This window comes from Phalacrocorax carbo, chromosome 5 (genome assembly GCF_963921805.1).
Source record: "Phalacrocorax carbo chromosome 5, bPhaCar2.1, whole genome shotgun sequence".
Classification (NCBI taxonomy): domain Eukaryota; kingdom Metazoa; phylum Chordata; class Aves; order Suliformes; family Phalacrocoracidae; genus Phalacrocorax; species Phalacrocorax carbo.
Genome location: NC_087517.1, coordinates 17,252,503 through 17,540,860, shown reverse-complemented (window position 1 = coordinate 17,540,860; position 288,358 = coordinate 17,252,503). Strand labels below are relative to the sequence as shown.

General features: G+C 46.1%; 2 protein-coding genes across 2 annotated transcripts; one reads left to right on the top strand and one right to left on the bottom strand.

Moving 5' to 3' along the window:
• Positions 1–183,819: 183,819 nt before the first annotated feature.
• IGFBP5 (insulin like growth factor binding protein 5) lies at positions 183,820–209,195 on the top strand. Its single transcript, XM_064451310.1, has 4 exons — positions 183,820–185,129; positions 203,729–203,955; positions 204,132–204,251; positions 204,641–209,195. The coding sequence occupies exons 1-4, from the start codon at positions 184,799–184,801 to the stop codon at positions 204,770–204,772; spliced, it is 810 nt and encodes a 269-aa protein (XP_064307380.1). The 5' UTR covers positions 183,820–184,798; the 3' UTR covers positions 204,773–209,195.
• Positions 209,196–213,095: 3,900 nt separating this feature from the next.
• Positions 213,096–277,205, bottom strand: IGFBP2 (insulin like growth factor binding protein 2). Its single transcript, XM_064451309.1, has 4 exons — positions 276,651–277,205; positions 218,318–218,541; positions 216,697–216,837; positions 213,096–214,562 (listed from the first exon to the last, which is right to left on the bottom strand). Exons 1-4 carry the CDS (start codon positions 277,051–277,053, stop codon positions 214,395–214,397), a joined length of 936 nt encoding a protein of 311 aa, XP_064307379.1. The 5' UTR covers positions 277,054–277,205; the 3' UTR covers positions 213,096–214,394.
• Positions 277,206–288,358: the final 11,153 nt, after the last annotated feature.

Sequence of the window (288,358 nt, the reverse complement as noted above, 5' to 3'; positions counted from 1 at the left end):
ATAGAAGGAAATCAAATTTGTTAGGCAAGACTTTCCTTTCGTGAACCCATGCTGGCTAGTACCAATGACTGCATTGTCTTTCAGGTGTTTTTCAATAACTCCTAGAATAATCTTCTCCCTAATTTTACCAGGCACAGAAGTGAGACTGAAGGGCCTGTAGTTACCAGGGTCATCCCTGTTGCCCTTCTTGAAGATTGGGATATTTGCCAGCTTCCAGTCGACTGCGACATCTCCAGATTCCCAAGAGCACTGAAAAACTTGAAGATTCTGTTTTGTTGCAGTGCAATCCAAAGCAATTCCACAACATCCAGAAATTTGCTTTGAAAGTCACTAACTTTGGCCCATCAAAAATAAAAATAAACAAGTAAACCCATCATGAAAATGAAAGCCTGATTTTAGAGGCATTCAAGCAAGAGGAAAGAGGGTGAGTGGCCAGTGATGTGGAGGAACAGAGAAGCTTCTCTGGCCATTGCCAGGATTAATGAAAGACCAGTCCTAGGAGCTTGCTCCAGCAGTTTTAGAAACAATAATAACAATCCTCCCCCTCCCAACATGCTAAATCTGATCCTCACTAATGTGAATTAATAGCAGGTTTCAGTGCAGCCACTGGGATAATGTGATGCTCTGGAGTGCTGTAATCCTAAACAGAGCATTAGGAGAGCAGCTTGCACCACAGCTGTGGCTCCTTGCAGGTGTTTCTTCCCCAGGCAGCCCCTTCAGCAGCAAGTCTCTGACTCTGCATGAGAGGCATAGGGGGGTCTCTGTCATGGTCAGACAATAGTCTTCCCTGGAAGAAACAGGCTGGTCCAGTGCTGGTGGTACCAGGAGGGGTGGGGAGGTGGAAGTCTGAAGTGATACTGGTCTCTGTTTACTAGAAGAGAGAAGCAGGTGAATGAATGAAACTGATACCTCTGTGTGACCCCCCTTCCCCTGTGGACCTGTCACATTGTGCCTGCATACACATGTGTTCCTTGTTCCTGTGAGTGGTGTTCCCTTTGCCCCTGTTCCTGCTTCACTGCTTTCCCTTATCCTCCCCCTTAAACAAGTCCTGGCTCACACGTTTCATCAACAATCCCCACTATTCATTTTTCAGGGGCACCAAAGGGAAACAGAAGTTTCCTAAGTAAAGTTCTGCCTCCTTTGGGACTGCCTTACTTTCCCCCTACCCGTTCTTCACCACCCACACCCCCCAAGGCCTTGCATCGTGCCTGCCTGCAGTCACGACTTGATATTGGGTTACAGCAGGCCTTCAGCTGACCTGGTGGGTTCATCCTGTAAAAATACTGCTTGTACCATTAGTTTCTCTGGTTACTCCTGGCTCATAACAGGTGGGGTTTCCAGCTTGAAGGGGGAGAGCAGGAAGGAAGAGATGCTCTTTATCTGCATGCCCTTCTCCTCCTTGGAGATGAAAAAGGCCCATTTGTTCACTCCCCCAGCTTTGTCCCTGAAGTCATGAGTTTTTCAGAAAAGAGTTTTGTGTAAGTCCATTTTTTTAAGTTCATTACCAGTAGAGTCAATGGAAGGACACCAACAGCACTTGCCTAACAATATTTCCAGCACAGCCTCTTTCTGTTTAGGTGCAGGTCCCTGTCAAATTCCTAGCTGAATTCTACGGTCCTCTCACCACTGCAGAAACAGGTTGGAAATTTCATTAGTCTCGCAATAAATTCAGTGCTTCCTGATTGTCACATGGGCCAAGAACTACCCTTTTTGACTGTTGACTTTTGGGCTTTCAGTCTTCGTTGCACTCAGGGAGTAAAGAAAGAGGATGGAAACAACTACAAACTAATAAAATATTTTGAGTTCCAGAAATAGATATTGGAGGGAGGGACTTGTATTTAACTCAAAATAGTAGGTCAGATTTGAACATTTTGCAATGTGGGTGTGTTTTAGATGTAGATCTTAACTCAATGGCTTGTTACACTTCTCTGTGACTTCTGATGTAACCCAGGGAGTATTGTTTGAAAGTGCAAAAGAGTTTCTTCTGGCTCCTGATAGCAACTTTACATTCCTCCTGGAATCAGGCAGTGGTGGGCTGCTTTGTGGCCCAGGTTGCCTACGTAAATAAGGAAATGCATGAAAGGTTTCTACACAAAACAGGAGAGATTTAATGGCACAGAGCTCATAGAAGTTCTTTAAGACACAAGAATGGAGAAGCTCCAGGGATGGAAAATGGCCACAATTTTTCTGAAGAGCAGTCAGTAGCACAAGAATTAATTTTAGAGTTACATTGGAGGTCAGCTGAACAAAAAACTAGATTTGAAACTTGAAAATGTATTTCCAAGCCCTCTTCCTATCTACCAAAAGAATAGGCTTTGAAAGAGAGCATGCATGCAAGAAAAGTTAATGTTTCTGGGGCAGGGTTCACCTTCATCGGTCTACAAATCTCTAATCAATACCCAGAGATGAAATGAGAATCTGTATAGTGGATTATGCCAACTGAAAATAGCCTGACTCTTCTTTGTTGCTTTCCACATACTTCTCATTTCCTAATGCATTATTCCCAGCTGAGACTTATCCAGTGTAGAAACACAGGGTTTATCAGGGGTGACCAGGTACTTGGTTGTTGATTTCCTCACCCCCTAATAGCCTGTGCTATATATGATCTATGAGATCCAACAGACAGACCTTGGATAGAGACACTGAGAGCTGGGTTTTTCTCTTTGGCTTCCAGAAAGCCAACTGCATCCTGGGCTGCATCAAAAGAAGCATGACCAGCAGGTCGAGGGAGGTGATTCTCCCCCTCTGCTCTGCTCTCGTGAAACCCCACCTGGAGTATTGCATTCAGCTCTGGGGCCCCCAACATGAGAAGGACATGGACCTGTTGGAACAAGTCCAGAGGAGGGCCACAAAGATGACCAGAGGGCTGGAGCCGCTCTCCTGTGAAGACAGGCTGAGAGAGCTGGGGTTGTTCAGCCTGGAGAAGTGAAGGCTCCAGGGGGACCTTACAGCAGCCTTCCAGTACCCGAAGGGGGCCTACAAGAGAGCTGGGGAGGGACTTTTTAAAAGGGCATGTAGTGATAGGACAGGGGGCAATAGTTTTAAACTGAAAGAAGGTAGATTTAGATTAGATATAAGGAAGAAATTCTTCACTATGAAGTTGGTGAAGCACTGGAACAGGTTGCCCATATGAGTTGTGGACACCCCATCCCTGGAAGTGTTCAAGGCTAGGTTGGATGGAGCTTTGAGCAGCCTGGTCTGGTGGAAAGTGTCTCTGCCTGTGGCAGGGTGGTTGGAACTAGATAGTCTTTAACGTCTCTTCCAGCCCAAACCATTCTATGATTCTAAGATTGTATGATTCCTTGCAAAGCTATAGTGAGGAATTTTTTAAGGATGCTGCCACCAAGCTGGATGTGTCCTGCACAGCAGGGGAAGATGATGATAAGCATTGACTTTGTCACCTAGTTACCAGACAGCAATCCTCAAAGCCAAGTGACATAGGAAGAGGGAGGGATCAGTGCACCAGCCAGATTGAAGGAGGACTTCAGAGCCATTTTTTCAAAAGGGGACATTTTCCGTGTCCACATTAAACAAGCGAAGTACCGATACTTTCACTAACTAACAATGATCTCTGTGTTCCCTTCTGCATTGTGCTTTATCTCACAATGAAAACCAGCAAACAAATTTAGCTTCCCAGTTCTCATTTTTCTGCTCAATCAGTTCTACCTGGGAACCGTGGGCAATAGGAATTAATGTATTTTTCAAGAAACGCAGAGTTGCTGATGAAGACTGAAATGTAATTCTAGGTCATCTCTACATATGGATAGTTGCAGACTCTTTTGGATGAAAAAATTCCTTTCTTGTCTTATACTTATCCCTGTTTTGATCAGTGTCCTTTACGTTACACTGTCCCTCAACAAAAAAAAATTTCTGCATATTAGAAAAAGACAATGGTTTGTCTGTCTTTTACTTCCATAGTGCCTAAATGAAGCACAAAAGACTTTATATAATATATTATACTGTATGATATTTGTTTCTACTTTACAGAGTCAGGAACACTATGTCTCTTTATCCTTTTATGTCTCTCTTGCCTGTATTTCTTGGAAAAGGGAATTGGAGTTGTTGCTGAGAATTTAATAGGTTTTGTGTTTAAAATGGACACATTTTCACAAAATTTCATCAGTCCAAAGAGACCTAAGCAGCTGAAAATAAATGTATTTTCCCTTCTCAAGTAGGCATCACTCTTTCGATACCTTCATTGTTGTAATCTTGCCAGTTTTCCATTTTTGAGTGGAAAGTAGACCAAAAAGAACATGAATTTATAAATTACAAAGAAGTCCATAAATAAACCTTTTTATAAAAAGAAACAACTGAGTCCATTTCTCTGAGTACTATAGAGATCCCAAAATGACCAAACCAAGTGATGTTTTCCCTTTGCAAGTCATTTTTAAAGCACAAATTACCTTGTTAAAATTGGAAGTATCATCATCATGACTACTTCGAAATCATAAAGCAGGTGACATGATGTACTGTGTTTGTTCTTGCTGTACTACAGTGCCTGCTCAGCATAAGCTTCCTAAAAGCCTCAGGAGTTGCTCTGGGGATGAATTTAGCCGGCAGGGGTCTTCCATTTATTTTGATTTATTGTGATCATTCAAAGCATATTCTCATTTGGATGGTCAGGGATTTACACACATAGCTTCCATTAACACTAAAAGGTGATACCATTAAGACAAATGTACAGTTAATCTCCGGCACTGTTGAGATAAAAATATACCTCAGAGAGCAGTCTGGCTGGGCTAGAAATGTTCATTATCTGAGTTTCGTTTCACAGCATGGAGCGGCTTTAAAAGACAGCTTTATAATTTTACCTTCTCTACCCTATATTTCTTAAGGGGAAGGAGAGGAGAGAAAAGGGAGAGCTATATATGGGAGAGCTGAAGCAAAATGAGATTTCTTTCTTCAAGCCCCAGCATGCAGACAGTGTTTCACATGAATAGCAGGGAGGATCAGATGATTTCTGATCTCTTCCCTGGATCACCATCATTGCAGGATTGCTTCTGAACACCAGGTCTCTTGCTGCTCTTATGTTAGTGTCACAGTAGCCCTCGGAGAGGGAGCTTCTTAATCACTCCCCAAATTCATGCCAACCAACGGACTTATGTGAAACAAGAGATGATCCATACCCAGAAGATCTTACAATAGCAAAAGGGTAGGGTCAGACTGGAATTCAAATCTTAAGAAGCAGGAAACATCTTTTTATTGCTCTTCATCTACTTACAGTCCAGCAGGTTTAACATCACTGCTGTTACATACTGCAGTATGTTTATTCCCAAGTAAATGTCCAAACAAAAAAAAGAGTAGGGAGGTGTAGTTTCCCCAGAAAAGCTCTGGTGAATCATCCAGGAGGTTCAGATGAAGATCACATTAAGACAAGTAAGAGAGGAGCAAAGACTCTTACTCCAGGGATATGAAGCCTGATAGCTTGTTCCTTATTTGCTAAGGTTTGGGCACAAGAATTGAGTGCCAGCCCCATCCAAAAGAGCATCTGACAGTGACAAACTCTATGCCAGCCTTTGTCCCATCCTGACAAGCCTCTTTTGAGGATATAAACTGACTGGTTTGTGGAAATAAAACACACATTTCTGTCAGATGTCTCTTTCCCCAGATGAAATGGCTCGTTGAGCCTTTGGCACAGTAAAACCAGAATTTGAAAAGCACATTTGTAATCTAGCCATATTCACCCAGGGCCCCCACGATGTTCAAAACTCCCAGCACCTTGGGCTGTGGCCACTGTGTACTTACTTCACCACTAGCAAGCAAAAGTACGCCCAGCCTCATCCATCAACCCACGGTCAGGGATGTATACAGAACCCAAAGGTCTGTCTTGATGGTCTTTTCTCCAAGTCTTAAAATGAGCCCCTGCATGATGCAGTCCCTTTCCGTGCTCTCCTAACTGAAGAGACGTTACTTCTGATCTGTGGGCCACCCTGCTGCAAAGCACCCATAGCATGGTAAGGTACTCAAAGGAATCAGTCATGTGGTCATGTCCTGTTAGACCATCACAAGCAATAAGAAACTAAAGTAATGCAATGCATTGGACATAGCACAAAATAGTGACTTATTCCCTGAGCTTAAGCAAAGTACTTCATCTTTTTATACCTTTCTCTTTCTCCCCTTGCACTTTCTCTGCATCTCTTTTATAGCCAATATAATTCATTGAAGCTAAACCACAGGAGAATAACTTGTATGTCTACGTTAGAGGCTGGCACTATTTTTTTTCTCAGCTGCTTTAGTGAAGCCATTTACATCACCAGAACAGGCCCAGAGAAACTTTGATTTGGGCAGGGACTGTGCCTTTGAGTTTATTCTGTCTGTGACTTTATTATTACATTGGACACCATGACACATTTTAAGTGGTTCCCTGTCTTCAGCTGTAACTGAATATTGTGTTTAGATAGCCCATTAGGCTTCCTTGCTATGGTAATATGGATTCTGTATTTCAAACACCACTAAACAGTTTTCCATTCCTGTGGGTGAATCCAAGTTTGTAAATTTTGTTTTGCTGCACAATGTCATTCAACAACCTGACCCAGCAAAACTCCTACAGATCTCACAAGACCCCTGGCAAAATGCAGAAGAGAAAATATTCTGTGGAAACAGCAAATGCAAGCAGTGAAGAGGAGGAGGCGGGGAATGAATGCGGTTCTTATTTAATTGCTTTTAAAGCTTTTTGTTGTCTTTTTCTCATTTCCCCCCCTGCCCAAGACCAGAATATCATGCATGTAACAGAATCTGTTCCGATTAGAAGGTTTTGTTACAGCTGTAATAAGCTTTCACACAGGGAAAGGCCCCTGAGACCTATATTTCATCTCAACTTTCCCCACCACATTAAACAGAGGGTTTGATTCTGGAAAACAGAGATCAAGATTCTCTTCTCCCGCACTCAACACTGGGAAGTAATGAGAATTGACAATTCCAAGGCTTGATGTGAAATTAGCATGGTCTGGACTGAAACTGCTTGTGTGATAACAGGTTTTGGGAATGTTTCCACTTTCATCTGTTTATTTATTATTCTTATTAATTATTCTTAGGCTTGTGATTTGGGGGAGAGAGGGTAGGAGGAGGAAAAAGGGAAGAAAAAAGGGAGTCAGTAGCTTGGCAGCCCACAGCCTAAATCTAAACACCACACACACTCGCTATACCCTGGAAAATCCTGGATCTTATACAACAATTTCTGTAACAGCATCACTTGGATAAACCAGCAACTTACTTGGAAGGAATCTTTGCTTTCCTAGAATTCATGTAACTAAGATATAAAATGACCTTGAGGGATGGCAGCTTTCCTTGTAAAATACATTAACTCTTTCAGAGCAAGTCTCATTGAAGTTCCTCCTTTAACCATTCTGTGGTGAATCAGGGAGGACCGCAGGGTCTGGCCAAAGCCTGCTAATGGGTCTTGTTGCACTAACATTACCAGGTTTCACATCCAGCCTCAGTTCTGAAGATTTAGAAGGGAGACTTTAAAAATGTCCAGTCAGCATCATCGGTGAGTGCTGACAAACTTAATGCAAACAAATGACTTGACCCATCTTTAATCCTTCCCATTCAAATGACCTCAGAGCTGATGACTTTGACCCACTTCATTGTCCTTTGAAATGAATGGGCAGCCAGGTTAGCACAAGGTCTTTCCCAAAGCGGTAGTCCTTTGGATTGCTCTCTTGAACTATTTCTGTTCCCATGGTCCTGCAACAGTGATTTTTAAGAGGAAGATGAGGAATGAGACAGTCAGGCAGCAACCAGTCAAATCTGCTGTGCAGCTCCTACAGAAACCACCAGTCCTGTGAAGAGCAGAGCTGACTGACTGTGGACTCTGGGGCATAATGTTATTTGGCTGGATTTTATGGTGCTTAAAAATAGTGTTTTCCCTGCTGTAACTTTTCCCTTCAGAGGGTTTCTTTTCCCTCTACCCTAGTTGCCTATTTTCACAATAATAGTAGGAACACATTACTTCTTTTCATCCTCTGTCAATTTTTATCAGTAGACTGATTCAAGGTTATTAGTGGGTGACTGACAGACAGAGTGATTAGTAATTCCTGTTTGCTTGAAAAAGAGTAATGAAGAAAATTCAAAGTCATCACGGAAGAAGCTCACAGGGATCATTTAGAGGGGACAGATAAAAGGGGCCACTTGGGAGGGACGAGCAGCAGGAGTTGAGGGCTGGATAGTTTTTACTGGTTACTCTACACCCAGATGTTGTGTCTGTAAGGAAGACTGTTTCATACTTCAGCATATTTCTACTAAGATTCTGACAGCTTCCACTTTTGTCTCATTTTTAGATGATGCTCTAAGATCAGGTGCTGCAAACCTTTTAGAATTAAAGAACTCCAAGGAGAACCCTTTCCCAGAGCAGAGATACCCCATCTGTACTCAGACAACACTGACATCCACCTTCCCTTAAATTTGTCACTCCTTTTGCTTAGAAGTGAGGACTTTCCTCCCTTCCTTATACACAGTCCTGGATTTCGCCCAGAGCTGGCTGCATTTCACTGCCAACTGAGCTGATCCAGAGGGATGAATACTGCCTTCTGCTTCATCAAGAAAAAGGAGCTTAAGCCATCAAAAGCTGGCTACAGAAGAACTCTGTCTTTTCTGTGTATTCTTCAGCTGTCGACGCTCTGCAAAAGACCATTTAACCAAGCTCCAGCAAGACCTTTGAAATCACAGGAGGGAAGGGTCTACCTGCTCAGACCGTGTCCCCTGCTGAGCCTCTAGCTGTTGGTAAACAGTTCCCCAAGCTGCTACAGCTTCATGCATTTCTCTGCAAAGAGAAAGAAGTGTTAAAATCAGAGCTGTTGATGGAAAAGCAGCAAAGAGCTACATGTGCTCTTTGGGAGGGGGGTGCTGCTCATGGGAAGGGGAGGGGCAAATGTGGCTCTCCCGTAACTTCTTCTGTGTTAGGGGTTTGCATGGCTGGGAAATGGAAAGAGAGACAGATTGTATATCCCTTTCCACACTCCCCCAGTCCTAGCAGAAAGATGAAAGAGAGAGGTCTACAAAGCAACAAAGTAATGATTTAGCCAGGCCAGAAGCTTGTGCAGCAACTCTGCAAGGGCTCATACAAACACACACACCTTTGGCTGCTGGAACCTGTTTCACTGCCAGAGGGGACACAAGCCAGAAGACCAGGTCACCCAAAAAAAACCCCAAAAGAAAAAAAGAACCCAAAAACAACAACAAAAAGAAAGAAATAGCACACAGCCCTCCTCCAAAATAACAAAAGAATCAGCCCCATGACAGCCCCACTGAAGTTAATAGGGCCCCCACCAAGGATGAATTTGCCCTGGTGTAATTAATTCCCATTTTGAAGAGTTGCCAGCAGGGATCTCAGATTAAAATATCTCTCTCCTCCAATAGGAAGAACCTCCAGGAGCTCAGCATCTCCCCTCCCTTCCCCACAGCGTGAAGCACCAGTCCAAGTCCCAGTGTGAGACTTGAACCTACAGTGACCTCCTGAGCCCTGCAGTGAAGGATGTATTAGCCAATGAGTCATGTTGACTCTGGCTTGAATCTAAATGGGCCTCTTCTCTCATACCAGAGAAACCACGTTCACACAGCCACGGACGTTGCTTGTATCGGATAACTCTTAATGCAAGAGTTGGGTGGTGCTTGTTGCTGTCAACCTTGCCTGGAGGAAAGGGGTGAGCAATGAGGTGGGGATGTCAAAATCCAGTTACTCCAGAAGTTACATCCTCTCTGTAATTTAGGATGCAGGAGAAACTGTCATCCAATTTCAACAGTAGAGACTAAACCAGCCCTCTGGTTAATGAAAATGATGACTTCTGTTTCTCTATGGGTGGCTTTTTCTTTGTAGGGAGAGAACAAGTGATTGTTGTTTGTGTTACATCTTTTTGAGAGGTCATTTTTTACTTCCTTATGTGCCTATCCAGTACAGAGCCAACTCACCTTCCAGTTTGTGATGTGCCACCATGAAGGTACCTTTGGACCTTCCAAATTTCCTCCTGCTGTGGGCTAGCTAGCAGAGTTGGTGGCCATTCTTGGCTCACTTTCTCAATGCTCGGTAAAGAGACACCAGCCACTTGGGATCTCCATATCCCCTCTGCAGTTATTGGATGAGTGAAGCTGGAGCAAAGTGTGAGCAGACAAGCAGGCAACTCTTCATGGAAATCCTAGGGAGTGAGAGGAGTTTATGACCAAATCAGCTGGTGACACTCCCGGACCATGGCTGGGTGGCAGCAGCTTTCAGATGAGAAGCAAGACCAAGTGAGCCTCTCAGCCATAGATGATATGAGGGGGTCTTGTGACTCAGTGAGCAAAAGGAGGGATGGTTAACTCCTGGCAGGATGCCAACTTGATATTATATAGAAGAGATTTTACCCACTACCGAAGCAGCCTACTTTCAGCTGTATGGGGCATCTGGTCAGCAGGACACTTAATCACATTTCACTTGAGGTACTCAGGTGGTTGAGAGTTTAATGCAAGATAACACTCCATGTCTGGGTAGGGCACACTGTATCCAATTGTAAGTACAGGCTGATGAACTCCAGTTACTCATGCTGATATTTGCCAGGACACTGACCATTTCAAACAGAGGTTATCATCTTCTGCCTGATTCTCTCTATCTGCCTGATAACCAGCAGGATATTTGCGCTAGAATATTTTACTTTTGCCTGCCTGCTTGTCTTTCTTTTGCAGCTGAACAAAGAGAGCATTGTTTTCAGGCTATCAAAACTGATTTAACTTTGATGGGCTTAAATTACCAGCTATATATCAAGAGAAATATATATCAGCCAGACCAACACCTCCCTTCTCAGCTCCTGCATCCACCCACCCCCTATCCCCCAGAAATATGTCAGCTCTACTCATAAGCCCTCATGCAATTCTGAGCTGTCTGTTACCTATTGACATCCCTAATGGTCTGCAGGGAAATGCAAATTGGCATTGTTAGGAAACCTGAGAAAGCAACAGAGAGATCTACTGGTCAGGAAAACACTAGTTTTTCCTTTCCTTAATTCATATTGTGGCTCATTAGGCTGTCATGTAATGCAAATAACATTCATAGCATTAGCCTGTACTTAAAATAAATGCTTCCTGTGGTTCTTACATATCTCCATTTCATCATATAGCACCTGAAAGAAAAAAAAAAGGGAAGGAAAAAATTTGTTCATTGACTCCTGTACTCTACTGATGCACACGTTTGTCCTGCAGACATGAGTGCGTGGGCTGCACAGCTGTAATTCTGGTTTCTGTGTACTGTGTCTTTAAGTATGAGTAGGCAGCCTGCCTGTAGGGCTGGGAGGGTGTAAATCTGGAAAGGCATTTAAGACAAAGGAGAAAGAGGTACCTTTTGCAGTGTCATTCCTGTAGGAAAGCACAAGACAGAACAAATTCAATGGGAAACAAGTCCTCCAACCTGAAACCCAGGTTCAGTGTTTATCCAGAGCAAGCAAAATCAGATTAACTTCCCCAGACAGCGCTGTTGTCTGAGGAAACCTCTTCTCCAAGAGCTGGCTCTGCTGAACAGCCAGTTGGATGACCCTGCCTAAGACCAGCTGTGTCTGCAGCCAGCAGCCCCATGGTGGAGCAGTATGACTAACACCATGCAGAGATGCTTCTGGGAATGACCACTGACAGCCCAGCTAGTGGGTCTCCAACACACCTTGCAGCCATATTCTCCATGCTGACCTGAAGGAAGCACCAGTCTGGCCAGGGTTGCACTGCTGCTCCCTTGCCACACACCCCCTCCGCCTTGTGTTTTGCAATTTCTTCATCCCATCGGTGCCGGGGAGTCTCCTGCACATGTTCTAAGACAACAGTCTAAGGAGCTTAGGTCTACACCACAGGGCGAAGAGCGGTTTGAGAGCGGTGCTTAATTCTTTAAGCACCCTATAGCTTATAGCTTCATCACACTGTTGGCTGCAGCTCAATCTTAAAATGCCTGTGCTTGGGTTTAGGATGGGCTAAACTTGGAATAACTCTTGATGAGATGGACTGTAGCCTAAGGCATCATCTACAATTCCCATTTGTGCAGACTCATGCGGCCAAGAGCTTGGGTCCAATTTAAGGCAACAAACAAGTACCTTCCTTGGCAGTCAGCCATAACTGTGGGCTTTGGTCCATGCAAACACACTACAGTGGTTCCATAGACACTGCTGTGTAGCAGTTGCACTCAGCTCCTCTTACTTTTCATGACTTCCAAGATCTCCAAGTCCATGCTATTTTCTTTTTCTTTCCAAATGGAGAAGAAGGACTTGTCAAACCAACACCAGAACTAGGAGAGCAACCCAGCCTTTCTGACTCCGATGCCGTAGGCTTTGTCTGCTAGACAGAACTGCTGGTCATGTTTGAATAATGACATTATCTCTGCTAGACTAGTCAAAGCCCAAAAGTGAGTCATTTTGTTCCATCATCCCCTCCATGAGTTTCAATGGATTGCTGCATGTGTCTCCAGGTGACTGGAGCGGTTGCCTATAACTTGGGATATTTTTTGTTTCATTTTTTCGTGGTTTGGAGGTTTTTTTGTGATCACGGTTAAATAAAAAACAAACCATCTATCAGATCCTTTGGGGCAGGAAGTGGACTACAAACATCTTGCTGTCAGTTCCCTCATTTTTTGTTGCATGTACACATAGTCGTTTTAAAGAATCATTAGCAATAAAGGTAGAGCATATAGGTCAGGTGCAAACTAGTTAGAACCTGGTGGCTCAGAGGCTGGTGCCACCAGTGGAATCTGGGATTTTTTGATCATGGGGAGGTTTACCTCTCACCAGGCCTGCTGGCAATATATGGAGTTCAGCTATCTCAAAGGGGGAAAAGGATTCTCACTCATGAGTTGGCAGGGCTTATGGCTTTAAACTAGGTTTGAAGCGGGAAGGGGATATAGCCAGGCCCATTAGAGTGAAGCCTAGGGGTGGCATACCAGGGTTGAGGGTGACATCAACATCCCAGCTCAAGTGCATCTACGCCAATGCATGCAGCATGGGCAATAAACAGGAGGAGCTGGAAGCCATTGTGCAGCAGGATAGCTATGACTTAGTCACCATCACAGAAACATTGCAGGATGACTCACGACTGGAGTGTTGCAATGGATGGCTATAAGCTCTTCAGAAGGGATAGGCAAGGAAAGAGAGGTGGTGGGGTGGCTCTGTATGTTAGGGAGTGCTTCGGTTGCACAGAGCTCAGCAACTGTGACAATAAGGTCGAGCACTTATGGGTAAGGATGAGGGGGAAGGCCAACAAGGCAGATATCCTGATGGGGGTCTGTTGCAGAGCACCCAACCAGGATGAAGAGGTAGATGAAGCATTCTACAAGTGGCTGGCAGAATTCTCATGATCGCTAGCCCTTGCTCTCATGGGGGACTTCAATTTACCAGATGTCTGCTGGAAATACAACATAGCAGAGAGGAAAGTCTAGGAGGTTCCTGGAGTGTGTGGAAGATAACTGACACAGCTGGTAAGTGAACCTACCAGGGGAAGTGCCTCCCTTGACCTGATGTTTACAAGCAGAGGGCTCGTGGGATATGTTGTGGTTGGAAGCTGTCTTGGGCTTAGCGACCATGATATAATAGAGTTCTTGATTCTTGGCAAAGTAATGGGGGGGGGGGGCGGGGAGTCAGCAAAACCACTACCACGGACTTCCAGAGGGCAGACTTTTGCCCGTTCAGGACTCTGGCTGACAGAGTCCCTTAGGAGACAGTTCTGAAAGGCAAAGGGGTCCATGAAGGCTAGGCATTCTTCAAGAAGAATGTCTTAAAGACACAGAAGCAGGCTGTCCCCATGTGCTGTAAGACCAACCAGTGGGTAAGATGACTCACCTGGCTGAACAGGGAGCTTTTGCTGGGACTCAGGAAAAAAAGGAGTGTTTACCACTTTTGAAGAAGGGGCAGGCAATTCAAGAAAAGTATAGGCATCTCATTAGCTCATGCAAGGAGAAAATCAGAAAGGCAAAAGCCCAGCTTTTGCTCAATCTGGCCAATGTGTTAAGAGATAACAAAAATGTTTTTACAAATAACAACAAAAAGAGAGCCAAGGAGAATCTCCATCCTTTATTGGATGGGGGGGGAATATTACCACCATGGATGAGGAAAAGGCTAAGGTATTTAATGCCTTCTTTGCCTCAGTCTTTGATAGTCAGACCAGTTATCCCCAAGGTATTCAACCCCCTGAGCTGGAGGGCAGGAACAGCAAGGAGAACAAACCCCCCATAATCCAGGACAAAGCAGTTAATGACCTGCTACCCCACCTGGACACTCACAGATCTATGGGGCTGGATGGGATCCACCTGAGAGTACCGAGGGAGCTGGCAGAGGAGCTTGCCAAGCCACTACATCATTTATCAGCAGTTCTGGTTAGCAGGGGAGGTCCCAGATGACTGGAGGCTTGCCAGTGTGATTCCTATATACAAGAACGGCTGGACAGAGTTTCTGGGGAAATACAGGCCAGTCAGCCTGACCTCGGTATCAGGGAAGTTCACTCCTAGAGAAGCTGGCAGCTCATGGCTTAGACAGGTGTACCCTTTGTTGGGTAAGAAACTGGCTGGATGGCCCAGCCCAGAGAGTTGTGGCGAATGGAGCTAAATCCAGTTGGCGGTTGGTCACAAGCAGTGTTCCCCAGAGCTCAGTATTGGGGGCTAGTCTTGTTTAATATCTTTATCAATGATCTGGATGAGGGGATTGAGTGCGCCCTCTGTAAGTTTACATATTACATCAAATCAGGTGGTAGTGTCGATCTGCTGGAGGGCAGGAAGGCCCTACAGAGGGACCTGGACAGGCTGGATCAATGGGCCAAGGTCAATTGTATGAGGTTTAACAAGGCCAAGTGCCAGGTCCTGCACTTTGGTCACAACAACCCCATGCAACGATAGAGGCTTGGGGAGGAGTGGCTGGAGAGCTGCCTGGAGGACAAGGAACTGGGGGTCTTTGGCTGACAGCCGCCTGAACATGAGCCAGCAGTGTGCTCTGGCAGCCAAGAAGGCCAATGGCATCCTGGCTTGTATCAGGAATAGTGTGGCCAGCAGGAGCAGGGAGGTGATTGTGCCCCTGTACTCGGCACTGGTGAGGCTGCACTTCAAATACTGTGTTCAGTTTTTGCCCCCCCCACTACAAGGAGGACATTGAGTTGCCAGAGCTTGTCCAGAGGAGGACAACAAAGCTGGTGAAGGGTCTGGAGCATGAGTCTTATGAGGAGTGGCTAAGGGAGCTGGGGTTGTTTATTCTGGAGAAGAGGAGTCTGAGGGGAGACCTTATCACTCTACAACTACCTGGAAGGAGGCTGTAGTGAGGTGGGTCTCAGTCTCTTCTCCCAAGTAACTAGTGATAAGGTGAGTAGAGATGGCCTCAAGTTGTGTCAGGGGAGGTTTAGATTGGATATGTAGAAAATTTTCTTTACTGAAAGAGTGGTCAGGCATTGGAACAGGCTGCCCAGAGAGGTGGTGGAGTCACCATCCCTGGAGGTGTTCAAAAGCTGTGTAGATGTGGCACTTTGGGATATGATTTAGGAGACATGGTGGTGTTGGGTTGATGGTTGGACTTCATGATCTTAGAGGTCTTTTCCAGCATTAATGGTTCTATGAAATGGATTGCTATGGTGCTGTGCTCTACATAAACCAGGAATGACATCAAGAGACTGCCTAGTTATGTTCATTATATGATTTTTGGGCATATATTTGGAATCAATGTTCATACAGAGGTCAGTGAGGGAGAAGACACTTGCTGGACTCAGTTACTCAAAAAATGGTTTATTAATATAATTTAGGCTTATCCACAGGAGAAGACACAGCCATGCTAGATTAGTTGACTCAGTCAGAGAAGTAGCCACAGTGCTCCTTTCATCTCACACAGAGGGAATAAGAATTGTTTGTCAAAAGGGGACTGAAGTCATGAGTCACCATTCAGCAAACACTTCCAGTTACTTTACCACTTCACAGTTTTAAATAACCTGCATGGAGGCAGAGAAATGCTGAAGGATTTTATCTTGGAGCTCAAGGCTTCAGGAACAGTGGTGGATACAAGGTTTTAGTGTCCCTTACCTACCAATAAGATGTTTCCCATGCATATAGCAGCATTTTATAGCCTGTCCTCTTCAGATGAACCTGTCATGCCGTTGGGGCAGAAAGAGATAGTGTGTCCCTGCTGGGTTCCTCAGCAAGCTCCTGAGCTGCCCATAAGCAGGTGAATGGTGAATTCATGTCAGCATCTCTTCCTTCAGGACAACTGTCTCAGCCATTGCAGGGGACACAAATACAGGTGTGATTTAGGCTATGTTTGTCAATGGCCAACTTGCAATGTCAATGAGAAACTGTTAAGTTTGTCAACTTTGCAGAAGCTGCACCATGTTGGCTCCAAAATTTTTTGAGGATAAAAGGCTTAGACATCTTCCCTCTACCTTGCAGCTACTAGATCAAACACAGGGACAGAAATGAGTCTCTTCATTAATATTTTCATGGGTTTATGAATCTGATTTCTATTTGTTTGTGTTCATAAACAGATAACCACAACTGGACTGGTCTCTTGGCAGTGCTTAAGACCACATATCCACCTCATGACTTATGGATGGGTGAGGGTTTTTACACTTGTCTTCCATGGCTGGTAGTCATCTATAGGTTCTCCAACATATTTTTTTAGAGAAGTATACTCTAGGTGTCTACTTTTCTTTCCCTGCTGAGAGGACTCAAAGGCCAGCTCATTTCAGAAGTGATAAGAATTCCATCATTCATGAGCTTGTGCTCATGAATTCCTTCTCTTCAGCCGGGTTTCCTAAGTGCCTTGTTTATTTACTGTAAGCCACACTGGAACCCCTTCTGGTTCAACACTAGGCCTGGATCTTGCAGTCGCTCTTACATCCCTTGGAAAGAAATTTTGCAAAGGATTGTTATTTTATACACTGCAACGAAAGCAGATCAACACCTCTGTAGGTGCACGAAGTCTAGTTTTCCTTGTGCTGAGAGGAAAAGAAATCATAAGGAAAATCCTGCATTGAATGGCACCTGGTCTGGAAGGGAATGTTGCTTTTAGAAGCAGTCCCAAAGAATTGCACCAATGGTTTTCAAATGCTTGAAAATACATTTGCCAGATTACAGTGAGTAGGAAGAGAGAAATGATACATTAGTTTCTCCTGTTTTCACAGACAAGGACCTTGTGGATGAAACAATTTGCCCCCAGGATAGATCCTGGAAAGAAGGAAAGCACATAGACATTCTTTTTGCTATTCCCCTGTAAATTCATGGAGACAATCCAAGAATACAGCACTATCAGATTTGTCATGACTCTGAAATGGCAGCTGCTTCTCACATGTCATGAGCTTGGTCCCTCATGTGGGGACCTCCAGTTGACATTTCATGGTGAAGAGAGAAGGTAATGGCGTCTGGAGTGCTTTACTTCAGAAACTGCCAGACTCAATCCAGTTTATACCTACAGGTGCTGAAAGTGGTTAGCATCTGAGGGCTGCTCAGCAAATCACTGGTCTCCAGTCCCCATCCTTTGAGGTAAGTGTCCAAAGAACCACCTTTGTTGCTGGCACCAATTTGGATCTTTTGTACCAGTGTTAGGCCTGGTCTGCATGACCTGTTGTGCCAGTAAAAGCTGCCTTCTGTCAGCACAGCCTGTGTCCACACCCAATGCTGAGGCCTGGAAGAGAGTAAAACTTTGTCTTTCTCATAAGTACCACCCAAAAAAACCTTTCCTGGCACCATGTGCAGATGGAGGGTGCTGTATTTCCCCTGCCAGTCCAAACAGTGCTGGAGCAAGCCTCCCAGAATCCTGTTGGATCCCAAACATTTTCAAGGTCTGATAACATCTTTAAATATCACTGCTTGGAGCAAATGGAAGCCTAGCCACAAAGCTTTCATCCCCACAGAGCCTGATCCCAGGTCCTGCTATGCATCAACCTGTTCGTGTGCTTCCTCAGCAAAGGAAGCATTTAGCACAATGCAGAGGGGAACCTGCATCCCTGGTGAAATGTTTGTATCATGGACAGAGTCCTACAGACCTGGAATGCCCCATTGTGAGTATAGAAATAAATGCCTTCAAAGGGACTGGGGCTGATCAGGTGACGGAGAGAACTCCAGGCCAGGGCTGTGTAGGTGGAAAGCAGGGACTGCTAACGACCATACTCTGTCAGCCAGTTGAAGAAAGGCAAGCCTTCTCTCTTTAGCACTCTTGTTAATCTATTGCCAGAGGCACTCACTGACACTGAAATTCAGGAACTATTTGCAAGCCTTCAGAAACACCTTGTGCAAAATTAATCCCCTGTTGAGTTCACAGAAGGCAATTGTTCTAGCTGCTCATGGAACCTCAAAGTCGTGCCTGTGCTGGAAGCTGAGGAAAAAATATAGTCACGGGATGGTCCTTCATCACTTCATTCCTCCCCCCAGTGAAAAAGTTACAGGTGGACAGGGGAAAAAACATTTTGACAAAGCTTCTGGTGTGGGGTTTCCAGATCAGTGGGAAATGCTATAAAGGGGAGAATGGAAACCCACTTCCCAAGATAATGAAAACATGACTGGGCAATGTACAAGATTGGTTGTTTAGGAACAAGCTTTCATTGGGGCAATATGGCTTGACATAAGCTTTGGGAGTGATATGTCTTAACATGAGTTTTGGGATTCATCAGACATTTCTCCCTTTTAAGGGATGATGTCTAAATAAGCAGGGCTGAAACTCTTTTACCACCAGATGTCCAAGGCCAGCTCTAACACAAAAGGCCAATTTAGCAAATTAGAACAGAGCTCTGAGTCAGGTGTCCCAGAGGCGCCAGAATGTGGGTATTGATCCATCTTGAGAGCACCAGCCTTTCCTCTTAAACATTTTCCACATCCTGATGCAATCCTAAAAGCCCAGGTAAGGAAAGGAATATCTTTTAAAAATGTAATGATACTTCCCTCTGCTCATCACATTGGAAGAAGTTTCCTTTTCTTGAACAGTCACCACATCAGAGGATGGGAACTTGTGTATGCACAGTTAGGCTAGCAAATCCTCCTGGCAATCTTTCATATTTCCAATGGTGTTTGCAGATAGTAGCATAAATTTGTCCAATTTTTTTCCACTTTCCTCTAACTTTGAATGATTGTTAATTTTTTTCTTTATTACTGTTACCCCATTTTATACCTGTATGTTGTACATAGGGAGGCAAAATATGAAAGAAAAAAGTGGGTGAAATGTTCAGATTTCTGGATAAGAGCCAATTTGTCTCATGTGTGTCATGTTTTCTCTTCTGCCTGCATCTGTCAAGAGCTTCCTCCAAGGCCTCACTACGGTACCAAGCTTGCTTAAACACATGTATGAGGCAATTCCTTCAGTATGTGTGTATGTGCATGTATATAACTGAATGTTTAGAAGAGAAGCCATAAAGTGAGTGCCATTTCAAAAGCCCCTGTTTGTCTTGGCATCTTTCTCCTTTCCATTTTTGTTAATTATTTGACAAACTCTCATTTCTGCCTGATGTCCTTCCAAATAAGAGAAGCCTTCAGCCAACTGTACACCATTATTCAAACCTTCAGTTATTGCTCTGCAAAAGCCTCTTCAAAGCCCAGCCTGCTGCCCTTGTTTCTGTTTATCAAACAGCTGTGTTGAGGTTGGCTGCATTTGGTCAAGTTCAAGGAGAAGAGCTGCCAAAATTATGAGAGAGGGAGCAGGGGAGAGTGAAAATGCCTCTCACCTCACAGGGAGTGAGAAAAGGGAAAATGGCAGCCTCTGGTCCAGGATGCTATAAATAATCAGTTTGGCACTGCTGCACAAAAAACAGCTTGGCTAGCCCTCTCTTCTCTTCTCCTTCCCCACTGGGTTAATTATGTATTTAACCCTCTGCAGCATCTACTGAGTGAGGAGGCTATGTCAGCCAGAAGACCTCTCTCTAGGTAACCCTTTGCACACCACATAGGACTCCACCATAACCAAAAAGGACAATGGACCTAGTCTGGGTCAAGGCTCCTTGGCTTTCAAATGTTTATTAATGCAACAAGCTCTCAAACAGTATTGCAACAAGTGCAAAATTAAGTAGAGATTGAAAAGTCCTGTTTTTCAGTCCTGTGATAGCAATAAGCCTACTGAGATAACTGAGAGGAGTGGAGGAAAAAATGTCCATTTTCTCTGGAAGGAAATGTGTATTGGCCAAGACAATGGGCAGGACTAATTGCAAGAGGTATGAAGGTATTCCTTCAAGTTAGTTGCTGCAGGAGTTGTGCCAAACCCTCAAGAGTCTCCAGAAGCATCAGCATTAGGAAGGGGCAGTAGCTCAGAGATATCCAAGTAGGGGGAATGGGATTAACACCTAGAAGAATGCTGGGAAATGACCCAGGAAAATGTTTCAAGCTCTCTGGAGGTTTTGGCAAAATAAAGACTGCCTGTTGTAAGATGCTCCAATGTTTTCTCCAGTCTGCAGAGTGTTTCTTAGTTTTGACAAAATGCATTCACCTCCTCCACAGTGTAAAGAATTTTAAATCAAAAGGGATTAGTGTCAAATCCAACAGTCCCTCTGAGCACAGATCAATGCATTGTGTTTATTTGCCATTGGCACCAAGCTGGGCCAGGCAGAGTGATTAATACCCACCTGAGGCTGAGGGATAAGCCCCTATTACAAAGTCTCTACAATCTGTACTCCAGTCTCTGCCTCAGCTGTGTGTTGGGGAACAGAGCCACAGAATGTGTGAAAATATAGAGACATGGCTGGTTTGCAGAGAGCTTCCTAGGCAGAACAAACTTTCTAAGAGTCCAGGAGAGAGAAAACATTCTTTGCAGATCTTTCTAAAAGGCAAGTTTTTCAAGGGACCCCTCTGACAAAACCAATTCTTTCCTTTGTTTTTTTCAAGGAGCCTTTTTCACAGTTCTCTTCTTCCCTCAGAACAGTTTTCTTCCATTTCTTCAAATAACCTGGACACCATTTGGATCCTCACTGCAGGGTCCAAGACAAGGCTCCCAGCAGTGTCTCCATTTACTGATTTCTCTCCCTCCTTGTCAGCACTTTGGAGGGGTCTTCCCTGGGTCCCTTTGTTCCAGGTCTGCCTGACTTCAGCAGCCTTTTAACAAAGTCCTTGGATCATCAGTCACACACTCTCTTTGTTACTTGATTTGGCTAGCTCTTTTGTTTTCCATCCCCTGTGGTATGCCTGTCAGTCTCCCAGATAGCACTCTTCCCCACTCCATTTGTCTTTATTCGGAGCCTCTCATGATACCTCTTTCCTAATCTCTCCAAAACTCCTTTTGCTGTATTATTCTGTTTTGTGCAAGATCTAAGCCACCATTCAAAATAATCATTTGCTCTTCATACATTTGCATTGTTCCTAGAAAAGGCTCTGTGCAAGTGATCGTATTTATTCTATATGTGAATCCTTACCAGCAGAGAAAATAGTCCAAAATTTTAGGCACTTCCTTGGGTTCAAGGTGGAAGAGATATGTTTCAGGAAATCTTTCAATTAATACCTATGTTTTTTACAAAAACATCTCAACTTCAAACGCTCCTTGAATGTAGATCAGAAATCCCAGCAGAGGTGCTTTCCTTCTCTGCCATCCTCCACAAGAACTTATCATTCATAAAAATGTAAGAATGGCCGAGTTAGAGACTCATGAACCTCTCTGAAGCTGGTCATAAGCTGAAGTTTACCAAAGGAGTAAAGGAAAGAAAGGCCACATGGAGTGTTTGTGTCTCTGGATGTGTCCTTTCAGCCACTGGCAGCATAGGGACTGATGAAATAGTGATCTTGATGAACCTGCTTCAGTGGACTAAGTAGTGGAAAACAACTAACCACGAAAAATGCTCTCAGAATAAATACTGCTTTCCTAAAATAACAATGTCCAAAGAACCTTTTCTTTTCTGCATGTTTTGGTAGTAGTTCTTGAAGGTAAATTTATCTAAAAAAGTACCTGGTTGAAAAGGGGTCATCTATCTTTACTTGGAAGACTCAAAGCTGACGTATTCTTCTGGTGCAGGAATGAAGTATTCATGCTATCTCAGGTGCCTGAGAGCAAGAGTCTAAATTATCACACCAACTTTCCTATAGCCCCTGCAATAATCCTCCCAGTATCTGGTCAGTTTTCCTCAGAAATAGCTCATTTACCATAGATGCAGACATGATGAGAGCTGATCATTTGGGGACATAACCTTATCATTCCAGCATGATATCTAAAGGACACTCTTTCTTTACTAAGCCATATTATCTTTAGAAATTTTTCATATCCCTAGTTTGGCCTGGCTGAAGAGATGATGACCACTAAACTCGGTAATTCGGCATTGAAATTTTCCCCAGAGCAGAAAATCAGAAGGCGGCCACGCAAGGGGCAGCTTTTGTTCAGTGCCTTGCCAGAGCATTCAGTCTTTTCCTTTTGGGATATTCACTCAGTTTCTGGTTTCACTGGGAGTTTTCAGTAGCAAGCAGACTGCTTTATTTCAGATGTTTGTGGAATTGAACAGCAGAGAGAAAAATACCAGGGCTCAGACCTTTTGCTTGAGAAACGTGAAACTTGCTTTTGATATATTTCCCCTCAAAACATGGTATTTATTTAACAGGCTCCCTGACTGACTCTGGAAACCTGCTATTTTGACTCGAGAATTTTTCTCAGTGAATTATATTAGATAAATATAACCAGTGTGTGATTATGCTGGGTCGATTAACTCCTGATGTTAAAACAGAACCATTCCTTTGGCTCTGTTCTCACCAGCAATTTGTCACTGGTTTATGTTAAAAAAAAACCCTGCCCATGACTGAGTTATGGCAACTTTAAGAAGCCATTAAATCTTGCCTCTGCAGTTAATTGTTCTTGATGTTGCATATCGCACCTATTTACAATCACGTCTTTTCCCTCTGCAGACAAGGTGCTTTCTCCAAGACCCGGAATGAGCACAGCACTGCGTTTTCCTCAGTGCTCTTCCTGCAGTGATAGAACATGTATTACAAATCTCAAATTCAATCCACTTTACTTTGCTGGAAGAGAGTCTGAGCTAAATCCTGCAATGTGCTGACTATCCTCAGCTCCTGCTTTCAGCAGGAGATCCCAGAGGCAGAGCACATGTGTGGATCATACCTTTTCCTGTATTTTTCATGAGTTCTAAACTGTGATATCTAAACACTGTTTCAGAGATCTTATATCACATTCCTCTCTTGTTTGCCCTTCTGTGAGATTAAAATAGCATTTTTGTCTCTCTTTCCCCTTTTGTTTCCCCAGCATGTCTAGTAAGACCACTTTTCCTGCACAGTGAATGGTTTCTTACTCTGAATACATCCTAGTGCCACAGTGGGACTTCATACAGAGTCTTGGTTATACCAAGTTGCCTGCAAGCACTGATAAGTACCACTACTGCCAAAAGCCTAGTAAAAGTGACAAATAAGACCACACTCAAACTGATACATTTCATATTTGGAAAAGAAAAATTAAATTTTGTGCTTTTAAATCTTCTTTTTTTTTTTTTTTGGAAAAAACTATAGAGCTAAGATATTTGCAACAGGAAAATGTACTCAGGGCCAGGAACGGTGGGAAATCCCTTTGATTCAGTATTGCAGCAACCAGAAATTCCAAAGAACAGCAAAAAAGATTTAATAATCACCCTGGCTCTGTTTATTTCTAATCATTAATTGGCTCTGATCGTTATACTTTTGGCTTCTTAATAAAAGTTCACCTAAGCAAGAATGAATTTTGTTTAAGGAAGGTTCCTGGAAAATGAGGAGGACATGGGTTAGCTGTTGGAAGTTTGCCAGGCATGAAGCAACCAACTTGCAGTGATTGTAGGCATTTTAGTCTACAAAGAAACTGCCTCAAAATGTTTGTATTGGGGCATACAGGAGTGACAGCAGTAACACAAAATTGTGCCCAAAGCCAAAAGAATTAAATGGACTTGGGTAAACAGGCCTTGGAGAAACCAGCTGCTCACCCAAATTCCAAAACCTTGTCACAGGCCACGGAGTCCCAGCAGTAGACAGTAACCACCTTCTGGGGAAAAGTTAAGGGTCTTTGCAGACAGTGTAACTTTTTGACACTGGCTGACAGAGACAGAGAAAGTAGATTACGGCACAAGGGAGTGAGAAAGGAATAATACTTTGTTTCAGTCCTTCGACCTCAGAGATTTCCATGTAGTTAAACCAGGAACACGGTTCCCAGGGATTTTGGGAAATGAATGGTTGTCAAAACAAATACCACCCCCATGGCACCCTCCCTCCCTCATTGTAAACAGTCTTTAATCGCTTCATAATAGGCTGCACTGATGGGAAATGGTGATTAATACTGTTTACCACTAAGAAACTCCTGTTGCTTTTTTACCAAGGAGTCATTACAGCCAGGTTGTACTATGGATATAAGGCTACCTTCCTTTGAAATCACAACTCAGGGAGCATACTGCCCTCACTTATTGCTCTATGATGGGATTAAGATGAATGAAATGAGGAAGAGGAGGTCTGTTCTCTGTGACCTTTCCCTGCATAGCTCCACAAAGCTCCTTAGAGATTAGTAAGCATTTACGGCCTCATTTGCAGAAATAGAGGCACAGGGCAGATACAGCAGTTTCATTTGTTCAGTGCTCACTGTGAAAAGTCCATCTCTTCTGGTGTTTGTTGAAAACATTGACACAAAACATTTCTTAATTTGACATTGTAAGATGGGTAGCTGGGACTAAAAGCCAATCCTTTGGTAAAATTTTCAGTTAAACAATGTAACGGATTAAAAGAAGTGTTTTCTTTTAATTTTTTTCTGGTGGGATTAAATCCAGGTTAACTGGGCAATTTAATGGCTGTGACTAGAGCCTTGTGAAACATAATCTTGGTGCCCTGAACAGATAGAAGGCAAATTTGCTCAAAGATACCTTATGGTGCCCATGATCCTCCAGGTATGCAAACTCCTGTTTCTATGTATCTCATCAGTGGTACTTATGAAGTGCTCTCAAGCTGGGCTGTTTGCTCTGGCTCATTTTTCCAAATCAGTAGGATTCAGGCTAAGCTCATGGAGAGAACTGAACAAATATGTTGTTGGAAACATCACACCAGTCTGAGGCAGGAATCAGGAGCCCAAGTCTTGGTTTTTGCCTAAGCAAATGTGAAGCCAATAGAAATTATCTACCTGCTGGGATGCAAGCTGTAGTTGTCTGCTCAGTGAAACTCTTGTGAATGTATCTTGCAACCATGCTGAAATGTCTTTAAAGCTTTCAGTGACCATTAAGGCTCACAGGGTCTGACTTCCTGCATAACACAAACCACAAAATTTCATTGGGAAATCCCCTCTTCAGGCCTATAACTTCTAGCTGAGAATGAATAAATCTTACAATGGCAGCATTTCACCCTTGCGTCAATGCATCTTAGTGAAAATGGCTCACACAATATCACATGCCACTTCCTTCTTCTCTCCCTCTCTCTTTTATTTTCTCTTTTATTCTTACTTTGTGTATCTCTCTGTGTGTTGTGAGTGTGGACCAAAAATTGATATTTTCCCCATACCTTCTGTAGCACTTTTCTTAAATGATGGAATTGACCTGAGCCACAATGGGGAACCAGTGATGTGCAACTTGATGAAATATACACAAGATCAAAGCTGAGATGATTCCGAGCCAGAGAATGGGAGTGTGGATCTGAGCTTTCCCAGAGTCTGGAGGATCTGGTTCAGCCCATTGTGAAAGCCCTGGGTAGATTCCAGATGTACATTTTCCTAAAATGTGGAGGTTATTTAGATCATTATCTCTCATTTGAGCTTATTACAACGAATCAGCTTCTCTGTTCACTACCTTTATAACTGGTTTGATGATTTTATTGTGTTTTGTTTTGTTTTTTAAGGAACTTTTATGTCAGTATGGTATTTGCTTGAATGTGAACAGGAACATCATGTTCAAAGATTGATGATGTATAACACAAGGTGAAAAGGGGTTCATAACCTTACAAGGGATCTTACTCCTTTTTTGCAATTCCAAACAACACAGCAGTGTCTCCCCAGCAGATAACATTTCTTCCAGCAGCTGCTGTGAGAGAGTGAATTCCTAAGGGGCAGTAAGTGCAGTACTGGCCAAATGCACTTCTGTGAATAATAACCTCTACCTATTTGTTAATGTATTATGTAATTAACATTGAGAATAACAATATGGATATTAAACTCTTCTTAACACTCTCCAGTGTAAGTTCTTCTTTTCATGGATTTATAGCTTTGTCAAATTTTAATCATTTGGACTGAAACTTTCCATGTTTATGCTCTGCCTCAGGCTGGTTTTTCTTCTGTTGGGTTTTTTGGTTTTGTTTTGGGGTTGGTTTTTTTTAGGGGTGGGTTTGTTTTGGTTTTGGGTTTGGTGGGTTTTTTTGGTAATTAGTGTTTTAGCAGTCTGGCCATTTCTGAAAAAGACATGGAGGAAAATAAATTACTCTTCTAAACCAGACATTTTTTCCCTAACCATTTTTCTTGAAACAGTCTGAAAGCTTAATTCTTTCAAGGGAGAAACTTGAGAAGGAATGAACTGGAGAAGAAGAAGGTGCTGTTATGTTGGGGTTAAACCTCTGGACAATGTGCATGTGGTCCTTAGAGCTTCTAAGAGCTGAATGTGGTCCAGCCACCAAAGTCTCTGCGGTTGTGTCTGAAAAGTGTCAATCTGTACTATAAATTCTTTACATGGCAGGCAGATGAGTTGAAATCCTAAACAGAAGGGCATAACTGCAAAAAACCCCAGCAATATAGGTGGTCACAACAGAGTTCTCTGAGCTACAGGAAAGTGCAGTGAGCTGCCAACCTCATGGAAGACCATGGTTATTAGTTTCAACTCCTCATTTTTTCAGTTTTCCATTTAAGTCAGCCCTATATCACTGCCTGGGGAGACAGATAAGGACCATTTATACATTTTAAAAATAAGTTTGTGGAAAAGTTTTGTAAGAGATGTATACAGGGCTAAGATCCCTTTATGACAATCTGCCTTTTAGAAAGATTACACACTAAACCTAAGTGATTGATTGTGTTGAGTGTACTTGCTTAGGCCACATTTCCTCCCAGAATCAGGAAGAAAAGCCAGGATTTTGAATATCCATATATTTTTGCTGGCTAGCAAAGACATAAATGTATCACATCTCCTTTCAACCATCTGTTCTTTTACAGTAACAACATACTACCTCTGCCAGTTACTCCTTCAGTTCATGAGACAGATAGCAATGTGCATTCAAAGTTAGTGGGCTCTGACAGGAGCATGAGGTTCATGTCCCCCACCGTTTTCCCTCACTAGCATGCACTTACCCAGAGTAATTAAAGACCCAAGTCTACTGCAGAGTTCGCTCCATCTTGTTGAGTCTGCCAGCCAGCATAGAAGAGGAGTCTCTGAATGTGCTCTCACATCCTTTCTGTATGAGTTCCTCAGCATGTTATCGATGGGCTCTTCTCTTTCAAGCTACCGGTTACCCACAGCCGCTGTCTGAAAAGCATGAAGAAGCCACTCCAAATACAGGCTTGTTCCCCTCTGGTGTGTTTTCTCATAGGAAGACACGAAAGAGGAGAGGGAAAGAAATAATCCAGACTACTTCAGCAGCACTTTTGTTAAGAAGATGCTTATTTTAGAAATGCTTTTTCCTTGAACATACTAAATTCTTCAAATCTTGCTCTCTGCTGAAGCAAATGTTCAGAGTAGCTGAAGTCAATGGCACTATGCAGAGTTTGAAGACTGAGACTAGCAAGGATGACTCTTGATTCTTCCCATGTTTTTTTGTTGTGCTTCTCAATTGGTAGAGCTGGAAACCTCATGAGAGACCTTGTACTTCTGCAGATCTCCAGTGACAAATACTGGGCAGCCCTGGAAATATGGCTGAACATTCAAGGTGCTTGCTTTCACCATGAACTTCAAGACCTCTCTTTGTTTCTGCCTGAATCAAGGCCTCTTACTAGCCAGGATATTGTAGTTTCTAACCTGTAGGTCCTGCTCTCCAAATTCTGCTGTGAGCAAAACAGGTGCAGTGCTTTTTTTTTTTTTTCCAAACTGATTACCCCAATTATTCACTTTATTTTATGAAACCTAAGGATAAGATGAAGTGCACTAATTCCTGGCCACCTGCCAGTTGCAGTTCAATCATTAGAAATAACAAATTGACGTTGGTTGTTTTGCACCATTCCATGGGAGGATTTATGTCTTTATGTAGCCAGTGCTGACAGAATAAATTAAACTGGGCAAGAAAAAGGAATAAAGATTTACTCAGCTTTTGAAACCCTGGCTTCAATGCCTCACGGAAGAGTGTGGCAAATATTCTGCAGATATGCAAATATATCACCTATCCCTAACAAAGAAATCCTGGGTAACTTGCCACTAAAGCTGTGACATTTCACCCCAATGCCCTCTCATTCCCAGAAAAGTCCTTTAAGCTGCTGGGAAAAAAACATTGCATTCTCCCAGTGTCGAAAAAAAAAGCATACTGGACCTCACAGTGACCATCAGATTTTAGAAATGGACCTGAAATGAGGCCCAGCCTCAATCCCATCCTTCTTTCAAGCTGAACTGTTGCCCCTGCCATAGACATTGCTGCCTTGAAAATGAACTGAAAAGGAGAAATTAGTTTTATATTGTTGCACGGTTTGCTTTCTCAGGAGAAATGTGTTTGGTTGAAATCTGAGCTGGAAGTTTTCAGGTTCTTAGGGCCATTACTACTGGAGCATAATAGACTGCAGAGGTATAGACACTGTAGAAGAGGAGCATGCAGGCAGTGCATGGTATTGGAAAAGCCTGCCATGCCTCTCTGTGCAGACCCTCTGGCAGATAGTCACCTGGACCACACAGTGCTTGCACCATGCAGGGCTTTTCAGTAAACATATTGGCACTTTGATACTATTTTAGTTTTTATTTTGTGTAGGGGAATAGACAGGGATCGGCGACCGGAAGATCACGGGCTGTGACGGAAAGACAGACTCCTCCCCATAGGAGTGGCAGGAACAGGAACCGCAAGAGCTATATAAGCGTGTGACGCAGCTAAATAAACGGACATTTTGTATCCATCATATTGATGTCTGTGCATCACTGTCCCCAGGGTGGGTAGAGCCCTGTGTCCCGGAGATATGCGGCCCAAGATAAGTTCTCCTGTAGAAGCATACAGCTACAATTTTGAACAAGGGACTGCCCAAGGAAAAGGACAAGACTTGAACATATCATCTTTCCTCCAAGCTTGCTGCCAGCTGGAACTGAAGTTGGTTTTCATTTGTGTCCTTTTGGCAAGCTGGCTCTGTGACTTAGCCTAGATTATGTGTCCAGAGCTATGTACAGGATTTTAGTCATTCTGCTTGCACTTGGACTGCTTTGGTCAACCTTGCCCAGGCCTTCCCCAAGAGAAATAAAGGACATTGATTTTGCAAAACTGTCAATATTCCAAAAAAGCCACCAGACAGGTCAGGGGAAGGAAGAAATTAATATGCATGTCTCGACTAAAAAATCAAACAGCTAAAGGTATGGGAGGGTTTTTTCTGCATTTTACATTAAGAATCCATTCAGAAGCCTTGGTCCCATGTAAGACTTGAACCTGAAACACACTGCCTCATGCAAGAATTTTGTTACTTGAGACTCCTTGTTGCAAACGCATTTCTTTTTGACAATGATTCATAGAAGGTTGTTTCTTGGATGACTTGTGTTTCATTTTTTGCTTTCAAATGTACATATTGTGTGAGTTCAGCTGTGAAGTCATTCAGATAAATAGTCCTTTTTCCTTGTCTGTTCATGGGCAATTTGTTGCTGGGATTTATCCATTTTGATTGGGCAGCTTGGCCACACGGTTCATTTTAAATTGTCTCTTTATAACTGTTCTCTCTACATTCACTTGTTTCCAGCCTGAAATGGGTTTCATCCTTTCACCATATAAGAGAATGCCAAAACTTGTGGGACTGGATAAGCACAAGACTGAAGGCAAAGTCATTTGCTGGAACATCTAATGAGAAGCAAACGGAAAGAGAGTGAGTAAAAGTGAAATTGCTGATTAATCCAAAAGTGTATGCACAAAAATCCATGTGTATGACTCATCCAAGAGAGAGGCCCCAGATAAATCCAACTTTCTCCCTCTAAAGTGAAAATTTGGAGGAATCTCCTGGAAAATAATCTCACAATCATTTTTCTCTTGATGCATCTAAAGCAGTCTGACTCCCGCCATCTGCTGAGGCTTTGTTGGAAATGTTGGAAACTCTCCTTCCTTATACTACTTAATTTTACAACCATCCTGCTCACATAGCTACTCCTGTTTAGGTATGTCAAAAGAATGTAACTTGTAGAGTGCTCAAAGACCAGAACCTGCCAATGCCCAGATCACCCATTCAGTGTCCTTGCTGAAGCAATAATAGGGACAAGACAACATGAGAGAGACTTCAGTCCCACTGTATAACATGGTTCTCACACACTGTTGAAGACCACAAGAACATTAGAGATAGCAGCAGATGCTACAGCATGAATGTATAGAAATAGGACTAGGACTAGAATATAGAATAGGGATAGAAACAGTTGGCATACAGTACTAAAAGGAATTTGTCGTTTACAAACTTTCCCATGAATAATAAAGGAAAAATATACTGGAAGAGGAGATAGAGACCTAGATTCTGCCTAGAGTCTTTTTTTAGGCCCATTTAAGCAGCAAAGGTGCCCACCATGAAACTGAAAATTATCTGAATCACCTAATAATTTCTTAGGGCAACCTTTAGAATATCTGAGGATGAAGATGGCAGCTGGTCTCACTAGCCACCTGACTTCTTGGTAAGCTTGGAAGTTTTGATCCAAATGGGCATTTCTCAGCCTTCTGCTGTCAGCCATGTTACAACTGAAGAAATTACATGACTGGAGAATGACATTAAAGCTGTAGGGACAGGGGGAGGAAGAAATGAGGGATAGGACATGACATAAGCAAGGAGAAAGCCATCCTGTCTTTTACACCTTAAGATCTGCACTTGGCACAAGTAGTATGTCTTGTCTAAGAACTGTAACATGCCTATTGCCTGGTAGCTGAAACAGCTCGAACTACTTGTGTGGAAAAGCTCTGTTCAAAGAAGGTGTCCTGTGGTCACAATATCTCTGAGTCTTCTCTTCCTCCCTCTTCTCCAATAATACCTCAAATGGAAAGTTTCACCAGACCTCTCTCACTCTCCAGTGATGCCATTTCTTTAGTTGTAAGGTGGCTGCACATTATAGGATGCAAGTGACTAATAAGTACTTACTTTTTGGGCAGGAGAGTCTCTTAGGCTTTATTCTGAGCCGAAGTATTATAACAGGTGGTGCGAAAGTCCGGAGAGAGGAACATGGTCTTGTTTACACAAGAAGCAAATCCTAAATGTGATGAGGACCTGAAGTGTCCATGACAGAATCCTTCTCAGGAAGTCAACCTATTGACCATAATAGAGACATCCACTAGTAATAATGCACTGTTCACTCCAAGGCTGTTTATGCAAAGTTCCTCAGCATGGGCAGAATTTGTGTATATATATTAGATGAACTCTTTCCTCATTTGGGTCTGTCTTTTCTTGACCAAAGTCCTCAGTGAACTCTCAGAACTACAATTACTATGGGTATTTGAATGGAAGTTTTATATGGAGGCTTAATCCTGCAGAATATAGAAAAAAACTAGGCCAGTCAGTTAGTCATCTCCGAACAAATTGAAGGAATGTGTAGCATATATGGCAAAGTGCAGATTTTTATATTTGTCCCAAGTATAAGCCTCACGACACTCACGACACAAAGTGTCACTTTTCCTGTAATTTGCTTAATTTTGACGTTATTCCATTTTCCCTTGAGCCATCCTTGAGTTGACATTAACAGGATGCACTCCATTAACCTCAATGAAGTCAAGGCCTTCAAAGCTCTTCGTCTCACAGTGTTTTACTTTACTCTGGGGTGTAAATCAGTTTTAACGCCAGGACTGTAGGCACTGTAATCTAAGCCTGGGAAACTTAAAAGCATGTAAAATCTTTATGAAAGAGAAGGATGATTTTTTTTTTCTCCTGAAGGAAAGAAAATGCATTATTGGTTAAGCACTCTGACGTTCCCTTGGAAAGGCAGTGTTTTTTCCTTTTTTTAAAGGGGGAAAAAACAAATACAAATTACTTCTGCTAGGAAATACCAGACAATAATCGGCAGATGTAATTCTGCAAAATGTTTCTCCAAGAAGCACAGGCCCAGTTTTGAAGCCAGCTACTTCCAGGTAACGCAACCAAATCCCACAGCACGATGCTACAAAACATCCAGCCCATTTCCTGACTACTGCCTCAGAGGCTGACTTTCATAGGAAAGTGTTTTACTTCTCACACCCATCTCAGAAACTCAGCTCCTGCCACTAAATAGCCAAAATGGTTTTGAGATACTCTGTTAAGGCCCCAAGCCACCAACCTCAGTGCTACCGAATTTCAGGCAAGATGTCCCCTCTGGTTTCTCTTCTCTCAAGCAGCCTGAGGTCAGAGGCTCTAATTGTGGGTTACAAGCATGGAAACAGAGAAAGCAAGTCCAGATCCTTGCAGAAGGGAGGCCTTGAAAGTGATATGAAGGGAAATTTGGACTCTTCTCTTTTAAAGACTGTCCACTGAGGGGATAAAAAAGAGAGATAATGAGTGACTTGGAACATCAGCACTAGAATGTGGAAAGAAATGACAGCCAGCCCTTTCTTTAGAATGGCCTGTTCTGAAGAAATGGTGCAAAGGATTGGCTTTGATACTTCAGACTGCCAGGGAGTAAACCAAATTAGCATCAGAAAGGAAGATGTGTGGGTTTCCCCAAGTGCAATTGATGGGTTTAATGTTAACATTATCAGAGTCATGTGAAAGCTTTTCACTGCCACAGAAACCCAACAGTAGGGATAGGTAAGATGCCCAGGAAAATGGCACCGAAAATATGTACTGGAGTCTCTCATGAAACAGAGACTGAGAAATCTTCCTGGCAAAAAATGATCCCTATCTTTGCTGCCTCTTTACAAACAGGACTACGGTTAAAAATTAATGCAATCAGCAGAGTCTCTCTTTTCAGAGTTTCTTGTGGTTGGACCAAAGTCCCATTCATGAGAAGAACCCAGCAAGAATTTCACAGCTTACTGGAAAGTGGTTCATTGTAACCTGGGTGAATTGAATGCAATGTTTCACATTAGTCCTGTGCTCAGTGTAAGCCAATTACATTTCCACCCAAGGACTCTAGGGAGCCTGCAACATAACAAGGTAGTGAATCCTGATTGGGTTCCTAAGGGATGGGTAAACACATATCACGAAGCATCATTCAAAATGCTGAATTTCTTAAAATCTGGGTCATGAACATTAATGACACACTATGACAGAATAACTTTCCACTACCTGTAGTCATAAACAGAAAGCAGGACCCACAGTTCATCTAGGTGTTTCTGATGATGACAGCACCCACAGGCTTAACATGCCGGTCATCCCAGAGTTATTTGTACCCCTAACTCATTTCCCTCTTTTAAGAACTATTCTTTCTCTCCCGTAGTCTGGCGTAAAAAGCCCAGCATCTAGAGGCTGATTGCTGCTGCCCAGAAAAACACCTTCTGCCTTGCCCTCATTTCCCTTCATGGTCCTATCCACTTGTGCCATCCCCCACAGCCAGAAAGGAGCACGAATGAGACATAAGGGAGCCTACTGTAACAAGACCCCATGAATCTCCATTCCCTGAGGAGCTTTACAAGCATTTTCCCTCCTCCAGGGACTCAAATGCAGCATCTCCAAATGCACTTACCCTCTGCCAGCCTAGTTCCTGGGAATTTGAGTTTATTTGCAAACTCAGATGTTCCAGTTGACAGCGTTAAGCAGCATCTGCCAAGCTAACAGGCTAGTGAGTGAATGGGTTTTATTAAAAATAAATAATAAATTTAAGCAAAGCTAAGTGAACATTATCTTCACCTTTGAAAAAGAATGGATATAAAATCTCTGTGTTGGACTCCACTCTTTACCTGTTGGCTCTTCCAAAATTAACATAAATCACCCCTCTGCTTTAACTTCTTTGATGCTTTTTGATTTTTCTCTCCTAAGTGGTATGGAAGAGAAAACTTTTTGCTTTTACATAAACTCTAGGGAATTGTTTTTAAGCTTGAGGACAGTAATACAGACAAGTTTCTAAGATGTGCACCTCAAGTAAGCATTCATGTCCATATTTGAATCCCTATAACAGCTGGCCTGACGTACAAAACTACAACATCTACTGATATATGTGCCAGTTGTGTTCAATATGAATCTAGAAGTCAAGCTGCAAGCATTTTGTTTTGAACCTCTGGGTCAAAATGTAAAGACCTGATGTCTAGGTGCAAATGAAACCTATTTCCATTCAAGTCATTTTTTAGTACTTCTTTTTATTAAGCCACTAAAATATTCCTAGGCAATGAAAAAAGGTTAATTTACCTAAATAGGGATTTGCAGTGGTACCATAAGAATATGAACCAAACTTCACCAAACAGGAAAAAGGATGGGTTTTGCTTGAATGAAGGCTTTTTGGTTAGTTTTACACTCAAAATTTGAACAAAAATGTCAGCATTATTTAAAAAAAAATCCTTACCAATTAATTATTGTTAATAATGTTTGCAAAATACTTTAAGAGTAGTTTGTGGTCATTCAAAGCATTTTATTTTAAAAGTATCTGAATATTTTTTTTTATTTGGAACCAAGCAGGTTCCTGATGAGAAAGGATGTCTCTCTGTCACCACTGAACCCAAAGGACCTGGTTTTCTCCTTCTTGTGAGTTTCAAGCCAAGGCTTTCCTGGACCAGACAGCATTAATATGCAAGAAAGAGGGATTCCTGGTAATGGCAAGGAGGAGAGAAAAAGCTTTAAAAAAAGTTTCTGCAATCTTGTCTTGCTGACTGTTTCTAACATGGAATAGAGTTTGTAAAGGGCTTTTAAACAAAGTCATTCAGCCAGCTTTCCTGCATCACTTTCCTGTTCATGAGTTTCTCATAGAAGTCTGAGAACAGTTCTAGAAAACTCAAGAGTGAGCGCTGAAGGATGTATAATGGACCACAGAAGGAAATCTCTTTGCCATCCAGTTCTGAACTCAGAATTTATGTAATCTCAGCCTGTTTGGAAGTTTCCATAAGAGGTTTGAATGTAGCCAAGTTTCACCTACGAAGGCCTGAGAGGTGCAGGTCACAGTGATCTCTGCATCCTGTACCAGTATAAAAACTAAACAACTCTTGCACATCCAGCATCCTGGCAAACCTCCCAGGAGGTTGGGAACAAGTATCACAGATGGGGAAACAGATCCTTGTAGATTGAACTGTTTTTCTGAGGTCATTTGGTAAAACTGTGGTGGAGCTGGATACTGATGTAGGATTTCTGGAATCCTAGGGCTACACTTAAAGGGCAGAATCACCGGTGCTGGAGACAATGTGCTTGAACTGATGTTGTCGAAAACAAATCGGTGTTCTATAGTTTAAATTCTAACCAAGGTAACTGAATGTATTGTGTGTGGGTGCATGTAACTGTATGAATGTAAGACATATGCATACACATGATGGATTTCTAATGACTAGCTTCTCCACCTATTTCAGTCTGGGACCATTCACTGTGAAGAAGAGGGACAGAGTTTGAAGTGAAGTTAGGTTTTCTGCAGCAGAAGCTAATATGACTGTGTAAGGTTTTCTAGCTACAGAGCTGGGATAATGACCCAGGAGTTACACCAACAGTGCCCAACCAAATACAGGGACCTTATTAAAAGACAGAGAAGTACTTGGTAAGGAATAATAATATCAAGGTAAAACTCAGTTGATGATTTCTTATTCATGTGTATTGTGACTGTTGTCGCAGAACAGAGAATCCTTCCCTCCACTCTTTGTTGCTATTGGGGGTGGGCAGCAGAGGGCAGGGTGGCGAGGGACAGAGACATTATCTTTATACAAAAAAGAGCCTTTTGAAGGCATTGTGGAAGGGATTGATTTCTCCCTTGTTCTTTCCATTCCTCTTCACCCCCCATAATTCTGTTTATTCATTCATCCATATTCAGTCCCTGTCTCTCTACCTAAGACTTTATTTATCCATCACTGAACATGTCCTGCACTGGTCCCACTAATGTAACCAGAGAAAGAGATGATCCCAGTGACCCTGTGAAAGTCATTATAAGAGTCATTGGCGGGAGATGGCAAATCGATCAATGTCCTTGCTGATAAGCCAGAGAAGTTATAAGTCTCTTGCCAGATAGGAGCTAGAGAACTAAAGCAGCTTTCAGCTATGTCAGGTCAGACAGCTGAAGTCTGAATATCTTCAGATATGCCTTGGCTTTCCAAGTAAATACCGTCTAGTCTCTGCAGCTTCTGAGGATTGTTCGGCTCAGATTCTGACCTTAGGCTACGTTCTCTTCACTCCTGGTCCAAAATAACTCTGGTGATTTCAGTGAATTGACTCTGGATTTGTGCCACTCAGCACAAAATAGGAATTTGTCCTCTGAGAGGCTAGCTGTCCCAGCAGAGTGTACGTGTGGTGCTCACTCAAGTCACTAAGAATAAAGCACAGCAAGCTAGGGGTGCAGTGACCTTCTTACTGCCTCCCTTGTGTCACCAAAATACAAGAAAGGTCCTGCAAAGTCAGCCATCCAAAGCACAGATCTGGCTATAAACAATCCAAAGGGCCCTGTTTTCCCAATGCAAGGGAAGGAACTCATTGGGCAGCTCTGAGATGTATGGATTATGTTTAGTCTACATGCTTAAAAATAATAATAATAAAAATATTGTTCAGGCCAGAAGGAATTTACAGGCTTAGAGTATCATGGAAAGCAACTACCTTAGTCTGCAGTGAGAAAATATTACAGGGAGACCCAAATAAGCTCCTCCTCATCCTATTAATTCATCAGATGTGGCCATCCATCATTGGCCCAACACAGCACCCTTTCCTAGGCAATAATCTTCCTCTTCAGGGTCAGTCATGAGCTGTGCCAGATTCCCCACAGCCTGTGCAAACTTGATTGGCATTGGACATCAGCCAAACAGACAACTTTTCCTCATGGGATTCACATTCTTAGATACCAAAGCACCTCTTCCAGCAGCATTAGGCATAGGGCACTACACTCTTATTTATATGAGGCTCAGATCCTCAGTACCCCTTTCATGGGGAAGGGGATATGTCTGAGATCACACCCTTGGGAGGATCACATCACTCTGGAGCTAGGAATGTTGGCCTCAAGATAATTGGGCCAGACACATTTCAATGGTAAATCATATTTTTCACAGTCCAAGCAGCCAGACATGCTTACCCCAGTTCCCAGGATAAGCAAAAGTTACAACACTGAGACACCATCATTCAGCTTAGAGGCTTAAACTTTTTGCTGGGAGCTAATTTGGGAACACTAAGCAGCATATCAAGGCCCTCTCAGCACCACCATATGCAGTTGCAAAAAGCCATTCAGAAATGCAGCTGGACCCCTTTTGCCTTATCTTAACAGCTGCCATACATATTCCCATCCCACTTCCCTCATGTTGGGACAGGAGGCTGGGGGTTTAACAACACTGATGGCAAGATGTGGTCTGGAATGATGGGTAATCATTACAAGAATGATAACTTTGATTCTCTAGCATTTGTCTATTAAATCTTGGGTTTGTTTGGAAAAGGAAATTCCTGGATGGAAACTTCCATTTATGATTCCAAATAAACTTACCATTCCACAGCATCTGTTACAATTTTTACCAGGCAGACGGCATTAAGCTCTTGCCATGTCTTTGAATCCTTTGGGTGAAAGGACCTAATAATTTATTCTGGGCAGAAAAATGCACTGACTCCTCTAAATTCAGTTTATGCATGCTCATTTAAGAGCAATGAAAGTCAAGGTGAATTCAGGCAACTCTGGGTTTTGTAACTCTATATCCATAGAAAGAGAAAGCCAAACTCACTGCTGAAGTAAATGGGAAAAACTCCACTGAGGTCAATGGTTCCACCGTCACTGATTCTAGCGACCGAGCCTGGCTGGGTATGTGCAAAGAAAGCGTCAATCATTTTCATCTTAGAAACCTACACTCATTTCATAGCCAAAAAGTATAAAGTAAGTCAGCCAAAGGAAATCCTGTGCCTCAGTGAGGGTGGGTTAAGTGGCTTTTTCAAAGAGGAAAACATGGCTTATAGGACAAAGGCCATTACTTTTATTTGTTCATGAACAACACAGAGTGCCATACAGCTTCTTGAAGCACATGGAGTGGGAACAAAGACCCTTTACATAAGGGGCCTGTTGTGATCTCATTGGTCACACATTATCTGGAGCCACCACTGGTGAACATTCTCTAAGGTTAAGCTGTTCATTGCAAAATGGCTTCCTGCTTCTCTGTCCTCAGTAGACCTCCAGATTACCCAGAGGCAGAAGTGAGCAATAGTGTTTCTCTGGGGAACATGTACACTGCATTAGTCATTTATGTTCTGTCTGAATATCAGAGGGGATCACTGTCAGCAGAGAAGAGAGTAATGCCAGAAAAGAGATCATAACTTTCACTGCAACGTAGTGGGTAAAGAAGCAAGGTGGGACCCTACGTTTCCTCTTCACTCTCAGCTCAGCTCCATTGACTACTCAACACTTTCTGTTTGAGACCGACAGCTGTGACAAATGAACAGGACAGGGCTTGATTTAATCTTATCATGTTGACCCAGGCACTAGCTGAGATGTTTCTGAGCTCTTTAGATCTGCTGCACAAGCCTGGGCTAAGGAATGCATGGATCTACATCAGAACTATAGTCATTTGCATTTTCTAGGAAAGTATTCATCTGTTTTTAACTTCTTTTAGAAGAAGAGGCCAGAACACTAGATCTGATTGATATCTTCATAGCACATTCAACCAGAGTACACATTTCCTTGGCTGACTGTTGACTTGATTCATGCTAGGCAAAAAAACCCAACACTTGTATGAGGGTCAAAGATCCGTGGTGCGGTGCATGGAGTCCTGGGGCTTTCAACCAGCAGTGTGATGTGGGGGGAGGCACTAGAAATGTGCTCACCTGGGAAAAGCTGTGTTGACTATAATACTGGAGGCAGAAAGTGCTTCATTTTTACTCCTAAGTTATCTGAAGGTCTCTAATTGTCTATGCTGAGGTAAAAGTAATCACAACCACCTACCAAAGACAGTCTTCTCCCAGAAAATCTATCTCACCTTGTCCCAGATTTTGTTCCTCTTGAACTGAAATTCAAGATTATTTCCAAGAACAGTGTGGTTATGGTTGTAGATGTCTGAGTGTGCAGGGAGGTAGCCACAACTCAGAGCTGTAATCTCAGCAGCTAAGATACTGATGTTTTTGTTTACCACGGGGCCTTGCATATACATATCAGAACCAATTCAAGCAGCTTAACTTCAGTACACAGCGCTGCCAGGAGACTTGCTATGACTAAACCCAGAAGATTGTGCTCTAAGTACTTCTTTTGACCCAGAATGATGGCAGAAAAGTACTTTGGCCTCTTTGTTTGCCCCAGCCTTGATACTGTAGAGCACATAAGATAATCCTTTGATACAGGTTGTAGTTTCAGACTATTTGATAAACAGGAGTCTATTTTTAAGCAATAGATTTGCCTAGGGATGTTGTGGAATCTCCATCTCTGAATAGATTTAATAGCGGGTTAGACAAATTATTTAGGCAAAAGCAATCTTGCCTTGAGGCAAGCAGATTCTCCCAGCTCTGTTTTCATGACTCAGTATATTATAAAGAGAGAAGAAGAAAAGAAAATTAAGCATAAATTGGCAATACTTGCATGTTTTTTTGCAGCAGGCAAACAGTATTTTTTGGGGACAGATGGTGAGAAATAGCAGAGGAGCTGAAAAGGAAGTGAGGTACCAGGGAAAAAAAGAGAACTGAGGAAGAAGAAATGGGTGGAAATTAGATTCCTGACGAAAACCTGGAAGCAAAGAAGTGGTGTGTCTTCCCACAACTAAAAGATTCAGCAAAACCAGCATCTAATGAATACTGAATTTTAACACACTGATTCAAGAAACTTTTCAGATCCCCCTCCATTGAGCCAGCCACCTCCATGGAAAAGTGAGTGAACAGCTAATGCTGGGTTGGCACAGTCAGTGTATCTTTAACAGGTAATTCATACACAGGCTGAGAATTTATGCTCTGTTCTCCATCCCCAGTTCAGTTCACTTAACCTTTTTACTGAAGCTGAATTTCAGTAAAATCATAGCTACAAAAACAGCTGCAATCCTTGTGTCCTCCTGTTTCTGTATACACCTGTCTGCTATGTCTAATACTTAGCTCTTGGGATATGATAATTTTTTTTATGTGTCTGTGCAGCCCTTGGGACAAATGGGAGAAGAGCTCAGCAGAGGGCTGGTCATGACACGAAAGTCATATGAACAGTTCCTCTTTCAGCAGGTAGTATTCACCTTGATCTGCAGCTCTTTATAAGACACTTCGGGAGATCTAGGGCTCTCATATTTTCCAGGTCACAAGTGAAGCAAAAAGGGGAGTAGGATTTGGAGCCAGGGGTTTCTCAGTCTGCTCTGATTATGCTGTGGGGTGTGGAGATGGGATTCTGTTTTAGCTGCTTTCTCTTCCTCCAGGTTTGGCTGCATTGTCTGAGCTGTCTTTAGTGAGGGTTTTACCAGCAGTCTCCTATCTCACTGTGTCGACAGACTCTGCTGCACTTACTTAATTCAGAGCTGGATACTTCAGACAGCAGCATAGCTGACCCCCAGAAGTATTACAAAGGAGCACATGTGTAAGGGAAAAGAGGACATTTCCCATGCAAACCAGAGTTTGCATGCTCTGCCAGGTCAATTACAAGTTTTTGCAGCCACAGAGGAAACAGTTCTTTCTCCCTTTTATTAAAATGGCTGCTCCATCCCATTGTGGATTGAAAGAGCTACTTGGCTGCTTTTGGATCCCAGCTAACCTCCAGCCACAAGTCTAGGCCTTTACGAGAAAGGAGGGGGAACCATCAATCTCTAAATGAAGACATTGTCCTCCTGATTATCTCTTTGTTGCCAGTGGTGTATGAGGCTACAGAAAGGAAAAGAGACGTTCCAAGATGGCTGCGGGTGAAGGAGTATGTCCCAGTGTTGATGATGCCTTTATTCTGTCTGGCGCTGCACAAACTGCTCTGTCAGCAAAAGATACCTCTATACATTAGGCATGAATTCTCTGGAAAAAACTAAGACTGTTCCCCCATGTCCTTCTGCCAACACCACTCAGTGTAGCACAACACTCCAGCCCAAATGTCACAGCACCATGTTGTTCCTGGAGGCTCTACCAGTTTCCTTCCTTGTCTGGGCTTGGATTAACCTGGCACTATTCATCTAGAGAGTTAGTTTAGAGAAGGTTTTGACAGAATCAGCAAACGGACATCAGTCACTGGGTCTTACTGAAAGAAGAAGGAGATAGGACATTCATGGGTAAATGAGCCAGAATAATGAAGGTGCCCCAATAGGAAAGAAGCCATAGATTACATGGCCTGGTCTTCTGCTTAGTTGTCTGCAATGAACAAAAAAAATTGGTGGAATGGTTTTCATGGAAGGGCTTTGGGTTGGAGACCAAGAGGAACTGCCTGGAGCAAGGTCTGGATCAACAGCAAGACTGAAAATTGTGCACCATTGAAGTTTATGGCAAAGCTCCAGCTGATCTCCCTGAGACCTGGGCATTATTTTTGGTCTTTCCTTGTCCCTGGAAAAAAAAGATATTGTCTAATGAAAGACATGTTTTCACCTTCATCTATTGACTTACCTACCAGCTGGGGATTCAGTGCTAACCATTTGAAGAACCAGCTCAGCCCCAGAGAATTATCCTCTATCTTGTTGGAACTCTTGACCCTGATGTATAAGATTTCTGTCTGTGAAGTCTAGAGGATAGGCTTTATGCACCATGTTCTGAGAAAATAACACAATGGGGTTCCACTGATGTCAAGAAGAAAATTATATTCCTTAGGAGAATGCAGCCTGGAGGTGTCACAGGCAAAGCTACCATTGAAGCCAGGTGTTCACAGACTAACTTTCTTGTTACACTCTCCATATTTTTTCCTCTGTGCTCCAACCTGCACTTCACCTGCAATGCTTCAGACAGATTGCTCCATCTTTCCTTTTTAACTGCTGTTCTTGTGCTTTGTGGCAGTATTTCTTTATGTACAAGAGTAATTGTTACCAGCAGCTGGTCTAGAGGATGGAGACAAGCCCATTCAGTAGTCTTGTTGTGGATGGTTCAGGTTCAAATGTCCTGATTTTTTTTAACCAACTTCTAGTGGCTGTCTGCTTTGTCACTGTAGGTGAAGAATTTGCTTCCATGCAGTTCCTTTCTTCATGCCTTTGATTAGCATCCTGGTCCCATGTATCTCAGAATCTAGCATCTCTCTTGTCTGACTACTCCATCTGCTGAAAAACTCTTGGTGTCTTCCTGATTTTGGCCCTGGCTACAGGTTGTTTCTTTTTGTGTATTTTCATCTTCAACACTATCACCCTGTAATTTCTCCTGAACGTGGTGCCTTCAATGCAGCAGCCTGTCCATTTAGCTTGACACTCTCTTAAATGGGTGGTGTACCCATTTCTTTTCAGGCTGGAACAGCCTGCTCTCCATGGGATGCAGAATGCGGGCTCTCTGGCTCAGTAGTCTCTGAGTTAGCAGATCACCTGGTCCTCATGAAAGTGTACTTCAATGTTGTACCATATTGCTTTTTCTGATGATGTATCATCAGAAAATATTTCTGACACTTTTGACCTTCTTGAATTTGAGAATACTTGGGGGAAGATATCGTGGGCGCAAATTCCTTTTGCTGTCAAATTTCATACATTCTGCCAACACGTACTATCACTCACTGTCCAAGCATAGTGAATCATACTCTGCAAAATACCCCTTCAGTTTCTAATTAGCACATTCTGGCTGAGCAGCCTCAAGATTTTCAATGTATTTTGTAGAAAACAAATCAGCATTAATAAGGCAGACACTGTATCTGGGGACCAAAGCTGCACTTTGCCAACTGCTAAGTAACGTGACCTTAAGAGGGAAATAACCTGTTGTTATAGGTTCTATGATGATTTGGCTGTTTTCAGCTAGCCAAAGTGTAATTTATTACACAAAGTGTCATTTGTAGTTTTGCTTAAATGTGATGCTTCTTGTTCCTCCCCTACAGAAGTTTAACACGCTGTTCAGGCCACCTTCTCCCCACTAGGCATTTCCTACAACTGCTTCCATTGTGAGACATGCTTCACCTCCAGTGAAACGTGGTATTGTGGCTGCATAGGCTCATCATCAGCAAAGCAGAATTCTACAGCAAACTATTTGTCTCCAGCTCCAGGTGTCAGCTGCTGAGGCACGTGAGCCTCATTCCTCCTCTACACCCAAAAAACTTGTGTCACTGCAAAGGTGTTTCATCACCCTTGTATGCCTGGGGCATTGCTTGGCTGCTGTTGAAAGTATTTAGGCATTGCTGAAGATGCTGCTGTGGTCCACTGAAATCTTACAGACTTTCATCCTGGAACTGTCACAGTGAAAGGAGGTTACATGAGACAGACTCATGCCAAGTTAGACAGATGGGGTGGGTGGCTGCCTCTGCTGCCAGTGGTGGTTGAACACAGCCACATACCAGGAATTTTCCCTCGTGATGTTGCCTCCTCACTCAGTGGCCTTTTTCCCAAGTCATCAGTTCTGAGGAAAGCAGGACATTTATTAGGCAGTTATTCCATTCATTGCCCATCTGTTCTTCCTCATGATGAGCAGGGATGTTCCCTACTGCACCAAAACATAGGCTTGGCTTTTAGGACATCAATCTGAGCCCAATATAATAAAGAGTCCTTTTTTCCCTCCACAGTTCCAGGTCCATGCTGAAATGCAATTTGCGTTGGAGGACAATATCTGAAGCAAACATTCCCCAGTGAGTATTTTCAAAAAGGCTTGGATGTACTCCTTGAAAGCAGCAGTGATTGCTCCACAGCCTTCCAGCCTCTGCACTGGCACTGCTCTGCACACACAACAACCAGGTCCAGAAATATGGGCTTAATTGAACATGTTGATTTCCATATACATCCAAAACATGGAAGGACCCAGTGTCTGTCATAATCATGATGCTGGAGAGCTTGCATGTATTAAGTTCCTGTCATTACAGACACAAGCTTTTTACTCCAGTGTCACTCTAAGGCTCCAGCCACCTCTAAATTTCCATTCAGGGAGGCCTGTCTATTGCTTTCCACTGCTATGTCATCTCCAGTCCTGCCCGTGGGAGGGATGAGTAAGTCATGGGGAGGAGGTGGGCAGAGACAGCTCTGACAGAGGCATGTTTATGCTGGACTCTCATGTTGTTCCTCTATATCTGATGGAGAATGGTCTATCTGCCCTACACAGCAAGGGGTGCATAAAGTGTCTGTGCGTGTTTGGAGGGAAAGGCTGAGTTGTGTTCATATTGCCACTGGCTCATCATGTGTGATTGGGAGGCTCTGATGCATTCATTCCTTTCTACCACCCTCACTGACTAAGATCTCCTGCTTGCCTCTGATGGGATTGAGCTGTCTTGGCTCAGCTGTGTCCCAGGAACCATCTGCAGGCCTGAATCTCCTCTTCTTTTGTTAGTACTTCAGCACCTCCATGGTATTGTCCATGTTATGACAGCACTGGCTCAAAATCTGAAGAAATCTCTCTGTTGAATTTATCTCCTCTCAGCATCACTAGGCATTTTGCACCCACTGGGAGCCAAGAAGGAAAAAAATAATGGTGCTGACACCCATTTTTCCAGATACACAACGAAGGATTAAAACACACTGTCCACAACTTTTTCATTTTTTAACTGCGGAGATGTTGTAAACTTTCTTCCCGAGAGAAAAGAGCCTCTTTTTTTCCACAAGGGTATTTTTGCAAGTTTACACATTTCATTTTGCTTTACCACAGTGTTCATTTGTACTTGTTGTGTATTAACGAAAATTCTGAGAAGATAAAAATTAACATTCTTTGAAATGTTTAGATTCTTCTGTTCAAAAGAGCTCCTTATTTTCAATTTTTCAGCTTTTCTTATGCTTTAAAGCACTCAGAAATGACACAAGTTGGCCTATTTCAGAACAGATAAAATATTGATACAAAGTATGTTTTCCCACATTTTGCACAGAATCCTGCATGTGGTTCTTCTTCTTCTTTACTCTACTTTTTTTCTATTTTTCAGAACCTCCAGGAAATAAGGAAATCGCCAGTTTCCCAGAGCCTTTCCCACTGACACATACATGTTTACTAGATCGCAGTGCATTTCAAGATCCAATTAAAAACTGCCTCATTTTGAACACTTAGTGGATGCATGCACTCCAGCCCACGTTATGGCTTCTTCCCCACCTCTCCCACTGCAACCCGCCTTCATCTGGCCTCTGCTGCTGTTGCCACTCTGAAAGCTGCCCAAATGTCAGATTTTTCTTTCTTTTCTCCACGTTTCTTTGCTTGGAGCTATGCTCCAGCAAGGCTGCCACTGGAGAAAGTTCCCGGTCCCTTTGGTTTCTTGTCTTTACACAAAATGGAGGGTCAAAAGTGTCTTGTATTATATTCACCAGGGTGTGGGGGAATAAAGGAAAGAAACTAGTCACTTCTGGTCACAAGGGATCATCTAATTTTCCAAAAACAACCAGCTCAGCCAGGATTCCCAGACCAAGCTGGATGTGATGACTCAGAAAATCGAGTAGATAATGAGCTGTTTATGAGCAGGTCCTGTTTGTTTACTTTGCTGCAAAGCTGTGAATGGCCTGTTCATGAGAAACATCTAGACTCTGAGCTTGTAGAATGAACCTACATGAGATGAGCAGAGAAGAATCCAAACCTCCACCTCAGAAAGGGAAAACACACTGTTTTTTGAAAAGGCCACCTGAGAGTTGACCATCCCATGAAGCTGCACAGAGGACACTTGCTGCATGGTAGGCAAATAAGCACATGTCTTTGTTTTGCGATGTCTCTGCTGTAGGAGAACACTACACAGAATACCACCAGACCTAACACAACAACTTGGCCAACAGTGAGCTTGATGAAAGGCAGAGCAGATATTTTCCTCAAAACCAGATTTCTAGCTAAAGTGAAAGAAAAGAACATGTTTTTCCTCTGTGCTGGCATCTTGCCAGACAGCAGCCAAAGAAAGCTGGAAGTCATGATGCAGTTCTGGGAAATGGAAATACTTCCTACATGAGATGTTGGAAGAGGCTACTCTGTCCTAACACAGACTATAGGAGTCTTCTCATCTAATTCCAGTTTTAAATGCTCCTTATTCTTCAGGAAAACTTCCAGCGTTGAATTAAACCTTTCAAACATCGTAGATACCATCCCCAGCTCTTAAATGTTCTTCTTTTGCTGTGAAAAAAATGTACATCTTCTCTTCTCTTTTAAATTATTCCCTATTATTTCCTTATTATACCTTGTCATACTTGTGGCTACTTGACTGAAAAGTCCTCCATTACCACATTAGCATATGGAGTTTATTGCCACGAAATACCAGAAAGGACAAGAACTCAGCAGGATTCAAACATGGGAAATATGGCAAGGCTTCCTGAATTTCTTTGTCTGCAGTGGTACATTCCAAGGACTTCTTTCCATGGAGGGGCACAGTTCTTCTCCCTCAAAAGCCGGAGTCAGGGGAGTTCTGGCTTTTTCAGAGGCTAATTCAGCAAAATGAATGTTCATCATTGCTGGAAAGAAGGGAAAGGAAATTGTTTTCCTTTTATAAAAAGAAAAAAGAAATGTTGGCAGATCTCAGCATTTTGACATTGTGAGATTCTGCAGAAACATTTAGGGAGTTTTGCTCTTTGTTTGGGGTATTGGGGAAAAGGGGAGGAGAAAAGAACCAGCAGTCGAGCAGACAGGAAAAAAAAGACGACAAAAATAATAATTCTGGAGGAAATTCAAGTGGGGATGGTTTAGTGGCAAAGCAAGGGGGTTAGCTTGAAGATTGAGGGTTCTGTTTTATACTTGTGAGAGCTGATGAAACAGAGCCCAATCCTGAGAGATTCTGGAACTGATTATTAAATTTATGTAACAAAGGAGTGGATTTACAAGAATTTTTCCATTAGTTATCATGTTCACAGGTGATGCCTAAATGTACACCCACAACTACTTGCAGGTAATATGTTTTACAGTAATTTATTTTTTTTTTTAATGCTGTAAGATATGCATGTGTAAAAAAATCTAACTGTGCATGCTTTGTTTACATAGGCAACATAGGGCATATATAAGCTCACTAAGTGTTGTGCTATTTGATTTTGTATGTGGCACTCCAGGCACTCCACTCAGTACACCAGGCACTATGCCAGGCACTCCAGTCACTCAGGAATTAGGGGAAAAAACCAGGCAAACCATATTCCCACCATTCAACCAACAGCCGATATTGTAAAACTTGTTAAATTTTGGCCTTTCATTATGACAGGAATGATCTATTCCTCTGTTTTTCCTGTGAAAAACCTCTAAGATCATACACTTGTGGATGCTTCCTTGTATAACATGAAAACGCAAGACATCAGTTTATGTTAAAATATAGACAATGCATTAACTACTGCTCACAATGGAATATTCCATGTTTTTGACAACACTGCTTCTGTAATAGGTCCTTGGGGGTGGACCAAAGCTAAACAATTTGGGCACTGACTTGAACCCACTGAGAGGTAGATCTGGAATATTTATTCGTTCTATTACAGGGGAACAGCTCAAGTACAAACTGCAGCACAGGGTATATAGGCTCTAGTGTCTGTAGGTAACGAATCACATCCACGTACACACAAACAGTGCTATGGGAACAAAACCTGGCAGCCATGACAACAAGAACACAAGCCCTTGTTGCAAACGAAAACAGTAATTCTATTAGCTGTGTGTAGAAGGCCTTTTTCTTCTCCAGGGCTTGCCACAAGAGGAGAAAATGGAGTTATAGGGTAAATCACGGCAGTACAAGAACATCTCCAGGAATCAAAGTTTTGAGGTTTTTCTAGTATAGGAGTTCTTGGTGGCGATAATAATCTGGCAATGACAACAATAACAGAAAGGTGAGCAGTCAGGAGTGCTTCTCCTATAGAAAGCATTGGCACAAAAGCTATTCCAAGATCTCTAGGTAAACCAATACCTGCCCTATCTGATCCATGGCTCTTTCTGACAATAACCATAGTGAACAAAGCAGTTGATAGGAAAGGTGGGAAATTCATTACCTAAATTCTTTACATTTCAAGTCTTCTAACTTTCAAGAAGAGATATTTTAGCTTGACTGAAAGACTGGGTGAAGTTCTTTGGTGTAGGAAATGCAGAAAGTCAGTCTAGACAGTTTCTGGTCAGCAGGAAATATAACTTTAGCATGACGGATCCTAAAAACAAATGCCAAAACTACTTTTTCTTGAGATTTGCGTTCCAGTAACACCTACATGTTCATACTGGCCCTGGCACCAGCATGCTAAATGAAATATAAGCACAAATCAGAACATTTTGGACCAAAACAGGTATCATCTACATAAGCTATGGCAGGACAACCTGGTTCATGCACCACCAGGAACTTCCTTAATGCTTTGCCAAATTCCCAGCCTGGAGTGAAGCTTTGCAACAAAGGTAAATATCTCCCTATAGATCACTGGCCTTATGGATCAGTTATGTCAACATTCACCTATCAAAGCTCACAATGAGAAAGTGCAAGAGACCTCAAAGCAGCTCAGCTTTGACTCATAAAAGACAAACAAACAATCAAATAAAAATAAAAGGGCAAAAATACACTCCATGATTTCTTCTAAGTCTCTTAACCCTTGAAGAGTTATAACAGTAATCAAAGCAGGGGGATAACCTGACATATACAAAGGAGCTTATTAGAGGGTGTTGCATTTGTTGTTCAGCAGAAGCCACATGATTCTGAGGTTTAGAAGATGAAGTAAGAAAGGACTTCGGGTATAAAGTTGGTATGGATAATTGGCTCAAAAATATGGTCACACAACAATCACTTGGCTTGGGATTTTTTGTGCCACTGTCATGTTTATCTGGGGAGTTAGGGTAATAGTACCAGGGACTTCCGTCAAAAGGAAAAGAAAGAAAAAAAGAACAAGGATGACCTACAGATACTGCATCTTTCTGGAGTTTTTCTCTGAGTTAAATAAGATAGAAACAGCAGAAGAAAAAAAGAGAAAGAAAGAAGAGGGGGAAAAAAGGAATTAATAACTGTTTTGGTCACATGAGACCTGCTTGGTGTGACCAACCTCCCCCAAAGGAGAAGGGCAAGACTCTTATAGTGACACAGGTTGAGTCACAGATAACTTTACCCTGTGTTGCCCTGGGCAACTCCCATGACTTCAACAAAAAACCGCGAGGGAAGAAAATAAAATGGTTCTTCAACTGTAGGGTGGCTCATTTGCAGGGAACATCGTATTTCAAAACTTAGCCTGAGGTCTGGTTTTAGCCTCGTTTCCTGGAGAAACAAGGACAAACATGCCATCTTGGTTTGCGCATGGGTTCAATCTGTTTGTCTTCCTGTACTGGCCATTTTCAATCCCTTTTTGCAAAGGCTTCCACTTTCCACAGGTCTTGTTGACCTGTGTTATGATTTTTAGACCTCCCCCAAAATCACTGCTGAATAACCAGCCCCGGAAAAACAAGCTTCCTTGGTTCCTCTCATTGAAGTGCATGTTGAGATACAAGGCACAGCTTGATCTCTCATGCAATGCATCTGCATAGAGAACCGAACAGCTGCTGCAGCTCAGGACTAGATGATGTGAATTCCTCCCCATGGCCTCTTTCACCTCCAGTCCCAGAAATTCCCTGGCAGAGGTGCCCTGCTTGCCACAGAACACAAGTATCTTACAGTGCAGAGCCTGCCTAGGGAAGAGTGCTATCTAGCTTTCAAGATGCAGCTGTAAAGGAGAGTACAAAGGAGGACTCTTCTGCACAGCTTTGAGGTCTCAAAGGAAGCCATGAAATAAGATCAGTGCAGAAAGCCCTCCTGGAACTCGAATAACTTCCTCCTGGCATTTGGACCTGTCCCCCTGCTTTGTGTGAGAAGCCCATGCTCTGTGCTAGCCATCTGGGACAACATCACCCACATTCATGCTTTGACATTCAAGAGTGATTAAATATATTCCACGAAAGGCAAAACTGAAAGAGATGCCAGTAAAACAGCAGGGATAAATAGCTGCATTTCAGATCTCACCCAGCAGCGCATCTATAACCTATCTCCTCCTAATTTTTGTTCCAACTTTTTAACCCACTGTTCTTTCTTTCTAGGACCTGTTTTAAAGCTGCTGTAGAAGAAAACATTTTTCATTAATGTTAAAATCAGTGAGATTTAAGTTAACTTATTGCTCAGTGTTAAAAGTTTTAGGATCCTGTTTCCCAGCAGAAATGCTTCACAGAATATGAGCCCATCATGCCTGACAATGGGACGTAGATTTCCAATCACCTAAGCACACTTTGAAAATGTTACTCTCCAACACACTGGGGATTTGCCACCATTGTACACAGCTGCACAACCTAGTTCCCGAGAGCTGGCGCACCAGGATTTAACCACCAATATCATACCCACCCCAGATTTATGGAAATTGCTGCAAGGCAAAGCCCAGCTGCTGCTGGTCCTTGTGCCCAGAGTTCACACTGATGCAGCTGCAGAGCTGGCTGGTCACACTCTTTGAAATCCCCTGTGTCCTGAACTGCATTGTACCCTGCAGCTGGTCCCTGCTTCAGAGCAGCAAGAAAAACATGTCCTTAGCTCTATCACCAGTACCTTGAACACAGCACCGTAAATCTTGGCAAGGCCTCGACCTTAGCTTTTTTACATAAGCTCAGCTTGGCCCCTGACTTGTGCACCTCTCTCATCAACCCTGGGTGCACTCGAGCTCACTGTGATGCCCTGTATTGGGAAAGGCCATGGCTCTGGCTGCTGGCAGCACACAGAGGAGATCACTGAAAATAAACAGAGAGCAAGCCGCTTGGTTTTCATAACCTCGGTTAAACACAGGGGGTGAAGGATCCGAAACGGCAAAGTCATGCGAGTTCAGGAAAGGCGAAGGGTAACCTCTCAGGGGATCTTTTCTTTGGCAGCAAGAGGAGAGGATGGTGCACGGAGGAGGGGGGAAGGAAAAATTTTGGAAATTTTTGGCCCTCTGTGCACAGCAAGTCTCCTTCTGGGGCTGTTAGAACAGAGCTGACATTCATCACTGATACCAAGAAAACCACTTTCCTGGGCTCATGTGACAAAATGGTGTATCACAGCTGATGCCTACACAGGGAGCAGAGGCAAATTAAAATTGAACTTATCCCATGTGCTAGCTCACTTCTTCTTTCCTGCAGAGGCCATGAAGCATCCTTTTTACTCTCTTCACCTAAAGCATAATTTAGCTTGTTTCTATTTGTGGTGACGGGGAGAGGTTTCCCCTCCCCAAGTCATGCTGGGATGGAGGGAGGTCTGCCCTCCTCTGCTGCCTGTGGCAGGGATTAGGCAGCAGCCAGTAACTGCAGCCTGTGGTAGACAGTTGGGGGAAGGGGGTACGTGCCTTTGGGCAGAGGTGGGACACAGCTAGGTCCTTCTGTTGGGACCACTGTGCCTGCTGGGGGAACAGAAAGCCTCCATAAATCACAGGAGAAAGCTGGGCCCCTCCAGAGTTTTTGGGTATTGATGGGAGCAAGCACTGGACTCAGGGGGTGGGAAGAATCTTCTTGGAAACCTAGATCTTCCCACAACTCACAAAACAACCCATTAACTAAACCCACACCTGTCATCAGGGACCTGCCTCCAAGTCACTGCAGTCCTGAAAAGTCCCCAGCATACATTTGAATGGTTCTTATATAGCATATGTCATTACATGCGATGTATGAACAAAGATTATTTTCATGGAGTAAATCAAATAAATACCCAGACTGGAAGCCTAGATGTAGATTTTAGTAGTTCCCCTCTGAATCATTGGAAATTTTTTAGCCCAGAGGTAAAAGAAGGCTACCATAACTGTGGTCAATGCTGAGAACCTGTGCATCTTCCAGGATCTTGTCCATAGCCTGATGACTCTTCCAATATTAGCAGCTATAGGGTAGGAACTTATGAAGAGGGTCTCTCCCAAGATTTGGGAAATATATTTTCTATCCACAAATAGACTTTTTTTTTCACGGTTTCATTCTGTCTCCTTATTCCTACTAGAACTTAGTATTGTGAAAATGCGTCAAATTTTTTTCAGATATCAAAAGAAATTTGAGTTGTGTTGATGCAAAGTTTTGGATTAAGGTCCAGAGAAAGTTACTGCTTTGCTGAGTATCTCATTTATCCAAGCATAGAAAGAAGCTCTTTGGCCACTTGTGTGTGTCTTGACCTATTTGTGGACTAAGTTTAGGCATCTGAAAATGTGTCTAAGTTTGCTGTTTTGACTATGACATTTGATTGATTGCACAGGAGCAGCCTGAATTACCCATTAGTCCTCTGAACTTATGTACCACAGGGATTGTCATACCTTAGCAAGAACTTGTTATAGTTGGTTGTAGGCATTGCACAAAATAGAGCTGGAGCTGACTTTCTTCAGTGCCATCAACTCTGTTTGCCTGCCCACAGAAAAATCCTGTCCTTCCCCTGTCATTCCTAAGACAGGCTGTGTCCAACCTATCCTCAAAAATCTCCAGTGAAGCCCGAATCTCAGGCTGTTCCAGGACTTCATTATCTTTCCTATAGGGAAAGGTTTTTTTCATATCTAACCTCCACATCCCTTGCTATACTTTAAGCCTTGTCCTCTGCACCCTGGACATAAAGAACAAATTGTTCTCTTCCTCTTCATCTATCTTCTATGTATTTAAAGACTGTTATCATATCCCTTCTCAGTCTGATCTTCTCCAGACTAAACAATCCCCCTATTTCAATCTCTCCTCATTAGTCATGTTCTCTGGACTTCTGATCATCCTTGTTGGTCTTTTCTGGACATTGTCCAACCAGTCCCATCCTTCTTGAACCATGGTGCCCAAAATTGGAGAGAAGAGAGTACAGCAGAAAAATCACATGCCATGTCATGCAGATGGTACTCCAATTTATATATCCCAGTATGGTGTTTGCTTTTCTCATGGCAATCTTAACTCTTCTGACTTCTCTTCAGTTTGAGATTCACTATTACCCTAGATCCTTCTCTGCTGGTTATTTCACATCCCATATTTGTACATCTGATTGTTCTTGCCTAAGTATAGAACTGTGTATCTTCCATCTGTCTTTACTGAATTTCATCCTTCCCCTTCCCAAACTCTCAGATTATTCTTACACTTACATTTGATAATTCTGAAGTTCAATACTGTCTTCTTTTGTGCTTGCAGCTCTTTTCAAATTTATGTCATCTGCTAATTTAACATATTCTCCATTCATTCTGTCTAGGTGATCAATAAGAATCCCAAATAGTAACAGGTTCAGAGAATATCACTGCAGAATCCTACCAACTGCGTTCCTGCAATATGATGATGATCTGAACCCAGCTTGTTGGTATCTGAATTTGGACAGGAGCCTACATCTACATAATAATTCTCAACAAAAGACAGACTGCACACTGGTGCAGGTGCTATACATAAACAAAAATGCCATAAATAAACCCTGATGAAAGCAAGGTAGCAGATCGTTAACCTTTGGGGAGGATATAAACCAACTCCTAGTGTCTAAAGCACTTGTTCAATATGTCCTGATGAATTCAGTCCTTGCTTTCTTCTCCCATAGTTGGTCCAATTTCAGCAAATGTACCCTTTACTCGCAACTATTTCCTGAATAGTTTTGAAGTTTGTCTATATATTTCTGTTGCACTCCCTTTCTGTATACCATTCTACTTCCCCGTAGATGGGAAGGTTTCCTCCTCCCATTTTACAGGGCATCTGGTTGGAAACCTTTTCTGCCCCATTTGGGACATGAAGGGTGGTTCCCCATAACATTTTTTCAAGACTCTTAAAGTGAGACTTCACAATCTAGGCTTTTATGGTCATGATTGACCATGACAACTGAGTGCTTTCATTTCATCTGTGAATGTTCATGTCACAAGTTGCTGTCTAGGAACAGGTCTGGACACATGCTCTACATGTTAAACAGGAAAACAATATCCACTCAGAGAGATCCTCACTGGCAACATGGCCCCTGTGTGTGTTTTCATTCAGAGTCACTTTTTCCTAAGCCCTGGATAGACCCAAGACCCATGAGACAGCTGAGATGCCTGGGAAATGGAGCCTTTCAAATTCAAGCAAATCTTGATGAACTCCTGTTTTGCGGGATTTGACCAGTAAAGTCTGAGTCAGGAGCAGGGTGAGACATCACCTTCCTCTTGTGTCCGTGAATCCAGTGATGAGCAGTCTCCATGGCTTAGTCCCCAAGGCCAAAAGTCTTGTAATCTGTGTCGACTTAAATTTTTTATTTTTCCTCCCACAACTCCTCTTTCTGGAAGTCACTTATTGTTACCTCAGGATTGTTGCCAGATTCCCTTCTGGCATCACTTCTTTCTCTCTTTTCTGCAATCTTTGCTTATAAGGTGCCTTAATCACTTCCCATGTCAACTACTGAAAAGCTCTTTTTTTATAGCTCTCGTAAATACTTACAGGCTTTATATATATTTCCTGTCCAAACTTCAAGCGATGCAGATCATTGCTTAGAATTGAAGAGGTGGAAAGGAGGGAAGCCTGATTCACATTTCCATATGACCGAGGCACAGCAAAATTTCCTGCAAACTGAGATAAGACTGGTTCATTGTGTTAAGATGCAAAAAAGGATGGTTTGCAGCCCTGGCTCTGTGTTACCTCCCCACTCCCAGATATGTCATTCTGCTCAATGATCAGTCTTTCCCCAAAGCATAAAGCCAGTGTGTTATCCAGAAATCTGGCCTTACTTCTTTTCTTTATAAGTCTAAACATTCTGGTGATAATTTTGTTGCTCACTAACTCAGAGGTTTTCGACTTTTTTTCAAACTGCTATATTTTCCCCTGTACAGTGCTTTTAATCCTCCTGGCAATCATGATTTGTCTTCTTTGTGTTCAATAGCCTCCTAGAAGAAGTAGTGCACAGACCCCACAGATCCAAGTACTGCAGGTCAAAACCAACCAGCTAGATTTCTTAGTGATATCTTCCGCTGTATTCTACATCCAAAACAGGTTAGAGTCTCAGGCTAATGGAAAAATAATTTCTTCTTCACCTGGTTTGAAAAGCAGAACTGTGTTTTCTTTTTCTCCATCTTTGGGCTTTATATCAGCTGTCTGTTGGGTGTTTCAAAAGTAATTGTCTTGTCTCAGCACAGTAAACTCACAAGCTAATTCCCATAACACTGATGATACAAAGCAATCAGGCCAGCCAAGATATTTGTGCTTCAGTGTTCCAAATACACTCTTGACTGCCTTCAAGCAACAATAATTTTATAGGGTTTTCCTTCCTGAAAAATTGTTCAGTGATGACCTAGGAGTGAAAAGTACCCTGTCTCATTACCATTTCCATCCAATTCTACATGAAATTTACTTTAAAAGCTGGCTTTGACTAAGCCAAGAGTCAAATATAAGAGCTACAAGGCTCTGATTAAGAAAGCACTTAATCATTTTCTGTGCTTTGAGTTGGACAGATGCGTTCCCCCGTCAAGGACCATATCAGTAGCTGGGGGAGGACTGGGGAAAAGAGCTTGGCTGAAAGCCTATGAGAATTCACAACCCAGAGATACAGCTGCAGGACCTTACTAAAAGTACTGGTATTCTAGGATTATCAGCTGTCTCTCATTTTGCTTAAGACTTTCCAGGATACTTGCTCAATAAAACTCAGTGGTTTGGGTTGCATCTGAAAACAGAAGCCACAGAAAGCCCTGGGAATCATCCCTGGAGCACCTACCTTTCATGGAAAACGGAGAGGGGCCCAGAACAACTTCTGCTTAGATTAGATTGCTCTTACTAAATATAGGAAGCCCTTTAGTTCTCCGTCTCTCTTGATAAAGCTTTATTTTTAAGTGTATATTTTGTTTGACCTTGAGGAAGGAAAGAAAGAAAAGGAAGAAAGAAAGAAAGAAAGAAAGAAAGAAAGAAAGAAAGAAAGAAAGAAAGAAAGAAAGAAAGAAAGAAAGAAAGAAAGAAAGAAAGAAAGAAAGAAAGAAAGAAAGAAAGAAAGAAAGAAAGAAAGAAAGAAAGAAAGAAAGAAAGAAAGAAAGAAAGAAAGAAAGAAAGAAAGAAAGAAAGAAAGAAAGAAAGAAAGAAAGAAGAAAGAAAGAAAGAAAGAAAGAAAGAAAGAAAGAAAGAAAGAAAGAAAGAAAGAAAGAAAGAAAGAAAGAAAGAAAGAAAGAAAGAAAGAAAGAAAGAAAGAAAGAAAGAAAGAAAGAAAGAAAGAAAGAAAGAAAGAAAGAAAAGGAAAGAAAGAAAAGGAAGAAAGAAAAGGAAGAAAGGAAGAAAGGAAGAAAGGAAGAAAGGAAGAAAGGAAGAAAGGAAGAAAGGAAGAAAGGAAGAAAGGAAGAAAGAAAGAAAGAAAGAAAGAAAGAAAGAAAGAAAGAAAGAAAGAAAGAAAGAAAGAAAGAAAGAAAGAAAGAAAGAAAGAAAGAAAGAAAGAAAGAAAGAAAGAAAGAAAGAAAGAAAGAAAGAAAGAAAGAAAGAAAGAAAGAAAGAAAGAAAGAAAGAAAGAAAGAAAGTCTCCTTGACACAATTCCAAGTAATACTGAAGATAAAGCTTTACTGAGGTCAGTTAGGATTCAGTGAGTGAGAGGTTTTATACAGTCTCACAGTGTCCCATCTGCATTGCTCAAGTCATTATGTCTTGGCTCCAAAGGGATGTCAAACAACACTTCATCGAGAATGTGTCTAGTTCTGGTCCACAAGGTATCCCTTCTCCTTTCTCCAGCTTCCCAATGTATTTTCCCTGTTCTTCCTAACCCCACAGCTATGGACAAGAAAAACCAGCAGTGAAATGGTCATTGGCACTTTCAGATCACAATAATTTGATTTACTGGCTCTAGCACCATCCCATTGGGCTGGTGAAAATTTGCATTACTGTCCCTCATAAAGACTTGGCAAGTTCTCCCAATAGTCCATTAACCAAAGCAATGCAAAAGGTCAGAGTCCATGGCTCTGTTGGGGTGACAGGAAGCAGAGCTCCTTTCTTAACCTAAAAGGTAGCCTTTTGGGGCCAGAGTATACTGTCAGAAGTGTACACTGTAAACTCATACTGTCATTTGCAAAATGTGAGTTTTATTTCAGGCGTGAAGAAACTTTCTGAGACAAAATTTGTGAAGGAGCCCAAAGAAGCTGCTGTAGATAACTTTCATCTAGAAAAATCACATAAGCAGCACTAGATGTACCCAGCTTTTAAAGAAAAATAACCCAAGCAGAAAATACATCTGTAGTTGCATAAATAATTCCAGTTGAGTATTGACAGTTGTTTATTAAACAGTTGAAAATGTGCACAGACAGAGCAACAGAAGCACGGGGTTAACCTGTAGTTTCAGGACGAACAGGCAAGAAGGATGTGAATGAACCTTGCACGACCTTGAGAAAAACAAACTCTCTAGTGACTCTGGGACTCCAGCTAGCGCTGTTTGTCAATGTGTGAGCCACACAACCCGATTTACCTTACATCCCAGGGGGGTGTTAATTTCCACTCCCTCCGCTCAGTACCAGCTGGGTTCCCATTGCTAGCACATTCAGGGTCCAGGAAACCTGTGCAGATGTTTTCATGGACACAGCAAAAGCCCCCTCTCTGCCAAGACTCACATTGGGCTTTCCGTAGGAGCAAATGTATCTGTTGCTTCTAAAGCAATGGGGTTTTGGAGAAGCTCTAATTTAATCTGAAGTTGAGAAATAAAATCCTCCTGGCCTAGTTGTTGTATACTCCTTGCTCTAAACAATTCTGACAGTAAAATGGCTATTATTTGTCTCTAAACTTAGGATCTCAACCTGAGGCAACCACCCTCAAATAGTAAATTTCACTCCTGAATATGGTTTTGAAAAATTGATCTTTTTCTTTTCCAAACCAGAATTGCACAGACCCTTCTGATTGTTATTAAATATCTCAACTCTCAGGCTACTTATAGTTCAAAATAAATAATTTCAAATTTCCAGACTTGTTGGCAGAAAGTTTTTTTGCCACATGCAGACGTCCTGGGGCTTCGAATTTCCACCTCTGGACAACAACTAGTTGAATTTGATAGTCACACTGAGATTTAGGTGCCATGCTTTGAGGGGCATACAGTGTCCTGCAAGTGAAAAAGTTATTGGGGTTGCTTAGAGACATTGTGGTTTTTGTAGTTCAGATGTGCAAAGCACTCATATATGTCTATGCATTCTGGCAGCTTTCCATCAGGTCTGTGCTATGGTGCAGGCTCTTTGAGTTAAATTCATGACCCTTTGAATGCTTCTTTTTAACATTCCAGAGCAAAGCACCTTAACAAAGCAATGAATGTTTTTCTGCTCAGAAGGGTTTTCTTAAGGTGAAGGGCCAATACAGCACCTCCCAGAATGATACCTGCTTTCTGGTCATCACCAATGGCAGATACCTATGAAGCTGGGAAAAGGCAACCAAGTTCTGCACCCACCTGTGAGCATAAGCCACTGCAGTAGCAAACAGCAGCCAGTAAAGAGCGGGTATGTGAACAAATATTTCTCTAGAGGTGGAGGCAGAAGCTTGAGCTCTGAGTTCTGGAATCCAAAGGTGATGAATGCATTTTTGCCAGACCTGTACCAGCATCAGATATGCCTGTCCTGACTGTCCTTTACTTTTTAAAGTGACTTAGTGCCATTGATCTCCATGCATATGTCTATGTTCAACTCCACTCACATTCTTCATCTATGTAATTGCACTAGGTTTTAAGTGGTTTGGAAAAAACACTATCCTGTATTGGGTATGACACTTCAACAGGGGCCCAGGTTTTGTTTGGAAAGTGACAATCTTTCTAGTAAATATTGCTAAAAAGAGTCAGCAAGTTTCATTTCAGTGTTTAGTTCTGGATTTTGGTGACCAGTCTTGGAAATACACCTTTTGAAACTTTCGGCACAGTCTTCCTTACTGAATGCCAGAAGACTGCAGAAATTAAAAATTAAAGCAACTAAAGCAAATTCATGCAATTAGATGCACTGTCTTATATTGTAGATTTGTTTCTCTTTGGAGTCCTAGGTACAAAGCCAGGAAATCTTCATTCTGTTTCTTCATGATTAAAATTGAATGCAAGGTTGTGCATTTGATATCTTCTTATTCATAACTTCAAAAAAAAAAATCTGTCCCCTTTTTTTCAGTTAACAATTATCTTCAACAGTCCCATGGAGATTCCCCGACCTTGGAAACCACTATGCCATTCTGGTGACTTATTTTTCCCTTGTCAATGGTGATTTTCCTCTGCGTTTGTGCTTTTGCTTTCCTTGGTGCAGATTTGTCCAATCCCATTACAGAGACAGTACAGAGTGCAGAGAGCTCTAATCCACAATTTCTCATAGAGATAGAGCAGAATACGATCAAATTTTACATTTGAATCTGCTGTTATTCCTGGAGCTGTCAAAAGGGCTAAGAGAAGTCATCAAAACTTACCATCATGAGTTTCTACATCACGGTGATATGTATCATGTATGGATCCTGATGCCTACCAACAGATAGGGGCAAGTTCTTTTAGTGTCACCTTTTCCAAATCACATCTTCAGCCACTCCTCAGTCTTTCACCACTGCAAACTTCACCTGAAAAGTTTAACTAGCATGGTAGGCCCTCCGCTCTGCCTTGTGAAGAATTGCCAGAGAGCAGAAAAGAAATAGTTAAATAATATGCCTATGTGCAAAGTTAGAAATAATGTGCAGTCAGGTAGAAAATACCTGGCTAATAATTTACTGTGTATTTATAGCTCAGAACAGTTATAATAGAAACAATTCCTGTAGCAGCTTTTGCTTCAAAGGGAGCCTGCACTTTGCAAACAGATCATTGAACAGATCATCTTAGCTATTCATTATGGAATGTGTCATCCTTACAAGAAAGGAATTTGCTGGGCTCGGCAACAGGCTAGTCTAACTGTTCAGGCCTATTTGCTAAATTATGAGGAAGACAATTTTGAAGCAAGGTCTTCAACAGTTTCGGGCAATAACTTGGGATGGACAAGAATAGTATCTAGGATTAAAAAAGAAAATTATAATTAAGAAATCTTTCCACCTCTGGCTGCTATTACATTAATCACCATTATATGCTGAGGCCAAATCACCTATGTAGCTCCTACCTCTTGACTCTATTGAGGGGTCATACCTTTCATTATCTTTAAAACACATCAGTCAGCTCTTTTCTCGTGTATCTCTGAACTACCTGGTTTTGTCCCACACAGCAATGGCAGGTCACCTTTGCAGAATTTGGATCAGTATATGACTTAAACCCAAAATTCTCCAACGATCATCAGGCTTTGGATTTCTTTGGTTTTGTTATGAAGAGAAGCTCAGCATATGATGTTCTAGTCCTGACTCCGTCCCCAGTCCCCTTTCTGACCTGCACGTCTGAATAGGACAAGAACTCAGGCTTCTGTTTGGATCTTAGTCCAACACCAACCTTACTGCACATGGTGTAGATACTCAGGGAATGAGAAGCTTGGCTGCCTGTGTGCTGGATCACACAGAGCACAATATGCCAAACATTTCAGCAGCCCCATCCAGAGTAGCAAAAAGACAAAGAAAGAGTAGCTAATCTGAGGCGTGGTGATGATGGAAGAGAAATTACCAGATGTGAAAGAAGCATTATCAAGATTAGTCTGGGTGGATTGGAACCTTGTTTGGTATTTTTCTGCAAATAAACAGCTGCGCATGAGTTTGGACCCAAACGAAAACTCCAGCTTCCTCAGATGCACAGAATACCATAAGGTATAGCATTTACCTAAGAGCCATCAACTGAAGGAGTGCTCATTCTGTCCTACAAAAATAAGCAACAACAGAGGTGAGCAGTAATGGTTAGAGAGGAATAGACATTTCACTCATTATCCTTGATATCTGCAAATTGCACTGCATCTCCAGCCTGTACCCATCGCTTCACACAGCACTTCTCTCTTGAAAATATGCTTTAGTTGCTAACCTTAAAACACAAGGTTACGTTCTTCCCTTCTCTTCACAGCACCTTCTTTGTTTTAGAAGAGAAGGGGGTGATGTTGTAACTCAGGGCTGGATTTGGGGAGGGTGTGACAGGATGGGAGGGTGTCACCAGATTGACATGTGGCAGAGGGGAGGCATCTTATAGCTGGGTAGATTCAGGTCAATGTAAAGTGTCTTCAGAGTGTGAATTGTGATCAGAGCCTCTTCTAACCAGTAGTTCTGTTCTCAGCTTGGTAGAGACAGCCATGCAGAGATCCTGCTTTTGCCTTCTCTAAAGTTTGCTACTTTGCCTACTATTAAATATTCATAATAATTAAAGTTCCTAGCAGAGAACTTTTAACTGGAGTTTACAGGAGACATTGCAAATACTGTTTCACTATATAGGTGGAGCAGTGTGATACGCAGGTGAGATAGCAGCTTCTGGTTGTAGGTGTGTGGAGCAAGATAGCAAACCCACAAGGACAGCACATATGGGAGTGAGCTGTCCCTTACAAAACTGGCACAGAATAGCCAAGAAACAGAGGAAAGGTACATTTGGAGTGGTGCCTTTGGGAAATTTGCCCAGCATTTGGCTACACAACTTTAATTGTGCATTAAGTTCACTCAAAATACTTTACTGGATGCAAATGAAAAAAAAAAACAGCAAAAACAACAAAAACCAGGCTAAATTACACAGAAGGAGTGGATGGAAATCTGGAAATTAAATTCTTTTCACTCTTCTTAAAGAGACTGCCATACTTTTCTTTCTGGAACCTCTCCCCTGGCTTTTGGGAGGTAGTGGGAGTATTATCCATCACTTCAGATCCTTCTCTCACATTAAAGAACCATTCACTGAGCTGAGTTTTGGCAAGTAGAAATATAGGTAGCAGAAAAGACCAAGCCTTTGACCCTCCCTGAAAACATTGGATACTGCAGGCAGCTTTACAAGGTACCTCCAATGTTCTTATTCCACTGGTTTCCTCTTCTCTCTGATTTATTTACTAGGATAAAATTTTATCTTTCACTGTTTCCTTTCTCACTCCAGAGAAAAATGCTTCCTTTCAGGGACTGGAAAATATGAAGTCCTTTTTGCTTATGCTTTCCTCTTCTATTCCAGTGGTATGCACTCTTGCAGTAGTTTGGAGAGCCTCAGTCCTTTCTACAGCATGCGTAAAGCATGCATCTGCCTTGCCAAAGTACCTCCACCTGAAGTACAGCCCCGGAACCATCCAACTACAACAAGGTCCACTTTATCTCATTCAGAGCAGAGCCTACACCTACTCCCAACAAAGAGCATCACCTTGTACAGTAGAAAGATTACTTGGCGAGTAATCCTTAAACTCTTGCACCTAAGTTTTTAGTCCAGGTGACAATCTAAATGTGTGCAAAGCAGTGACAGATGCTTTAGAAACTGACTTTTACACACCAAAAAAACCCCAGGCAACTGTTTTTCCAGCCCGTGCACTGCAAGTGCATTTGGTTTTGAGAAAGGCTTGGGCACCTGCTTTCTGAGAACATAAGACATGCTGGGCCCATCTGTAACTAGACAGCCATAATATTGCAAACAGTTTCCTGAAACAGAAAGGTGGAGGAAGGAGAGAGAGATGGGCGACATCATCCTCTGAGCTTCATCACAGCTGCCTCCCAAAAACAACCCTACAGTTACCACTGACTAGCCACTGTTAGCAGGGCATAAGTGCAGTAGGCAGTAGGTTTAGCCCATGGGAACCGCCAATGTATGGGATGTGCTCTGCACCTGACTACTCTGGAACAGGACTCAATCACTCAGGGCTTAGAACACCTTTTCTATGCTTCTCATCGGGTCACTTTCCCCTGGAGCAGCCTTGGTGCATGCCCTCCTGCTGCATCTTGGCCCCTTGGGTTTCACAGCTACTGTCGCATTCATAAGAAGTCATATATATAGGACAGACCATAAGATGTCATTTCCAGCCTCCACAGTGGCATCATAACCCATTTAACTTTTTGAACAGATCAGTTTACAATGTTTCAAACTCACAGAAAAGGACAAACTAAGAGATGAGCTTGCTGCACCCTTGGCTGTTTGACTTGCTGCCTTGGGGGACCCAGAGGTGTGGTTACAGTTCAAACCAGGACAGACTTTTTGTCTTTCCTTTCTTTCTTTCTGGTCCTTTTAAAGGACTAACTGAACCCATAACCTGAGGAGCAAGGGGCAGTCATCCATGCTATAGCCAAGGATCAGAATGGGGGATGCTGCGTTGTGTCTTCTTTTCTAATGTCCCTAGCTAGACACAGAAAAAGAGGGGGTAAAAAGAGACACATAGAAAGTGAGAAAATTAATTGAAATTCAGGTTTCACTGCTGCAAAGGAAAGCAGATGGTGATAAAACTTAAAACTTGGAAATATGTTTATACTTCTTTTTAAATCATAAGAATCTGTGATTCCCATGCCCGCTAGATACCCCTGAAGACAGGTTTATGTGTACAGTTGTGCACTGATGAACCTTATTGCACCATCTTGTTGAACCTGTTTCTAAAAAAGTGCATCTGTGTAAGAGGTTCGTACTCTGACTGCCTAGTAAAGGTGAATAAAATGACTGTCAGGCAATTATTGGAGCTCAACGGCAAGATGAATGTTTCAGACCAAGCCTCTAGAGCGCTGTTGGAAAGCGGCTGTTGCGACACCAAAACCAACCACCCATAATAGGTGCCTAAGGGTGGCATTCAGGAGGCCATCTCATTTGCACAGAGGACTCTTGCCAGTAGTCTCTGGTCTGCATCAAGCCTCAGCAATTGTGACATTTCAGGAGGATACTTTAGAAAGAGTTAAGTGAGGCAGGAAAAGTGAAAGATTTAGGGTGGGAAAAGAATTACAAAAAGATAAATTACAAGATCTCCCCATGCTTTGGACCCAGCCCAACAGCCTGCTTCTTCCTTGGAACATTTGGTTCAGAATTTGGGGCAAAAAATGAGTGTTCATAATGTCTTCGTGGATGACCTTTCACTGTTACAGGCTACAGTGACTCTTTATTGGCAGTCTCTGAACCAAGATTTGGCTCTATTATTACTCACCTCCTTGCAAAACTTGCTGTCGCCTAAAGTCTTTGGCAGAAGATATGAAAGATACTTTACAAAATAAAGCAGGAGGGGGTTCCCGCTGCTACTAGAGAGAGGCTGTTGCTAGCTCAGCATTAGCTTTTGTAATGTGCTTTCACATGAGGTATGTTACCCTTCTGGCAACACCTCCAGGCCTGACTTTTTTCCTTTGTCCTCATGTGGATCTGGGATAGGGATTCCTCAGGGAAAGTTTCTCACACTTTCCAGCAGAAAGGCTGCCTCCATGCTGTGAACCCCCATTTCTGTGTAAATATTTGGGTTCAGTCCCAAGTAAGCCTGTACTCTCAAGTTTGGTAACTCCCGCTGCATGGATGTCACCTGAAACTGTCTTTTCTCTTTGCTGTTGCTGAATTACTCCATTGAACCATGACTCTGATTTTTAATGCATTTGTTCAGGGAACTTTTGTATTGTTTTTACAGTAGAAAGAGAAAGACACGAAATGTGTGAGTGTGAACCATGGCCTCCTGTGGGGCACGGATGATGGCACATAAGGCTCAGACTGTGATACAGCATGGAAGTATTCATCACATCTGAAACACAAAGAGAGGGTGCTAACGTGCAGGTACTTCAACAGGACAACTAAAACTTCTATCTTTAGAACTTTTTCTGAAGGACAGTTTTGTGCTTAAAAAGCAGGACTGAGAGTAAAGATTTTAAGGTACTGATTTTTGCTTTACATCTGTCTTTCAGTCTGAAATCTTGTGCCTCCACCTGTAATACGTGACAATATCAACTGGGATGTATTTTTAGCCCTCACAGATCATCAAGAGTCTGTCTCCTTTATATCACCAGGCAGTACCTCTCATAAGAATTTCTTAAATACAGCCCAAATATTTTGGTTAGGCCAGCTGTTTCAGATGTTAAAAATACTGGGTGCTCTAGGAAGAAAACACAACCCAAAAGTTTGTCCACAATCTGGGGCTCTGCGATAGCAGTGAACGGATGGAGTGGACTATGAAATAATGACTCTGCTTGGAACCTACACCTCATGCCAAAGAGGCAAAACCCTTCAGAGCCTCTGCCAGTGGAAATTAGGGAAAAGCTACCCTCATTTGTTCCACATTTGGGGATCACTGTAACCCTAAGCAAACCATGTTTGCCAGGCAGCTTGCAAAGATTTCCCACTTGCCACTTTTCTTTTTCTTTCCAGTTCCTCGATCCTTCCCTGCTCTACAGCCAAGGATCAACTTCCCTGTCCCAGAGTGGCAAGTTCCCGTATGTTTCTCTATCAAAATCTTTCTGGCACCAGTAAAAGCTTTGTGGCATTGGCACAAACCTCCTAGCACCAGTACAAACCAGCAGCAAACTCCCAGCCCAGCCCAACACAATCAGTGAAATGCCAGGCTGCAGCATAAATTCACTACTAAAACAGGCTTAACTTCTGAACTTCTCTGAGCTCCTTGTCATTTACTGTACAATTTTTTAACTGGAAACTGAGGTCAGGGACTGCCTTAAGCATTGTATCTTCTGGATCATATTGCACATGCTTAACAAATGCTAATAAAAATCAGCAACATAATTAATTAAGCAGCCCTGAACTGTTTGGACATGAGGGCACCAGAAAATCACACTTTCTGTGTTGTTCAGCAACATGATGCAATAAATATTTTTAAAACTCTCCCAAGATATATTTTTTATTTTAATTATGAAATAGGATGATTTAAGGTTTTGTTTGTTTCAGAGTTATACAGTTTCATTAGGTATGTACAGGACAGATTATGAATGGCTTGTACATTTACCCAGACAGATTGTTGACTCATGTCACCAAGTTCCTCAAGCTTATAAATAGCATCTCCATAGTACTGTATGGCCTTAATGGTCTATTGCCACATGCTTAGAGAACTGGAGGCATGCACACCACCTTTTACACCACAGCCTGTCCCCCACCTGCTCAGATGATGTGTAGCTTTAGCACCCCAGGCTGGTCCCAAATCAACCCAGGACTACATCTGGGAACTATGGTGTACCTTCTGCTGTAAGGCCTCTGTCATGAGCAGGAGCTAACATCTGGTAAGCTGAGACACTTCCAAAGCCTTGGGCACATATTTCTCAGCAGTCTGTGCACCTACCCTCTAAGGATCTCATAGCATTTGATCATCATGAGCATGAAGATGCTCGACACCTGTTTTAACACAAGTCAGCAAGTCCCACTTTTCAAGTAAGGATGAAGAGCTAGTGGATAGGTAGCATATCCTTCCCTGAAGGTTTCTAATGATGGCTTTCAAGACATTTTTCAAGTCTTACTGTCACATGGGCCAACTCCCTCACAAATACCTTGTAACTGGTTTTACCATTTTCTTGTCCACACAGATCCCCCCGCAAAGTGGGGGAGGCATCAAAACCAGCTGAGGAAGGGAAACAAACACACCACAGGTTTCTTATGTCTTTGATAGATTGCATCTTTTCTGAAGTTCTTCTCTCAGCTATGATGATATTAAGTGCTCTTGTTTGTACAAACAAGGTTTTTGAACAGTCTTTGCAGAAAAGCTATGGACTGTATGAGATGCAGAGACACTTGTGATACCCAAGATGGATTTTGCTGTGAGGAAACAGGATTTGTAGTGCCTGCCTCCACACTTTTAGAACACTAAAGGAAAATCCAACCCCTTTTGATATTGTTAAACTGCCTCAAAATGGGATCCTTAGGATCCCAATTAGATCCCATAGAAACCCAATTAGAAAGACCTTTCCCTCACTTTTTCTGATCTGCACTTTGGGAAAAAAATCTGCCTCAAATTCTCCATGGGATTTGCTGAATTTTGGCATGGCATTCTTTGGATTATTTAGTTCTGTACCTTGCCAGCTTCTCTCTCAGCTGGAAAAAAGTCCATAAAATCTACTGCTTCTTTACCTTTGGGCCAAGTCTTGAAGTGTTAAAGCACAACTCCTAGTAATATAGATTACAATAAAATCTGAGTTTCTGTAGTTCACTTTCACTGCTAGTTTATAACATTGGGACCCAAAAGGTTGTTTTGCAAACTTAAAGAGGACCAAGTGTCCAGTAAACTTTTTAATACCATGTGAAATTTGAAAGCCTTAACAGCAGAGGCTTAGTAGTAGTGTCTCACAGTGCTTGGGCATTTAATGAGTTGCATTTTATGAGTCTGTTTTTCTTGGGGGCAATAAAAGGATATATGAAAGGGTCGAAGTTAGGAGACGTATCTTGCCAGAGTTACATACAACATATTTAGCACTTTCCCAAGGGAAGGATGGGTTAGGTCTGCAGCCATGGAGTATTCTTGGTGATTTTTAAAGGCCTTTGAATAAAAGAGGGTACTGTAGACCACTTTGTTGTTTTGGTTTTTTTTTTTTGAAGTGGATGTGGTGGGGAAGCAGAGACAGACATTGGCATGCATCTGCAGTCTGTATGGTTCAATGCACAAATGTAATCCCAAAGCATGCTGCAAGTGCCCAGCTCTAGTGATGTGGTCCCCGTTCCTTTTATTGCATTACTTTTGTTTTCCACTTCTTGTCCATCAGGGGTAAATATGTGACATGACATCAAAACTTGTATAGCAGTTCCCTAGGCTGCCGTATGAACTTCCAATTAGCTAAGTATTGGCTGTTATTAGTATTGTTGCAATTATCATAGAGATATCTCTGCTCTGGAGACCTCATCTATAGATAGCTGAAGCAGAAGTGTCCCAGAAACCCCAGGCAGGTGGCTGGTTTCCAAAGTCAGTTTGGATCAGACCCTACTGAAGCTAAATTCCTACAGAATTAATTTACTTCTTATATATGAACTCTCACCTCAAAGCTTTCCTGATACTGCATTTCCTGAGAAAGGTGTTTCCAAAATGTATTTGAAAGATACAAGTAAGGAACATGACAACAGCTTGTGGAAAACAACATCATTCTTATGTACCTCTTGCCTGTGGGATATATTTCTGTAATACCTGAGAAGCTTTTGATCACTTTTTGTTGTCCTCCACTTTTGGGAAGGGGGAAGCTCACTATTTTGTGTACTATTAAATAAATCAAATGTGCTTTCAATGTCTGTTTTTCCTTATTAAAAGTGAAACTTTTGTAAATAACTGGAATGTGGAGGTACAGCAAGCCATGCAAAAAGCAACTATGGATGGTCAATGGTCACCCCAGACACCCTTTTCCTCCTGCCAGTGTCCCACACCTTTTGCACAGGCACATAGTGAAATATGTATCTGGGTCCACATATTACCTGTGCTATCACTATCCCCAATGGCTTTAGACGTGCACTGATAAACATTCTTATGGCATTAAGCTTTTTGACTACTGATTCTTGGCAGCAGACCCATGGGCTCATGGGTAGCAGAGAATGTGAATCTGGGTTTGAGCAGTGGCCCTTCGCCCTCTGGGGAATAGCCCTCACTGCTCCTGACCTCAGCTGTGCCTTGTCAAGCAGTGGATGCTACAAGAGTGCCTCCCAGCTACCAGTGGGTGGGCAATGACTAATTGGGACATCTCCCTTTTTCCAGGACCAGCCTCTCCTCACCAGTGACAAACCCACTGTGCTGGGGCTGCTGCCCCAGGCGTTCCCTGCCTCTCCGGCTGGGAGCAGCTGGGCTTTGCCAAACCCCAGATTCATGCGGTTTGGCACCCTCTGTTCATCGGGAGCAGGAGCTCCATCCAACACGTACTGCTGCATACAAGTAAAGCAACAGCCGCAACAAGGACTGGGCCAGAAGCTGGCCCACAAGCTCCTCTTTAAGCTTCAGGAGGTGGGTTAGTAGCCGCAGGGACAGGGTGACGGGAATGCTGTGTGCTGGGAGAAATAATGAGCCAAGTATTTGCCTGAAAAGGAAGGGAGGCAGCGGGAGTTTTACAAGCTGCAAGGGAGGTAAGGAAGAGGCCAATAGAACAAATATGTATTTTAAATACTTGTTTCTCCCCAGATATGTCTCCTCCCCCTTCCCCTGTTTGTAGCCCTGATTTTCAAGGCTGGAATGATAACCCCTCTGCCTGCTATTAAGAAGACAGTGCACAGGGTTTTTTTCAGCCCTCAGCATGACCCAGAGGCAAGCGTGCATGGGAACACAGAGGGAGAGGGCTGGGGGGGCACAGACAGCCGCCTGAATTGTCCTTCTGAGCCACTTTTGCCAACATGTGGTGCAACATCTTATTTTCCTTGTCATTGCTGCCATCCATTACAAGGAGTCCATTTACGTTCATTAAACATCTTCTGTGCAGCCTAAAGACGCAAGGAAGGGTAACATCGAGTGGGGGCTGGTCCCCAGGGATTTAGCCACAACATGGCCCCAGCAGGTTCCAGGGATCCTGCAGTCTTTCTGGGAACCATAAACCCTCCCCAAGTGCCCATGCAGCTGAGGCTGGGGTGGGAAGGGCTGGCACCAAGGGAAGGAGGGAAGGGTGAGAAGAAGTGAGCTGCAGCACTCACACACCCCAAGCAAATTGGGGCTTTCTCAGCAACAGAGAGAGCCAGCTTCTGCCTCCACCCCAGTCCAGCAAGGCTACGGGAAGCACAGCCAGCTTTTTTCCTGTAAACAGGCTGCTGTTCCCAAAGCTGTGGCAATAAGACAAGCCACGGAAACACAAGTGAGCCCAAGATTGGGACAGGTGCCACTGTTGGTGATGAGCTGAAAAGCTTCACTTCTTCCCATCCTTCCCCAGTGCCCTCCTTCTCCCATGTTCTCACCCCCTTTGCCCTCCACTTTAGCTGTCCTCCCTTCTTTTTCCTTCCCACCTACCTCCTTCGCAGTTCTCAGAAAAACAAAGACCTTTGCAGCTGCAACTTTATGGTAAAATCACGGGCATTGTCCACCTTTTGCAACGGTCACAGACTGCCCCTGGCCAACGTTCAAGACCTCTGTGATGTGATAGCTAAACCCGAATTGGCCTTTTCCTAGTACCTCTCCATTTTTGGGAACAGGGCGGAGGGTTATGTGGCTGTATATATTTCATCCCAGGCTGAAACTTGGCAGATAAATTATTTTCTGAGGAATAATTTTAAAAGGAGCTAACATAGCATTACACAGGACCAAGCAAACCCTCCTGCCCGTCCACCCCCTCTCCAGCTTCTCCCCACTTTAGTCTGACAGTCAACTTGGGCACTGGAGGAAAGGAAGGGTCATGCCAAAGTCATAACCATGGTAATGATCCACCTAGTCCCATATCCTGCTCCTAACTAGGTGGCAACAAGTGGTTTGGGACTACTAGTCACTGTCAGCTCCTAAAATTTCTCATGGGCCATCACATCTTCTTACCTCACTCCCAGCTGAAAACCAGGTGATATAGCCTTTGACACTAGCTGTGGCCCACAGTTTAGGCATTTCTGGTTTAAAGGACACGTTAATTGCCAATTCCTGTGATAGCTGGTGTTTTCTGTAAAACCTCAGCTCCCGGACTCCTTACAGTTACCACATAATCTGCATTTTCTTTTCTTTATAGATTGGGCATGTATACAGATATCAGGATTTTTGACAAAAGCCTGATGATGTGAACAAATATGATTCAAATATCAAAGTGCAAGCAAATGTATCTTCAATAGGCTAATTTCAAAAACTGTGTTTCTTTTTCTGTCAAATCTTGTGATCTTTGCTGTTCTGCCTCATGACAATTAATAATTTATTACTTGGCAACATTAGAAAGATGATGAGCTGACAGGAATACTGGTGAAATCCCCAAAAGAAAGAAATGAAGCCCTTGCCTCCCACCAAAACACAAATTCATGATACTTGGTAACATTACCTCCTGTAAATCTGCAATGTTGGACAACCTGTTTGAAAGCAGGTAATCTCAGGGTGTAGAAAAGGTAAAATAGGCTCAGTCTCTTGGCTTCTTGCAAAGGTGGATTTTTTTGTAGGTTAAAATTCACTGATTATTGAATTTTAACCTTGTTGTGTACATACATGGCTGGTAAAGAACAGCCATGTCCTCCTCTCTAGCTTAGAAACTAGAACATAGGTGAGATATAAACACAAGAAAAGAAAAAAATACTACATAGGATTATTTGTATTTGTTCTATTGATTACATCTCATATATTTTATTAATCTAAATCCTGCTCTTGGATGCCAGTGGCAATTTCTGAATGATTCTTTCCCTACCTGGACTAGGTAGGCCTTCAAGGTCATGAAGAAGTATATACCATCTCCAGAGCCTCTAGGTCCATACTTCCCTTCTCTGGCCTCTGTGCTTCCTATTTTCTGTTGCTGAGGAGAATTAAGAAGGGCTCTGTCACCATGGCAATGCAGAGTTGTACCTGCTTTGGAAAACCTATAAGCAGCTACAACTAAACCTGTCCAAGTCAAAACCTGCCATGACATCCTCAGTTCTCTCCCCTTGATGACAGGTATTGGGTGTGAAAGACATTTCAATATGACTAGGGTAGAAAAAATCTGATCAGAGCATGGCCAAAAGGCCCTCCTTAAGGCAAACCCAGCAGTGGTCAGCAAGGAGCAACCAAAGCACACCCTGTCTCAGAACAGTCCAAGAAACCTAACCCTTAGGTGTGGATGGATCACTGCAAAGTACAGTTATTTTAAGATTAGGCCTGAAACCATCAGAGGTGCAAAGCATAACCTTGAAAAATGAGGTCAGTGGGAAAATCCAAAGGTGCAGAACCAGCTTGTTGTTAGCAGCTGATGACACCCAAGAGGGTGCAAAACTTGCCCTGAGAGCTATGGATCATCAGTCCTAGAAAGGAAAACAGTGGGGAAAGAGATGCAGCAGCACTTGGAAGCCTTCAGAAAATACCCTAAGTAAGGTAAAAGATGGTGAGAGGGCCACTTCTTGCTCTACTTGAGGGAAGATTATAGCCAAGCTGTGTTTCTCCCCCATCCTAACCCATCCCTTCTGCTCTTGCTTCAGAAGAACCTCTAGAGAAAGCTATTTCCTTCTTTCCTATCTTATCACCTGGCATGGATTCAGGGCTTTCTTTCAACCTTGACTGACCTTTGTTTGAGAGGATGCCTCTTATCCAGTGCCTTGGAGGTCTGGTAGCTCTTTGTGTTGCTTTTCAGCAGGGATTACACACGATGCCACAGTTTGATCCGGCACCTGCACTGAACACAGTAAATTGTGAGTGACCCTTAATGTGTTTTATTCCAATGAGGAAACTGGGGCTTACTGTCACAGAGGATTTCAGGGCTCTCACTGGATGAGGATCTTAGCATCTTACCATGTGTGTCTGCAAGGCTACATTTACTTCATACTCACCTAGAAAGGGAGGCTGCTGTAATGCCTGTCCCTGTGGAATTTTTTCTATATTAATGCTGAAGTTTTTATGTCTTTTTTTTTTTTTTTGTACCCCTAAGAGGCGATGACACTTTGCAGGAAGGATGACAATTTGGTTGGTTGGTTTGTTTGTTTTCATTTTGAATGCCACAGTCCACTACTGGAAATTGGGAATGGTAAAATATCCCTCCCTGTACTCATGCACTATGAATCCAAAACCAAAACTCATGACTGGGCAAGCTCCAGATGTGATATAGGCTTCTGAGACTGAAAATAAACAGCCAGAGCATTGGCTGGAAGAAGCAGCCCACCCTCCTGCCTTGCATCCATGAGTTGCTAAGCCAGATGGGGCTGGCTTAATGCATAGAAGATGCTGAGTCTCAAAACCAGTGCTGTCAAGGTGAGATGTTGAGGGCAAGGGACAAAATCTGTGTGCCACCTTTTTAAGTATTTGGAATTCCTTTCATATCTGTGTTGCTTTCTGCCATAGGACACAGTCGATCCCCTTTGCAGGATACTCTACAGCTAACTAGCACTTAATGAAAATTATTACCAATTCTGGAGCAGCTTACTATAAACTAATCTCACAAACATATAATTCAAACTCATCCCAACAGCACCTCTGAAAAGCACTGGACAGTAACCTCCATCACTCTTTCTGCATCTCTGAAATGCAATCAAGAGCATCATGAGAGCTGTAATGTACAGGCCATGAGAAAACATGTGTCTGGATCATTATAGTTAAAATCCTGAGTAAGAACTGAAAGATTTGGCCTTCGAAAGGCATACTGGCTCTGGTTTGGAATAGCTTCATCTCTAAATAAGATTTGCCCATGTCTGGCAGTATGTAGAAATATACTGTTCTGACTCAGGAGGCAGGCAAAATAGCAGGAAATTACTCTGTTTGAAAATTAGACAGTAAATTTAGATATAGTTGTTCTGATCCTGGCATGATTTGTATTTTTGGCAGAGATCATGAAACTGAAATAAAAAGAAAAAGGAGAGGGAGAGAAGAGTAGAAACAGAGTTTTATAGAGGAAACTAAACAGAAAGGTGCCAGTTTGTGTTAACTATATTATCGATTTCAAGTCACTGGTACTCCGGCCTATTGACAGCTGCCTTCTGATATATTCAGTACAACCAGGTGGAAGAGGCTTGGCACAGAGACTCTAGAGACCTGAATCTTCCTTTTGCATCTGGCTCAGACTTGCCACTGTATCGCCAGCTGTCCCTGAACTTGGCACTTCTCCTACCTTTTCTCTGTTTAAAGGGCAATATTTGGGGCAATTTGGGGAAGGGGCCAAAGCTACCTCCAAGACCAGAAAGCTGCATGCCCAGAACAGTTTATGCCTCTGCTGCTGAAGCTCAGAGAAGCAATGTCTGGTGCAAGTACAGAAGTGCAAAGGCTTGGAGCATGGAGTAAAAGCCACTGGGACATGGAAAAGGGCTCAGGAGCCTAGACGGCAGGGTAGCAGGCCTAGGCTTCATGTGTGCATGGGCAACCAGGTGTTAAGCATGCGTAACTAAGTGCCTAATGCCCTAACTAGCAACAGGCAAATCCCAGTACCAACGGAATATGGGGATCCAGACTAAATATTGCCAAGCATGTAGCACAGCACTGCTCTGCTCACTTTGCTGCCATTGCTAAAGCCCGCTCATCAGCTGACCAGTTATATCTTAGCAGGAAACAACACTGTGGCAGGCCAGCATGGTATGGGTATGTTATGACAGCTGGAGAGGAACTTCCTGAGGCAGTTACTCTATTTGGTTGGACATAGCTGGACAGGCTGAGATGAGGGAATCCCCATTTATAGTTTCTGCATCCCCAGGCTGAATCCCACAACAGGAAAGTGAGAGACCACTTAAGAAAGCGTCCCAGATCTGGGAGGGAACTTAGCAGTGTAAATGTTTCCAAAGGTCAGATTCCAGAAATCTGGTTAAAGTGAAGTCCTGGAAAAATATCCAGATCTGCTGATATGCATCATGAAAAGGTGGCTTGTGTCACCCAGAAGGGTGGGGAAGGCAAAGGATGAGCCCAAAACATGATTCACTTGGCATTATCCTCATTTCCGCTGTTGAAGCCTCACTAAAACCTGTGCAGCAGGCAGGGTTGTATGCCTACCTCTGGTCCTCTGCCATGCATGCCCTTCAGGAGCAGTACAGTTCCTGGCCTGCTGCAATGCAACCTGCAGTGGAAGACGATGGAGCTGCCCTGATTCACAGCAAGGAAAGCTTTAGCCCAGCAACTACTAAAAAGTGCAATTCAGAGACCAGTTTCTAAGAAATGGCTTGCAAAGAAAAGAAACAGCAAAATTGCTGGGAGAATCTAGCCAGGCCGAATACTATCTCCTCCCCTTGTATTTAATGAAAATACTAGGGTTAGACTGTGCAAACAGAACATTTCTAGCAGCCATGTGCAGATAAATCCTTGCTTTTCTGTTCTCTCTCCCTACCAATATAATCCCACATAGCTCTTTGGCTCTGTAGAAAAAGCCTGAAAATCCAAATTAGACCCATACAAAGTGACCGGCTCATACTTAGATTGCCTTTAGACATTTATGCCTGTGCAATGTAAATAGTACCAAATGAGCAATAATACTTGTAACACAAGCATTTGTGAGGCAATGCCAAGAATTACAGCAGTGGAAAGAGCTTCACAATCCTATTGTAGAAAGAAGCAAAACATTTTACCCTCTCGGAGAGCCTGTCTTTTCCTCATTGACGGTCATGTCATACCCATCTTAATTATACCCAGAAATACTAGAGGAAAATAGGGAAAGAACATAGCATCAGAGCTGAGGTCAACATCTGGATAGACTTAGGCTTCATAAAGGAATTCACTGACTCATTGGCACATATGAGGACTGTCATCTCCTCTGCAGCATTTAGTCTTTAATCCTGAGAGCCCATTGGAGTAAAGCTTGGCTTTCATGAATATTAATGGAGTAATAATGCTATGAAAAGTGAAAAAAACAAGGCAATAAACTGAGTAGTTCCAAAAAACACCAGTATCACTCCCTTCCTACATACATACACACATACATACACACACAATGAGGGACTAGCCAAAAGGCTGACACTGAAAACTAACAAAGTCACCTGCTGGGTGTTTGAACAGGAATGGGATAGGAGTCCCATCTGTGCTTTGACCCTACTGACCTTCAGGGGCTGCACCAGTGGTGCAAAAGGTTTGTGGAATGACTGAGGTGTCCCTGTGACCTCAGCGGGGCGTAACATGGACTCTCCCAGCAGGATATCCGCACCAGCATGTCCCCACTGCTCTGGGGCAGCGGTGCCCAATCTGGGGAGAGTGAAGGAAGAGGAAATAGAGTAAGAGATGATGGGCGGGGCTTTCCTGTTGCAATTGTTTGGAAGAACATGGGCCATAGTGTCACTTCTGGACAAAATGTGCCTTGAATGAATTGCTACGGACACAATGCCTTCCCTCACACACAGCACACCCCTCTATTGCCTCATCAGAGAATCCCCACAGGCAACTGAGAGCAACAGGTTGCACACCTGTGCCAAGGCATGCTGCTTAATGTGGCATGGTCACTAACCTGGGCCACATCCTTGCCTTGCCACTCGTCGGAGACTTTTGTCTGCATATGGAGCCTCGCTGGCCAAGGGTGCAGAGAAAGAGCTCAGAGCTGATGCACTGTCTCATGCATCTGGGCCCACAGTCCTGCTCTCCTGCAGATTATGAATGAACTTCTGAACATCTTGAGGTTGATGGATCACAGGTCATGGCAGGAAGTGATAAGGAACTTATTTGCTCATGACTACTCAGCCGCCATTCTCTGTTATTTAAATGAGTGTTTTATTAGTTCAGTCCTTGTGATAAGGAGGATTTGGAAATATCTGCTTTGATTGTCCCATTGCAGTGACCTCATGATTCATAAGGCCCCAGATTGTATACCACAGGGAGCTAAGGAATTTCTAGTGGTGGTTCCTGTGAAGTGGGGAGGACAACAGCTGCTCAGGTATCCCCTGCTCCATGTGGGAAAAGCCTGAGTAGAGGAAGAAATTTAGATTCTGACTTGGTTTTGTGTCATCAGTTCCACCATCCCCTTCTGGTGCCCTGCCTCCCCCAATCATGGTTTCAATTTACCCAGAAGGCAAAACTCTAGCTTGCTCCATTCTATCTAGTCTGGTCCAATCTATCACTAGCCTGCTCAAATCTTATGTTGTTTCATGTCCCTGAGAACCATTCTCTAGGCAGTGAAGGATGGCCTTTCCTGGATAAGGACAATTAAAGTAGCAACCAAACTTAGACATTTATACTATGCACAATAATCAGCTGGGCAACAGATTAACAGCTAAACATTTCCAGCAACTTAGGAGGAAGTTTTGTTCTCAGACTAAAGTTGAATGGACCGCTACCCTGAGACAACCCTTAACCATTTGCTTCCTCTGTTTTTATAAATCCTCCCAGTCCTGGACAACCCAGAATATAACCGAGAAGGTCTCTGAGATCACATTATAGGGATACTGCAAAAAAAAAAAACAAGGAAAAAAATGCATCCAGCCCTCTTTACTGCAAATCCGTTGTCCTATCAGGCTGCTCTTATACCAGGGTCTTCCCAGAAAGCAGAGTTGTTCGTCATGCAGTTTTTATAGAAGCTTGTTTCTACACTGCAATCTATGTCACAGAAGGCAGTCAGGACCTCAGTACAACACTCACCTCCTGTAATGCTACTTCTTGCCCCCCATAGAAGAGAAGGTAGGAAAGCAAGGATGGCAAACACTCTCCTTAGTCAGAAAGCTGCTAAGGGCATTAATGGCAGGAGTTAATTGTTCTGTCTGCTCATGACACCTGTTAATTTGATAGGTTTTCATTTCATTTTACATCATGCTCCCAAGTACCTTTGGAACTAAAAATTTAGTAGGACATAGGGGAAGGTGACACTATGGGTTTATGTTTGCCTAAATATGATAATCTAATAGTTTAACTGGGTAATCGAGGTTGCCTCTTTAGGCAACAGACGCACATGTAATTTTAGAAAATGATCCATTTGATCTATCTTTGTATACACTAGATACCTGTCTACAAGTCCAGGCAAGTACTTATCAAGCCCTATAAACATCTGCTTCACCGCTCGTTATGCTATACTGAATTGTAGGAGTACACGAGTGTCTCCTGATTGCTCCTGTGCAGTCAGAGGTATTTTTTATGCTAATCGCCTGGTATGAGTTGGTGGCTGGTGACTAGGGGCTGGGAGTTCATGTACCATGGTACTTGGTTTCTTATTTCCCAAAATTCCCTACTCCACACTGAGTAGTTATCATTAAATATTTCTATATGACAACCTGTGACCCTGCTGCCACCTCAAATGGCATGGATGCCCTTATGGTTGCAGCCAATGTGACCATTCCAACTTTTGTATTGGCTCCACAATCCCTCAAAGATGCATCATCCTTAAGCCAGAAAGAGATTTCCATGTCTGGTTGCAAGATAGTCCCTGCAGCTTTGTAGTTCCACCAGGATTTTTCAGAAAAATCTCATCCTGTGACAGTCTTTCCATCGCTTAGCCTGAAAGACAGTACCTCTTGTCCTTCTCCTCTTCAGCCCATGTCACCTTCCTTTCTTCCTGCCTCTGTGCCGTGACCTCCACCAGGAGTGTTCCCTGTTGTGTTGTTTCCAATATTGCCTCTATCTTGCCATTTCTGCTTTCAAGATCCCTGTAACAGGATGGCAGCCACCTGGTGGAGCTGCCTCTTTCTCTGATGGGTGGTCTTGCTTTGTATCAGATGGTGAGTGGACACATATCTGGCCTATATTTAGAGGTCAGCCACTATGACATATTGGGTATTTGTGATGAAGGAGTCACTTTTGCCATATATGGAAATGGCCATATTTGGCCATTTGGTTTTCCATCACCTAGATACTGCTTCCTGATTGGTCTTTGTCTGTGAAATAAGAGCTTTCCCTTCCATCTCAGAATCCATGAACCTAGACTCAAGGCTAAAAAATTCACCTCTGGGCTTTCACTTCAGGGTTTTCACTATGTTAGGGGGAGGGCAAAGACAGTGACACTGTCTACGATCTCCAGAACAGAACTGAAACTCAGTAGTCCAGACCCCACCTATGTAATGCTGTCTTCTACGAGGCCTATCCCTTATAATCAGCTCTGACATGGCATGACAATGAAAAGGAAAAAAGAAAGAAACAGGGAAGTTTGTCAAGGATAGGAAGCACAGACTCACAAATAGTTTCCATTAATTTCTTCATTTTCAGTCCAAAAATCTCTCCTATTAAAGCACTGATGCCTGCCATGTAAGAATTAAATGTCAGGAAAACCAAACCACCCTGTAACTACACGAGTATTTTTTTCTGCTCTGTTGTTGAAGTGACATATGAATACTGTGAGGTTACTTCTATTGTGCAACTGACGCATTGTTATACCACATAGCAGGATGGAGCTGACCCTAGAAACTCCCAACACACAATAAATTGAGATCTTCTTTTGGAAATGACGTTAGCAGTATGCATCTCAGTAATGATAGCCTTTGGGCCTTGCTCTGGAGTCATACGGAGTTTATGAGATGTTATATTCTCCCATTTCCTCCTGCTGAAACTTCCCTGGGAAGGTTTTCCAGCGTCAGGATGTGTCACTTCCAAAAGGATGTTTGGGCAGAGTCCATGGCAAAAAAAATCAGACTACTGATCTGGAGCTAGGTAGGCAGAAGGATGCAGTCAAAGCTGGAGCTGTTCCCAGGCCTGTGCCACCAGTTTGATTTCCAGAACTAGACATGTAAAAACCTTGAGTCCCACAAACATCTTCCATTATGTTAGTCACATTGGTTGGCCTTCATACATAGAATACAAATATATTACAGTCATGCTGTTTTGTGTAGTAAAACATCATCCATCTTGCACATAGGTCTCAACCTGGCCAGGAAATATCAAAGCACTAAAAACAAACCCGATATTTTCAAACGGCCCAAAGCATCTGGTATTTAAAGTCAGTAATGTAGCAGGCATAGTTTGTTACAACCCAAAGTCCTACACCAGGTTATAGATACCATAACAGTGGTTTTATAAGAACTGTAGATAAAGATCTTGTTTTTCTCTCATAGCCTGAAAATCAGAAAAGCACAGTTGCTTAATGAATATATCTTTTTATTAATTGAAGATCAAATATATGGTCTGATTGATACAGGTTATTATTTTCAATATCTTTATCAATTACATTATGATAATGATTCATGATTATTACTTATTGATTATAACAATCATAACAGACATAACAGTTAATGTTATGGAGTGATTAATAACTACACACTTGCATTGCTCTTGCCATAACAAATATTAAGTATAAACAAGGTATGAAGTGTGAGAGTTAGAAATGACAAGGCTGGATGTGAGTGCAAGACCACACGGTGGATGTGCATTCATTGTGGTCACAAGGTTACTGATTGTGTATGATCAGATATAATTTTTCATGTTTTATGAGTGGATTCTGTTTTTGTTCCTTGTGTGAAGGCTATTACTGAAAAAATAAGCAGTTAGCTTATGTGATTCAGCCAACCTAAGGTGAGATTTTTTATAATTACATCTATAATACTGCATTATGCCCAACCTAATATAGGCCCACAGCATGTGAACATGCACAGAATTAGACCACAGCACCTCAGTTCAACACATTCACCCTGATAAGCTGAAGGAAGTCAGACGATACATCAGATCAGTCTACCCATCACCTGTTCCAGAGAAAAGGAAAGATTAAAGAGGATTGAGAGTCTAACAGCTCCACAAATTATCCAGAGACAGATTTGTCTGGAAGAGTAAAGCAGCTTCATGCAGCTGCAGATTCTTCACAAATCCTTCCTTTGTTTGTTAGTGCAAACTTGAGAGACTGGCAGTGAAGAGGGGACAGATGAATGAACAGAGCAGACACTGCACCAAACCTTGTAGTATTTTGTCCTTAAAACTGTTGCTGAGGTGTCCCATGATTATTAAATGTGTGTAGTGAAACTGATGGTCTCTATCCACATAAAGCAAGTTGGCTCTCTGCTAACATGCTTGTAAATCAAGAGCCAGTTCCTTGCCTTCAACAGATATCCAGTACACACAGCTGCAAAATGGGCATGAGATCACATGCAACCCACTAGCATCTGGGTTCTTTGGCTTTCCTAACCCTTGTGATTTGTGACATTAAGCCACCTTGCTTGTATGATTGATCCGATGGGCCAAACTATTCTTTTGCCTTTTTCCCTCTAAGCCTAAGAAAGACATGAGGAATAAGTTTGTTCCTCACTACCATCCCACCTTTTCTTTTTCTTTTTTTTTTTCTTTTCAGTTTAAAATCTTAAGGTCCATCATGAGAGAAGTTTAATAATGCCTACAGGTTTTTATGCTTCAGTGAAAGATGGCAATGCAAGTCCTTAGACATTTTTTTCAGAGTGGCTCTAGGCAAAGATCTCCTTTGTCTACAGTATGGAGTCATTCTTTTAAAATCACCAGTTTGGGGTTTGTTTTCTTTAGTGTGTTGTATTTTACTGTTAAGGAGGGCTCTTCACAAAAATAGTGCACTTGAACTTTTATAGAAAAAGCAACCACATTAAAACAAGGACAGAAGTTTATATTTTTGCAGGCAAAAAGTGGTTTCTCATTGACTTACAAACTCCTGTTTCATTTTCAAGGCTACACAAAAAGCATGCATGATTAAGTGCAGCTTGCTGGCCATGACTGAAGAGGTAAAGCAGTAGAAGTCCATAAATTGGAAATACTTCCTTGCTGCTTGCAGATGGCAGACTCAAAATGCATAGGAAATAAGTACACACTGTGCAAGAAAATGAAATCAGATATTTTCAGTTGTAGTTATTAGGGGTGCTAACAGGTACATGCATGCATAAAGCAATTTGGTGAACCCTAGGACAAATTCTATCAAAACTGCATAGATACTATTTCTGCCCAGGTGGTCCAGCCAGTGGGGTATGACTGGCACAGGAACACAGCAAATCCAGCAAAGACAGTCTCAGAAGCAGAGGTGGAAAAGTGCTACTGTCCTCGCTATTGTACACATCTTGCCAGAAAAAAAGTTAATTCTTGCAGAAAAGGACAGTGAAAAATCAGTGTCCCTCTCCTTAGTGGTTGGCATGAGCAGAAAAAAATGCACTCTCTGGTCCTTCAAAAGCACCATGCTCAGGGTGCCACCACCCTCAAACTTCAGGCAGGGCTGGTCCTATTTCTTGGCTTCATCCATGGCCTTAAAGCTATTCCTTAGCCCTAAATATTTCCATTTGTTTTCTATTTAGATACATGCTTTTGGGAAACAGTGCCTTCAGAGGGGGTCATACCTTTTATTTTGTTGGTAGAGCAACTTTTTTGAGTCCCTGGTTGATTATGCCTGTTTATCTTCTGATAGCTGTGTTTCCTGGATGGCTGCCATGTGTTTTTCCTTTCTAGTTAATCTTATGGCAATGATCCTGGCCTTCAACAGATATAAAGTGTTTGTCCTCCTGGTCTTCAATAGGGCTTTAAAACATAAACATATTTTCATGTGTTTCTGGGTACATCAGCATTCAGAAAACAAACTCCTTTATGAGTAGCAGTCACATCCAGCACTCAGCATTTTCAAATCTCTGCAGACACAGGAATTCATGCTCTTTCTGCCTTGCAAGGCAATAAAGTTTACAAATTACTCTCCACACTTCTGGGGAAGAAAGCTGAGAAATTAAAAGCTCCAAGTTACAGGAGCAAAAACTAGTCATATAAACAGGTAACCGTTTAAAAAGGCATCCAATGAACCTTTCTGGCAGAGCAAACGCTTCATGCTGGAGCACAGCAGGCAGGTTTGGTGCTTTGTCTGCCTATGTCTTTCATCAAGGTGCATGCTACTGACTTGGGAACCCCACTGACAATTTTTAACTCTGGAGCCCCACAATATTTTTTTTTTCTTGTGCTGGTTTGCAGGTTCAGCTTTTGTATCTCAATGAAGCCTCTGAGCTTTCTGTAGCTCCTTCAGTCCCACAGAGTGTTCTAGGAATGTTGTTAACCGAGTAAGACTTTTCCCTGACATCAACACTCAGCAATGTTGAGCTGAGAAAGCAACAGACCATGGCATCTTATTGTATTTGTCTGAGATAGGTTTCGATATGAAGAATCAGCACATTGTTTCTATGTCTGCACACCAGTTAACTATTAATGAATTCACAGTCAATAAAATATACTCTCTGGGTAATATCTGGTCAACAGTTAACCTAGTAGTTTTGTTTGGAAAAGAGTTTATGATCGATCCCCTGTTGCCACAACCTTATAAGTTCTGGAACGTTCACTTGTGGGCCTGAAACTTCCCAGAAATTTTAGGGTGGCAAAATAAAATCTTACATGAGGAGGGGGAAAAAATACAGCTTCCCAAAAGTTCTGCTTCAATATCTTCAAGGCAGTGCTAAAGAAATATGCACCAGTATGAGATTAAAATTTGCCAGGGCAGGCATTTTTTTGAGAAATAATGACTGTCCGTCTTAAGGAAAGAACATGTATGGCTATCCCAAAATTAAGACCACTGAAAAAAACATGCTGAGAATATGATTTTTTATTCTCTTTTTCTTATATGTACAGTCATTTCTGGAAGAAATTTTCCTATGTCCATTGACTAGATGAATAAATCTCAAGACTGCTTTGTCAGACTCTGCTGGTCACAAGTTTTATTTACACGACTGCACTGCAAGTCTTCAAACTTGATTGCCTGGGGATCTCACTGGGATCGTAAAAAGAAGCTAGGTTTGAATAAACTCAGTAGAGTTATAAATCAATTTCAAAGTTATCGACCATACACATATGCACACACATATATAGATGTATTACTTAGCATTATACAGTTGCTTGCAGTCTTCAGACACTTAAAATGTTAATAATACTGCAGTGGTTGGCATCACACTTCATGTCTAAATGCCTTAAAGATGCACAAAACCAAACAGCCAAACCAATAAAAACCCCACAGTTCCTAGCTCAGTAGTTTTAAAATGACTCATATTTCAGCAAAGGACCCAAAACCGTCTCAAACTGAAATCATAGCACTGAGAATCTGGTCCGTTTTTGACCTGGTGCTGCCTTTCCACATCCAACTCTCTTACCCGGTAAAGTCACGTACACATACTTCTGCATGCGGGTGTGACACAGGAGTGGGTACAAAGCAATTTAATGGGCTGGCTAGAAAGTTGTGATAAGAAGGGGGTATAAACAGGGTTTCTCTAGTGTTGAAGCTTTCCCTACACTAATATAGAGTGACTTGATTTTGTTTATAATGTGGGACCTGGATTGCCCACAAAGTTCTTTTTCACAGGATGCATTTTCTTGGTCCCCTCTCATTAAAGTAAATCTGATTACATTTCAGTCTCATTTTTTTAAAGAGAGAGGGGAGCTAGCAGGGGGAGCTGGAGCCACACACTTAGATAATTTCCATTCAAATCCAGCACAGTAGTCCTCTCAGCCAAGTCGCACTTAGGGGGAGGAGACAGCAGGGGAAAATTTTGTGCTATTCTTTGATGGGCTTCATCGGGTGGATGAAGCATGACCGATCATCCATAACCTGACAAGGCCTTGGAAAAGGCAGAATCATGACTACATCACGTATATCTCCAGCACCAGGACAATAGGGGATACTGTTGTGGGCTGCAGGGGTGGAAAGGAAGAGGATTTAAAGTTGTAGTAACAAGAAGAAATTATTATGGGGGCCGGGGGGGGTGGTGTGGTGGGGGTGGTGGGAGGTAGGGGTGATCTGGCAGAGGACATCAGAGGAAGCTGGGGGTGGGGGCGGTGTCCCCTCCCCTTTCTGCCCCAGCCTCCTCAACATTCGTTATCCAAGCAGCAAACTCTTTTCTCTGATGGGGAAGAAAGAAATCAATTGTGTTTTTAAAAGCTACTTGGAGCCCACAAAAGGTGCATTGTTTCAAAATGGGTTGAGGGGGCTGGGTGCTTTGGGGGGAAAGGGTTGAACTTATACCATCATTTCGTCTAATTATGCCTGATGTTATTCCTGTTGTCATGTAGGTTACTGCAAAGCCAACTGCCAGCTTGTGTCCCTGAGAGCAAAGACTAAATTGTTACGCTTACAAGGACATGAGGCTTGTTCCCCTCTCCCTCCTCCCCCTCCCACACTACCGCAGACACTGGCTCCTCCTTGGGATACCCATACATTTGGAAGAGATGTTGGGAAACGTTGGGGCAAAAACCACCTAGGAGATACCAGCCATTTCTGCCAGTTAGGAGACAACCACTGGGCTCATCCTATAAAACTCCTGGGACGTGCTGGGAGACATCCAATCTGTCACCTAGACAGTGTCCTCTCCTTTTGTCTTTGGATAATGCATTTGCCATGTCCAGTTCTGAGTCCAGGCACACATCAGAGCTGACCTCCAAGCAAACTGTCCTGTCACCTCATCCAGGCTTCCTCTCAGACAGACGTCTTTAACAGAAGGGAAGCTGGAGGCTACCAGGATGTTGCATATTGCCAACAAGGAAAGGCATAGGCCCCAGGGCAAAACAGAGTAGACCACAAAAGCAGAGCAGCTACAGCTATCACCAGTTTAAAATCTCAGATTCTTCAATAAGTTCTACCTGCCCATCATATAAAGGCCAGCTCTGACAGGTCAGTGACTTGACTATGTCCTGCTTGCACTGACCTTCATCTAGTCAAGGCTGGGGCCCTTGCTGGCGTTCTAAGAGACCCTCTGGTGACATTTAGAAAACAAGCAGAGCTTGGACTGTCCCTGACCTGGCTCTTCTTCAGATGTGCATGCATCCATAAAAGCTGTCTCCTGCCGGTCTGGCTCACCTTGGCCCAGGGAAGGTGTATCCTAAAGGGTGATTGGGGTGAGGGTGGACATTCAGCTCTGCCCCGGGTTTATGCTAGCCAAAGACAAAATAAACCCAGCCAGGACCTGATCCTTTGGCAGACTCCACCAATTCAGGCAGGGCCACACCTAATAGCTGGGAATGGGTGAACTTGAGTCACAGGACATAAACAATAGGCCAAAAGCCTAACACGATATTCAAGGCAGCTTAGCAAACCTTTTGTTTGCTTTCATTTTAACTTTTGTAGGCTGCACTCCCTGCCCTCTGCTGTCATCTTAGCCTAACAGGGCACACCATTTCATCATTGACTTGGAGTGGACATTCAAAATAGACTTGTGTTTCTTCAGTGTTAGGGAAAAATCTCTCAGTCCTGAAGCACTGCGGTGTGCTGTAAGCATTGCTAAGGGCTTCCAAAGCCCCACAGGTCCAGGCAGGTTTTTACAATGTTCTTCTCCTCTTCGCACATATTTAAAAAAAAAAAAAAAAGAAGAGAGAGAGATTATGGGAAAGTAGCTTGGGAAATATGGGAAATAAACCCTTCCTTGTTTAATGAAGCTGTGCAAGGGATTCTTTTTCACTTTTTAAAAAATCCTCTGGTTTATAAAGACACGACAGCTGCCCCAGTCCCAGTCTCATCTGAGCACTTTCTTGTGTACTGTAAAGAACATCTTTCATGTGACTGTTCTCCCACACTCAAACAGGGTTCTGTTTTGGTTTGTTTTTAATATGCAGGGACACACATTACCATACACCTATGCTAGAGATGGCAAAGTCAAAAACAAGATGCTTACCTCTAAGAGCCATCCTTGTTTTACACTCACCAACCTCAAATCCCCCCCCCCCCCCCCATCCCCTTGTCCCTTTCTTTATTACACTGAATTACAGTGAAGGACTTGGAAGACAAGTGGGTCTTGGAGCCGATTTAGAAGCTATCTGGCCTGGTATCTCTAGGTCGGACATACTGACCTTCAAAGCTAGACTGTAAAGCTCACCATTACAAAGCAGCCTTCCTAGCTCCAGCAAATGACTGTTGGGACAGACATGCTGGAAGCTGTAACAATAGCTGTATTGATGGGAGGGAAGATTTTATTGTAAGTTAGATTTAGGAATGATTAATTATGCAAACAAGCAATTAACTAAAATAAATATGAATGGCTTCCTCTTTGGGGGGGATGCTTTCAGTTTGACTTGTAGCAATATCAGAGGCAGGAGATTTCACAGGGCTGAATCAAGCCTTTAAAACTAAGAAACAGAGGGCACTGGCAACGAGGAAATAAATACTGTTCTGTCTCTCCTATGCGTCATTAAATGCTATGTGCACATGTATACAACAGAGCAGCTGTAATTTAAAGAATCAGAAATACATTAAAATACAGAAGATTTGAGGCCAGGTAAGGTCCACTTTATTGACCCACCATCTGTTGAGCAGCATCATTCTATTTATTCCCATAAATTTCACTGATGCAAGACAGGACACATTTTTTTCTCTTGGTGGTTGTGGCTGTCATTCTGATTTCTCTCCTCCTTGTGAAGGCAGGCTACAGGAAGCTTGCAAGATAGCTGAATATGGTGATACTGCTGTCTGCCTTACAGCTTCAGCTAGCTCAGCTCATCAGACAAGACACTTTGGAAATCTAAATGTTTCTGAGGTCAGCGTTCTCCTTCTGTAGTGCATCACCACCTTGTTTACAAGGACTGTTCTGCCCCACACTCCTGCACTGATGCAAGGCAGCTGGGCTGAGAAAGCAGTGCCAGATTCCAGGAAGAAAGAGAGATCTTCCTGTATAAGAAAAGGCAGCCCAGAAAGTTTTTGAGTGGGAGAGGAGGTAGTGGCACATAATGTATATCATCTTTCCCTGCTGAGGGATACTTCAGTAGAAGGAAGGGGATCTAGGCTTCCCTTTGGGAACATCATGCTGATAAGCCCGCAAGAGGAATTTGCTGGAGATGCAGCAATTTGTGAATTACAATTTGACAAGCAGGAAAAAAATCGCTCCCATCAAGATCCTGCTTTACATTTTGGAAACAAAATATGTACAAAATTTTGTACAAAATGTGTTCCCACATGACTTCGACTTTGTGTACCCAAATGATTCCTTTCATTTTGAAATTTACCTGCTTTTTTGGAAGGTAGCATTCAATTAAAAACAAACAAACAAAAACAAAAAACCCATAAACAAAGAAAAACCCCAACAAATCAAAATGGCTTGTTTCATTTCAGGTTGAAGGAATGAAGTATTCTCTGTGGAACAGAAACAAGTCTCTTCCCTATTATTTAGGTCAGATGTAAGACTGAAACATTTGCTATCCTTTTGTTATCTTGTTATCAGCTGAGGTCTAGAGCCCCATCTCCTGGAGTCATGTGATTATGTTGGAAGTTTAGTTTGGTTGATTTTGACATTTCTTGCCCTTGTGGTTTGGAAGGAGAGCTTGAAAATGTGTTTTAAGTATAACAAATGCTGTGACGTCTGCTTGAGCCTGCACACATCCGGAAAAAAAAGTTTCATGTAGAGCGATATGTTCCAAGTTTATCAAGACAATGTTAACTCCAAGGCTCACTTATGAGGCTCCGCCAGCATCACTCCAGTAGAGCTTGTGTAGGACCAGATGCTTTTATTCAAACTCAGTAGGACTTAATTTATCCCCTCTGTTGACCCACTAGGGTACAACAGGAGGAAAAACCTATTCAACATGGGTAAGCCTGTTTGTCTGTCCTATGGGGTACCAAGACCAACATTCAATCCCAGTGCTGCTATATCATTTTGCAAAAGCAGCATTTTGCTGTTCTGGTTCACAGGCAATACCAACACATGTTGATTACAGTTCAGAACCCGAAGAAGAGGAAATGACCCTGAACTAGAGCTCTCATGTTTTGTGTGGCTCTGATGGTGATGGAGTAAAGGCCAGCCTGTGCTACAGCTACATGCGTACAGGGGACTCATTTTCAGTATGGCTATCTGCAGTGGTAAAGTCAAACGACAACCATGAGTCTGAGCCAAGACTTGGTCCATGGCCAAGACCATTTCCTCTCTAGCCTTGGTATTTACGCCCTTCAGCGATCTGGAGGTTTATCCAAGACTCTGCCACTGCCTCTCTCAATTGACTTACAGTTATTCATGAAGCCATGGCAACTCGATTGTGAGTCTGAGCTCTTCACTGTTGTTTGGCCAAGCTGGGCAGATTTCACTTTCTTAAATGCAGCTCAGAAACCAAGCTAGCTCAACCACCTCTGGTCATTTTGGTCATCCTTCCTCTGAACTGCCTCCACTTTGTCTCTCTCTTCCTGGCAGTGAACTGAAACCAAGCTGTCTTCTAACCACTTTTTCACAGCAACACACCAGCTAGAAAGGTCTTCTCTCCCAGTGACAGAGGCTACTGCTTAGGATTTCTGAGCTCCATGTTGCTCAGTTCCCTGGTCTCCCACAGACTCATTGTCAGGACTTGGCCAATTAAAGTACATCGTTGGTGCCTCAGGCCCAACTCTCAAAGGACAAGAGCAATTCTTTTTTGAAACTTGCAGGGGAGATAAAGTGTTTCAAACCCAGCCAAACCCCTCACCAAAACACACTTACCCGCCCCCCCCCCGCCAAAAACACAAAAAACCCCACAGCCTTTTGATTGCTTCCTATTAATGCCTTCTAAATAGAGCAGCCTGTCACAATTTGTGGGTGTAGGGGTGCCATCCATCTGTTCTTCTAACCATTCAAACTCTCCCCTACCACCCACTGCAGATATATTGTAACCACCACTACAGAGCTCTTTCTTTCCTTCTCATTTGGACCCCAAAACCCTTCCATGACAGGTGTCATCAGGCTTCTGCCCCCCTTTGACTGAGTTTATTTATCCCTCTCCTGGATGCTCAGCTCTTCCTGAGTTTTCTCTCCTTTGTAGTCCATTCCTCTTCCCCCTTGCAATTCCTGTCATCCCCTGCAAGGCATTTCAAGAAGAGCATTGTGCTCACACGCTTTCTTCATAGCATCTTGCTCAATTCAGATGGGGAGTTAATGGTTTCCCAGGGCAGTGCTATGGGCATCTGCATCCCCTCTGCTGACAGAGCATCTCCAAAACTTCCCTAAGAGAACATGAGCTCCTCCCTTTGAGGGAACAGTGGGTCAGAAACCTTTCTGCTGGGGGGTCTTTCTGAGGTTTGCCACCTCCAGGTGTTCAGGGGAGACCAAAAGAAAAGAAAGTCAAGAAAGCCAAGAAAGTAAAGAATGCCAAGAAAGTCAGAGCAGCTGCTGTTGCTGAACAAGGAGCCAGTGGCTTGGCACACCCAGAGAACACACCAGAGGTGAAGCTAGAAGGCAGAAAGATATTGGGGGATGGAAGAAGAGAGGAGCAGGAAATTTAAAGGAGAGGGTAAGGGCAGACGAGGTTAGAGATGATGGAAGGAGGGGAAATGTCAAGGTGAAAACTACTGGTTGAAAAGGAGGAATGAAGGTGAAGGGGCCACAGGAGGGTAAAAGGACTAGCCTCCACTAGCTGCACCCAGATTAGGAATTGTAAACTCACGCAGCTGCCTACCCCATGCCCCTGATTCACACAAAATGAACAGGACACTTAGAATTATCCCTATTCCAGACCCACAGAAACAGCAGAGAAAATTCATTTAACCACCCACACAGAACTTGACAGCTGCTCAGAAAGGCCCAAATATCCCAGGGAAGTAACTTCCAGACTGCATCAGGTGTTTTTCCAATCCCCAAAGGCCTAAAAGGTAACAGCCTCATAGTGAAAGCAAGAAGCAGCTGCTCAGGGTGACAATGTACACTTTGCAAGATGTGCTTGGGTCAGGCAGGCATGCTGAGAGCCCACAGCAAGTCCCTAGGGCCCACCCTCCATGTAGAGATCAATCCTCAATCTTCAGGCCCAGCATTTAGGCAAAGAGAAGAGCACTGTGTGCTCAGGACTCACAGCAAACAGCAGCCCCACCACCATTGCAGCTCTGGAGAGCAGCCGGGCACCTACTGCTGAGAGTCCTTGAAGCAGTGACACAGTTGGACTTTCAGCTAGTCCCTCAGCAAGCAGCGCTAAGGAAGAGGCAAAGCCTGTAAGGAAAAGCAAGATCTTCAATTAAAACAGGCCCTGTGTGACTTAATCACTGCACAATTCTTACTGTCTCTGCCCCAATTGAGCTTCTAGTTGGAGTCAGGCAGATCATCTCCTGAGGGTCAGCAGAGGAGAGCTGCAGAGCTGGCTTGCCAATTTTGTGCAAAATGTAGGCAGTTTTACTCCAGGGACTGCAACATCAGTGAAAGTGCAAGTGAATTTGGTTACTGGAAAGCCAGGACACAATACGCATCTCTGATGTTTCAGGGAATAATGCTGTCTTAAAGATGATAGGATAGCACGCCAGCTGCTGGCCTTGCAGCACTTGGAAAGGAGCTGGGGACAAAGTTCCTGTTTATGCAGAAGTGACTGAGTAACCAGTAATTTTGGGAAGGGAGCATTGCACACTCGTAAAGAGCAGTCTTCCACTGGGAGGTTTTTAGTCTGTGGTCAGTTGTTGCAGTGTGAGATTCACAAGCTGCCATCCAATACGCCTCAGGCTCAGGTCATGACTGAACAGCTCAGAGAAAGTCCCCCAGAAACAGCAGGGAATCTGATTCCTGGCAAATGGGAAGCAGATTTGGGACAGGGACGTGACATGAATGTGGAGTCACACAACAGACACATATACAGGCATGGGAGTCAAACGGCACACAGTGAGAAAGGTGCACTGTGGCTGGACATGTGGCTGGGAGCAGATAGTGGGGGAAGAAGCTCTCCATCATAACCTCTGCTTGCACATCTGGACCCAATCCAGTTGCATGCTGCTACCCAGAAAACTACACTTTCCTTGTTCTCCCCATGGCTGCAAAATCTGGTCATTTCTCTATCATCTCCTGGCTTGCTGTTGTGGCTTTTGTTGTCCACCCCAGGAGCTGAGAGAAGCAGCATTGGCCCATGTTCTTGAGTGAAAAGAGAAAGGATGAGCGCACATTCTCTTCGCTGAGGATCCAGAATCTCAGCAAGTCAGATGTGCTGTGAGCATTAGTTTGCAGTCCAGAATTGGCCACAGGGACATCAGAAGTTGGAGCTCCTGCTGCATCAGGCAGGTGATGGCTGCTCTGGTTGACCCTCATGGTGAAAACTGCCCATGACGAGCCTTGTTGAGTGTCACTCATAGCCCCCATGCAGGCTGAGATCCTGCAAGAGGGGTGTTTTCTGAGCAGGCCTTGTCTAGGAGCTCCTGAAGACAAGAGCCTCTTAGAGAAGTCATGCTGGGGAGCCAGGAACCCAATCTCAACCAATGCTAAGACAAGGAGCTGGCAGTGCTTGGAGCCCTATGGGTAGGGGACAGGGTGGTGAGGAAGGTTGCTTGCTGAAAGGGAGGGATGCTTACAGTGCAAAGGCAATTAAGTTTTAACTGAAGCAAAACTACCTTCCCCCCACCCACACTAAGGACTCCATCATTCCACATCCACCTTATTTTATCAGTTTCATGATAAGCTGCAGGCTTATCATGTTTGGCTCAAGTTTCCACTTGTGCTGAGGCAAAGCAGAGCAAACTCACTGGCACTGAGGGAGGACAAACCTCATTTTTATGAGCGTCAGCCTGCTTTCACCAGGTGATGCGGTGGCTGTAGTTTCCCTTGGCCTTGCTGCTGCCAGGACCTCATTCATGTTTCTTTCCTTTTCTGTGGACCTTTAAGCCAAAGCTGAAAGAACCCCCTGGAGTCTTGGTTTTCAAAATGTCAAATCACTGCTACAACCCTTCTTTAAATATTAATTTTTTAAAAAGTATTCCCATTTAAAAAAAATCAGCCAGAAGCTCCAGCACAAGCACTGATTCAAAGGATAAACCTGCAAGAAGGGCTGGCTAGTGGTTAACAGGAAGGAGGCAATTCTCCATGAGCTGCAGAGCACTCAGGTGCTAGGAAGTCTGGGTGGGAACCCAAGCCCAGTCTCTTGGAAGAGATGGTACAGTGGTTGCTTGAAGTCTAAATGACTAAGAAAATAATGAATACATCTCTCCATGCAGAAAGTATCTCTGCTGATATATCCAACTGCACTGGATTACAGCTTTCCTACATTTGCCCTGGAAGTTTGCCAAGTAGTGTACACTGAATGTAAAACACTGCAGGCTTGTGACTGTTTTCCTTTCTTTTTCAAGATCCAAAGTCAGAGACGAGACTTTTTTTCTTTTCTACTTATTTTTCCCAAAGGGCAGGAACAAAGCTATTCCTTATGTGAAGAAGGTGAGATCCTGAAAAGGTTTTTGCTTTTGCATGCATGGCTTTACATGTCCCCCTTGCCCAGCTCTGAGAAGTGTTCTGCTTTAAAAGAACAACATGGCATGCAGATGTCTATAAATGGAAGATGAAATTGTTACTATTAAGCCTGGGCCCTGCCAAGGCAAACAAGTGCAGGGCAAACTGTGTGTGCAAAGGAAGGGAGCTGAGAAAACTTGAAGTCAGCTGAATCATAACTTCACTTCAATTTTAACATCACTTAAAACTACATAAACACAGCCATCTTATTAATAACAAAGCTAGCTCCTCAGTAGAGCTGTTGTTTGGAAAGCCAAGCCCCTGCACATGGGTGCAATGGGAAGAATGTTGCAGGAGACATATGCCTTCCAGAGCTGTGTTTTAAATTTAAAATAGTTGGGATGTCTGAGACACAGCAGCTTTGCAGGAGTCATGAATACCATTTGATGTCTCTGCTGCAGTTCATGAGGGTCCCAACCTCCACAGGGCCAGGAGTTTGTCACGGCTGGTGCAAGGAAGAAGAGTGCGATAGGGACAGCTGTTACCTGTCCACGAGGAACACAGCTCCAGTTGAACAAGAGAATGCTCACAAATCCCAGAGGCTGCCCAGCCTGGCTTTCTGTTTTCTTAGTGGCAGTTGATGCATTAGGACACTTTCATTCTCCTCCTTTCAGGCTTTGCTAGATCTGCTAGTATGACCTTGAATGAGTAAAATGTGTATGCGCACATTTTAAAGTACACACACCCACTCGGCACATGCAGAAGTCAACGGGGTGCAGCACTGCATTGCTCCACCTACGGTTTTGACTTGCCTGTTGAGGTCCTTCTGTGGGATATTTGGACCCTCACATTGCACAGAAGTGAGCAGGCTCTGGGGATGCACTGTTGTAACCGCATATAGTTCAGGCCTACACTCTGCTGTTTAGCAAAAGGCTAAAATACCACTTTGCTAATTAGGATGTGAAAGTGATAAAGTTACAGGAAGAGCCTGCAGGAGCTTTGAGATACACCGTAGCAGACAGCAGAGCAAAACATTTTTACCATTGTCTTGCAGGAGTGATTTGGTGTCTGCAGTGATCTGATAATCTCAGGGTGAGGAGTGAAAACACACTGGTACAAGGCTTGTTCTTTATTACTTCTGACATTTTGTAAAGGCAGGCTGGCTCAGCAACACCCCTAATATATAGCCCCTAAAGCAGAGATGCAACGCCTAACTCATTCCTAATGAAACTCCCCTGACTTCCATGGCCTTGTGTTAAGAGTGGATTTGGCCCCGTCAGTAGAGTACATTTAGATTTCCAAACTGAAACTGCCTCTGGATTCCAGAGGGACCTGAAAAACTCCCAGAGCACTGAAGTGCAGCAGTGAGATTTATGCTTTTCCCTGACTTTTCACTACTCAGTAATACATTTGTATGGCCAAAGTAAAGCCAGATCTGGCATTCTCCACTCACGATTTCTCTACTACCCAGGGAACTAAATGACGGTGTAGACTGGAACAGTAATGCTTTAAGCCCCAGAATAGCTTTTCAGGGGTATTTTCACAGCCTGTGGAAAGAATGCATATGTGGATATTTGAAATATAAGGACTTGGACACTTTAGCTCACCCCAGTCTGGAGAACCACTGGTGACACAGGTTCCTGTGCAGAGGCAGAGACATGAAGCCAAAAGAAAAGCTCCCTCTGATATTTATTTGTAGGAAAGTAGCACCTCTAGTGTCCAAGTGGATGGAGGACTAGGTTTTATTGGGCATTATTATTACCAACTGCCAAAACCGGTCCCAGCTTTGGGAAAGGATGACCACTAAGCAGTTAAGACAAGCAGGTAAAAGGAGGAAAGAGGCACAGGGAAGGTTGTACAGAGCCAGAGCACCCTAGCAGTGGCTCAAGGCTTCTCAGCAGCACGAGGAAACTGGCTGTTGCTGCTGCAGTCCTGAGGCAGGAGCTTGGGGATGGAAAGCAGCAGAACTGGGGCTGGGAGCCAGGGGCAAGCTTAGCTACTCCTTCAGTTGCCTGGTGGTGAGGTGGGGACTGCATTTCCCTCAGCCTTACCCACTGCACCACGGACCCTGACAACTCCTGGGGGTCAGCCGCCACCTTTCTGGGGGTCTGGCATGGGCCTTCCATGCAGCTTCCAACAGCCACCTGAGACTGCTCCATGGAAACTTCCCTGGCATCCTTATCCATCATCTCATATCCCTTTTGCTTGGCGGTGGGGCTGGCTGAAAGCTCTCGATCACTACCGCCATTGCACTCATAGATCTCACATTCCTTCAAGCCTCCCTCCTTGCCTGGTGCTAAGAGAAATCATAAAGTCTGAGTCCTACTGTTAGCAGGCAACCACATCCCCACAACCTGTCTCATGAGTGTATCAAGAATGAGGGATGTTTTAGCTGCTTGTGACAGTGATTTGGAGTGGAGGATTGCAGTACAGCAGTATTTCTCACCCAATTATGCATGAAACACTGTCAGACTGAAGGGCTGTGAAATGACTGAAAATTATTAATTTTAATATTTCATGTTCTCATATGCAAACAAGCAGCCAAAATGGGGAAAATAATAAGAGGAACATGCGGGCAACAGTATTCTTTTTAGTAAGCTGTGAATGAAAAGTATTGTGGCCACACTGACAAAATGGTCTCTGGCTTTTCTCTTTTAGGAGCGATTGTCATATTACCAAAGGTTAAAAAGCCCAAAATGAGCAGGTCTCCAGAGGCCTTTCTCAGCTCCATTTCTATGACCTTATAATCTGAAAATTACTTGGTTTCTTATTTTTTTTTCCACTTTTGTATTGCTGTTTTCTGTCTATTCCCATTGTCTAGATACATTCATGGGCAGCCTGTACCCAGCTGTTCTTGTGCCAACATTGTACTTGAGTTAAATAGCTTTCTTTCCTCCCCAGTATTTAGGCCCCTGATGTATCTGTTGCAGCCAGTCCTACCCTTTTCAGCCTTCATTTCACTAAACTCAATAAGCTGAGCTCTTGCAGTCGTCTGCAACATGAATACGCTCTTCTCTGGTCTGTTGCAGAACTTCTCTTCTGCACCTCCTCTTGTTTTAACATTGGTGGGATTATGGTAGTCCTGCCAGGATTTGCTGCCCCAAAAATATTGCCTAAGGGAAAGTTACGCAGTTGAAGTTTGATGCAAAGAGAAATGGGAATTGGTGGGAAGAGGAACACCACTATAACAGCATTTTCTACTATCAGAAGTGGCTATATATACATATAAAAGGGATGTTATTGCTGTCACAGTCCTTCCGTGTTTTGCACTGTGGTTCAATAGTTTGGATAGAGATCCACGGCTGCTCACCAACTGAATATTTTATTCCTGGCTTCATACGTCTCACCATAGTTTGCCCAGACCCCTGAGTTCAAACTGAATGACAGCATCCCACTCTACCAAGACAGATCAGCCTGCCTACAAATGTTACAGCCAGTATGAACCTGCTACCCCTGGGCTTCGCATGCTCCCCAGAGACCTATTCTGAGGTCAAATCCTAGTTTCCCAGCTTCCTCTTTAGGTGCCTCCTGGCTAGTGGCACAAACTGGTGAGGTACCCACCTTTCTCTCAGATTACATTATCCCTTGTGAGGCCATAAACTGTAGTCCTCTGAGCCACCAAAGCAGAGTCAAAGTATGAAGAAGGATTTGATTTCCACTGGGTCCAGAGCAGTAAAACCTTTTGGAGGACAAGTAAGGATGCACCACTCCTTGTAGGGGACAGAGAGCAAACATCTTGCTCCTATCCAGCTGAGGAACAGCAGTAGCTGTGAAGGGAAAGAGAAGCAGGCCGAGTATTGAAAAGCCACCATGTACTAAAAAAAATATAGCTGCATTTAAAGAGAAAGGGGAGACTGACACTCCCGGAAGGATTTTATTGTTTGCATTTGTAAGATGCTAGGCATTTTTAATGATGTGTTAATGACCCTGTTCTATTCAGATGGGATTCATCACACTGCCCTTTTTCTGTTTAAAAATTTAGCATCTAGCCTTAGCTGGCCATTTAGGATCCCCCTCTGCTGAAGGGCAGAGATCCGTCACTCTCCAAGAACACTCTGTACAACAAAGGGGATGCACTGCTATCCAGAGCTCTCGGCCTCTTTGCATGTGCTGTAGCAGCACATCCAAGCTCCATCCCAGCTGTGCCTTGCAATCATTACTTTCTTGCAGGAGAAAGTAACAACCACTTTCTCCTGCCATAGACAGGGATTTGAAAAAAAATCACTTGAATTGCCCCAGAGTTAGAAGCCAAGTCACAATTAGATTATGGGAATCCCATTGTTAATGCTGGTGAACAATAGATACACACAGTCCCACAGGATCAGAAACACACCCCCAGTTGCATGTTGCATATTGTTCTCCCTACCCTTTAAGATTCATATGTTTGAAACCAACATTAAGCTCAGGAAAATAATACCTAGAACTTCTTTGCTCTGTAAATTGCTTTTCCCACCCTCCAAAAAATGCTACTGAGCATGTTCCACCCTCTGCTGCCCTGGGCCAGACTGAAAGGGCTGATTAAGAACAAACACCTGTGGGCATTACCTAAAGGGTAAACCAAGACTTCCCAAAGGGCCCAATGGTGTGTCCAGCTCACTGGTGCTGAGAAAGGACCATCCTGGGTGAAATCATGCTCTTTTTACTATTTGTTACATTGGGCAGCCAAAACTGGAAACCTTCAAAATCCTGAGTCATCGTTGAAGATGGCAGTCTTTCTTTTAAATACTTTAGGGAGGGACAGCAAGCATTGGCTGCTACGACTATTACCTCTATTTTTGGTTCTTCAGCCCTCAACAAACAGGACTATAGAAAGGCAGAGCTAAATCAAGAGGCCTGGCCCATACCTTCACAGCCATTTATGTCATTCATTGACTGATGCAGATCATCTTAAAACCTGATATCGGTTTTTACTGGTGCTATCCCCATGGTGGACGTGATCCAGACCTCCTCTCCTCTGCTGCTTAGAAACCCTCTGCTAATTTCTAGTTTCTAAGTTTATTCCTGGCTAATTCTGAAGCCCTTTTTTTTCTTTCTTTTTTTTTTTTCCCCCCTCTAATCTCTCTATAAATAACCACAAGCAGCCTGGACAGTTTGTTAGCAGGGCTATAAGTTGTCCCCCATTGAAGACTTTGAAAACTCCAGACTTTGGCTCAGATTGGATCACAACTAATAGCATTTGCTCTTTTTCACAGGGAAGGAGACAGGACTTTGTAGTTCAGATGTTGCTGTGACCCAAGTGTTGTGTTGGAAGACACATTTTTGTATAACAGCCGTTTTATCTGCTGCATTAGTCAGAGCTGACTTTTCTCTGTCCTTTGTCCCGGGGCTCTGCTTTTTGGCACTACCTGACATTTGACTCAAGAATCAGTCAGTATTTCCATAATGATTAACCCACCGATTGTCAGCATTCATAGCTTGGTGTTAAATATGGGAATACTTTGATTGCACAGATGCCAAGTGACCGTTGCTAACCAAATAAAAACGTGTCTTGAAAGCCACCCTCCCGGGCACCCTCAGTGCTGAAGACCGGCCTCAGGAGGCAATCAGGAGTGCTCTTGCTTTTGGTTGTGCTACACAGCACTCCTAATGCAATAATTACCGTTCAGAGCAAAACGTGTGATTGGACTCATTAGCAATTTCAAGGAAAGAGTTAATTAAAAAAAGAGAAGTTTTGGTGTTGGAAGAATCTGAAGGAAATTACATTTTCAAGGGAATTTAGTTTCTTGAAAAACAAAGTTTAGTTCAACTTTAAGCCATTTTCTATCCCTTTCGAAGCCAATTTGCTTCTCCAGAAATGCCAACAGTTTTCATTTTTAGCTCCTCTGAAAGGCTTGGGGATTTTTTTTATTTTTGAATGTTTTCAAAAGAAAATGTGGAACCAGAAAGTTATTTCAAACAAACAAACAAATGAGAAAATAACAAAGTGCCTGATTATGAAATGACACATTTCAGGTTTTCTTGCCACCCCCAAAATAAATGAAGAATAATTTTGAGATTTCTCTCTCTCCATGTTTTTTCATTAGAGAAACTTTCATCGGGTAAGTGTTTCTGGGAGCTAATCAGAGGTACTGTGCAGATTACAGGTGCAGCAGGGCAGCTAGTTGCTGTGAAAAGAGAATGAGCTGGGAAATCTCTTTCCTTTTAATTAATTTGTGTCTCTTTCTTTGCACTCAGGCAGACAGTAAGAAGCATAATGCCAGAAAAAGCCAAATACTTCAGCATAAGAATTGATAAAGGCATGAGAATTCCTTCTTATCATCAGTGCCTTGCATCCTGCAAGCAGGGAAACCAGCTCTTTTCTCCCATGATTGTTTATTGTTCAATATTAAGTGAGTTGCTACACTGAGTATGATGGAGCAAAACTTTCCCAGTGTCCTGCAAGTCACAGACTCTGGGAAGAGGATGCAGTGATAACCAGCTCAGTTAGGAGAGGAAAGAATACTGTCCCTAGGCTCAGAGCATTCAGGCAGGAAGAGTCTGCTGGAAGAGAGCAAAAAAGCAGGTCAGAATATGGACCTGCCACTCCAGTGATGCAACCCTGACCTGGAATGACCACATATATGGGTCCAGGAGATCACGGGATGTTTGTAAAATAGATCTTCTCTCTTGTGTAAGCAAGAGGATAAAATTATCCTGGCAGCAGCTGTTGTTTCCCAGAATGAGGATCAAGGCTGGCTGTTTTTCCTGCAGTATTCAAGACATCAGGCTTCCTATCCCCATGATCCCTGCTGTTGCCATCCTGTGCAAGTGGTCTTAAACATGCAGATATACACATTTCTCCCTGACACAGTATCCATGCTAGTGTGGCATAAGGTTCCTCTTAACATCTTGCACCATGTAAATCTACTTCCTTACTCATTTCTGCAAAGTGAAAAGCAGTAGAAGGAAGAATGGCAAAGGCAGAGAAAAGAAGGGAAGACAGAAGAGAAAAACAGTGTAAATCAAGTGACTTTGGCAATGTAATACCATCTTGCAGCATGCCCAGGACTTGAGCAACACACAGGATTGAGTCTAGTTTACAAACCTTTTACAAAAGTTTTTAAAGAGGACACAGACTTTCCTGAAGCCTCTATCCAAACGTGAGGTGTGCAGTGTGGACAGATCCCATCGGCAAGTGTGGCAGACAGTCATTCAGCTGCCTGGGAGAGGAAGGAGGGTGGTTGGAGGAATATATGCTTCACCACATGATGCCCAACAACCTGGCACCACTATGGGGGATGAGGTAGCTGGAGCCACGCGGGGGTTCCCACTCCAGCAGATTGTGAGCTGTTTTGGGGCCTGCTGTTCGCCGGCTGGCTGCCATCCCACAGAACCCATACAACCTCGTGTTGGTAGGTCAGGCATGAGCTCAGCAAACATAAAGTGTCTTTCCACCATGCATGAAACCATGCTACTCCCTCTTCCCCCTCCAAAGGAGTTCACATACTTGAGTTTTTATTTTCCTGGGCAAAGAAGAGGGTGAGTAATAGACATGCTTCGTTACTGGCAGCACACGCCACCAAAGTGTGGGCCTGCATCTGCTGCTGAGATAAATCAGAGGAGGTGGCAGGGTGGTCGGGTGAGCATCTGACCAGAGCTTTAACAGCACATTTAATGTAAAAGCAGGGAGAAGGTTCAATATTTCTGTCCCTCTGTAAATACACTCATGAGGCATCCCCCCACCTGTCTCCCAAGGAGCTGGGCTAATTGCCACAAGCTGAGGAGCTGAGCCCAAACTGATTTTACAGGGCACTGCAGCCAAGCATGGCTATGGACAGGAGCATTAGGCATTATGATATTGCAGTAAGGGCCCTGGTTATCAACAGCTGAGGAGCAAGCAAACACCTGGCTGGCTATGTTGCATTTATTGCAATATAAAAGTTTATTTGGATCGTAAAGAGATGTGCAGCCAGGTGCTGGCTATGGCAGGTAAGATGCAGCAAGCTTCCAATTTCAGTCTCTCCATCAAGACCTGGCTCGTGGAGCATGCCATCTCCATCACACAGATCCAATGTCCCTTTTGTGTGTCACATCCTCAGGGCACCCTCCTGACCACATGTTCCCAGCACCTCCTGATCCCATAACTCTGGCAGAGTTTCCCTCCATGAGGCTCAAGGAGAAGACCATTACTTCCATCCTGTCCATAATATCATGTTGTAGTGGTTTGTGGATTTATCCAGTGCCCAGGGCAGTGTCTCTGGGGTCATGACTCACCATGGGTGGGAGCAGAGGACAGCGAGGGTGTCTGTCAGTGGTGGGAAAGCTCTGCCTCCCTCTCCCCGCAGTTGCCTGCCGGGCTTATGGGAATAATGTTCCTGAGTACACTGCGGCTGGCTGGATTATCAAAGATCTTCAGCTGAGATCTTTTCACACGGTGCAAAGTGCCAGCCACTGAACAGCTAACCTGATATTGAAGGACACATTGCGTTACAGCCTCTGTACTGGCTTTGTTTTAAAAGTACTGTCTTTTGTCTGTAACTCTTTAACTTTCCGTCTCTTTTTACCTTCTCTGAGGCCACTCTCTGCTTCCCTTTTTCAGTCCTTATTTTTCTTCTCCTAGTCAGGCAGTTTACCTCTCTGTGACATGACATTAGGCTGTGGGTTCAGCCCACTGAAGGTAATTTTTAGGCATCTGTGCTAAACTGGTGATCTAAACACCTATGGCTAATGGAGAAAAAGACTCTCCAGAAGACAAATCTTCCCCTCTCATTTTGATTTCTTGGAAGAAATTCTCGCCTGGAGTCACCAGTATGTCTCCAGCAGCTATAGAACAAGTTTCCTTTATGTAAGCCACCCACTTTTTAGGTAACCAGAATATATGGTAAGACGACTCCTGCCCCTATCTCAGAGAAGGGAAAGGCAAATTTTCTCCTGTAGCTTTCTGGTGGCTTTTTAAAATAAGCATAAACACACAGGAAGCTTTGGGGCATTTTCATTTTTAAAAAGGAGGGGTTGATATGACTAGATCGGTAGGAAGAATTAATGCCAGTATTGAAGTAGCACTTTCCACCTTCAGTTCGCATCAAACTGTTGTTCAGTTCATCTATACCTAATGAGTATGAGCTGCCATCAGTGGATGTGACAGCTGCTGTCTTGCTTAGTTTACAGGGGCTTGACTGGAGCCTTGCAGGAGTGAGAGCTCCACAAAATCAGCCTCTCTCTACCACATTAGATCCTCAACACAGCCAGGAGCCTTGCGCAAGGTCTCGTCTGTGAGTTAGACTGGTACTTCTCATCACCAAAGCCCCTTAAAGGTTTTTAAAACACAGTATCCACAGGAATCACATCATCTCGGACCGGAATAAAAATACTCCACAGCAAGATGAGGCTTGTTTCTGGCACAGACTTACTGTGTGGTCTAGGGACAAGCTGAGGGTGGTTCTGTTTATCTGGGAACGTGTCTCTGTTACCCTCCTAACATGTAGATGGGATAATGGTTTTTCTAACATCACTCAGGAGCATCACATAACTCTATTGGGAGGGAAAGGAAGAATGTTACTTCCAGTTAAAGCCAGTATGAAATCTACATTTCTAAACCAAGCATTCAAAAGCATGAGTTCTGTTGCAGAAATCAGGAATTAAACTTTAAATCACAAATGTTTATTTAACATGAAGAAATATGAAAGGGACAGTGTTGGATTTCATGTTTTTCAGTCTTTTAAATATAACTTTCTAACTGTATAGGCCAACTCCAAAGTTAAGGAGCCCATTATTATTCTTACCTACAATACAGATGGTACACAATCATCTGACTCCAAGAACAGGCCTTTTAGAAAAAGCCCTGCAGTTTGTCAGGGTGGGGTGGGGGGCAATTTTAATGGAGAAATTTGATGAAAGGATGCAATTCTTCCATTATCCCCATCCCCCAGCCCAAACCTGGAGGTAGAAATGTGAACACAGGTCAATTTAAATCATGGCTTCAGGCTATGGGGTTTTGGCCTGCTCACTGCTTACTGTTAATATCAAAGCATGAAGAGTTTTACATACAGAGCAATATATTTTTACCCAGCTAACACCCCTTTCTCTGCAGCTAGATGAGCTGCTGAGATGTAACAGAGCTGGGTTGAAGAGGTGGCCACCCCTGGACCCTCACCCTGCCTCCTCTTCACCGCCAATGCTGACCGTCTCTGTTGAATAGCCAGCACAGGCAGCTCTGCAGTCACCTCCAGGCACAGCTCCCTCACAACAGCCCAAGTTGCTTTTCGAAGCAGTTAACAAGCAGTTGAGCTGGTGGGTTGGGAAGGGAATGGAGGGAACAAGAGATGAACAGCTGAAGAGTAATAACTTTCTAAGGGGATCGGTTGCCACTGGAACAGCACGTCTGATCACAGATTTGCTGCCAAGCATCTGTTTTCCTCCTACCTCCTGATGTGGTCCAGCTTCTTTGCTCTGACTCTGTTCCCTCCTTCATTTTTGGAGATTGTGTTTCTCAAATCCTTATGCACCATCCTGGGCATGGAAAGGGCTTAGCAAGTCGACAGGCCCTGCCAGTATATTTGAGAATTACCCTCCATCCCCTTTTGTGCTGTTCTGCCTAACAATGTCATGCCAAACAGGCTTAATCAAGCTCCCCTGAACCAGTAAAATCTCCAGGGAGTCCAAATTTGTATAATTTCTTACGCAGAGTAATATCACATGGGGTATTGAATGATAGTTAAAAACCACATCTGGATCTTGCTCTATTATAATACATCCATAGCCCTAAGGGGAAGCAGTGTGGTTTAGCGATTTATGAAACCTGGGTTTTATTCCCAGCTCCTCCGCTGCCTCCTTGGGTGACCTTAGCTCACTTATTTCACTGCCCTGTGCCTCGATTTTGCCATCTGTGAAAATGGGGGGAGTGATACTGCCTCCTCCTCAAAGTCCTTTGATATCCTCTAAAAGCAAGTGCCAAGAACTACTGCTCAGCCTCATGCCATTTCTACTTGATATTGCATGCAGGCAGGTGGTGTTTCCCACACCCTTCCTCCCCATGCACACACAGGTTCCCCCACAGCTTGGTGCACCTCTCCATGAGGCTCTCCCACATCTTGTCGTCACTGCTGCAATTCATCATGCCTAACACAACAAGAGCTGTGACTCCATCCCTGCTGCATGAGGGAGCAGGAGGGATGCCAGAGCATGGAGCAGCATCTGGGGGTTGTGCCATCCAGCGTGTTCTGCTAGGAAACACCATGTTCAGTGGCAGCCCTGTCATTTCTCCTGCTGTGACAGGCATTTATTTAATGGCCTGCCATGCTAGTTTGTATATGTCAGCAGAGACAGAAGCAGAGAGGTTTGTGCAGACTGAAGGTCCCAATCTCCCTTTCCTCTTGCATAAAAAGAAAAACTTTGGAAAAAAAAGAAGAGCGTCTGTGATGTAAAATTTGTGTCCTGTGGAGAGAGAGCAAACACATCCAACCCCTCCTCAAGTCAGCACAAAGTAGTGGTTGTCCCTCTGTGTGTTCTGTGACTTATCCAGCTAGGACCTACCAAGACACAAACAGTTAAACTCCTAAAGAGTAGAAAGTGACAAGCCCTGCTTTTCCTTTGAGAAATATTCACATATTCACCAGGTTACAACCCACTAGATAACAACCTTGAGCTGAATGCTATCACGGCTGAGATTTCCCACCACAGCAACATACAGGATACTTTTTTGGTTTACTACCCACTCTGAAAAAAAAAATGCATACAGCTAAATAAAGTAAAGGTTCACAGCTCTGACAAAGCCTTTCAGTGGGAATCTGGGACGCTTTTCAAGTGTTACCGACTGCTTTATTTTCCCATGGCTCTTTCCAAGATAATAATTGCTCCGCAGATGTTTCCCTCAGGACAGTGAAATGTTCAGGTACCAGGGAAAAAGCTGAGGCTTTGGGCTATCGTTCACAAGGCTATTGTTACCTGCTGTATTCTTGCAGAGTGCAGCCTTTTCCCATAACAGAATTTCTTAGGCGTCTGGTTTATCAGAAACACCGTAAATTTGAGCCCTCTGGCTAATTGTGCCTGATTTATGTGAATGACGTGGTTGTGTCTGTATGCAACGTGAATAAGAAAAGGGAAGGCACTTTATTTCTGCCACACACGGTAACTCGCACACGGCCAAATGCACGACTCTGAAATATGTTACTCAGCACTTTGGGAAGTCAGGGCACTTAGACATCAGAGAAGATTTGAGCTTCCGACTTTTGACAGATTACCAGCTTTTTTACAGGTCCTGCAAAACCAAAAATGCAGTGGTTTGTGTTTAATCTTTCACTTTATCTGTGCTTTTCTCTGTCCTTAAACTGGCAGAAGCAACGTGGACTCTCCCTTTGCTTGAGGATGGAGTACCACCTTAGGAAGACAAGACTTCACTTAACATCCCCAGTGTCACAGCTAAGATGGTAGTTATCTTCTTTCCCCACAAACACACCCCTCCGCCCCGGCACTCCCTGAGTCACATACCCATGTGGACAATGTTTATGACTGCTTGTGATGGGTATGGTTATACAAAGTCAGGTGATGGGAGGAGCAGCTTGTACTTGTGGAACAAGCACTAGGCATCTGACTGCTAGACTTTGTCTTAGTGGGCCACCTGGGGAAGCTCACTGCAGTCCAGCTAAGAGATCTATGGGCTAAACCTTGCTCCAAGGAGCAGGGATGACAGGTTTGGGTACCAAGCCAAATCCAAAAGCAGGTGAGCCACATGCCTAAAGCAAATGAAGGGAAGAGCTGCTTCATAGTACATTCATATCGCATGAGATCTGACAATTACCTGCTTCAAAGAACTGATGGCACAAGGCTGCTTCCCTCTTGCTTCTAAGTCTGCTCACAAAACACTGGCTTTATCTAGCTTAAAAAGACCTGGGCCAGAGCTGCAAATTACCAGTGCTTCTCTGTAGGAGCAGAGGGGGGGATTCCCACCACTGTCCCTCTCTAGAAAGGATGACCACCCAACAGCTCCTCCTCAAATCCTGACCAGTTGTTCATTCTCATAAATCCTGAGAACTCTTCCCATATGGCAGCTTTTATGTAGGATCTATGAAATGACAAGGACCAACTTGCTGTCTTTCCTCTGCCCGCTGTAGGTCCAGATAAACTTTGCACCACATGCTTCCAGATACAACAGTGGTACTCTTTTCTCTGCAAGTGCAGGGGAGAGGAAAGGGAGAGAAACACCCTGAATGCAGCTGCAGAACTTGGCTTTGGCTTTGTTGGGAGAAATGTTGAGCACTATGGAGGTCTGGCCAGGCAGGGATTTGTACGGAGTTAAAAGAAAAATATACTCAGCCTTACATTGCTCTATTAAACAGATCTTTCTTTACTTCTTTCTCATATAACAATGGAGGGAATATTTTCTGCCTAGTCACATTCACACACACACAAACCAGCCTGGAAAAGAAGTCAGATATATCACTTGGGATCCTATCCAACAGTCTCCTAGAAATAGAAAGCCAACAAGAGAAAACACTTGGTCACTGCCAGACTTCAATGCCTCTGTCTGAGCTGAGCTCCTTGGAGCCAGAGTGGTCACTGTAATGTCAGGACATTGGATTTCATCAAATCTGAGTTCACTGCAAGGAGGCCTGCTTGGGAAATGCAGCCAGCCCCACAGCTCATCAGAAGGGGTGATCTTTGATCTTCAAAGTTTCCTGAGAGCCTGTGGTGGTACTGAGAGCCCGTACCACGTTCTGGTTTTGGCTACAAGCAACAATGCTCTCGCACCATAGAAAGTAGCAAGAACTGTTTTCCATGCAAAACTCTCCTCCCAGAAGCTCAGGACTGTGACTTCACTTGAATATCACTGCTATTGCCTGAATATACACTGGAGACTGGATATTTTGGATAGCTGGCTTTGGCATCAGACCAAAAACCTAATAACACTATCTTTGTCCCCCAGTGCACTGAGATACAACATGGAGTAGTAGTCTGAGGAATCTCTTTAAACCTCAGCAGAGATTCACATTCCTGGGGAAGCTACCCAAACTCACCATGCTGGACTGCTCCACAGAGGCATCTATTTTACAAGCAAGCATAAAAACCTCCTTCCTTCCCACTGCATAATCTTGCATGAAAAGGCAAGGGGAACACCTTCCTCCAGACAATCAGCTAATTAATTAGCACTTGCCTGTGTGTAATGCTTTCAACAAAGCTTTGTCTGTGTGCTAATTAGCATCATTAGCTGGTGCCCCAAGGAAAGAGCTTTGATTACCCTTCTCTTACTGATTATACAGGAAGAGCCAGGCAAATGCTTTCATAGGTCATAAAATTATCTCAGCTCTTCTTAAAGCCCATCTACAGCCCTTTGCTCTCTGACCTGCTGTGCTGATGAGTCATCCATACACTGACTGAAAACTATCTGTCTTAATAGTTAACACCTCCCATTGATGAGGCAGCACAAAGGGGAAAAAAAAAGCGCAGCCTTTTGTGTTGTTAAGCTTTTTCTGTAGATTTACATATCGTTGTAGTCCTAGCTGTGGTCTAATGGAGGAGATGCATTTGCCTGGGTCATCTTCTAAGAAGCAGTTCCCTACCGCAGATTCTTTGGTGACCCCTGACCAGGCTGTGTAGGAAGAAGTAAACTTCCTACATAGGCTCATACCTGTTATGATTTTAGTTTCTGTGGGTACATTTGACCTGGACCCCTCAGATCTCCCTTCCAACAGCCAACATAACCCTGGACTCCTGCTTCCCCCAGGCTGAGAAAGACACATCATCTCCTGCAAAACATCCCGTGATTGCTCAGCTCTTCCCTCTGTGCTGGGACTTGTCCCAGTGGATCTGCCCCTTCCACTTCTCTCTGGATTACAAAGGGTAATAGGCACAAAAAACTGTTGACTGCTCACAAAGTCTTCCCATGATGTGAGTTTTACTAGCAGAAGTCACATTTCAAACCCATGTGCTCAAACATTTTGTGAAACCAAACATTTATCTGTAAGAATTAAGACACTGGTGCTTTATATATTCACTCTCCTTCAGGCTGAAGCTTGAAGCTTATGAAAACACATATAATTAGCTGTGTCACTCAGCTAGACATAAAACTTGATAAAACCTATATTCAAATAAGGTGCCAGTCAAATGAATGCAAAATAACAGAGAGCCATCCTTTCCCCAAAGCTAGCTTAATAGGATGTATTAATAATCACAAATTACTTAGTTCATGGGAGCATTTCTGTAATAATAAGGACACACTTAAACCGTCATGAGCAACTTTTTCATCTCTCTGTGGGCAGCTGCCTTTTGTGCTGGATCACGGAGGGTGATCAGGAAAGCAAGCACAAGAAGCTAACAATGTCCGAGTAAGAAAGAGGAGAAGGGATAAAGGGCAAGATCAAGGGCTCTCTCACTGTCTCCCATCTGACACATAAATGTGAAAGGCACTGTGGTCAACAGCTAAGCGCCCGTTTGGCTGCAAGATAGAACTCAAAATAGTTGATAGTAAATGCAGAAGAAAATTAAATGCAAGTGGACATGTTTTTGGTTCTCTGAGATAAGGGCCACCATATGCATTTGCACCATTTGGTAGGGACAAGAGTGGAGCAGGAAGGACTCTGTAAAATCCTAGAAGTGCTTTTCAACCCACAGAATCAGGAACATTGTCCAAGGAACTGAAAAAAACAATAGATCAGTCTACTGCCAAACTGCGCAAAATGGCTGACTCATGCAATTATCAGAGCCACTATCACCAAGCAGAACAATATGCCCAAATTGAAAAGGAATGTTAGAAAGACATGGGAAGACTCAACTGAACCAGTCACATGCCAGTTTCAAAATCAGGACTGGAAGGAAGCTGGGAATACATTGTATGAGACAAAAATTTACAAATGTTCTCATTCATCTTCCTGTCAAGCTGAGCAGGCACCCAGAGCAAAGGCCCAGCTGCCTCTGGACGGAGGAGCTCTTCAGGCAAGCTGACCTGCCACCCCACATAGCCTAATATACAGATGAGGTGTAAGCTGAAACGTCATCTTATCGAGTTTCTCAAGAGCATGGTGTGGAGTAGGAGCCAGGATCCAGGATCCAGGACTGATGAAACTGCCTGGCCTTCTCACAGCACCCATCACAAGACAAAACAATGAAGAACCTCAGCCAGCAGTTACCAGGCAATGAATTCCCATTTCACATGCTCTGTGTTCATACTTTATCCAGAATGGCTTTTAGGTCATGTTCCACCAGAGTATTGCTACTGTCAGACAAAAGGTGAATTTCCTACTTTTTTATAAATTAAATTATACTAAATTGAATTTAAAAGTTCCTAACACACTTTCACAGAAACAGGAAAAAGCCAACAAAAATATTAGGCTAGCCATTCTCAAATTTCTGTTTGCAGCCTTGATAGCATACACAACCACTAACTTTAACACACACGTGTAATACACACATATACCCCTCCGTGCTACTAGTCTTAGCATTGTTAGAGCCTGGAGCAATGGTGTAACAGTGAAAAAGGAGTCTCTGACTGAGAAGCAAAATTTCAACCTTGGCCTCCTGCACAGATCACCAGTCAGGATCAAGTTAGTTCCTCAGAACAAATCATGCATCCAAGGAGGAAGAAACATCAGTGGAAATCATAAATCCTTGTTTGTGTAATAGGCTGGTTAGTAGCCATGGTCACTGCAGCCAAGAACCAGGAACTGGGTAAGGGCAGAAGCTACAAGCTCATTAGAAGAAACTCAAGGGAGACTCTCTGTATAGACCACATTGCTTGTGCTCACTCTTATTCAACTCCTCCTGGGCATTTCTGGAAAGCAGATATTTGGCTACACATCATCCCTTCTGCTCAGTAACTATCAGAATAGATGCCAGAACATACCTCACCCATCAGAAAATCAAATGGAGAACAGATTCATGTGATCACAAGGCAGATGTTCATTAAATCACCAGCCCACCTGTGTAAGATGGGCAGAGAAGCCTTCGAAATCCTGCTTCCTAAGCGCACATGAGTTAACACTATGCTTTGTTTCTGACCTAAGCTGTAGTTCTGTAGACTTTAAGATCATTGCTAGCACATTAACTACCCAGGCAGAACATGGCAGTTAAGATTCATTTTGCTATTTCTTACAAACAAGACAATAAGGCTGTTAGGATGGATTGTGATATGAACAGGAGTGATATGTAATGCTGAAATATAGGAAGTGAAGAGTGCTTTACTCCTTGAACATGCTTACAGCATAAGGATGGGTACCACATCCAGCAATGACTTGGTCCTCTCTCTTTCTGTGCTGGGAGAAAATGTACACAACGTACCTGACCAAACCTGGTTCTCTTTAGCTGAAAACTTGCTGAGATCCCAGAACAGAGCATTGCATGAAGTTTCACAACACAATAACAAGCCACTATCCTTGTCATCACCTGTCCTGGCTGACTTGGTCATGTGGTCTGCCCAATTTCTGAACAAAAGCACATTTGTCTGTGATGCAGCTATTTTTAAGAACACGTACCAACTGATTGCTCACAAAGCCTTCATTATTTAATTCTGTGGTGAGGGCTTTGCAGACGTGAAAATGCTTTTATATGTTGAGCATAGCTATGAGCCTGTATATTTTCTCTTTTTGTTTTCAGACCAAAAGCTGGAACAAATATAACAGGACTAAACCAGAACCCCTTTTTCTTGCTGGTAATCCTCTTGGAGCCAGTCCAGTTCTGTGTCAACAAGTAACTCTTTCCTCTCTCACAGAGTTTGTATCCCTTTTCACACTCTCCATATTTCCTTGAAGAAGCACTGCATGCTCTGCAAGCAGCTGATCTGTAAATAGAAGCCTTGGTTGGCATCACGAACACCTTTTCCTATATTTGGGGCTTTGCTTAAATGATGTGAGTCAAATATTTCATAAACCAGTTCATGCTCCACCCACCCATAAGCTTCTAGGCCAATGAACATATCATTCATCTGTAAGGGGAAAATCAGCAGTTGCTATTTGTGTACTAAATAATGGTGTTTCCATGGCTGTTGAAAAAGGGCATTTTTATCTTTGGGGTTTTAAAGGAAGAGGTGGGATGAGGAAGTTTCTTCTGGAGAAGAAGTCTTGTAGCCCCACATTTTTTTGCTTGTTTTGGAGTAGGACAGCATCAGACAAAAAATGAAATTTCCCATCAAATAAAATTCTGAGGCAAGGGACTTGAATATCTTTTCAGGGCAGTATTCCAAATCTTGGGGAAAAAAAATGGGTCTTTTTTTTTATAGTTTGGCTATTCCTCTTATAAAGTCTTTTATAGAATCATAGAATTGTTTATGTTGGAAAAGACCTTTAAGATCATCAAGTCCAACTGTTAACCTAACACTGCCAAGTCCACCACTAAACCATGCCCCTAAGCACCATATCTACATGTCTTCCAAGTACCTCTAGGGATGGTGACCCAACCATTTCCCTGAGCAGCCTTTTCCAATGCTTGTCAACCCTTTCAGTGAAGAAATTTTTCCTAATATCCAATCTAAACCTCCCCTGACACTACTTGAGGCCATTTCCCTCTTGACCTATTGCTTGTTACCTGAGAGAAGAGACCAACACCCACCTCACTACAACCTCCTTTCCAGTAGCTGTAGAGAGCAATAAGGTCTCCCCTCAGCCTCCTTTTCTCCAGGCTAAGTAAACCCAGTTCCCTCAGCCACTCCTCATAAGACTTATGCTCCAGACCCTTCACCAGCTTTGCTGTCCTTCTCTGTACATGCTCATCAATGTCTTTCTTGTAGTGGGAGGCCCAAAACTGAACACGGGATTCAAGGTTCAGCCTCACCAAGTACACGGACACGATCACTTCCCTGCTTCTACTGGCCACACTATTCCTGAATAACACTGGGAGACTGTTGGCCTTCTTGGACACCTGGGCACACTGATGGCTCATATGCAGCCGGCTGCTGCCCAATATCCCCAGGTCCTTTTCCACCAGGCAGCTTTCCAGCTACTCTTCCACATGCCTGTAATATTGCATGGGGATGTTGTAACTAAAGTGCAGGACCCAGCACTTAGCGTTGTTGAATCTCATAAAATAGGCCTTGGCCCATCAATCCAGCTTGTCCGGGACCCTCTGTAGAGCCTTCCTACCCTCAAGCAGATCAACACTCCTGCCCAACTTGGTATCATCTGCAGATTTACTGAGGGCACACTCAATCCCCTCATCCAGATCATTGATAAAGACATTAAACAGAACTGGCCCCAATACTGAGCCCTGAGGAACGCTGCTTGTGACCAGCCACCAACTGGATTTAACTCCATTCACCATGACTCTTTGGGCTTGGCCATCCAGCCTGTTTTTTACCCAGCAAAGAGCAAGTGCCATCTAAGCCATGAGCAGCCAGTTTCTCCAGGAGAATGCTGTGGGAAATGGTGTCAAAGGCTTCACTAAAGTCTAAATAGACAACGCCCACAGCCTTTCCCTCATTCACTAAGTGGGTCATCTTGTCATAGAAGGAGATCAGGTTAGTCAAGCAGGACATATAAACTTATAAAACTATAAGTTATATTCTTCTAAAATAGGACATCTAAACATTTAGTTTCTAACCAGAAAATGTTAGCTTTACTAAAAACTTTTTTTTGAAATAGACATTCATCAAAATTCATGTGTATGTCTGGAGTTTTTCTCTCTCCATGCATTGTTATTTTATGAGAAAAAAGATGTTTCCCTGGGAAATTTCCAAACCACTTTTATTCATGATGTTGCCCATTTCTGTAGTATCCGAACACTGGTTCTCTAAAATCAGGAGCAATAAATACTTGTTTTGGTTTGAATTCTCCAGTCACTTAAGCCCTGTATACTGCTGAGACAGATGATGGGTCAATGCAAAATGACAATGAAGCCAATCAGAGTCAGTGGTGGGTTTATACTTATGTCTAGCATCTCAGGTCTAGCTATGACCAGACCAATTGCTCTTTCTTTCCACTCTCACTGAAATGATTTGAACTGGAGACTGGGATTGATGTGTTCCCAGAAACTGGAATGTGGAATCAGGATTAAAACTTCATATCATGGGTATATTTCTAAGGAAATAAGACAATGCCCTTACCAAGAATGCTAGCATAGGCTATGTCTACATCTGTGTAGAGTGGCACACTAAGAGCAGACCTGTAGCATGCAACAGTTGATGCAGAGAAGCCAACACCTACGCTATATAACATCCACGCTATACCCATCTTGAAGTTTTCCCTCTGACTACCTCTATCTCGGCTCCACAGACAGAAATGTTCCAGTGTGGATGGAGAGCACCAGGTTCATTTATGCTTAACTTCATCTGAGACCACTCTGTGATGGAGACCGAAGTTTTCATGCGGAAAAGTGGGTAAGTGAGCATGGTTCACATAAATTTCCTGACCCAGACTAATGTTCCCATGTAGCTGCACACAATATCACACTAAAGTTTGTCCAAACTTTCAGCAAGTTTGAATAAAATTTTCTCCACTCACAAAGAGAGGTAGGTGCAGTAATATGTTATTGTTTTAAATTTGTAGCAACTTTCAGATATCCCTGTAAAGAACAACAAACTATTATATATTTCATGGGCATGGTTTAGGAGACATGGTAGTGTTGAGTTGACTGTTGGACTTGATGATCCTAGAGGTCTTTTCCAGCCTTAATGATTCTATGATTCTATGCTTCATGTCTACAAAACCAGCCCACCCCATAATTATGATCTGATTTACTCGTGCCCATTGTATTTTTAAAACATGAGTTTACACTAGATTACATAGCAGACAAATGAGAGGCAGTGAATTCCTTGGGTAGACCCAGTAAGTTTCACACTAGCTCACCTGGGCACTGTGGAGATGATAACCATGCAAGCAAGATACTCCATATATTTTACTACCTGATGCTTCCTCCTAAATCCTTTTTGCTCTACAGCCATTCTGGAGCTTGTGTTTCTCCAGATAATGCTAGAAACATTTACCAAGGTTGTACGAAGCCAAGGCGGGTGTACCTACATGAGCTGTAGTCGCACCTCTGACTGTAGTGTGGACTTAACTCCCAAAGGATTCACCCCTAAATTGAGCCTGACTTCCTGAGATGGCAGAAGCTGCAGCAGAGAAAGGATCTTATGGAGAAGGATATCTCTAGCAAACCAGCAAGATGACCAGCACTGCATGTTATAGTCGCTATCTGCCAAACATTGCTGTGATATTTCCTCTACCAGCCAGCAACCCCTGGGAGATCACACATTTTGATGGTGGCCCTGTTCCACAAAGGGTAGATTGTTTTCATCAGAGTTGCCAGCACCAGCCCTTGAGGCATCATAGCTGGCCCCTGAGGGTTCTTCTCAAAAACCTAGATGTTATCATGCTGAAGCTTGCCAGCCAGAGGGACATTTAAGAGCAAGACTGATGTCTCAAAAGGAATAAAAAACCCTCCTGATCAGATCACTCCCCCTCACCTGTGCTGGACAGATTGGGATCTGTTGGTCCTACCTATATTTCATGGAAGCCAAGTTTTCTCAGAGGTTTTGTTTCTAAAAACATGCACCAACCAATTGCTAACAAAGCATCCTTTCTTTAATTTTACAACAGAGACTTTGCAGAAATGAAAATGCTTTTTTATTTTGTGCAAAGCCAAGAGCCCATATGTACCTCTCTTTGTTTTCAGAGGGAAACTTGGAACATAGAGCGTAGGAGTAAATCAAAGCCCCCCCCCGCACCCCCCCCCCTTTTTTTTTTTTCTGCCAGCCCTCTTGGTTCTGGTCCAGGCTCTTGAGTAACTCTTTCTGTGCTCTCTGGACAGCCATGCAAAGCCATAGGATTATGTGTGCCCTATTCATGGTTTTTCAATTGGTTTTGATGGTTGAGCTCCAAATGCAATGGCAATGTGAGGAATGATCATGCAGAGAGTAAAAGAGAGTCCCTCCTAACATAGCTACCATGAAACTGGCCCCCACTACCTGCTGTTCTTCCCTGGAGGCTGCTGCTAAACTGGAAAGAAATTATACCAAGAATGAATGGAGGGGGACTGGTTTAAAGAGCAGATTGTGTCCGTCTTGCCAGTGGGATGACAAAGTCTACGTGGAATCCTGGAATAGTCTAAATGACAAATGTCCACTGATGCAGCTATGTAAACACCACAGGAAATGTGTCAGGAGATAGCACTCCCCAGCATTTCCATTATTAAACATTTCCATTTTAAATTTGAAAAAGATTAAATTTTAAAAAGAGGCCATGAATCTAAGGAGCAGAGAGACAGTTCTAGCCCCGACACATAGTGCGTCACTGGTCACGGCTGGGGGAAATAAAATCCCTGCCAACCTGGGGGAGTACTGTGTTGAATCTGCAGCTTCTCTTTCCCCCTAGAAAATGAGGTTCTTAAATGAGAACCCGGCTGTCTCACAGAGGATTTGCTGCAGGCCCAGCCGCCATACCCATTCAATGACTCATTTGAAAACATCCATTTTCTGAGACTCTTTGTTTATGGATATTTGAGCAAATAAATGTCAGCTCCTCCTCTCTGGTTATTAATGATGCAGTTGCTCGGCTCTGTCTGCACAAATTCTGCATCCTTATCTGGTGCCTCATCTCAGACACAAACTGAATGACCGAGATAAACCATGTGCATCTCCTGTACTTCAGCATTATCAGCAACAGCTAATCTCCTCTGCGATCACCAGCCAAGCTCTACCTGCAGGGGATCCATGGGGGTGGATATTATAAAAAGAGCTATCATCTCTTCTTGTCCAGATACCTTCTTTTGAAACCCATGGCGGGGAGGAGGGCACAGTCTTGCCTAAGAAAAACAGGATTAAGGTGACCTCTGTGGGGGTGGCCTAGACAACCCACCTGGTAGTCAGCTCAAGAAATTAAGGATCTTCTGGTTTTCTTTTCCCCATACATCACAATTTTCATAGCAGTTGGGATACAGGTCACTGAAGACTTTAGTACAAGAAGAATATAGCAAAGCAGGTTGGATTTTTTTTTTTTAATAGAAAATGCCAGTTCATGTCAACTTAGACTGTTCAAAAGAAAGTTAATACTAACAAATTTTGCTTTGAAAGTCATAATTTCCAGAAGTATATGTTCTAGGTTTTCTCTTTTTATTCAAAATGCATTTCCACTGTAAACTATAAACTGTAGGACAATATTATTTAAAGGTTAAAATGTAAACAAAGCATTTAAAAAACCTGATTTACTGATGTAAATTTTTAGTTTGTCAGTCTAAAGGAATTGTTCATTTTTCATAATTTTTTGTCAATTCAAGAGAGGAAAAATGATAAACAAAAAAGATCAAACTCTAAAAAAAGAAATCCTGAAGAGTTTCTTTCATAGACATGTATTTGTCTAACAAAGGCAAATGAACAGTTTTGACTGTCTGATAAGTGCAATGACAATGATGGAAAAATAGACTACAGTAACACTGTATCTTCTAAGCTATTAATTTTGTCTCTGTCTCATTTTCAGCCAATTTATTTTTTTTAAAGCATGACTGATGTCTGTACTAACGTAATCTTTAATTTTATTCATGCACTTGTACAAACAAAAACTGAGACTTTCCAAATTTCAGTGATTCAGCTGAGTTAAAATACAGGTCCATGTGCATGCATGTTGTAGTGGTGAAAGCCAGGAGCCCTGTACCAGCCACCATCCTTTCTGTCTCTTGCACCTTTCACCTCTTATGAGTTGAAATCCAGCTGCTTATTGTTCCAATATAAGCCCCCAATTAGCTTCTTTCTACACTTGCAGTTGCTGTAGCAAAGAAATAGGCATGAAAATTATTTTGGTTTTGGAGCCAGAGACCTAGATTGTCCTTTATTTTCTAGCTCTCTCAAGCTAGGATACTGCAGCCTCAACATTGATTGGTCCCAAAATGCTCATGAAACTTCCTATAGTCCCTGTTTCCAGACAGAACTAAGGACTGTCTTTCGTCTGAGATACTCATATAGACTTATTGCCAAATTGTCTCAGTGTCTCACAGTCCTCCTTCTATTTATTTTCCCAGTATCTCTGGGAAAACTCTCGTTAGCTAGGAATCAGACAGATTAAAGGCTCTCCACAAGCCCAGATCTTTCTTAGGTACCTGACATTTATTCAAGTGGAAAAATCCAACTGATTTCCATAAAAGCAAAGCTGTTAAGTACACTGGGGGCCCACAGATATGGGCACATAATTATGGCAGCTTAGCAAGTTGCCACTTCTTCCTCTGAGTTTTAAGGTAACCCCTTTCACCTTATGGTTAGGACCAAGTCAACTATTTTTGGGTGCATCATCTGATGGGCAATTACTCCTTTCCCTTAGCACATGTAGCTGCAGTCTCATATCAGAATTTAAGAATCTTTTTAATGGAAAGAACATGTATACATTCTGGGGAAAAAACTAATCCATAGTCCTGCTTGTGTAGTTTTACTGTTTTGGTTTTCCTCACAGCCCATTAGAGATCAGGCAGGACTTTGTGTTCAGCTACTACCTTTATTTTCTTCCATTTTGCTTGTTTGCTTGCATGCATGTATGGAACTACACACCTAAGCTTGGGAGCAAGGTATTAATTTTGGTTTTAATTCCCAGTCACTTTGGGGCCACCTTCTGATGGATCAGTTTTCAAACATTCTTCTAAGTGACTTATCCAGGGTCACATACCAGCAGGACCTACACCTGCAACAGTTTCTGATAGAAGCTATACTAACAGCTTCAGGAGTGAAAAATCTTTCCTATCATTGCTCTGATGACCTTCATGCTGGTTATTCTCAACAGCTGAAAAGCCATGGTGCACTTCAGAAATAATTTGTGGTAACAGGTAAAAACATAGAAATAAAGGGAATCTGCATCACTGTTGCAAATACCTTAGGAAAGGGGACAAAAGCCCAAAGTGCCTCAGAGCTGATAGGAGTTTCCCCTTTGGGCTAGCAGCTCATGGCTCTGAATCGTGTTCCTCTTGAGATTGAGGTTAGTTATTGAAAGGCTTATAAGTCCCAGCTGCCTCTCTGTCCCTCATCTAAAGCAGCAATGCCCTTTGGCAAAGGAGCAGGATGATTGGCTGTGGGCAGTAACTCCAAGGTGTACGAGGCAGATAGATCTGACCAATTTACTTAGTTCAGCTCTTGCTCACAGTTTCAGTGTAGACCCAAAATAAGATAAACCCAATGCATCTGTTTTAGTCAGTGGTAGGAACTTAATTCTGTTATCTACAAAGGTAGTCAGCAGATAGATAGATAGATAGATAGATAGATAGATAGATAGATAGATAGATAGATAGATAGATAGATAGATAGAACAGCCTGAAGTCATTCTAGTGATAAATCTATTTATTTCACTGTATTTATATTGGATAATCTTCTTGGCTGAAAAATGCCCTCAGAAGAAGTCCCTGCGGCGTCAGTTTGCACAAACAAAGGCAAAGCAGCAACAAACAAATAACTCCATCTCGCATATTGCACAGGACATGAAACACACGGCAAGCACTTTGCCCCTGGAATGTTTCCAGCAAAATTTTACCAGCAGCAGTTTTGAAGGAGATGATCCGTGCTTGTTTGGGGATCTGTGTGCACATGCCATTATTCTGAGGGGAGGAGAAATGCATTTGTGAAGCTGCACCATGAAATGTAAAGAAGTTGCTTTAAGATCAGTTCTGGAGTTGTGTTCTTGGATTGATTTATTTGTTAAATCTGAGTAACCATAATTTTTTTGAAGAGTATGTTTATTTGGATGGGAATAGATATAGAGGGTAGGAAAATACTAAGCCCTGTTTCTGGGGAATCTGCTTCAACGTATTTAGGCAGAACAGACTTTGTGGGATGAAAAAAGGTTTGGAAATAGTCCCAACAGAAGATTAGGGGCAAAGGAAGGGTCACACTTTCCTGAATCATCTGTTATCGTCAGAGATGAGATACTGACTGAGCTGAACCTTGGCATGTTCTTGTCTGACCTCTTTAATATTCCTGTCAGAAGAGTATTTTAAGTTTCTGGCCAAAGATATCTTCTCTAGATTTCGCCGTCTCTCTGTTATCAGCAGAATCTGAAACAAGAGAGTCAGCAGGGAGACACTGACTTGAAAAATAGGCAGGAGCCAATTGCCTAAGCCATTTTAGACCCTCTAGATATCCTCAGCGTCCTCATGGGCCTGCCAGATATATGGCAGCACCTGTGCTCCACTCCCCTCATTCTGCATATCCAACAGAGGCCAGGTGGGGCACTCCACCAGTCCTAAAATGACACTGCTTCCTTCGTTTAGGCAGACTAGTCCTAGTGGGTGTTGTGTTGTCACCATCAGAGAAACAGCTTCATGAAAAACAAGGGTGCTCCCCGTCCAATGTCCTTCCCTGGCCTTTCTGGGGTTATGCCATTTGCTGATTCATCATCACAGAAGATGCTGGAAGCACCTACTACCCACCAGCTTCAAGAAGTGCCACTGGAGATGCCTGTGTTGTATGTGATCTTTGTGGTGCCAGCACCATCCTCTTCTAGACCAGGATGACCTCAAATTTGCTGCTTCCCAGTCTGTTGTCAAGTTAGGTCCCCACAAAAACATTCACACAGGAGCCTTGAGGAGACAGAAGGAGACAGGATCAAGACAGGGCTGTGTCTACAGGCATCTGTGCACAAATGTAGCCACTGTGTCAGAGGAACAATACCCAGCCAAAGATAGGGGCAGTTTGATGGAGACCACCTTCACATTTCATATTTCACTACTTTTCAAAAGGCACAGGTTCAGAGCTGTCCAGCCCCAGGAAGTAACACTGAATACATTGGGCCACCTGGCCTTCAAGGGAATCAGCTAATTCATCTCTCTTACCATGCAGATAAGCTTTCATCAGACTTTTCATCATCTTGTTTAAACACAGGCCTGGTAAAGCCCATCTCCCTTTTAACACGTTATTCATTCTACTCCTTTCCTCATTAAAATTCCTGCCCGGTGCTCAAACACCAGCAGTCAGTGTCATTGTCAGATGTGTCATTTAAGTCCCAATAAATCATTATTAGTGCCAATGTTGTTTGGAAACATGGCTATTAGTAGAGTGCTCCAATGGAAATGCACATAAGCAGCCAAGCTTGGGGTGATGGGTGAGCTGGCATCACCTCCACTTTGCCAACAGGGATTCCCTCTCCACCACTCACAATAGCCAGCAGCTCTGAAGACCTGCCAAGGAAATAGTCCCATCTGCCTGGTAAAGGCAAACCCCTGTGCTGGCCCATAGCAAGCTGAGCCTGCCAAAGGAGATAGGCTGTGTCACAGGGAAGACATAAAAAATGGACCTTTAACTTAGAGCTGGAAGCAATGGTTCACAGCAGCAAGACAACTGCCTGCATTAGCAGCTGGCTCAGAGGGGTATTTCGACATCTCATGGCAAACGGGATCTTCTCTCATCCCCATGTGGGAGTGATCACTTGCTCACTCCCCTGTGTGCTTCAATGTTGTGGTGATGAGTCAAGGGAGGGTTGATAGATGGATGTTTGAATTAGCCGGGTAGCACACGCCGACTACCAAAGCATGTGGAGACCAAGTGTTTATTTTTTGTGTACAGCAGCATAAATCCCCAGCACCCATCCCTCCCCCAAAGGGGAGCAGCCTGGCTCTCAACACACACCGCCATCCTCCATCCCACCTGCTCCTGTGCTGTGCCAGCTGGATCTGACATCTAGCCCACAAAGCTGGCTGATAGCCCTCATGCAAGGGGGTCTGGAGGGTATTTGTGGAGAGAGGTAGAGGTGCTGACTGTGGAGACCCAGCAGGGAATGAGGGAGAGTCTGCCAGCAGTCTCAATGATCACCCAGGATGCTCTGAGATCAGAAAGTAAAGCTCTGCCTCTCAATTGTAAGAGGTTGCTGCTGCTTTTGCCATGAGACATCTGGCTCAGGAGAGTAAATCCCAGGGAGTAAGATCGCCTGGGAATACAGTATCTTGCCCCCCTCCTCTTTCCCTTGTCCTTTCGCTAATAAAATGAAGACACCTCCAAACCAAGCTCCCGTCATGCTCTTTGCCTTTGCTGGATGTATTACTTTATTATGTGACACAAAGAGGGAGCCTGGACTGCTTCAGGCTTTTGTGCCTTTTCCTCCCAAAACACTGTCTTTTCAAATTACCTCCATCACAGAGAGTGACCCGAGAAAGGCCAGCCCTAAGGAGCTCCCTTCAGGATGGGTTTGCTTCACGCCTATGGAAATCCATAGGAGAAGACCACAAAACAGCTTGTGGGCAGCCACGGGCCTCGAATGGGTGGATGGGGAAAGGTGTGATTAGGCAAATGGGAAATAAACCTCCGATCTTCTCCAAGCACATCTTGGGGAATGTGTGTGTGTGCATGTTTTGGCAGAGGGGAAGAAGGATGGAGGGCAAGTCTCGCAGCTGCAGGTAGCAACTGAGATATTTCCTATCTTGTTCTTCCCCAGATCTATCACTGTAAATAGATGGACTTGCTTTCCTCTCACTTCTTTTTTGTACTTTCTAAGACTCTGCAACTCACATGAAAACATGCAATCTTAATTGGCACTCTCAAGTCCAGCTGACAGATCTCCCATAAAACACACCCAGCAATAAAAATGTAATCCCCTTTCCCTCCCCCACAACAAAGTTCAATTATAAAGTGAGACAAGGAAGACTCCAGTGGATGGCTGTAGGCAGACTGCAATTTGCTGGATTTATGAAAAAAAGTTGTAATCTTGCTAATACTTTGATGAGGACCATTTTGTGCTCACAAAATGAGGTGGTATTTACTCACTGGAAAACTTTAAATCCTGCTGAACTAATGGGTGGGTTTTAAGGCTGCTCTAGGTGCTCCAACATGAAATCTGGTGTGATTTACCAGCAAATCAACTCCTACCCACTCTCCTGAGCCTTGTGCTTCTCACAAACACTCCTGATGGTTTGCTTTCCTTCCCTTTTCCAGCACCGTTAACTGCCAAAACATTAGGGACTCACTCTGCATGCATTTTCTCCCTCCTGCACAGCTTCTTGAAGGCTTGCTGATGTTTGTGTGGTGAAGCCTGCTCAGATCCAGACTGAAGAGAAGCAGAGGATGCAAAAAGGAGCAGCCCGCTCCAGCCAGATCCCTCTATCCTTTGGTATGGTAGGGATCTTCTAGGACTGATTTAGTCTGGAGCTATGCCCATGACCTCAGCCCCTCTGAGAACTTCAGGTGGGAGTTAAGAGGGAAACCCAAGCAGTTCTCCTTACCTCCTAACTCCGTGATATTTCAGCCCTCCTCTGCATGCAGTCACAGGGTATCCTCTGCCCCCTCCCTGCCCACAAGCCACCACTGAGGAGCATGGAGGTGGCAGAAGAGAGGAGCATCTGTAACACTGTGGGCAGGGAGGAGCGGAGCAGGCAAAGACAGAGGGGGAGCTGGCTGGGGAAGGTAGGATGATAACACAGCAACTATCTGGAGCCTTCCCAAGGGAAACCACAAACAGATGTGCTTGTGGTGTTGCAGTGGGACTTTGAGGAGAGAACTAAGGGGGACCCTTTGATCCTCACCTCTGAGGCAGGTGGAGCAATAGGGTCAGGTTTGCTCAGCAAGTGGGAGGTGGGAGGAGGAAAGGGCAAGACTTACCCTGAAGGCTGGTGGGAGCTAACTCCCCCCTTGCCCTCTGGCAGGGGGCTGAGATGCAAAGCCGTGACCAAAGCATGAGAGGATAGATAGGGACGGCACAGGAAGTGCCCAAGTCTTTGGATTTTTGTGTTGTCATCAGCAACCCTTACAAGAAGAGATGAGGGCCCAGCCAGTGGCAGAAGTGGTCCCTGGGGAGTCAGGGCTTGCAAACAGTGCTCTCCAACACCCAAAGCCAAAGCTTCAAGAGTAACCTGGGTAATGGTTTTGGCAGCAGCAACAGCGAGTGAGACACTCCTCCTGCTTCCCCACTGCCTCACTTCTTGGGTGGCCACTTCCCTGGGGCAGAGAGGGAGTGGGAAGCACTGCATGATAAGGAGGGGAAGGGCAGGGTTAGGTGGGGGGTAGGATGAGAGGGCAAGGGGGACTAGGGGAGACGAAATTGGGACCCCAAACTGTGATGCCATCTTAGCTTTGTGCAGCTCCCCAAGTGCCAGCTTCCTTCCCCCTTGCCACCAAGGCACCTCCCTGCCCCACTCTCATTGCTGCCCAGAGCCCCCAGAGCCTGGCATCCACTGCCGCCATGACAGGTGGGATGTGGGCCTCAGTCACAGGTTCAAGCCCATGGGTTTGTGTGCCTGCACATGCTCTTCTGCACAGGCAAAGGGAGAGGAAACTCAGTGGCAGCTTTTCCCAGGCTTTGCACTGTGCCTGTCTTCACTGGCAGCTCTGCCAGAGAGAAGGAGAGGTAGGCAGCCAGGAACGCAGACTATGAGTAGAGGGGGAGGTGGAGGAGGTGGCTGCTTGGGACAAGGATGCTGGCTTGTGCTGTGGGTCTCAGTGGTGATAGATCAGTGTGGGATGCCAGAGCCAGAGAGCCTGTGGGGGAAGCTTGTACTGTCTGGCGCTGCTTGGATGTTCTCTCATCTTTGATAGAAACAACTGAATTTGTGAACTTGTTTCCCACAAGAAAGGCCCTCAGTGTTCACAGGGGAACAGATTAGGGATTGTCCTAAAGCCTTACGGTGGCCAGGGCAGTGGGGAAAGCTAAGCATAAGATTATTTCCTTGGAATGCAACAAATCTCACAGTGTGATAAGAGAAACAACAGCTTTCCCTCTGGCGCTCCCTCTGACCTCAGACCCAGCACCTCACAGGATCTTCCTCTCTGGGCAACAGCTTTGCAGCAAGAGCAAAGCAAAGGTGAAGCCTAATGGACTCTGGGGTGGATGGGTTCAGAGGGATGGGTGGAGGGCAACAGGCTGAGCAGAGAAGGCGAGAGATGCCTCAATACCACCGGTGCTCCACTTGCACATAGCTCCTCTCTAGGCATAGCGAGACAGCTGGTCAGCTCTAGGCACTGGGGAATTGCCCAAGCAAAATGCTGATATCTCTCTGTCTGCCTCAACCCTTAGTCTCCTTCTCATCCAGAAATAAAAGATTGCCTGCTCAGCCCCAGCCCACAAACTTGCATGTCATATCCCACCTAGGCATCTGTAGAGGTACACTGATCACAGCTACAAGAAAAGCTTGGTGAATCTTCCTTTCTTCTTCCTTTCTTCTTCCTTTCTTCACTGCATGATTTTTTACCTCCATCCACTCTTCCCTTGAAAATTGTCAGTGATCTCTCTGGGGTGTGTAGGCCTGCTACCACACTGGCATCCAAAGGTGAGTGGAAAGTGTGACTGATAGCTGTGGGCTGTCTGCAAACTGAAGTACAATATCTCACCACAACAGCACACAAAGTTCCCAATTTAGAAGTTAGGCCTTGGCCGATGAGACCTACAAGGATAACTTAAAAAAATGCAAACATTTTTTTACATTATTTGCATATGATTGTTGCAGCCCACGTATAATTAAATTTTTTTTCTAGGTGTAGAAGTTACACATGTTACCAGAAGGGCATCACAAGTGATGGTGATGCTAACTCAGTGGAGGAAACTCTTCTATCTCAGTTATTGCTCCGCAAATGAGTCAGCCAGGCCTGAGGGGTATTATTTGTTAGAGGAACAGTCTGAACTCCTGACTGCTGAAGGAAAGGAAAGATTTCCCTGGGATTACCACAAGACATTCAAATAGCCATTCTCCTTGTGGCCTTTAATCCTTACATCCCAGACAGTCTCATGTTTACCTCATCAGCCATGGTGAGGATTATTAATCCTCATCACAGCACAAGACAATAGGCTGGTCTCTGTCACGAGTAACTTAACAGTGTAAGGCAAAAGATTTCTGAAGGCCATGGGCAGATGTAGCAGCATGAAGTAGCCATGACCAATCCAATGCAATGGTGACCTTTGAACTCCCCACTCCACAGTGGAGCTGGTGCACTGCACAGCCTGTGATCCACCCCAGAAGCAGTTGCATTTCAGCTGAAACAAAAGTTGCCTATGAAACCACTACACACAGCCTTGGGAGTGAAAATTCCACTGACCATAGCACAGCTATTACAGCCCATGATTCCTGATAGCAGTGATCGTGGGTTTTAGATTAATTTGTCGTCATTTCATCATTTACACTAAATGCCATGGTTCTTTGATAAACATTTCAGGCCTTTTTCCAAACAATTTTTCCATCTGAAGCTGATGAAAACAGGCTGTCAGCACTCCTAGTAGAAAAACCCTGCTCATGGCAACAGTCGCTGTCTGGCCTAGTGGTCTCCCTGGAGAAAGTCCAAGTGGGAAGGCAGTCTCAAGGCTCCATTCCTGGAGCTGATCGGGTCTGGGAAGAAGGTGACCACTGTTTCAAGAAAATGATGATGCTCTTTCCCTCTAAGCAACTTAAGAGACAACGCAGGGTGGGTCTTGTCAGCCTGGAGGCTGGACTGGCACTAGCTAACCCCAAAATGAGGAGGGGGATAATGGAAGCACCCAGTGTTAGGGGAAAGGAACAATTTTCTCAAGACAAAGCATGGGTTGTCTTCCAGGTGTTCGCATTAGCTGCCTTTATCCGGTGAGCTCTCCAACATCTTCTTTCTCCCTCCCTTACAGGTTTTTTGAGAGGCACTTGACAGCTGGGGCACTGGCTCCCAGACTACTGGGGGCTTCCTTGTGGGGAGTGTCCTCCAAACGCTCTTACTTCTGCATCCATCATGCAGAGCTGAATGAAGACCTCATTCCAGTCTGAGAGAAGTCTGAACCTGGAGCCAAACATTGCACCACTGGAGTCCATCTCCATCTGTGGGCAGTCATCAAACCCATAGTTATGGCCAAATTCTGTTTTTAGAGACTGTACCATGCTAAGGCAGGGTCCATGGGACCTGCTGGGTCCATGACTGGCACCACAATTGGAAAGATGTCCCTGAGAGGCAGGTGCAGGCCTGGTATGACATCCCAGACTTAAGAAGACAAGCATATCCCTTCCCTGGATTTCTGCATAGGTCCTGCCCATAGAGTCCTGGAGCAGCTTTCATCTGTGCCTCCAAAGTTCATCCTTAGGAGCTGAGTTCACTGGGGCAATACCAAAAGGCAAAGCTTAACTAGATCACAAAGCAGGAGGGAAAGGATGACTGTATGTTGAGTTATGAGAGTCTGGCAGTTTCTTTTTAAAGTATTTATTAGGATAATGTTCAAAAAGTCCTTCACTGTTTATGACACACCATAAATACCATCTGTCTCCCCTTGCCTCCCAAAACAGTGAGCTGTTCTTTGCTGCAATGCTGTTTGCAGGTCATCTTGATAACCTGCCCCACAGGAGGAAGTGACAAAAATAGAACTCCCTGCTTAAAAAATCTCTTTATTTGCACTAAGCACTGGTATTTTGCTTCTATTGATGTAATCAAACACCATGTTGACAGCGTGTGAAAAGTCTAAAATAAAGACTCCCTTAATCTGGAAATCAACACCTGGAAGTGTGCAATCAAGGACAGCTGAAGCGGGGAGAGAGCAGAGCTTGTATCCAATACACTGAGGCATTGTTCAAGACATCCAGCTTTGCTGAGGGCCAGTGACATCGGTAGAAGATAGCTGCTCTATAGAGAGACATGTAAATAGCAGATTTTTTTCCTGGCTATGCTCCCTTTTCTCCTCTGGACTTCTACTACAGGTGGATTTTGAGGTCTTTTGTTGGATCTCTATTGCTCCACAGAGGCTTCTGTATCTCCAGAAATGTCAGAAGCATCTGGAGTGCATGCTTAGATTAATTAGACGGTGTATGAGGAGCTCTGTATGAACTTCATGAGCATGACACAGTCACAGAGGTGTCTACAGAAGTCCTGAAGTTTCTGGGGAGCTACTATGCATGAGCATTATACTCAAAACAACTTGAACCTGGTAGCTTTTTTTAATCTACCATTCTTAGCAGGGTGTGCCTGTTCATACACAGTTAACAAGTATAACTTTGATTTTAAGGTTTTATTTAGATAGACAGGAAAAACTAGGCAGAGAATTCATAGATAAAAGCAGCTTATATGTAGAAGTTGAAGTTACACACAGCCAGGCCAAGAAGAAGGGGCAAATGTTCAGGCAAAAGTATGACTTATCCCTGAAGCAACCAAATTTTAGTTGATGGTACAACCTCCAGCATGGGAAATATTTTGCTGAGGATGAGGTGGGTTTTTTTAGCTGGTACACTGAAACAGGGTTGAATTCATGGAAACCCTCAAGTCTCAGTGTTGCAAACTAAACAATTAGAGACATCCCTTCCAACTTTATAACTGGTGAATCCAACACCCTCCAAGAACAACATCTACCTAGGATCATATGGAAGGTCAGCAGTTAGACAGCTTAAGTATCCAGTTAAAGGAGATCAGCTCTTTAATGTTAACTAATCCCAGTGGACAGCTGACAAACGAGGCTATTTAAAGAAATATTTACTGTCATTATTCCAAATTGAAGAACAAATTGTTTGGAAAAATTCAGCATTACTTCACAACTGATCAGAGCTCAGGAAAAAGACAGAAAAGGTCAGATGACATATTGTGAATTAGTATCACTTCTCTGAAACTGTCTAATCAACTTGGCTTAATTACAGAACACAGCCCCCCTCTGAGCTTAGACTGCAACATAGAAAAATCTGTGGGCAATTTGGATACAACAAAAAAAAAAAATCTCACAGAAATCCCTGATGTCCCCGTATTGTTTGCATGGGGACTAAGTTGTTCCATACACACGAGACCTTGTTTAGATTGTTTGCTGCCATCCTCAAGAGAAGATATTGTGGTGGAAGGGGAGAATGAACTAACATACTCTAAACCATTCCTTAGCCTCTTAGCTTCATGTCACGGTAAGTAATGAGTTTGGTACTACATCATGGCAATGTTATGACAGAAAGCAAAGCCCTTCTGACCTCAGATTAATCCTGTCTTCTCTGAGAGCTTTGTTTCAGGCTTCACTGGGGACATGTGTGTGTAACTTTAGATGATATCTGAAGGCATTTCAGATGTTAGCCAAAAATGTGCTTTATATTTATGCTGCATTTTGTTGCTCCTTTCCATCCAAAATAATCTGGGGGAAAGTGGGAGAATCTCAGGTGGGAAACCCCTTGAGATCTCTTGATTCCCAGAGTAACAAACTTAAGAACAATTATCAAAAATGTCATTACTGCATGACCTGTGTCTGCTGAAATGTAGACACCTGTGTTCAGGGTTATTGTAGCCTCTTAAACTAGAGGCAGAAAGTCAAGACAATCACACACTGCAGGAAAGAGCTGGCTATCTCAGATCAAACAGAGGAGAAGAACAAGCCAGATTATACATCTAGATCATAGAAATTAGAAATGAAAGAAGCCTGTGGGGTATTTAGACCAAGAACATATTGTGTTGATGTCTATGGAAAAGTTCCCATGCTGATTCATGGAAGAAAAATGTCCTGTTCCCTGTTGGTCTACAAAATATCTTCAGACCATTCAGTGTTAGCCAGTTTCTGCCAATCAGCATTCTCTTCCACCTGTATTGTTTCTGTTCCTCTTAGGATGTCAGAGACATCTGTCCGCTATCTGGCTAGTGAATAGTTGATGCCTAGTTTATTTTAGTTTTTGTTCCATCTAGTTTCAACTTTCAGTGAAGATGGAGGAAGCAGGATGCTTAAGGGAGAGTTTCTTTGCATACTACAGGACAACTCACGCATTCAGTTTTCTATGGTCAGATAAAAATTAGAATAGGACTAGAAACTCCTTGAGTTCCTTCTCATAGGATTCATACACCTATCATCTCAGCTGGCAGAGAAGGGCAGACCTTGACAATGCTCCTCACATTTTCTAAGCTTTCTGCATTATGGCAGAAACAACCTCTATTGAGAACAACCCTATGCTTATGGGGCAAAGAGATCTCTGCAGGGAGGTGGGAGACAAGGAGTTAAAGCTTGGTAGCAGCAAGACCACAGCTGTATCCAGGAATGGCTGGACTCTCCAGGGGCAGGGCTGTAGCAGCTGAAGTGAGTAGGTAATTTCCCCAGCATCCCATAGAAGAGGTGGGCCAGGCTGTTGATATGCTTTATTATTTAATTGGGGGTGAGGAACAAGTATTGGTCTTTGGGCTCTGTAAAAAATCTCCTTTGGATTTGTACCAAGACCAGGGTGGAGAAAACCTTTAAGCCTTTAGCATCATGTGGGAACCCTTTAGCATTTCCCTGTTTGGTAGGTCTGGTCAAGTGTTTCTGTAGTGATAGTGAGGGAGCAGTAGATGGCAATACAAGGAGCCATAAGACACGTAGAAAGTTATATTTCTTTTCTTGTAGTACAGATGAACAGAAAAGGAGAGGTTTGAGTCCCATGGTGGTAAGTTCAGGGTTAGCAAAATCCCCCAAAACTTCACGAATTGAGACTGTCTTGGTTCCCCTGTCTCTGGGGAACCTCTACCTTCTACGCTCCTGGCTCTCTTCAGATCCCTTATGTAAGTGTAAGGAGAGAAGCACACATTTCAACAAGGGGTAACTGTTTGCCTGTTTTTTCCCCACTTTGTCTGTTTCATATATCCTCTTCTCTGCTGCTTGCTTGGAACAGTTGTATTCCTGTGAGCTGCATAAATTGTGCTATGTTGGATGGCTTGGCCTGAAGTGTCCAGCCCTGCCCACATAATGGTCCAGCTCTATCTCACCTCAGGCATATAAATTAGGATCCTGCTAGCTTTCAGCTCCCTCTACAGTTAACAGAAAGAGAAACTATCTGAGGGTTACACAGGTTACCTGAGGCGCAGCCAGAAGGCCCTGGTCTCTCTCCACTGACTGAATGGGGATCTCATATTGTTTGTGCTCCTAACCTAGGTGGCTCAGTTAGCAGCTGTAATTTAGGGGAAATCATGATGTAAGGGGTGAAAATGAGCAGGGAATAGCTGAAAGAGGAAGTACTTCTGTCAAAGCAATGAGATGTACTGAGGAGAGACTGGAAAATTATTTGTGTCCCTGCTTAGGGCTCAAGAAAAGGGAGGACATTCTGAAATACCTTGGTTCCCTTGCTGTAAGATGGGAGGCAGAAAGGGGAGCCACATGAGAACATGAGGAGGGGAAACAGGTAATGGGTAAAGTAGTAGAGAATGGTACTCAGCTTTAGACTAATCTGTGGGGCTCTAACATAGAATCATAGAATCATTAAGGTTGGAAAAGACCCTTAAGATCATCGAGTCCAACTGCTAACTTATCACTGCCAAGTCCACCACTAAACCATATCCTCAAGCACCACGTCTACCCTTCTTTTAAATACCTCCAGGGATGGAGACTCAACCACCTCCCTGGGCAGCCTGTTCCAATGTTTGACAACCCTTTCAGTGAAGAAGTTTTTCCTAATATCCAACCTAAACTTCCCCTGGCACAACTTGGGGCCATTTCCTCTCATCCTATCACTTGTTACTAGGGAGAAGAGTCCAACCCCTGCCTTGGTACAACCTCCTTTCAGGTAGTTGTAGAGAGCAATAAGGTCTCCCCTCAGCCTCCTCTTCTCCAGACTAAACAACCCCAGCTCCCTCAGACGCTTCTCATAAGACTTGTGGTCTAGACCCTTCACCAATATCGTTGCCCTTCTTTGGACACGCTCCAGCACCTCAATGTCCTTTTTGTAGTGAGGGGCCCAACATACCAACAATGAGAACATGAAGGGCAAACCATGACTCTTGTTCATGTGTTTTTTCACAAACTGTTACAATCTCTGCTGGTGCAGCAGAACTGCCTCTTCCACAGAGGAGTTGCATATCAAGCAACCAGGCTGCCGTTGGTGTACCCAGGATTAACACTGCCGCCTTGCATCTATGTTCTTTGTTCTCCTGGCTCCCACCAGATGAAAAAGTGCTTTTGTGCAAGGTAGACAAGGTGCTTTTGGAGTGCTTAGAGATGCTATTTCATGAGGGGAGATACAAAAGTAAGGTCTTGGAACTTGCGGCCATTCACCTACATTTTTGTCAAGAAAATTAGTCTTCATGTTTCCTGGCTCCTGCTTGTATGTTGCCTTCCTTAACTCCCTCAGCAAATCCTACATATTATAGTATTTCCCACCCAGAACCAGTTTGTACTACTGCTGTTTTCCATTAGACAGCCATCAGGTGGCTGTTTCAGTAGCAACAGTTCCCTTGAGCCCATGAGAAGACTGATTGTCAGAAATATTAAGCATTTGTGACTTCTGATGACTTGAAAACTAATTATGTTCTCTGTACGATCTTATTCTCTAATAATTGGGCATTTCTCTTGCTTCCATCACAAGGCTAGTCCTTTTAGATGAGCAGATCATGCAATAGAATGCAATTTGGCATAGTTTGCTCTCAATTTTTGCCCCATTGTTGTGTTTGGGCTGCAATTTTTACTGTTTAGCATTCAATAGACTGGTTAAACTGATTCTTTTCTACTATTCACATATCTTCCTGAGGTATCTTTTCCCCATGGTCCAATAAAAAGGCATGACATGAACGAAGCAGCTGGGGCATAGCCAGCTAACTGAAGGAGGGTGAGAAACTCCTGAGAAAGGAATAGCACAGTGGGAGCAGGAGTTCACCCAGTCTGGCAAAAGTTTAGATTTATCTGATGTCCTTTTTGGGAGATCTGAAGGTGGCAAATTGTGGTGAAACTGGAGGAAAAAAAAAAGTCTTTCTGAGCCAGTAGAGGGCATTTCTCAAGGCTGGGGGGACAAGGAGCTTTGCTACATCCCAGAGAGATTTTTATTCTCCAACAGTTTTGTTTTGGTTTGGGTTTTGGTTGGGGTTGTTTTGGGGGTGGGTGGGGGGTGGTTTTTTTTCCCCCTGTGGCTATAATGGAGGAATTGAATCTGTGGCACTTGTCATCCTTACATCTTCCTTCAGGAATTAAACACACTAAAAATTTCTAATTTAATTTCACTGGCACGGTGTTGATCCAAGAGCTTGCTGGCAGCCCACCTCACTGTCTCTGACGTTTCTGTGGTCAAAAGCAACAACCAACAGCAGTCACGGGCAAGTGGGTCTCAGCATCCCAGGAGCAGGATTTCATTAAGGAGTGCCATGGCTCACTGTATGGGTGTCTCTCATCTCCTTTCTATTTGAAGCAGAGCAGTCAAGAGAAATAGCCAGAAAGCTAATCACCACCACAGCCTATTGGGAAGATAGGAATAATTATTTAAACCAGTCTTGAATTACTCATTGGCATGCATCTAATTAACAAATTCCATTTATTCCTGTAACTATTGTGCAATAATTAGTGGGTGTTAAATTGAGCTCTTCTGCCGGCAATTTCAATGGTGTAATTTTGCCAAGATGTCTCTGTTTTGCCTGCAATGCCTGGTGCCACTGAGAATAGTCTGGAGGTGGTCAGAGTATTTTGACTAAATTTACTTTTGCTAAAAAGTACCATTCCCTCAAAGCCTGGGGCATTTTTGGGGAGGGAGGACAAAGTGATTTCAAGCAAGTTTTTTCCTCTGGCCAGATCCCTGAACTCTGAGACCTGCTGGTCACTTCAGACAAGAGAGGAGCAAACATCTGAATAAAAGCATAGAGCTGAAAACAGATGTTCTGACACAATTATGTTTCACATGTGTGTTGGATTTTTTAAAAAAAATGCTCATCCTGCTCCAGGGTGGACCGAAAAAAAAACAAATTTCAAAACCTTGAAAGATTTCGCAAAGCTAAATTGTCTTCCTCTGGCAATGCAAGCACACCCACCCCAGGGTGCAGAAATACTCCTCAGGCCTGGAGAAGGAGCAAGCCCTAATAAGAGTCTGGGGCTCTGCCTCGCACTACCATACCCAGTGCCAAAGCCATTATTAGGCTTTGAAGCCATGGCAATTACTGAAGGAAAAATGTCTCTTCTACAAGCAAATCCTGAAGAATTGGACTGCCGTAAAATGTTGCTCCCTCCCTGCTATATTCAGTTTCCAAGGAGTCATCTTCCTCCTGCAGGCTGGTGGGGTGGCCTGGGCAGATGTCTCTCTTCATTTTGATATCTAGATATGCTCCTGAAGCTGGAAGCAACGGCATGAGTTTAGAACAACCTCACCTACCAAAAAGGAGGCTGACATGAGGCTTTTTCCATATGCTAAGCTTTAGTTTTCCTATTTACAATTCAGTACTCTAGCTTCTGCTTCATACAGGGAATCCCACAGCCAGGCTCAACTGTGATTACATAAGCCAGATCCCAAAGTGAGGACTGAGTTGTGCCTGCAGGTATTTCACTTCAGGAGAAATCATGGAGGCTCCTAGAGACCTTCACCCAAGTTATAGCTCAAGAAATGGCCCTTCCCTCCTGGATGAGCTCTCTAACACTGGGAGATAAATAAATAAATAAACAAGAAACAAAGTCCTGGTACCAGTTGCATTTTGCACCGACCCCACCAGTGTCCTGCCATTGGTAGGTGTCTGCCAACATGAGGCTGCCGTCTTCCCCCCACACCTGATTCTGCCAATGGTGAGCTTAGCCCTTCCTGGGCAGGACAAGTACTGCATCCATCACCACTTCCCTGAGCTGTTTCCCTTTATTCATCAGTTTCCATCTTGGCCAGGTTGAGTCTAACCTTCTTCACATGGGTTCATACTGCTCTTATATTATCATGAAGAGATCTTGGCTGCTCCCAGGCCCTTATTTTTTCCAGCATGAAATGGTCCTACAAAATTTGTCAGCTGTTTAGGACACTTGCTACTTTTCCCTTTGACCATCCTCACTCTCTTCCACTTGCTTTTTATGTCTCTCCTATAAATAAAAAGCTCCCTGAGATATCCAACGTGTTGCTTAAAAAAGAGGTGGGGGAAGCTTGCTGGGGGGGAATGGGCCATTATAGAAAAGGCCAGGTGCTTGGCATGTCCCCAGCTTGTGAAGGTAGGAGCTGTCATGAGCCTGAAAAATATCAGTGTGGGAGTTATAAATAAAAGCTTTAAAGCCAGGGTTTTAGAAAGTCATCTTCAAATGCTGCATAATTTATAGCTTGCTGCAAAGAGAAGAGTGTCTGAGCTCCGGAAGCCGAGCTAGCCCATTCTTTGCACCATCCATAGTTGGGCTGCTCTTATGCATGTGGTGAGGTATATGCTGGGCCTCCAAAATTCAGTATTTTAACCATCAGTGCCTCCTCCTGCAGATTTACCTGGGTCACTGTGGCTGGGTTCCTTTCACCTCCTGGTGTCTCAGTATGAACTGGAAATAAATATCATTGGCCTCATATTGCAAAAAAAATTGAGTCAGGAGTAGGGATGCTGCACTCAGGTAAGGCAGTGTTGAGACATAGCAAGATACTCAGCAATAAACAAGCAGGCTTGCCCTGTGGCTCTGTACAAATGATCTACCCTATCCTTGACTCAACTCCTCCTCTTTAAAACAGGGATTATCCTAAAAGGTTGAGAAACTTCTTTCAATAGCAGCTACAAAATGCTTTGCTCTTCTCTTGCAGAACAAAGCCATTTGAAAGGCAGGGGGTAAGGCCCCAAGGAGGACCGGAATAGCTGCCAAGCTGGCATTTACAGCAATCGTTTCATCCAGTCTGGAAGTACAGCTACCTCTAGGATGTAATGTAGCAGCTGTGCTATCGCCATCCAACAATAATAAACAACGGGAAGCAGAACGGGCTTTCAAGGCAGCCGAGTCTCCTGAGAGGATCTAGTCCACCACATTATCATTGCTCCCCCTTTTCCCCAGCTGGAAACAAGTCTGGAAATCATGAGTCCTATAACAAAATAAAATAAATATATGGTGTTGGAGAGTTAGTATTAATGTCAAATAGCTGTGGTGCTGATGCCTTCCCTGAAAGATGGTCCAGTGCATGCTCCCCTGCCCATTTCCCCGCCTTGGGGCTTGCTTCTGTGGTGATGCAGAAGGACCAGTGCCACCTTTCTGGTCTCTCTCACCTTGCTTCTCCCCAGACATCTGCATCCAAGCCTCAACTTGTTTGCAGCCTGCTGAGCTGGTGAGATTTAATAGGATCTCACCGCCCAAAGTGCTGTGGCTTGAGGCTATAGATTTAAGCAGAAGCATTAAGCACCCTGCTCTTTAACTCATTTCTAATCCATTTATTTAAACTTCAGAGTGGTTTTAAAGCACAAGAATCAAAGGCGAGAGCAATTTAGAGTTTTCCAGCCCAGCTCTGAGATCTGACCTCTGCGCATATCCTGGCTGCCTTTAAAAGTGCACCGGCATAAAAGCACAGTTTGTGACAAAGCATCTGGAAGGATTAAAAAGTTTCTGGGATGGAATATGCTTCTGTCAAGGACCTCTTTCCTATCTCAACTCAGTTGCCAAAAAAAGATCTTTCCTCAGGGGGCTTCTAACCCGCCTGAGGGATTTAGAGAAGAATTGCTGAGAAGAGCATATAGCAATTTGATTAAGGGATAGATGTGAGAGGGCGGGGGGTAAGGGATAGAAAGGAGAAACAGGATTAAAAAGAAAATAAAAGAAGTGGAGAGTAACTGAGCTGAATGAATCTGTATAAGGCAAGATTTGTGGAAGCATTTTGGATTTCAGACTTTGGGGCTGTTTTGCGCCCTGATATGCATGACATCCTTCAGCAGTGCACAAAGCTAAAACTGAGAGGTTCTCAGGGAAGGTGGGAATGAGAAGGATGGAGCTGCTGAATCAGAGTGGAGAAGCAGCAGAAGGGCAAGGGGATTTTGAAGAAGGGTTTCAAGCCCTAGGGTGGGCTGTTCCCACTGTCTGCCTGCTTATACCTCCTCCTTGGACAATGCTTGGGAAAACGTTACCTGATCCCTCCCACCTTTGTTTACAAAGGCAATCTGGGTCAATTAATCCCTGCTTAATTTCTTCTCATTCTTTTTGGATAGTAGCTATGAAGTAAGTGGTAACCAATCTCCCAGCCCATGGAGTCAGTCTGTCTTCTTATTTCCTTATTCATTAAAACAGACACCTTAGAAAGGCCGGAAAATATTACCAAAGCCCAGGAGACTCAATCTTCAGAATAAGGAACCAGTATTTCAGCCTCAGAGGCGACGTGAGTCTGGGACATGAGACAGAGCTGGGTATGAAAACAGGCCCTTCAGCTGAGGAGCAAGCAGTCTCTGGACACGCTGCTGTTTTCTTGGTTTGTCTGAGGTTTTTGTTGTTGGGATTGTGGGATTTTCTTTTTTTTTCTCTTTTTTTTCTTTTCACTTTCTGCTCCCTCACCCCTCCACCCTGAATTGGCCTGACATTAGAAACTGATGTGAAATGAAGAAGCTGCCTGCTAGGATGGTTTCTTCCCTCTTCATGATCCTTCCTGCATGCCAATTCTCCCACTGTGTTATTACAAGTGTATTTTTGTACACCGCCATGCTAGGTGCTGTACAGATTCAAACTGAAAAAGAAAAGAGAAAGGAAGAAACACTGGACAAACAAACTGTTTGTTCATGTAGTACTACTGATGCCTGGTTTCCCACTGATTTGTGTCTGGTGATTAATGAAGACCTCTGTTTGAAACTCTTCCTGTTCTCAGGACTCTAATTTAAACACATGAACTTGTGCTACCACGTGTACCTCTGTATCTCCCTCTGCGTGCTTATTTTTGCTTATATCTCAGAAAATCTCTAAGAACTCTATCACTTGGCCAACAGGCTTGACAGTTGTTTGGAGGGGAACAGATTGGCACATACAAATACAGACAATACAATTGCTCAAGCCTAGTTTCCTTAGGAAATTGGGTGAAGATCCTTCCTAAAAAGGCTGAGTCCTCCCAAAGAAATGTTACTACCTTGCTGACAAACAAGCTGCAAGATTTTGGGGCTCTTGTGGTCTGAGCTAAGAGATAACCAGTCAATGCAGATTGACAGGCATGGGAGTTCAGCTGAACAATCAGACAATATTGAGCTTAGTCAGCTCAAGCAATGCCAACAGGCGCTTGAACTTTTTCTCCTATGGTTATACTGCTTGCCAACTATTGAGGCTTGGAAGGCATCTACCCTGCATCTCTGCTGGGGTCAGAAAGTTTTAGGTCAGCTTGTTCAGGCATGAACTGGAATAGGGAGGACATTTCACTCCATTGGGTGGATGCCCCAGTTCAGCTTCCTTGTGCTGAGTTGCATCTTGGAGAGGACATCCCCACTGCAATCTGGTGGTGGCTGTGCCTTTAGAAGTCCATCTCAACTAGCTTTTCTCCTGAGGGGAATATCAGTGTGATGTAAGGAGTCTCAGCTGGGAGCTCAGGCTGTAAAAGAGGACCAGAAAGTTTGATGGAAATCCTGCAAAGCAGGATTCCAATGAGCTTGATTCAGTTTCAAGTCTGTTCAACTTGAGCTGCAGTCCTGCATTTAGCTGCAAGGCAGTTGTATCCTCAGAGAGGGAGGATCTCAGTGACACTCAATGACAAGTGTGCTGAATAAGGTGCCCCCCCGAGTTCAACAGTTGAACCAAAGAAGAAAGAAGTCTTGAACTACTGTAAGGACAAAGAGCTAGCAGAGGGAGAAAGGAAGTCAGCGACCAACAATATGTGCCTAATGGTGACAACTGCTCCACTGAGGAGTCTCCCCAAAGACACAAGGAAACATTACACTTTTTTTTTTAGTGTGTTAATGCCACAATGGAGATGAGATCTGGAGTGGGGACCATATGGCACAATCTTCTGCTTTCCTCCAAGAACAGATGGGAGAGGGAGGTCTAACTGATCTTCTCTGTTTCATGTTTCTTCTACACTCGTGGATGGTTAGCATGTTTCTAAAGCAACTGTGGTTGTCATATATGGCAATTTGCTCCAAACAGCACAGTAGGCTTTTTGTATTGCAGGAAGATATAAACAGACAACCCGTGTCAGACTGGGTCTTTCTATTCCATAACACCACTGCTGACAGTGGCTAATAGCAGATGCCAAGAAGAAAGATTATGAACAGAGTGAATATGGAGGGCCTTATAATCCCACCAGTCTGCAGCTTCAGGACTTCCAGAGATTGAGATGAGGGCTTTCTGCTTAAATAGCTGTCTACTTTTTTTCAGCTGCCCTTTATCTTTGACATCCTGAGTTAACGCAGTTAGGGACCTCTGCAGTGATGAGCTGTCTTATGAATATTATCTCATATCAAAAAACATCAAGATTCTAAGGTCTCTGGTGTATCTTACACTGAATAAATTTGTCTGTAATTTGACTACATTAATCCCTCCCTTTCAGATATATCTAGCATGTCCATCACTAATGAATCTCATCATCACCAGCCAGCAAATAACAAAATACAAAAAACTTGTAGGATATTAAAGCCATAAACATATATTACTCTTCCATATGATTTGGCTCCATTCCCACCCTTTTCCCCAGTTTATGCTATCAAAAGCATGCTTTTCCTTCTTCTGACACACTGGGTGGAAAGCCTTTTGGAATGCCTAACATCACACCTCCACCTTCTCTTTTCTCAGTCATGGGACTAAGTCCCTTGAGAATAACCTTTCAGGAGACACTTAACACATTTGTTTTGGGGGGAAGAGTAAAAGGGAACGTTATCACTTATATCACTCTTGGCATAACTCCTAAGTCTTAATATCAGGCCTGAGCATAACACAGGTTTTGGCAAAGCTTTGTTTCAGGTGATAGGTTTCGGTAAGGACCCTTTCTTCTTGACACAGACACTCAACACAAACCAGTCTGCTTTGATTACTCTTCTTAGAATAGAAAGAGAGAGAAAGAAAGTCGTCTTCTTCAGCACCACAAGTAACAACCTAAAGGAAGGTCATTACTTACAGGAGCTGAAGGAAAATGTACCGCAATACTGACCCAGCCCAAGGAGACTGAAATGACACAGTGCAGGTGTAATTGTAAATGGCCATAGAAAATAAAATCTCATGTGAAGGATTTCCAGGGCGCTGCCTTCATGTGTCCAGTTCCCAAGCTTACCTGCAACATAGGTAAGTAAACCAAGGAAGGATTATTTACTAGTAAAGCCTTCCTCAACATTTCCACTCCACCCCATGGCCAGCTCATTCCCATTGAACATGTTTGCTGATTTAGGCAATTGGTCTCTCTTGTCTGTCTGTTGTTTGGCTAATTCACCTATGGCAAATGGGAGGTATCAGATGCTGTTCAACATAACTGAGCATAAGTGCAAGGTGGGTATTGTATATCTTTGGAATTTACAGACATAAACCCGTCTCCCTCCCTTTCTCTCTTGGTCACTCTTGCTTTGCTGAGGACCTCCAGTTAACTGTTCATGCTCAAGACCTGCTCAGCCCTTGAAATAGGTAATTTAACAAGGACTTTCTGGGGCAAGAGAGACGAGAAACTCTCTCTGAGACAGCAGGATCTAAGAGGATCGAACTCTTGAGTTATTCAAATATCAAGACACTCATTATCTCATTCTTCATGCTGGGCTTTGCCAGAACCATCATATATCTCTGCCTTAAACACAAATATATTGATTTGTCCACTGTAACTTTTTGGCTGCCCCTGCCTTATGTGGTTTGACATTGCTTGATAATTGCTAATCTAGTCCAAGCCTGAACCACACATGGATGGGCTTCCCTGACCTCTCCTGTGGTCCTGGTGTAATGGACTGATTAGTCCCAAGCAATATGTGGTTCCCACCCTCAATTTCTGTGGGTCCCTGGAATAATTCTTTTACAGAAACTCAGTCCTTGGGGTTTCTTAAACCCTGACTGGATAAAGCTGGGCTGAAAATTGTTCTCTTTTTTATTGTTGTTATTTTTTTATTATTGTTATTGTGTTTTTTGTTTTTCCCATGGAAAATGTTGAGATTTCACCAAACAATGAAAATGTTTGGCCAAGAGCCCTCCATTTCAGTTCAGAAATGCTCCCCCGTGGGACTTGTAGTTGGTATGCTTTGTGTCCCTGTCCTTCCCTGTGAGCTGACATTCCTGGCTTGCCCACATCTCTCATGGTGCAGCATGGTCCCCTCTCTTGCTGAGACAATGCCATGCACCATGGAAGTCATATCACCATGGTGCTTTGTGAGAAACACACTTCACATGGCAAGCCCAGCCACTAGAGCAGGATGGGGTCACAAAGCTCTGCAGTGACAGACTCTAGGAGACACTGTCAGATTTCCCAGCTGAATCTCCAGGCCTTCTGCCACACTCTGAAGCCTTGTTGAGAGATTGGTCATAACTTAACACAAAACAATTTTGCTTTTAATGAAAGGCAAATTTTCCACTGAAAAATATTCTGATGGAAAATTTCAAGCAGCCCCAGAGGAAGTTCTTTCCAATGCCCTTTGCATTGTAGTCTGCCAACTTAATCTCACTTTTGTTGGATTTATCTTCTGTTGTCTCTGCTTAATCTCTGATAACAGAGGGAGAGCTCCCTTTTGCACAAATGTGAGATCAGGGGAACCTGACATATGTTACTAACAACATATGGAAGGGTTTGTACCTTTCCGAATGGACAGCTTTACAAGGTGAGCTCTCATAAGTCCCTGAAGAAAGGAAGATATATCCTTGTCTTCTGTGTGTATTAACAACAAATGAAAAATCCTTTCAGATCTAAATCCAGCAAATAAAGATCCCCTCTTTTTTTTTTTATGTTTCTTTGTAAAGGGTTTTGAACCTCAGTATCCCGTACAACTTGTTTGTTTTTTCTTTCTTTTTAACTCATTTCAGGCTGGTGAAAGGTGTGAAACTGCCTGAGCTAGAGATCTTGCTCAGTCTTCTTTTCTCCCTCTGTTCTTTTTTCCTCTTTTTTTTTTTTTTTTTTTTTTTTTTTTAAAGACAGAAGCAAGTCCTATGCTGTATCTGCAGACCCCCAACTGACTGGACATCTCATGTGCTTTCAGAAAGTTTACGTTTACAGCTAACCTTACTATCTTGGTGAGGTAGCAAGCCTGTTCACCTAGGCTAGTAAGACCATCCTTCTTCCCAGGCTACCAAGCAGCAGCTTCCACTCACTCTCCAATGTTTCTAAGCAGCAATGGACCAAAAGGGGTGGTCCAGAGGTTAAGAACTGGGTATCCTTTAGCAGGGCACTGAGTTACGTGGCATCTTACAAACTTTTCTTTCTTTCTGTTCTTTTTTCTCTTTTCTTCCTTAAATCCCTAACTTGCGTATACTCTTTTGTCTGAAGTGATGCTGCAGCAACTGCTAATTGCCCAGTGGCACTTTTGCTGTGGATGTGCTCTAGATCAGCTGCATTTCAGCCTGGAAAGGGGGGTAGGGGGCATGTTTATATACTTGCGGGTGGGAAAATGCAGTAGACAGCATATTCTGTTCCAGGCTAGCTGTACAGTTCATCTCCAGATCCCAGTTTCCCCCATTAAAACCTACCCCCTGCCCCAGGGAACAGCCTGGCAAGCTCTTCTGACCCGACAGCACTGGCAGCTGTTTGGCAGCTTCTGAAGTGGATCCAATCTGGTATGAGTTTGCTACACTTTCATTTTGTCTACATCTTCCAAACAAATAACTGAGTCCAGAATCCCAAGCTGTGTTTTGCAATGGAAATTCTTCAACGTCTGGGAATTGCTTCTGCTGCAGGGAAGACATAGAGCACTGTTAACTGTTTAAAGGGTCAGTGAAGGAAAGAAGGCAGTTCCACATTTATGGGTCAGACACTTGCTTTCAGGGTCTCCTAATGAACGCCATGTGGCTAGGGAACCTGGTCAATCCAAGGGAGCCTGGAGATGTCTGTCTCTCTGAGTCAATGCTCTCAAAATTCTTGGATCAGCATTTCTATGTTAATTTCCCATCTCCTCCATGAATCTTCTTTTACTATCAGACCTCTTAATTGGAAACATTATATCTTTACTGTTCAGCACAGTTCCACTGAATAACTGCAAGTCTCATTCCACAGCCTTGTGGATGATCAACACAAATTGGGAGTTATCTTGGTTTTCAGACAAACATAACTTCTCACACTTAACACCACTGGACTTGATGTGAGGAGCAGCAGAAAGGCAAACTCAGCAGTGTTCAAGACTGCCTCACTTAGTGATGTACACAGATGTCTTTCTGTACCTGACATTCCTGTGTAGTCCAAGGCAAGAGAGTGAATCAAATAACATCTGATGCAAACCTTCACATAAAACTGGAAAACAGTAGAGGAAATATGGCTGTAGGAATGACAGGTTTTCATTCTTGCTTGTGCAGTGCTTGAGAGAAGAAAAATTAGGAGAGAAGAAATTATTACCTTCCATCCAGAGGTATCTAGAGCTTTTCATTCCCTTTGCAATAGCCTTAGAGCACCCACGTGATTGGACTTCATGGATTAGCTGGATTATATTACAATGCATATGTGAATGGACAGTCTCAAAACTTTTCCAGGCAAATATGGTTGCCTTATTTTACAGCTTGAGTATGGAAATGGGAAGCCACTGGACATCCTGCCCCAATCCATGTAAGAAATCAGCAATAACACCAGGCATGGAATCCCTGCCCTTGCTTTATTCCCACTACTGCTCTTCCAGACCTATCCCTCCTTAACAGAACATCCCTTTCTAAAACCTAATTAAAAGAAAGAAGGTTAAATTACTTTTTGCAACTTCTCTTTAGAATCTTTTCTATCTCCCCATGAGAAATCTTAAATCAATAGTTAAAAAACAAATCCATCAAGATTTCTGCTTTATTAAATTGTCTTGATCACAGACAATATTATTATCAAGACATATTAAAATGTCTTGATCACAGAGCTAATCACAGTTCATTTCATCTCCCATTCCTTCCTTATGTTACTCCAGTGCAGCAACAGAAAGGCTGATTTAAAGTCACATAATTCTCTGAGGAAGGCATGTCAGTTCAGGGTGTGTGTATCTTTAAACCATAATTTGCCCAAATACAGAAGGATGACAGATCAGCTCAACGCAGCATCTCTTCCTGCCAGACTAAGTTTTATTCAACTTTCCAGCTGCTCTGACTCAGGTCAATGATTTGCCAAAGGTCAAAAGCTGAGTCAGGAGCTTGGAAAACCCACAATACTGCTGGCTCCCAGCTCATCTTAGACCATACAAACCCTGTAGGTCAAACTTCCACCAATCTCCCCTACCCCAGAGCAAATGGCTTTCTTCTTGGAAGAGGTAATAACACTTCCAAGACCCTAACTGAGCAGGACAGGCACAGCTGCATTGGAACACACCTGTACCTTTTGTAGCCAAGTACCTTGCATGTATCTTGAGAGTGGCTGATGTCAGGTAAGTTCAGAAAAAAAAAAATTATCTTAATCAGCTCATTTGCAAGACACCTAATCCCTAAGGCATAACGAGCCTGATTCCCCTTTCATTCACAGCTCACCTCAGAGCACTGCCCTACCCCAAGCTACAACCCACCCCCAGAAATTCCTTCTGGCTCAGAATCACAACACTTTTCTGATGACAGTACTGGCATGCAGAGACCTGGGTCATATTTACCTCCTTTTTTGGGCATACCCCTCTCCTGCCACTCTTGCTGCAGCTCTGCACTGATCACAGTGCAGGGCATCCTGCAGATCCATCAAAGTTCTGGCCTAAGCTGCAATCCCAGCTGGTGGTGGGATGGCACTGGCTCGCAGCCCAAGGACTGACAGAATTTGGATGGGACTCATCTGACATGGTGCTGACAGCCCCATCTCAATTAATCATGTTAAGCATTCTCTACAGCCCATTGGGATGTAATCACTGGAGTCAGTGGAGACTTGGGCATGGATCACCACATCTAAAAGTAACTGTATACATTCATACAGATAATTGTATCTGAAACTGCCCATTTCTCCTCCCTAAATCTGAGTGGAGAGATTAGTTTGGATGGCAACTTCCACATCACAGGCAGCTGAAATAAAGTTGGGTAAGTCCTTTATTGCATCTAGCTGAACCAAGGAATGGGCAGATTTTTTTTTTCCCATGTAAAATTCTCTTCTTCCTCCACTTTCTCTGCATTCACCTTTTCATTGCATCAGAGCAATGAATACTCTAAGGTTTTCTCTCTGTCATGCTGTTTGGGAGACCTCCATCAACACTTACCCATTTCTAACTCTCATTTCACAGCCACTGCCTTATTTGTTCACAGAACAACTATCATCTTAATTTTCTTCACTTAGAAGACCATTATTCCAGAACCTGTGTAAGCCATCTCAAGTGCAGAGGTGGGACCATCTCTATGCGCAGCAGACTTACCATTAGATTGCGTTGTCCCAGACATGAACCCCACCTAAGTCACCTAGGATTCACTCAGTTTCTTTGAAACCCCTGGTAGAAGGAGGAAGAAAAACTTACAGAAGCCCAGACAACCTCAAGGGGTATGTTATGGTGACAGTTCAGCAGGAGACACCAGGACATCAGGAGTCCTCGCTCACAAACAGCTATCATTTGGTTTTCACACAACATTTTGATAGGGAAGCATGACATAAAACAGAGGAAGAAGAGAGAAAACAAACAACCCATGCCATAAAATTTGTTGGGTCTGTGTTGTGCCAAGTCATTGGAGAATGATTTGCTTTGGACTTGGTTTGGGGAGCTTTTGCATTTTTTAAACAGATGCATACAACCATCACTCCTCAGTGGACACATTTGTACCCATGACTGGTGGCTTTGCAAAGTCTTTGGGATGACAAGATCAGAGGGTGGTGCCTCTCGAGCAAAGTATTTTATAAAGGAAGATCTGAACACTCATTAGCTACTTTAGCATATTCAGAATTATACCTTTCCTACTTCTATGTTTGCTTTCCCTTCAGAGCTCTCAGAATATCTTACAAAGTTGATCAAGATTGTCAGGGGACAATCTTGGTGGGGAAACTGAGGCATGGGCTTACTGGAGTATGCTCTACCCCACAGGTTGGCATCAGAGCTGGGAAGAGACTCCAGCTCCTCTCACCCTTGTGGGTAGTAATAGCCAGTATTTCCTCAGAGTTTCCTCCATGGCATGCCTCCAAATGGAGTCCTAATAGCAAAGCTGGACTTGCATCCCAAAATAAGTGCCGATACCCTCAATGGAGTCTGTAATTATTCTCTCTGCTGCCTGGCTGCCCTCTCCCCTGCCTTCCCTCCGGGCCTGGACACCTGTGTTGCACTGTGATTGCCTCCTCATTTATGGCAAACAAGTCTGATTCTCCCACTGTATATTTTTAAGACATTTTGAAAAAATCTGTTTTCTTTTTTCTCTCTTTTTTTGCCTTGGCGTGTGTTTTTAATTGGATACACTGCTGTTCTTCCCCTGCTTGCTAATGCTTTTCTTTGGGGAAGCACAATTTTTTAACAGCCCTGCAAATACTCATTCCTCTTTGCCAAGCCAAGTCCATTTCTTGGGGATAACCTGGCTCTGACCTAGTCGTCAGTTATACAATAAATGCTCTGCTTTCAGATCAGCCTACTACTGTTCAAATCCATACCACTCAGCCATCATTTGTGCACCTGCAGGAGAGCAGAGGAAAGTCACACTTGGCAGCTCATCTCTTCAGGAACGCTAGGTGCTTGCCCTGAGGGAAATGGCCCACCCATCCCAAACATACTGACATTCAGAGATGCCTCTCATTGGTGCTCAGCTCTCCTTTCACGCCCCCCTGCAATGCCTTTCCTGCAGCAACTCAAGCCTTAAGCCAGGCACTGGTGTCAAGGATTTCATCCTTTTCAGTTTCTCTCCGGTACCGTTTGCTTCAAGGAACATTCCTGTGGTTCCTGCCAGGCTCCTTTCCAGGGGAAAAGATTCAGGTGGCTTCGTTCCCTTTGTCTTTGCCAAACGTTTACATTCCTGCTGACGCCGCAGGATAGCAGTGTCACAGGCAGCAGCACTGGCAGGAGAGCCTGGCCTCTGCTCCCTGGCCGTAGTTACATGGCACAGGGCATGGAGCAACTGAGAAAGGACCGATTTGTGTGGCTTCTGCTAGGAGACCCAGCAAGCACATTTTATACTGATGACTGCATGCTAATTAATAAACAACACTGCCCAGCTCAAAGGTAGAGGATTCTTTGACTCATTAACAATGGTAGTACTTAGATAAATTCCCCATCTATCTTCTGGTCAGAGCTTTGGGATCTTTCCCTCATTGCAGATTACACTGAAGACACTCAAGGACAAATTTGGTGGCTCTGTCCGTGTTGCTCTGAGAAAGGGTTTCTGGAGAAGCACACGCAGCACCTTCCACCTCATACCCCTCCTCAGGAGAAAGGATAGACATGCTCAGCGGGTCTTCCTTAGATAACTTAATGTTCTTACCAGGGGAACAGCAAATTTCTGTCCAGATCCCCTAGTACCCAAGTTGCTTTTGTTCTGGGGAGCTGCAATGTCTTTGCACTTTGCAGCTCAGCAAAGAAGTCCAAGCTGGACAACTTTGAAGTTTCAAAAGCAGGCTTGATGCTCTCATCCAGATTTCAGAACTAACCCACTGCCACAAGTACAGTGATTTAAAACACAGTAGGGTGGCAGATAGCAAGCCAGAAAAAAAAAAATCACAGGTTATATGTGTGATCAGTAGCCTCAGGAGCAACCAGATCTACCCATTGCAACCAGACGTGCAAGGAGCACTTCCAGGCTTCAATAATCTTGTCTTGCCTGTCAGATCAAGAAAAAGTGGTTGCTATGACACCGCAAACCATATTTCTCAGGCTGAGATGTGCCAAAATTTCAAACAGATGTGGCAGTGCAAACAAGAAGCCCCCTTGGGAGTGTGCCAGGAGGCTCAGACAATGCAACAGCATCCAAACATGGTTAGAAGCCATTCAGAGCCAGCCCAGCAATAATGGCCCGTACATGTACTTTCTGGCCTGCCTTGCAGCTGAGCCCAGAGCAACTCAGCAAACAGTGGTACTGGAAAGCTTTGAAAGAAACTTGCTGACTCGGGAACTCTGCTGAAATAGCACCTGCCTTTTTTTTTAATCTGCCTTCTCTTTTTTTTTTTTTCTTTTTTTTTTTTTTTTCTTTTAGGGCCACGTTTATAGCTTTTTTGCTGCTTGGAAAAGCTAACCCCAGGCCTGTTTGGCATTTGCTCTTGGCTTGAGCCTTCACATGAAGATCCTCTGTAAATAGCCTAATGTTGGTTTCATTTCCCCTCTGAAAGCAAGAAGGGATCCTTCTGTTTCACGAATGCTTTCTTCTCCAGCTGTAACAGAGAAGGCTGGAGTGGGGCAGGAGGGGGGTTTTGGCTGGAAAGATTGGAGAGATTCTACGGGAACAGGTTGACTTTGTCAAACAGTTTGCCTGAAAGCAAGGTTTCCCAGGGAAATGTGCCAGCTCATCTTTCACGTTGAAAGGTCAGAAACCCACTTCCAGTGAATTTGGACATTTTGAGGTTTTACTCAGAGGTGGAATGAATTATTTTTATTAGAAGTGGGTTTTTCAAGGAGAGGGAATATCTCTCCTTAGACTAACTAGAAGAGTTAGAAAAACAGATGCACTTTCAGGCTCACCAGCCCTTCTTCAGGTCTGAAACTGGAGTGCACCATTTTCAGCTGCACACAGGTGGGAAACACTTGTTCTTGGTTTAACATCTCCATGTCAGCTGTTTAGACAATTTGAGGAGAGAGAAATCAGCCTCTGGCAGATGAAGGGAAGAGATATTAGCAAAGCGAGAGGGGTCAAGGTGATAGTGTTAGACAAAGAAAGGGACAGGTAGCTGAAACTGTGTGTCTCTGTTGAATCCATACTTTTTATCTCCAGTTTTAGTATCCAACTATATTTCTTTTGCATTTTTTTAAATTACTCTTTTGCTCTCGTGGCAATTCTGGAGCATTCCTGGGTGCAGGAATCCTGGGCTTTAGCTCCTATCCTACATTGGGATTAAAAAGCAACAAGTATGCTGCTCCGGGAAAAGGCAGGAAAATACTGGCATAAGAACAGATAGTAGAGAATATTTTTTCTCCTTTCTCTGAAGGTTAGGAAAGCCTGTGTGACCCCCACAAGAGGTGTTAAAGCAACTAGAGCTACCCTCAGTTTTATTCCAGCTGCGGTTTGCTACTGGTCATTGTGTTAAACTGAACTAGGTGGTATACGGAAATCTCCTGACACTGATTCTTCTCCATCTCCAGCCCTTGTCTTACTTTCTATGGGAGCCTGGTAGCAGGACAAGGACAAATTTAGCTCCTTCAAAACATCACTTGAGCAACATATGTGACAAACTGAAAAACAACTGTTCACTTGGATGGCTTAGTTCTGCTACTGGTAGTGCACAGTGGAAAAGGGCATTTGTATTTGAATACAGAGGGAGCTGAATGCCTGGGGAGAGCAGTCAAAGAAAGACCCTCTTTGCTGTCATGTGTCTGAGTCCCCAGGCAATTCTGGACACCGAGCTCCCTTCTGAATTCCCAGGAGCAGATGGGCTAATGCTATCGCTAGATCTCTGCTTATTTTATTGGGAGAGAATCCTGAGAACAAATAATGGATTACAGACCTGTTCTCTGCATGTTTGCAGGGTTTTGGGCAGCTGAGGACATGACAGAGGAGAAAGGAATGGTGCATGGTTGTGGGAGACTAGCTCCCAAACAGGAGGATCAGTCTGGGGAATCTCAAAGGAGCTGCTTGAAGCAGTGGTATTTTTTCACATTACATGCACTTTCCATGAGAATTTAATTTGCCACTGAATGCTGAGGATGCCAGAAGCAGGAAAGAGGAGGTGCCTATTAAACACAACGGTCTACAGGGCAGCCTTCTCAGCAAGTCCTTTAAGGAGTTGTGATGTCCCAGCTAGAGAATGGATAGCATTGTAACTTACTTTCTTATGCTTTTTCTCCAAGCAATTTGCCACTGACCATGGTAGAAGAGCCTGCTCAGCTGGATTGTATGTTCAGTCTGACATTTGCAGAGGACACTTGACAAAACACTTGGGAACTGGAGTGCCACTGGCACAGGCAAACAGAGAATCAAAATGACTGCCAGTGGGTTGCATTCAGTGAAGGGGATACCTCTCTGCATTGAATCTGAACCCTTTCAGGAGCAAACTCATCAAAATGAGAACTAAAACACTGGGGAAACTCAAGCTGGACCCATCCAATGCTCTCTGACCCTGGTGAGTTCACACAGCAGAGAGATTTCACTAGTGAGAACAGGAGACAGTGAGTGACAGGTCTCAGAAACAGCAGTCCGAAATTCTCTCCTAGGGAATAAATATCATGTTTACCAGTGCTGTCAGCACCCAATGCCCAGCTCTGCACACCTGCAGATTACTTCCTCCTGAATTTGATTCCAGTCCCTCTCTCATTCTTTAGCTAGGCAAGGTAGGAAGAGCATAATTTATTTATTTATTTATCTATTTATTTTACTTACTGCATGTAAATCAATTGCTCCTTTTCCATCCTGGCAGGGTTTCAGCAAGCAAGACGATGCATGGGAGCGGAGGCTCCTGAATGGTTGCACACAACAACTCCCTGCCTCCTTCCCGGCATGGAAAAATGGTTTCCCAGCACTGGGTTTCCATATTGCTCTGCTGGAAGAAACAGAGCCGGGCATGCTCTCTCTGGGCCTGATCTTATCTAAAAACACTCCCATCGCTGTATTGCGTAGCTACGGGATGGCTGTGGAGAACCCTATTTTGGCAATCTTCAGCAAGCTGTATGGGAGCTCTCATTTTCACATACCCTGCAGCACGTTTCGTCTCCTTTACATCTCAACTTTTTTTTCCTCCCTTTGATCTAAGAGAGACAGAGCTTCATCCTTTATTGACTTTTTAGGTTTCAGGCCCTGGAGGATTTATGATCATTGAGTCATGATTATACAGAATCTGATTCAAAGTCAGAGAGACCTCTTCTATCTGCCCTCCCCAAGAAATGAGTTTCCAACCTGAACCTGACCCAGGAGAGAGAGGAAAAGTGACACAATCAGTATCAGGACAGAATCTGAACTTGCCTAGCAGGGAAGAAGATAATTTGTGTGAAAGTAACCTACTGGCATCTAACCCCAACAGGCAATTACTCACCAGAGATGGTGGACCAGAGCCACAGAGTCTGAACTCAGAGCTGGATCAGAACTCACCTCTCCCTTCACCAAAATGCAAACACTGATATTTCTAAATCTGGGCTCCCACTGGCAAAGGGCCTGAGTCAATTTTGCAGTTGTGTTCAACTTGGGAAACCTTTATCTAAAGTCATAATACTTCTTCCTTTGAGATCAAGCAATTAGGACATATCAGTTCAAATGGATTTACCCTGGTCCCTTTTGTGTCCTCAAGGCAAGAGGCAGGTGCCAGCAGTGTCACTCAGGAAAGCCATCAGTCCGGGAGAGACAGAAGAGTGAAAAGAAGCTGCAAGTCCTTTGTATGTGTGCTGCTTTTGTCCTTTCCTTCATCCAGATTTCTTCTGTTTCTTTCTGCTGCTGCATGCCTTCCTCACCCTGAAGTTACATCACTGAACCTACCATCGGCTTAGCAGCCTGGAGAGGAACACACAGGGCACACATCAGCAGGGCTTTCTGATCAGCTGGAGAGAGTATGCTAAAATTTTCCCCAGACCCTTCTATATCCTACTTTAGAGCAGCTGAGCAAAAGACCAGAGCTGTAGGCATCCAGCAAAGCAATGCTGGTGCAGCCAGGCGATCACTGGTCATTTCTGAATAAGGGCCTTGTGGTTTAGCTGAGGCAATGGCAGGTTTCAGCCATGATCCTGCCCCTTCCTAGCAAACCTACCTTCTGAACAGCAAATTGGCAGACACGCCAGGTTGGCTTGGACCCCAGGCCTTCCTGGATCTTTTCCCTGACTTCTCATCATGCGTGTTTCAAATTACTGTTTAAATCAAAGATGTCAGTGATTCAGGCCAAAGGGTTTTGCTGAGAGGTAATCTCATACTTTTTCTCTGGCAACCTTCCTTGTGCTGATCCCAGCACCGAAGGCTTGGGGATTGTGAGGGGGCTGGAGGGGCTGCCTTTCTATGCTGCATGGAGCATGGCCCACTTCTTTGGAGGACCAGAACATTTCCTGCTATAAGAAAGATATGGGACAAAAATTACATGCCAGATCTCCCCTGGTTTTCGACTCATTGCAAATTGTAGCTTTTAGGTTTGTTTGCTTGTTTGTTCTTTTGAAAAAGAGTCACATTTGTTCCAGGGGCTTGGGAGGGGTTCAGGGCAGGTGTAGGCAACAGTGTGAATGCTGTATGGACTGTTGTGAGAGTAAATTTAGTTTTGCAGGGTTTTGCTTTGGTGACCTGGCTGCTCTGGTGTTCTTCTCCTGGGTACAAGGTCACCTCCTGCTGATTTGGGATGCACCCATGCTCCACCAGCAGTCTCAACATAAGCTGAATGATACTTTCAGAGTCACTGCAGACTAGAAGGACAGTTTTAGAGAACTGCCCAGCTCCTCTAAACTTGAACTATAGGATCTCAAAATGAGGGAAAAGGAATCTAATATCTGCTGCCAAAATCTGCAGAGGGGAAACTCCTCTCTAAGCATAGTCAATATTAATGTATACTCCCTCCTTTATGACAGTGTATCCGCTAGGGACACTACCTATACCATTGATGATATTTGAATGCAGAGGAATAGCCTCTCCTGTTATAGCCTCTCCTGTTTTGGAAGGTGTTTCAGTAATTATATGTGGCACTGAATTCCCTAGGTTGGACAGAGAGGGAAATGCATTTCCTTCCCTCTCATCTTTAATCGTATCGCACCTCCCTCATTTCTCAGTCACAGCAATGCTAACGAGATGCCTCTGGTGGGATGGCTGGCATGGTGGATTGGTATTACATCCTGCTCCAGATCCAAGCAGGGCCTAGCTGAGTAGGATCTGGGGAGGGTAATCAAGCTGTACATGTGCCTTTAGTCTGATGGATAAATTTAAAGTGTCTAAATCAGACACTTGCTCTGCCTTGTCTTCAGCTTTGTCCAAGAAGTTCTCTATGGGAGCTTATTTCTGCTTTGCCCTCAGCCTGCCCTTCTGTATTTACTTGTCTCTCTCAAGCTACTTCTCTTGTCTCTCCCTTCTTGCATGTCTCTCTACCTCAGCCTCTTCTGTTAGGCTGGAATTTTGCTAGCCCGAAGAGGCCTTTTTGTAACAGCCCAATAAAATATGATCATGGCTTTATAAAGTGCACAAACATGAAAAGTCAAGGCCGTAAATGCATTTCCAGCCAAAAAAAAAAAAAAAAAAGCTCAGCGCAAAAACTAATGCTCTCAGGCATGAGTGAGGCTCCTGGTGTTAGTCTGAAGGGCACAAACCACTTCTATTTCCACCCCTGGCAAAATCTTCGATCTCAGCACCTCAGTAGCAATTTCTGCATCCCTTCCATAGGGGGTGCTTCCCCCAGCCCCAACCTTGGCTATAGTGCAGCTCAGTTACTCTCCAGACTTCTATTCTCACCAGTCCCTGCCAGGGACTTGTGTCCAGATCAATCTTTTCTTGCAATATTTTTTTCCTGTCCTAAGACCTGAACAGCTGCATCTCATTCTAAGGAGCAAATAAGTCCCCAGTGGGTGGGAAGGATGTCTCCTCATTGTGATCTAACCTACTGTTGTCTTTTGACACCCAATTGCTTCTCTTCCACTCTCTAAATGCTGAATCCAAATGGACCTAGGCCTGTACTGCCAGTCATGGCCTGTTCTTGCACTGTTTTACAGACCAGACAACACAGACTTAAAATTTACCATTCAGCTTTTTTTTTTTTTTAAAAAAAATGATATGCCAGTATAGCTGTCAGCTGGATCCTTAATATTTTTTCCCTAAAAATAATATAAATGCTGTCATGCACTTGTCTCATATCTGTTTTCTGTGGTCAGTCAATGCTTTCCCTGGCATCCTAGGAACTTTCATGGAAATATTCTGGTGAACATTAAAACCACTCTGGTTCTGTGAGATTTCCACAGATAGATACTGTCCAAGGTTTCTTGCAAGTCTGCTTTTTAATGACATCTACACAGTGCTTGGAACATCAGAAATACTGAAAAACAACCTAGAGATTCTCTCTTTCAATAAAAGTGCAACAGGAGGGGACGTTCACGTCACAGTGGATATCTGCCTTTTCTGAATTTCTAAATCAGTTACTCCCATCAAAAACAAAATCACAGCCACCCCTACAGTCCAACAAAGGTTTAGTAACAAAGCACTACTAGACATATAAGGATTTATCTATGTAGCGAAACAGGCATTACCCGTCATTCTCCGGAATGTAGTAAAATTAAGTATTAGATCCAACTTCACGTAACTTTTGAAGATTTCAAATTTGGAGCCAGAGAGCTAAGAAAAACTAGAGCACCAAGCCCAAACATCTCCCAGTTTGAGAGAAGGCTGGAAAAAAAGATATGAACATGCAGCCACAGATTATTTTTAATCAATTTGTTGTAGGTAAGGATACATTGTCTTCTTTGTGGAGTAGAAGCTGGGTGGTTTGGGAAGCTGTGCTGGTTTTGGCTTTATCTCAACCCATGAGTTTTCTCACTTTTACTCTTCCGATTCTCTCCCCAATCCCACCGGGGGGAGAGAGCAAGTGGTTGTGTCGGGCTTAGTTGGGCTCACACCACAACAGAGGCCAATTCAAGTTTATTCACTATTTTTCTCACTTAATCTACAATGTTTCTGAGATTAGGTTGTTGGTACTTTCTTCCTTCTAGAGCTAGAACATCCATGCAAAGCCCTCCTAGCACTTACATGTAAAAGGGAAGAGCCTGTTTTCAGTTTTATGCTCAGAAGGAAGCCAGAATACCAAACAAATACAAATATGGTGAGAAAACATTGCTTTTCAGGTCTGACACCTGACTGAAGTACACCAAGACAACAGGGGTGTGTGTCTTTTTTAGCTCCCATTTATTTTGTCCTATCAGTGTTTCTCACTTTTCTTGGAACAGGCAATTCTAATCTTTGAGAGAGGTATAAACTCCCCATTTAGTCCTTGTCTTCTCTACTGGTTGGCCAGTTAGTGCCAAAGGCCAAAGGGCAACATGCTCCATTTTCTGTTCCCTTGGGGTATCTGTTCCCTGAGAGAGGAGACATGGACAAGAGATAAGCATGGACACTCTGTGTAGGATAGAAGTTTATTTCCAGGGTTCACAGTAATTCAATCAGCTGCATACATGATAAATCCCGTTGTGAACTCTGTCTGGGAGAAGATCTCTGGAGCAATGTATTTGTACATGGAGATTATCACGGTCTACAGATTCTGATTGTCACCCTTTTCCCTGGATGAACAGCTACCTTCAGTTCCCTGTGCCATCAATCTTTGGACCCATGTCACACCTCCTTCTCCAAAGAAAAGAGTGAACTAATTATATTATAACTAATGAAACTAGAAGTGATAACTAATGAAAGAGTAGAAATTAAATTTGTGGGAGGAAGGGGAGATCTTCATGTAATGAAGGGCTAAGGGATAATTATCTGCACAGTCCAGAGGAGAATTCAGAGCTTCTGCACCAACTTTTTTGGGGAAAATACAGGCTTGAAAACTACATTAGCAGGGGTTAGTCCCTGTTTTGAGGCCTCTCCTCTCCCTTCAAAAACAAACACACCACACCTCCATACCTTGATAAGTCGAGTTTGTGGAGGAGAAGCTCAGGTTTTATTTTGTACTATCTCTGTTTGAAAGGCCCAGCCATGGGCTAACCCCCATGCCCTGTAACATTTCAGAGCAATCAGGGAAGACAAACAGATGGAAACACAGGGGGATGGAGGGAGGCTGATTTATATGCAGCTGAAACACAGCCGTGGGGCTGCTGCCAAGCTATATAGATGTGGTGGCAACACAAACAGAGACACGCAGAACAGCCTGTGCAAATATAAACACTGCCACACGTGATGAGGGTTCACCAAGTTCATGCAAACACCAGGGAAGGAAAAGAAAAAAAAGACTTAACTGGAGAGGCAAGTGTAAAGATTATGTCAGGCACAGGAGCTCTGTTAAACAATAAAACAAAAAGAAAGTGCCTCTTCTCTTGTTCTGCAGCAAAACATGCTTAGATAACAGGAATTTGCAACAGATTTAAAGGACATAGGCCCATATTCTTGTGTCATCAAGAGATATTCTTAACACTCCTGTGCATAACAGTTGTTATCAGTGGTCAGTTTTCCTCACCTGTCTAGATCTGGTGGCTGGTAGTTTATTAAATCATGTCTCAGATCAATCATTATGTTTGTTTCTCTGTCAGTTCAGGATTGTTTCCAAATGTAGAAGGCTCATTACAGAAAGCTGGCCTGGCACTGGCCACTCCAGCAAACTGGCATTTCTTCTCTAGCTTTCCCACGTGAATCTACATCAAGTTCAGAAGAGACTAGAAGTCATCATCCTGCTAGAAGGGGGTCGCATGGAATGAATTTGTGGAGCTGTGTATAGTCCCAAGAGGTTACGAATTGCAGGGTAGAAACCACTGAAGTAATTATTGCTGACTGCCATCCTAGGACAGAAGGAACATGGAAACTAAACACTCAGCCATAGCTGAGGACATCTCCTCCACCACGACGAAGTCCTACTGGCCGCAAATGTAATAACAAACCGTATTCTTGCTTTGAAGTATCATGTTGCAGAGATGCCAGTGCAGCATTTTTTTAGCAGCACCAAACTGCAGAAAACACTGTATTCCAGATAGTTTGTTTTCCAGGACGGTATGCTTTTCTTTCACAGAAAAAGCAGATCCAGCACTTCTTCTATTGCACATAACCCCTCTGTTTACATCCTGGTGTCCCTGTGACATCTGCCTCTTTGCTGCCATCCTTTGGCAGCCTCCAGGTAGAAAAAGAGAAGGGAGTCACTGACTGCCATCTGTGAAACCTTCAAATATCCCCATCAAAAGCTAAGCACTCAACAAACAAAGCTGTGGTGTCTTACCAAGGGCCCACAGGGACACCGCAATTTCCTTTGGGCTGAGAGATTAGATGGTTAGAGTGCAGGACTGTAAAGCCAGAAGGCTCCCATCCAAGCCCAGCCACTGACTCAAAGTCCATAACCACCTACAAGCCTTTGCCAAATACAGCTGTAAGCAGAAAGTTATATCCATGAGACTGATGAGACACAGTGTCCTCTTGTTTATTGTTGTCCATAATATTGGCCTGAGTAGGCCACATCATTGGTTAGTTGAAATTGGTTGAGATATCTTTGAACAACAGGCCTTGCCATTTCAATAGCCTTAGCTACAGAGATGCTCTTGGCTATTGGCACATCCTCTGTCCACCCACAGAAGTCAGCTCTGCAGATGCCGAGAATATTCCAGCCTTTTACTGCTCCAGACTTACCTTTTTCACAGAGTGGTTCTCCCCTGCAGAAGAAGGGAGACAAGACACGGAAGCTGAAATTCCACCTATTTTGTATCCTATAGTTCCTTGTTTCTGTGGAATCTTTTTATCCATATGGGGTTAGTTGGATACTCATCATTTGCATCCGCTATTCCAGCTGGATGAGGCTGTGCTGGAATCTCTCATGTGTTAATCAACCTGCCTGCAATAATAAATAAATACAGGCTAACTTCAAGATCTCAGCCTATCATTGTGATTTCCTTCAGACTCTTACTTTCTTGATGATTCTTTCCTTTTTCTTCAGTGTCTTAATCTCTCCAAGTCTTTCCCAACAGTTGTTAGGCACTGTTGTTACCTCATCTACTAGATGACTGTGCTTTTTGCTCTCCAGACAGATTGAGAAATGAAAATGAAGTGACTATTACTTTTTGCATCATATTTTTGATAAGGAGATGAAGTGAACTCTAAAATACAGCAGCACGAAAGTCATTTGTCTTTTCAGAAATGCATCAAAATGTCTCCACATCTGTTTACATTCTCCAGTTCTACATCTCATCTCCACAGGGACTGAGCAACTCCAATTGGTCTCGCATTGAAGTCTGGATATTTGTTCTGACTCCTTGTGAAGGCTGTACAATGCAAAGCACAGTTCTTTTGGATACATCTCCATTCCAGCAAGATCACATTTCACTTTTTTTTTTGCATTTATGAAGTGCTCTCTGTAGTGTGAAGAAGGTTCAGTTGACAGCCCCGGAAATGGAGGTTCTCTGCTTAGCCATAGTAGATGTAATATAAGTTTCACCACTCCACCCACTGGCAACAAGACCGCAGCTTGGAACCTCAGCAAAAAGAAGAGCAAATAAAGTTCACTCTCTACGACCAAAAGTGAGCTCTTCTGCTGTTGCAATCAATAAAAGTGGCAGTTTTGAAGAAAAGAGAGCTCTGGGCAAGTCTTGCTTACCCTCTTTGAATTAGATACCATCTGTTCTTCCTCTTCCATTAACAGTCAGTGACGAACATTCACATTTTGCCAACTTTCCTTGGTTCCAGCCAGGAATCCTGCTAGCAATGATTCAGACTTGCTCCCAAACCAATCACCAGCATCAACCTCAGTTCATGCAGTACTTTGAAGATCTGGAAAGCCGATAAGAATCCATATTTCTCTTGGTTGCCCTGCACACCCTCCCAGCTCTTGCCATTCTTTAGCTTTGCTGGAATGCATGGCCAAGCCAAGACTGCTATGGTGCACTGGGCATGTGGGAGGGCCAGCAGTGAGCCCAACAGCAATCATGGCTTCAAATTAATGAAATTTTTTAAATAGTTAAAAAATAAATTATGAAAGAGGATCAATGTCTATATAAAAGCTTTTTACGTTTCAGACAACTCCTTTCATATTTTGTTCCCACATCCTTTAAAGGAACCCACTACAAATATCTACAAAGTTATGATGTCATCTTCCTTGAAATCCATCTTTAAAACTTCCCTTTATAACATGGAAGGTAGTCTCATCACTTGTTAGTTCTCTGATATCCTGAGACACCTTATCATTATGTTTCATTGTCCTCACTGTTCAGTATCTCTGTATCCATTTTTCTGTCCCCTCTCTTACAGAGTGCTATCTTTTTGCTTATACAGTTTATTGAATAATCTAGTGTTGGCTTACGAATGAACTTTATGAACACCAAGGAGTATAAATAAACCCCATTCATAATATGCATTTTAAATGTGATGCATCTATCCTCTTCCTCACTTTCAAAGACAGAAATTCTGTTCTGTGAAAAAGCTGAAGTTGGAAAAATGTTCTTTAAAGAATAAGATGGGGAAGAGCAGGCTGGGAAACAGTTACAAGTGATTCCTTCTTTCCTGGAAATGGCCTTTAAATGGCAGTGGTGTTGGCACTGGAGCTACAGCTCAATAAAAGGAGGCCTTTGATTTCCCACGTCACCTCTTTTTAGTACAGCTGTGTCACACTAAGTGTGAGAGAAAATTAAATCTGAAGGGGGAGTCTGAACTGTCTCCTACTGTATAACTTCAGGCCAGTTCTGTCCAGACTAAAACCCATTGGATCTCCGTATCTCCCCGACCCAGAATCATTGTTTCAGTAATCAGAAAAGAGTGAGGACTGTTGTGGGGTATTTACAGCTGCCAGTGATTTCATGAGCTGTTGTAAACATCCCTGCCACTTAAAGATCATGAAGCATGTTGAGAATATATTGACCGTATACTGTTGCGGTCAGTGCCTTTTTACTAGAAATGAAAATGTATTTAAGACCCCATGGCTGACTGTGATGGATTGGTTTCCATCATAAAAACTGAAATGCTTTAATGAGAACATGCTTTATATGAGTCTAGCTGTTAGCCATGGGGGTGTCATCACACTGTAACCTTCCAATTCTTTCCCTCTGGAATGAATCGAAGGCGGCTGGACCACTAATTTACTGCAAAGACAGGTGCTGGAGAGAACAGAAAAGAAGAAAGCAAGAAAGAAAGAATGAGAGAGGAAGAGAGAAAGCAAGCAAGGAAGAAAGGGCAAGAGAAAGCGAGCAAGCAAGACGGAGACACTGACAAACTTAACTACAAGACAGAATTTGCCTGGGCTGCAATTTGTTTGCACGCCAGATGTCTGTATGCTTCAGGCTGACAGCATTGCAGAGGGTGGGAAGTTCAGCACTGCCCAAAGCCAAAAAGAAAAGAAATCTAAAAAAAATAAATATAAATATGACTTTGCTGTTTACTTGCTTCACCAGTAAAAATTGGGTCCCTCCAGTCATTTAGCTGATGACACCATGCACTAACTCTTTCTTTTGCAAACATGATTGGAGTCCTCCTCAGAATTTGGCCAGACCAGCTAAAAAAATGGATTTTCATGCAGTAGGCTGAGGGAGTTGTAAAATTCATCTCTCTAATTAGTTTATCAGTTTGAGAGTGAAGGACTTGGGTAAAGAAATGTAATGATCTTAGTTCTGTAATATTTGAACAGGCTTATTTACATTCCTCACCTTATATCTTTTCCTTTTGCACCCATCTTCCTTTCTTCACCTCTTCCGCCCTCCCCTTGCCATCCTTGTTTCTTTTTTGCTTCTTGCCAAGTCCATCACTTACCTGGGATCAACCAGACGGTTCTGTAGATGGGTTGATGATACTGCAAAACACTCAGAATGTTTCTGTCTGGCCTACAGATAGAAGACTCATAAACACTTGATACATCCAGTTCCCCATTACTGGCTTAACAGCTTTTCTACTGGAAAGCCAAGAGCTTCCCCAGGCAATGCAAGGACTTGCCATATGTTCAGGATACTAATAGTCCTTCTAAAAACTCATGTTTTCAGGCTAACAGAAGTTAAATCCTTTTCTTCTTGGTATGTTTTTAGTGGTTGAGAAAGGACCCAACTATATAGGCTGTTCTGTGGGCATTGGCAAGCTTTGCCAATTGGATGTGTGCGAGCGTGAATGATGCTTTTTGTCTTAAGTCGTACAGATTGATTGCATTTAAAACATTCTGCACCAGTACCTTCTGTCCCTGATGATACCTCATCACAGCTCCTTAAAGACACCATCATTTAACCTCCCTGAGTCAGAGCACAGTGTTTTTGAGAGAGTTGCATATGTCCCTGTAAAAACTAAGTGGGAAAAAGAGGCTGCTCCACACCTCTAGAGCTCTACTCCACCCTCCACAGAGCAATGGATCTCTTTGAAGCCAGGCCATCCTGGAGTAGGAGATAATTAGGAGTATCCTTTTTCCTGGTGAGATTCCAAGTGTGGGCTTAGGACATCCACATGTGCCCGAAGAGAAAGCCCCAGGAGATTCTTCCATGTGTGAGGCCTAAAAGTCTTCAACTATCCTACTGGAAGGATCAGTCTTCTTGAATTCCTTTGGCTAAGCTGATATGAAGATGGTCAAATAACAATCAGGTGCTGGAAGGAGCCATGTTCCTTTATCTTCTCTATTTTTTCATGAAGTGCTAGGAAGTGAACACCCTGCCTCTGTCTGACAGCACCCCAAGGACAAAGGACTTAAACAATGACCACATCAGTCTGAGAGAGTGGAGGATTCCAGCCTGCATGTAGTAGGAAAAAGCTCATTGGCCTTGTTTTTCTGGCTGAGTTACTGCAGAGAAATTGCATTCTTCTTCCTGAGACCATTTTGTGGTTTGAGATTGACAGAGCATCCTTCTTTCTGCTCCAGAAATACTTGAGTGGTGTTGTTCCATGCCACCTTCTGTCCTAGCTATAGTCATATTTTGTGTATATTACATATGTAAATCCCTAAGGAAACTTTAAAAAGTTCTGCAGACCTCGGTGAAAGCAAACTGGCTTCTCAGTGAGACAGCAATGAGGTGTGCTGAGAAAAGAACACCTCTAAAGGGAAATTTGGAGAGTTGTTCCCTAAGTCTTGTGCCAAATTCCTTTGTAGCCTCAAGGTCTTGGTGTCCAACAGAGACTACATCACTCTTAGGAAGAGGCTAGAAAACATGACTGAAAGTGCTAAAATGCCATTGTGTACACAGCATCGCTCCCTGACCTCAAACATAGTTTGAGTCACCAGCCCTCAGAAAATATATAATGTAAACAAAAAGAAAGATCTAGAGCAGAAACATGGAAAGACTTCCACATAGAAAAGACTTAGGAGCACTCTGAAGTAGATCATTAACAAATAAAATACAAGAGAGTGATATAAAACTATGACTGAAACACAGCAGTCCCTAATGCCCTCACCATACTCTCAGAATGAGGGACTTCCCCCTCTTTTTAAAACACATGCCCTGTTTGAAATATGCAAGCTGTTCGTGTAACATCTTCACAGGAACCCCTTGGATTACTCATAAATTTAAAATTTTGGCACCTGCCTCAGTATGTTGCTGAGTCAATGCCCCAGCTGAAGAATAGTCAGTGGACAGGACTGCCCCATTCACTGCAGTAGGGCTCTGTGGACAGCAAAGCAGCAGTTGTGATTGCCAGTCCCAGACCAGCAACTGACTCACCCTACTTTCATTCTTGGAGCCTTAGTTTCTTCACACCAGAGACGGTTCTTTCTTCAGATTAATTCAATCTCTATGACATTAGCTCAAGCCTGTGTACCCTGGGGTTGGCTCTGCCCTTCCCTGAAGAGCATTTTAGACCAATAAATAAAGTTCTATCTGGCTGTGCTACATTAAGCAAACTAATAGCCCTTAGTTGCTCCAGACCCCACAGTGACCCTCATCACTAATATGAGGAACATTTCCACAAAGACACTGGGAATTTGTATTCAGAAGAGCCTGATACATGCTGTAGAAGTTATACCAAAGTAATTTGTGGTGAGATCTTTGTATATGCAAGCTGCCTTTAAAATTTCAGTTTCATGAAAGGCTCTGTCATCTACAAAAAAATACCGACACATTTACTATAAAATCAGAATTCTTGGAAATCTGTTTCTTCTTCTGCTAGTTGCAAAGGAAAGAAGAATATAGTCCACATTAGTAAGTCTTTTGTCTACAATACAGCACAAAGGCCTAGGGGTCCTCTGCTGTCTTGTCAAGTGCTTCTTGTAACTGACATAGGGAAAACAACATTTGTATCTTCTTCAATGTTGTGCAGGAGAATATTTATGTAATGAATCAGATGAAGAAGGTTAGAAGGGATCATTCTCACCTACACTAATGTTCATCCCACCAACTTTAGCCATTTGTAAACTAGGTGACTAAATTAAGTAGCTGTCTAGATTATTCAGTTAATGGAGAAAAGTAGGCATCTTCAATGAGGAACACCCTCCATCTCTGGGACAGGCTGGGATAAATATTCCTTAGAGATACACATCTTTCTCCATTGCCTAAACCAGGATCTATACAGCTTGCTGTGTCAAATACCTAAATACTAGACATCTTAAAATTACTTCAGCCCCATCTTGAGACTATGTAATATTAAACATGCCACTCACTGGATGAATTCCTTCATTTTATCCTGTTTCTCTAACGTTCTGGATTGTTCCCTCTCTGGTAAAGCTGTGCCAGACCCCCATGGGACAGCAGAGTGATTTTGCTGTTCCCTGATATGATATTTTCCCCCTCACAGCCTATCACTGGGTTAGTAGATCTTATTTCAGCAGTCTTCTCTCCTTTCTACATCTGTCATTTTTGCTCTTGGTGCGATTTCTGGGGACTTTCCCACCCTGTATCACTTAATCTGGTCACAAAGCCACAATTCCACCACAGCCTTGTTTGCCAAATGTGTTGTGTAAGGTTCAGTCTTGTGGGTTTCCTCCAGAGCAAGAAGACAACAAAGATCTTCGGTGGGAGCAGAAACACCAGCCTGGTCTCTCAGGGTGCACTAGAAGGAGGCTTTGGCCTCTTCATTTCCAAGTGATTACAGAGTTTAACCTTAAGTGGGATTCCATAACAGGGGAAGATGCTCAGAAATGCCTGAAAGTACTGAAAGTACTAAAAGAAGAACATTTTAGTACTAACTCCCCAGCTAACAGCCAGGGTATGTCTGTGGGTATTGCCAGCAGTATCTTCTAGCTGCCATTCCAATAACCTCGCAGACAAGGAACGTTGTTTTGTGGACCAGCAGCTGTGTGTAAACTCCTCAGCTTATCATCAAGTCACACTTCCCCCCTCATTCTGTTAATGATGACCAAGAGGGAAGTATTTGGTATTCTCTGTGAACAGTCATGGTAATTCCAGGAAGGGCATACTCAGGGTCCCAGGCAAGGTTCAGTTTAAGGCAGCTGCCAAGGAGCTAGAAGATTGCATGACATCAGGGCAGCTGAGTTGGGTCTGAGCACACATATATCTATCCCTGCAGCCTGGGGAAAGTAAGGACAAGTATATATGCTGTTTCCCCAAGGTCCACCTAAACTTGTTTAGTCTCTACATATTTATTAATCCCTAGTGAATTTCTTCTTCATTAACTCATCCAGTCTCCCCTGGAAGCTCTTCTCCATCCATGACATCCTCTGGCCATGCATCTGACAGATCAGCTACACACTGCAGGAGGAACTGCTTCCTTTGGCTCGTTCTGACCCGGCCCCCCCCGCCCTCCCCCAGTCCCATTTGGCACTCACCTCGTGGGTGCCCACTTGGTCCCTGTGCATCCTCATGGGTGGCTCTGCATCCCCCTGCACCGGTTCTGCTAACATATGGGGGCTTTGACCGGTGAGCAGGAACCTTTACAGTGAAAGAGTTAAAGCTCATCTCCTTAACCATCCTGCTCCAGTGCTCCAGCCCCTCTTTTGCAGAGTTAATACTCCACACATGGTCTGTACTTGACAGGTATGCAAGACACGATAGCGATCAGCTGACGCATTTTGGAGTTACAAACTAGCTGGAAGTGCTGTTCTCGGAGACCTCCTTGTGTGCACCAGGAGAAAAGCCGCTGAGCATGACAGAAGGAGACATCTCAGCGTATCAGAGCACAATGCCTGGTCCTGCTTCTGCTTGGCACGAGTAAGGAGGAAGCAAGAAAGCTTTCTTCAGGCTTTCCTAAATCAAAGTGTATGAATAGCTGAGGCTGGGGAAGGAGTTGCCCCCTGCCAACACACACACACACACACACATGCACGATCATTTCTTCCATCCATATCTCCTCAGGGCAACTGAGTTTCTGGTTAAGCCCAGTGCTGAGTCACTGAGGTATAAGTTCAACCAATATAAAAACCTTCCTCCTTGACAGAAATCCAAAAAAGCACAAATGAGCAGAAGAGATGGAAGAAAAAAAAAAGCTAGGAATGTGTCAGTGTTAACAGCCCCAGAGAAGGTCCTACAGGAGGTATCTCAGCACCTTCTCTCTGCAACAGCCTGCCCTGGGAAAATCAGAGCCATCCCTTTTCTGACACCATGCAACAACAACCCAAAAGGATTAATGCTTGTTCCTGAGAGATGCCAAGAAACCCTCCAGTCCTACTTAAATCAGGAGATTGCAGAAAGCTTTGCACCTGGCAGGATGAGGTCTTTTGGGTCTTGGAGAGAAGATCCCACTATATGGCTGGAGATGAATGAGAGACATCTGAGCCCTTGTCCCGTGCTGTGATGGGTGGCAGGGCTGCTGTCTGAGCTGCTCTGGCCAATTTTCACAATGGTGCCATTATCCATCAGCCATCTGGCAAGCGTAGCCTCTATTTTTTCTACATCCAGCCCTGTGTTGGCAGATGTTAGGTGGAAAGGGAGGTTGGCAGGGGGAGACTGGAGATTTGACATCTCATCGCTTCTCCCCTTTGCTAACATTCCTTTGGCTTGTAAGTTGACAAATCAGCAATGGGATAAGATTGTTACCGGATAAGTTCTTTGCAAGGACATGGGGTCACATGTTTTTCATCCATTTCTTTTAAGACTTCAATGGCAACATACAAACACATTTCCCAGGAGCCAGCAAGGAAAAGCCTGTTCAGTAAAGCAATTAGGGGAAACTCTGGGTTTAGTTTTGTTTGTAAGAAAGTAGGAATAACACATCCTCCCAAATATCCTTGAGGGTTGCTGATATTCTAGGTTATTAAAAAAACCTCTCATAAGTGTCAAGGGCAATGCAGCAAGAGGGAAGGCAGAGGGGGTTGAAGGCCTTCAAGACATTATTGTCACACAAGTTTCACATTCAGGCTGCCACTGGGGGCTGAGCTGCTCTACAGGATCATTTCCTGGAAGGAAAGAGTGCATCCTCCCCAAATATGGCCCGATTGCCTCAGCTGATGATGCTGTTATTCATTAAGACCCAAAGCAGGGATTGAGGTCCCATTGTTCTCAGCACTGTATTAACAGAATAAGGATGAGACGAGCTCTGGTAACCAAACCCAGCAGGAGAGGGGCTCCCTTGCACCCAGCCCCTCTGCTGGGTGGTCTCAGCAGAGCTTGCACTCTTCTGCGGAGACTGGGCTTGAGTAGCCAGAATTCCTCTGAGCAACCGAGTACTAAAAGCAAAGGCAAAAGGAAAAGCGAGCAGGCAGAGGAGCTGCCCAAGGCACTTGCCCACACCATGGAGCAGTGCTCCTCTCCAAACGGGCTCAGTGGTTTTGCCAAGGGCAGACTCACCAAGAAGCTTGTCCAAAGACAGTGTGTCTCACTCTCCGAGTTTAACATGACGCCTTTTGGTCTCTGCAATTCCCCTAGCACCTCTCAAAGGCACATGGATTTGATTTTGGCAGCTGTTCAGTGGGCCACATGTTCGGCTGATCTGGATGATGTGATTGTTTTTGGGAGGACTTTCCAGGAACATGAAAATTGCCTGGAGGATGTGTGTAGCTGGCTGGAGCAGGCTGGTCTGAAAGCAGAAACCCATCCAACTGTGACTAGTTACAGTCCCAGGTGCAGCCCATTGGTCTATCATGTCTTCAGCAGGGTGTGCCTCCACCTCCAGCCAGGACAGACACCCTGAACACAAACACACCCTGGGAATGGCAGCTGAAAGCAGACACTGTGGCCCTGCACGAGGTGTGTGAGTCCTGATTTTGCTCTATATTATCTGGCAAAAGAGAAAGAAGGAGAGGGAGACATGAAAGAGCAGCCTGGATCTGAATTCCCAGCCTGAGGGTAGGCCTGTAGCGGCATTTTTCAGCTCACTGCTTGTGTGGACAGCCGTGCTGAGATGCTGGTCCTGTTATTTGTCCATGTTGCTTTCCTCTTCCAGGACGGCTCATCTTTTGGATCAAAGAAATGGAGGCAGGCTGTGCCCCTGCTGCAGCTGTTTCAGAGAGGTGGCACAGAGCTGCACTCCCCAGCACTCACAAGAGCCCACAGGGAAGAAATACGAGGATTATTTTGAGTTAGCTGGTGATGAGGAAAATCAAGTGATGCTCTTTGGAGTGAGATGAAGGGCTCTTTCCCAGCAGAAGGATCTTAAGCCTGAATCTCAGCCCAAGGAGCTGTCATGAGTAATGGTCGTGTGTTATGCTGGCTACTGGTGACCAGAGGCACTGAGTCCCCTGGTCTGGCAGTAGCACACTCAGATCACAGACTACTCCTTGTAGGGGGAGGAGTAAAGTAGATAACAAAACACAGAGATTTCCATGGTCATGCTTGGCTGATAACGTGCCAGAAACAGGTCTCTGTTAGGATAGGTTTTCTGTCCTCAGAAAAAAAAGCAGACAGTATTATGCCAGCATCTCTAGATATGGAAAGAAAAATTTTAAAAACCTTACTTTTGACTGGCAAGATTTAAAATTACCAGCAAGTGGATGATTTCTAAGTGGGGACACCAGAGTAAAAGGAGCACAGTCCTTGTCCAGACTGCCTGACCCTTCATCCCAGAGTCAGTCCTTTCTTCAGGAGTTGTCTTCTCAGCCAGCTCCCTCTTGTCCATCTCTTGGCACCCACTATGGACCTGTTCAACTGGCCACCTCACAGCAGGGGCAGAGACAAACCTTTCAGTGGAGAAATACTGAGCTCACATGGGGATACGTTTCACAGAAGTCTTTTGTAATACAAACCTTCTCACACAAACACTCCAAACTTCCTTGGACCCTCATCACATTTCTCCCTTATTTGTAATGGGTTTCAGCAAAACTCGTTGTCCATCAAATCCATGTGTCCAAGGTCATGTAGCAGGAATCCTGGAGCATGTGTGAAAGTGATTGCATTTTGCTGTTGGATGTCTTAGCTAAAATGCAAATCAGCTGTCACTCTTCGGTAAATTATGTAGTACTAAGCTTTACTATGCTTCCTTCTTCTCCCTTGTGTTACAACGAAACATGCGGGAAGGATGGCCTCTCCTACACATCTAGAGATGCTGATAGCTCAGTCAGGCAGCAAGATTTGGCTGGGACTTTTTGTTTATAATAGCTTACAAATCTTGCAACTTAAAAACTACAAACCACACGCACATGCTGCTAAATCAAACAGCTCCACATGGTTGGGGGAACCCACCAAGCCTAAGTACAGCACAGAAATGCAAGAGAAAAATGGACATCAGATGGGGCGTGAAAAGAGGACTAATAGCCTGGGGGGAGCTGGCCCATGTACAGCTAGAAATCTGTTTGAAATTGCCTCAGGTAGAAGCTGTGGCCCATTTCCTTACAAGTTTTTTGCTAGAAAGATGTCAACTCCCATCTTTCTATGTTATCATGTGCTGGTTTTGGCACCACCAAAATCCAGGTGCACTTCAAGTCTCAAGCACTAGGCCTTCCTCTGATGGGCTGCCACAACTGCCCTCAAGAGCACCCGCCTCTTGCACTGAGACCTTCTGATGGGTGGAAATCCTGTTTTATTACTAGCAATTACAGCAAGAGAAAATTAATTACTTGTCGCAAGTTTGGGTTACAATAAAGCAGCTGATGCTGGGTCGGTCGAGAAAATTAATACAGCTCAGCTTGGAGAACAACACGACTGTGAGACCTAACAGCCAGCTGGAAGACTGCAAACAGCCCAGTAAAATGCCAAAGTCGGCTGTTACTACATTATCCTGGCTGGTTGTGTATCTCATATTAAAGAGAGGTGACAACCTTTGGTCATTTTATGGGCTTTATTCACAAATGGTGCTCTTAGCAAGAGAACCAAACCTCCCACAGCTTTGCATACTCTGCTGTAGTCCCATAAAGCACCCCACTGCACCATAGGCAACTAAACGTGGACTGCCCGCCAGCACCTTGGCTGCACAAAGTGGGTGTATCAAAAATGAGCACAACAGTGTTTCTGTGCATAACAGGACATTTGTTCCCAGGTTCAGCCACCTCTACAGTTATATCCAGCTCTTGAAAAACATGTGAGTGTGGTAGTATCACTCAGGCCTGAGCATGACCTCCGGCAGGAGGAGATCTGATTGCTGGAAGGAAGACTTGGGAGCCAGCACCAAAATCAGTGCGAGTGCAGATAGCTGCAATGGGCCAAAACTCCAGGCACTACTGGAAACAAAAGGTATCAAAATCTGGGGTTGTCTCATACAATTACCCAGCACTTGATGGAGGAAAATATCATTTTCCAAGGTTGCTGCTCTCTCTCTGTCCAAGTGTGCTGTTTCTAAGTGCCTAAGGTCTGCTTTGCACCACTGGGGTCAAAACCTGAGAGATAATGCAAGACAGAAACATAACACACTGTACAACTGCCCACCAGGCACATCTGGATGCAGTGTAAACCTCACCTCTTTGTCAAAATAATAGTATGCGTTTATTTCTCCCTCTGGGAAAAGCAAAAAAAATGTTCAGAACTGTGCAACAACAATAAAAACCAAACCAAAAGCGTCATTAGTGGTATGGAAATGCTGCTACAGGAGGAGACCCTGCAAAATGTGGACTGGTTTAAATAAAGCAGATGAAATATCCAAATCCATCCAAAACAGAAGCCAAAGCCCCTTTCAACCAGGTTTTCCTCTCCCCAGGGGAAGGAAAAGAGAAGCACTGAACTGCAGGACTGCTCACAATGGAGATTACCCCCAACCTGCTCCCTCCTGGATATAACCCTGAGTTACTGTCTTCTATAGTTTCAGTGGACTCCCCATTCCCCACTACCCCATCCTGGTCACTTGTGATGTAACAAGCATGACAGCTTCTCCCGTTCTCAGCTGAGCAAACATCCCAGCCACAATCATGACCACTCCAATACATCTCCTAAATTTCCCCACTGCCTCCTTCCCCACCACCCTCCCTGCTTTGCCTGACATGGTGTTGCCCACATGGGAGTGGCCCCTCCCATCCTGCCATAAGCATCCCAGAAGTTTTTCCTGCTGTCCTGCCATCACAGTAGGTTTCACAAGAAGCTGACACCAGGCTCTCCTCTCCTCACACGGTCCACATCCAGTGGATTATGTATAAACACAGATGGCCCTGCAACAACTGCTAACTGGGGATTGTTCCTTTTTATCTGGTCGCTGGGGCTTGTCCTGGGCAGGGGCTGCCTGATTTCTTTCTCTTAGATTTCAGAGGGTTTTGTAAGAAGTTACCAGGCAGAACTGAAGGGCTTGTGGACGGGGCTTTCGTGAATGCCTCAATTTGAGTGGCCTGTCGGGTGGTCTCTAGCTGTGCAAACACACCAGTGGCTTTTCAAGGATCTCACCGTATCTGCACCAGGCAGCAGGGTTACACAGGATGTACAGAAATGTGACCCAACAAGTCTCCAATTCCCAGGACAAGGATGAAAGTGGATTTAGAGTAGGGACAGCTATGTTCCTCCTATGAGCTCACACCCTCTGTCAAGTCCCTGAGTACCAGGGGTGAAGAAGCTCAGCATGTGCCACAGGCCAGTGCGTAATGAGCCATTTTTATCACTTCTCAGAGCTGCCTAACATCCATACACCATTCTGCTCTGCTCCGCTTTGCTGGGTGTGATGCATGGGAAAGCATCAGCTCAGAGCACCTTATGCCTCCCTACAGGCAGTTCTCCATCACTGCCTGCCCATGGCTGTAAAGCATGGGCCAGGATGGTGCATGCAGAGAACTGACTCCTGGGTGCCTTTGAATGGCCTTTTCAGGTCACTACAACTCCTGCCTCCCTGCTTTGCTTCCCACCCTCCCTAACTCACCTTAGCCTCTCCAGTTGAGGCAGCCTGGAGCACAGAGATGGGATGAATGGTGGGCAGAAGGAAAAGCTATAGTACGTCATCCAGATGGACAGAAAGACAAGTTTGGACACCAGAGAGGTTGCAGAAGAAAAGCTTGCGTGGAAGTGTGGGGAAAGCAAAGAGAGTGCCCCAAAAACCGTCAGTGTCCCAGTGGTGGAGCCGGGCGTTCCACAGCAAGGGAGCAGGGAGGAAGAGATGATTTCAAAGCAACAGTGAGCTCCAGCTCTGCAGGAGGATCAGCAGTCCCCCATGCATATTAAACCCATAGCAAGGAACAAGCGTCACAAACTCCTCAGCACATCTGGCCACACTCCATAATCTAGCATGGCTCATCCCACCGCTTCTGTTCCCCTTGTGGACATAGTTTGTCGGCAGTTCATGGGAGGGCTGAGCTGATGGTGTGATTCTTTCCTACATTAGCCTTTAAGAGGGAAAATAACCCTCAACTAAGACATCCACATCACCTAATAAAAATTGCCTTAAAGAGACTTCTGGCAATATTCCCTAGACCTCACATTTCAGTTACATGTAGGCACAAAACCTACTGGTGGCAGGGGCAATTCTTATGCAGGTGAGCCTATTGGTGAGCATTTCCCAACACGGGAACAGCTTTGGCAGAGGAACGAACTGTCGGGTTGCAAAATATCATGCAGGTATTCCTTAGATGGTCCCACCAACTTGGAACAAGCAAGACAAGCAAACAGACCTTCAACTCTGCTGTTGAGTAGCATCTCAGCAGGGGAGCAGTCCTTTGCCCTTCCCCTGAGCATCCAGGCATCATTAGTATCCCTAGTGTGTGGAAATTCTCATGAAGGACATCACCTCATTTTTTCAGCAGTTGCACAAATGCATCTAAAAGATAGTCTTTGCCCCCAGAGAGCCCATAATCATGTGTAAAATGCTGGCTGGGGAACACAGTTTGATTGAAAGAGAGTGCAAAGGAACAATAAGATAATACTGTAATATGTCCTTGGCCTGTCTCCCCTTCCTCAGTCTCTCAGCCCTAATGATGTGATGTCTCATTTACAACTCTGGACATGCTGGCCATATATATCCTAAGATATCAGGGACTGTACTCTGGAGTCTGCCTGGCACAAGTCAGTTCAGCTTGTCTTGTAACTAAATTCCCTTCCCTTCCCTCCTCCGTGCTGTGGTAGCCACCTCCACAACCTTTACTGGGAAAGGCCCTGGGACATGCTATTCCCCAGGCCAAGCCTACTAAACAAAGGTATGCGCTAGCCAACTAAAAGGAAATGTTCATTATGCCCACTGTATAAGGCTAAGAAGTTGAGGCTAAGACTTGCCTATGGCCATGAGGAAAGTCAATATCAGAGACCAGGTTTCCTTTTCCAAGGATCAGACCAGAAGACAAAGAGAAGCATTTTTTTTTCAGGTTAAGATTAGCCCTTATTGCATATCTATCGCTTTTTTAACACATCATTCAGAATTAGTTGTCACCTAAGGTTCAACTTCCTAAGAGTGTGCAAGTATATAAATCCTAATGTGTTCATTTGTGGATCTTGCTGAGATGTGAGGCATATGGCTCCATATGCAAACAACCACTGCCATGCATAGTGAAGCCTTTTCAGCAAACATAAATGCTCTTTCTCAGCCAGTACATAGTTGGTGATGCTTCTAGTGCCCTGACAAAAATGGCCTGCAGCAAGTTATTGCAGTGTTCAGCAGAAGGCTTCTGGCATAGGGTACTTGAGGAGAATCGAGTTAGCTCCAGCTGATCCCCAGATGTTCAGCCACAGCTTCTGATCCTGCACTCACTACTGATCTGGAGAGCAGTTGCTATCAAATCTTCACCAGTGGTGTCTTTGGCCACTTTTGAGTTATGGCTTGAAGTTAATCCACTGGAGGTGTTTATCTCCAGTGCAATGGCTTGTAGTATAAGGAACTTGGATCTGGGAGTCCAGGATAGCTCAAGGTTCCTGTGAATCACTACTCCTTCAAATTAGGAAGTAGCATTTGTTACACCTCTGTTAAGCAATTATAATTAGCAACTTTAAGCTACAAGATCATATTGCCTAGATGTGAGGCTTTACTCTGGGTAGCTGCAATGGCAGAAATGTCACGCTCTCTGCTTGTGCTTCTGTCCTTCCTCTAGGCTGCTGTGGAATATCTACAGTGAGAAAGCAGGGAAGGGATTTATTTTTTTGGGTGATATAAAGTGAGTGGGGAACAGTGAGAAGAGAATTGCTGATTTGACCTTGAGTGCTGGTAGAAAGCATAACACACAGCCTGTGTAAAGTTTCCTCTTGAAGAAAAATAATAATAATAATAAAAAATCTTTTTGTTCCTTTACCAGAGAAGACTATAAAAATCTGCTCCTGCAAAGCTGAAGTGGATTTCACAGCCAAAGCGAGGTCATTCAGAAACTGTTGCCAGGTCAAATTTTCTCTTTGAACATTTTCACAGTTAAAGGAGGATCCAGAACATGGAAGAAAACACAGACCCAGACTTTCCACTTTAAACTGCTCCTTGCTTGAACTATAAGGTGCAAAGAAGAAAGGAGGACTGTGGGGGCTGGAGTGGCAGGGCTTGGGTGATTTCTTTTTCTAGAAAATCTTTGCATCTGCTCTTTTGAGTGCAGTTCCCATTGCTTTTTTTTTTTTTTTTTTTTAAACTCCATTTTCCAGCTGTGTAGCACAAAGCACAGGCAGGTCAACAGCCTTGCTGAAGATCACAGAGTGAGTCAGTGGCTCTGGAGAGATCAGAGCCAGGACCCCACTGTGTGCCAGCTCTTTGTGCTTCCCTCTGGTTTTAAAATTCATTTCAACCCGAGGTGCTAAAATAAGGTGAAACAGGACAAATTCCAGACTGTGACTTTGGCAGAGACTTATGAAGGACACAGTGAAAAAGCCACCACAATGCTGTGACACCAGATACAGTGAACTGAACAGCGCTCAGCCATATGGGCATTTCTGTGTGCCCATGACTTTGCAATAGCTTTCAACCCACTGGTCCATTTCAACCCAATCTGACAGCACTGTGGGGTCCTCTGAGATGTAACATTCCTACAGTTTTCATGAAGACTGGCAACCAGATAAAGGAGAGAGCTGGAAATTAAGTACCCGCTATAGAAGAAGGTGACTCAGCCACAGCATTAGCCACCAGCAAACAATACACTCGAAGGGGGCAGGGGCGGGGGAGGGCACAAACCAGAGGCTGTGGCTGCACTTGCACAAGGGAGTTAAAAAGGACAGGAGCTCAAGCACCAGCGTGTGACTGTCTGCGCTATATAACTGCTAGTCACAGCTGTCATAGCATCTTCTAAGCCTTGGGATAGGTATCACACAGGCAAGAGACAAGCCCAGGCATAAGATGGGTGACTGGGTAATATCCTCCTTTTTGTGGGGTGGGGGCGACAACAGAATGAAGTCCCATAGATGCGATCTGTGCTGTGCCACAGGACTTGGATCCTCCAGACTGACTCTGGGTTCCTTCTTTTTCCTGATTGGACAATTAACCTACTAAAAGTGATCTCTGACATTTCCCCCAAATTACTATTTCTTTGTGCTCATATTAATCACAGTTCTGGCCATAAGTTTTCATTTCTGAAGTGGCTAAAAAAAATTTATTTAGAGAGCTGTTTTGAGGTATTCTCAAAAGTATAAAAATACCTGACTATTTTGCCAGCAGATCTCGATTTGTTATTGTAGGGTCACTCAAAAGTAATGGGTGGCAAGGGTGAAAGTAATTTGCAAGCCCTGAGCTACGTTGATTAATTGTGGCCAAGTTGCACAGCGATAGTGGGTCTTTTATTGGGAGGTCACCAAAGGGTATGGGGCTGAACAGAACAGATCATTACTGGAGGGCTGCTGGTTAACAGAAACTATAGAGCTGTTTATGAACAGGGGGCTTGGCTGGTCTGAACAGGATATTCATGAAGACTGTGCTACAAAATGGTTCGTTGTTGTGGTCATGCGCTCTGGGCTTCTAATATTCGTGGGTGCACTTGTGTGGGCATGTTCAGTTTATTTAGAAAATAAGGGCATTGAAGCACTTGTTTTCTGAGGGAGGAAAAAAAAAGCACAGAGTAAGAATTACTCCAACTGTGCAAATATTGAAGAGAAAGAAAGGAGAATGTCTCATTCTCCTTTTTACAAGTTTTTAAACGACAAAGCGAAAGATGTGAAATGCTGGGCAGAGCTGTGCTTGCCATCGCCTGGGGTCCCCAGCGCAGCAGAAGGCTGCTAAACCAATAATCTTGCTTTCTTGACCTTGCAGCCTCCTAACAAATCCTTTCTACTTTAGCAGGATTTGTTTCAGAGAACTAGTCTGTGTAATCTGGTACTCTGGTAATGTCCTCGTTTAACAGATTCAAGGCCAAATCCTGCTCATACCTCCACTGGCACGGTCCCATCACTTTTGGTGTGACTGCTCTGGCTGAGAGCAGACCGTGACGTTTTTCCCATTAATCTCATTCCCCCTTCCTATTGTGTTTCTTTTTACGGTGCCCTGGAAACTGGGAAACCTGTACGTCTTCAGCCGTTTGATGTACAGGAAATGTAGTCACTTAACTAATCTTTTCCCTCGACAGAGGGGTTTTTTTTTTTTTTGTTTGGTTTTTTTTTTCAGAGCTGGCCTTACAATGCTTATGGAAACTGGTTATGGTAGAGGGAAAAAAGATTAGGGATGGTAACTCAGCAGCCACATACATCATGCTCGGTTAAAACTGTATCCAGGCAGCTCCAGGAACAGAAGTCCTGAGTCCAAACTTTGTCAAAGGCCACTCTCCAGCTACCCTTTCAGCTAAAAGAGCAGCCTTCCTGGCTCGTCCACCAGCTGGAACGGATGCAGGCATGACTGAGCCTAAGACATCCCGTGCAGGCTGCAGCTGTACCAGGGTGACTGCAGCCGTCCGCCCCTGCCTGGTCCTGGAAGCTGAGCGGCCGTCAGCCAAACGGCTCCTGAGCCTGCTGGAAAAGCAGTGGAGTCCAAGGCACAAAAGCCAGGCTATTTTGGAGGAATGACTGAAGGCATTAGCTCTGCGAGCACTGGAGCAGTCACCATGCAGTCAAGTGACCCTGGAAAGGACAGGATTTCTCAACATCCACCAAAACTCTCAGGTCTGGGGACATCTCAGATCCCCTGCACCTATCTTTAACCATGAAAGAGCTCAACAACTACCTTCAACCAGAAAACCAACTTCTACGTGTGTAAAGAGAGGTGGCTTGGAGGCTGCAAGCATAGCTAGTTACGGTGTACAGGCTACTACACTGTTTTGGAAGAGTGTGATTAAAGCTGACGATGAGGTGGTGGAAGATTGGAGATTAAGATCTTACAGGAATCTCACTGTGACCCCTCCAACATCTTGTACCACTGCACTTGAAATATGTTCAGATTTAGGAAGGTTTCAGTGGACAGTGAGACATAGAGTACAAGGCCTGAAAGCTTTACCTGCTCTTTGAAAATATGAGATTTTAAGAGGCAGACAAGAAGGTCTTCAAGGAAGAGATGGGAAATCAGGCAACATTCTATTCACAGACTTGAAGACCTCAGAAAAGCATCAAGGATGTGGCAACAAGTAGTGGCTTCAGGCAGAGCTAGAGCAGAGAGAATAGCTATAGGAGCCAGTCACCTGGGAAAGCTGCTACAGTAAAGTTTATATTGGATCAGGCTGTCCTGAGGGATTTCTGCAGGAAGATTGAAGAGGCTGCTGAAAAGTCTGGAAAAAAAGACTGCAAATGGGCCATAAAAATGAAGGCAAGTGGGAGGCATGATTTTTCTTCCTTTGGCCTAAATTTGTGCACAGGCTTTGGTTCACAGATGAAATTCTTATCCTGAAGAAGAATCCATCGCTCTGGTATATGAAAGTTGGCAGACTTGTCATCATTGCCAGGACGCTTGCTTACTGTGCTACTTCCTAATATGACATTTCAATACCAAGAAAGGGGCCTCCAGCTTTCTTATGCTGCAGGAGAGGAAGATCCCTGTTTCTCTTCCTAACTCCATTGTAAACTGCCAGCACTTCATGGCACTATGTCCTGTATGCCTACCCTATCAAGTTGGGCCACATTTCTTTTGAGCCCTTAACCCCCTGTTGCCCATTTTGCACACACTGGTTCAATCCCAGGTTTCCATTAATTAACTGCCCTAGAGAAAGCCCAATGTACACCAGACTTGCGTCAGACAGAGGGATGGTGACCAAAGGTCCATGGATCCCAGTGGAATGTGCGACCCACAGCTAGGGAGAAGCTCTCCTGGAATTTCCTTTTGTAGGAAGGCTCAGACTCCTTGCCCCGCTCCCGTTACCCTCCTCTTGCCAAGCAGCACACAGTTAGCTGGTGCTTTCCCAAGACCATTGCGAGAAGTGCCTTCAAAGACACAATGTCACGTGTACTGGAGATGCCTCTGGTCTGAGTGAGTTCCTGTCAGCCTGTTGTGCGGGGGGAATACTGAATTAATTCCTGATGCCGCTACATGCATCACGATACGAAGATGTCACCCACTGGCATGAGCATGTTGAGTCACTGCATTTCCCCAGGCTGCAAAAGCACAAGAATCACAACCAACACCCACAAGGGTGCTGGCTTCCGCCAAGAGACCCGCATGCTCCATTCAACCTCCCAATGTCTTTTCTGAGGAGTTAGTACCAATGCAAGGCACAAGTAGGTCTGCCTTTTCCTCTACCTCTCCCTCAGCCTACCATGGCATGGCTGTGAAAGGAAAATAGGAAGAGTCCAGAGAAAGTCACACGCCTGCCCCAGGTTGTGAAACGTGGTTCATGTGAGGCTGTGGAGATTCCCCCCTCCAAAAAAAAAAAGGGGGGGAGGAAGGGGAGGAAGGAAGAAAAAAATAAGTGATGGTTTGGACCAAGTTCAGGCCTTTGATGTATGCTCTGAGTCTGGGAGCCCAAGAGACAGTTATACGTTTAATGCTCCACTATTTCAATGCTGGGCACAGACTCCCATTTTCCCTCACTGCCTCCTGGACTGCATCTGATCTTGGTTCAACTATCTTTTTTATGCATATGCTTTAATACCACTTTTTAATTTCTTTTTAATATTAAGTGAAAAATGATAGGTTTTAAGAGCAAGTCTCAACCCTGTGTGTATCCCAGGGCTGTTCATCAGAGGGTGGCAAGGACTCTGTTGGGTCATCTGTGAGCGATGCTCCACTCCACCAGGAGGGCTGGCAGGGCAGAAACAGGAGTCAGGATGCTTCCTAGGGAAAACAAAGTGCAAGGGAAAGGATGTCTTGTTCACAGAGTGAAAATGCCTCCCTTCACCAACAAAGCGAGAGAGTTAGAGTAGCAGGCAGGTACCGGGGCCCTACAGCTCTTGCTCCATGTACTTTTGCTTATTACTGCACAAGCAGGACAACAAGCAGGACCACTGCTGCAAGCCATTTGTCAGGAGTGCCAGGGAGATCTATTCTTGGCTTACAAACACCACCCATGGCTCCCTGCTGTGATGACTATGCCTGTCTATGCTAAGGGAGCCAGCAATGGGAGAGCAGAGGATGATGATGGAAAAGGGGAGGCAGGAAACCTGTTGGTCCTAGATGGACAGACAGATGGATAATTACTGCCTTTAGGATCCTGTGGGACAGGTAAATTGTAAGGGAAGCTGTAATATGCCATAAAATGAATATCTCTTGTTGAGGCTGTGATTTGTCGCAGCCAGGAGAGTTATGAATTTCAGTTCGAGTCAGTATTATTTTAGCTTACCCTTGAGGATCAGGATTCACAGGCTGGAGATGAAGTAGATGTTGTACAAAAATGTTTCCTCACTGGTAAGTGGGTGTTTCTGCTCATCACCGAGTGGTCTGTGTGATATGCAATTTTAGGGAGGGCATTTGGTATAAGGCATAAAATATATCACATTACAGGTGAGAATATGTGGGATCCAAAGCTTTTGATGGGTCTGAAGTGAGACAGCTCTGAAAATGCAGATAACTGGGTCAATGACAAAATGTGTTATTTTAATGCCTTTGAGGTTTTGCTTCTGATGAGTATTTGGGTCTCCACACCTCTGGCTTAGGATAGAAGAGGGGGTTTCAAGCAGGAAATGTCAAGCACAGGCAATGAGAGTAGATAATAACTTGGGCTGCGGTGGAAGGGAGAGACTTGTCAGGGATCTCAGCACCGCAGGAGATGGGGGAGGACTGTGGCCTCAGAAAGAGGAGCCAGAAGAAGGGGGTAGTTGGAGGAAAGCCAAGTGCCCTTTGACATCTTTGCTTTCTTCCCTAATTGCTACACCCCTCTGGATAAATCAGGAACGGTCTGACTCACAGGGGCTGCTCCGAATTGCTGTTTTATCCATTAGACCCATCCATGCATGGGCATGTTTCTGGGAGATCTGAATGAGGCACAGCTCAGCCCATAGCTTCGAGGTGGCATCCCTTAATTCTTCTTTGCCTTGAGTAACAGCTTTAGACAGTCACCCCCACTCCTGCATCCTGCACCCTGCCTCTGCCATGCTCTGGACTCTCAGGAGATTGGGTTAACAAAACATAGCACTGAAATTTGGCCTCAGGGGAGGTGGCAAATTGGCAAGCCAAGCTGGGACCCGTTCGCAGGAGCAAGCTCTGCCATCGAGGGTGTGAAGCCATCCGCCCTCCCTGTACATACGCATTGTCCTCTCCATCCCACTGGGGACTGAGGCGTCCCAGCAGCAGCTGTGAGTCACAAAGGACTTGGTTTAGAGGAAAAGCAAAGGCTGAAATGCACACACAGGCTCCCCTGCAAGAGCTGACCCTCCTGCTTCTCAGCAGTGTAACTGTCCGGAACAGTGTAATTATTGTAAATGTAATTAATACCGATCTGGGAAGGTTACGACTTTTGCTCTCTCTTCTTCTTCCCACCTCCCCTCCAAATTTTCTGGTTGTGCTTTTTTTGGCAACCCCAAAATAGTAATTTGATGCAAACTCTGGCCACAAATCCAATGGAGCTTGAAAGGCTTTAAATGAGGGGAGGGGGGATAGGCAGGGGTGACTGCCTTAATAACTGTTCTTGGAGAAAGGCCATTGATGTGTTTTCATTACTCGGAAGAAGAAGAAAGCCAGAAAGAAAACAAGTGGCAGGACAGCCATTAGAAAATAACTATGAATAATTATAGAGTGGGGTTAAGGGGAAGTCCAGGGAATTACTGCAGGGATATAATCATGAGCCCACATCCAGGCCAGTTACTGGTGGCTAAGAAGAGGATGTATCCAAGCAGTGTTTGAGGGCCCCTCTGGTTTGGGTCTGTCTCCATCCAGTCTTGCATGAGCCTGCATCCCCATCACAGAAGCTGTTGTCCCCAGTGTCTCAGCAGGACCCCAGAACACTACATGCATACCTGACCTTACAGCACTTTGCAGACTGTCAGGGATGAGGCTCCATGCAAGTGTCTGGGATGGGATGGAGACAGGATATTTCCCTTTCACAACAGGGAAACTGAGGGTCTAAGCTGCAGACTGGATTAGATTGGTGGGGATCTTAACTGTCCTTTGAATGACACAAGTGCTCTACTCATTGTGGGTATTTAATGAAGAAGGCTGTACACAGGCATCCCACCAGCAGAAAACTCTGCAAGCAATCGAGGTGTGATAGTCAAAGAGAGGTGAAAGGAAGGTTTTCCCTAGTCAAAAGGGCTATAAACAGGAACAGGCAGTTCTTCCCATCCCCACATCCCAGAGTAGCTGCGCATCCCTGGGAACTTCTGTGGCACCTCAGGAGAAGAGACAGCCTGATTTCTGAGCGCTGTTTGGAGTCAGGCTGTAGAGGTCACATGTCCTCATCTCTAAAAAGCCTCCAAAACATCCATACTCACTCCTGTCAGCGGTGCAGCCAGACACCCACCTATGGGGCTCTCCATGAAAAGTACTCCTCCCTGCCCTTTGGAGAGGGGTTTTGGCATGTTCCTGGTGGTGATACCAATTCAGACAAGAACATTTCCAGACAAGTGGCAATGCAAAAGGAAATTAAAACCCCAAATCCATTTTGGGCCATCCACAGAGCAGGAGGGAATCCCGAGTGGTTGAAAGATAAAAAAAGAAAAAAAATGATCAGCAGGGCCCAAGAGGTTATTTTTACGCCAACTCCTTAGCAAACATTTGGGCATGAACGTGCACAGCAGCTTGGAGGGAGTTCATGGTCACAGTCAAGAGTCATCTCTTCCAGGTAAAGCACTGCTTACTGCCAGTTCACGGGGCTGGGCAGCAGATACATGCTCACAGGGCAAAGGCCATCCCACATCACACTCAGCACAGGGACCTCTGGATTCTCGGCCAACTACAAGCATATTTTCTACACTAAATCATTATCCTAATGCTTATAGCAAAACCTGCAAAACCTTACAGGGCAGAAAGAAGCATCCTTCTGAGGACAAATGCTTCTTCCAGGAGATGCCCCTCTCCTGCCATAGCAACAATCTATTGTATTTCTGGGTCACCCATCACCATGGCATCCATCTGCACAGCAAGGTTTCTAAAGCTCCTTAGTCTATGCCAGAGAGACACGGCAACCCCCGGTATTTTATTGCACTACAAGGTAAATAATTAGACAATACCTCCAGAAGACAGCAGGCTAAGACATCTGTTCAAGTTTCCCAGAGACCATCTGAATTTATACTCTTCCTTTTATTTATACCCTTTTTTTTCTTCTGGTTATTGATGATGTTTCTCATTTGTTTTTATTAGATGCAGGTGTTTTCTGCACTTCAGCTGGGAGCACTTTCCCTTTTCAGCTAATTCCAGATCTACTTTGTGTCTCGGTCACCTTTTGACTGTGATACTGGAGAGCCAGAGAGAGGCAGAGAAAAAAAGAGAGATACTGCATTTTGCTGCCTCAGCAGATGTGTGTTAAAGTGTTTTAGTGATTCAGCCAGTGCGTCTGCCTGAGGCCAAAGGAGAGGCATTGTCTGAATCTAAAACAATTAATAACAAAAAAAGAATGTGGGCAGCACGGAGTGGGGGAAGGTGGAGGTGGAAAGCAAGCAAATCACAGGGATATTTCCATCTTGCAGAGCTCCTCAACAAGATCTCCAATTGCTTTTGAAGACAACCCTTTAAACCCACCAAGTCCTGTCTGAGATAGCAAAGCCTCATCAGCCCATTGTGCAGAAAGGGGAAACTGAAGCTGCTTTTGCAACTCACCCGTCTGTCATCCAGAGTCTCTGGAGGACAGTGCACCTCTTCCCCAGAGCCAGACTGCACTTCCCTGATACCCCAAGAAAGCAAGACCCCATACACCAGCCCATGCCCATGGCATGCATGGCCAGGGAGCTGGGAGAGTCGCAGCAGCCACTCTTGCTGGGCCACACGTGTGCTGGGCCGGACACTGAGCCACTCTTCCCGCACTTGGGGACTGCCCTCAGGTCCTTTGAGAGCCACCAGCGATGCAATGACCTCTGCTCTCTGCTCTGTCCAGGGAGGTGCAAAAGGGAACCTCTGTTGTCTGCTCATGATGAAACATCTGTCTTTTCCCCATTAGCAGAAGAAACTAATTTCATCTGTGCTCAGCCAAGAGGAATTTGTCCCCTGAGCCATTTCTGCCTCTATCATTTAAACATCCAGTACAGCCTTTATGCTTTGGTCCTTGTGAAAGACTCTGAGGACCTCCTGATGCTTAGGATCTGATGTCCCTCACTTACTGAATCCCCCCACCTTGCAAGCTGACTCAGATGGGCCATGGGGAGATAAAGGCACCCCAGTCACCAGTCATCACTGGAAATATTGGCAGTCAAGCCTTGATAATGTGAAACAGAGCCAACACAGCCCTGCAGAACACCCAGGCACTGATCTGGTGAGGGAAGACTCCATTTTTACATGTGGTTTAAAATTGATACCCCCATGAGGCATGTTAGAAAGCAAAACATTGATGCTGTCTTCACTGGAAGCATCGGTTGCTTTGTTTTTTTAATGACACAGAAAGCTGCTTGCAAAGAGATAATTTCATTCAGCCTAGCCCTTGCTGGATGTGGAAGGAAGTCCTTGGAGGTGACTCTCAACGTATCCAGTATGCCACCTAGCCCTCGCTAGCTCTACTACACCCACCGCTGCAGGACAGACTGCTCGTGCCTGCTGGAAAGGGGCTCCCTGCATGAAGCTGTGAACACTTGTTGGCGTTATCATCCCAAGTAAAAAGGCAGTGGCCAAGGGAAGGACAAATATCTTGGGAAGAAATGACATTTTACTTCTGACACTCAACCCAGACTCCATGCAAAGCGAAGTACCTTGTCAATATCTACACCACCTGCTGTCACCCACCTTCCCTTTCTGTGCTGCTGCCCCAGACATGTCCCATCAGTTCCACTTTTGTCACTGGTCATTTTTCCCTCCAAGGATGAAATATTGGCTTTTTTCCATAAAGATGTTTCAGGCACCTGATTTCACAACCTGTTGGTGTTTTTTAATACTTGCACATGAAAAAAAAACCTATATATTCTCCCATATAAGCACTATTTTGCTAATGAGTTTCAGATCTACACAAACTGGATGATGATTTTGGAGAAAGAAGGAAAAAAAAATCTCACTCTTGTATCAGTGATTCAGTTCTTGATCTTTCTAGATTGCCTGAACTTGTTTGATGTTCTAAGTGTCTCCAAAACACACAGATTGCCCAAACTGATTAAAGCCTATGTTCCATCCTCTTTATCATACCCAGGAAAGTCAGTGCTTTTGCACATTACAGAGTATCATAATGAAGTGTCACATATCTGAGATGTAAAGAACAGTAACTGCTTTCCAAATAATTATTTCCTTTTTTTTTTTTCAACAGAGCCACATGTAACACATGGAGCCTATAGTAATGAAGGATATTAGAAGACGCTAATAGAAACCTTGGTTTCCTCTGAATGCTCTCTGTTCACTCCCCCAAAATAAGAACGCATGTCTTCTAAACATAAAACATGATTGTGATCTCCCTTGGAAGAGCACAAGCCAGGAGAAATGTGATCTTTGTTAGCTGCAGGCCCTCCTACAGCTCATGACCAGCCGTACACTGCACACTGCCCCATTGCTTTCCTAGGGTAGTGGGGTTTTTCTTGCAGTGTCAGCAAAAGTTGACAAAAAGATAGCCCTCATGAGGAGCACAGACCAGGTGTTCATCTGCAACTCCATCCTGACTGCTGGGCTCAGTGGTCCAATGCAGGTGGTATACCCAAGATCCCAATGGCTGAGGGTACTTTAATAATGTGGGAGAAACCCCACCATCAGTGCATACCTCATGGCTAAAACCTTATCATCTTCTGGTTGAGGATATGACTCAGTTTCCAGGCACACTTTCATGGATGAAGGTCCTTGCAGCACAACATAGGAGTGAAATGAGGATAGGCACTAGACAACTTCACACCACATGGATTTTGGCCTCTGAAAGGCCAGGAGAAAGTTCCCAGGCAGCCCTAAATTAGAGCAGCTTCCCCAGGGATCCCTTGCAAAATCTCTGCCTCATGGCGATCAAGCCGTGCCCAAGCCTCCTATGCCAGAGCTTGCAGCTGGGCTCGATGGAGGCAGTTCTGTACACGCCTCACCGTTTTGCGTCTCGCAGGTTGGAGTGGGAGTGAAACCTCCCCTCCACCCCTCTAGATACTCTCGCTGTCTCTGTACCAGGTATTAATATATGGGGCACAGCATTTCTTAAGGGGTGAAGGAGAGAATGAGGAAAGCAAATCCTCTCCTGCCCTAAGCCCTCTCACAAAGTGCTTCCAGATCACCAGGTGAACAGGGCTTGCTCTCTGCCTGGTGCTATTTTCTGCAAAGCACCCATTCAGACTGGTGGCAGATCCTCATAAAAATGAGCAGCAGGATGCAATTAATATGCTATAAAAGTCATAAGTGTCAACTGGAGAAACCATTTAAAACCACTTCTAGATAAAATCCTTGGGGGTGGCTTTTCTTACCTTAAGGGTGCCTATTTTTTGGCAGTTAACTGTGATCTAAGCAGAGATTCAGGTAGTATTAAATAAAACCTCTGGAAAACCTCTTGGTAAAAAGAAAAGAAAAAAACACCTTAGAAACGTGGATTTCTTTTTTAAAAAGGAGTGGGGAGGACAGGAGTGAGTTGATCTTTATTACAGAGTCTACATGGGGCAGGAAGGCAGTAAAAGAAGGAACACCTGAGAGATGCAAAAAAAGCCTTACACTTGGAAATTTTGGAGAAGAAGGAGTTAATGCTTTTAAGCAACCATCCGACCTCTTTCCATAGATAAGGGTGCATTCTAGTGGCAAAATCCAAGCAATGCAGCTGCATAGATGACTGATCTAAAAAGAAACCTGGGGAATATGAGGCTTTGGAGGAGTGTGTGCATATGTGGAAGGGGGGCTGACTTGAATCGCATGAAAACCTCACCCAGAATTAGCTGATCCCTTTTAATTTCCCACTCCCCTGGTAGATAACCCTGTGTTTGTGAGCAAACTCCCACCCCTTTGCTCAGCCATTCCTCCTGGCTGGATTCAGCTCTCCTTCTGCTCCAGGTGTAACATCCCGGTGCACAGCTGCCTGGGCAGGCCACGGGGCTGCACACTGCAATTTTGGAGATTCCCTTCACCATGCTTCCAGTTTCCCATTCCTAGCAATGAATGAGCACTGAGGGAGGCAAGTGTGAAGGACCATGGCCTGGAGAGCTGTAACCCTTAGGAATGCAGCGGTGGAACAAAAGACAACAAAATGCAAGCTGTCCAGGCCAGAGGATGAGCACTACAAAGTGCCTTTTTTTTTTTTTTCCTTCTCGCTCCCCACTTTGTGCAGGGCAAGAGGCAGAAGAAGAATAAGCTAAAACGTGCAAATTGGACTTCACATGGCAAAATTCCCCGTGTTCTCTGGCATGCCCTAAGCCAACAGCGAACTTTTCCAAAGAGGAATCTAACACAGTTCTTACAAGCAGCCCAGCCCTCCCTCCTGCTCACTGTCCGGCTGCATTAACCCTTGCTGTTTGGGGATGTCAGGGGCACACCCTGGCACTGGGCAAAGCCTCCCAGTGTTTCTACCCCTGGCCCAAGGGCAGAGGGGCAGGCAAGGAGAGCTGGGCACCCTGTGCACACAAAGGCTCCTTCCCAGACCAGGGCAAGCAAGAGTGGCTCCCTGGTGCGCATCCAGCTGTCTCCCTGCTGCGCTCACCTTTGGAGCTGATGGGAAGGTGTGTGCACCAGCTCCCCCCTCCCTGAGGGTCCCCAGCCCACCAGCTGCCCAGGCAGTGGATGGGGGTCCCTGCCCTACCAGCACAGGGCACAGTGTGCAGGATCAGGCCCTGCTAACACAATCCCCCTCTTTCCTCCCCAAACTCAGAGCCCTGATCTCTCCCTCCCAGACTCCCTGCAGCCCAGGCTGCCGTGCAACCCATATGCAATCCCTTTTCTCCATTTTTTTTGCTTAAACCGTGGAGATCTGAGCTTCCCCCCCCGGCCCCCCCCCCCCCCCCACCGCCCCCCGATTCCCCTTCCCCCTCCTCCTCCTCCCCTTGTCTCGCCTCATAATATTATCCTTGATCACTGCCCGGGGTTTGAAGCCCAGAAGTCAGAAGCTGCGCACCCCACCCCCACCGGCTCGAGTGTGCACTGATAGGGCCCTCGCTGCTGGCACCTAGTCAAGCTGAGGTGTCATTGGGATCTCAAATTGCAGCTAGGGGCTGGCAGGCAGCCAGAGGCAGTCTATTTAAAAGACAGCCTGTTCTGCAGTATTCAGTCTCTTTAGAAACTTCTCCAGGGGAAAAGTGTTGGGAGATCTACAAAGTGGATTTTTTTTTCCCTCTATTTTCTTTTTTTTTTTCCCCTTCCCCGTTTTTTACTGCTCCTCTGCAGACTTTGCAACAAAACACTCCAACTTTGCAGAAAACTTTTTCTTTTTTTTTTTTTTTTGCCTTTTTTTGGCTTCTTTTCCGCTTTTTTTTTTTTTTTTTGCCTTTGCAAATCTTGGAAGAGGAAAGCAGGAGGGTTGAACAGAGCCGATCGAAACACAACCTTGCTTCATACCAAGCTTCCCAGCAGCTCGCTGCGTCGGGAGAGACTTTCTCCTCCTGCAGAAGAAGAGAGAGGGAAGGGGAGCTTTGCGTCCCCTCTTCCTTCTCCTGCGGTTTTTCCCCCCCTCTTGACTGCTTTGATGCATTAATAGCAGGACACTGGTTTTCAAGGAACTCCGCTCCCTTCCCAACCTGCCTCCTCCCAGCCCTTTGGGAAGACTTGAGAGTGTGTGTGTGTGCGTGCGAGTGTGTGAAATCGCCGTCCCACCTCCCCAAACCCCCCTGCTCCCCCACGCCTCCCCCTGCAACCTGTAGGCTGTGCAACCCCTGCAGGCTTTTCTCTCTTTCCCCCCTTCTTCCCTCCCCCTCTTTTTGCGCTCCCGCAGACCGCGGTGCGAATCCCCCCTCTCGAGGCGAGAAAAAGCTGAAAGAGGGAGAAAAAGGGAAAGAAAAAAAAAAAGACAAAGCAAACCTAGACGCCCCCCCGCTCCCACCGCCAAAAGAAAAGCAGGAGGGTCGCGCACCCCGAGAAAAAACCCCGGAGTGGGGCGCCTGCAAGAGGGGCTGCGCTCCCCGACCCTTTTCTTTTTTGCAATTTTTTAATTTTTTTTAATTTTTTTGCCCCCCGAAGGGGCAAGCGGAAGGCAAGCGCCGCCCGCCGCCCGCCCCCCGCCGGCGGCAGCCCCCGCGCCCCGACCCGCAGCATCCCCGCCGCGATGCTGCTGCGGCTCCTGGTGCTGCTGGGCGCCTGCCCGGGGCTGTCGCGCTGCCTGGGCTCCTTCGTGCAGTGCGAGCCCTGCGACGGCAAGGCGCTGTCGCTCTGCCCGCCGCCGCCGCTGGGCTGCGAGCTGGTGAAGGAGCCGGGCTGCGGCTGCTGCCTCACCTGCGCCCTGCCCGCCGGCCAGCCCTGCGGCGTCTACACCGAGCGCTGCGCCCGCGGGCTGCGCTGCCTCCCGCGCCAGGGCGAGGAGAAGCCGCTGCACGCCCTGCTCCACGGCACCGCCGTCTGCCTCAGCGAGAAGAGCTACCGCGAGCAAGCCAAGGCCGGTGAGTGACCCCCGCTTCTCCCATCCCCGTCTTTCCCGGATGCTTTGCCGCCTTGCCGGCTCCCTTCCCATCTTTCCCCCTGCGTTTTCCAGCCCACCACCATCATCCCGGCTGCTTTCCCCCCTCTTTCCGGGTGCTTTTCCATGCCCCTCCGCTTGCTTTTCCGCCTTTCCGGCTCTCTTTCCATCTTTCCGCTCGCTTTTCTACTCCCTCCCACTGGCTACTCTTCCCTGCCCTCCCCCCCCCCCCCCCCCCCCAACCTCTTCGACTGCTTTCCCACCCTTCCGGCTGCTTTTCTATCTTCCCAGGTGCTCTTCCATGCCCCCCGCTTGCTTTTCTGCCTTCCCGGCTACTTTTCCATCTTTCCGTCTGCCTTTCCATCCCCACCCTCCCCAGCTGCTCTTCCACCCCCCTCCCTGTGTGCTTTTCTGCCTTCCCGGCTGCTCTTCCATTCCCTTCCACCACCACCAGCTGCTTTTCCATCTTTCTGGCTGCTTTTACATCTTTCTGCCTGATTTTTATCTCACACACACATATACACACTCCCTCTGCTTTTCCATCTTTCCATTTCCCCATTCCTTCTCCTCCCCACCTCCTCCACCAGCAGCTTTCCCAAGCCCCTTGGTTGCTTTTCTTCTTTTCCAGCTTCTTCCCCACCACCACCACTTCCGCTACCTGCTCTGCCATCCCCCTATTGCTTTTCCACCTTTCCAGCTACTTTTTCATCTTTCCAGCTGCTCTTACACACACACACCCCAGATGCTTTTCCATCTTTCTGGCTAATCTTCCATCCCCCCCCAGGATGCTTTTCCATCTTTGCGGGTACCCTTCCATCCCCCTCGCTGTTCTTCCATGCCCCCTGCTGCTGTTCCCATCCTTCTTTCCATCCATGCCCTGGTCGAACCTCCTGTTGCATCATCTCACAGCCTCCCCCCCCCCACCGCCCCCTTCCATCATCACCTCTGGGTTGTTCCATCCCCAATGGAAAGCTTTTCTGCCGTCACCTCCCAGATGCACCCTCTTAGTCACAGCTGCATCCCGGTCCTTCCCCAGTTGCATCTTTTACGTCTTCCCTTCATCCCTCTCTTCACCCTCTCCCTGATCCCTTTGCCTCACCATATCCTCCACGTTGCTCTGGGGCCTGAGCTGGCCTCTGCTCCTTGGGATACAGGGGCGGGCAGGGCACCTCCTTGCAACCATCTGCCCCATCCCCAAAGTCCTCAGCCCCCCCCAGGTTTGTTGCTCAGCCTCTGGCTTTCTCCTCCTGATCATTGCAGCCTGCTCCTCCTGGCTGCCCACTGCTGGACGTCTTTGTTGGACAATGGGTTTTAGCCCAGGGAGGTGCAGGTGCATTAGGGACAGGGAATCTTTGAAAACAAAAAATAATGATGCTGTTGCTAACAATCAGAAGGAATAGGTTAAAAGCAAGCATGAAGGCTGGCGTGGAAGCAGCAGTGCAAAGCCAAGCTTCTGAAATGTTTGCACCTTGCACGTGACAAAAGCACGAAAGAAAGCGCTCCTTCAGTTTGGCACGCATTAAACTTCCATTTCTGGATTCTGTAGCTGATGCAAGGACACTTTCCCTATATGCTTCGAAATACTCTGTATTTCTGTCACAGCGTGAAAGGGAGGCAGGGAGGATGTCTGCACATCCAGGGGACCAGGGAACCACTTGGCAAAAAAAAAAACCCAGAAGCAAGCCCCCCACTTTTTGTTGGTCCATGAAAAAGTCGTTTGTGCTGGTTAGCAAGCTTCTGCTTATACCCACGCAATGGGAATCCATTTGTCCTTTCTAGCACCTAATAAATCTTGATGATTTTATTATTTTTCCCCTTTGCTGCTTGCAGGCAGTGGTTTGTGTTGCTACGCTCCATCCTTCAGAGCAAAACCAGATTTTGTGTGCATAACTTCCTCCCTCCCTCAAATGACAACAAATGTCAAAACTCCCTTAAAATCAGCCAGAAACAGCAAAGCTGAGCTTGATTTTCTGAAGGGGAGCTGGAAGGTGCAAGGCCTGGGAGGGGATCTGCACAGGGAGTGGAGGGTGAAGCCAGGAGCTGCGTTCCTGCTGTGGAGCCCAGGAAGCCGGGCAATAACCCGCTGGCAGCAGAGCTATGCGAAGTATCCCGGAGCGCGTCATCCCCGGTGTTTATTTACTCTGTGCGTGTGTGTGCATGGCTGGGGGCAGGCAGTGTGGTCGGGAAGGCAAAGCTATGCAGCCAAAATGCGGCAGCGGCTGGGAGAGTGGGGCCGAGGGTGACCCATGCAGACCGAAGGCACCCAAAAAAGCCTTGGTGCTTGGCTCCTAGCGTGAATCTCCTTTCGTTCCACCTGCCTTGCCCTTCCCAAGGAAATTGGGTCTTTGGCAGGTGCTTTGCATGAAAACTTTGGCCAGTACCCTCATAATACCTCTGCTTTTGGTTTTCTTGGGATGAGGAACACGCGTTGAATGAACAAGGAGAGGGACAGGAAAGAAGTTGCAGGTTTGTTGCAAAACCAACCCCTTGGCACTACCTGCACTTCCAGTTTGGACTCCCCAAGCGCCGCAGGGGGCTCTTTTTGGCGGGTTTTGTTCACAGCCAGGAGATGAGCCTGGATTGGAGAGGCTGCTGCAGGAAGCCGCGGGAGACTGGCAGGCTCCTCTTGAGATTTGCGCGATTGCAAAAAAGAAATAAAAAATAAATCAGGAATTCCTGAGGATGGGAGAGGGAAAAAACTCTCTTGGCATTTGACTGGTAGCGTGTGAGAACAAAGTATATTTTCATAGGCGTGTTTCTAAGCAACAGGGCAAGGAAAGAAATGAAGTTTGACTTGAACTTTCTGGCCTCTGCCAGTTTGGCCAGCAGTGAAGGGACTGTGTACTGGGGAAGCTGGCCTGGCCCTCCGATCTATCAACGACCAAAATTGGCCCTGAGCTGCAAACCGCCGAGAAAGAATCAGCACTCTGCAAAATAAACTGTGTGACAGCAGCAAGGACTAGATCAAACTGCATTTCTATCTATTTCTGCTCTTGTGCTGGCGGAGTTTAAAGTCGCAGATGCTTTCCTCCTTATATTCGAGGTGGAAACATTACAAGCGGTATTGCAAGAGCCCGAGCCTGGGAGGCTGGGCTTGGCTCTCCTGTAGACCAGATGTCTTGCCTGGGAACAAGATGCTCCCAGGTACCGTGCCTCGGTTTCCTCATCTGTAAGCTGGGCACAGCAGTACTGAGAAACACTGGAGCTGCTGGGCAGGATGTGCTCCTGGTTTGCTGAGAGGTCGGAAATGAAAGCAAGTGTGGGATTAAAGAGCTTTGGTAAGGCTCATTTTAAGTAGGCGGATGTGTAGGTACTGACAGGATGGTCCCTGCAGTCCTTCCTGGCACAACAGTCAGATACCATCCTTTACTGAAAGCCAAACATCACGGCTGTAATTGACTGTTCCTGGTAAAAAACCATGAATGGGCTTCATTTATGGCAGAGGCTGCAGGATTCTGGGTTTTCTCTGTTTTGTTTAGGTTTCTTTTGAAATACACCACGTCTTTCCATTTTTCTCCCCTGCGCTCCCGCCAGACTTCCTCCTGCTGAGACAGCAAGGTCAGGCCAAGCACTGGGGAGCGGAGGGCACAGATTGGAGCCTGCTGTCCTAAAAAGGCTTGTGGAAAAACAAAGGTTGTCAAATATTTCCTTCGCCTCTCTCAGTCCTGCTCTCTTTCTAGAAAGCAAGCAAGGCTTGGCAAGTTTCCTCACGAAACCGTGAGCCAACGATAACCAGGAGGGGAAAGGGGGGGTGGAGAATTAGCCCTAAGAAAATCATCTTTGCTGCGTCAGCTGGAAGTAGGCAGAGGAGGAGTGCTGCTGAGCCCAAGTTTCCTGCAGCTCATGTTCGGTGCAGTCCTTTATCCCTCCTCGGCATATTCCCTCCACCCCATTTCTCCTTCCCGTTCAGGAATGAGGGGCGTCAGGGGCGAGTGATGGGACGCAATGGGGCAGGTGGGCAGCCCCGCTCCAAGGTCCAGGGTGAGGGTGAGGGTTAGGGCAGGGGTCGTGGGAGCGGGGCGCTTGGGACGCGCTGGCTTGTGAACATGTGTCGCTCGGGGAGGGACCCGGCTGGTGCTGAGCGGCAGGTCCTTTGTGCAAAGCAGCTCTCGAACTGTCAAGGCAAAAGCTAGTAGCAACAGGCCTGCAAACGCTCGGATCCGAAACAGGAAAATCTCCATTTTTCTTTTGATCTGAAGTTTCAACAACAATAACAATATTTAAAAAAAAAAAAAAAAAGGGTGAAATCCATCAGGTGCCAGCAAGAGAGCTGGGTTTCTGCAGTGTGTGTGTTCAGGGGAGGGAGGGATGGGGTGGTTCAAACAGGAAAGGAGGGGCCTTGGCTGGAAAGATTTTTCGGCAGCCTGGTTCCTACAGAAGGAGCGAGAATATTGAGTAGTTGATACAAACGAAATTCCTGCTGGGTGCCAGCAGAGTTCACCGGAGAAAAGACGTGGCTCTGTGCGTGCGTGTGTGCGCGCGTGCATGCGTGAGTGATAGGGCTGGTCTGGAGTGCTGTGAACGGACGGAGCCCCTCCAGAGCCTGTACTGCTGCCATGGAGAATGGGCTGGCCTTAAATGGGAGCCTCTGCAAACTTGAGGGATGCTGGAGGAAGGCTGTGTGCCTCCTCATGTCATTTAAGCACCAGCATCCTGTGCCCAGATGACTGTCGCAGCTTTGGCATGTTGGTGGCACGAGCACAGTCGTGTGCGACTGGAAGCATTTGCATGACTGAGGGGTGAGGTGTCCCGTCAGGCTCCGAAGATAGGGGTAGGAGAGCTTGGGATAGCCCCTGGTTTCTTTTGGTTGCATAGTTTGGCACACATATGTCAGGGCTGCCGGGGAGGAAGGAGAGGAGGAGAAGCAGCGAGCGGGCACTGCCTCGCACGCAGTGCGGTGCTCTGCTTCCTCCTAACGTCTGCTGGAAGTTTTACCCATGCTGGGTTGAAAGGCAGCACAGATGTAGGAGCAGCTGGGGGAGCTGTTATAGCGGTGGCAGTTCCCAGTGCTCTTCACCCAAACTGGAAAGCCTGGGAGCAGTCTGGGAAGCGGGGCAGGAACCTCAGCCCTTCCAAGGCTTGTCCTCCTCTGCTGAGAGGGGCAAGCCACTAAGAACAGTTGCAGCTCATTTCACCTGTGCTAAGTCACAGGGGAGATAAAAGGGCCCACAGCACAGCAAATCCTGCCTACCTTTTTACCAAGCACTTAGTAGTGCAAATTCAAGGTCAGACATAAATAAAAGCCAAATTTGGCTGGAACACACCTGCCCCTCGATGTGGGCTGCAGAGCAGCGGGATTAATACGCACAAGGAAAATATGCATGTGAGCATATGCACACATGTACCCATGTTCACACGCCCACGCATGCCTGCACAAACATCTAATGTGTGCAAACACACACACGGAGCATTTTTGGCTCTGGGGGCAGAATGGTTTCCAGGCAACACACAGAGACCTCTCCTAGATGCAGTGGTTCTGCTTATGACTGGCACATCAGTATTTTGCCATCAAGATCAGATATTGGCATACAGACCAGCCTACCCTGTCCTCCCACTGAGGGCTGAGAAATGAGGTGCAGCAGGTGAGCATATCAAACAAGGGGAGGCAAGGAAGGAGAGAGAGGCAAGATATTCCTCCCAGCCAGCTGTGTGGATCTGAACTCAGCCCCTGTGCTTGGAGGTGGGTTGTATTGTCTGGATGGACTAAGTCTATGTTAGTTAAATACCCCAAGAGATATCCCAGTGAGGGTGCGGATAGGTTGTGACTTGCAGAGGGGCGGCTGATCCTCCCACTGCATGCCAGGGCTGGAGGACACGCTGGGGGGCAGTGGTGCCTGGTGGCATCGGTAGAGAAGATGGCATCAGGGGCACTGAGTGTGCTGGTACCCTGCAAACTTCTCTTTGCCTAGGCAGCAACTGACCTTTGGGAGACTGGGAAAGAACAACTGAATTGCGGAAAGATGGCAAATTTGCTGAAATGTGGCAAGCTGAGGGCAGGAGGTACAACCTCCAGCGTTGAGAAGGAGGAAGCAGCAGGATTTGAATGCATGGTGCATGCAGAGGTCAGACATGATCCAAAGAGTCTGCCCTGGGTGAACTCACTGGCAGCCAGCATAATAACCGTGTAGTCATTTGTAAGGAGATTTTTTGCAGGTAAAAAGATAGATATTATCTGTTTATCCTCAGGACAGGTGTAGGCAAAAGCATGAGGAGGCTATGCTGGCAAGGAGAGGGAACCCTGGCCTGTGTGCTGCTATCCTCCAAGACCTGGACCCCCAAGGTCCATTTAGCAAGAGCCTCCATGCTGGGTCTCCCTGGGGCGATGTGCAGGGCTACCCATGGGTCTCAGAGTGGGGTGGCAGCTCTGCCAGCGCTCCTGGACCCTGGGGCTGCCTATCTGAGATCATTGAGCACAGGTCATGCTTGGTGCCTCTGCCCAACCAGGAAGGATCACATTGCGTCTGGTGATGAAGGAATGAAGTCCCTCACCCTCTCACCACTCAACCACCATGAAACAGTCTCTATTCCTTCAGCTGTGTAGCCAAGGCAGCTCTCAGCAAGATGTTGTTTTGGGGGTGGCTCTTTGACGCTAGTGATCTGAGGGGACCCCTCAGTGTTCATGCCAGTCCACAGCTCTCAGTTAATCCCAGCAGAAGCCAGAGTAATGTGTTTGCAGAAATTTGGGACTCCTGGGGAACGTAGGAAATTTGCTCCCAAGGAAGATGTTTCTCAGTATGTTTTGGTGGATATCCTTTCTGTTTATGATGTTTCCAGGACAAGTACGCTAATCCATGTCTTTTAACCATCAGCTTCTGGCTGGGAAATCACACCTGCCTTAAGCTATGCCCGCAGGAAGGTCCAAGCCTCCCTGGCTGGAGAGAGACTCTGGTCAACAGGCTAAACTTCGAGGAGGCATTTCAAATTTATGCCTGTGGAGTCAGTGGGTACTTATTGTGTGTGTCTGCATAAAGCCTATTGCCCTCATTCTCCAGACCCCTCTGATATTCCTATAGTTTTCCCCTGTGCCTCCACCATTTTGGTACTGCCTTTTTCAGAGAGAATGTGAAAATGGGGTGTCAATACCCCCCACAGCAAACTGGCACATCCTATTAGCCTGGCAGGGCTTGATCCTGCAAGATGCTGAGCACCTTCTCGCTAAGCCGAGAGCATCATAGGCTTTCAGGCACCTAATCCTCTTTGTGGGAGCCAGCTACCTCAGTCCTCAAAGGACTGCGAGGCCAAAGTGAAGATGCTGTTGGCTTCAGTAGGATTGGAAAGCTCTTAGCAGCTGCCTGCCTTGAGGGTTGTTATTGCAGTTTGGTTTGTTTGCTTGTTGGATGGACACAGCTGGCTCACTGATGGAGGTAACTGTTTTGTTGATGGAGATAACTGGTCTGATTGCTATTTAAGGGCAAGAAGGTAATCCTGACAGATAACTTAAGGAAAAGATCCCCTAGCTAAACAAGAGAGGGAACGTATCTTAAAGGTAACTTTGGGGGCAAAGTTGGCCAATAGTCATACTTCTTTTTGTAGAAAACCAGTAGAAATATTTTCTTTCTCTAAATTCAGATGGGATTCATCCTCGGAAGACAATTAAATCAACAGAGCCATTTATTATTCATGCTTAAGAAACCAGATGTTATGTCTAATCAGACTAATGATGAAAATCTAGTGATTAAATAAGCCAGTGAACAACTATGGAACATGGCTTTCACTTTTTGATTTAAAGGAGATGCTGGAAAAGAAAAAAAAGTTTTACTAGGGAGGGACTGCATGTCTTATACCTGTCCAGCAGTCAATTATGGTGCTGCCACAGCCACATATATGTCTTAATACATCTTAATAATGTCTAAACACAAAGCGACATACAGTCACTTTGCTTTCACTTGTGATTCCTGCTTTCCTGAAGAAATAGCAGAAATGGGTGAAATTTTACTGCATCATTTCATAACCATTTCAGTGTTCAGTTATTTGGTTTTGTAATAGCGGAGGTGGCTTGAGGTTGCAGGAGAAACAATGAAGTGCAACAGGGATTTTATCATTCCAGAAAGGCTCCGGACCTGTAGCAAAGGGTGATCAGTTGTCTCTCTTGGAGTTTTAGACCCCAGAATGGAGGTCTGCATCCTTTGCTCCATCAAGTGACCTGTGGTATTTTTTTAACATTGAAAAGCATCTTTGCATCATGTTGGACCAAAGGGAACTGGTTAGTGTATGCAATGGTACGGTGTGGGGAGGGAAATGGCCAGGAGAGGCAAGAGTCATCCATTAAGGTCAAGCTTGGACAAGTTTCTTCTTATCAGTACTGTCAGGGTGTGAACATCAAACTTCTGGTACTTTTTTGTGGTACTGCTTAGGTGGACTGGGAGATTAAATAATGGCCAGGCCTACTCCAGGAGAAGGCTTTATGAAAGGAGGAGCCATTAAGAAAGTAGAAGGGAGTCCTGAGAGGAGAGGTGGAAATCTCCTCACTTGGAGCTCATAAAAGTCAGGTCAGACGGTGCATGTGACAATCTGTCATCTGGTGTGGACACAGAGATGAGCAATGGATGACCTCACAGATTTTTTCCATCTGGTTTAAGGCAGAGCTGTGAAAGTCAGGCTGAAAGCCTAGAAATTAATCCAGGCTAGGCTGGAGGTTGTAGTCACAGCTGCATGCCTGAAATACTTGTGGTGTTGGACCAGTTCTGACACAGGTGCATCTCCAGACTCCACCTGATGTGCCTTCACCTCTCTCAGGCATGGGAAAAGGGTTTGACTTTCTTGGCTCTTCCAGTTACTGGCTGCTGTTGAGGCTGACAGAGACCCTCAATAACATAAGTGAGGATGGATCTTGTGATGGAGACCACCAGCCTCCAGTGGGAGCAGCATCTCCCAGATCCAGTTCCAGTAGGCCAGTTGTTAAAACCTTCTGCTTGGTATGAAACTAAATCATATTCAAAACCCTGACTAAAAGGCAAAAGCCACTTCCATCCATAAGTAGGCCAGAAAGCTTAGCATAAACTGTAGTAGCGACATCTGTGGTAGGACATCCTCCTCTCAGGATCATCTTCTTTAATACAGAGGTTTCCTCTTAATTGCACATTGTTCTCAGGGTAAAATGCTACAATATCCACAGTGATGTTCCAGCTTCTGATGGCCACCAGCAACACTTCCTCGTTATGGTTCTCTTTCTAAGGCCTTCTTAGCACCTGGCTCTACTATGATTTGTCACGTTTGGGTTTCAGTGATCAAAATAGAGTCACTGTCCTGGCAGCATCCTGCTTTCAAGTCCAGGTTTCCTGACATCTTGTGTATATTGACACCTACCTTTTGGAGACAGGCCCCACATAGTCCAAGGGGGCAAAGCTACCTACTCTTTCTCCCTAGTGACATTTCCTCCACCACTGCTGTTGAGCTACCTCCATCCAAAAAAGTCCTCCTTGTCCCCTTATTTCTCATACAATAATGATAGCTGATGGATGCTATTAGGCTTCTCTTCCAATCTGTCACACCTCCTTCATTCCTAAAGACATACCTCGTGGCCAGATGAGCAGTTCACACCCTTTTGTTTTCATTCAGAAGACCTGAAAATATGATTGTTTTCTAGGAAGGGTTTTTCTGTCTTTGCCACAGATAAACCCCATGGAGAAACTGCTGGTAAACAGTTAAGCAATGCTTCTCAGGAGCTACTTTAGATTTTCCTCACTTTTACTGTCAGTTAGGTAGAGGCTGTCATGCAGTCTTCTTCCCTGACTTTCCTTCTTTGCTCTTTTCTGCTCTTAGTTCCTTGGCAGCCTGGTGGGTTTTTTGCCACCTTTATTACAACTGATGGAACCTGCAGCTAGGGTGGCTTTGTTGGAAAAGATGCAAGACTAAGAAAGACTGAATGATTTAATCTTTTCCAGGAAGGAAAAATATGTCTTGGTCACTATGATATTGAAAGATGATTTATTTAGATTTCTCTGGGTCATTCCTCAGTTTAACTCAGCTTTTTCTGCAGTTTCAGCATATGGAATGGTGAACATCTGTAGTCTCCAGATGATGTGAAGGAAATATGCTTTATCTTCCTATCATCAGTGCATCAGCAACAGGAGCTTCTTGATGTAAATCTAATCCTGAAATACTTCCTTCCCCTCCACTTGCCAGCTCAGTTCCCTGGAAGATAACTTTGTTCAGGAAATGTCAGGCTGATACAAGCAACTATTTAGAAACATAATGCCTGCAATTTTGCAAGATGGCGCACGTCGGAATAATTTACTTGTAATGGATGGATGCTTGTTCATCGTCTTACTGGAGGGAGAAACTCTGGAAAGTTTCGCAGCTCTTTTACTGGTTAGACATTCTGTATTCCCCCTTGCACCAAAAGAGTTGTTGCTGGGATCCCCAAGTCTCTGGCCACACTCCCTGTCTGCCACAGGCCCAGACCTTCACCTGAACTTCCTGTGTCCTATATATGCATTGCTAGCTCCCAAGCCTCTGCTGAGAACTGATCATAGCCAGATTTAGGAGCTCTCTGGAGGGAAGGAGACAGGTCAAAGACAACAGTGAGTCCTTGCTTGTATATCCCAGGTCAGAACCATCCCAGCTCTCCAGCTGATGCCCAAGCTTGGCTCTTCAGCACAGCATAGATGCTTGGAGCCTGCTGAACTAACAGCTAGCAACATCTAGGGGAGGAGCTTACATCATGGTGCTCCCCATCTCTAAACCTGCTTTTCTCCTTGCTCTAGAGAGTTGCTTCCAGGGAGTTTTATTTTGTGGCTGCAGCAAGGAAGGGCAGCTCAGGAAAGTATCATTTGGCACACAGCAATGCAGAGCCTTCCTTACGGTTTAAGTTCCCATAGCCGTACCTCTCTTACCTCCGCGGCACTTGCTGGCACTGCGGAGAAGTGGTGCTGACCCAGAGATCAGTTCCTACAGATAGGCCCTGTGCTTCCAGAGCAGATGAAAACACAAGCTGGTTCCTTTGAGAGTTCCTCTCCCACACGCTGAGCTGCATTTCTCCCCCATCCAGCTCTGTATGATGACACCGAGGTCATCAGGATGATCATCTCCCTTTCCCATGAATCCTATGTGAACCTGGGGGCAGCCCAAGCACCTGATATTCATGCTCTGCAGGTGAGCCCTGGCTGATGCAGCAGAATCTGCATCCACAGGTTTCTGCTGAGGAGACACAAATCTCCTGAGAAAGAGCTGGTCTTCCTGGCTAGTTCAGCAAAGCCCAAACAATAACATTAAAAAAACCCAGCCACAGTATAGCACATCCCTCTGCCATCTATCCCCACTCTCTGAGGCTTTCCAGTTATTCCTGAGCTGTCCCCAAGCATGACACTGGGCCTTGGCTTAATAAAATGAAGATAAATCTTAACCTAGATTTGAGTCCTTCCCATCCCCTGGTTGCATTTCCATCTCTTCTCTGAGCTTGGTCCCACTGATCCTTATCCTTCTCTTTAAATGTGTCTCTGTGGGGCAAGAGTGATGTCCCAGCAACTTTCACCGTGCTGTCACAGGGATTTAAGGTACTGGGATACCCCAGAGCTCTCTTCCAAAAGCTTGTGTGTCTTTTGGGCAGTGGACTATTTGGACTCTGATCATATGTCTTTGGTAGCGGACCGGCCATGGTGGGGCAAAGTGCGTGTTTTTGTGGGTGCTCCACGATGCTTTGACTGCTAAAGACTTCCTTCCGTGCTCTGCAGATCACAAAGGTGATATGCTGCCTTTGGAAGCCATTGAGGTACCTAATTCCCAGTGAAGGAAATAGGGTCTGTGTTTTCTTACTACTGCTCCTGTGCCTGTAAAACAGTTTGGCACTGCCACTCATGAGAGCTGCACCACAGGCTACAAGGGAATCTGCACTGAAGAGGTGGTGGGATTTATCTTTCTTAACTTCAGACCTTTGGAGGCCTAAGTGAGACCATTGGAGTCACAGGAAGAGAAAGTGGAGCCTCCTGAGATATGTTGCTCCACCCTAAAATCAACACCCAAGCCAAATGATGGGGCTGGTCACAATTTGGAGGGTGCAGCATCTCTGCAATGATTTAGACGTGGAGTTGAGACATCCAGCAAAGCTCCAACACCTCTCTGTTAGTGGACAGGCGTTATTTGACACAGGCCTGTTGCGCTTTGCTGTGACTTGGGGGAGGTGGGGTGACAGTCCAAGCTGGGCTGCTATTTTTCTGTCCTTGGTGTGTAGTGTCTCCTCCCAGTCTCTCATCTCCTGCAAGCATCACCAGTATGCTCCCTCACCAGTCCCCACCAGGCTGGCCGCACTGCCTGCTGTAGAGTCACCACCAAAGCACAAAAGTTCGTCGAAAGTCCAAGGCACATTGCAGCTGGCTCTGCAGCAGCCAACGCCCTGGGCTAGCAGAGGGACTGGCCAGAGCCTACATCCCCGGCCCTGGCTGCTCCTCCTCTGGTGGGTGCCAGACGGCCTCGGGCTGGGCGGCCGCCTGAGATCACTGGCTGACTTCATTGGGGCGGTGGTCTGGAGCAGTGACCCCAGCCCCAGGCATCGTGCCTGAGCAGGCTCTGCTGCCCACCCCTGCAGGGCTGTGATGAGGGGCTGGGGGTTGCTCACCACCGCATTAGGGGGTTGTGTCTGCAATAGGAACATAAATGAGCTGTTTTTCACTAGGGCGGTGAAAGCTCCCTTCTGTCTGTGCTGATCCCGGCAGCCTCCAGGGAGCTCAGGAATGCTTTTGCTCAGTTGTGCTCCCCAGCTGCCAAAGGGCGCGAGATGAGATGACCGTCCTCACTCTGCATCCCTTCTCTGCCTGCATTATCCCTTCCGTGCCTGCATTTTGGGAGTGCAAACACAGAAGCCATCCCTGTGTGCTGACCAGGAGGGAGGGATTTTTTTTTTTCCCTGTCATGGTCACAGGTGCAAGTCCAGGCTGGGGAGGAACCTGCCTGCCCATCCCAGGAGGTTTCAGCGTAAGTCAGGCACGTCTCCCCCTCTGGAGTGGGGACAAATGGGGAGGGCAGCTGGAGGAAATGTACAACGGAGGCTTTTACCAGCCAGGGACCCGAGCACAGATGTCCTGTGTAAGACCCAATATGAAGAAAAATAGGTACATCTCTAACGTGATTTGCAAGTGCAAAAGCTGTTTTCAGGGACAGCACCAGTGTTCCTCCTCTCCCAGCCACTGGGAGCCAGCAACTGCTTTGCATTGCCCAGCAAGAACCAGTACCATAAAGGATGGGGGAGGAAGGAGAAATGGGAGGATCCCATCCCTCTGGTAGGTACAGGGAAGAAGACAAACATTGATTTCAGCAGTCATTGCCTCTGCCTGCATGTGCGTGTAAAGTCCAGCAGAAAGACGTAAGAAGCTGGCGTGGGCCTGGGCAGATAATGAAGCCGCCGTAGATAGGAGTCTGCAGCTGTTTGTGCTGGGGAGCTGTTGTTATGGGTGAAGCTTGGAGGGAGTGTACAGATCTGGCTCTGATTAGTGCTTTGGGGTCCCAATCGATGGGAACTGCAGAAAAATCCCTCCCTCTTTCCCCCAGCCTCTCCTGTAAATTTTTTCCCTTCTCTATCGCCAGTGTTTGCTGCCTAGGTGTCTGATCCCAAAATGTTGTCCCTCCTGCCAGGAAGAAAGTCAGGGTGTCAGAGATCACCCAGCTAGGCTTGGAAAATGCCGCGTTGTTGTAAGCAGCAATGGGACAGAAACTGGGGTGTGTAAAGATTGCTGCCACCAGGGCCCAAAATCAATAGGAGCCCATTGTCAAAGCAGGGTGGGGGATCATTTGTGAAGTCCTGTAGCTAAGGATATTTCTTTCATGGGAACACTGGAAGGTGGCTCTTCATCCTGGGGTTAATCCTCCTCCGGTGGAGAGCAGAGACATTGTGCACTGCTGCACCGTGCTGTATAGTGGGCAACGCTCACTGCTCTCTCAGCAGTGATGTTTTGGCCCTGGGTAATATAGTCCTTAATTTCCATCTTGCAGTGAGCACCTCTGAACAGAGGTCGCCAAGTTTGGGGTCAAAGGAAGGACTGGGCAACTTCTCAAGGTGACATTTGCTGTCGTTCCTATGCCAGAGGTTTAACTGAGATCCCCATTAAGTCTTTCTCCAACACCTTCCTGCTTACGTGGTGTATTATGCTAATGCTCATGCTGTAAATAATGATAGTAATCAAGAGGACTGTTTAGCAAGGTTGTGCTATGGTTGTGCTTGTCCTTAGGGGCATGTCGCTTTTTTGGGGGTGTCTGAACAGGACAGCAAGTCCTCTAGCAGTGCACTGTGGATGTAAGGAGCACGGATCATTAGCAGCAGTGGTCAATAGATGCTTTTCCTACCTTCCTGCCAGAAACTGATGAAAATGTGTTACGAAAATTCAAGCCTCCTAACCATTTGGAACAAGCTTCCTGCTTCTCTCTGTAATGTCAGCAAGCAGGGAGGTGGTGTTCCCACACACCCCACACCCACATGTGTATACACACCCACACCCTCCCCCCCCCGTGGGGACCTCACACATGTCTGGAGGCCAGAAGCACCCCGGCTGGGTTTTGGCCTAGGTGCAGGAAGGCGCACAGGCTGCTCTGGGTGATGTCTGTCACGGGCAGCAGGCAGCTGGACAGGAGCAATTTGCAGCTTCTCCGAAACTGTGCTTGGTATTTTGCTACTGTGTCCCTTCTGCAGGGGCAGGGGGAAAGGGTTGGAAATGCCTCCTGCTAGGCAGCTCCCTCCGGCCAGCCTGGAGCAGGGAGAGGGCACTAAGCTCTCAGCCCTAGGGCAGAGGACAGCCCATGCTCTGCTGTGGCTGTATTCTGCTTCCCAGGGCTTATGGGAGCCTGCATGAATTAGGACATCAACACACAGGTCTTCTGGCCTGACTTCTGTCAGGAGCATCTCCAGATGCTCACCCCTCTTTCCCAGGGTCTTCAATGGACACCACAGCATTAGACTGGCCATGAAGCCATTGGATGGCTCTGAGTTTAGTTCAGTCTCCCGCCTAGGCTGTAGGATCAACATCCCCTTGAGATGGCTACAGCCCAGGTCTTGCCTCCAGGCTAGTCAGGCATCCTCGACTTGGCCAGCAATGTCATTCTTCTGTGTGGCCAGTGAGCCTGGGACCTCTGCTGAAAGGTCACCTTCCTCCTGAGGAGTGGGGAAGAAGGATGGAGATGTTAGAGCCACTCACCTCCTGCTTCCCACTGTCCCCCAGCTGACAGTAGACAGCTACTACACGGTGAGTAGGGCCTTCCTGCCTATGCCTTGTGCCCATAGTTGAAATAAGGAGATGTAGCATGCTCTTCTTCTGCAAACAGCTACCTGCCTGAAACCCAGTCACTGGGTTGGCAAGGCAGATGGGAGTAGGAGGGAAGGGGCTGTGCAGCCGGCCAGATCCTGACAGTGAGGGAGAAGGAACTCCAGCCTCCTTCCTGAGTCTCAGACAGGCACAATTAAGGCTCATTCAGGGAAATTGGGCATTGCTTCTGCTTGGGTCTCCTTGGGAGCAGGGGTGCAGTGGTGACTGCTGCCTGCCATGAAACAGCCCCAGGGAGGCAGATGGAAGTTAATGAATGAGCTGGTGCGTGAGGCTGGGCAGGCAGGTGCAGGGACTCTGGAGATGCTGATGTGGGTGTCTGGTCCCAGCTGCAGCAGGCGGCTGCAGGTTGATGTGGATGAGCCAGCCAGGAGGCAAAATGGGGGGCCTGCATGGGTGCTCTGCCTTTCTTGCATTGGCACCAGGAATGACCACCACCAGCTGCCCAGACCTTGTCAGGAGTTTGTGTGTCAGAGACCTCTGCCCTTCAGTTTGTCAAAATTGTCAGGTTGGTATCAAATTAGGGAACAGGTAGTTGAGTGCATGAGCAGGGACTGCTTCAGCTTTGTTGCTGAAGGAAATTAGGCTATGAAAAACACCAGAGGGTGGAGGAAAGGGATCCCTTCAAGGCATCCATGGGGCTTTCACTGGGAAATAAAGACCCAAACTGGACACCACTGCTGAGCAGCAGATGGAGGAGTCCCAACACAGCCATCCCTTGTCATATTGCTACTTGAGCAGGGACCCGTGCATGCCAGGGAGGGCAAAGGGGGTCAGCTCCAGGTGCTTTTTCAACCCTGCAGCCAGCAGTGGAGTTAGGCTGGGAGCTGGGCAGCTGTCAGTGAACACCAGCTCTCAGGTCCCTCTGCAGAGCACTGGGCTGCTATGACTCCCATCTCCCCTTGCGAAAAGGGCCCCATGTTAGTCCCCAGCTCCCATCCCGCTCTGGCTGGCTGGCAGCTTGCAGAAAGCAGAGAAATAAGGTGTTTGCAGAGGCTGAAGCTGCTGACCGTATGAGCAGGCTGAGCCGCTGCAAACACCCATTGCACTGCGAGTACCAGGGACTGGACACCCCGTTCTGTTTTTCTGACTGAATCCTTGGTGCCTTGTCCTATTTGTTTGTTATTTTAGGTTTGCCCAGGTAGCTGTGTCTCTGATATTTGTTATTGCAGAGGTAATGAGCTGTGCCCCTCTTGCGTTATTGTAGGGTTGCCTGCGCCAGTGTGAATCCTCCCCTCTGCTTAATTACCGTAGGGCAGCCGAGGGAGATGCCCTGGCTCTGCCATGTTCGGCCCTGGCAGTCAGTGCCAGTGGGGATTCCTGGGACAGATCACAGCGTGTTTCATTGCTGTGGAAAGGGCTTAGTCACTGCAGATGTCTCTGGTCTCCTTTCAGACCTCGGATTGCCGCAACATCTTTGTGGCAAAGTATATTCTTCTACTGCACCTTGTACAGTGTCATTTCCTGGGGGACAAGGTCACACCCAATTTAATCAATTTCTTCCCTGTCCCTTGTCTGTCATCCCCTTATAATAGAGGAACCCCATCCTGTGGGGGCCTTTGAGTCCTGCAGCAAGAAAAAAACCCCAAACATACGAGCATCATGTGGCAAAATAGCAAGAGAATCCCATCCTGCAGATATGTGCGAGTCCTTGGGATAGTCCATGGGGTTATTTACATTGCTCTGGGCAGTTAGGAGGGCGCTGAGCCTGGGATGCTGTCCCAGCTCTGTTCTTGTGGAAAGAGAAAAAAATGCTGCTGCTTTAATAAATAAGTGGCTGTGGAAAACTTTCCAGTTTTGCTGGGGGAGGGCGGGTCTGCCTTGGCAAGGAGGGAGGGGAGGCTGGCAGCCGTGGCAGGCTTGGGTGCCCAGCGACCAGCCTGTCCCCTCGGCCGCCTCCAAGGCCACCCCGCCGGGGCCGCGCGTGGCAGGCCGGTGCTGCCATCTGCCGCTGAGCAGCGCCTCCGTGCCCCCGCGCCGGGCGGCCCTCCCTGGGCCCTGCTGGGGCCGAGCCATCCTTCTTCCCCCGGGGGTGCGCCTGGGCTCCAGGGAGCAGCTGGGCTGCAGGGAGAATCCTGTTTGCCTTGCTGAGGGGGGCGGTTTATCCACTTTTATTTTGATACCGAGCCTTTCTCTTTTCTCCCAGCAGTGATGTTGCAAGGAGGGGCAAAATCGGTGCCCTGCGATCTTCACCATGGGGTTGCAGGCGGGGATGGGCTGGGTTCTCTGGCATCGAAGTCATGGGAGACAGAGTGCAGGGAGGGTTTTCAGCCACTGGCGCTTCTCCTTCCACCACAGTGGGTTTCCCTGTGCCTGCCTGCTGGCCTTGGCACAAACCTGGCATCAGTGCAGTGCTGGGAACCAGGGACTGGGAGACCAGGAGCCTCAGGAGCCTTAAACTCTGTTCAGATTTAGTCCAGAAATAACCCTTTTTCACTCCAGTGGCTGTACTAAATGTCACAAGTCATCTAAGTTTAGACTTTCACCAGCTCTCTCCTATATATAACCATTCAGGGCTCCTGACTGCATCCTGCCGGCACAGGTCACGCTGGGGCAATGCAGGGGGTGTATAGGAAGGCGACTGCCATGGGCAGACCCTAAACGTGCACCTCCCTTGCTCTCGGTACTATCGGTGGCAGCTACGGTCAGGCAGCACTGCTCGGCAGTGTTACCCTGGGCTTTGCCAGCTGCTCAGTGGGTGCCAGCGAATGGGAGCTGGTTCGGTCCTGTGAGCGTGGGGCTGCAGACTGAGGACCTTGGAGATCCCAGCACTTGTCGTCCGCATCTTTGGCATCATTGCTGAAGTGTCTGCCCAACCACGTGGTGGCTTTGCTGTGGGATTGACCTTGACTTCGGAGTTGTTTGGAGTTGTCTCATCTTTGAGTATCCCTGACTTTTACTCTTGCATCTGCAAAGAGGGGTGGGGTGTGAATTTGTCACAATCCTCTCACCATGGCTAAAGAGGGGCTTCTCTGCCACATTTTGTGTGTCATCTGGTCCTTTCTGGGTTTGGGGTAACCAGCCCACCAGTCCTTCTGCACTGACGCACTACAAACGATGGTGGCCTTGTATGTAGGAGCCCATCCTGACCCCTCCGTGCTCTCAGAAACCTTCCTGTCCTGAGCTTGGGGGTCACACAAAAGTCATGCCAAGTCCCACACAGTGGGGTAAAGCCAGAGCTGTAGGCAGCAGCTGGGAAGAAGATTTCTCTGGTCATTTGTTCCCATCCTGCCTGGTGCAAAGATGTCCTCTGGGGTTGGACAGGAGGCTCGCTGTGCAAAAGCAAGCCCCAGTCAGCTCATGGAGACCTGACAGTTTGGTACTCCCTCCCTTCCAGAACGGGAGTCCCGAGAGCATGAGGAACCAACCACATCAGAGATGACAGAGGAGACCTACCCACCAAAGTCCTACCGGCCCAAGCATGGGCGCCTCTCCGAGCTCAAGGCTGAGGCCCTGAAGAAGGACCGCCGGAAGAAGCTGACCCTGGCCAAGTTCGTGGGCATGGCAGAGAACACGGCGCACCCCCGTGTCGTCATCCCTGAGCTCCGGCAAGAGTTTGAGCTGGTGGGTGCCTTTGCCTTCCCTTTGTGGAGCGCCCATAGGCAGGGGGTGTGGGAGGGCTTTGCCTCTCTTGGGAGTGGGTGCCAGTGGCAGGGGATGGGGGACCTGGGGCCATTTGCATCTGTAGGCTTGCTGCAGGGTGCTCTCCTTCTCATGCTCCATCTTCTCCCTGCTTGCAGGGCCCCTGCCGCAGGCACATGGAGGCTTCCCTGCAGGAGCTCAAGAGCAGCCAGCGGATGGTCCCCCGTGCTGTCCACCTCCCCAACTGCGACCGAAAAGGCTTCTACAAGAGGAAGCAGGTAAGAAAGAGCCCCACAGAGGGATGCTTCCTACCCAGGGAGGGTCTGCTGCCCTGGAAAGAATAGAGGTTCTGCTGAGCTGGTGGGGGTGTTGCTGTGAGCATCTGCAGGCACAGTTGGTGGTGGGTGGCCTTGCTGATGGCTGCAAGTGCCATCTGGCCTGAGGCAAGCATCCTGAAGGAGCTGGTGTGGGAGGAGGAAAAGTCAGAGAACACTGGGCATAGATGGGCATGTGCTGGAAGCAGAGAGCAGGAGCTGGGTTCTACCCATGGAGTTGCATCGCTGGGGTGAAAAGGGCAAAGCGCAGGGCTGATCCTGATCCCAGTGTGACAGAGCTACACAGTGTCTGATGGCAAGCTCCTGATCTCTGCCCTTGGGTGTCTCCCCAGTGCAAGCCCTCCCGAGGCCGGAAGCGTGGGTTGTGTTGGTGCGTGGACAAATATGGCATGAAGCTGCCAGGGACTGACTACCTGAGTGGAGACCTGCAGTGCCACGCGTTCGACAGCAGCAACGTGGAGTGAATTTGCATCCCCTCCCTCTGCCCCATCACTACCTACCCAGGCTCCCTTCCACCCGCCCCTCTGCACCTCCCCGCGCCCCGGGACTCCGATTCCTTTCATCTCATGTAAGAAGAAAAAAAGAAAGGAAAAGAAAAAAGAGAAAGGAAAGGAAAGAAAAGAAAAAAGAGAAAGGAAGAAAAAAGAAAAAAGAGAAAGGGAAATAGAGAAATAAAGGAAAAAAGGAAAAGAAAGGAAAAACAAAAGAAAGAAAGGAAAAGGAAAGAAAGGAAAAAAGAAAAGAAAAGAAAAGAAAAGAAAAGAAAAGAAAAGAAAAGAAAAGAAAAGAAAAGAAAAGAAAAGAAAAGAAAAGAAAAGAAAAGAAAAGAAAAGAAAAGAAAAGAAAAGAAAAGAAAAGAAAAGAAAAGAAAAGAAAAGAAAAGAAAAGAAAAGAAAAGAAAAGAAAAAGAGGAAAAAACCCTGAAGAAACTGAGGACTCGGAATCTACAGCAGCCTCTTGACAACAAGGATTCAGCAAGGAAAGGACAGAGCCAGAGACAAACCAGCCCCGGCCGCTCCGCCATCCTGCGCCTCTCCCCGACGCCACCTGTGCCCCCCTGCTGCAAGCAGAGGCCACCCCAGTGTAGGAAGCTCTCCGAGTTGGTGATTTTCCAGTACGGGTTTCGGGTGGGTTCTTTTTTTGGGGGTTGGGTTTTTTTTTTTTTGGGTTAGCCAGCCATTTTCTAAAGGGTCTCGAGAGAAAACTTTGTGGCCACCAGTGTTCCCTCTCCTCGCTGCAGTCCTCTGGAGTCTCCTCCCCACATTGCTGGGACTCACTTGAGTTGATTTGATTTGTCTTCAGTCTCAAACAACCACCCTGGATCCAGGCAGATTTTGATACGTCGGGAGAGGGAGTGGGACTGCTGGCTTCGTGTCTGGAGATGAGCCGGGGAGGGGAACACAGCTCCTGCAACAGCATGACTACCCCCCACCCCCACCCCCCCAAAATATTTGTGGACTTCAAAAAGAAATAATCCAAAAAGGAAAGATATCCTTCTCCATCCAGTTCCTCTCAAATGGGAGGTCAGAAGTCTTTTTTGGACAAGCAGGACTCTGACTGTTGTCCATCCAAGTGTGGAACCGTTTGTTGCCTGCGTGCGTGTGCATGTGTGTGAGCGTATGTGTGCACGGACGTGGCTTTTCCTCCTTGAAAAACTTCACCGTGAAACCTGCAATCTGGAGGGCTTAACTGTAAGGAGGGGGAGAGATGCTGCCCCTTCCTAAAAAATAATAATGACCTGCCAGACTAAGCACAGGAGCAGAGATATGGAGGAGCATCAGTGCCTGTGGGATCAGGGCCCTGCTGACGCCAAGGGCTGCATCCAAGCCGATGCCAGAGATACTCCATCGCTGTCCAGACTGAAGCATCCCTACATCGGTACAGGAGGATTGGGGCCAAAACATTTCACCACCCTTTGCTGCCATGAGGAGAAACAACTATGGAGTTTGGGGTTTTGGTTTTGTTTTTTTTTTTTCTTCATAGCCAAAAAAGTGGTTTGCTCCAGGGGAAAAAAAAACCAAACCTACACTTTGTTTTGTCTTGGATTTTTGTTAAGGCTGGTTTATAGCCTTCCCCATGGGTAGGAGAATGCTGGTCTCCATCTTTTTACATTGAGTATACTGTTCACGTTGCCACGGCTGATTCCTGCCATCCTGCAGTAAGATCCTGTGACGGGCCCTCACCTTTAACCTGGGATCCAGCTCTTTGTTGAGTGACAGCAGCCACCATGCTGCGGAGACCCACTGACTCAGGCATGCTGGACAGCTCTCAGTTGCCTTCCTGGCTTTTGTTGTTTTTAATTTTTACATTCAATTTTGGGACTGTTGCCTCTCATTTCCCCATGACAAGGGTCTCCAGGATGTTGGTGCTCAGAGGAGAACCTGCAGTGAAGGGAAGGAAGGAAAGGAAAGTGAGCCGTGGGGTCTGGGTGCTGCAGTCCCAGTGGGCAGACACACACCCACCAGGGACCACATCCCACAGATGCAGCTGGAGGTGGCAGCCAGCACTGCCCAAAGGACACGGCTGATCTCGGGGAAGGTTTCTGCACCCCAAAGCCCCTTTGAGCATGATGGAGCTGGGCAGGGAGGAAAGGGGGTCCACAGCACCACTGGGTCCCCACCAGTGGGGACTAGACAAGAGGGATTCAACAGCAAGAGGCTCTGGCAGAGGCTCTTCTCCATCATGGATTGGGCATCCTCATATCCTCGCATGGCATGGCATCACTCCCCTGAGCACTCTGCAGGCCCCCCCCACCAGGACACTTGCCCCAGTTGAGGGCAGGACTGGACACCCCACAGTTATTTCCCCTGGAGTTATGGTGGGGATGAGTTTCGCTGATGGACTTCCATTGAGACCTGGTGATGCATGTTTGGAGCCGGGGGCGAGGTGTCCTCCCTTGCCAAAAAGAAGGGGGTGCCACCAAATGCACATCTGTCCCCCAAAAAAACCCTGCAGGAGCAGGGTGACCCCTGCATTACTGGAGGGGAGGACAATGGATGTTGGGGCCAAGGGAGGGACCCCTCTGGGGTCTGCAGGGCTGATGGAGCAGGGTCAGTTTGACAAGGGTGGGGGGTTAATGGTACGGTGAAGTTGGGGTGAAGAGTGGGGTAAAGAAGGCAGGTGGAGGAGAAGCCTGTGCGAACCCCAAGGGCCACAGGTCACCATTGTCACCACTGTCTCCCATCTTCTCCGCTCACCGATCCCTGTGCAAAACCTCCCAACTCTTATAGGCCAGTACCACCTTCCCCAGGACCCTTCCCTCCTTCTCTCTCCACCTTTCTTGCTTTTTTGTTTGTTTGTTTGTTCGTTTTGTTGTTTGATTTCCCAAAACTTGAAAGCCTTTGGCTGCAGAGAAAGGAGACATGCTGCTGGGGTGGAATGGGAGCAGGCAGAGAAACAGCAGCTCCCCACAGACCTTGTCTTTTGGGGCTGATGCTTTTGCAGGGTGAGGGTCAGCTCACAGGGAATGCAGCCCAACTGGGGGCCTGGTAGCGGTCTCATGATGTAGCTACCACAGTGACACTGGGAGGGGGACACACGGTGCTTCCCTGACCTCCCCTTACAAAGTGAGTCTTAGCCATGGCCCCTAGAGCCCAGCATACCAAAATCAGTCCCACACAGCCTCCTTCCCACATCCAGCGCTGGGACGGCACCACCTGTCCTGTCCCCACCAACCTGGGGGGAGGAGGATTTGAGGATGAGGCTGCACCACCTTGCCCCACCCCAAGCCACCTCAGCTTCCAGGATGGCACGGAGCAACCCCCTGGCCACCCGATCCCTCGAGGCTCCCCAACAGGACGAGGCTGTTCACAGGCTGCACTAATATTTAGGACTGGGGTTGGGCTGGAGGTGAAAGCGGCTTCAGGAGGGGTTGGCAGTGACGAGGTGCTTTCATTCTCAGCACTCAGCAGCACCCCTTTGCATTTGGGGTGGAAAGACCTAAAGGGGCAGATTTGGGAGCTGGGGCGGGGGGGGCGAGGCACACAGGGAGATGCTGGCAATTTGTGCATTGGGGAAGGTGCGAGGCTTGGGGGTCTCCAGCCACAGTGTTTGCACCGAGCCCGCGCCGGTACCCGGGATGCTGGCTGGGAAGGAGAGGACAAGAATGGCGCAGGGGTCAGGGCAGCCCTTCCGCCACATCTACCCCGGGGAGCGGCGCCCAGCGGCTGGGCTACCCCTTGTCTGTACTGCAGTGGACTTCGAAAACCACTAGTACAAGAGCATTTTGCACTATTTCTCCGCTCTCTCTCCCCCCCTTCTCTTTTTCTCCCCCTTCCCCATGAAAACTTTCTTTTTTCTGTTGGGGTTTTTGTTGTTGTTGTTTTTTTCCCAAACGGAGCATTGTATATTTAAGGACCGACAGGTCACCTTGCTTCCAGACCGCTGTCCTGGCCCTGGCTAGGAGCCCTGCCTACTGTGCCCCCCTCCCCAGCCCCACCAGTCCCCTGCCACTGCCACCAGGACAGACGTCACCGCGCACGTTACCCACCATTGTAACACAGTTGTTAAAACACACCAGATTCCGAGTTTCCTGCCTGGTTTTTAATCTTTAAGCAATACTCACTACACATTTTACGGTAGCTTTTTATAGCTTTACATACATACGGTAGCTCTGTTTTGTTTTGTTTTTGTTGTTTTTTTTTTCCAGTAAACAAGAAATACTCATAATCTTACTGGTGGGAAAAAAAAAGCAGTTTGTGAAAAACTGACAATGGAAGAAGAGCTTAATGCTCTGTTTAGCATTTTGTACTTAAAAAAAATCTCACATTTTATTAAAAAGTGAAGATTGCTGTATACTATTTATTCAACTTATAATTTATGTTACTCTTTGATCTTTGTCTTTTCTCATGACAAAGCATTTATTTAATAAAGTTATGCATTCAGTTAGCTTGTGCCTGACCCTCATGGAGTGTCTGTGTGCCCAGGCCCACCAGCTAGCTGCTCCAGCCCCAAGCATCCCACGGCTGGCCACGCTGTGCACCTCAGGAGCTCAGCCAGCTCCACAGGGGTGCTGGGGGAGGTACAGGGCACAGGGTAACGTGGTGGCAATGGTTTAGGAGAACTTTTGATACTGGAGCAATCTGCTAAGTCAGTGGTAAAATGGCAAGTTTGAGTTTAGAGCATTCTTAAAGCGGAGCTGCCCTAGGGTTTTTAGCAATTTAGTTGCATGGATGTGGCAGTGGGGCACAGCACCCACATTCACATGGGTTATAGGGTGAGAGGGCCTGGCTGCTGGTGATGCTGAGCCCCCAGCTGCTATGTACAAACTGGGCCCCACAGTTTGGAATCTGATGTGGTATTTGAGACTCGGGCTTCTCTGGGCTCAGTGTGGGCAGATTTGGGCCCCAGGATCCCAGTGTGCAGGACCATCCATATGCCATCCCTGGGGCAGCCCAGCCCAGCCAGGCTGTGGTCCTCAGACACCTTGTGGTAGCGCTCAGTGGCTCTTCCTACTGAACCATGTCCTCCCCAGTGCCGGATCTGACCCCCCCTCCACCCACGCAGCCATCACCCTTCATCCTCCTGTACACCCCCTCACCTCCCTCCTGTGCCCCCCAGCCCCTCTGTCTGCCCAGCTGCCAGCATCACCCCATGTGCCCAGAGCAGGGTGGGAGGCAAAATCATCCCCTTTGGCCCCCACTGGGGACGGTGGGTTGCCAGGGAGGCAAGGCTGCTGCCTTCATCCACACGGGCACTGAAAATGCGCTTTCCACCTGAGAAGATAGTGCTCTTCCTCACCGTCCCCAGCTAGTGGGCTAGTAAATTGTATTCTTACCCACAAGCTATAGCTATAGCTGTACATAGATACAGCCATACAGCCTTACTCTCACTTCTATTAAATATTATTTATATTATATATAATATTTATGCTATACTAAAACTGTAGTTTGCCAGTGTAGTTTTGTGTGTGTACACCAGAGCTACTGGGGTTTCAGCTGGTACCCCATGTGCAGTTGGCCCGGTCCTGATGCCTGGCTGCGTACCTGATTACCCAGAGTACAGGAGGCACAAAGGTGGCCCAGAAGAAACCCCAGAGCCAGGATCCAAGCAGTGACACCCATCACACACGCACACACACACAGAGCCTTCAAGGTTGTGTTGCAACCCTGGGGAAACCTAACGAAAACTGCTCCATCTCTGCCCCTCCGTGAGGAGCCTGGCTGGCTGCAAGCCCCCTTTGCCGGGCTGAGGGCTCCTGTCCTCGTCAGGCTCTTGACTCAGGTGCAAAGGCCACCTCCAGCCCTTGAACCACAGTGTGGCCCCAGGCATGGCTGGGCTCTGGGCTCGGGCACATCTGCCACCCCCAGCCCTCCCTGGGCAGCGGCTGGCTTGGAACCTTTTCGTGCCCCACAGTGTTACTGGCATATCCCCCACGGCATCTCCTGAGCTGCCTTCAGCTCCCTCCAGGGGACAAAACAGGATGGTATTAGATGTTAATTTTGCTTGTTTTCCCATGTTCTCCAGCTTACATCCCCCCGCCCCATCCTGGCTGTCCCCCACCTCCCATGCAGTCCCATATACTCACTGCCTCCTGTCCCCCTACATTTTCCTCGTGCTCTCCACCACTGCCCAGCCCCTCAGCATGCATCTATCCCACTCAACATCCTGGCATGGGGTGGGAAAAAACAGATGGGGAAGCAGCCCCGTGGTTTTTGCCTTCGTTTGAGGAGGCCAAAGGGAAACTGCAGTCACCTGGCTGCTGGCAGTCAGGGGTCACACAGGGGCTCTCCCTCAAGGCTGCAATTTTAACTGAATGCATATGGGTTGGTTTGTTTTTTTTTTTTAATTATTGTTCTTTGTCTCCCCATGGTGCCCCAGGCACTGAGCATGCTGCCATGCTCCCATAGGCAGCACTCTTCACCCTGGGAGAAGGTGCAGGATCTTCGAAGACTTGTCTCCATGGCCCTGTGAGTGGAGCACCTCAGCCAAGCCCCGACCCCACACGCAGCCCAGGCCTCCCTGCACCTTCCCAGCAGCCCATTATGGGCAAAGACTTCACACAGAAACACTAAAGCTGGATTTTTGGCTGGCTCAAATTTAGCTCTCCTTGAGCAAAGGAGCCCTTGGAAAACCATGGAGACTTTATCCATGCAGCACCCTGCTCAGCTGAGGAAAACTTTGCATGGGGTTCAGAGGAGGCCAAAACCATAGTGAGATGCTTAAAGGCACCTGGATGATTCATTGAGAACAGGTCCGTCTGCTGGCTAATTAAGAGCACACTTAGATGCCACTGCCAACTCAGGATGCCCCTGAAATACCAAGGTTAGAAAGCTGGAAAGAGCAGAGCTCCCTTCTCCTTATAGCCTTTGCCCAAGCATCTGCCAAAGTCCCCGTGGTCCCTGCACTGGGTAAGAGGGACCTTCCCTTGCAAAGCTGCTCCCCGCTCAAGGAGCAGGAAACCACTGCTCTTACGCAGCCTCTCAGCTGCTCAAGGGGCTCCACAAGCATCATACCAGAGAGGGCACTCATGTTGCCCTCCTCTCCTCCCACCAAAGCAGGACACAACCACACTTTTCCACCAAATAGAGCTGCCGTCAGGCAGGGAGGTGGTGTCCACACACATGCTGGCCAGACACCAACTTGAGAAGACTCGAGGGCATGGTTGCATTTTGCAGTCTCACAAGGTACCACATGTGGAACAAGAACATAGCAGGCCAGCGGATGAGCGACACCAGTTCTTCTTTGCTCATCCAACTGGGACCAGTAACAATAAAAGGCCCAACTCCCATTGCCACTTGTCTGGCCCACTGTTTAAACATTTCCAGGACAAAAGCTGAACAGGCCCAAATGTGCATGTGATGTATCAGGAAACATGTCCTGCGAGCAGAGGAGAGTGGGGAGGGGGAATATGACAGTTTTCTGGCATCCCATTTAATTTATTCCAACTTTATGCAGCTCAGCTTTTCCAAAAGAGAGAAGTGCAGGAGAAAACTTCCTGATTCCTAAACAAAAAATATAAACTGCACATGAGAGCCAGCACGTGCAAAGTTTACATGAAAAACCAGAACACCCTCAGATGTTAGAAAGCAGGTAGCATTTTTATAGTTACTTGGCTTCACATGCAGGTGTTTCCATTCTCTCTCATGCACTCTCACTCCCTCTCATAACACATCCATGTGCACACACTTCCACCCCTGACTTTCCAAAGGGGGTTCTTTCCCTGTCTCCTCCACTGTCATATCCAAAACCCTGCAAAGTTGTGAGGGGCTTGATTTGCAGAGACCACCTGTGCCCTTTGCACTCAGGATCTGAAATGTGGGGCCAAGAAGCAGAGAAAAAGCAACAAACCCCAGCGCTCCCCCTCCTCCAGAGCCTGTTGGGCTTTTTGCTTTTCCTTATACAGATCAAAGTCCCCAGATGAGGGGGTACCAGCAGTGGTGGCCCCAATGTGGTGTTTCTCAAGCACCATTTGGTGTTGCGGTGGTGTGCCAGCAGTTACCAGGGGCTGGTCCCACTCCTACAGGCCGCCGTCAGGCAGGTTTGCTGCCTGGCACACGCAGTGCAGGCACAGGGTGCTCCCAGCCGGACCCTACGCTTGCCAGGGAACCTCTTTCCTCCACCCGCTTCAATATAACCTTGTGGAGGACCTGGGAGCGGGAGTCTATTTCCTACTCAGAAGCCTTTGGCAAAAATTGGGAGATGCTTTATTTCCCCCGGCCCCTGCCCTTTATTTCATTTTAGGAAAGCCCGAGACTTTTACTGTAAGGAGAGGATTTTTGCAGTTGCTCTGCAAATCGTATCCATATTAAAAAAAGAAAAAGGAAGAAAATAATAAAACCTCCTTGCTTAGGCGACAGGGAAGTTATTTATTCTCAGCGTTGGTGTGTTCTGTACAGAAAGAAATCAACAGGTGAAATAACAGCAGAGACACATCTCTCCTCGGAGCAGCATGTCCAGCGCAAAACCTCTCAGAGCACCTGGAATCACTCGGATTTAATCTATACAAATGTGTGTGTGGGCAGAGGGGTGCTTGTGTGTCAGGGCCTTTACAAAGCAAGATATATACTGTAATTTACTTACAAAAAAAAAAAAAAAAAAAGAAAAAGTGTGTGCTGAATAGCAGATGCTCACTCCAGTCCCAAGCAAAAATGGAGGGACAAGAGCAGCTGCTTGGGAGTGCAGGTTTTAGATGGGGTTTTTTCCTATCTAGAAACAATGAAAGAATGAATGAGAGAGCGAGAGACTCCCTGGCTTGTTATCCTAAATCTACACAGGCATCCTTCGACCAAGCCCCAGCAAGTTCACTTTACCTCCCTCAGCATAAGTTGATCCTAAGAAATACTGGGCAATAGCCCTTCAAACCCCCTGGAAAACCAAGCATTTAGCTCCACCGTCACTCAAAGGCCCCATCCTCCTAGACCAGTGGCTGGAGCCAAGTCCCTGCAGGGCTGGCTGTGCCCCAGCACCAGGAAGGGAAGCACCCAGGGGTGTTTTGGGGCAGGCTGTCTCATTCTTAGCCCTTTCCCTCACTGATGCCTCCTTGGGGGATGCATCCAACCACGCCAGCAGAGAAGCCAGGGGCTTTCCTCCTTCCCTCCCTCCCACACCACATCCTATGCCAGGACTGAAGGCCAGGCTAGGGCACAGGGGACCGGCAGGACACAAGAGGCAGGCGACACAGTATTTACAGTCTTTGGTCTCGGGGAAGGGAGGGAAAGAGGGGGAAAGGGTGGGCTTTTTTCCTTTGTTTTTTTTTTTTTGTCCCCCTCCTGCCCTTGGTGAGGAGTTTTGCCCCCTGGGAGGTGTTGTGGAGCACACGGCGCTCCGTGTTGGAGGGTGCGGGAAGATGCCGCAAAGCAGCAGGGAGGCAGGGCCGCAGGGTGAGGAGCAAAAAAGACCTGTTCTCTGGCTTACATTGGGTGAAAGACTATAGGAAAGCAGTCCCTTCTCCTTGCAACCCCCCCCACCGCCCTTCCCCTCCCGTCATCCCTCCCATCCCCAGGAGCCGGGCAGCAGGGGAAGGAGGGCAGCACACAGGACCCAACCCCAGTCTCTTCCAGAGCCTAAAGAGACATGCTGAAACCCATGTAAAATCCAACACCGGGGCCACAGCGAGCTGCCTCCAGCGAGCAGGATCACGTCCGTCTACTGGCTTCGCAGGGCATGTGCTCCCCGGTCCTCCTGCTCATGGGCTGTGTAGAAGAGGTGGCATTCAGGGTCCCCGCGGATGGTAGGCGCACCCTGGATCACCTTCCCATGGATGGGGTCCACACACCAGCACTCGCCCCGCTGCCCGTTCACCGACATCTTGCACTGCATTGAGAGGAAAAGGGCAGGCATCAGAGGAGGAAATAGAGGGATAAAACCACCCCCTTCCCAGCCCTACCAGCCCAAAGCCCAAACACAAACAGAGCTGGGGTTTCTCCAGCAATTTGGCACTATGGATTTAAGCAAGATCCATGGATGCTGCACTCAGACAACCCAGGGTCTGCGCTACACCGGCATCACTCCTCCAGCAGTCCAGGCTGAGGGCTGGACCTCTTCCCCCAGGGGCTGTGCCAGGGTCCAAGAAGCCAATTTTAATGAACCACAAGGACAACTGCCCCTGAGATGCATTGCTCTGTCAATTGTGGATGAAAGCATCCATAGAGTCAAAAATCCCTGGGGGAAGAAGGATGAGACAGACTGACAGAAGAGCTGTGTAAGCTTCTCACCTGGCAAATTGGGCTAAACAAACTGAAACATGAGCGCAAGGTCCCCACAGCCAGGCACAAACATGTTTCCAAACAGGGTTTCACTCTGTCCCAGAAGGGGGACCGTCATGCTTCTGGGCCTGGACTCTGACCCCCCACCAGCCTGGTCTTGCCCTAAAGCTTATTATCCACCTCTTGCCCTGGAAGGGCTGCAGGCACTTTGAACTTGATGCTCAGCCCTCCATCCCCAGCAGATATGTCTCTGAATAGGGCATAGCAGGAGACACAGAGGTTACTCCAGCAGGCCAGCCTCTCCGTGCACTCTGTAAAGCTGAATCCAAGCCATTTTCTGCAGCTGGACTGAGGTCAAAATGCAGCCTTGTTCATGGGAATAAAAAGCACAAAAAGAGAGGAAGAAAAAGCCTCCCCAGCAGAAGAGCACACCCAAGCACCCTCCACCTGAGCACAGGCCACAGGAGGTGGGAGCAACTGGGAATGCTTTTGTCAGCCTCTGCTTTCTAGCAAACAAAAAGGAGGTGATGCTCAGCTCTGGAAACCCAGATGGAGGGAAATGGGTATCACTTCACATTTACCTTGTTTGCCCTTAACCAAGGAAGGGTTTGGGGGGAGAAGGGAAAGCAATTTTTGTCCCCTCTCTTTTGCTGAGCAGTAACCAGTGTGTAACCCATGTGCATCCTTCAGTGCAGGCTGACTTGTTTCCCAGGCACAAGGAGCAGCAGAGAATCTCTTTTTGCAGCACACACTGCATCGCTGCATTGCCTAGGCTCGTTTCCCAGGCATGGCTCCTTACAGGGAATTTGACAGCTCTGCTCCATGGAGCCCCCTTCCAAGTGTGCTCGTGCTGGGGGATCCAGCCAGCCCATGGGGCTCTTCAGGGGGAGGCGGAGGGTGAGGGTCCAGGCAGGTTTTCTGGGGTCCCCTCCAAAGGCTCAGTTACACATAGCTCTAAGGGGTGCTTGTATCCAGGTACTCTTCACTTGTGGCTGTCAGTCAACCCTGGACAAGCTGGTGTTTTGCTACCCAAGAAGTTTTTCCTGGCATTTTTTTCCTCATGCCTCAGCTGCTGACACCTGCTGGTTTTGCATGAATGAAGCCAAGAAGTCAAAATTTAGACACACATTAAGTCATTTGAGTAATTTTGGGCCCTGTAAATACTTTCAGAAGGATGCTGCCCCGAACTTCCACCCTCATCTGGAAGGAATCCCTCCTGGAGCTGTGGGACCAGCCTTAATTTGTGGAGGAAAACCAGTAAAGTGTGCTAGAACCTTCCTGACCCCAGGAGAATTGCTTTCTGCTTTGTCTGCAGGACTGGCCAGCATTCAGCCCCTCTCTGCTTTTCCTCTGTAGCGGGGCCCAACCAGGACAAGACTTGGCTCAAAGTATGTGAAAACAGACCTGGACACATAAGCAGCCCTCACAGGGAAGAAGGAGCTCTGAACTAAACAGATGCTCCATCTCTGGGCTGCCCGCAGGCAAGCATGGATGTGGGTCTCATCTCCTCTTTCTAGCCCGTGGCTGCAGATGCACCTGGGTATTACTAACCTGTCCATGCCAGGTTTTGCCAGGTAAATGCAAGGTTTGCTATTTACCCCACACTTTGCACCATGTGCATGACATCAGCCCAGCCATGAGCTATGTGTGACCCCAAGACTGCACACAGGGGGATGCATGTTAAGCTGAGGTCTGCCACTGAGAGTGCGACCAGCCCTGGGGCTCTGGGTCTCCCCACTTACCTGTTTGAGATTGTACAAGCCATGCTTGTCACAGTTGGGGATGTGGAGGGAGTAGAGGTGCTCCAGGGGACCTCGCTCATCCGGCAGCCGCATAGTGGAGATGCGTTCCAGGACCTGATCCAGCTCCTGCTGACAAGGGGTCTGAAAAGAGACCAGAAAGCAGAAAACAAAAGCAAAAAAGTCAGGGCAATGGGACTATTCAATGTTTACACTTTAGACAACAGAAACACCAGTAGGGATGAACACCTGTGTGCATCTCCTCGTGACACGGGTTTGCCACTGGGTCCGCTGCAGACTTCACCTGCAGGCACCCAAAATCGGTGCTGCACATCTGCATATGCCAATGTGCGGAGATCCACACAGGGAGACATACACATCTCTCCCATGTGCCATTTGCCTTACATAGGCAAGAGCCAACATGACACCAGGTCACAGGCCATAGAGGCACAGAGAAGGAAAAGCCTTAGAGATGCTCCCATGGGTCCCACTGAAGGTGACAAGTGATGTGAAGCAGGACTAATCCTGACCGGCCAGGAGGGTTTCCATGAGCATGGCCTATATCCCACACCTGTGATGCAGTTTTGGGCCAGAAGTGCAACTCAAAGCATGTGAGACCCCATGTGAGTGGAGGGGAAGCCCCGGGAATGAGAGCACCCAGCAAAGCCAGCCTCTGGAGGCATTCCTCTTGCTCCACAGCAGCGCCAAGCCAGTGCTTCCAGCCAAGGTACCCTGGTTGAATTATGCCTGATGTGAGCCAGAGTGAGTCCACACTTCTCTGCTTTTGCAGTTGCTGATTTTTTTTTTCTGAAGGAGCAGCAGTGTGGGAGCTCTCCAAGTTGATGGTGCGTGCACCTTATTTTGAACCTCTGCTTTGCTTGGTCCTTGGAGGAGATGAGGGCTCTCTTTTAAAGCCCCTTTCTGTCCCTGCACTCCCCAGATACAAATACCCTATATGTTTATAGAAAGATGTATTAGGAACCTTTTGGAGTGCCTTTCCACCCCCATCCTATCTAGTTGCCTTGACCAAGCTGCCCACTAGAGGGAAACCACGGCCAAGGACTGGAGGGCAGAGAGACAGGGACAGAGAAGAAGAGGACAAGGAGAACTCCAAGCTCTCTCCCTGCTATGTGACAGCCCCACAGCCCATTCTCGGGGGCTCTGGGCCCCCCACTCCCAATCTGGACTGGGGCTGCCCTGCAGCAGGCAGACACCCTCCCACCTCCCAAATCCCTTTGGGCCACCCCTAGCATTTGCCTGGGGAGAAAGTGTGAGAAAGCTGGTCTGCAGCTGGTCTGCAGGCAAAGGGCATGCTCACACCCTGCAGAGGTAGGTGTTGAGCCAGCAGGCTCTGCTGTCAGGAGGTGAAGCTGCAATGAAAATACCACCTCCTTGCCAGCACTTCAAAGTTCATGAGATGGTGTGTTCGGCCCCAGCTTCAGGCCAAAACAAATGTTTGCTTTTCCTTTTTTTCCTCTTCCTCTCTCCCCCTTTTTTTCTTTCTCTTTATTTTTTTTCTTTTTAAGACAGTTTGTTGCAGCTGTCACGAAGGCTCTTGCATTCAGCATTCCCCAGTGACCCCACAGCAGCCTCCATTAGCTCCCCATACCCCCTGCCCTCTCACCCTGCCTGTCGACAGTCGCGACTTCTTCGAGTCCTCGTGGTTGTGATGGGGCTTGCCGACTTTGCCCATCTGCCGCTGCTGCTCATTCACCTTCTCCCTCATAACTGCCAGCTCCTTCATGCCTGTCTTCATGGGCTTCCTCCCACCGGCTCCGCTCAGGATCCCCGTGGTGCCGTCCACGTGGTTCTCAGCAAGGATGCTCTCGGACCGGTCATCGCCATTATCTGCAGGAGACAGGGCAGACAAGGAAGACAAGGAAAGGGTCAAGCTCAGCCAGGCACTCTCTCACGTGTTCATCCTGTCCTGGATCGCTTTCAAGCATGGCCGGTTACCAAGCCATAAAATCTTTGCATGCAAAAATTTTAAATTGCATTAGCCCTTTCATCTGGAAGGTGAGAATAGATCCTTTCATTCTGGAGTTATTACCACACTAAAAGACAGTTTAGAGAGCAGGGGAAATCGCTGCTGGAGAAGTTCTTTCTGGTTTTCCTTTGACCTTCTAAATTACTTCCCGAAGAATGTAATTTTCCCATCAGAAGTCCAGTTAGGTTAGGGATGCCAAGTACTTCAGCTCCAAAACTTAAAACCACAGTGATTAGTAACAATACCTTGGGTCCATCTATCATCCCCCAGAGTATCTCCAGGAATACTTCCTCAATATTAATGTGCTAAAATAAATTCTCAGGCCTGCTTTCAAACATACCTTGCCTCTGTTTTACGGCCACTCTAATTTCCCTTGGAGATCCTGCCATTTCAAGTGATCATCCTTGCCGTATTCTCTTTCACATCACTTGTCATACAGTGCATTACTCATTTAGCTTCTCCTACTTCTGCATTTGGCCACTTCTGCTAACCGTGGAGCAGCCCTATGTGTCCTGGGCCCAACTCTGCCACTGCTGCAAGCCGCAAGACCCCCAGCTAATTCAGCCATTTCAAAATCAGTTAACAGAAATCTGGGGATAAACACTCAACTTTTTCCACCTCCTCCAACTCTCTGCTTTGTGGATTTTCCCAGATCACTGCATGCTGTTTCTGAGAGCAATCCTTGCCAGAGTAGGGCACAATGGTCACAACGCTGCAGACACCAGTCCCTTTGGACTTTGTGGTGGCAACAAAGACAGATCTCAATTCCTCCTGCTTGCTCCAGAAGCCTAGAAGGTGACAGCTAACCCCTCTTTGGTGCCTGATTTGATCTGGTTGAGCAAGCATATCTAACTCTGTAGCTGGATCTAACATTGAAGAAGCCCCACTTTAAGCAGGGGCTTGGACCAAGACCTCCAGAGCTCCTTTCCAGCCCAAATTATGATTCAACCCATGCGTGCACATCACCTCTCACCGCAATAACCCAGGCTAAGCATGTCTCTGTACATGTCTCCGTATATAGGAGCTCCACAGGTCCCACACCAGCAAAAGACCAGGCCATTCTGGTCCTACAGTGGTGACAAACACAACGTGTCTTTTAGCGTACACCAAGTAGAAACTGTAGCACCCAGCCTCCCAACATCAGCATTCTCTCCAGCACCTCTGATTTCAGCTTTCCAGCACTCTGGAACTCAGGCACTTACATAGAAGTAAAGAAATCACATCAAATTGTGCACGACGGAGGGCAAGCAATGCTTTAGCTCATGTAACAATGCTTAATTTATGGATCTCTCCTGCTTCTTGGAAGACCAAGCATGCAGAGCATTTACAGATTTTAATTTTTTTTTTTTTTTTCAGAAGCTGCATTGTGATGTTTTGTCAGGGCACAGCTCTACTGTCATGACAGACAGTGAAAAATCATAACAGCAAGTGTTTTATTTCTGCCACAGCTTTCCAAGCTCTGTTCAAGTGTTACAATCCCAGGCATACACTGGGGAAACTGCAAGAAGAGTTTTGTATGAACTTACTCAGCAAACGTGTGGCTGCCTGCAGACTGATGGCAAGAGAATGGCCCAAGTGGGCTGCATCAAAGAGCCACCCCAGCCCAGCATGCCATCCACAAGAGACCATCAGCAGCTGCTTGGGGACACACATCAGAAGGACCATTCCCAATCTGTGCTGCAGATCAGCAGTAAAAGCACTTTCATGGCTGAAGACTGCATCTGACCCACAGGACTTAAAAGCCACCAACAGGCCCATCCATCCCTCAATGGATTTGTCCAATATCCTTTTGAACTTCCTCACCATTTTGGCCTCAGATCTCCCAATACGGGGAGCGTCCCACTTCCCAGAAATACTAAACATGTTTGGTCTGCAGGTTTTTAGCTGCTTAGGTAGCAACTGAAAAGCAAACATGAGGCAAAACCAATCTGGCAAAGTCCATGACTTTCCTCAATACAGGCTCCAGATGAGAACTGGGACCAGGTTTGATAGCCAGATGCACGAGCTCAAAGTCTGGGCTGCTGCCTGGCAATTGCCATCTGGCCATCATCCTAGGAACCGGACAAGGAATATTTTGAGCAGGAATCTTCTGTTTATACACCAGTCTCCCCGTTAATTAGAAACACATAGTGAGAAGAGAGAAGGCCATGAGGCCGCCCTTCAGACAGGATCAAATGAAAAAGCACCATACAAGAGACTGGCAAGGCTGGCCAGGCTCTGATCCTCAATGAGCTGCTTAGGAGGGTTTTAGCCTTCTGACATCTTTTGCGCTCCTCTCCTTGGTGTCCCACCAAGCTGTCAACAAGAGCAGAAGAATGAACACAGCAGCAGGGCAGCATCTCCGACACGTTGCAGTCCCCTGCTTCATTCAGAAAACCAATGGCACAAGCTGACGGAAAAGCAGCAAACTGGAAGCAGTGCCTTCCCTCATCGATTCTCGCTCCTTCCTGCCTCCAACTAAAATATATAGACATCTGCCCAAATAAGCACTGTGCTAGTAAGTGAAGGCGAGCTGGTAAGCCTCTTGTCGGCTGATTCATTCACAAAACCTGCTTCTGATAATATTTTCACTCATTTTTCTCACTTTCCAATGCTAACAAATATCAGCCCAAAGAAAACCACTGATGGGAGAAGAGTGTGCAAGCCCATGTGCATGAACACACCCAGGGACAGCAGAGGTTGGTCTTGGCTTCCCCGGCACCATCACAGGAGCAGAGACCAGGAAGGTCTAGCTGCTATCGACTGACTGCAAGCTCTCCTCTCCAAGGCCAAGCCAGCCATGGTGAGCGATACCTTTGCCCTGCTGCCAAGCTGGACTGATCCACCTGGGGCTGACACCAGAGCCCCATCACAGCTTTTCCCTCTCCCAAATCTGGTGCTGCTCTTAGGGGGAGCTCTCCTGACCTGGGGCTTGCAGGGATGGCTCAATCGCTGGGGAAGGGAGATGGGACAGAAGAGGTTGCCCCCACATGCAAAGCACCGGTGTTTCCTTCACAGATGAGCTGCATACACGGGAGAAGGCTGAGCATCAGGTGTGATAAAACACATTTCAGAAAGCAAATGGGTCAGGTAGCAATGACAAGAGTGGAGACATCAAGCCTGGGAAAACACAGAGCATGCCAAAAGCCAAACAATGCCTTTTACAGCCAGATAATGCTTTTTAACACTGCCCAGAAGAAGCAAGTTATGCATGCTTGCTTATGACTATCCCTGAAAAAACTTAAGCCACCCATCAACCCTACCAGCATGGGATGGGCAGGTATGCAACTGCCTCAGATATACAACCCTAATCTGTTTGTCATCCTGGCAAACGCCCTTTTGCTGACCAATTTCAATTCACACTAAATATATCTGTGAATGGAGTGGTGCCAAAATCCAAAACAATTAAGTTTTATAGTTCTTCCATTTTCCTATGGCATGTGGAAAACATCTCCTGTGCTATTTTGGATCAAAAGGTAGAGCACTTCATGCAGGGTGGGACAAGTGTGGCAGGAATCAAGGCAGATAGCTGAAGTTCTCCTGAACACTGATGTGGGGCCCATGAAACACCTCTCTCCATGCCAAGAAAATGATTTCTTTATGGCCTTTTTCAAGGAAAATTCCCATTGGCTTCAATGGGGCGAGGACTTGGCTGAGGTGAAAGACTGTTCAAATGGCCATCAGCTAACATCTGTAGAGCTGCACAGTCTTGCCAACATTTTCAAAAGCGGCTACCAATTTCCAGTGCTGAAACTTTCGGGAATCTGGTTTGACACCTCTAGGTACCTCTGTTTAGATGGCTGAGAAAGAGGGGCTTAAAAACCATCTGCCAGTTCCAGAGCTACAGGAAAAAAGCACCACACAAAAAAAGGCAGCTGCCTGAAGTTAAAAATACATCTTTATCCCTTTGAAGAGCCCCAAAGCATATCTGGGCTGCAGGACGAGATCAAGCCAGTAGCACTCACTTAGCATGAGAGGGGCAGCCTGTATCACGGGGATCACGTACCATGCCAAGGACAGCAACCGTCCTCTCCAGTGCTGCTCTCTCTGCACTTGCTTTCCTTCATCAACAGCTTGCCCGAAGGGTTTCACATGTATTTGCTTATCTGCCTGGGGTGTTTGCACAGCATTTAAGTACTGATTAAGGTCCCAGACCCACAGAAAGTTTCACCCAAGTGGCCTTCAACAACCTGACTTCAGTCCTGCTAGACTCGGGTCCCAGCTGTGTCCTGGGCTGGATGGGGCTTAGATTTCCCTCCTGCAGCAATCACAGCCTCTGTCGGCCAGTACTTTCCCTCTGAAGACATCAAAGCACTTTTCAGTTCATTAATTACCCTAGAGAGAGGTGTTCATCCTGGGTTGCATAGGGTGAAAAACAAAGGCAAGGAAAAATTTGAAAGCATTGCCCAAAGCCATGCAGGGAATCAATGAGCGAACCCAGGAGCCTGTGCTCCTGTCCTGGCACCACACCATGCACAGGAGCGAGAGCACCTGGGACTGCGGGAATGCAGGATCCAGAGACTGATTTTTTTTCACCCTGAGCAGTGTTCTCTGTCTCATCTAGCTGCCCCCCCAACACTTTTATATTCTTGTGGCCACGAGTTCTACCATTTCAGGATAATTTAAGTGCCTGTTCTGCGTTTTGCTTGCCACTTTTTATTTTAAGGAGCAGACCTGCTTGTCCTGGGCTGACAGGAATCCAGCGCTTGTCCTTCACAGCCTGAGAGCAGACAGGGCCTTTAAACCTGACCTTTAACATGCACAACAGCCATGGCTGGAGAATTACTTGCAGGAAGGTGGGGAAGGAGCCGACAAACCTCGACCACAGCCCCAGTGACCTCTGCCTCATCAGTCTGCAATGTACTTCTAGGAGAGCCCTGGGCAAAGGTTCCTGTGCAATAGCTCTGCTGTGGGTGTTGTTGACCTGGAGCTTGGATACCTCAGAAAACGTTTGCCAGCAGGGATTATACCGGCGTTGCAATTTCCTCACAGCAGGAGCTGCCAAGAACAAAGTCCCCCCCAGGCCCTCTGGCCCATCCTACACCAAAAAGGACCCAAGGTTTGCTGATTACCGCTGCCAAACTGCAAAGCACTGAGCCACAGCACAGCATCCGTCAGCGCTCAGCTGGCAGCAAAGGGGAAACAACGGGGGCACCGGTACATGGTCTGGCCCCAGGCATAACCAAGCCGGGCTGGATACAGCTCTCCAGAGTCAGACAAAACCAAAGCAGCTGCTCAAGTTTCACTCTTCACTTTGCACACACACAAAAAAAAGCACAACTGGGAAATGCCACAGAGGGAACACGAGCAATGGTCCATGTAGGAGAGGGGGCAATGAGAGGAGAAGGGACCCAGAAGGGATGCAGAGCAGAGAAGCTCCCCTGCCACTGGACAACTCTCACAGGGGCCAACCATGGATGCTCAGGGAAGGAGCAGAAGAAAGAACACAATTATAGAGCAATCCCTCCCCAGCTCTCCTCCTGGCAATCAATAATTCAAAAGCCAAAGGTTACATCTAGATTGGGTTTAATAGCCGTTGACAGGCCTATGTGGGGAGGCGTCATGCATGATCCCTTTCTGGATTCAACTACAGGGACCCCCCCGATACCTCCTCCTGGTCCGCTCTTCCCAGCCAGCAGCCTGTCCTGCTTAGCCTCATCCAATTCTGCACAGGCAACACACAGACATTTAAGCTCTTGGTTTGGTTGCAGAGGACACACAGCCAGCATTCCTGGGGCAGCCCAGGGGCATCCATGCCACCCAGCTTTTGGGAAGGCTGGCAGGAAGGCTGGTCTCCCAATTTCAGAACCATGGGTTCCCATGAGACAGAGATGGAGATCAGTTCAGAGCATCTCTCCATCTGCCAAGGAGCTCCTCAGGGTGGGTTCCCAGGATCCTCTGCCTGCCTGCACTCCCCAGGGTTATTTCATCATGCCAAGCGGCTCAGTAACTACGAGAGGCAATTGCACACCACAGCCAGAAAATTCCTGCATCAGTCTCCAAGAGCTTGTTTTACTTCTGTGATAAGCTGTCCAAAAAGCACTCTGAGATCCCCTGGGGCTCTGCAAACACCCTTTATTTTTGCCATGCACCTCTACCAGCAGGGAGGGCAGGACTGGGGAGGGAATGGTATGTTCTGGCCAGGGGTTGCTTAGCAAGCTCCTCTCCCTGCCCTGAGTGGCTGGCACCAAGGGGTGATCCAAGGGGCACACAGTGCCTTCCTTTGGCTCTGACATCCCACGGGAAATGCTTTATATGCTCCTCCAAAGTGCCAGGAACATTGACTCAGGGAGCGCAGCTTTCAGCAGCCTGCTTCGATCTCTTTTCTCACCCATTCCTGGTGGCTGGAGAGTACCTAGGTCCAGAGCCAGAGAAAAAACTTACCCAGTGCCTGTGCCCCATGACTTACAAACTCCTCTGGTACCCTGGACCAAGCACAGAAGTAATACTGAAATGGACCTGATGTCAGATGAGAGGAGAAGAGGGACAGAGATATCCCTTCCCCTGGGCTTTATTTCAAACAGTCTTTTTTTTTTTTTAAATCATGTTTGTAGACTGGTTTCTCAAGGATACAGGCCTTGTGCAATAACACAGCCTGTCTCTGCGTTTCTGCATGTGCATGTATTTGCATGACTGCCTGTCTCCCTATTAGTCCTCCACCCCCTCCACCACCCAATATATCTACAAACACGTCAGCAAATGCCAACTACATCTCAAACAGGAACATAATTCTCAAAAATAATAAGTTTCCACCATTTCATGGAAATGTGCAGCCAGGCTGAAGAGATAAAATAGCAGGGTTTGTTTTGTTAGCTTTCTTTCCAAACGATTCGACTGACGGGCCATGTAGCACATCACCAGCCCACTCTGTGTGGGCCGAGCGGAGCACAACCCACCACTGGGGAAGGTCTGCTCCAGTCCTCCTCCTGCCAACAGCGAGCCTGCAAGTGTTGTTTGCAACATCCTGTTCCCTCAGTTGTTTGCTGCGTGCCAAGAATGATAAGGGAAAACACTGTTCATGTCCCTCAAAAATTCAGGGGAACACTTCAAGTCCTTCATTTACCCAGCTTCCACTTGCAGTCCTGGTTTTCTTTCACCCACTTCTTTGCCCGAGCATGGGGCTGCTGAGCATCCCAACACATCCCAACAGCAGGGACTCTCTGGACTCACCCTAAAGCTGAGGAGCCAGAGGCTCTCATCTTGTGGCTGATGACAGTAGTTTTGAGCACGTGCTTAACTTCAACATGTGTAAAGGCAGCTTTCTCAGGGGAAAGGCCTTAACATGTTTGGAAGGTTTTGCTGAGTGAGGATCTCTGAGTTCCCTGCCACCATAAAAGCATTCCCCCTTGTTAGCGAACCGTATCTCAGCCCTTTCAACACACTTCTCTGATTAGCCCTCCGCAAAGCTGCAACCTTCCCAGCAGAACCAAACGAATTAACTTGAAAACACTTCCAAGCTTGAATTAATTGCACTGCATCTTCCCGATTTGACCTTGACCCCTGTCCGTAAAATCCCCAGAGTAGCTGCTACTTAGTCATTAGGGGCTTCTGCCTGAATGAAACAAGCCATTAACCTTGCCAGGCCAAGTCTCTGCTCTCCCTCCCCAGTCACTCGCATGAATCCATGTGGTCTTCGGTGCCCCAGATACCCTAAAAACTGTGTACCAACTTCTAGCATGAGCTTGGCTCCTAAATTCTCGGTTCATGTCTTACAGGTTTCACTGCTGTGTTTGAATTACCTTTATTTCCCCAGTTTGTTTTAGGAAACACAGGCTCATCTCTGACTCTGAGTCCAAGCCCATCAGTGCTTTTTGCATCCCACAGTCCAGACTATGCAAGCACAGAAGAGCTTTCCTTACTGCAGCCTCCATAAGGGTGCCTGCATGTTAATTATTATCTAGATGATCTCTGTTTGGCGTTGGGATGCTGCACTTCTCTTTCCTGCCGGAGAGCCAGAGGCTGGCAGAGCTGCAGGAGCTGTGAATCTTACCAAGTGCGATTCCCAGGTATGACACTCTGTAGCCCACCAGAAAGGGCTGATGAAGGACTGATGATCTGATGGACACACAATCACAAACAAAAAACTCTTCTCCAAATTCACACTAAACATTTCTGGTCCCTCACACATTTTTGTAAAAAGTATAATATACAGGATCTGTTCAGACTCTTCTCCTATTTCAAGATGATTACCTTTCTAGGTGTAGGCAGTGACAAGCAAATACCAAGTTAGCCTAAGACAGGCTGTCAAAAATCAATTTGAAGATGCACCAAGGAAGGATGTGCTACTGGAGGAAGTGTTCACTTATGCCATTCCAGGTCTTCAAACCCATATAATGTGTCTCTTGGATAGGCTGCTTTAGCCAAATATGAGACACCTTGCTCCAAGCAGAGTAAATTTTGTGGTCTTTATCATGTGAGAAGCTAGGGGAGATAGTCTAGGGGTTGTTTCTAGCAATGCCCTCTGCCTGTTCTGGCTCCTCACGAATGGCGTAGCTCACTAGAAATATGTCCTCTGGCTCTGGAAGCCCAACTGTGCCTTTTGGTGCCTGATCATGACCCCCACTAAGATCAACGGCTAGTGGCAAAGAGGCTCTGGGCAGGGCATGACCAGAGAATCATCCTACAGCAGGGTATTTGTGCGTGCTTTCTGGGAAGGCTTCACACAGACCAGCCAAAGTCTGATCTTCCACCCTGCAGAAAGGTGGAAAAGCTTTAAAATCAGGAGGAAAAAAAATACTACAAGTAAAGCAAAAAAGACTTAAACCCCTCAAAAGGTCAGAGACTGCTCCACCCTGCCTGCGAGAGCCGTCTCTCGCCTATCTCCGGTACTGCTCCACTTCCTTCTCAGCCACATTGGCTTCTCTGGTTATTATGACTATTGCATGAAAATGGAATGAACTTCAGCCATTTGTATTACTAGTTTTTAAATAACATCTCACTTTTCCACAGTCAAATTTCCAGACAGTGGCTCAGTCCAGGGCTCCCCTTACCACCCACCCCAATCTCACTGCGCATTTCCTCAAAGTCTGCCTTTTTCAAAACACACTATTATTAAGGTAATTCCTTCCTACCTTCCCTTCAGAAACCCTGCCAGAGCCCAGTGGCAATTACCACCAGCATCACCTCAAGGTCTGCTGGACCTACTGCCCCCATGCAGCCCCCTATCCAAGTACCAGCCCTCAAAGCCAACCCTGTGACTGCCTGTTCCCCAGGAACCTGCATTCCCCAGGGACAAAGGACAAGCTCCCTACAAATAAGACCAGAGCACTGAACTGTAGGTGGAAAGAGGCAGTATGTGCTGTAATTCAGTTGTGAGTCTCTTCTGCCCACCAGCATCTCCCAGCTGCCTCCAGCACTCTTATCCTTCCCTCCTCATGGGGGCAACTACCAAGTTGCCATATCCCACATTTAAGCCCCAAGTTGAGCTGTTCAGACTGAGGCTTTTTTCTCATTTGATGTTCAAGCTAAACAACATAGCAATTGTTTCACATTATGTCAAAACACTTTGTTCATCTGTTCTTGGGGCAGTATTTCACTCAGTTTTGCAGTCACTTTGCTTAATCCTTAATCCTTGTTTTATCCTTCTCCCAGGGAGGGGCAGAGCTGAATTTGAACCCTCATGTTAGAGTACACCATGAGAAGGGACTGAACCTGGTCTTGCATGTGTATTTCTTACGCACACATACCATTTAACTTACTATGTGCATTTAGTGAAATAAGGCAACTGCCACTCTGTAGGCATGAAGTCTTTATTGATAAAACACTGCTACTGAAATAAACAGTTTTGCCAAAATTAAGACTTGGGCATTTGTCCCACTGCTGAATGACACAAACACACACACGCAGTAATGCCACGATGGGCTCGGACTCATGGACAGGCTACCAGAAGGCAGCAATTTACTGCAGATCAGCTGATCTGTAATGACTGTTTATGGCATAAAACAGCCATGCATACGCAAGTGATGCAAGTTACCTTTATGGTCCTTTAGTGACTTCCAACATCCAGAGCCTACAGCATGGCCAGATCAATGTCACTTGGCCTTCAGAAGGGGAAGTTTCTGCCCACACAGGTGGGAGGGAAGCAGTGCAAGGCAGCCTGCTGCTTCACCCTGCTGTGTCATTGCTTTGGTCTCTTGCCCTTATAGAGAAAGGGGCTAGATCTCACTTTGTTTCCAAATGACTCTGTATTTTGGGCCACCCATGAAGTTGCCCCAGCTCCAACGTCAGGAGTATGCAGACTCCCACTGAGCAAAAGGCAGGAAGAGAGAGTCATAAAACTGTGGTAGAGGAAGGAAGAAAAGAAAGGGGAAGATCAGTCAGCTGCATTCCCAAGGAGGAGGGAGGCATTGCAAAGCTTAAAAAAACCAGACCACCACAAAACAGAGTGGTGGAGACAGATGTGATAAGCCAGCTGAACCACTGGAAGAGAAGTTTGGGTGTGCAATGGTCAGCTCTCCACTCAAACAGCTCCAGAAACCATTTTATGTACAGCACCAATGCCCTGGTGCGTTTGCTGTGCACCTGATTTACACAGCACTCCTTTTCCTCGTGGGAGCATCTGGCTACCACCTAAAGGCTTGGAAGATACCCAAGCTTGTGGTAAAGAGCCCTTTAAAGGGGAGAGCTGCTGTTATGTGGTGGTGGGGTGGTTCCCAAGTTAGAGAAAACCACCCTTGCCTGTGCTAACAAGCCAACTAGTTAAAACAGTGAGCTTCTGCAAGAAAACACCTGGCTTTAAGAAGGACTGATGTTTCCATGGAGTTCATCCCAAAACACTGGACACCTTCAGCTGGTTTGTGGCATACTGGTGTTTAAGTCCTCCTCCAAACCAGCCCTGCACACTGTCTAAGCCTGGCCCAGATGAGCCTCCCCAGCTAAAACTCAGCCAGCTGCTCTACAGCAAGTATCGCTCACCCCATATGTTGCAGGTGTTGTACAGCATGTGAATAACAGGTTTTACCTGGCCTTTATCCATCTTCTTACAGCTGAAAGCATCTCACAGCTTTCTGCTGCATTTTTGAACCCCCAAATTTGCAAAACAAAATGTGGCAGTCATTTAAGGGCATATAACCCCCCAGGCATAGGGTCTGGGGAAGGAGCACATCAAGAGGGTCACCGCAACCTCCCAGGAGCACTAAGGTGGGAGGCTGTCGTTAGATAAATTGCCCTGGAGTGCTATAATTAACCCACCCTCACTGCTCTCAGACAGACCACTGCAACTGAAAAGAGCCATCTCCATAACTGCAGCTGTCCCAGAGGCAAGGGGGCAGGAGAGGAGGAGACAACGGGAAACATCAGCCCCGAGCACCCACATACCCTCCAAGGGCTTTCATCAGCCCCCAGAACAAAAGCGCTGCTCCACCATTCCCTGTTGGGAAGCAACGGGCACACCCACCCACCTACCTCCATCGAACTCCGTCCATAAAACTCCACTTCATTAGAGCCACTGTTGCCACATCTGTTAGTGCTTTAAAGCACGTACATCTGGCTTAATTGAGCACTTGACTTTATTGCTGCTTTACCTCCATTTTCTGAACAGGCCTTGGGGAGAGGGTTTTGTGCATTTTGAGTTTGGGTTTTTTTTCTTCTTTCTTTTTAAAGTCCTTTCCACTGAAATCCCACCTGAAGCAGGAACAAAAGCCTGTGACAGTTGCTCACACACTAGAGGCTGCTTTTAGGGAAGTCTCCCCTCAAGACAATGAACCTCATCCTAAATATTCTGGTTTATGTGCTCCAAAGCTGAAGAGCCTCAACACACCAATCCACCCCTCCCACTCTTTCTCTGTCCCCCTGGAAAAAAATCAGAGCAACTGGCAGAAGGTGTCCCAGTACAAGCCAGGGAGAAAAGAAAGAAAAGGAAAAGGATCTTGCTGCCCCTGCAGTCTCTGAAACTTTGCCTCTGCCAAGTTACAACAAACAGGAAAAGCAGAATCAAAGGACAGCCCCCATATCCCTCTCAGTCCACCCAACACAGGCTGCGCTAGTGCCAGCTACTGCTCACAATCCTGCTGCGAGCCTCCTCTGGTACATCCTTCCAGGTGGCCTGAACAACAGAAAAGCCCAGCTCAGGAAGCCTGCATCCAATGCATGGGGCGCTTGAAATCCCTTCCAGGAAGCGCAAAGGTCCTTCATGCCCCCAGACAGAGGAAAGGTTACCCACAAGCTCCTCTGCCAGCTCCTACGCTGGAAGATTCTGTGTTTCCCTGTGAAAGGAGAAGCCAGGCACACAGTAGCTGGGAACAGAGAGAAGTAGTGGCTGCAAAGTTGGCTGTTTTCCCAGTAAGCCACCCCAAGTGCTTCCCAGCCCCTGGAAGAACAACAGGAACGGCCCCTCCTGCAGGAAGGAGTTGGGGCACCATTGATGGGTTGCAGCACCCTCCCAGGGACCTGTGCCCAGCATGTTTCCACAGCTTTCGGGCCATGATCTGGCATGGGCAGGTACCAGCAGTGTCTCCAAAGCCTGGCTGTAAAACTCTGCCCCAGACAGTATTTCTCTTGCCATGGACTGAGGGTGGGACCACTCAGCAGGCAGCCTGGCTTTCATCAAGCACCAAATGCACAGCAGATACTTTATGCTAGTTGATGCTAACACAGGATGCAACCCACACAAGCAGCCCAGGAGCTTTATACCTGCTAAAAGCAGGATGACCTGCTGAAACCAGGACTACTGCAGCTTCAGGGTAAGTGGCTGGATGAAAAGTGATGCCTCATCACACCACCACACATCATGGCTGTGACGCAGCAATCCACACAGTCTGTCCCGAACACTCAGAAGCAAGGTGCTCAGTCACACCACTTGCTTTTCGTGCTCATCAGGTACATTCCTTGCCCCCACCAGTCACCTCCCCAAACGTGCTGCCCCGACCATCAGCTACTTGTTCTCCTGCCCCCCACCCACAAGGGAGTCCTGTTCAGCCAGTGCCACTCTGATCCTTCCTTGTAAGCTCTGGCTTTCAACTCTTCCGATGGAAGCCAGCATTGATGTCCTGCCTGTCCCCCTTCTTATGAGAGTAAGACATTCAAAGCACTGTCAGCTTTCCCAATGCTGTGTTCCAGTTTAATTTCATGCTGCAGTGCTGAGTCCAACCATCTTTTATCCGCCGCTGCCTGGTATCTTTTCTCAAATGTCTAAACACAAAAGCCACCCCTGAAGCGAGCAAAAAGCAAGGCGTACTAGCAGCAGCTGAATGAGCTCCCCTGGTCCTTCCTGCCCCAGTCCAACAAGACTTCAAGCCCAGGAGAAGACACATCTGAATAGTGAAGTGAGAGGGTCAAAATGTAATTGAGCTCTGCATTTTCTATCCCAAATTGTTAGTAGGTGTTGCTGTTTAGGGTTTGAGAGTTACTCGGGCACTCTTGTTTCACTGGAGAGGAAAACAGTCCCATCTTTAACTAGACTGGCTCTTCTGGATTCCTTGGGAGGAAAGCAGTAAGCAAATTACAATTTCTAAACCTCTCCCTGCCCTCTTCCCTTCCTCCAGCAAGGCTCATATGCACAAATCAGAGACTCCTTTCCTATTTAAAAAAATCCCTCTTTAGGCTTTCCAGCTGAACCCAGCTGGGCTCTACCCACAGGAAGACCAACCCAAGTCATCCTCACAAGGACACCCCATCTTCCAAAGTTAGGCAAGGCAGAGAATTTAGATACTGCAGTACATAAAAAGGAAAACCCGCAGCCAGAGCCTCCCGTGTCCTCCACCCAGGGTCCATGCACCCCATGAGCTGAGTATGGCTTACATGCAACCCATGTTAAACCCCCTTCAACTGAGAGCCATGGAGAGGGGACAGCAGAGGGCATCTGCAGCAACGCTTGCCAGTAAGAAGGGGAGCAAGCTTTGGTGGTTCCTTGTGCAGAGACCAAACCAGTCACAAATCCAAAATATAAGCTGACCATGATGCAAAGGCTCATCCACACAGAGGCTGAGGGAGGAGCACCCATCCAGCTGCATGCAGTTTGTCTGAGGCCCCAGCACGACTCTTCATGTCTCCCTGCCAAGGTACCAGTATGCTCTTCCAGCACGGGGATGCTATCTCCGTGATCCATCAGCAGCTACAGCTGTGGTCAGCAGCAAAAGTTAGGAGGAGGGTAATGACTGATCTTTTCTTCTGCTTCTGGAAACCAGTGGTGTAGGGACCTTCTGATCCAGAGGCTGACATGGATCATCATATTTCATAGACAGCCATCCTTCTGTTAATTTCTATACTTCCTTTTAGAAGCCGTTTATACCAAGGACATTTCCAACTTCCTACAGCAATGACTTTCATGTTTTAATTCTGTGCCCTGCTCCCCCAGATGTGCTGCCTGATCTTTTCACAGGATGCCTAATGAAACTGAAAAATAGTGATCATCTCGTTCATCCCCTGTTCACAATTTCACAGCTATCCATCCCAGCCCCTAGGAGCAAGTCATCAGAAAGACATAAACACCAAAGTACAGGCCTTCACACACTGTTGAGTCAGGTTTTGAAGACCACCTAATCAAGTGGTGACCTTCAGAAAGCAACGTGCACCTGCTGTGTGCCACACATGACTCCATCACACCTCCGAAATCAACCACAGCCCTCATGAGGGGCTGGGAGCCAGGACGCCTCTTCTTTAAAGAGAATGTGAAAAGGCCAGGCATTTTTCTAATACAGAAGGCCTTGGCACAAGCTGAGGGCACAGGAACTAAGCCAAAGCGCATGGAAAACAGCAGCAGCAGCAGTTCTTACTGCTGCCTGTCTAATTGGAGAGCCGAGACGCCACCCCAGAGTGAGGGATTCATTTCAAGTTCCTGACAAGCTGCATGGGGTGCTTTGACATGGAGAGAGACCCCTCCAGTGCCGCCCCTGTTGCTGCCCCAACAGCCCCAGCTCATCAGTACTCAGTCCTGTCACGGGCTGCTCTTTCTCAAAAGCCTGCAAAGCATGTTGGCTGGGCCCCAATGAAAGCACCTTCTAATGGGATTTTTCAGGTTTCAAGGATATCAGTGTCTGGCACAGGCTGAAGTAATTAAGAGGACATCCAACAGACTATCTGGCATTGATTAACCAGCTACTTACCACTGTGAACATTACAGGTCCCACTCTAAAACTGCACCAAAACACTTGCTTTTTCCTAATTTTCTCCCTTGCCCCATCCCTGCCTTTCACAAAGCCCAGCCGTGGCCTCTCTCACACCACTCCCTCAGCCTTGCTGTGCTTTGCCTTGCTAAACAAACCGTGATGGTGTCAGCCGGACTAAAGCTGGAAGGCTTGCTGAGGGTTAAAGGGAGCAGTATGTTGCTCTTGGCAAACAGATAAACCCAGTTTTCACTGAACAGGCCTCAAGATGGACAGCCACATGCGCTTGCAATCATCATGTTTGCATTTGGCTCTTCCTATTGAATACCAGGGTTAGAAAATCCTTGGGCTGATCTCATTTCTACCCGCTCCACTGGGTTTGTCACTACACAGCCACTGATCTGTTCACCATCAAGTTCTTCCAGACCAGAGACATTCATAAAGCTGTAACAGCTGACTTACAGACTCATTTCACTATGTCTCCCTCCTACATTACTTAGAAAGTGTGCCTGGAGGAGCAGCAAACAGGTAGCCCTGGAGGGAAGGATTTGTAGTCAGCAGTGAAGAGTTACTAGTAGCATTTACCACCTCACGAGAGCAGCAATGCAAATTCTGCAGGGAGAGAGCATTTAAAGACAGAATTTGTTACAGCAGCCGAGACAACAGAGTTGGCAGGTCCAGTTTCACTGGAAGCAGGCTTGGTTCTCCACCTCAGCAGAGGACCCCATGCAGCAGGCTGAGCGAGCCCTGCAAAGCTGGTCAGTGGGTCTCATCATGCAACAGCCCAACATGCGGAGAACAAAAGACCGGTGGGTTTTTGGCAGCAGTTGCTGCTTCCATACAGAGACCAGACTGCATAATGCAGTGCATGGGCCACCTCTTCTAGACATGTCAAGCAAATTATCAGAGTACTTCTACCCTCTTTGCATAAAATATTACCAGTGGGTATGTCCTCCCCTCTCTTGGAAGGAGAAGTAGGAAGTTCTTCCATTCCCAGGGAGCTCCAAAGGAGCTAAATGTACTCAGCATCTCTAATATTTGGGTCCTCCCCAGCAAACCTGTATCATGTCTCCTCACAATGTCCCCCCCCGCAGCATGGGAGATGCATGGAAAGACCAGAGATCAGTAGGGCAGGACTCCACCTCTTTTGATGTCTGCAGAATACTATGTAAATTGATGGGGCAGCACAAATATTTATTATTGAGTGTAACAGAAGAGGAGAATGGAAACTACTAATCAATAATGAAAAGCAAAAGTGAATAAAACCTACAGAAAAAATCTGCACAAGCTTCTTATTCATTCCTAAAATACAATGGCAATGGAACATCACAGAAGAAAGCTGGATAAATCAGTCAGATAAGATATTAAAAAGGAAAAAGAGCAACCAGGGAAAATGTGACTTCACCTATAGTTAAGTATATGAAGACCAGAAAGGAATTAATGACACTTGCAAATAGTCAACTGTTACTGAGATGAAGACTTTACTGGATGAGACAGACATGGACAATCCAATTAATTAGCCACTGGCACAGTTTACAAAAGGGCTGTGATGGTGTCTCCTGTTGCAAGTGATTTTAAAGTCAAAATTTAATATATTTTGTAATGCTGTAGTCAAAACAGCAATTCATACAGCAAAAATCTGTGGTCTGAACTGGACCAACAGTCAGGCTTAAGGATGGGACACCCTCATTCTGGCCTTAAAGCTGTGAAAAATGAACCCAAAAGTACCAGAGATGGATGTATCTAGGAGAAGACCTGACATCACATGGGCTGATCCTTAAACCAAGTACCTCTGCCAAAGAAAAGGCAGTGCTAAGATCAGACCTGCTACCGTAGAGCTGGTGAGCGTGGGATGCAGGTCTCCAGATGACAATTCCTTACAAAAGAGGCCTTGATCAGTTGCCACAACTTATGAGGTTAGCATAAATCCTTAAATCAGACAGGAAACGAGGCTGCATTGATACAATGTAACAGCCCCAGAGACAGACAAAGGAACAAACTCTTAATAGAGCATCAGGTGGTGGAAAATGTGAGAAGTGATTGGAGAAGTCATCCAGACAAATTAACTGGAAAATGGCAGAAGGCTGATGAATATTTGGCACTGAAACAGCCATCAGCCTCCCTGGGATGCTCCCAGAATGAAATTGTAGAATGAGCCATAAATAGTCTGAAGTGCATCTTGCTCCTTTGCCCCAAAGGCAGCATGACCACACTGTGGGAGCTTGGAGGTAGGGAGAAGCAAATGCCTAAAATCCAACCCTCACTGAGTCACAGGAATAAATCACTCTACAGCAATCCTCAAAGGGCCACTGTAAGCTGGGGAAGAGCCTTCTGGAGGCCTTAAAGGCATATGAGACTTCTCAATTTCTCTCCTGTCAGCTTTTGTTTCATTTGCAATTAAAGTATCAGAGATGCCAGCTATCTTTCTTCCTGTTTCTGTTGGGGCTGTTGGCCTCAGACAATGCACCTGATACCTCCTCTTGAGCAACTGATTCTCTATGAAGGGCTTCCTAACTTTATCACATTATCTAGTTATTGGCATTGTACATGGGCTTTGTTTTAAAATCTTCCCCCATTTCCCCATTGCAATTACTCACTTTCTGAGCACTTGCCATGTCTCCATTCCCCAGATCCCCTTTCATTGACATTTTAAGGTCACAGAGTACAGATTTCCTCATTTCAGTTCCCCCCAAAGCTTGGCTTGATAATTTGGCTTGGCTGCAGGGCAAACTCTAGAGCCTACAGAAAACAAACACATAGGACAATTCTCTTACCCTGAAATGCTGAGCAATAAAATCTCAGTAAATAAATAAATACATGGAAACTCGCTTCAGGTCAAAGTACGTCATGCTGCTTGGTTTGTTACAATTAAAAATAAAATATATCTAAAAATGAAAACAGATAAGCAGACTGGGATCCTGCACCTGGAAAACAGTTTTAACAAAGACAGAAAAAAACCCCCAAACCTCTGTGTCTCCATCCCCTCTGAAATTCAGTACCGTAACTTTTTGTGAAAGAGGAATACTGCTCTAGCCTAGATCCAACTGCACTTTGAACCAGACCTCAAGTTCTGAGAGCACAATTTTATTTTTAATTTGGTGGATAAATATTGATCTTTAACAACCACTCTCCCATGGCAAAAAATTCCCTTTTCTGAAGCCGAAGGAACATTAGTATGGGAAGACTGACCCCATGTTTCCCTCTGCACTGACAAAATCTGCTGGGCCCATGAACAGAACTAAAAAATTTTTTAAAAAATATCTTGTTTAAGGGCAAAACAAAATCCTCCCTGGTATTAGCGCAAGACCCTCCTGAGCCACTGAATGTGGGACTTGCAATCAGCCACGTCGCACCACCCTCCCCGGGAACAGCACAGTATCTGGAGAAGATGTTGTAGAAGGACTGTGCTGCAACCAGCAGAAGATGCTGTGTTTTCTAGATGAGGTATTATTAAAGCCAAGTTATGGTATGCTGTTCTCATGCCAACACTCTTCCTAGCTCGTGGTGCTCTTTCCCCTCCCGTGTCTTGAGGGAGCAGCCAAGCCCTCCCCATGGCACATGCTCCAGCTCCCCTGGAGCTCATCCCTTGCACCTGCGGCTGCCCACATCTGTTTTTTTTCAAGCTCATGACTGCAGCCAAGGGCTTGCCAGCTGCTTTCAGAGGGGTTAACACCTCCCTCCCCCTGTGGGATGCTTCTCTCTGGATATAGGTTGAGCCTGGGTGGTTTTTGCAAAACAGGAACTGAGTGGCAGTCCACCCTCACCCTGGGATCGATTAAAACATACAGGTCTTAGTTGTACACTGACAGATTTTGCTAGCTCAAGTTTCATTCATCATATTCTCCAGCCTGGTCTTTCACTGCCCATCCCAGTAAAACTGCTACTCAGTTTTATCCCATTCCTGACCCTGTCATCCCTCCACGTCGCTTATCCTAAAGAGTTTTTGTGAGCTTTCTCCCTCCATAACAATGAACCCAACCCAGCACAATCACCAGGGTTCAATACCCACGTTTTCCACCACAGCCATGATTGCAAACCCACAGCCAGGTACACCTCACTTCTTATCCCTGGGGTCCTCTGCAGCCAAATCCCACCATCCCCGCACAAGCCTCTGTCACTCCCTCATCACTTCTCAAACTGAATCCCTTTGTCCCTGTTTTAAGGAATATTTTCTCACATGCATTTGTATCTACTGCTCCATGGGAGATCACACAAAGAAGATAACTGACTTTTCACAAAAGTACAGTGTATCAGACAAAAGTATCAGTTCAGCCTGGCATGATCCACCTTTGCTCCATCTGCTTGGCATTTACCTTCCAGTCCTTTATTACTCTGTCTTCCACAGCTGAGGTTGGATTAATAGGTCTGTATTTGTTTGAATCACTCCCCCATCTTTGGCAATCTGAAATACTGGGTCCTTGTTTCCTACTTACCACCATGACCTAAATATCTTTATACATGATACAGTGAAATTTATTTTTTTTTTTGGGTCCTGGTCCCTTCAGAAAGTGGGGCTGGTGCTCCTGGCCTCTGCTCTCCAATCGATTTCAATCAATTTAATTATTTGACTTTTGGCTTTTTCCCTCAGTTTTCAAGGTTTCCATGTCCTCATCCTCTCCAACTGTACTGAATACTGAAGCAAAGTTCGGTTAATACTGGAGCCATACCTAGATCATCTTTAATCTCCAGCTGGTCCTCACTGCACAGCGGCTTCAAGTCTCTTTTTATTTATATAGCTGAGAAACCTGTTGCTATTTGTTTTAATTTCCTTTGCCAGGCCTGAAGCAGCTTGACTTTTGGCAATTCTCATTTTATCCCTACCCTTCCTGACCTCCAAGACATTGCTTTTATGCCGATTAATCTTTTTTTCCATTCCTTACAGACTCTCTGTTTAATCCCAACTATACTTTTTAAGGTGGCTATTCACCAGCTTCAGCCTGGAGTCCTTTCCTACACTGTTTTCCTCCTTTCCTTGGGATCCTCGATCCAGAAAGTTTCTGCCCCTCTGAATTAGAGAGAGTCTGTGCATCCTCTGCATTCAAGTTCTCATGCTTCTCTGCCCAGATGACTTCATCCACCAGGTCTTGTAATTTTTCAAAGTTTGCCCTTTCAAAGACAAGTATCGTAATTCCAGACCTACTTTTGTTTAGGCTTCCATTTAATTTAAAAGGAATCCATTTTATGAGCACTAAGTCCAAGATTCCTCTGTACAACCAGGCCCTCCTATAACATCAACACTTGTCACCAAAAGAAAACCTAAAATAGCACCTCCATTTGCGGGTGTTGTTACTATTTAATGAAAAAATCTGGGCTATCGCATCCAGGAATATCTATGTTTTACCTTATTAATACAATGTGTTTGCCAATGTGTACGCTTAGATATTAAGATACATTCCTAAGTTCACAGAGCAATATTATTTTGGTAACATTTATCTTTCTAATAACATTACAGAGAGATCTATCCACACAACCCCTGCCACCCCTCATTTCAGTCTGCCACTCTGTCTACCCACCCACCCTCCAATGGCTGTTCCCCAAGATACTTAGACTGCAGTCTCTTAAGGTATTTTGTGAATACCTTTAAGTGGTCCCATCACCAGGATGTCTCTCAAAACAACCAGCCAGTCACAAAAACAACTGTACCAACTCAGACCACAGGTCCACACAGCCTCATCTACTACAGTAGGCAAAAGTGGGTGGACATCAAAGACTGTTTGAGGGGATTTTAATCCCCATTACCTTCCCCAGTCTCCCCTTGAGAACTCGGAAATTTTGAGCATTCACAGCATCCTCTGGCAAGTGGTCCCACAACTCAGCTACTTATGCTATGAAAAGGCACATCCCTTTATTTGGGCAGCCTCTGACCTCTCAGCCGTGGTCCTCAGAGAGACCCATAAAACACCTTCAAAAGGTGAGCTTGGAAACAAGCATTTATAAGTCTGATAGATACTAGGAAGCCCAGTTTCAACAGGGAGATTGGCTTGATTGCCTGCTGTAGTTCTGTCCTGCCTCCTCCCAGCTAATCCTATGTTCAACAGATGGTAAATTCTCTTCTCCATAGAGGGTAATTTCCTTAATTTCACTTTTTTTTGCTAACACCTTCTCATATGCAGGTACAAATTACCTTTCTCTGCAACAACCTACCTGATCAACATACTTCATTAAGCTTGGAGTATTTCCTCTCAAACAGAACGTAGCTTTGAATATTTGCCCTCTCTGTTCCAGACTTCAACTCATGTATCTGAAAGCTTGTCCACCAGCCTAATAAGAAAGGCTATCCATCCCCACAAAACTTGCCTTGCCTATGCCTTTAGACTACTATGGCTAGGACAACATCATTACCAGTCCTCATAGTCTACATGCTAGTGCTTGTGGCGAGCTCTGGGGCCCTTGACTTCTGATCACAGCCACTCAGACCCTCCTCCTTTCTGAGGATACCATTAAAGAAAACAAATCACATGACCACAAAAACCCTTCCCTGAAAATCATTTAAGCCTTTGCTGCTGGCGTCCTCATCTTTGGTCTGCTTGAGATAGAGTCAGGAGTGTTGTCTCAATGTAAGGGACTGTGAATGGACTTGCCATAGAAGTCACAGGCTCTGGCATGTCTTCATCAAAACCAATGTTATCCAAAAAAAAGGGGGAAATGCAAATGAAAGCGAATGAATTAGACTAAGACAAACATGGATTCTGGTAGACCGAGAAAGCCCCAGTGTCCATTGTGTTACAGACTGTAAGGCCAAAGAGCTTTGCTTTCAGTACTGTCTTTGTTTCAGCTCCCGCTCCAATTTTTGTGCACTGTTTTTCACAGTAAAGTCCTTGAAAGCAGCTAATATGGCCCTGGCCATAATCTGCTTAAGGCAGTTTACGCTGGTGCAACATAGCAGACTTCAGGGAAGTCAATCCTGACACCAGCAAGATCCCATAAACGGTCTCAGGGCCAAGTTCATGAACTGGGATTCAAGAGAATTGGATTTAAGCCCTCCTACCCTGCTTCCCCCTTATGAGACCTAGAGGAAGTAATTTTACCACTCTATCCAGCAGTACACATCTATAAAAGAAGGGATCATAAAAATCCCATCTTTGACAGAATGACTGTTAGCACCAAGCCAGAAGATAAAAGGAAGTCCTTGTAACTATGGCAAGGACAGCCATACAGCCATGCTGAACAGATATTTAGGTGCAAGTCCCTTGCTCTGACACTGACTGTGCTTTTAGTGCCACAGAAATAATTCCACTTTATTTTGGCATACTGTTATCTCTGCACATACAAAAAGTTAAAGTGAAAAGGGGAGGGGAGAGAAGTCAGGTTTCATTCTCTCTTCAGCCCTGCAAAGGCTGGAGCTGTTCAGTGAAATCTGAGAGGGAAAGGATTGTGGTAATTACCCCACCTGCCTCACTCCAAAGATTGTCTCTTCACAAAAAACCTCACGCACTGCAGCTGCCCAAAACTGGGACAACCCCAGGCAGTAACCCTGAGCTGTGCATCTGACTTGCTTTTTATCTCAAGCAAAGCTGACCCCACACAGAAACCCAGGAGAGACAGCTGCCTCTGGATACTTACCCTGACATGGCTCCCACCCTGAACCACCCAGCAGGGTGGGGAAATGCAGATGTTTCCCCATAGCACCAAACAAAATCCACCTAACCGTATCACCTCATTACCTGCAGAAAAACTCCTGTTCTTGCTTAGCACCAGGCACTGTGATTACCAAGTGTGGCAGAGGTTGAACGCTCCTGAAACTCGGGACTTTCAGGAAAGATTTGGGTGTGCCTTTTTTTCCCCTCCCATACAACAAGAATCAGCAATTTTGCACAAGTGATTTGCATTTTCTCAACCCAGTCATTTTTCATATCAAAGAGGTGTACGTGCCAAAACACACGTGAGCCTAGGCATGTAAGAGGCAACAGAAGTCTCTGACTTGCCCTTGCGAAAAGTTAGGCAGTAACTACCTACTCATGAGGACGAAGCTGCTCCCAGTCAGTGAAAATCTTCAGATGGAACGAGGTTTGGTCCTGAAAGAACCATAAGACCCTGGGAGCAAATGTCAGACTCTGCCGCCCAGAAGTGATAAATCTAATTCTACACCTGAGCCACTTCATCAAATGCTATTGTTATCACTTAGGATGAATGTGTTGACCTGAGGTCCCTCCAAGACAACAGATTCCCAGCATACAATTTGCTGAACAAACCCATTTAGAAATAACCTTGTCTCCTAAAGACCTCTTCATCAAAGAAAAACAGTCAGGCGTTAAGGGAAGAGCTGACCGCCCCTAATCTCATTGCTTCATGACTGGATTAACTAATATGGATCTCAAGGTTCAGGTCCTGAAGCTGAGCTCCCTTGAATCCACCTGCTCCTGCTGAACCTCCTGGGGCCTGGCTGACCCAAAGGCTGCACTAACCAGCCCCACTACGGAGAAGTCGTTCAGCTCAGAGTCTTCACTCTCCTTGAATTCATCAAGGTTCATAAATTCTCTGAAATCAACACAGCACCATCACAATGCTTACATACAGCAGACAGGCAAGCTGGAGCAACTGACAGTCATCTGTTCAAGATCACACAGAGCTGGGAATAGAGTCCTGGGCTCCAGACTCCAGCCCTTGTTTTTTCCACAATGGATAGTGTAACTCCAGGGTTAGGCAACTTGAGTTGCACAAGTCCAGACTGGCTGCTCCTCCCACCATAAAGAATGTTCTTGCCTGCTCTCCATTGTAGGGTCTTGATGGCCATAGGTTTGGAAGGAGGACAAGGCAAAGACAAAGGAATAATTCAGTGGTGTACGATGCAGCCTAATCTCTCATATTGCCCTATCTCCTCAGTTAGTTATAATCTCTTCCACAAAATAACAGGAGGATGACTAATGACTGGAAGATGAGAGTGTCTTCCTGAAGCAACACAACAGGCCAAGGGCAGTGAAGAATCTTATTTTATTGCTTCCATGAATACAGCAGCCACATACCTATCTCACCAGATCCATCATGCCTTCAGTATGCTGCTGCAAAGAAAAGAAAAAAAAACCCAACCCTTATCTTCCACTGAAGGCCCCAAATCACCTTAGCGGCTCTGAACCCGTTTTCCCTTAATGACCTAGGCCAGTTCTGTGCTCTTCCACCACAGCTGTTCACAAGTACCTATTTGAAATATCTCAAGCACCCAGGGAAAGCAGCCGTGAACAGGATTGGCCAGGAAATCCCCAGACAGCCTACAGGGAGGGAAAAGGGCTACATGATGCAACCTTGTGCTTAAGTAAACCTGCCCTAACCAGTTCCCATCCAAAGTAATTTCTTCCCAGGGCAAATTAATTTCTTCCTGAGACAGCTGTTTGTTCACATACAGATGTCCAGAGGCAGCTACCTCCCTGTTTCTGTTGCCTTGTCTCCACCACTTATGCTACAACATCAATTATATCTAATGTTATTTCACTCCCTGCTTTGAGCAGCAACAGCTCTTGTTTCAGGGAAGGTCACTCTTCTCTCTTTTCTTTGTTTCCCCTCCATGTTTCCACATCTTGGACCAAGCCTTTGCTCTCTCTCATCTGAGAGCAATGTTAGTTTGCGACCCCATCCTCCCTTCTGCTCTGATGCCAAGTAAACACCAGCCCAAACCCATTCCATAATGAGGATTCCCACCTGGATGAGCATCTGGAGACTACAGCCGTTTCTGTAGCAGCTTACTCTGAACTTGAAGGTTGTGCTGTGCTGCATGATCCAGAAACACTTTAAGGGAATTGGGCTCAGGTTGCTAAGGAAGGAACCAGGAAGGTCTGATAGATGTCAACCTGCCATCAGCAGGGGTGGGAGCAGCAGCAACTCTCAGGGAGAATGGATAGAATAAGAAAGAAAAGGTTTGACATGGCAGAAAGGAACAATTGCCTTAAGATGGCCAGATTTCTGCCAGAATATTATTGGGCTGGGGGGGATGAGGCCAATTTCAGCATCTCTTCTGCCCAAAATGACAACGCATTGGTGGGTCCTCCAGGCAGTAGAACTAAGGAGGCCACCGCTCCAGGGGACCGGCGCAGATGAATGCTTTCCATACGGTGAATGGACAAACAAATGCAGTGAATCTGACATTAAATTCAAAGTATTGAAAGGGTCTCATCTCTGCCAATTTTCACAAAATGAGTAACAAATATTTTAAGTGGCTTCAAAGATTATTATACCAGGCGTGTAATGGAATGCCTGAAACATGAGGAATTTCACCACTTATGTTTGTTTAAAAACAGGCTAAGTCATCCATAGGACCTGACTCCCACAGTCAGTCTAGAAAGACTGACAAGAGTCTATATGTTTGCTTACTATCAAATCTTCCTTTCCTCAGCATTAACTACCCCCAAAGTCCAGCCTAGCACAGAAGCACCCAGAGTCAAGGTAGAGCTGGAGAAACTCTTGGTGCCAGACAGTAGCTGTCTCCCACTGCAGCGGGTCAAGGCAGAGGAAGAAAAAGGACTTGGCACATCCAACTGATGATACAAGACAAGCCAACGAGTCTCCAATGAATACCTCCCCTCTAAAAGACCTAACACCCATAGGAAATGTGATAACACAAGGTGGTCCATGAGGTTCCCCTTCCAGTCCCCTGCTTTAGTTCCTCCACACTAACCACAGAGCATGTGACCTTCACAAGGGGAGCAGAAACAATGCTCGCCCTGGGATAAGCTCCAGAGAGACCCAGAATACAGACATCACTGCGACGGGAGTCTCAGCAAGTCATATCCCAGAGCCAGAAACACTGACTAATTCGAAACATCTTTAAATCCCCAACTGGGAGGTGCCTGAAAAAAGCCAAAACATAATAATGATGATGATATTTGTAACTGATGTTGCTTGTTATCTTCTCAAAATGTTGACAGCAGCTCTTAGCAAGCACGCACCAGTGAATCACTTACATGCACTAATTCTCTCTGAAAAAGCGCATGTTTAACCCTCATCAGAGAGAGCACTTCATTCCACATGCAACCTTAGGGATTGCCAAAATGATTTAAAACCCTAGCAAACGAGCTTTTGGAGGTGATAATCAACCCCCTCTTGCCCACACGTGACTCTCAAGGTCTGTTTCTCATGCTCTAGAGTTTCCAGCTGGGACCCATCAGCAAGCTATCAATTGCCCCTTACATCCAGATGAACAGGTAATTAGTAAAATGACCTAATTAATATTAATGCACCACAGTGATAGAACTAACAAAATTTTGTTTTTAAGGGTTTGGGGTTTTTTTCTGTAGCTCTTTCCTGAGACTGTGCTTGAGAGTTGGTTGTTGGATCTCCGATGTCTAATACTGGCTGAGTTTCTGCTACAACCCATCAGGAGAGGTGAACAAGGTACAGTCCCACCACCCAGCAACTATTTTCATAAAAGCTGCAGGAAACCAGAATCTTAGAGCTCGTTCCCTCCAGTAGATTTTTCTGGTTCAAAAGTTTTCAGGGTAGCCATAGAGACAAAGATAATCCACACGTGCCCACACACAAGGCTTGTTTGGAAGAAAGCCAGGCTCAAAATGGGACAGCCAGTACATTGCTTTAAAACAAGAAAAAGAAGTCTTTATTGAGTGCAAGAGCTAAACAAGAACCGTGTTTGCACTTTATCACCCCGATGCCCTCCTGACAGAGTTAATATGGCATGGCACACTGCAGAGATGTTAAGGGGGAAGGATACGCGCTTTGTAATCAGATGCTCAGAGCACTCTGGATACACAAAGTGTGCATGCACGTGACGGGGATCAAAAATGTAAGATTTGGGAATTTGAAGGGCTGGGGGAGAGGCAAAGAATGGGCACGGTGAACCCAGCCTCACAAAACACATGTATGCACTTGCCTGTGCTAAGCGAGGATGCCGAAAGCTTCAGTGTCAGGCCCTGGAGCAGCACAGGGGATCCCACCCGCCCTCCCCATCCCTGAGACTCAGACAGCAGCACAAACAAGCGGGGACAGTTGTGTCATGGAGCAGCCTGTGGGGAAGCAGAAAGCCAGTTGCTCACCTCCCAAAGCCTGCAGACAAGACTTGCTCACCGCCTGCCCCGAGCTGCTGCAACAAGGAGACATGGTCCCTGTGTGCATGATGCCAGCAGGGTGACACACCAGGGAAGGGGCAAAGACCAGCAGCTCTGCACATTGGAATGGGATGTTTTACCCCAAACACCATCCAGGCTAGGAAGGGTTCCCATATTTCTGACTTCAGCACATCCCATGTGGAGGAAACCCAGGGACAGGGCTGTGTGAAGCAGGAGGAATTAATTTTTAATTCACTTAAAGCAACTTCAGGATCCAAACAAAATACGGCAGGGCAGGGGGACCCTGCAGGCTGGCTGGGCTGGCCACATTGCAACGGAGGAATTCAGGGGCACCTTCTCCAGGTGAGAGACCTCCCAACTCCAATGAGCCTTGTCTGCAGGGAACAGTATTAGCCCCTATGCCATGTCATCCAAGAGACCATTGAACTACTCAGCAATTGAAATATTCTTGCAAATTCTTTGCTCTCCTCAGGTTGGGACAGTTTTCAAGGGACATTTTCAAGCTGTCATACACCCAAAGAAACCCACCATGTCACATCCCCAGCCTGAACCCTTAAAAAATGAGAGAGGCAGAGCAAGAGGAGAGAGAAAGGAAAAAGCTGCGTCAGGATGGAGGACACAGCACAAAGGATGCAAGCACAGGCACGTCGACAGCCCCTGGGAAAGGGGCGGGGGGGGGAGGATTGAAACGCAGCCCAGGCCTGCTGCTTAGCAGCTGGGATTTTAACACTTGTTGCAGCAAGAGAAATTAGTAACAGAAATCAGCACAGGGAAAGATGGGGGTGTCAGGTTCAAGGCCTGTGCTGTGCTAAGGGAGAGCAGCAAAAGTGGTCCTTAGGAAAGGGTTGATTGGCTTTGTTCTGCTTTGGTTTATAGTTTTTTAAACAGTTCTTCAGATTCCTAACCACAGCCTCAGGAGGTGTACACCCTTTCTGTTCCACCATCTTGGTGCATCTCCAAGGCATGAACACCCTGGAAACGAGAACAGCAAGTGAATTTTTATTATTTTCTCTGCAGGAGCTTTTAGGGAGTCAAAAGAAAATTCTTTCGTGAATGGCAACAGCTACTTTGTTATCTGTAGTCCCCTCCACTGATCCTTAAAAAGTATTGAATGGGGAGAGTAAAATGAAAAATAATCCACATTACCCTGTCTCACAGCAGTTCAGCTCCAGCCCCCATCCCCCAGACATTTGCACCACCACTGTGAATCAGAGCCAGTGTGTGTGGCAGTGCTCCCAAGCATCACCAAGCATGACTCCTTCAGCGTGAGGCCACCCCACAGCTCAGACACCCTCTCCTCCTGCGGCAGGAAACACACGCAAGTGAAAGCGATCAGAAGCCCCACTCACCATTTTCTCATGACAACCCCACCCTCACATTCCTGTTGCAGATATTCTGCAAACATTGGGCCCTGCGGCAAGAGCAAGGGCTCAGCAGCAGCCTTCCCTGCCATCCTTCCAGGGCGCATGTGCATGGGATCCCCCTGACATGAGAGGAGCACTGGTGCAAACACATTTGAGGCAGCACAGGACACTTCCACCCTGCTCAGAGCAGCCTCCTGGGACACCAGCTGAGCCATGGCAGCCACCTGCATGCAGTGCTCCCCCAAGTCTCAACCCATCCAGCCCCTTGCTTTCCCTTTAGTTGGTTCATAAGAAACTGAAGCATGTGGAGTGATTTAGACTAAGCCATTTTGTTTCACAACTGGAGTGGAGGAAGAGCAGGCTGGTGCTCAGTGGCCCTGCTTCTGCCAACAGAAGAAACCTCTGCCCTGCAAGATGCTGACTCAAACCCCATGCAGGTTCCCTGGAAGGGGAGGATTATTTTTACATGGAACTAATGAAGAAATAATCCACACCAAACTAAAATTTTAAACTGATGCATAGCACAGGTAGGCTCCTAATTGATATTTAACGGGTGTCAGCAGCAGCTCAGGTTCCTACTGCAAGTGGCAGAGCTCTCCTACATCAGGATAAGCAGTGAACACTTCCATCCTGCATCTGAAATTGTTTAAGCAAAATAAAACTCTGAGCTCAGCCACTACCCATATGGGCCAGTATTACTGAAGTGAAGGCTCCTGAGCTTTTCCCAGTACCTTTGCACTGGGACCGTGTTCAGGTTATGGCTGCAGACAATCACACAGCCCTCTGCTTCTGAGATTTCTTCCTGCAAGGAATGTGAACTGCTTGGAAATGCTAGCGGCTTTCCCACACGGATGCAGGGAGGGAAGCCGAGACACCAGGCAACCACAGGCTCTCAGAAAAGAATTTATGATGAAAAATCATGGCTTTACCTCCTGGCGGAGTAACCTTAAACAGGGAGAGACTTGAGACCCACGTTCTGCACCACAGCTACTTGTTCCAAGCAGAGATCTCAGAGCACGGAGGGTTGTCAAATCAGGACTGTATATACACTTTAGGACACTTTCTAAAGCGTGTCAGTCAATGAAGAGCCTCAGCAGGAGCCTAGCTGGGCTGGTGGACAAAAAGGAGGGGGCAGGGGAAAACTGTGACAAATTGAAAATTCAACATGGATTGCATAACTGCATGAATACTTCCTTTCAAGCCAAAAGGAATTCCTGCAAAAGAGGTGGTTTGCTGCAGTCCCTCAGCTCCACCAGACAGTTGGGTGGTTTTGGTGTTTGTGGGGTTTGGTTTGTTTGGGTTTGTTTTTTTCTTTTTGGGTGGGTGGGGGGACAACGACACGGGGACAGGGATGCAGACCCCAACAATGCTTATAATCCTGTTGCAAGCTGTAAGATGCAACTCATATTCCATCAGTAGAGAAGGGCTGGGGTAACCAACCAAACAGGCAACACTGGATACAGATTTCCCCACCCTGGCTGGACAAGAAATTTCCTCAAAATGGCAAAGATGCTCATTCCCTTTTGCTAGAGAAAATTTTTCATTAATGAAAACAATGTAAGAGATACTCATAGCAGAGTGGGGAAAAAATCTGCTGACATATTTTTGCCAGAACACTGAGATTTATTAAAGCATGGGATCACCTCCCAGCAGGAGAGAGGAATTGATGAAATGAAGAAGGGAAGGCTGGAAAAGCAGGAAAAAAAACCAACAGTAAGATCTACCCAAATTATTGAGTAGCATGCCCAGAAGTCGGGGATCCCCATCTCTCAAGCTATAGGACGCAAACCTGGAACCACCCAGCACAAGGAAGGGCCCCCCTCCCCTGCATTTCCCAGCTGCCACGGCAGGGTTAGGCTTTTTCCATACGCAAAAATCTAACCCAGCAAGAATCTCTTCTGGCCACATCACTCCCAAGAGATAATGGTCTCAGGGTATTCCTATACAACCCTAAAAGCAGCCAAACTGACCCTAACCAAAGGCCTGTTTTTTCCCTGCATGATGTCTCCTACCAGGGTTAAGCAAGATGCACAGGAGGGTGTCCATACCCTGCAGGACCAACAACCTCCCCAAACCCCTGGGGCTGACAGTATCTTCTCAGCAACAGCCAAAATGACGCTTCCTCAAAGGCAGCAGTCCCCAAGAGGGGAGGAGGGGGTGTCCGAAGCATTTCACCTGGTGAGAATATAAAACTGGGAGGTGGAAGAAAGGGGCCATCCCTGAACTGTGGGGAGACCTTATTGCTCTCTACAACTACCTGAAAGGAGATTGTAGCAAGGCGGGTGTCAGTCTCTTCTCCCAAGTAACAAGTGATAGGACAAGAGGAAACAGCCTCAAGTTGGACCAGGGGAGGTTTAGATGGGATATTAGGAAAACTTTTTTCACCAAAAGGGTTATCAAGCACTGGAACAGGCTGCCCAGAGATGTGGTTGAGTCACCATCCCTGGAGGTATTTAAAAGGCATGTAGATGTGGTGCTTAGTGGCATGGTTTAGTGGTGGACTTGGCAGCATTACAGTTGAACTTGATCTTAAGGGTCTTTTACAACCAAAATGATTCTACAATTTTAGTGCAGAAAGTGCACTGTTTCCCGAAGGGAGACCCACCATCTCAGGAGCAGTGCTACCCATGAATGCATCTTGGGCACTAGCACCCACGTAAATGCTGATGTCTAATATGGTACTTGAACCCACACTACAGCCTTCCTCTCCAAGCAGGCCCTAGCAGGGCCTTTCCTCATCTACCTGGCTGGCAATTTTCACCAAACTTTCAAGAAGGAAATAATCGGTCAGACCTCTGCACCACCCCACCTGCAGGGAGCTGGTCAATGGATCAAAAAACTAGTGGGAAAGGAAAAACCTTTATAGAAATCAGCCTAAAATGCACTACCTCCAGTGGGATCTTTAGCAGCCAAGCCCACTGGCTTTGGAGCTTCCTCCTTGAATTCCACATTATATTTTACACTGTTTGCCTAAAACCAGAACTAACTCCCTGCCAAGCCCTTCTAATCCATTGGCTTCGAGGCCAGGACTGCAGCCTACTCCACAATTTCCGCATCCCCTCTCCCAGGCAGCCCCAGCTTCTCCTCCTCTTCCCTGAACAACAGCCCCACAACTGATTATTCACCATTTTCCACCTCCACCCCAGTTCCCCTTCCTCTCTCTTCTTGCTTCCCACATGAACATCATGAGCCCTGACTTCCCTCCTGGACAAACCCGGGTCCCGTTTTGTTCAGGAGAGCTGGAGTGTCTATCATGGGCTCCAGGGCCACGCATGAAGACCAGAGGAAGGGACAGGATGGTGGATTGGGTGGTTTAGAGGCTGATGCTCATTGGGAGGGTGGGAGAGTACCAATGCCTTTTTCCCTGCTTATGACCCCATTTGAGGGTAGAGATGCATGAAAGAGGTTCAGGACTGTCTCCTTCTCTAGCCCCTGGGTTGGCAGAAGTAGTTTTGCAGCTCAGTGCTTCAGATCTTCTGCTCAGGATGGCTCTGAGCACTCACAAAGGTACCTTGCTACCAGGAGATGCCACTCAATGCGTTCCCAACCACCCCACTCAAGACAGCACTCGCATGGCAGAACCAAGCCTCTCCATCCTCCCATCCAGCTCTGCTGGGGCACGAACATCGAACCCCACGGCCTGACCCCCAGCTTGGGAGCAGCCATGCTGCACAAGCGCTGACTCAGGCATGAGCAACATGGGTGCGAGGGCATCACCTGCCCTTGGCATCTGGGGCCCAGACAGCCCACAGCTTCAGCCCAGAACACGCTCTGCCCCAGTGAATCATGCACCAACTCCAGCAAGTCCTTTCAAGACTCATCAGTCACCAGAGGGAAAAAAAAAATTTACATGCACACAAAGTAATTAGAGGTGTAACCCTCTCCCCTCACTCTGTGCAGGCTTAATGCTCCCTTTGTCTGGGCATGTTTGCCTCTCTAAGTCGTGCCTCGGGACAGCTTTCTTGACAGAAAACAAAGGTTAATTAATAAAAAAAAGAGAAAATACAAAGAGAAACCCCTCATTAAAATGGCCACCCTCTCTGCATGGCTTTCTACCCAGACCGGTCCTTCCTGGAAACAGAGCACTGACCCATGGCTGTGACCCCTGCAAAAAAGCCAAATTACACACAGCCAACTCAGGGTTGTCTCCAGGGATGGAAGGGTGGGAAACCAGCCAGAGGAGCCAACCCAAGATGCAGCAAGGTGCAAACGTGATGATTGTTATCCACCTCACTCACTGAAATCCCAGCCTCCCTGACCATTTGTCTCCAGTTAAATTAAAACCTTCCCCCGGTGGCTTGGTTGCACATGTCCTGTGACCTACTGTAGCTCTGCGACACCCCTGCACCAACAGCTCCTGGGAGTGCATTACAAAGGATGGGATATCAACTATCAAAAATGCTCTGCTCCCATCCCTCCTCCCCTAAGCAGCTGAAACCACAGCAAACCTCACTTTCAGTTTACCACCTGCATTATCAAATGCTTCACCTCCACAATGGAAGCCTCTCATTATAGCACAGACATAAGAAACACAGGTAAGAGACTGCTTCAAACCTGCACTCTGCAAGTGCAAAAACATCTCTCCCACATACTCATCCAATTTTCCTTGAGCACACTTGAGCACTTCTGATCCTGTTAGCTAGAGAGAGGTGGTGAAAGCACACACACACGTGCATGCTCACCAGCCAGCTCATTAAATCTAATTAACAGTTTTCCACAGGGAATTTTGAAACGCATATCCAGCAATTGCTGTGCACTCTTCTTTCCTCAGACCCTCTGGATGTGTGAGCATAATTACTCACCACATAAAAAATAAAACTAATATGAAATTTAAGGGAACTGCCATACCTGTACATTAACAGAGCTGCACTGTAATTTAATCAGAGTCTTCCTGCTTAGAGACAAGTATGGTGGCAACAATACAAGGAAAGAAGAACATCCAAGCCTCAGATTTGGATCCAAACCTCTCAGAGAAACTGACAATTCAGAATATCAGAAGTTTTTCCCTGTTACTTTATCAAAAATTTACCCTGTTGACATTCTGTTGTATAAGGTGTGGAGCCAACACATGTGTGCACAACATCATTAGCACCATGAAAACAACTAAGCAAAAGTACAAGGGACTGAATTCTGACAGACTCAAGGAAAAAGAAGCTCTCTCCATGAGGTTTCAGTATAGGAAAATTGTGGTTTCAGACCCAATATATTACGTATAGGATATATGAGGGCTAAGCACCAAAGTGGAGGGTCTAATACATTCCCCAAAGTGTTCTCCATCCCCACCTCTACTGATTTCACCAGCCAGGGCAGTTAACACCAGCTCCAAGGACACTCCCTGTGCTCAGAACAGATGTCCTTTACAAATGTCACTTCACTGCATCGGTTCATCACACAACACAATCTCGCAGCTGACCTGTTTACACAGGGGAAGCTTAATCTGAATTCACTTTCATAGTGGAGTAGCTAAACTATCCTAAACATGCCAACTCAATACAGAGCATCCCTCCTTTGAGTTCTTATTTGCAGGGAGAATTCTGCTTTCTTTGAACAAGGAGCATTTCAATTCTCAGTAAGTGTATTGCATTAAACATTCTATAGATAGAACTAATCAGGACTATATACACATCAGTAATTCTTGGGAGTCCCTGATCATCCACACCCATCATGCCTAATCCAGCAGGTCCCAGATGGATTTGGGAAACTACCAAGTTCCTTGCTTATTTGAAAGCACCCTGCCAGGTTTGACCAGAAGGTGCCAACAGCATTGCTCATCTGCAGCAGCCTATGAGGGGTACTCAGGAGACAAAATAAGCATCTCTTCTGGACCCCATCATTTCTTTAAGCTGTGTTCCTTGTTAGGGCAATAGGTCACCTAGAACTGCTCTACTGAAAGCAAAGAAATGGTGTCCATTGAAACCATTTATACACAGGTAAAATATTAAAAAAATATTTCTCTCCATGGCCAAGTCAGAACAACCAAGCCCAAGCACACATCACTCACGACACAGAGCTGTTGTATACCTCTGATCACTGCAGCAGTAGGAACTAGCTCTATCTCCAGATTTACCTCCTTTCAGAAGAGATTTACAAATGCTTTTAACACACAGGGGCCACAAAAAAAAATTAAACAGACATGAACCACTGAAAGTTGAAAGCATTTGGCATTTCCAACCCCAGCATACAGCATGGAGGGCTTCACTTGGCCAGGATCTATTTCACTCCACCTAAGGGAAACACTGAGTCCTCAGGTCGGTTTTGTGTCAGTACAAGGTCCTGGACCAGAAGCTACAAGCCTCAACTGCTGTTCCTCTTTGAAAGAAGTTGAAAAACTCTGCCTTGCTGTACCATGAGTGCTCTACCTCCAGCTCTCCACTCCTTGGTGACTTTGGATGAAGGCCACCCACAGACTCAGCACCCTCAGGCTGCATCACAGCATCTGGCTGCCCAGATCGCTATCAACATTATGATAGCATGCAGGCACAAGACAGGCTGCAGTCCTCCTCCCCAAAGTCTCGCACAGGACGAGCTCCATGAGCAGAGGACAACTGCACCCTGGCCAGTCTCAGGGAGAAGCTGTGTTTGATGGGAACCACAGAGCCATCAGCTTTGGGAGCCCATGGGGTCAGCACCCTTTAGGGCACCAGCCAGCATAGCCTTTCTGCCACAGTGCAATGAGATTGTCCCAAATCCAGCCACATCAATGCACAGAGACATCTCAATGCACAGGTGGGTATAGGTGGCTGTTTGTCTGTCTGGGAATGTGACACTGGCAATTTCACAACAGACACACTGAAAAGAGGAACATAGATATGACAGACACAAAAGCCACATATCACAACTGCCTAACAAAGAAACTTCCCTAATCCTTCTCAGATATACTTTGGCTCAAATCCAACTGTAGGCAAGAATGACGGAAAGGCTCCCATTGACCTTCTATGAATTGGCTATGATCTTCATGTAGAGCACTTACACAAGGCACAGCTAGTTAAGCATAAGGCTGGTACGTTCAGTGAATTTGCAAGCTTGGCTAATGAAGCCAAAGGGTTTGCAATTTCCATAAATCAAGCTGCTCCCAGTTTTTTCACCATTGCTCTTTCAGGTCTTATAAACCAAAAAAAAAAGAGAGAAAACAGATACACATAAAAAAGTTCCTGCAATAAAGTAGGAAAAATCATGGAATACAATGGACTAAAATACCCATCACTCATTCATATGGATGACATATCCATAGCATTTGCCTTTTTTTTCTTGCTCAATAAGTATCTAACTTACATGCCTACTGTTGACTGAAATATGCAGGATGACAAGTATCCAGCTAGGGTTAGTGCAAACAGCTGCACTGACCAAGCTATTCAAATTTTATTATTATTCCAGTGATACAATTTTGTCATAGACACTACAGTTTCAATTTAAAAAGACACCAGAAATTAACTGTGAACTGCAGCATATAAAGCTAGAGAATAGCTAGCTGTCAAAACAAGGCAAAACAACCCAAAAACGTTTTCACCATTAAGACCTTTCAGGAGAAGATCAATATTTCAGCAAAGTGATACAGCCAGTAAGTGACAGAAGAAACTAAAAACAACAGCTTTCCATAATTTTTGTGACCCTACATTAGATGACTTTTTGTTGTGGCTCGTGAACAGAGACAGCAGTGATGTATTTTCAACTTTTTCCCATTTTGGTCTGAAAACTTTGAATTGTAGCAAAGATTTTAAATAAAAAGAGAACCTGTGAAAGTTGAGACACATGTAACCAAAGGCTTAGCTGTATTACAGAGCTGGCTTTGCTCTGTAAAAGTGCTGTTTCAGCAAGAAAACGAAAAGAAAAGATAATAAGACATTTATTCCAACTACTGGAAAATACAGATGTTAGTCCTAGATTATATCCTGTTAAAAACAAAAGCTATAGGAGGGGAAAAACTTTTTTAAAGTTCTGGAGTCACAATAGCTTTTTCACAGAGACAGAGAGAAGCAACTTGAATATAAATAAGTGTCCAAAATAGGTCAGCACTCTTTTCTTGGCCACGGAAGTTTGATACTTTTCACTTGAGGTTAGCCTGGACGGTGGCAGCACACATGCTGCAGGGACTGAGGCTGAGCCCACAGGCAGCTCCTAGCTTGGTGTGAGACCCAGTGCCCTAAGCACAGCCCCGTGGTGATGGGTCAGGGCTCATGCACCAAGCATCACCAGGCACGCTCAAGGCAACAGCCGCACACTTTGCAGCGGTACCTGTGTTTCCACTGATTCTACAGGTTTCCAGTACAACTTCACTCCCATCCCAGGAGGGTTTTGAAATGCTGCATATCCACAGACAGTTTTAAGCTTATCAAGCAAGAAGCATGATAAGAGACATGGGGGTTTCTACAGTGCCTGCAAAGACCCACCAGCTCCATGCATTCAGTCCCAAGCATCCTGCCACAGCCTGGCAGAGAGCAGCTATTTGTGTCAGGGCAGGATTGGGCCTTGCATGATCCAGCTATGGTGGGCAAAGCCATTACCTCCCTGCAAGTGGTTACAGCCCTTTAAACCAAAACAGAGCAGGTTTTGGTGCAAAAATCAGGCCACAAGCTGCAGAGCATGCACCTCAGGTGCTTTGCTGCTGCTTCCACAGGGGAGGCAAGTGGGGATGCAGTAACATCAGGCTGTAGGAGAGCCATAGGTTTTCTCTTTTTTTTTTTCTTTTAAATTAAAAAAGTGAACAAGTTACTTCTACAGCACCGAGAGGCAATCCTGCTGGTCCAGCCTCAGCAGTATTCCTGCCTAGCTCTGCTTGTTTACCACCAATAAAAAGCCCATTAGTTGCACAATGTGCCTGTTAAAAATAACTCCAAAAAAATCATCACTGGCAAATTAGTAAGACATCAGGACATGCAGACACCTCAGCATGGTGTTATGGAAACCACAGAGGAGTCAGACTTCCCTCAGGACCTTTTCCCAAGGAAGATGAGCCCAGAGATTTCTCTCTCTTTCAGTGGGCCCAGCTAATTTGAAGGGCTCCGGACCAAAATGCAGCAGTCATCCAGTCAACCAGCCCAGGGTTTCCAATCAAGTGACTTCCAGAGAAAGTAAACGCACCAGGCTCTAATGCTGCCAGTTTGTGCCAGCACTAACGAGAGCACAAGCTCTCCCTCGCACAGGGGTGGCCAGCAGAGGAGGCTGCGATGCTCCTGAGCTTCCCCAAAGCTTCACATCCCTGCCCAGGATACAGCAGCAGCAACAAGTGCTGACTCAGGACATGTCCTTCCCTGGCCACCCAAGGACCCTGCTTTAAAAGCATCGCTGGTAGGAACCCAAAAGGAGGCACTGGGGAAATCATAAGTTGTTCTCTTCCTTTGAGGACCAGACACTCCTCACCAGACTCCTATGGGCACTGGTGGCAGAAGAAAGCCCTACACTTTCCCCATATATCTTAACAACTGCTGTAAAGAAATACCCAGCTCCCAGCCGAGTCCCTGACCAAATGAAACACAAAACGTAGCCTTGCCATCTAGTGCCATGCACTCTATTACTCTCCAGCTAAGGAGCCCACAGCAGCACCACTCAGACCTTGCAGGCAGGGCTTAGAGCGCCTTTTCTGATCAGTGCCCCCAAATTTGTGCAATTCAGGGGTCACCCCAAAGCTGATCCAGGGTTTCACACAGGCAGTGGAAAGAGCGGGGACACTGTCTGGCTTCCCACATCCCTCCTCGAGCAGCCAGACCCCAGGACACAACAGGAGATGTAGAGCAAGTTCAGGAAGGTGCTGCCCTGAGTTGCAGGCAGGAGAAACAAGGGATTTACAATACTGTCCCTCTTAGCACCCCCGTCTGGGGACTCAGCAATCCTGGGAGCTGGTCTGAAATCAAGAGCAATGTTGCTTTTCCTCTTGAGCCCAGCCAACTTAGATGGAAGCTGCCCCAGCGGACAGTGAGGTGGGTTGAGAACTGGCTGAACAGCAGAGCTCAGAGGGTCCTGCTCAATGGAGCAGAGTCTGGTTGGAGGCCTGTTCCTAGTGGTGTTCCCCAGGGGTCTGTGCTGGGTCCAGCATGTTCAACATATTCATCAGTGACCTGGATGAAGGGACACAGTGTACCCCCAGCAAGTTTGCTGATGATACAAAACTGCGAGGAGTGGCTGATATATCAGATGGCTGTGCTGCCATTCAGTGAGGCCCAGACAGGCTGGAGAGCCGGACCAAGGGGAACCTAGTGAAATGCAACAAAAGCAAGTGTAAGGTCCTGCACACGAGAAGGAACAACCCATGCACCAGTACAGGCTGGGGGCTGACCTACTGGAAAGTGGCTCTGTTGAGAAGGACCTGGGAGTGCTGCAGGACAGCAAGGTGACCCTGAGCCAGCACTGTGTCCTTGTGGCCAACAAGGCCAACGGTATCCCAGGGTGCATTAAAGGGAGTGTGGCCAGCAGGTCGAGGGAGGTTATCCCCCCCCGTCTACTCTGCCCTAATGAGACTGGATTTGGAGTCCTACATCCAGTGTTGGGCCCCGCAGTTCAAGGACAGGGAACTACTGGAGACAGTCCAGTGGAGAGCTACCAAGATGATCAGGGGACTGAACACCTCTCTTAGGAGGAAAGGCTGACAGATCTGGGTTTGTTCAGCCTGGAGAAGAGAAGACTGAGGGGGGATCTCATCAATACCCACAAATATCTAAAGGGTGGGTGTCAAGAGGCTAGACTATTTGCAGTGGTGCCCAATGACAGGACAAGGGGCAACGGGCACAAGTTGCAACACAGGAAGTTCCACCTCAATATGAGAAAAAACTTCTTTACTGCAAGGGTGCCAGAGCAGTGGCACAGGCTGCCCAGAGAGGTTGTGGAGTCTCCTTCCCTGGAGACATTCAAAACCCGCCGGGATGTGTTCCTGTGCCCCCTGCTCTGGGTGTCCCTGCTCAAGCAGGGGGGTTGGACAAGATGATCTCCAGAGGTCCCTTCCAACCCCTACCATTCTGTGATTCTGTGACACTGCATTTGTGAAATAGGATGAGGATCCCCTTCTACTCACAAGGTGATAAGAGGATTCTTCAAAAGCAGCTGCCAGTATCGAAGTCAGTGATTTAGACTGACCTTTTCACAACAGGAAACTTTGTCTCCCCGTGCCCACACAGGACAGCAAATATATTTTTCAGAGACACATCATATCCTCTAGATTTCTAAGAATGAAAGTGGAATCACAGTCACACAAGCAGATGAGCAAGCATTGTGCTAAATCATAGCTGAAAATATATCTCTGGATATAAGAAATAAAAGTATCCATCAGCACAAAGATTCCGCAGTATCTGCTTTACTGCTGTTACTAACGATTCTCCTACAGAGCCCTGAACACTGAAAATTCCCAGGCAGGACCCAAATACATGCCAGAAACACTCACCATCCTCATACCAGAGGATGGTAAAACACACCTAACAGACTTACATACAGGAGAAGAAAAGCTCCTCTGCAGCCTCTCAGCCTAGGAAGGAGAAACAAAGAGCCAGACTCCCTACCCTCACCTAACACTGAAGTTCAGGTGGGGCTTAATGGAGACAACAGAAGGATAAGAGCTATAAGCAGTAGCCCATGTTTGAGCTGGCATGATGAGGATGCTCAGCTGCTTCAACTGTGATCATCTCCAGCTGGAAATGGGTGAGAGCTGCTCCCCTCACAGGGTCTCTATTTCTGAAATCAGTGTTATGGTTTTAAAACTACACCCAGGAACACCTTTCCCACTGCCAACAAACCCCTTCCACAACGAGTAAACCAGTAATGCCAGTGAGATTACACCAAGGAAGAGTTTGGCCTGTTAAGGTCCCTACCAGACACATTTTTCAACAAACAGCAAAGGAGCTTTTTCAAACTGCACCAAATTGCAGAGTGCTTTGAACACCTCACAGGGATGGAAGTGGATGTGGCTATGTCAGAATGCAGCAGAGATTTGCTGGACTGCTCTCCACATGGAGACAACATTGGCCGTGGCTTGTGCTGGAGTGCCATCACCTTCAGCCCCAACAAAGTTATGTATTCCCACATCATTTTAACTAAATAGCTTATGTCAGGGTTTCTCAAGATGTTAACTCCATCCTGAAGATGCTTACAATCAGACCCAAACCACGATGGCCAGTGAGCAACTCCATGCTCATCCCTGATGCATCTAATGTGTCCAAAACAATTTCAGGGGAGAGGGCAGGAGGGGCAACTCTGCTTCAGCAGACTTCATGCCGGATAGAGTATTGCATCGTCTCCGCTGCTGTAACATGATGCCGGCAAGGTACTGTCAGCCCTGCCGCTACAAGACAGCGTGCCAGCACAAACACCATGTAAGGTGCTCCAGTTGGCTCAACAGCAATGCACCCGTGTCCTCAGGCTTGATCCAGACTGTGGCCTGCTAGCTGAGCCAGACACACACATCTCTGGTGCTGATGGCCATGGAAACTGAACTTCAGTTTGCCCTCGATAAACTGGTTTTGGGTGCAGGGCTGCCCTCTGAGCTGGCACAGGGGAGGTGGGGGTGCAAGAGCCGGGAGTTTGTAATAAAGGAGATCTGTGCGGCTGGCGAGTGCAAGGTCTCCTGGGAATGGCCCTTTTACTGGGCTCCAGATGCTGTGGAGTGATTGCTTATATGAAGGCGGGGGAGGCCTCTTTACTGTTTCTCATTTCCTCCTTTTTTGCTTTTTCCCCGCCCCCCCCCGATTTCCTGGTTTTGTTCAGAAGCACAAGAGAGTCATTCATCATTTTTCTTCCAGCACAAGGAGCGCTCTCACCTCCCCCTCACCCCTAAATCCCTCCCCACCAGAAAAGGGCACGCGTTCACCAGCCAAAAAGGCTCACAGCAGGGAAGGCAAAGCTCCCCGGCTCCCGCAAACAGCTCCGGCACAAAGGGCCACATTCTCAGCTGGGTTCAGTGGGTGCCAGCCCCCAAAGGGTGAAGGCCAAAACTCAACGACAGCAGAAAGAAAATGGAGATCAGTGGCAGAGGAAAGCAATTTGCACTGGTTTGAATTATGGGCGATGCAAAGCAGAGAAGAATTTGCATGCTGAGGAGACAGAGTCTCAGGTAACCGGGAAAAAAGAACTAAGAGGTGAAGGTCTGCATCCATCTCAACCACGTGCCCTGACGGTCACTCAACTTGCTGAAACCTGGGAAAACCTTCCTTGCAGAGTTGCCCTCCCACCCTCGGGAAACTGGACGGGCACCAGCCCAAGTGCCCTCTGGGTGCTGGATTTGAACCACTCTACATGATAGCAAGACACCAGCCCCAGCTTTGGGATGGGCTTCCAGGAAAGCCCTGTTCAGTTTACAGGAGGGCAGAAAATGAGTGGCTACAGATGCAGACATTTAACCCATCTGGAGGGTCAATGGCACCTGCAGGAAAACCTCATCGTAGGGCTTTGCTCCAATGTCCGCTTGGGTTCACAGTCACAGTGCTCTCTCCATAGATTCTTGATGGCCTTCTCCTTGCCCCATCGTGGAGGGAGAGCGCCAGGGCTAAAACATGTCAGTACACCTGCAACAGAGAAGAGAAGCTCTGTCCAAATTCCCTTGAGAAAGAGAGTGAGTAGGAAAACCTCAAAGTAGTTCAAATTTTTGCACACATTATTATAAAGCAACTGCGTTTGCATGAAAACCAGGACTGTGCAAACACCTGGGGTCCGTCTGGGGCCTTTAGGTTTGGCTGATGACCTGCAAAAAAGGAAATACAACTGGACATATAGAGAAGGTTCCAGGTTTTTGTTTTGTTTGTGTTTAGTCACAGCAATAACAGCAACCAAGTCAAAAGGTCTGCTTATGGTCAAGCCCAAGGCTTCCTTTTGGTCCTTTTAGAAGGAAAAGAAATAGAAGATTGTGGTCAGTACTGAGGCTGGTTGGGTGGAGGGGAGCCTGCATACTAACAGCTCCACCAACGAGGTTTCTGGCACAATTTCAGCACGAACTGGAAGAGCAATGAAAACACAAGCCACCAAGAGTCTGGCCGTTTGGGACTAAACTCTTCCCCACCCACTGAGCCAGAGATCCTGGGGCTCCGGCAGCTGCTGCTCAGGAGGCTCACCAAGCCAAGCGGGATCGTTGCATGCCTCCAATCTCTCTCCCAAACTCCACTAGCTGCTTACGTAAACTGAAATGCCATAGTTTGGAAAGACCCAAGCGCTACAGTGTAGGAGTCCAGACAGCCTGTGTTCATGTCTTGGGCACAGGAAGAGTCTGGGGCCACTTTTTGCACATCTGCGTCACTGGGTAACATGCTCTTTGGGGACTCTCTTGAAAGTCTGGCTGTTCATCCCCTTTGCTTTCTTTAAAAATGGTCAAATGGGAAACTACTTTTGCTGCTGGTCTCCCTCAACATCTTTGGAAGCTTGTTTTGAGGTTCCTTTGTGCTCCCAAGCAGAAACACCAATATTTCAAAGTTACCTGTATAAAACCTTAGATTTTGCCTTTTTTTTCTTTTTTTTTTTTTTGTAATGGTTTGGCAGCCAAACTGAAATGATCAGTCCCAAGCAGGAACCAACATGTGGACTCCATCGTACTCCAAACCCAGAGCATGTCACCTCCACAGCTTCTAGACGTGCTCACGCAGAGCTCTGCACCTGGCCCTCCCACCCCGGCGGGATAGCCCATGACAGCTCCTCTCTCTGGAGCAACGGCAGGTTTCAGCAGGTCTTCACTGAGCCAGACAGGTCAAAATGAGCCTCCCAGCACCTCGCTGAAAATATGCAAAGTAAATCTGAGAGCAGGCATGGGGAGAGAAGGTGAGGCTGGCAGAAATGCAGAAAGAGAAAACAAGAGGAAGAAAGAGAGCGCAGCACTTTACAGCAGAAAAAAATAAATTTTCTGACCAAAAAAACACGATGGGAAAAATGTAGAGGCCTCTAGGGAAATAAAACAGCAGCCAAGGAACAAGGCAAGAGGGCCTGGGATGAACATGCTGGTCTGAATGCACATGGTCAGCACAGGTATAATGGTGCATATTTTCTTCTCAGCACCAAGGAGATCCCAGAAGGCCCCCAAAAGTCTTTTGCAAATCAGGACCAACCTCTTGACTCTCCTGGGTTCAGCAGCTGCTGGATCAATCCTTACCCATCAGGCTGTCATCCCACAAAAGCCCAGGCTTCTGCTATTGGAAAGAGTATTAAAATAAACTGAAAAAAAAAATCCCAGGGGATTTTGCATTGGAGCCTTTTCAGTGTTTTCCTCACCCTGGCATCTTCAAACCAAGCGACATGTGGCACCATCACGGTTTCTGTAGTGTTCACCACTGCAGCAACTATCAGGCTGTTCAGTCTAACAACTCTTGCTCCTGAGATTGTTCTGCTGAGACACAATCCCGTCACTGGGTCTTCCAGGACCAAAGGATAAGTATCCCAAAGAACAACACACCCAGTAGTACCTGCCTCAGCTTCCTTGACTTCCTTGACTTTGGCAGTAGAGGCCAAATGCAGGTGCCCAGGGCCAGTCTGTGCCTGGAGGCAGCAGACCCACAGTTGGGGAGGGATGAGATTAATTACATGAATAACAAAAAGCCGGATGCCAGCCCCTACCCCATGCAGCTCAGATGGCAGCACAGGGTATGCAGAGGGAAGCTCGCCCATCAAAACCCAGACAAGCTCCCAAATGAGGCCAGTCTTACCCTATTCCAGCTACAGACCTGCATCTTGGCCTTCACAATGGCCAGTAAAAGTCCTGCACATTTCATTTAGAAAGGAGCACAACAGTGAAAAGCCCCCAGTAAAAGAGTTTTCCTTTCAGCCTGACCTGGACCGTCCTGTGTATCCGCCGCAAGGGCACGGCCACCGGGAGCCAGCTCGCCCGCTCCAGAAGGAGAAAAGGGAAGTTGGTTTTCTCAGCCAAAAGGAAATAGGGAGTTCTTTTCAGATGGCAGGAATGTAACTGTGACATTTAGTCACTTGCTATTTCTGCTTCCTGGGTATGTCTCTCTTCAGGAAAGCCCCTGGACAGAAGTCTCTCCAGGCAGCATTGCAACATGTGTTTGCCCAAACTTTGGTGTCTAAACCCAGTCCGAGGTCCCCATGCCGGCTCCTTGGGGAGCTGCAGGGGTTTTTGGGAAGGTTCAGTCCCGCCCGCTCTGTGCCTTGGCTGCCTTAAAACAGATGCATGTGCCTAGCTGGAAAAAGAACAAACTTGCAACCCTGGCCTAAAGCCACTCAGAGTCTGACTCACCAGCTGAAAACAGCAAAGCCCCACTCTCCCCGCGGCACACAAGCCAGGACAGGACACCAGCTCTGCACTGCACCAGCCCCTGTACTGCACGAGGCTTGGTTCGGAGCAGAGAACCAACACCGTGTCTCTGGCTCTGAAGTGTAGCTGTTCACCACCATCATGATGGGAAATTCACATTTGCTCCACGATGAGCTGTCTGTGACGATGAGTGACCCTACCTCATGGCATTGCTCCTGCATGAAGCTAGCACCCCCAGCCAAACACCCAGCTTCATCATGGGGATAATATCGGATCTGTGATGTCCTGCCAGACTGGAGGGATAGGTTGTGGATACGTCCCCTCCAAGCACTGTGGTATCATATGTCCACGGTCGGGGAGAAGAGAACAACCCAGCTCGGGGTTACTCCAGTACAGGGCACAGCTTGCACAACAAGCCCCAGGTACCTGCGTCAGGCAGTCAGCCCAGCTCAGGTCACGCTGCTGCACTGCTCAGCCCACGATTTCAGGGATTTCCAAGGCACAGCCCAGGCTGCCGGCTGCTCACAGGCTGCAGGCTGCTCTTCATTGTTACCACACTAATTGCTGCCTTGCATTGCAGACACCTTCTGCCACACAACCTGAAGACCCATCCATTCACAGCTCTTTCATGGACAGAATTGTGGGAACTACCCCCATTAAAAAAGTTTCCTAAATCTGATGGAGTCCACAGTGGACTACTTCAAGAGAAGAGCTGCAAAAGCTTACTGCAGATGCTGCAGAGCTTCTCAGGATGCAATTTATATGGCAGTGGGCAGCCCACAGTGGGTTCTAAACACTTGCACAGGATTATTCACACACTCAACACTGAGGTTGATATCAGCCTTGAACATGGGTAATGATGACAGGAGACAAGCAAGATGCATGACTTTACTGTCAAAAATGCAGCTTCATCACGGGATGCCATGGAGGGTATATGCATTCAATTGACTATCCCCACAGAAACAGGGGAAAATAAGAGACAAGAACTGGGGGAGGGGGAAGAAACACAGACTCAGTTAAATATTTATAGGGGGCCACTGCATTTCAATTGCAAGTGGCTTTTTACATCAGCTGAGACATTTCAGCTTTGCTTCGGCAGGTCAGTTCCAGGGGACAGGATGCTGCCAGGACCACAGCCCGGAGGCTGAACTCTCCTAGCACATAACTCAGGGGAAAACAGACCTGGGCAGGGCTGTGCTTCCACTGGGTACAGCCCAAGTGATGGGTCCTCCCTTCTCACCACAGCTGTTGCTCCTGGATGCAATGAGGTGGTGGGAGACGGGAGCAGGTAGCAAACTGGATTTGTAAGAGCAACCCTAAATTGGTCTTGTCCATGGAGATCTTCCTATCCTAAAAAGCCTCAAGACACTGCAGCAATGTACATAGCCAAGGGTTTGCTTGCCTCCTCCAGTGCTTGAAGCCCTGTTGCTGGAAGTCAGGAGGGGAGCTCACCCAACAAAGGAGGTACCTCTGCGAGCAGCTGGCAGACTGGGCTGTGTTTTGAAAATCCCTGAAATCATGGGCTGTGTTTTGAAAATCCCTGAAATCATGGGCTGAGCAGCGTCAGAAACATCATGGGTTTCCATAGCACTGTTCCCACATCACAAGGCTCACTCCATACTCTTTTCATAAATTCCCAATTTGTGCACTGCTAGCTACCACCTACGGCACAGTTATGGGCTTGATGGACCTTTGGCCAGGTTGGTCTGCTGCCTGGTCATATCTGCACTGTCCAAGCACTTTCAGTGTGGTCTGAATTTGCAAAGGTCGGTTTCAGCACATGCAGGACCAGCCTAATGGACAGGGGTTAAGGTAACAAATCCTTGAAACCAGCCTGATAAAAAGAATAAACACAAAAATGGAGAAAAGCAATGACTGAAATCAATAACAAACATTACTAGAAAGACAGAAGCTTTCCAGCTGTCTGAGATTAGAAGAGTCTATGTCTACGTTACCATTTTTTCCTCTTTTTTACCAGGCACATTTTGTTAATGCTGAAAATGCTGTGTTTCAGCCCTTGTCAGCTCAGCTTAGTCCCTGCAGGATGGAGGTCAATTCTCAAGTGGGCTGAGCACCAACCAAACCACACTTTGTGCAGTGGGACCTGCAGGAATTTTACCACCTCCCTGGTCAGCTTTGCCATGTTGAACTCACTTCATCCAAAACAAGGGGAAAAGAAAGCAAACAAGTCAAGCCCTGGTTCACAAAGGTGGGGCTGAGCAGAAAGGAGGGGTTAGACTCAAAAGGAGACCCCCCTGTCCAAACACAAGTATCTGAAGCAATATTCGTCAAGCAAACACTGGAACAATCAGCAAGCAGCATGCATTTTGCACACCTGCCCCTTACCAGCAGGCAAATCTCAAGACAACACCAGTGCTTCTAAAAAGGGATTAAAAAAAAACCACGCTGGGTCCATGGACAATCTGTGTTTAAAAAGCCACGTGAGAGGCGATAAGTTTCTACAGGCTGACTCCCCACAAACATAAGCAAGGGAAAGTTATCAACTCTGGGCTCCCAAAATATTTACTCAATCTAATGTTAATCTGGTTGCTCTTGAGAAGACCTTTCCAAAGTCCCATGCTGTCATTTCTATGGCATACCCTTGACCAAAACTCAAATGCAGAGCACCCTTTGCCAAGGGTATTTCCAAGCACTCTACTACCATAGAAATATCCTTGCAAGGTAGGAACAGTGCTATGGAAACCCATCCCATGGGGGAGAGGAGGCTGAAGGTGCACAGTCTCCACTGTGCAACATCCAAGGGTCAGATCTGAACACTGCATTACACTGAAACTGTGGGGGTAATTAAGAAACCTAGATGAATGGCTTAAGCTGAGCAGGGGCAAAGAGGCTGTGAGAAGACACCCTTGTAGAGCAGGCTGAGGTGTTATAGTGGCTGTAATTGATCTAAAATGTGGGTTTAGATCTCATCTGGCCGAAAGCCATGGCTTGGGAAGCACCTCTGGTGGAGGATGTCAGTATACCCTGCGTGTTTCCTCACAAAGGCTTGGGATACCAGGTCTTATTTTTAGTACTATTTTCATATCTTCATGTAATGAGTTCAGTGTTTCAGGCAGCCCTGGAGGAGCAGGAAGGACATGTCCTGTAATAAAACTAATTAATTCATGTGGAATTTCTAGCCATTATTGTGAAAGTGGCCAAATTCCTCACTCCTGAAAAGCTGCCAAAATGGCCATTAATCTGGCTGTGGTCACAAGCAGGATTCTTGTGGTCTCCTGCAACAGCCGGCCGGCCCCCGGGACAGAGACTGCAGAAACCAAAGTGGATGTTGTTATTTCCTCACACTGACTCCCACAGACTGAGTTTTACTAAACAAAACAATTGCCTCAGAGGGCTCGCTCCGTGCCAAATTTCTCCCAGTGCCCCCAGACCAGGCATGCCCCAGTCGTGCACAGAGGTCTAGACCTCCAAAATCAGCCCAAATCAGGCAGTTCAACGTTATTCAAAGCTCTGTGGACCAACTGTTTCCACCTGCCCAGCTTTGGCGATGCTCTCAGTGACAGGTGCCCTGAAGGGAGCAGGGTACCAAAATTGTCCTGGAGACATCAGAAGTTGTACTCCCACCACCCAGCTGAGCATGCTAGGAGGCTGAGCTTTTTGGGTCCCATCTGCAGGCAGTGGGAAGCTGGGCTCCTCCACAGAGAAATTCCAGGCAAGAATCTCATCAACCGAAATCCCTCAATAATGCACAAGAATTAATGGAATCTGTCTCACTCCCTGAAAGCTGGGGGTGACAGGGTCTGCGGGGTCTGGCAGGGAAAAAAAGCATGGAATAAAACTTATTTTAGTCACTAAAATCAACAACAACAAAATGACTCAGAATACCCACAGGGAGCTGACCTGTTGTGTAAGAAGGCACCATTTTGCCATAGTCTCATTTTTCTCCCCCAGTTCTGGACTGCTCTTTAAATTCAGTGATGGGTTAGAGGGTTAGCCTCTAAACAGCACCTCTAGTGCTGTTTCACCATCCACTCCCAGGAATGGATGAACACCACTAGAAATCCAGACCTTCTGCCCCAAATGTCCTGTGTAATGGGCTATCAGTAACAACCTGGATTTCTAATAGTCTAAACAAAATCCTCCCAAAACAACCTCTGCACAAGGTGTGGAGGCAGCACTGTTCACCATGGCCAAAGGAAGAGGTCCCCTACCATAGCCACCCATTGCCTTAGGCCTCCTCGTCCATTTCTATCCTGGCAGATGATTTACCTGTCCATTCATACCACAGTCAGATCAAGATGGTGCAGCAGTGATTTCCCTGCCATTATATCAGTCCGGTTCATATGATGTTCAGAAGAAAGGAAAGCACCCTCTACACATCAGGGACTGTATCAAACTCATGGCCCTTGGTTAGTGGTGGTACTATGCTAGCAAAAGAACAGCTGTTGAGGCCCAGTAGTGCAGACAGGGGGAAGGTTCCATCACAGATACATAGTCCAACCAGCTGGACTAAGAGCTACCTTGTCAGAGCCTGAGATGGAGCCTGGAGCAGTTCTTCCAACTTTCAGGAAGCAGTGGTAAGATTCATTATAGTGTTAATCACTCAGCATTTTCCTTGCACTGCTTCAGCTGCAAACCTAGGGAAGAGCAAAGCAGCTACCGTGTGGAGGGTGGATTGCAGCACCCTGACAAGTGTCCCAAAGAAGCAATACGTAATTCACTGATGTAACTAGAATTTGTCTTTAGCAAATACACTGCAGGGTGACTAAGAGGACCAGGAGGAACAGAAAACAGCCACGGAAAGCCCCGGGGCTGTTGGGTTAGCCTCACTGCTGACAGAGACACCAGAGTGGCCAACCACCCTGACCCTACAACCCCACACCAAACTCTCCCAGTGGCCAGGACCCAGAAGACACAAATCAGGCACCTCAGAAAGCCCCCAAGCCAGACACCCCAGATTATCCACAGCCTCTGTAGCTCCACATCTGTGCTGGGGCTACAGGGCAGAGCCCCAGCATGAGCCCTGGGCTCCAATGGTGCAGAGGATGGAGCCCCGTGCCAGCCACCCCTCCCGCCCTTCCTCCTCATGCCATTCCTCTTTGCTAAACCTGGGTTCCTCTCCCCGTTTTTGCTTGCTTTTGAAGTGCCAGATGAAACAGCACCAGATGGAGGTGAGCCACTCACCCGCTGAAAGCAACAGGAGACGAGCGTTTCCACATGGGCTGTGTGGGAGGGCTGCCATCACACTGGTCACAAACCCTGTGTCTCCCCCCGGCTCAGCTCACAGCCAAATGGCACACCAAGCACCGCAGACAAAACCTCCTGATTCAAGTAGAAAATGACCCCCAAGCAACCTTCCAGATGCAAAAAAAGGTCTGATTCTGGCCAGTTTCACTGCCTCTGCTCTTCACTGGGCCGGCTCAGGATCTGTCCTGCTCCCCTCAAGAGCAAAATTTGGGACTTCTAACATACAGGGTGGTCCCTACCCTACAGGAGATAGTGTGCCAAGGGACACACAACTAATCTTTGGAGGTACCAAAAAGGTCTTGGAGGGTGCCCAAAACCACAAAAAACACCTTTAACAACTCACTGCACCCGCTAGTCACTCCACACTGAACATCAAGACCTCCTGGGATATGGACCTCAGGTACCCACCCTTTTCTAGTTTTAAAACATCAAGAGGAAAACATGAGAAGGTTATCAGACAACCTCCTCATCAAGCCAAGAGAAGTCCATTAACATGGACTGGGTCTTCTACAACTAGCCAGCAGAGCAGAGAACAGACTGCCACAGATGAAGTCTGAAAAGCAAGATCTTACAGGGAAATCTTGCTGTGGTCTCAAGTAGAAGTACTGGGCAAAGCTTAATGAATTTTCCCTAAATTATAAGGCTAAGGGACTCTCCCACAGACAATGCCATGCAAGTGACTGGAACAGCACTGTTCTAGGTATCCTGCATCACTTAGCTACAAGGACAAGCTGCAAGGAGGCACAAAAACTCCTCTCTAAAATTGCCTCCAGCAAGTAAGGTGTTGGAGACATTATTAATTTCCAGGGCAGAGCATTATAAATCCCCTCATCCCACCTGAGCTGGTTTATCTGCAGAAAATTGTAAGGAAAAGCAGTGATTTCAACACGGTCCAATTCCCACCAGCGCTTTGTGTCACTCTCAATTACAGTCCAGAATGAAATACCAAGAAATTGTTCCTTGCGGCCGGCAGAATTAATGGGATCTTTGACTACAGAGAGCACCAGGCAGTGAACTTGTTCCCTTACCAGCCAAGAGGCACAGTGCGGCTTTCTTCAGAATAAAAGCCGCAATGTCAAAGGATAGTTTAAGGCTTATAAAAGTGACCTGATCTTTCCCAGTATTCCAGTTGGTTATAAAGGCACGTGATCACTGACCCTTTCCTTTCTAAAACAATTTATTTCTACCACAGATTAATGCAGGAAGAGACTTTACCTTCCTACTGATATCTAGCTAAATTAAATGTGGGGCAAAACACTGAACAGAAGACAATCAATAATGTGGTTACAATAAGTTGTCAAATGCTGGGCTGCAGCAAATATCCGATAACTGTGCATTAACCCCTTTCTCTTAAGCCTTTGCCCAGGATAACCACCACATCACGGTCACTTGTAATTAGATGTCAACTCGCACGCTTAATGAGGTCACACTTGTCCAGTTCATGAATGAGAAACACCTCTCAGCCTGCTGCCACTGACTGCTGAAGGTGGGCAAGGATGTTTCAGTCAGAGACTGGGTCTGCTGAATGTAGTTTGTCTTTGTGGAAACAATAATAAAACTGGATTTGCAATTGGCTAAATCAGCAGAAAGCTCATCCTTCCAGAAAAGTGAAGATTTTGTTGGATTTACTGCCTGTCATGGCTTATCCAAGGTCCAGACAAGGAGCAAGACCTGTGTGACGGAGCACAAGGATGCGCACAAGGACAGGGAGGGAGTAGGGCACAACTGCCATGAGATCAGCTCAGCAGGGATGAATAATCTGTACAACATGTTAGGACCTCCAGCAAGGATTTTTCCTTCTCTCCTGAGTCCACACCAGGAGCACGCACCATGGTTAGCCTCCAAATCACACAGAACGCTCGGCACCCACGAAGCAGCATGTTGTTGCGTGGTACACAGCAAAGGGTCACGTAACACAACTCCCTCCCCCAGGCAGACATGGGGCCCTAACGCAGCTTTCTCCACAAGACTAATACCATCTGGTAAAGCCTCACTTTTCCACTGAGGACAAACCTGCCTCCTCTGGCAAATGCAAACAGTCAGCAAGGACAAGTTGGAAAGCCAAGCCCAATGTGTTCAATATGTGCTGCCAAAGGATGTCCTCAAAAGCGGCCACACACGCACTGATTCAGGCAGCACCTCCCCAAAAGCAAGCCAGGGGTGAAGATGGGTGGAAGCAATAATGGAAGCGCACGCAATGGCAATGGCTTTGCATCCCTCCAATGCAGAAGGCATCTTCTAAGCAGCCACCGGATTGAAGTTATGTATTTTACCCTGATTTAAGGAAAGAAACCAGCAATTCTTACACCTGGAAGCTCAGTACACCACCAAGCTCAGCCCTTCTCCCATAACAGAAATGCTTTAAAAGCATCTTTACATTTTACCTTGGCCACCTCCTTACTCTGTCTGCCTAAAGCAAAAGACTGTCCCTGAAGGAATCAGAGCCTCAGCAGGGAAGGCAACTGTGACCACGCTCAGAAAGCTGGAATTGCCCAATCCAAGCAGAAACAAAAAAAATCTACCAAGGAAACTGTTGTTCTTCCCAGGTCACTAGTGCTGAATAGGTGACCAGGAAAAACAGGTACAAGAGTGCTGCTGGCCACTGGGATGAAACCCTGCCTTCACAAATCCAGTCCTCTTTGTGGGTAACAGCGACAGCCGCCTATTGGACACATAAATTAGCCCCGGCTAATGCTGCAGCCAGGTCTAGTGCAGAGCCATACACAGACACACCTCTCGCATTCCAGTTTTCACTGTTTTGCCTCCTGAGTTGTTTATCTCGGCTCAATTCCTGGATGTGGATAAAACAAACGACATGGACTTTCTCACAGATTGGGCTTCTTGCTGTTCCCTTGACAAATACCATGCTCAGCGAGTATGAGCCTGAAACACAGAGGAAAGGAAACAACTGCAAAGGGCAAGAAGGAAACAGATCATTTGCCAAAGGACAGCATGAAAACACATTTCTCCTTTGGGCGAGAGCCTTGAAATCTTCCCAGGCTTCCCCTTCCCTCCAAACCACCATTTTCACACCACCATCACTCCCCCTACAGCAACCTCAAGTGGGACTGGGTCAGGGGATAGCATTATTTTCGAGAAGCTGCTCCACAAGGTGTTATTTATTGTCTTAATACTTAAAGATTACCCAGGGTCCGACCAGATTAGCTCTTGACCAGACACAGGTTCCGTGAAGGAGCTTGGACACCTGGTCGACCTACTGGCAAACCCCCAGAGGCAGCAAGGACAGATGAGCTGTGTGGGTTTTTTTCAATCACGAATCATCCTTAGAGCTGTTATTAATTGCATTTCACTTTTAAAAATTTATTCCACGGCGAGGAGCTCTGCAGACATTCAGCTTAGCCTGGGCAGAGCTTCTGTAGTGGCTGTGGACATATTAACATGCTCCTGTGGATTTGGTTCTTGCAGTTGGCTTCTGTGATGTCTAGTAATGTCCATACTTGCATAAGCCAGGCTGACACCTGGTTGCAGCGCTTGTAACTAACCTCCCTCTTGCTCATACGCTTCTGCCTCAAAAGGCATCTAGCATGGGGCGAGGGGGACACTCATAGCCTGGCTCTTGTCTACCCTTCACCCACTTTTTAGCAACACGGTGCCTTTGGGACCGCCACTGCTGTGCTAGATCTGGCCAATTTGACTGATGGGGTCAGAAGTTGTGGGGGTGGAAGGACAGATACACACATGCACATGCATATTATGATGGATGCTTCATTTCCTTATAAAAGCAGGAGAAAAGCAGAAGCCTTCCTGGCAGTTAAGTGAATGTGAAAAATGCACTCATAGCATTACTGGCATGGTTTTCAAGTTGCTGTTAAAATTCCACTTACATTATGCTACCTCCAACCTCAGAGTCTTCTGTGTTTTGGAGCAATACATTAAACTGTCTTTTAGCAGCTGCCTGCCAAGGGGAAATGGAGGTTTTGACATTTGACCCTTAAGGAAGGGTGTGTGGCGTTTGGGGCTACCCAAATAAGGATTTTAGCTAGATGCTAAAACGAGCTCTGTTTTTAACAGTTAACTATTTTGACGCTGTTTTTGTATCGTGGGAGTTCAAAGGGGAGTCCCTGACCAGGTAAATGAGGCAATCTCAGCCCTGCAAGTTCAAGTTTGCCTGCGGCTGCATCCTTTGCACAGCTCTCTTTCCCTTTGGAAAGGTTACTTTGCACTGGCATAGGCTGAAAAAAACCCCCACATTTGTTTTAACAAAAAAGTGAGATTCCAAAGCAGGACTCAATAGCCATCAGTGGGTTCAGAGGTGAATCCGACCAAATTAGTACAAATATCCCACAAACAAAATAAAACAATACTACAAACCCAACTGAACTGCACAGGCAAAGGGGAAGAAAAAAAATTCCCTTAACTGGTCAGCTTTGAACAGTGGCTCGAGAGCCTTATTTTTCAGAGTTTTGTTCCTAGGACCTTGTCTCCATTAGGAGAAAATAGACGTTCTTCAGCTATTCTCATAATTCAGGCAAGACTGTTTAGGACATTTTGCTGACATTGCTAAGACCTGCCCTGCTACACCTCCTAGCACAAGTTCCCACCTTTGAGGAGCACTGGCACCCACCCTGCTGCACCTTGAGCCAGTTCAGGCCACTGATCTGACAGAAAATCATTGACTTGTTTCCTGGGACTGGCTTTCTGCAGGGTTAGATCCTGAGCCAGCCTACTCTGACCCAAAGAGAGAGCTAAACCCAGCAGAATGAAGGAAGAGGGATGGTGCAGCTGGCAGCTGGACAAGACCACACAAGCCCATGATTCCAGTTTGCCATGGCCAAAGCAGAAGGCAGTATTCCCATCCTCTGGCTGAGACTGACTGAGACCGAGAGACCCCAACGCTACCTGAAATGCCTCTCAAAGCACGTTGTGACACCAGGACCCATTTGGTTCTGGGCCACCCTAGACCTGCTTGGAGAGAAGGTGCCTATCGAGGACTGTGACATTATCTGCCAGGATGCAGACTCCTAACACGATGTGCAGACAGTCCTCACTCTGCTCCCTGTGTGTAAAACAGCGTGTCGATCTTGGTGAGGTGCTGAAAGAATAAACATACTCGAGACTGGCATGAACTCTCCGTGAGCTTCATGCACACGATAACAACCCTCTGTCCCCAGTTCAGGCAGTTTCAGTCAGCAGTACGTAAAGTTTGTTACGTGATGACCTTAAATAAACTGTAAAACAGTGTGGTCCAGCGGCATCAAAACTATTTCAGAGGCCCTGATCCCTGGAGGTGCTGAGCCTCCGTCTCGCTCCCACCATCGGTGGGAGTTTGTGCACTCGCCTCCCTGGGGAGGGGGGTAGAAGTTCTCAGCCTGATTTCCACAGACTGCTGCTATTTTGTTCCGACATTCCCAACATCTTCAAAATACCCAAAGCCTCTTGTGCAATGAGCAACATCCCCTGCTTCCTAGCTACATGGTGGTTTATGTTACTTTCCGCCTACAACAATTTCAGGATTGGCTTTACAGACCTAAGTGGAAGACTAAACAATGCTGGAGCCACAGCAGGAGAATTTGCAGAGTTTTATTCCTTGTTTCATTTGGGCAATCCTTCTGCCTCTCATCAGGGACAAAAAAACTTGCCAACCTCTTAATTTAGGAATAGCACGAGCTCTGCATTCCAGCCCTGAATCAGCCAAAGGAACCTTTTCAAGCTGGAAAGGGGGAAAAGGGCAAATACCTTTAAGCACATTAACAAAAAAACAAAAAAAAGTCGTAACACCTGCCTTTTGCAGGCAAAAACCTGCTCTCGGGGCACTCTTGAAACTAGCTTGACATCAGCATTTGAAAGGGAATTCCAATCCCTGCTCTTTCAGGTGCCAGACTGCTTTCCCTGTCACTGCTTTAAACGAAAAGCAAGCTCTCCCTATGTTTTGCAGGAACGCTGCAGATGGAAGCGATGATGCAAGTCTGAACAGAAGAGTATCAAGTGAAGCTGGCAGATTCAGGTTTTGTTTTTGTTGTGGGTTTGGTTGTTTTGGTTTTGGGGTCTTTTTCTTCCTAATGGCTACAAGAACCTGTTAAAAGTTTTGTAATCTGACGAGAGCAAACCCTTTTCTGGATGTCCAAGCTCCTCTGCCAAGACATGCTCAACTGTGAATATTCCAGCTGCATGTTTCACATCACGCTGGTTAAGGATGTGCCAGTATTTTTATTATTCACCCCCTATGGACATTACAGAGCACCACATACATTAAAGTGTTCTTAAACTGTGCTATTTACGTGTCTGTGTATTACACACAGAGATACGGTCAAATAAATCACATCCATTGTAAAGGAACAAAGCTAATAAAGTCAAGCAAAACACTTAGTGAAGTAACATAATTCTGAAATAAAGTCCATAAAAGCAAAAAAAAAAAGCAGCATTAACTCAGAAAATCACCTCTCAACCCATGACTGCAATGTTCTCCACCACTACCCCCCAACTTCTTGTAAAAGCATAAGCCTGGAAGTCAGCGCCAGGTTCCTTAAATCTAAATGCCCTTGGCTTCTTCTGTAGAGTATAAAATTCACTCCCTTGACACTCATATTCTGTAGTCAAGCAAGATTTCACATCAACGTGTTCTCCAGAATCCCGGCTCTCCACAGCCCTCCACAGCTGAGCAAAGGAGGGGGGACAGGAGTGGGGACAGGAGTGGGGACCGCAGCAGTCACAGCCTGGCTGCACAGAAGCAGCTGTTTGCAACGTGCAAGGTTTTGCCTGCGGCTGGTTTTTCTTCACTTTCCTCTCTCCATCTCTCCCCCTCGAGTAGAGCAGCATGAGCAGGTACCCGGAGCAGCGTGCGCAGGTACCCGGCTGCGCTCCCATCCTCCCAGGGAACGAAGCCCAGACGTACAGCCCGGTGTAGAGTGCTTTTAAATAAAGCCTGAACAAGAGGGAAGGGAGGGAATTCGAAGTTGTGCTGCTGAACTAGTTATGCAAACAGGGTCAGAGCCCCAGTCCTAGCCAGGGGAGCAAAACCAGCAAGGAGGCAGAAGTCAAGGAGGCAGAAGTCAAGGAGGGGTGATTTCAAAGGAGAAGGTGCTGATTTCTACTCCAGACCTGATTCGGCAATTTTCAACATTCCACAGAAAGGGAAAGAGCTTGTGGGCGATCGCAAGGGAGAGGAGGCATTAACAAAACCAAGATCTGCCATACCAGCATCCCCAGGAGCGCTCCGCTCCCTCTCACAGCAACCGCAGCAGCAGGTCAGGAGCCTGTTGGCGTCCCTGTCCTCGGGGCTGTGCCCTTGGGGGACGCTCCTCTTCCCCTGGACCAGGGCAGTGGAGAGGGCCGGGGCCCCCACAGCAGCCGGCAGCGGCCACCCCAGCTCCGAGGTGGGCTTTGCTGGCAAGGCAGCCGTAGGGAACGGGCTCCCCACGAGGCAGGGCCCCCGCAGCCCCTCAGCCACCCCCTTCCCTCCAGGCGGCACACGGGCCTCCCACACCGTGCCTCCCCGTATCTTTGGGGCATCCGTCACCCACCAAGGTGATTGTACTCCCCCACCAAATCCAAATCTGAACCTCCCCCTCCTTCTGCTCCCCGAAGGACGCCTCCTCCCCTCAGCTGCATCTCCCCGAACTTCACCCTTATCGGCCCTCATGGGTTTTCTTCTCTAGAAGACCCCAACCTCCACTCTGCCCTCCCCCGGGGCCGTACCTGTATTCCCCCCCCCGTTGCACCCCACCCCTGGGGTTCCTGCCCCGTGCGAGGAAACCTCTCTAACCCCCGGGAGAGCTGCACCCCCAAACACCCCATTTCCCCCGCACCGCCAGGGATGCACTCACGCCCCTGCCCCCTCCAGCGCCCCTCTCATTCCTGCCCCCTTCGTGCCTCCCTGGACGCTCTCTCTCCCGCTCTCCCGCAGGGACCCCCCCTTCCCTGCCCTCCCGAGGGGTCCCTCTGCCCCGGAGGATCCCCTCTGGGATCCCTTTGTCTCCCGGACGTGCCGGTGCGCCGCTGCCCCGCGGCTGCCCCCGTCGCTCGGCCGCGGGTGCGGGGTGCCGAGTGCCCCACGCCCGCTGCGCAGCGCAGGACGCACCGTGCCCGGCGCCCGGTGCCCGCGGCGCGGTGCAGAGCGCCCGGTCCCCCCGCACCACCCGCCGCCGGCTCCCGCTCCGCAGCGCTTCCCGGGGCGCTCGGTGCCCCCCTCTCCGTGCCGCCGCGCCTGACCCGCGCTCCCCGGTGCCGGGCGCTGCTCACCTGCGGGGCGCTCGGCGCTGGCGCCGTACTCGGCCGTGTCGCGGCGGCGGGCGCAGGTGCCCTGTCCCTGCACCAGGGCTTGCAGGGGCAGCTCGGCGCCGGGGTCGGGGTAGCACCGCAAGCCGGCGGCGCAGCGCGGCGTGTAGACGCCGCACGCCTCGGCCTCCAGGCGGGCGCAGACCGGGCAGCAGCCGCAGCCCGGCTCCCGCACCAGCTCCGGGCAGGGCGGGCGGGCGGCCGGGGGGCAGGCGGCCAGGCGCTCCGCCGTGCAGGGCGGGCAGCGGAACAGCACCTCGGGCAGCGCCGGCCCCGCCAGCGCCAGCGCCGCCGCCGCCGCCGCCACCAGCAGCCGCGGCCAGGCGGCCCGCGCCGCGCCGCCGCGACCGACCCCGCCGAGAGCCATGGCGGGACTGACGGGCGGCGGGGCCGGCAGGTGGACACGCCGCTCGGCCCCCCGGCGGCGCGGCACGGCGCGGCGCGGCGCGGCACGGCGCGGAGGGGAGCGGAGCCGAGCGGCGCGGCGCGGAGCCCGGCGGAGAGCGGCGGGGACGGGCGCGCCGCGGCGCCGCCGGGTCCTAGAGCCGCCCCCGCGCCCGCCCCCCCACCCCCCCCACCCCCCGCGGGGGTCGGGACTACCCCAAAGGGGAGAGGGGGGCAAACCCAGGGGGGGTCGGGGCCTGCCGCACAGAGACACACCCATTGTACTGGAGTGCAGGTAGGGATGGAGATCCTACCCCATAAGAGGGTTGGGGTCCTGCCCCGCGGCGACGCCCAGTGCCGGAGGAGACACACACACTGAGCGATCTCCACACCCCCAGAGAGAGCCAAGAGGGGGCTGGGGGGCAGGTGGGGGCCCACTGTCACCCGGCTGCCCCAAAAGTGTCAGGCCAGGCACGAGCAACCACGTTTCAGGCAGGTCCCACCATGGGGATGGTGGGGGGCAAAACCTGGGCTCCGGGTCAGTCCCACCATAGAATCGTAGAATGCCCTGAGTTGGAAGGGACCCACAAGGATCATTGAGTCCAATTCCTGTCCCTGCTCAGGACAACCCCAAAATTCACAACATGTCTCTGAGTGTGCCATCCAGCCTCCCACCAAACGCTGGGCCTAGGAGCCACCCTGACTCCATGGGAGCAGGACCCTGAGATCGGGTGAGCCCCCTTGGAGACGCAGGGGTCCATGGCCATAGCGCTGCCTGCATCTCCAGCCTGGCTCCTCACAGGACATTTACACTCCCAGACCAAAGCCACCTGCAGCAGGCTCAGCGCATCCCCTGCGGCACTGCCCCATGAGGGTGCCCAAAAGCCGGGTTACGACGTGGAGTGCAGAGGCAGAGCTCTCCAGGCTTTGGGGTTTGGGTGTGAAATACCCATTTCAAATCCTATCACACTCCTCTCCCTGCTGCCTGACTGTCACAGGCTACACGGGGGATTTTAAGTACAAGGCGTATTACATTGAGGTGGCTTTTTTTCACCAACAAAAGATAATAACAACAAATCAGGGGAATGCAACCAAACTAATGGAGGTGGAAAACTCGCTTAATGTCATTGTGGGGCTGTATGGTTAAAGTCAGGCACTGAGGCAGCCTGAGTTCCTTCAGCCATGGGAATGTCAGCTTTGGGGCACTTAAAGTTAACATTTGCTGTTGTAGTTTTTTGTTGGTTTGCTTTTGTTTACTTCAAATTAAGAAAAATGCAGAATGCTGCTATTGATGACTTGTGCGGCACAACTTTCAGCACAGGATTACTCACGGCCCTGGAGTTATACAACAACATGTTCATTTGTGGGATTGACGAGCGCAGGGTGGGACGATGGTCTGCGGCATTCAGCACGCTCCGTGAAATCCCTGTGATACATCCTGGGACCAAGCACACCGTCCCGTCCTGGTCCCTGGGTCTTCCCAAACAATAACCTGGGTTTTACGAGAGTTTATCAAGCATGGTTCCTTCCTCTGGCTGCCCATCACACTGCAGATACCTTGTCGCAAAAAAGCTGCCCATTTGCTTTACTTTTTAAAACGTACCATTGCTTGTTAGCACCTCGCTCAAGCTGGGTGGTAATTTTAACCACCCCCATTTCACTTCCAGAGGATTCCAGTTACTTTTGGGGTCCCTGTGGCAGCAGCACTCATTGCTGCTTGCAGCACTTATTGTCCTGAGCATAGGGGACTCCGAAACTCCAAGCCAACAAAAATGTTCCTCTGAAATTAGGATCAAATAACAAAGATATTTTTATTCCACTTCATGTTACAGAATCCCTTTTTGTATTACAGAACCCAAATTTTAGCCCGAGTGACTCAAGGAAATCTCATCAAGAAGACAAAAAAAAAAAAATATACAGAAAAAAGCCCAGCACAGACTTTGCATTCGTTACACCCACAAATTGCAAAGTGGGAAAACGGGATGCACAGCCCTGCACACAATCAGCCCCTCAAAAGCCTCCCTTTAAAACAGATTTTCCAGCAGATGTTAAATAGAAAATGGAACGAATTATTTTCACCGCACACTCACGACTTCTCGGGGATGGGGGAAGGAGGCTCTCGGTACCTTTTTTATGATCTGCCATTGACTTCACTAATGACTCACATTTGGTTCCAATGAGATATTTTCATATGACTAATGAATCTATATTTGGAGGCGTAAGAGGGTTTGGCTAATTATCTGTTGCAGTCAGTTAAATATTCCAAGTATTCAAAGTAGGTTTTCTTCCAGTGGCAAATGTTATGCCCCCACAGTCTGTCTCTTCTCCTGGTGCTTTAAAAGCAGCCCAGCACTTTGACTCGTACCAAACTGACATCTGGGTTTCTGCATGTGTAAGCACAAGAGATGGCCTGAACTTAATTATACAGCAAACCAATCCTGCATTTTTTTAGGTGGCCAATAGGTCATTCCCCAAGGGACGATTTAAACCCGATTTTTCAACACGCACTTGATGCTTGCAGCGGCCCATTTTGCTGGGGGCATTTACCGGGCTGTCATTAATAACTCCTGGCAGGGGCAAATTCCTTATGAGCACCGTTGTGTAGGCTGCTTGTGCACAAATCATTTTTCCACAGGGAGGGCTCGAAATCTGATGAGAGAAGGGAAGGGAGAAAGGAGGGGGAGGGAAGGGGCTCCATTGGCTCAGCTGCCTGAATTGCAGGAGGACATTAAACATAATGATCCTGGAGGGAAAGAAACCGTACGCAGCTCAGATGTGGGAATGAGCCAGGATTTCCTGTTCATATGCCTCTTTAGTAGGTGCTCGGGCTGTTCTCCTTCTTTTATCGCCATCATTTTCTTTGTCCGCCACCGAAGCAATAATGCCGGTGCAGATACAATGGATCAGATTCCCCCTGCCCCTGCTGCTGCAGCCCTCAGCCGGGAGACCTCTCTGTGCCGCTCTCCAACTCGAGCAGAACAATAAAGAAGATTTTACAGCTGTTGTGGGGATGGGGGGAGGCGGGGAGGCAGAGAGAAAACAGCTTGAGTGCCCGTGGCCAGCTATAATTTCTCCAGTGGGTCTTTGCTGACAGTTTTAGGATTAACAAGTGAGCTCTGTTCCCAGGCATTTACCCCTCTGGATAAGCTGGCCTGTTTGTTCTCAAGGGTTTATTTTACCCCACGAAATATGGCATTGCCAAACAGATGTAGGCTTGTTCCTAGAAAGGCAAGTTATAGCTGAAGCTGCATCTCACAGAGGCTTTAGCCCTTGGAATTGTTTGGAAATGCTACAGTATTCCTCCGACCCTTTTCAGGGCAGTTTTTTCCCACAGACGTGCTGGTCGATTCTTTTATGGCTCTGTCCTTTGTCAAGGATGAATTAGGAAAAATAAACTCACAAACAAAAAGTGGAGGCCCAGCACTGAGATCCTCTTGCTCCCAGTGATTAAGAAGTAGTTTACAGCTCCGGGTGTGTGTGGGGAGAAAACAATGTGTCCTCCTGCATTTTCCTTTCCCTCATTTATAGCCTGCAGGATAATGGGGGGGAGGGGGGAAAGAAAGAAAAAAAAAAGAAGAGGAAAGAAGAATAAAACAGTCGTCTTATTTTTAAAGGCCTCCTTTTCAATAGACTGACATAAAGTGCTGGAGAAAACCTCCCATGACCCAGAGATGGCATGGTGAGGGGCTGGTGATGAGGAAGGGAAGGCTGCAAGGATACATGCTGGGCCTGATGTGAGTATTTGGTGGCCAGCACCTTGCTCTCTCTCTCTGGAGATTTTGCAAATTTTGGCCATGAGTTCACTGAGGGGCTGGGACCTGGGCATTGCCACCAACTCACTGCAAAGCACATCAGGGTGGGACAGCAAGGGGTCTGCTCTCCCTGACCCCCGTCCCTCCCCAGGTGGTGGCAGAGGGATATGCCCAAGGTCAGGGTGAGTCGATAGTGGGGACAGAAGGAGCTCTGCCCTGATCCCTGCCCTCTGCAGGGGGGACCGGGGCTCCCCCTCAAATGGAACATACTACCCTTAAAATCCAATTACAGCAACGCGAAGTCTCTTCACAAGACATGTGTGTGTTCATGGTCTCAGGAGATGACCTGCCCTTGCCAGCCAACACGTTTTTACTCTCAGCAGCAGGTCAAGCATGCTGCCAGAGCTTTGGGGGCTGGATCCCCGTCTCACACACTCTTGGAGGGAAATCCTACACCACCCACAAGCCCAGCTCCCCTTCCCTAAGCTGGCATTTGGAAAATGGCTCCCTGTCCCTCCCTACACACTCCCTAGGACTATAGGTCCCTGACGGTCCAGCCCCCACACCACCTTGTCCCCTGGCCACAGGAGGCCACTGAAACGGGGTGGTGGGAGTGAGCTGAGGGAGACACTGCAAGGTCCACTTGATCCGGCCTGCCCACAGTGCTAGCTGCTCTGCAAGGCAATCATGCTGAAAACGGCAACCTTCAAGGAAATAAAAGTATGGCCCAGAAATAAGTTGCCAGCATCACCTCTTTTTCCTTCTCAGGGCTGGGTGCCCAGAGGTTTGCTGCAAACCTGTGCTGCCCTGTGCTGCCAGGGCATGCAGGAGGGAGCTAAGTTTCAAGTGGTGCAAGACCAGATTTTGCCCACCCACCAGGCTTGGTCAGCAGAAGTGGTTGAACATGGAAGCAGGAATGGTTCTCATCTGAAATGAAGCTCATATTTTTTCTCTTGGAGGAGTGAGCAGGCTCTGAACACTCCCCCTGCTCACACAAGTCAGGGACAGAGCTGCACCTCCCGGGTTGTTGCACATCTCCGCAGTACACCCTCTGCCTGTCCCTGCCCTCCAGCCTTTGCTCTTGGTGGTGACTAGCTTTTGTTTGCCCTGTGGTTACACCTCAGCCTCTTGTCCCACCCCCCCCCCCACCACCACCCCCAACCTCATCCAGCACATTTCATTATTCCCTCAGCACTTGCTCTTAGGAGCTCGGTCAGCTCCGGTGCAAGGAGCACAGGTACCCCGCGAGCTCCTGCAGCTCCGATCTGCTCCACAGGTCATGCTTAGAGGTAGGTCTGAATCTGCCTGATGCCCCAGGCCTCCCTCTCCATCCTCAAATTGTTTTCCCCAGGTGCATCAGCCTGGCCGGAGTTCAAATGTCAGCAGGTCAATTATAGGCCACTTTCTTTACATTTACCCTATCTGAGATGTTTTTAGAGCAGCCCTAAATGCATTATCTATGACCCTGATCCAGTAATTACAAGTGCTTTGGAGTGGTCCAGGCTAGTTTGTTTAGGTTTCTCCAGCACTGATTAGAGATTAGGAGAGCTAAAACCACCCATTAGCTGGAAGGCAAAAAGCAGTGGTGGTTTTCAGGCTCAGGGGCCAGGTGCTTCATATCTGCAGGTCTCCTAGGCACCGCCATTCTCCAGCAAGGGTGCAGAGGAGGGAGGCAGGGTGTCATGAGTTTGTGTGGTATGCAGTTGCCACGCGTAGCAGAGGCTTGTGGATTTGGACACCCTGGTAGCCAAAGCCTCGCGCATCCCCAAGCATCCCTCAAAGATCCTTTCATTAGTCTCAGGTGTACAAAGCAGTTTGAAACCAAGCAGCTGACCAGGAGGACGTGATGCAAAAAGGGTTACACATTGACCTACGTCAGGCACAGTGACTCAGCTTATAGGGATAATAAAACAAGAGCAGAGGGGATTTGTGTGGAGATTGTCCTTGACTTCAGCAGATACCAGGGTTAACTGCTGTTGGAAGAGGACCTGGCAAGGATGAAGGAGATGTAGCTGAGCGAGGGGAAGGAAGAGCCCATATCGCAGTCCAAGTTAGCAGCACATCTTTGCAGAGCTATTCCTACTTTAAACAAATCTCTGTTTGAAGTGGGCCTTGGGTGGCTAAAGGACCTGGTACTACCCACAGCTTCTGTATTACAGTTTCCCAGTTGCAGTCCTCAGGATATCAGCAGAAGGTGACCTCTTTGCAAAGACACAAAACTTCAGTACCTTTTCAGACATCACAAAATTCCAGCCCTAACCTACAGGGAATGGGCATTAATACTCTCTGGGTTTGGTGGCTAAAAGCCCTAGCTTCTTACCTAAGGACTTGCTCCTCTGGTCTCAGGGACCTTCCCTCTCCAGGCCACTCAACCCTGATTTCCCTCCCACAAACTCACAGGCCTGGGCATAAGAGCCACCACATTGCTTACACCTACTGAGTCTTCCAATATGTGCCCTGGTTTCCATGGGGATTTAGATCCCCAGATAAAAGTTAGATTCAAAATCCCTTTGTTTCAGTAAGCCCAGATGCTAGAGGGTCCAGCCCCTTGGAGAGGGCTAGAACAGCCTCCCAGCCCTGTGACAGAGTGGAAATAGGAAATGGGCAGGATCCCCCTGAGAAATATGAGAACCCAAAGTCCCTTTGACATTTACATTGACAGGCTTTCCCTTGGTGTCTGGTACCCCTTGAGCAGGGCAGCGGGATGAAAACATTTCAAAGCACACGTAGATGTTTAAGAATTTCATTAGCAGCATCAGCCAACATTTCCACTTGCTTTGTATTTGCTGCTGGAAAAGTAATAACAGCTTTGGAGAACCTATTCAGGAGAGAAAATGGCTCTTTCCTAGGCACCACACTGGGATACTGCTTTGAGTAACAACATTGCATGCAGGAATGGAGTGGAAAGGGGCTGCAGCCCCAGGAGGAGCAGTGGTTGCTTACATGAGCCCACAGAAAGTGCTTGGATGGAATAGGATGAAGGAAAGGAAAGCGTGGTGCAACTACACGTCAAGAAAAGACTCCAGCTGCTGGTCTTTAGCTGTCTATGTAAAGCCTCCTCAGGGAAGTAACTGTATTCATCTCCTGGGACAAATAAAACAAGTACTGGAAAGAATATAGGGAACAGTCTTGTGTTGGCTGGGGACAAGACAACCCATTCAGATCTTACCCCAGAGCACAGAGCTCTCCTAGGGCAAGAGAAGTATTTGAAGGTGCATTGATATTTACCTCTAACATAAAGCAAACCCCAGGTCCCTGCAATCTCCTGACTGTTGAGGAACAGGAGCTACTCCAGAACTAGGGAGCACACAGGGCTGTCCTGCCTTTGACCCCCTACCAACTCTTAAAACAAGAATTTCCCCAGTCCCATTTCCCTGTTCCTCTGTCTGCACCTCTCTTGGGTCTGACTGTTTTCTGGAGATGTGGCCGAGGGACAGAGCATCTTGCAGAAACAGGTCCTCATCCCACAGCTCCCCTGGCCTCAGACAAGCTCTGTCCCACCTCTGTCCCTGCTCAGTGGGACAGGCAGAGATCACTTGTAGGGCAACATGGGGCAGCATCAGCTCTGCCTTTCTGCCTCCAGACAAAACCCCTTGCCCTCCTCAGCAACAGCACAGGAGAAAGACTGAGGAGCAAACTTTGTATAAAAGCATCCTTTTCTGCTAGCAGCTACAGATGAAAATCTCTGGTGAGCACCACGGCTGTTCAACTGATAACAGTTCTTAACCAAGAAGCCAGCAGAAAAACACAGAGCCTCAACTCAGAATATTTAATCATATGCTTTAAAGCACACTACCTGTCAAGGCAGGTGTGGGAGGAGGTGATCTGAATGATCTCACTCCACGGTAACGCGATGAGCCCTTCTGCACTGTTGCAGCCCTGCTGAGACAGCCAGGCAGCCTGGCAGGTGGCTTTCCCCTTGCAGGACACTCCCATGGCAGCAAGTTTTCAATTTCTTCAGTATGTTTATATGTACCAGCCTGTGAACACAAGCAGTGACATGCAGCCCACTAGCAAGACCTCTTCTGCAACCTTCTGCCAAGCACCACTGCTCATTTCTGGCTTGCTGCTCTGGACCCTCACTGATTCCTGTTACACAGAGGAGCTGGACTAACAAGCTCTCCATTTCCTTGCTGACATGGATACCCTGCCAAAGAAAACGCGTGACAAAAGTAGCAAGGATGGGCCACCACTGCCCAAGGCTGTATATTCCTTCCATCCCAAGAAAAGGTCCTCTGGTGACTCCACAAACCAGTATCTCCTGGAGATCCCCCCACAAGCAAACATGCCATGCAAAGCAGAGGGTTCAACTAGAGACCTCCCAAGTTCCCCTTCAGAACTGGAAAAGTTTGCTGAGGGTCTGTTCCAGTCCAGTTTTGAATATGTCCAGGGATGGGGATCCCACAGCCTCTCTGGGCTAAACCACTCTCCCTGTGAACTGATTTTCTTTTTATCAAGACAGAACTTCACTCGCAGCAACTTGTCCGCATTGCTTCTTGTCCTTTTGTGGGGCCCCTCTGAGAACAGACCTGCTCCATCCTCTCTGAACCCTCCCTTCAGAGAGTCAAATACAGCAATAAGCTCTTGCCCTCTCTTCTCCATGTTGAACAAACCCAACCCACAGCCTCTTCTTATCGCTTGCTATCACATGCTAGTTATTAACCAGACCTTTCATTAAAGATTCTGGTGTCTCACTCAGCAGTGGAGCATGATTTTAGGTTTATAGCTCTGTGTCTATTTCCAAGAATATTTTACTGGCCTGTTGTACAAAGCTACTTAAACCTTAAAATGTCATTTCTGCTGCAAAATACAGCTTGCTAATTAACCCTTCACAAAAACACTACAGCTAAGATCTCAAAGCAGGAGCACCAACAGAGCCCAATGGAAGGGCAGAGGACTTTTAGGAAGATAGCAAAAGGGATCCAGATCATGGGTTTGCCTGGACATTGGAGCTGCATGAGCCAAGCTCTATCACACTGCTTTGAAAGCAAGTGGACATTAAAACTGAAGACGCTCCCACTCAAGTAAACTAAATTTGGCTTTTAAGCACAGTCTCACTCTGCAAAGCTCAATAAAAATGTCACTGTGGGACTTCCTGTTTATTGTCTCTCGCAGACTCCAGATGAAACCCATCCCACCAGAGAGAGCTGTTTTCTAACGAGTCTTCTGCAAATGCAGGTTCTCCTCCCTCTCCCACCAGCTCTAAAAGAAAGGGTCCAAATCTACCTCCCTGAACCCTGTGCAACGCCCTGGCTTTGGGATAGCCCCCCAGCCAGAACCTGCTAGACCACTTCTTGCGCTGTGCTGGATCCATCCATCTCCTCCAGCACCTGCCTCTCCCATGGGTCGCTCTGTCCCAGCGGGCACCGCTGGTTTAGCTGCAGGGGTGTATGGGGAGCAGTCAATAGAAAACACAGCCCTTATTTTAAGCAATAAACTGGTTACATTTTTACCTACCAGAACAGCTGTGAGCTGGGGTAAAGCCTACTTACCTTCCTTACTGGGATTTTTCAGAAGAGCCCATGAGAACTAGGAGCCTGTGCACTACAGGCATTAAAAGGCAAATGAGTACATGATTTCCTACAGCATTTTTAACTCTTCCAGCCTGCAGCAAGTACAGCCCAATTCCGACCCTTCAAAGGAAGCAAATGCACAACAACTGGTGCTGTTTTTCTGCAGTGCCTTTTGAGAGTTGAACCACAGTTTAAATCACTTTGATAATGCACAAACACTAATTTGTCCTGAGAACAAAGAGAGAAGATTTCCCCCCCCCACCCCCCAAAAAAGACAGAAATATCTGCTTCACTTCAAGCTTGCTTTTTTTTTATTAATTTGCTGGTTAAATCTTAAATCTTAAACCTCAGCCAGGTCTAAAGGTGAACAGTGCACAGCCCCAGAAAAAAGGGGACTTGATTAGGAAAATTCTGTCCTGCAGCACGTGGGACTGTATGCCTGCCAGCTGGAACAGTAACAGGTAACAACATGAATGTATGGATGCACTATAGCTGTAAAGGAGCAGCAGGCACAATTTTAGCAATGTTTGTGCAAAGTTTCGGCAGAACTGCTCCTTGCTTACAGCAGGCAGGCTGGGAAAACAGCAGTTCTTCCAGGGAATTACCTTTCAAGATCCAAGGGCTTGTGCTCCGAAGTGGACCAAAAAAAAGAGGAAGATGTCTTCCAAAACAGCAGGAAACAGACACAGGGAACAAAAACCATACAAAAAATACTTCTTGTATCTAGCCACATTAGGAAGGCTGAAAAATAGCTAAGAATTTTGAATATAAGATTATACCAGTACCAATCAGGACTCCAGTGTAGCAAAGAATAAAATATGGTGTTACTGGGCAGGAGAAGTGGGAAGGTGCAGCCAGGTGAAGAGGGGAAAAAAAACGGGGTTCGATAATGTGATCTTGTCGGCTGAGAGCCCAAAACAATCCCAAAGGATCTTTCCTGAGCGATTTGCTGGATTTGCTGCTCTGGGCCTGATGTGAGCAGAGGGATTGCAGAGGCGGGATTGCTCTCTTAGCTCGCTTGCCCTCTGCCGGATGCCAGGAGCTCGGCGAGCCCAGCCCAATACCCAGAGCACCGGGGTTAAAGTCAGCTCTTTTACAGTCCAGAGCTGCATTTCTGCAGGGCTGCATGCACTCACTGGGAACTGCAAAGGGAAGGGGTAGGGAAAAGCTGAACACAAGGTGCGGCAGAGCTAGAAACTGCAACGGATACAGAAAGTGATGTAGGGTGAGTTAAAAAAAAGAACATCTTCCTCTCGCCACTTGTACCTCTCTGAATTGCCCAGTGTCTCAATGAAACAAGGTTTTCTAGCTCGGGTTCTCAAGATCTAGGCATCTGTCTTCCTGAAGGAGATTAACACTGCTTTCTAGTGCTGCATTAACATGCCTAGAAGAGCAAGAGGTGGATGTCAGGAGGGTACTGCCCTCCGTCTGTCCTAGCAGGACTGCCCTGCTCCACAGAGGGGAGATGGGGGCATAGCTGGTGCTATGTGAAGATGTCCAGCTTTCAAACTCCTCCAGCCACTTAACCACTGCAGAAAAAACCCCCAGCCCAATGGCTTTTCTAGGCCAGCCCGACCCAGCAGAGCATAAACACAAAAGATCTCCTAGGAGATAGCTTCTGCATCTCATAATTTCATGGAACAAGTCAGGGCAGGGAGCTGCATGGGAGCCAGCCAGGATTCCTGTATACACACACCACCAGCAGCCTGCACATGAGCTCCCACGAGGTTTAAATCATGGTCTGTGGGAAAACGTCAACTTCTCTAGACAAACTATTCACATTGAAAAAATCAACGGCAGTGATAAGCACCTGGAGAGGTTTGATAGTAAGTTCAGCATGATCCACATGGTGCCATGATATATGCTCAGTTGCCTCCATCCTCCCAGACAGGTAGAGTCTTTCTTAGGATACCTCGCAGATTCCCCACTGCTGGGAATTCACTGGAAAACCCACCCTGGTGTGGCACAGATGGGACCCAGCTTCCTATACTCAACACTGCTGATTGAAAAATCACCCCAGTTG

Bases quoted from the DNA above. Each gene is read 5' to 3' on its own strand.
- IGFBP2 (XM_064451309.1), bottom strand. From the start codon at position 277,053: ATGGCTCTCGGCGGGGTCGGTCGCGGCGGCGCGGCGCGGGCCGCCTGG. The intron at 216,838-218,317 runs GTGAGAGGGCAG...GTCTCTTTTCAG, and splicing joins CGCGACTGTCGACAGGCAGG to ACCCCTTGTCAGCAGGAGCT. The intron at 214,563-216,696 runs GTAAGTGGGGAG...CTCTCAATGCAG, and splicing joins GCTTGTACAATCTCAAACAG to TGCAAGATGTCGGTGAACGG.
- IGFBP5 (XM_064451310.1), top strand. From the start codon at position 184,799: ATGCTGCTGCGGCTCCTGGTGCTGCTGGGCGCCTGCCCGGGGCTGTCG. The intron at 185,130-203,728 runs GTGAGTGACCCC...CCTCCCTTCCAG, and splicing joins CCGCGAGCAAGCCAAGGCCG to AACGGGAGTCCCGAGAGCAT. The intron at 203,956-204,131 runs GTGGGTGCCTTT...CCCTGCTTGCAG, and splicing joins TCCGGCAAGAGTTTGAGCTG to GGCCCCTGCCGCAGGCACAT.